Raw genomic sequence first — 278,830 nt, 5'->3', positions numbered from 1 at the left:
TCCCTCCCGCAGTGGCAGTCACAGGGCGCCAGGTCCTCTCCAGCACCTGCATGCACCGCCTTCTTCATACACACACACGGCCGCCCCCGCTGCTCACGCACGCAAGCACCCTGCCCCGGGTCTCACACACATGCGGGCTCACCCAGGCTCACCCTCGGACCCCCCACCCCGCAGAGTTGCATCCTGGCGGCACACGCACTCACACGCGCGCACACACATTCTGTAATAATATTAGACATGCCATTTCTTTTTCGTGACAGTTCCAGTGGAGATGCTCAGAGCTGTCACTTGGATGAAAAATAATGCATAATCCTCGTCTTCCTTCCTTCCTTCCCTTCCCTTTCTTTCTTCCCTGTTTAATGAGGTCCTAAAAATATTCCTTGCCGTCTCGCCGAGGCTGTGGGCTAAGTGTGAGTCAAGCCTCCCTACCCGCTCCCATCCCGTTCCTTCCCCCGGCCCCTGAGTGGGCGGCAGGCTGAAGGGTCACAGTCAGGGTCAGGGCTTGGTGATGCCAGGTCAGGCACAAGCGCTCTCCCCCAGGCCTTTGAAGATCTCTGGCTCCTGCTCCTCCCCTGCCCGGCTAGCCCACCTGAGCTGGGGATGAGAGAGGCAGGTGAGGCACCCGTGGGAGCAGAAAGAAAGGCAGAAGCTTTTCTCAAGTTCCTGACCACCCTGGGCAATCCCTCCTCAACTCCTGACCACTTTCACAGGAACCACCCGTCTACTGTCCCTCCCACCTCAGGAGGGAGTTGGCCAAGGTCCCTTCTTCACCTCCTTGCACACCTGCGTCATTCTGCCTCCCGGAACTCAGAGGAGGAGGACGGGTCCCCCTAAGTCCCCCAGCTTTTCCTAACACCCGAGCCTGGCTCTGCTGGGAAAACGGCAACGCTCACAGCTTCCTCCAGTTCATCCTTCAAGCTCCAGATCAAAGTCACCTCCTTCCTGACGCTCCCTAATTCACACCGAAGAAGCTATTTGTTCACTGTATATAGTGACACCTTTTAATGATATTAAATTTACTGAGGAGAGGCAATCGCGTGTCGTGCCTGATGGGGCCTTTGTCTCTCCGTGGGACGCTCCGCCCTGTGTTTTGTTTCCTTGTTTACCTGTCACTCCCACCATATCTGAGTCCCTTCAGGCTGGGAACCTGGCTTGCTTCCTTGAATGAATGGATGAAATGCATGGATGGATGGATGGATGTGAGGTGATACAGAGGGAAGAACTCGGGGTCGTGAGTCAGGGGCCTAAATGTTCACTCAGTTTCTATGACATTCACTGTGACTTTGGGAAAGCCAGAAGCCCTCTCTGGGCCTCAGTTTCCCCATCTGTAAAACGGGAGAGCTGGGCCAGGTGGTGTCTGGGATCTGTTGCAGCTCCCCCTGGCAATCTTCTTTCTGCCATTCTCCAGTGTCAGATGGAATAAACCTGTCCATAGCCCTTAATGTTCCCCCCTACTGTGGGTGAAGGGCTGGGGTACCGTGATGAACATGGCACAGAGCTCTCAACACAGCAATCTGGGGCTTTATTTTCCCACCCTTTCCTCTGCCTCCACCTCTCCCATATCTATCACTTTGCTCCAGTCTTCTTAATTCCTCTTCCATGTCTTCCTTTTATTCTCTGTCCCTTCTCTTGCTTTTTCTGGCCTGCATTCTACCAGTTAGTAGTTCAGAGCAAGTTCCCTCCCCACTTCCCTTCCTTGACCTTCCCTTCCTCCCATCCCCCTACTTCAGGAGCCCCCCCTCCCCACAGGCCTCCCCATCTCATCCCAGCAGCTCCAGTCCCGAAAGGTTAAGCTAATAGCAGCTTCTTTCCCATCAGCTGCTCTTGTTTGCTCTACATAATTGCAGGAAAGGGGGCTGGGAGAGGGCCCACTGAATGGTAGCGGGTGTATAGGGAGGGGCTGTGCAGTCTGGGCCCTGGGAGGGGGAACTGGGGAAGGTGGCACAGAAATGGGATGGTAGGCTGTGTGGGAGCTGATCATATGGGACAAGAATTGGGCAGGAGGCCCAGCTGTGGCAGAGTTGCCCAGAGAAGGGGGCATAGGGTCTGGAGAAGAGCTGTCAGAGACATTCCTACTCCTGGGAAGAAAATAATAACAACAATAGCCAGGAATAACATTTTTCAAGCATGTAGCATGTGCCAGGTCCTGTACCAACACTTTACTGGCTTTATTTCATGATCTTCACAATAGCCCTAGGATGCAGGTTTAGCCCTTGTGCCCATTTTACAGAAAACTGAGGCCCCAGGAAGTTAAAGAGTTGTCTGAGGTCACATGTTGTTAAATGGAAGAGTCTGCTCTCATTCATTCCTTAGGCTCAGAGATGAGCGTTTGCAAGGACCTGGGAGACTATTGGGTCCAACCCATTCGTTGCCCAGAGGGACAGAGGGGAAGGGACTTGTCCCAAGCCGCAGAGTAAGTGACTGCCGCATCTGGGCTGAGGACTCGGGTCTGATGCAGAGGGTTTTGCTCCCCTTCTTAGCCTCAGTCCCCTTTGAGACTCTCTGTGCAGGGGGTGCTTGCGTGAGGTGTGACAAGGTAGACAAGACAGGGGATGAGCTGAGTGGGCATGTGTTCACAGTGGAGGGGTAACAATGCCCCTTCTCTGGCCAGGGAGCCGCAGCTCTGGCCTCCTGCTGGTGTGAGTATCTTCAATAATTTATCAGGGACAGAGCGGAGCCCGACGCAGGGATCAGAAGGTGAGGTGGGGAATGTCACAGCCAGTGGCAGTGAATTTAGGCCAGCGCCAGAAAGTTGAGATAGGAAGTCAGCATGCCGAGGTCCTCAGACCACGCCCTCTCAGCTGCACACGTGGGGCCATGCTGGCCTCCACATTCCTGCCTCCCCTCTCAGGCCTGGGGCCCCGATATCTGCTCCAATCAGGACAACTTGCCTCTTATTTTCCTCCCAAGGGATGGTTCTCTTGGGAAAGGCACTGTTTTCCCCCTTAGCCCTGGGGGCTCCCCAAGGCAGAGACTGTGCCTTTAGATCTGACTGGGGCTCCCAGGGCAGAGACTGAGTCTCTCCCATCAGATCACTCCCCCTCCAGCCTCTGCCCTGTAACCACATGGTCACAGCAGCTCTGACATTGGCTCCATCCTAACCCATCCCCAGCCCCACCTCACATCAGTGAATCATACTGTCCCTTCCTGGCTCCTGCCTGGGTACCCACCAGGCTTTCCTTGCAGCGACCTGCTAGGATGGATGCAGCTCTTCGCCCAAGTTGGCACTCTTCCCCCTGCCTGTCCCCTTAGCGACAGTCAGCACAGCAGCTCCTCCCCTTCCCCTTCACGGTAAGCATCCATGAGCCCCTGGCTGGTGATAGCCATTTCCCACCACTAATTCACACCATTAATGGAACCCCTGGTAACAATATGGGGCAGGCTTGGTGAGAGGGGGTGACTGAGAGGCCACCTTTCTTGAGAGGGGGTCTTCCAAACTCTGCTTGGGCACTTCCAGTCCAGGGCACTCAGTGTCTCTGGAAAATGACCTGCTTTCTGGAGAAACCGTCCTCACTGGAAGCCAACATTCTTCTTCCGTGACTGCCCCATGCAAACCTGATGCTCTCTGCACATTTGCCTGCAAGTCTGCCGCTTGCTCAGAGCTGGGGTGCTCCAATCAAGAGCTGCAGCCCACAACCTACCATGGGTTCCCCAACACCCACATCTGCAGCTCATTGCATGCCTGGGTGCATGCCCACCCCCCTCTCATCAGCACTGGAAGAGGCGGCTGTGAAGGGCTAGGTGAACAGATGGTCTCATTTGTATTCTGAGTGGCCAGGCTGGACCATAGCTTTCTCCGTGAAACCCCATCCTCTTCCCCAGCTCCAGCTTTCGAAACTTCTCTAAGCGGCATCAATAATGGGAATCGATTGATCAATGAGTATCTTGGCCTTGAGGCCCACAGCCCCTGTGAAGCTTTGCTGCAGCCCTAAGCACTTCAGCGCCCTGCCCACTCCACCTCCTAGGCCCCATGCATCACTTCTGGGGACCTGGTCCTGTCTTCCCATCTGCCACCATCCCAAAAGACCATGCTCCAGGACAGCTTTGCTTTGACTGACTAGGGAGTGTAGCCTGGGGCAGGGAAACAAGGCTTGATTCTGAGCTCAGAATTGCTTGAGTCATATCAGGCACCATGCAGAGTGGGTGAAGGGATGCTATGCCTTCAGGGTGTGGGAACTGATCACTTTATCCCAAACTCCAAATACTGACGACTCAACATCTTCCTCTTAGCACTGACTAGTCAAGTGACCATTCCCAGCAGTACTGACCACCCATTAACCCAGCTCCAACCTCCCAACATTGATGGCCCATGCCCAACCAACTATTAAATGTCAACAATCACCTTAGCTGGTTTGGTTCAGTGGACAGAGCGTCGGCCCTCGCCGACTGAAGGGTCTTGGGTTTGATTTCAGTCAAGGGCACGTACCTCGGTTGCAGGCTTGATCCCTGGCCCTGGTTGGGGCTCGTGTGAGAAGCAACCAATCAATGTGTCTCTCTCACATTGATATTTCTCTCTCTCTGTCTCTCCCCATCCCTTTCACTCTCTCTAAAAATCAATAGAAAAATATCTTTCGGTGAGGATTAACAACAACAACAAAATGGCAACAATCCATCACTGACCAGCCACCCTTGATAGCCCAATAAAGATATGCTAATATGCCCTGGCTGGTTTGGCTCAGTGGATAGAGTGGTGGCCTGGGGACCAAAGGGTCCCAGGTTCGATTCCAGTAAAGGGCACATGCCTGGGTTGCTGGCTCGATCCCCATTAGGGGGTATGCGGGAGGCAGCCGATCAATGATTCTCTCTCATCATTGATGTTTCTATCTCTCTATCTATCTATCTCTCTGCCCCTTCCTCTCTGAAATCAATAAAAATATATTAAAAAATAAAGATATAAAAAATTTTTTTAAAGATATGCTAATACTTCCTCTCAATACTCGTCAACCATCATCAACATCTCTACTTCAACATATAGTAATGACCCTCTTTACTTATCTCCCCAAACTGACCATCCCAAAGTAACCACCCCAAATCACTCTCCATTGGCCATCTAAGATTCTACCCAACAAGGACACCCTCCCCCCTCCCACCCCTAATCACTATCACCTATTGGTTTCTGCTGGGCCCTGTGCAAGTCTTCAGCTGTCTGCTGGTCACAGCTGGGCTGCTCTGACCCTGACTGGGCACCAATCTGAACTTCCACCAGCTCCTGTGACCCTGTGACCTGTCTGGTCAGCCAGTGGTGGAGCTGTTGACTATCCAGTCTCATCCCTCTCCATCTGACCAGGCCCTAACGACTCCTCCTAGCTGGCACTGACCGGCTGAATGGAGTTTGAGTGGGAAGGGTCTTTCTCACTGTCTTAGGGCTGTCCTCAGAGAAGTCTGACTGCTGCTTGCTGGACACCTCCATCACCCCTCTCTTACCCCCAAGCCAGGGTGTTAGTTGCTAGTAGTGACAGTTGTGAAGGGTCATGGCCTGGGCTGGGCTGATCTCACGGGGAAGCCCTAAGATTGCTGTCTTTGATGTGAGCAGTAGGTGGAAGGAGGCACCTCTTCCTGCCTAATCGCCTCCAGGAGCCAGGGTCCAAGGTAAAGGACTTAAGGAAAGGCTCTGAGAGGGGTCAGAGGATAGGATAGGATAGGATGGACTGGATCTAGAGGCTGAGTGACAAGAGATTACTCTGTCCCTGGAAGTTCTGGCCCAGCCCTGGCCTAGGGGTTGGAAGCTCTGTCCAACTCATTCTCTGTGAAGCCCACCCAGGGACCCTCATGTGCCAGCTGTGATCTCTTGCCTGCTGCCAACCTTGAAGCCAGACCCCGTACCCCAGGTCAGAAACTGGCTCCTGGATTTGACTCCATCACTAGAACTTTCTGAGCTGGTGGGAAGGAGATAAGATTTGCTTCGGTTCCTTCCAGTTGCAGGAGTCACAGAGGCATGGGTCTAAGGCTGACCAGGCAGCAACCATGTGATGTGCTATCTACTGTGGGGGTGGGGATGATGGGGATGGTTAAGACATGGCTTCTGATGGCTGAGCCCTTACTGTCCAGTGGAGGAGATGGGATCCTCACTCAAGAAATCACAGGACATCTGGAGCATTCACTGAGTCTCCACATGTAACATTCACACACACATTCTCTCTCTCTCTCTCTCTCTCTTTCTCTCTCTCTCTCTCTCTCTCTCTCTCTCTCTCTCTCTCTCTCTCTCGGTTTCATATGGGACAGACCACAGGAGGTCAGGGAAGGAAGAACCCCAGAAGGCTGTTGATAGGAAGGTTTCAGGGGGAGACGGGAGTTAGTCTGGAGCTTTGGGATTCATAGAGAGGAGATGGAGAAAGCATTTCAGGCAGAGGGAACAGCCTGTGCAAAGACGTGAAGGGGGGGGATGTGGGGGCATGGGAAGCCTGTGTCAATTCCAAGGAGCCTAGAGTGCAGGCAGAATGGGAAAGAAACTGAAGAGGAATGGTTAGGAACCTCTCGAGTGCTCATTCAAGGCATGAAGGTTATGTTCTGAGCCCCAAATCTGAGTATGTGGTGTGATTGGTTGTGTGTGCTTAAGGGACTGATGGGGCAGGATGTTTGAAATCTGGGTCACCTCGGAAAAGCAGCTATTTTGGGTAGTGTGACCTTTTCCCCTTGCGTTTTTTCCCACCCCTTCCCCAGGTGCAGGTCATACCAGGTAGATTCTGGGATCATCTTCCAGGAACCTGCATCCCCAGGGGCAGATGGGTTGAGGGTGCTACTTCCCCAGGACCTCGGTCCAGGCCCTGGTACCTCTGAGGCACAGCAGCCCCGGTGTCCTGCCTCCCGATTTTGCCCTTCTGCCCTAGGCTCTAGTTAAATCCCAACCCCTTTCCTGCTGGTCCCCGGGCTCCCCTCAACAGGACAGAAATCAATGTGCAATTTGCTGCTATTTGTAGATCTCCTTTCCATGCTGGCCCCCAACCCCGGCGGGTCCTGACCACGTTCAGCCCTGCCTCTGTCCTCAGGCAGATGAACTGGCACTCTGCCCAGCCACGTGGAGCCTGGTCCTGGTTACCTGGCGGTAGGGGGGGCGGGGGAGGGGGGTATGTGTCACGGCCCAGAGGCAGAGGCCAGGGCTGATCCTCTCTCTGGGTAAACTCCTGAGAATCGAGGGGAAATAAGGACAAAGCAAAGCCATGGCCCAGGAACCTGTATTTCTAAGAGAGCCCTCCAAGGGATTCAAAGGGGGTTGGTGCAAGTATTGCTGGGAAACTCACAGCATTAGCTGCTGTCAGCCTTCCTTCTACCTGCTAGCTATGTGGCCTTATTTATCGTCTCTGCCTCAGCATCCTCATCTGTAAAATGAAGGCAATAATAGCTTTGGCCTCCTACGGGTTGTCCAGAGGATTAACAGAGAAAATGCAGGCATGGGGCTTAACTCAAAGCCCAGCACTGGATAGGCACTCAATACATGATTGAGGATCACAGCAAGTGAGACGGAGGGCTCCGAGCACCAGCACACTGGCCTTCCCTGGGGTCTGTGGGTGGGTAAGCCTGGTACCTGCCCCAGAGCAGAGTGCCCATGCCCCCTCGCACTGCACTCTGGAGGCCCATTCCCTATCTCCTGGCTGGGAAGTGAGGGAGGCTTCTCAGGAGGATGTGCAGGGGTGGGCTTGACCCCCAGGGGTGGAGGAAAACAAAACTTTGATTCCCTGGGGGTGTCTGACCTGCCAGTCAGGATGCTGCTTGAAGAAGCGATAAGATGCTTTCCTTTAAAAGGGTCTGGGAGGGGCCCCAGCAGGAGCTTAGACACCCCCAGGTGGTCAGTTCCTCCTGTTACTGGGAAAGCCACAGAGAGGCTGGGGCAATTGGGGGAGCGGGAGGGGGACAATAAGGCAGAGGAAAGCTGGTGGGGGCGGGTAATCCACTTTAGAACCACAGCCTAACTCTTCCTCAAAGGTGCTCCAAGCCCACTCACTACTCACCTGCCACTCGAGAGACACAGGGCATAAGTAGTAACAGGTGTGGATTTCAGCTCAGCTTACCTGGGTTTCTTGTTTCAACGTTCTTGAAGTATAATTCACATACAACAAAATGCACACATTTTAAGTGTTCAGTTTGATGAGTTTTGACAAATTTACACACACACATAACCACCACTACAGTCAGGGTACAGAACATTCTCATCATTCCAAAAGGCTCCCGTGTGCCCCTTCCCAGTCGGTCCCCACCCTTTCCCCAGCCCCAGGCAACACTGATCTGCCTTTTGTCACTATAGATTAGATTTGTCTGTTCTAGAGTTTCATATAAATGGAATTATGTAATGTGTACTCTTGGTGTCTGGCTGCTCTTCACTTTTCATAAAGTGATTCATCCATGTTGTTGTTTTGTCAGTTTACAACTTTTTATTGCTGAGTAGGATCCCATTGTATGAATATATGACCATTTGGCTGCCTGCTGATAGACATTTGTCTTCCTTCCCGGTTTGGGCTGTTGTGAATAAAGCTGCTATGAATATGTGTGTACAAGTCTTTGTGTGCACACATGTTTCCATTTTTCTTGTGTAAATAGCTAAGAATGGGTCCTCTGGTAATTGTATGTTTAATTGACAAGCTATTTTCTAAAGTAGGTGTATCATTGTACCAGTACATTTGCCCTATCGGTGTATGAGAGTTCCAGTTGCTCCCCAACCTCACCAACACTTAGCTTGGTCAGTCTTCTAATGAGTGTGGCTTTAATTTGCATTTCCCTGGTAATGAATGATGCTGAGGATCTTTTTCGTGTGCATATTGGCCATTCTATGTAAATATATTTTTTTACCGTTTTAAAGGTGGAGCGTTTGTCTTCTTCTTATTGAGTTGTAAGAGTTTGCTGGATACAAGTCCTTTGTCAGATATATGTATTGTAAATATTTCCTCCCACGCCGTACCTTGCCTTGTTATTTTCTTAGCTGCCTAAATCTTGATTTTGTTAGTTCCATGTGTGCAATCTTGAGCAAGTTACTTAGTCTTTCTGACTCTTAGTTTCCTCATCAATAAATAGTAGTTACCATGCAGAAGTATTAACTCAGTTCATGTATGTGAAATGTATGTAAAGTGCCTAAACCCAGAGGAGGCCCTCAACTCATGGTGGCCAGTACTGCTGTTAGTCTCAGGCAGTTAATGGCCTCTCCATTACCTCCCCGGATCTGGTCCTGATGGAGCAATATCTCTTTTCTGTTCATCTAGCTCCAGAGGATCCCATGGGCAGCCAAGGCAGGGGCAGGATTGGGGCAGGATGACTAATGTCATCATTCCATGGGAAGCTGGGCCTCTGTCTGTCCTGGCTGTTGGCCAGACACACAGATTTAGGGACCACAGGGGCTGGGCTCCAGGGTCCACCATGCTGAAACTTTAGGAGGTGAAAAAATGTGTCTGGACCCTTAATTGTTGCACACCCACAATCCCTTAGTCTCAAAATCTGCACAAGCACCCCCATCGTGCAACCCCATCACAGTCCTTTTGGCACTTGCACAAACTCGGACACTTACACCAAAAGCGAAACACAGTGATCACCTACTCCCAACCTCCATCGCCACTGATCAGGAGTGGCAGCCTCACTGGCCAGACCATGTATAATTCAGAGATTTGGCCCAAAATAGTTCTGTTCGAGCTCAGCCTCCTGGGTAGGGGAGGAGGAGTAGCAAGAGCAGCAAAGGGAGTGGGGACAGTGACCTCAGCCCTGGTGAAGACCTTAGAGGCCGCCTCTTGCTGCAGGAAGCTGGGCAGAGCCTGGGAGGGGGGAGCGTGAAGAGCCCTCCACAAGGCTTCCTTCCCAAGTTGAGGGGCCCTTTTTCTCCTTTCCCTACTCCTATCCCCACATCCTCCAACCTGAAGAGACAGGGTCCCCGCCCCCCCCCGCCCCAGGGGCAGCTGGGAGAGCAATCTGTTGAGCTGCACTGCCCACATTGGGCCACTCACACCTGCTGGGCCCGCATGTCTCTGGCTCCCTGACACTTCCCCAGGGCCCAGTGCAAGAGGGACACTGCTCAGTTCTCAGGCATCTTTGTCCCAGGCCTCCTGACTCCACTCACCAATCAATCAGTTAAGTCCTCAAATATTTACTGAGCACTCGCCCAAGCAAGGCTGTGTCCTAGGACATCGGAGGGCACCAGGGCTGTGTGGAGAGAGGCTCCCAACTTGCTGAGGAGGCAGGACATTCACCGATAGGACAAGGATCAGTCGAGGAGCGACAGGCCACAGGGGCCAGGGACAGGGGCTACAGGAAGGCTCCCAGCTGAAGGCCTGCCTTGATCTGGGCCTGCCTGGATGGAGGGTGTTATTCAGGGAGATGGACAGGCAGGAGGGGGTGGTGTGAGCTGGGCTGGAAGAGCCAGGCTATCTGGATGTTAATAAGAGTGGCTGATGGAAGAGGGGGTCATGAGAGGACGTCACGGGGCTGGCCTGATATGTCCTTCAACCTTCCAGAGTCAACAAGGACAGGGACTGCACCACATTCAATCCCCTGGGGGTTCCCCCCAAGATTCTGTCGCATGGTTTTAACTACGTTGCCTTGGAGTCAGCGTGCTTGGGTTCAAATCCAGGCATCACTACTTCATTGCCCCATGACCTTGGCAAGTGACTTACCGGTACCTGTTTCCTTGCCTGCTAAGTGGGGGTAGTAATAGTCACTACCTCATTGTGTTGTTGAAGAGATACACGAGAAATGCACATGTGGTCCTTAGCCCGGCCGCCATCCGGATGGCCGCATCCCCCATGTTCTCCCCACCTGCACACAGGGAGAAGCAGCCGTACGGAAGGTCTTCAGGACCCAGGTGGCTGGTGGGAGAGAGTGCCCCTGCCCAGGGGTAAAGAGCTGGTGCTGCAAGATAGGAAACAACAGGGCTTCCTGGCAAAGGAAGCCTTTGGGGCATAATTTGATTCCAGGTGTCTGACCCCAGAACACCCAGTGGCAAAGGGGGCTAGTGGGCCCAGTGGTAGGGAGGCTGCTATGGGGGTCCCAGGGGCTTTGGTTTTGCTCTGCTGCGTTTTCTCCTGGAACAGAGTCAGCTGTGGGTTGCGTGGACCCTAAGTTCTGGCGGTTCCCTCCCTCCTTTCTGTCTCAGTCTCCATTCATCTCTTTGGGCCTCTGGCTCAGTCTCTCCATCACTCTCTGTCTCCACCGCTCTTAGTTTCGCTAATTTTGTCCTTTCCCTGAGCCTCATACGCCCTTCTTCCTCCCTCCTTCCAAGTCTCTCTCAAGCTCTGATTCCATCTCCCCTATCTCTCCTTTGCTCTCCAGGGACCTCCCTAAAACTCCACACTCTCTTCCTGGGACTGGAGGCACTTTGGCAGGGGGAGAAGGTCCCTGCCTCGGAGGGGCCCAGCCCAGGCCGGCCATATCGATTAGGGTTTTCTTCAGCGGGAGGGAGACATCCATGACTCTGCTCCAAGCCTCGCCAGCGCTGCTAATATTAGCCCAGGAAGGCAGCTCACTGATGGATTAGAAGAAATTAAGAATTCAAAATCTGTAATTTGAATTGGAGGGCTCTGCTTGCTGACAGCTAATGCCACCCCAGATATTAATGAGTGAAGGAGGGATGGCAGCTCTGGTTTTCCTCTTTGACAATGTAATTTTCCTCGTGATCTGTGCCTTTGACACTCCCACCCCCAAGCAGGCACTTGCCTGGAGGGCCAGGGTCCTGTTTGTCTCAGATCTTATTCCCGGATCCTCCTATAAATTCCTGGGCTCTGTCCTCCTAATGCCCCACGGAGCCCCGGGCTCTTGCCTGCTGGTGCTCCCACTCGGGGAGAGGAGAGGTGAGTCTGGGGAAGACAGGCTGTGGGTGGGACACGGGCAAACCTTGCTTTCTGTCCCTCCTGGCTGTGCGTGGCCCCGCAAGTGCCCGAACCTATCATCTCAGGACTCTAATGTCTAAAATGGAGAGGATAACCGCTCCCACCCTGAGGGGCGGGGGAGGTGTTGTGGGGTCCAAGATGCAAATGACGGTTACCTTCTTTCTCTCTCCCTCCCTGCCTCTTCTCCCTGTGCAACTCGGCTGTGCGGTCCTTCAGAAGGCCCAGCAATCTGCCCACAGCCAAACCACGCCTAGACCTCCTTCCTGCAAGAGGTCCAGCAGGACTCTGTCGGATTGAGACGGATGGCTCCTGAGTCTGCAGGGCCTCATTTCTTCACCATCTTTTCCGCCAAGTCTTGAAGTTCCAGGTTATTCCAGAAAGGGGGTGTCCTGTCTCCCAGACCAGACTGTCACCTGCCCAAGGCTACACTGGCCCCGACCCTGGCACCCCGTAGGTGCTCCATAACTAGTGAATGAATGTCACCAACACTTTCTGTTCATTCCCTTTGCGCCTACCTCACTGTCCCTCCACCCATGCTCACCAAGTGCCTCATCAATGCTTGGTGATGACTGGCAGATGCTGGAGTCTGCCAGGGCCTGGCCCCTTCCCCTTGCGGTCCCAGTGCCCCTGTCTTGGTGGGAAGGTGCAGGCGACGCATTCACCCCTGCTCTGGGTAGCTCCCCAGAGCACATTCTCCAAAATTGCAGCTTTTAAGCAATTTTCTGGAAAGTGTTGCCATTGGGTTTGTTAAGATGATGGGGAAGAGTCTTAGGGAAGGCCAGCCGTGGGTCTTTCACTGGACCCTTCCTCTCTCTGCCGGGCTCCTGGCTGAGCTCTGGCTGGTCAGACAGGCTCTGCAAGGCTTGGAGCCCACAGGTCCCCCCAGGATCGTCCACCACGTAGTTGGGGTTGGACTTCTCCAGTCTCAGGGGAGCCAGGGCGCACGAGGAATCCCTCGAATGGCTTCCCTCCAAGCTGGGAGGGGCCTGTCACTTAGGACCAACTCTCTCAGTGACAGTTGGGGAAACGGAGGCTCCGAAAGACCAGTAGGCAGTCAAATCCCAGCAGTTTGTCTAAAAGGGAGAAAGCTGGCAGGGTGATCCCCAGAGCAGATAACACCAAATCCCTCTAGAAGGCTCTGCAGGATTCTGGAAAAATCAGATGTTCTTTCCAATTCTGCTTCCTCAGGCTAGTCATGTTCGAGCAAAGGTTTACTCCCAGGCGGGCTGGGGCTGGGGGCAGAGAGGGAGACTGGCAGAAAAACAGTGTTTTAAGTGACTGGGAGCAGCTTTGGGCAGGATACACGGCTACTGGAATCCTGTCCCCACATCTCTCTTCCCCCGCCTGCTTGCCTGGAAGCCACCCCAATCAATTTTCCTCTTCCTGCTGAGGTGCACCCAGACCCAGGAGGAATGTCAGGGAGGGGGTGTGGCCTGAGGGGAGCGGCCTGGAAGCATCTGCTGCCCTTCAAGGCTCTGGGGCTAGCGGGCTCCAGCCTGACATTCCCATGCTGCTCCCGCAGCCCAAGGGCCCTCTGGTGCCCAAATCGCCTTTTCCCAGATTCAATTAAAACGGTGTTTGGAACAAGGCTGAAATAATCACATAATCATTTTCTCCAGTAAAGTTACTAGCTGGAGCTCAATTGGAAAGCCGAGCTGGAAATTGAACCTGAGGGGCAGTGACTGCAAAGGGACTGGAATGGTGGGGGCTCTTCGTGGGGATCAGAGGTTCCTGCCTGTGATCATCTCTCTCACCGCAGGCATGGGGGTGTTACCACCCCCACTCCTACTGTCCAGCACCATCTCCCTCCCTCCCTCAGGTCACAGATGTCTCTTGGGGCTGCAGGGCTCCCAGACACCGGAAGACAGCAGGCCCAGAGCCCCTGTCACCAGACCTTCTCAATTCACAGGCCTCACTAGGGAGGCCACATGCCCACGTCACCCAGAGAGGCTGAGCAAAGCTAAGACTCCAACTAGGTCTTAAGTCTCCACCCAGAGCTCTGTCTCCACCCCAGGTTTCCCATCTCCCCATGTAGGAAGCCCCAGTACCCACAGCTACACCCTCCCCATCCACCCTCTCCTGCCCTGTCCACCACCCCCATCTCCCATGGTTCCCTGGGTGGGTTCCCCCCACATTCTCTGCATAGGGGAAGGGAAGGGCTTACCTGCTTGCTGTAAGCCCTGGGCACCCACACATGAAAAATGCCCGCACTGGGTTGCCCTGTCCTTTGCAGTGTCCTCCCTCCCAGCACTAGCCTGGGAAACAGAATATCGGCCACTTGTGGTGGCTCACTCACTCCTTCCTTCTTCCCTGCCTTCAGCAAATATTCCTTAAGTCCTTATTCCACGTGAGGCCCGAGCTGGGTGCCAGGGATGAGTAGGAACAGGCAGAGCAGCAGCTGCCCTCAGGTCCCCGTGGCAGATGGGGACAAATGAACAACTATGACAATAGACTAGGCGGGCCCTTACCTGCAGCTGGGGGTCAGAGGGCTTTCTGGCTGAAGTGAGCTCTAAGCTGAGGCCTCAGAGCTGCCGAGGAATGTGTTTTCCCAGGATGAACTCGAAGGCTAGGAAGCAAGACACAACCAGGAGTGATCTTGGGCAAGTTGAAGTCTCAGTTTCCTCCTCTCTAGAATGGACTCCCTGCTCTGTTGGCCTCACGGGATTCCGGAGACGAATGGATGCGGATGTACTTTGTGAGATGGAAAATTCCATTCCACTGAGTATTGTTGTTAATGGAGGGCATTGGTCCTCCACCCCAGACAAGGGGACAGAGTGGGAGGGAGGAGGGAGTTGGCAGTCAGGGTGGGCGGGGGAGGCTGGAGGTGGGAAGAACAGGAATTCTGGATTTGCTCTGCAGAGCCCCTGTGGTTCCTTGGGATTGGGAGCCAGTGACTGGCATGGGGAGTGCCTTGGCCACAGGACTGGGAGCTGTGGGCGTGGGAGAAACTAGAGTTGGCCATTGCTGGCGGGGCTAAGCCCTGTGCCCGTGATCAGTGCCCAGCTTCCACATAACAGCACCTTCTGGGCCTTGGACACTCCAGGCCCTGAGAGTCAAGGTGAGGTTCTGAGGGGATCCAGTCCCCTCCTGCACCTCTCAGCCCATCAATACCTGCTCCGCCCCCCACCCCCGCCTTCAGCAGGGTTTGTGCTAGATGTGCCGTTCTGGATGGACTGGCTGGCCAAGAGAGCGACCCTTCTCCCAACCCTACAGAACACCCCTCCTCCCAAGAGGGCTCTGGAGGAGACCCAGCCATGGGCAAGCTTTGTGCCTCCCTTACCGGTGGCACCAACCACTGGGCGTCCTGCCCCGTGGATCCTCCTAAGGCCATGCCTGTGGCCACAGGGCCCTTCCTGCACAGCTGGCCTGGTCAGCAGCTGCAGGGGTGAGTCACAGCTCTCATTAGAGCTTAATTAATCAATTGAGTTAATCAGACAGCTGGGATGTGCTGTGGTTGCAGATGGGGGCAGGAGAGAGAGAGAGAGCCGAAGCACAAAGGGCTGGTTCGGGTGAGCTGGGGCTGCCAGGGCCAAGGTTGGCGGTGGAGCTTGATAGGGTGGCGAGGGAGGAGGGTGCTGGCCAAGTCCGCCCGAGGTCTCTGGAAAGGAGGATGAATGGGCTGAGCAGAGACCGTGATGGGCCATTCTGAAAGTGCCCTTTGCTGGGTGCCAGAGATAGAGCCTCGGGGAGGAGAATGCAGAACCTCTCTCACCCCCGGCTTCCTCTCTCATTTTTTATCTGGTCATGTGTGTCTCTGAAAGATGTTTGAAACCCTTATTGGAATGGAGTGGGGAAATGAAAGGAAAGAAAAAAAAAATAAAAGGTAGGTCCTCACATTCCCAGTGATTCCAGGAATGGGGGAGACCAGATGTCTACTGGGACCGCAGACCGAGATCCAGACTCAGAGGTAGAGAGACGCTGGTCTCCCCGGTTGAGCGGCTCAGACTTTGGACATCTGGACTGAGGGGGTGGGAAGGGGCCAGAGGGACCAGAGCCAAGGTTGGGCGGGAGTCCAGGAAGAATATTGGTAGGAGGGGAGCACTGGAACGGAGTTTACATCGTGATTTGTAAAATGTTGTTTCATCTGTTTTTCCCCACATCTGACCTTGGAATTACTTTGGGGGCAGGGGAGTGAACAGGAAGTGTGATGGTGAGAAATGGATTCAGAGAGGACTCATGGACACCCCCCACACACCCTGCCTTCCAAGGGCTTACAGTTTCCACACGGTGACAAGCTCAGTGCAGTCTCGGATGGCCCAGGGTCTAAGGCTGTGAGAGATAAGGGTCCAGGGCCTAAACATGCAAAGGCCTAAGGGAGATGGATTCAAGGAGGGCAGGCATTTCTGATGAGGCTGTGAAAGGCTGCACAGAAGGGGTGGCATGTGAGCCAGGCCTTGCAGATGGGTGGGATTTAGGAAGTAGAAGTGGGCAGGGAGAGGAAGGATGCACAGGCAGGGAGGGTGGACTGCACACAGCTGGGTTAGTCCCGCAAATTGGGCTGTTCCTGTTTGTGTGTCAGGAGGAGAGGGCTTTATGGCACAGGGCTCTTTGAACACCAAGCCCAGGAGTCTGAAACTGAATTCGGTGGTCACGGGGAGTCACTGCAAGTCTCTAATGCGGACACCGGTTAAAAATGCGGATACCGGTTAATAATGCAGATTTTGTAATCAAAGAAAACACGATAATTTCAAGAGAAACATCAAAAGTGCTTTATTCAAAATAATGTCCATCACTAGCTACACATTTCCCCCATCTTTCAGGTAATTTGTGGATACCATCCCAATAGAACTTTTCTTGTTTTGAGGCAGACCATTCAGAGACCCAATTCTCCACTTCTTCGTACGTTTTGAAGTGCTGCTCAGAAAGTTTGTGTGCCATCGATTGGAACAAGTGTTAATCTGAAGGAGCAAGGTCTGGTGAATACAGAGGGTGGGTTAATACTTCCCAGGCAAGATCTTTAAACGTGCCTTTAACTGGTTTTGAAGTGTGTGATGGTGCATCATCATGAAGCAAAATTACTTTTCCGTGTCTTCTGGCACATTCTGGTCATGTTATGATCAAAGCGTGGTTCAAATTGATTATTTGTTGTCGGTAGCCATCAGTATTAACGGTTTCACCTGGTTTTAGAAGCTCATAATACACCACACCTTCCTGATCCCACCAAACGCAGAGCATTGTCTTCTTTCCGAAGCGATTTGGCCTTGTAGTCGATGTTGATGGTTGACCTGGATCAACCCATGATTTTGTGTGTTTGGGACTCTCAAAATAAATCCACTTTTCATCGCCAGTCATAATTCAATGCAAAAAAATTTTCTTTTGTGCCGTTGAAGCAACATTTTACTGATGACTTTTCGGTTTTCCATTTGTCTTTCATTCAGTTGATGTGGCACCCATTTTCCTTCCTTTAAAATCTTTCCCATTGCTTGTAAGCGATCGGAAATTGTTTGCTGAGCGACGTTTAATCTTTCTGCAAGTTGTTTTTGAGTTTGACATGCATCTTCATCCAATAATGCTTGTAATTGTTGGTCTTCAAACTTTTTTGGTTGACCTGGACGTTCTTTGTCTTTCACATCGAAATCCTCACTTTTAAAGCGTTTAAACCAGCGTTACAAGTATCTTGAGATAGAGCATGTTCACCATTAGCTTCCTGAAGTATACGATAACTTTCAGCAGCACTTTTCTTCAAAATAAAGTAATTAATTAAAACTTCCCACAAATGCTCGTTTTTTGGCACGAAATTCGACATTTTTAAGAGTAAAAATATCTATGATGTTAACACCTTCAGAAAATTTGACATATGAAGTTTTTGAAGCTTGTTGTCAATACAACAAAATAGCATGCATATCAAATCGCATATATATCAACATATGTGCAACTCCATCTAGTGAAAAAAATCCGCATTATTAACCGGTACACCTAGTATGTGTGAGCATATGAGTGTGTTATGTGTGTGTATTTGTGAGCGTGTTTGTGTCTAGAGCAGTGGTTCTTACTCGTTAAGAAGTCGCAGATGCTTTTAAGTTTTGACAAACGCTCAGACCCTTAGCTTAGAAAAACGCACATACTCAAGGGGGATGATGCCTTCAACCATGGAGGACAGGCGGGGTGTTAACAGAGCTCCTGAAGCCCATTTGCTGGACCTTCTAAGGCTTAGATCCCCTAAAATCCCAGCTCTCCCCCTTAGCTGAACATGCCCAGCAGTAGCCACCAAGGAAGGAGTGGCGTTGGAAGAGGCTGCTCTGCCCTCCCTCCCTCCTCCTTTCTCTTGTTCACACATGCTCACAGCCTCCAAAGCATACATGATCAGTGTAAGAAGCCCTTCCCCTGTGGGCTTCTTATTCCAGATCTCTGCTGGTCCAATATGATAGCCACATGGCAACTGAGCGCTTAGAATGTGACTAGTGCCACATGTTAAAATAACATTTGTAACATACTGATGGAATGAAAAATAGAATTTAAATTAATTTCCCTTGGGTGTTTTTTTTTGCACTTTTACTTTTTTGATATGTATTTATTAAATTGATTGGGGTGACATTTGTTAACATGAACAAATGTGTGGGTTTCCATGTTACAAGATCTGTATATTGCACCGTTTATTATGTGGCTACCAGAACACTTAAAAACACATATGTGGCTTGCACTATATTTCTATTGGACAGTGCAGCTCTAGATAGCAACAGCCCCTCACCCCTGTACAGTGTTTTGTATAATTTTATTAAAAACCTGTGAGATGATTTGAATGTCAAGTACAATTGAAAAATAAATAAAAATTTTTAACTCTGTGAGATGAGAGGAGTGGGGGTTACAAGCCTTCATTTTACAGGTAAGGAAGGTGGGACTCTGTGAGGTCAAATGACTGGTCAAGGTCATATAGCCAGGAAGGGTGGAGGCCAGGTTTTCCTGATTTTGGAACTGAGACAACTTTCTTTCCTTCTTTCTTTTTTAATGTATTTTTATTGATTTTAGAGTGGAAGGGAGAGGGAAGGAGAGATAGAAACATCAATGATGAGGGAGAATCATTGATCATCTGCCTCCTGCACACCCCCTACTGGGATCAAGCCGGCAACCCGGGCACATGCCCTGACCAGGAATCGAATTGTGACCTCCTGGTTCATAGGTCGATGCTCAACCACTGAGCCACGCCAGCTGGTCCTGAGACCACTTTCCAAGACAATCCAGAAATACCCCTTTCTCCACATTGGTACTGAGCCACTCACTTCCCCCAGTCCCTGTTGAAGCCCCTTCCCCCTTCCCACACTCTGGGAACCTCCTGCTGAAACCATCCCCCTGCCAACCCCATTAAGACACGCCTCCTCTAAAGCCAGAGCCTAATCAAAGCTGGTGCCTTTGCCCTGTCTTTAAAAGCATGCTCCTTTGTGTCGGCCTGGGAACTGAAGGGTCCCGGGTTCGATTCTGGTTAAGGGTACATGCCCCGGGGTTATGGGCTTGGTCCCCAGTAGGAGGCGTGCAGGAGGCAGCCGATCAATGATTCACTCTCATCATTCATGTTTCTATCTCTCCCTCTCCCTTCCTCTCTGAAATAAATAAAAATATATTTATAAAAATAAAATCATGCTCCTTTGTACCTGCTGTCATCCTCATAAGTGCCCCAGGGCAAAAGAAGCTATGGCCATGGCTCCCTGGGACACACCCTCTTTCCCCGGCACTCTGAGCTTCAGCTGGCCCCCTCCGCCTGGGTTCCACCCCTTCTGCCTCCTGCTTGGAGGGGAGCATATTCAATGAGGCTACGGAACTGCTTCTTTAACTTCCCCCACACCCCTGTCCATAGTCCCTGGAACATGATAAAAATACCCAGCATTGATCTTTTTTCCTTCCCCTTCTGCCGGGGTAATGTTTACCCAGGTGTCAATCAGGAGAAGAATTTGGCTTCCTAATTTCTCTCCTCCTCCCTGGGGGCTGCGCGTCTCCCCGCCTCACACGGACACTGAGCTGGAATCAAGGTTACTAATAATCCCCCAGCACACACAGACACTGAGAGCACATATATTAAAGTCACATATTGATTTATATTTTCGGGTCCCTCTGCCTCTCTGCCCAGCCCCAGCCTTCCTCTCTGCCAAGGAGGAAAAAGAATTACACAGCTATATTTATCACCACGATGTTTAGTGTAAAGAGCATTGTGTCCGAAGGTAATTCCCACCCCCGCTGCCCTCTTTGGGGATATTTTTTAAAACTAGTGTGGCATCGCCTATTCATAAGCATTTATCTTTTGTTGTCCATTCTTTACATTTCCCCTGAAGGAAGTGGTGAGAGATTTAAGGTAGACCATTGGCAGGACTTCCTGATTTGACAAATGGTGCCCGCCATCCCCAAGGAGGCTGGTGGGGTTGTCTTGCTAACAGAGATAATCCTGTTGTTGGGGGGTGGGGAGGGGGTAAGGGTGGGTAGGAGCCTGTGTGGAAGGTGGGGCAATGGACTCGGTCACTTCTAGGGGTCACCCACCACTCCAGATAGCATGTCATAATTACTGGCTCCCCACCGATGGCCCCATCCCACAGCTGGGAAAATCCAAAGGCTGAAACGTGAGTTTACTCCCTATTGGGGCTCTGAATCTCATGTCAGCCTTGGCCTCCCATCTAGACGCTAAGCTTGATGGGATAAAAGCTTTCCTCCAGGCCTGGGTGGCTCCTGCCCTGGGGAGTGGAGACGGGGCATAGGTGCCCGGCGGAGAGAGGTGGTGGTGGTGGAAGCCAGGAGGAGGACAATGGGGAGATCCTTATTCCTGAAGGTGAGGTGGGGGGAGGAAGGGCTCCTGGAGCTCTGAACGCAGACGCCCATCACTCTGTCGGGAGGAGCAGCCATTTAAAAACGCCAAACTGTTTGACTTTTAGCTCCTTCACGAGGCTCCTGGAATGGAAGCAAGGTTGCGCAGGGGAACTCACACGCCAACTCTCGCCATCTTCTTAATGCCTGGAGGTGAGTTTCCTTCTGGCTTATATACATCATCTCCTTAGGGAGAGGGTGCCAGTCCCATTTTACACCCGGGAAAACTGAGGCTCACTAACTTGCCCAGCATCCCACAGCTGGGACAAGGCAAGCTTCAACTACCACCTGGTTTCCGAATTCTTCTGCAGGGCTCGCCCCCTCAGGTGTAGCCTCTGGTGACCTTCAGATCCCTCTAGCCTCCTTCCCGGGCCCAGCCTTGGGTCATGGCTCTCCGCCCACCTCCAGGCCCAGTTAACTGCCCACCCTTGGTCCCGAAGTTCCTCTTCTGGTTGTGCTCAGATACACCTGGGCTGGGGGTCAAAGCTTGCTCTGGTGGATCCTGACCCCATCCCACTGTCTGCCCAGCCTCTGCCAGGGACTGGGGGGGGGGGGGGGCGGAGAGGGGGTTAGAGAGGGCTGGCTGCCCCCCTGCTTTCCCTTTGGCATTGTCCAGCAGATTGATTGCGCTGCTTCCAACCAGTGTCCCTCACTTCATCCTGGGACTTATTTGACCCCTGGGAGGACTGAACACTAGTGTCTGTGGAGTGCCACTGTGTGCCAGCCCAGGGCAGGGCCCTGTTCCCCTAGTTGATGACCCCACAACAACCCTGCAAGGTGAAGGTCGAGCCCCATAGTACAGATGAGGGAACTGAGGCTGGGGAGCACAGGTACCTTCCAGGTCACCCAGAGGGTAAGCGGTGTTGCTGGGATTGGGTCAAGTCCGCGTGATCCTAAGTCCTGGCTTTGGAGTTCACTCTCCGGCTCACTCCTGCCGGGCTACCCCCATCAGACGGCGCTGGCGAGGGCGGCGGGGCCAGACAGCGCGGGGCGCGGCAGGAATCAGCAACGAGGACCCTCCAGGATAAGTTTTCCCATTGAAAATCTGTTCCCCTCGCGGCCACGGGTGATGTATGGCTGCAGCTGATGAGAAACGTGGGGAGGAATGGAGGCAGGCAGCGCAGGCGGCAGGGCATTGAGATTCCGCGGGGCGCGGGGCGCGGGGCGCGGGGGGCGGGGCGGAGGCGCAGGCCCCGACGCGGGCCGGGTAATTGATCTGGAGGTGCCAATTTGCAGCAACTAAATATTTGGTTTCTGCCTCTGCCCGCTCCTCACTCTGCTCAAACAAACTTCAATTAAAAGTGAAAAGCGAGGGGCAGGGTGGGGGCGTCGCGCCCAGTCCCCGAGGCCCAATCAATGGTGCGGAGCCTGCGCCAGGCGCAGGCGGGAGGAGCCGTGGACCGGGGTGGGGAGGGGGCTTGCGGGGCGGCGCCCTGTTCTGGATGCTGGCTCTAGCGAGGCAGCGCTTGGAGCTTGGAGCAGCGGCTCAAGCTCAGCTGGCAGAGCAGGGGGTGCCCTCTGTGTACGGAGCTGGGGACACAGATAGGGCTAGCCTGACAGCCCCAACGCCCACGTCCAAGCCTGTGTACTTGGACAGGAAGCCGGGAAGAAGGCCCAGGGCGCTGAACCCCTCCCAGTGCACCCACCACAGGAACCTGATGATGGCCTTGCTGGTCAACAGCATCACTGAGTGTTTCCTGAGTGCTGCAGGGTGCCTGGGGCCCTGGGTGCGGGGTCCAGCCCCTCTGGCTTGTCTGCCCACCTGTCTACACTTGGGTTGGGAGAAGTGAGGAGGGTGAATCCAACCCAGGCTCCACCCCTAGTGGGGTCTGAAGGAGAGGGCTTGGGGTTGGGGGAGGCAGCAGTGAGATGCTGGGAACTGGGAAGAGGGCCTGGGGAGGTGGCCACAGCCAGGAGCAGGGGAAGGGATCACGGGGTCACAGTTGCCTCTTTTTGGGGCACAAGACAGAGACATAGTCATTCACTGGATAGAGTTAATCCATAGGGAAGTTTCTGTCCCTCGAGGATCTTCCAGTACTTTGTGGGAGTGACCCCAGGACGGGGAACGGGAGCTAGTCATGGGTGCTGGGAAGCGGGGGCATCCCAGGATCTGCTGGATGGTCTGCCTGGGGGGTAGTTAGGACAGTTCTGGGAAAGATCTGATGAAGGGTGGGGGCGGAGTTGGCAAAGAGGTACCCAGGTCCAGAGGTATGGGCAGATGTAGACAGATGGGAAGTGGAGAGGATTCCGGTCCTTTCATGTCAGTGAAAGGTTCTTGAGGGCCGCAGTGGGGAAATAAGGCTGAGGTGCTGGGAAAATAAATGAGGAGGCCATTGTCCCCTCCCACATTTCTGTGCCCACCTTCTGGAGTGAAAGGATTGCTTCCACACTTACCCCTTCACTGAGTGACACTGCTGTGGTCCAATCAGCTTCGGACGGAAGCCCCTATCCTTCCCTCTCCCTCTGCCCCCCACCCCCCCATAGTCTTGGTCCATGGCTGGGTGTGGAAGTACAGGTCCTGCCCATGTGGGCCCCAGTTTCTAGGTAATCAGATGGCCCTGTAGGGCTCTGGACCAGGGAGCCCCATTCCCAAACACAAACACAGGGCTCTGGGGGAGACTGGTCTCACAATCCCCCCTCTGTCCCCCTTCTACTCCAAGCAGTTGCCTTACCCCCCTCCCCCAACCCTGCTCATCAGCCCTCAGCCCCCAGTTCTCTCTCATCACAGGGGAACTGAATCCATAAGCCTCCCCGTACACCACCACTTTCCCTCCCGGCTCCTGCCAGGGGCTGCCACATTCCCTGCCTCAAGCCCCTTCCCAGCCTGTGAGCTGGGTGCCTACTCCCTCACATTCTCTCCCTCCACCCGCCTGCCTTCTCCCTGGGTGCTGAGCTGTGGAGCAGAATGATTTCCTGTAATTGGCCAGCAATCCGGCTGCCCGACTTGTTCTATCGACATGCTGGTTAGCTGGAAATTGTATTGGAATCTGAGCGACAGGGAGGGGAGGGGAGGGGAGGGGAGGGAGCGAAGAGAGAAGACTCTTTGGGCCCCAGCTCAGTGCAGCCTCAGCTCTGTGGGTGGGATAGAGGCGCCACCAGCCACATCTCCCCTTTATGGGAAGGAGCAGGAATGCAACCCACAGGGCTTCCCCACCTCCTTCATTTTGCTCCTTCTCTCTGGCCGTCTCTGGGGGTCTCCCCTGCCCACCCCTATGTGCCCCTACGGCCTCAGGTCATCACTGCCACCCCATTCCCTCTCCTGCTCCTACCACCAGTTCCTCCTGGCCTAAAGGTCTTAGCAAGAACCAGGGGTGCCCAGCAGACGTGGCTATTCCTCTCATCCAATTTCTAGCCATGGAGGCTCATCATGGAGTGCCCGAACCTTCCCCTGCCTCTCCCCAAGCAGAGAGAGGCTAAACATCAGAAGAACTGACAACAACTCCTAGATAAAGCGCCAAGGTATAGTTAATGGGGGCAATGCGGGTAGTGAGAGGAGCACTGTTTGGGGAGCCCAGAAATTTGGCCTTTATGCCTGTTGGTTTTTGTACTGCATGGCTCAACCTCTGAGCCTCTGGGAAATTCTAGCCTGGCCTCCTTCACAGAATCGGGAGATTTCAAGGAGATAACCATAGGAACGTGCTTTGTAAACTGTAAAGCTTTGCGAGTTACCCGAGGGCCAGCCCGCTGGTGAGATGGGGCCTGTCTGTCCCCTTCATTCCCCAAGAGGCAGGTGCGTGTGCTGCCCTCGCTGGTGTCTTCATTGCTCCGGGTCAGGGTGGTAAGGCCCCAAGCAGGGAGCGGAGTGCAGTGTCCAAGCCCAGCTGAAGGGTGGGAGCCCAGGGGCTCTTGCCCTCGGAAGGGTGGGTAGGGCAGGATGCGGACACAACACAGCTTCTTTTTATTTTTAATACATATTTTTATTGATTTCAGAGAGGAAGGGACAGGGAGAGTTAGAAACATCAATGGTGAGAAAGAATCATTGATGGGCTGCCTACTGCAGGCCCCACACTGGGGATCGAACCTGCAATCTGGCCGGGTATTGAACCCTGATCTTCTGGTTCATAGGACGACGGTCAACCACTGAACCACCCCAGCCGGGCCCAACACAGCTTCTTAATTAGCGCCCAGGACCCGGGGGCCGTGCCTCTGTGCGCCCCCCCCTTGTCTCCTCCCTACAGCCCCTGCAGCAGCTTGGTGCTTGGTGGAGGGGGCCCTGCAGGGAGGGAAGGCAAGAATGCCACTGGGAGAAAGTTAGTAACTTCTTCGCCAGTGCCCACTGCAGAGGTCGGACCCCAACCCGGGCGGGTGCTGCCACCTGCCGGCCAGAGGGGATGCCGCCCGCTGGGGTGTAGGGCTGGGGCTCCAGGTGGCCTGGCTCTGGCTGTTTCCAGGCTGTTCCCAATCTGTCCCAGGGCCTTCGGAGCCCCATACGTGGCCTAACCGTGTCGTCACGCCCCTCGGGAAAGTAGGCCTTTTTCTGAGGCTACCTTGGGCGTGAGGAGATGGTGAGGAGGGAGGCGTGAGGACAGGAAGTGGGGTTGTGGCGTGACCAGGGCACTGGGGAGGACCTTCCAGGTTGGCTATCCTCTGATATTCTTGCATTAAACTCAACAGACAGGGTCACAGAAGAAAGTAATTCTTCGGAATTTGACAGTCTGCAAAGGGTTTTCACGGTCATTCATTAGGTCCTTTGACCTAAGCATCATGCCTACTTGATAGAAGACACAAGGCCAAGAGGCCACATAAAGAGGAGACAAGACCAGGTCACAATCCCAGAACTGCTCCTCCTGGAGGAGGCTCATGGGTACAGTGGGCAGAATCCTGAAGCTTGGCTGCAACCTGAATCAGATCCCTCCACTTCTCTGGGCCTGGAATCGGAATAATCAATGTTATGTCACCTCTAGAGTGTTGCACATCTAGCAAAGTCCAACATATTACAGCCATTCATGGAGAGTCATCTTCTCAATGGCTGGGGTAATAGGACACTTTGTTACCTCAATGCAGGGTCCATACCTTTCCTCCCTTTACCCCTCCTGCCAGGTCCCACTAAACCCAGGAAGCAGCTGCTTTCTGCCTTTCTCATCCTGCCCCAGCCCCACCCCAAAGCTTAGCACCTCCTGGCCCAGGCTTTGCCCCTGGGGGTTTGCGGTGAGTTAATAAGCTGGTCTCCAAGGTATGAGCAGCTCTGGGAAATGGGGCACTAAATATGGCCACCGGAGCATTCACATTTGTCACACTCATTTCTGGCCTTAATAGGCTGCTGGCCGCAGGATCACATCAGCAGGTCTGCTAGCGCTGGCCAGGGAAAGCTGATGTCTACACTGGTCTAATTGGCTTGGGGAAGGAAGATGGAGTAAGGGGGTGTGATGCTGCCCCAGCACCTCCACCTACCTCTCCCAGGGGCACACAGGGACCTAGTTGGAGTCCTCCTGGGGCCCTAGGAGAAGGCAGGGGGCTACTGTACCTTCTGGGGCCCAGGCTTCTGTGTGGGAGGAGGCCAAGTGGTATCAGCCAAATCTGGGCACCTTAATTGGTCCATGGTGCTAGGGGAACAATGGCAGTGCCGGGTATTTCAGATCAACACACTTTATTGAGCACCAACAGCAAGGCAGTCTCTGCACCAGGAACAGAGATGAATAAGATGATCCCTGCCCTCAAAGGGCTTACAATCTAGTAGAGAGACCAACCAGCTTTGGGCTGATTACTATATTATGGATTCAGATAAAACATGATGGTGGTATCAGAGAGCACCTAACCCAGCCTGGGGCTTCAGACAGCCTGAGCTGGGAGCCAGTTATAGGGGGAAAACCACACACACAATTCCAGGTGGGGGGATAGCACAGCGAAGGCACAGAGGTCAGAAACAGCCTGGTGCGCGTGGACTCCCAAGAGTTCAGGGCTAGGAGTACAGGGAATGGAAGGTACAGAGTCGGGGGAGGTGGTGAGCAGGGTAAGGGGCGTGCTGGACAAGTGCCCAAGTGGGAGAGTGGGTCATCCCAGAAGAGGCCTGGCCTCTGCCAACTACCGCATCACCCACAGGGAATCCTCACAGCATCCTGTCCAAGGCACCAACCTAAGGGAGAGTCCTGTTTGAAGATGGTAGTCCTTGGTCCAAAATGATCTGCCATGGTCCATGAAGGAGGTTTTGGCCACAATGGAGCATGTGCTCAGTTCCTTGGGCCATGTCCAAGCCCAGGGAACCTCCCAGCTTTAAACACTGCTGGGCCACAGGGATAGTGTTCCTCACCCCCACCCACAAGAAATTGATCATAGTCTCCCACGGTTGCTTTCATGTCCCATGACATAGGAGACAAGACCAGGTCACAATCTCAGTTCTGCTCCTCCTGGAGGAGGCTCAGGGGTTTAGTGGGCAGAATCCTGAAGCTCGGCTGCAACCCGAATCAGATCCCTCCACTTCTCTGGAAAATGGGGCACTAAATATGGTCACCAGAGCATTCACATTTGTGAAAGTGGTTCTAGAGGGAGGAGCCCTAGGGAAGGTAGGAAGGAATATCTACAGACAGGGATGTTTCTTTGCCTCAGAGAGAATGTACCCCAAAGAAGAGGCAGTGCTCCAGCATATATATATATGTGTATGTGTATGTGTATGTATATGTATATGTATATGTGTATATATGTGTGTGTGTGTGTGTGTGTGTATATATATATATATATATATATATATATATATATATATAGAGAGAGAGAGAGAGAGAGAGAGAGAGAGAGAGAGAGCGCTGAAGAGGCTGAGAGGAAACAGGATGCATTCGTTACCTAGCTTCCGAGGAGATCCAGGGGCTTCCTGCCTTGGAGGGCCCAGCTAGGGGGAAGGCAGGAGGTAGCGGGTGAGCAAGTAGAGGAGGCTAACAATGCCGGCCAGACCTGTGAGGACTCCGAGCCTCAGGGGCAGGTACTCTAGGGAGCGCTCCAGCTCGGCGTGCAGAAGGATGACCTGGCGTTTGGTGATGCTCCACTCGCCCGAGTTGTCTAGAACGTGGCGGGCCATGCGGGCTTTGTCCTTCAGGGGCAGCTGAGCATTGATCCGAGCCTCTGCGTCCTCGAGGTTCAGGTTGTTCCGTCGCATCAGGCGTGCCAGCTGCGTGTCCCGATCGCTACGGACAGGGCAAAAGGGCTGATCAGGCTTTGTAGGCCCCAGCCTCCCTCCCCACCAGCAAGTTAAAGGGGTGGGCAGCCCCTTCTCTCAAATCAATTTAGGGTCCCACAGCCAGGGAAGGGGGCCTGGCAGCTCACAGGCTCCCCCCACTCACCCTACTCTGTGAGGACTCTGGTAGCATGGTGGGCTTAATATAAACAAGGGGGAAAGGCTGCAAAAGCTGCTTTCTGCCATCTGGGGCCAATCTTTACCACCAGCCCTGAGATTTCCTAGTTATAAGACGGGAGGATTTGATCTCCTGCATCGGTGACCTTTACTGGAAGGCCTGTGCCTGCAAGCGCAATGCTTTCTGCACTTCCCCTGGGGGCCGGGCCTGCCGCATCAAAAATAGCTTCCTGGGCCACCACGAAGACCCTCTCCCTGCCGCCCACTCCCACTCCCACATATTTAGAGCAAAAGGACCCTGCCGGAAATGGTGGCTGCTGTGCTTGATGCCACCTGTGAAGAGGGACGGGCCAGCCCCAAGATGCTTGCAAATTGGATGCCCCCAGTCCTTGGGACAGGACACAGCTCTGCACATTAAGCTGAACAGCCCCCAGTCTCCCCACTCCAAAGGAAATTCAAAGGATGCTTCTTTGGCCCACTGTGGCATTACCTGGGTCCTTCCTCAGGAAACTCCCTGTCCTGCCTGTGACTACACAGGAACTGCCCGCTGTGCTCTGGAATAGGGTAATCTCTGACACCCCTCTAGCTCCGTGACCACCTAAGCCCCTCGACGGGAACAAAGGAAAAGGGCCACAGCAGCTGCTTTCTGCCACTGGGGCCTCTCTGCTTTGCCACTAGGCCTGAGATTCCCCAGTTATAAGGTGGGAGGACAGATCACTATAATTGGGTCCTCTCTTAGGTCTGGCCTACACCAGAAGGCCTCCTGGGATGTGAAGACAGACCTAAGGACAGATATGACCTGAACACTAGCCAGTTCCGTTCCGATTCCACTCAAAATGCAGAACAAAATGCTGCAGAAAGTCATTTCTGGCTGGATGATCAGGGAGACCTTTCAGAAGAGATGGCATTAGTAATGGCCTTGAAAAGTAAGTAGGACTCTGATTTCCTTTGTTATGGGGACAGCGTGCCGTCAAGGTCATGGGGACAATCCCTGCCTGGCTGAGAACGAGAACTATATCCAACCTTAGAACTATATCGAACAAGAATATCTCCGGTCTAGAGCTGGGAAAATTGGGGTGAGAAAACGGAGATGGCTTAGGGACCCCTGAGTGCACATCCTTTAGAAGGTGTGGCCTAGAGCAGAGGGCCTCTTACAACGTGACCCAGAAATAACCCCATGTGGACAGTTTAAGGATTAATGCTATTTGTAGTAACGAGATTTTTACCAAACACTTATTCCACAATCATGCTTTGGTAAATGCCCCATACTATTTCAAACGCATCAGGATTAGTGTGACAGGTAAAGGAATCCATGAAGGAAACCTCATTTGTAAATTTACATTGTAAAGTGTAGATCCCTTTTATGAAAAGCAAATAATTACACTCATTTATTCATATCTCTGGCCTCTCTTTTGAGCCAGACACCCACATGTGCCAAAATTGGGGCATGAACAGCACCCAGGACTTTGGCAAAGGTTCCTTGGCTGGTAAGTGGGGCTGGGGGATCTCCTGAGAACAGGAAGAATCTACAAAGTCCCATTTATCTGCCAGGAGCCATAGCTATCTCTGCCGTTACCAACAGACCAACCTCGAAGGAAAGTGCAGAAAGAGGAAGGCGGCAAGGGTAGGTGACTGCAGATGCAATCTGTTTGCTCACCTGCACTCAAGATCCTTTTTATTTGGATCCCTTGGTACAAAGTTCCAATTGTATTAAGACTCCAAGGCAAGAGAATTCCAAGTCTTCGTGGAGTTTGCTTGGCCTCAGTTGACAGTCTTTCACAAACGGGACAAAGAACCCAGAGGGGTTGCAGGTTTACAGGGGGAGACATGGGCCCAAGCGGGAGCTATGAGGAAGCCTGTGTCTCCACACCAGGCTCAGCAGACTCAGACGAGGTTTTAAATGACAGTCTATGGTGGGGAGCTGGGGGGCAGTGGGGAGGGTGGGCAGGGTGATGCTCAGGACACTGAGCACTCTAGGCCCCATCTCTAGTATTCCAGAAACCTCCCAAGCATTAGTCTCCTGAGAGCCACTCAGAGCCCAAGTGCCCGCAGAGCCAAGTGCCCGCTCTGTGTCTGCTTTACTGGTGGGCGGCATCCAGGAAGTTTCTGGGAGACAGAGACACTCATCTGTTCTCTCACCCCCCTGGGACTATGACTCATTTTTTTTCTGACAGTTTGATCCTCCTCTGTTTGTCAAACCTGGATTTGGGTTTGCTTCATATCCTGGGGGATTCTGAGAACAAAGCTCCTTCCTTAGCTGGGCTCTGACAGTTCGCTCTCTGCACCTTTCCATCCAAAGGTGTTGCCAGTGGGAGACCTTGGACAAATTCTGTTACCTCTCCCCATGTACCACCCGCCCTCCCCCCTCCCCCCCCCCCACGTTTTCTCTTCTATAGCTCAGAAGTATCAACGTGAATACTTCACGCTGAAAAGTAAATTGGGTGAAGTAGTAAGTGTGGGAGCTGTTTGGAAAGTTGAGAAGTGCTGGAGGAGGGAGAAGGGATCCAGTGAATAACAACATGGTAGCCCAAGGCAAGGCTTGCAATCTGGGCTGAAGTGCCTCCAGCAGCCAGCAGGGGGAGCCCTCCCCAAGCACTAGAGAAGCCTGGGGACCCATCCCTTCCTATACCTACCCCGGGGGCATATCTGGGTCAGACACAGAGGTTGGTTTCTGTGGGCTCTGGGCACTGCTGCCCCTACCCCCTGTGCTTCCGGGCCGCCCCGTGGGGAAAGGGCACAGTGATGTGGGCCATTTCTCAGGTGCAGGCCTGACTCAGGGATCCTGCTTTCTAGCCTGTTAGGCCAGGCGATGCCACACACTCACCAGTATACCACCACTGTGTGCTTCATGTACTTGAGCAGTTTCTTGGTCTCAAACAACAGAGGGATGTCCAGAATCACGTAGCGGTATCCTGGAGAAAGGGTGGGAAAGCCACAAGGTCAAGTCTGCAAGCACACACTGAGGACTTACTATGTGTTAGGTGTGGGAACTGAGTTCACCACTGGCTCCTACCATTGAAAGCTCCCCAAAGAGGGGGAGGCCTTCCAAGGACAGGCATAACCTGACAGCTAGCCAGTTCCATTCAGAACAGAATGCTGCACAAAGTTGTTTTTGACTGGATGAGCAGGCAAGACCTTGTGGAAGGAATGGCGTTTGTACTGGCCTTGCAAGGCATGTAGGATTTCTGATACCTGAAAATGAATGGGTGAAAGTGAGGGTTCCAGGAAGGGGGAACAGCAAATCACAAGGAAAGCAAGGTCCTACTGCTCTGGCTGAGGTGGAGGCCTGGAGCAGTGGGAGGCAAAACTGACGAGGTGGTCAGGCAGGCACAAAGCATTGAGTTCACCTTGAACTTGAACCCAAAGAGTTATTTCTGAGGAGGGAAATGACACAGCCAAAATTGTAGGAGACTGGGGAGAGCTTCCAGGAGTGACTGGGCCCTTTCTGCCCTGCTTCACCCACCTTTGTTTAAAAAAAAAAAAAAAGTTTTCCCCATCAGCCAGGTCCAAGCCTGGCTCCCTGCTGAAGAGTCCCGTATGGCCATCTCTACCAATTCTCCACGAGAGACTCACATGGGGGTGGCAGCAGCAGCCCCGACCGGAAAGAGGCTGCTTCTTGGGGTCCGAGGCAGACCTCCAGCCTGGGAGTGCAGGGATGGGTCTGGAGGTGCTACGGTGGTGATGGCTGAGACTAAACTAAGTCCAGTGGGACAAAAGCACTGGCGGGCCCTCCTACTACAGGCCAGGGCCGGTCATTGGTGGCACCCTCACCCACTGGGAGCGAGCACATCCCTGGGCTGCCCACCCAGTAATACTGTGGGCTCCACACGCTTAGTTCTCTTTATGCCAGTGACCCCGGTGTAGGTGCAATAAAGCTGGCGGGGGTCCGGGAGCCGTAAGAGGAAGGAACAGGCACCGCTCTGCCCAGAGACCCGTGCCGGGCTTGGATGGTGTCCCACTGCAAACACTTCCACCTACAGAACCAGACACACATCACGCACCAATTCCACGGGTGCCGAGGGTGACGCAGGGAACAGTGACCACACAAGCCGCTGGGTTTCCTGCTCCCTAGGATCTATTGCTCAGGAAACCTTCTCCTCAAGGAGCGGCTAAAAGAACGGGCTCTGATAACACGCCGGGGTTTGAAGCGCCCCACTTTCTTACCATGTCACTTCGGGCCCCTTAATAAACCTCATCTGTGTAAATGAATGAAAAGACTACCTACTTCACAAGAAGATGAGAAGGATTAGCCCTGACTGGTTTGGCTCAGTGGATAGAGTGTCAGCCTGCGGACTCAAGGGTCCCAGGTTTGATTCTGGTCAAGGGCATGTACCTTGGTTGCGGGCACATCACCAATAGGGGGTGTGCAGGAGGCAGCTGATTGATGTTTCTCTCTCATTGATGTTTCTAACTCTCTCTCCCTCTCCCTTCCTCTCTGTAAAAAACCAATAAAATATATTTTTTTTTAAAAAAGAAGAAGATGAGAAGGATTAAATAAAGGAAGTCATGTAGACCACACCGCACCCCCTCACCCAGACCCTCATTAAGTGCTCCATAAATGATGGTTATTATTACTACTGTTCTCTGAAGAGGGGAGGCCTGCAGTACTGGCTCCCCCGCTGACCCCCCCCCCTCAAAACTCAGAACAAGAGCCAGGGCCAGATCCTCTCTGGGCCTCTTATCTCTCTTTCCTGCTCTGCTCCCATCCCTTTCTCTCCCCTCACTGCCCTTTCTCCTCTGCCCCTCTCGGGAGCTCGTGGCCAGTTCTTTGGTTCACCGGCAAAAGGGCTTTTCAGCTGTCACATCCCTCCTGCTTGATAAGCTCTGCAAACTATCCTGACTCTATTAAGACATCCGCCTGCCTACACAGAGACCTCCCCAACAGCTGGTGATCTTATCTGACGTTTGATTATACCAACTCTGACAGTTGTATTTGTTACAGTCATCAGGGAGAAGCTGGGACTGTGGAAGCCACAGCTGTCGTCCCCATTTTTCACCTTATCGAGCTGAAAAGAGCTTTCTGGCTTTTATTTAAGTGGTGGTGGCTGGCGAGAGGGGAGGCTGGGTGGATGACACTGCGGGAGGACTTTGGAGCAGGTGACATTATCCGACGCTTAATTTCATAAGGGGAAAGCCACTGTTCTCCCAAAGCCCTGCAGATGTACTTGCAACTGGCCTGGGAGTGAACGCGAAAGGGCACAAATGAAAGGCAGAAGGCTTCGCGCCTGGGTGGGGGCAAGAGGGGATCCTGGCACAGACACAAGAGGCAGAACAAAAAAAGAATCTAGATTCTCTCCTTGAGGAAGGAGGAAGGGAGGGAGGGAGGGAGGAAAGGAGGCGGCAGGCCTGCAGCAAGGTACTGAGATGCAGAGCAAAAGCCGGTCCAACGGGGAGGATGCACCATGGATGTCTGTGAAGTCATCCCTTTCCTTCTGGAGAAAGCTTCTAGCCAGACGGGGGTGGGGTTCCCCACTCTGTACATGAGAACTTGATGCCTGAGAAAGTAAGGGATTTGGCCACGATCACAGAGCAAAAGCTAGAAGGAAACCTAGAAGCCTCGCTCATACCCTCTAGGAAGGAAAGTCTCGGCATCATGACTGACAGTGGGGAGACACGCAGCCAGGCCTTCAACGCTGAGACGCAGACTGGAGGCCACATATGCCAAAGGCTGCAGGGGCCCTGGGCTAGCCTCTCGCCTGATCCCAAGCCACTGCCCGCTGCTCACCCACTTCTGGTGACCGACTCCATCGTGGACACTAAGTATTAGGTCACCCTGCCCAACACCGTCCTGAAGAACAGGACCTGAACTGTGGCCTCTGGTTGGGGAAAGGTTAGCAACAGCTGCGGAAGGTTCCTGCCAACTGACCACGGACCCCTGCTTTTCAAACACTCTCCTCTTCTTTCGGTCCAGCAAGGCCCCTGGCTGCTGCTGCACATGCCAGGCTAACTCCACTGAGCCCTAGCCTCAAAGGCTCATCCTCCACTCAGAACCCCTCCACCACCCGCCCTGGCCATCCTGGGCCCTCTCCAGTTTCCTGTCTGCTAACTCCCTTTCCCAGGAGGCTTGACCAGCACCAAATCCTACTCTGACTGTGGTTTCTATTTGTGGGGTGATGGACAGTCACTGACATGGGCTCTTAGTCACCCTAATAGCTCTGCAAGGTTGGCATTATTAGTCTCACGATGCAGATGAGGAAACAGGCAGAGGGGCTGGCTCATGGACAAAGCCAAACAGGTAGAAACTGTGAGGGCCAGGCCTCAAACTCAGGTTTTATGACCCCATTACTCATCGGCTGTTATTACTCCCATCCCTGCTAGAAAAATCAACTTACTTCCTGGGGATCATGGCTCAAAAGGGTCTCTTCTCATTAAACTGTCAACCTCCTCAAGAGTTGAGGGGCACGTGCTTCTTTCCTCTGGGACTGGTACGGGGCTCTGCATGGGGGGGTGCCAACAGTGTGAACTCTACAGCCCGGACATCCAGCCTCCCCCAGCCCCGCCAACCTTTCTGCAGAGGAGAAGTGCCCTGGCCCTGGCCCTGGCAGGAGAGGGCTTTGCCCACACCTGTCCCAGGCCCTGGGTCTCACCCCGAAGGAAGTACTTGAAGGTCTCCTTCATCATTTCCTTGCGGATCTCAGGGTGAGTGATGGTGTTGAGCAGATGCCGCCGGTCGGGCTGGTTAAATATCAGGTCCCCCAGGACCTTGCGATTGATGTCTCCGTTCTCCAACAAGACCTCAGTGCCAAAAGCCTCCACGATGCGCCGGTGGGCGGGGTATCCTGGCTGGACAACTGTGGCAAGAGAGGAAGGCTGGGTCACTCTTCGGAGCCTCTAGGCCAGCCAGAGGACCCTCAGTAACTAGAGGCAAAATGATGGGGGGAACCAGGGTTGCTCCTTTCAATAGAAGCAAAAATGAAATGAGGGGAAGGAAGAGAGCAAAGTGCACAGAGTCCCTCAAGTTGGTCATGGGGGTGCAGTGAAGGCGGGGAGACCTCTAACGAGATGGAGGAATAACGAGAAAAGCGAGAGGACAAGCATGAGGCGGGGAGCAGGACGTCAGACAGGGTCAAAAGGGAAGTCTTCCCCAACTTGGAGGCCTTGGAAGGGCTTATGAAAAGGGAGCACAAGGGAGCTGCCATGTATAATCCCACAACTTGACCCCTCCACTCACCATGTCGGGCGATGACATCGACGTCAATCACTGCACAGCCCAGCTGCTGGAACACCTGGAGCACGGAGCTCTTGCCGGAGGCAATGCCCCCTGTCAGGCCCACCAGGAACATCTTCCCAGGAAGAAGGCGGTCAGGGAGGCTAGGGTCCCAGAAGTTGGACAATCACTGGAGTAGCAGTAGGATAAGCTCAGCCAATCAGGATGAGCCACCACAGGAATGCCAGGAGGACCTGCCTGTGGGACAAGAGCAGGCCTGATCAGTGCCGGGAGAGGAAGGCAAAGGCAGGGGAGGGAGACACAGCCTGGCTGGGCAGTCAAGCCCAGAGCTTGGGGGGCTCTGGGCCCATCCTGAAGCAGAAAACCCTTTCAGGAAAGGCCCCCAGTATTATTTTAAAACACTCATAAAGAAGGCAAACTAACACAGTCTAAATTTAGCCAAGTGCTGAGGAGGCAGAACAAGGTTGGGTGCTGTTAAGCAAAGTGTGCTTTCCGAGGTGGCAGTAACTGATGAAGGCACACTGCCAGTAGGGAGGGGACCCCTGTGACCCCAAGGCACTTTCTCGTGCCCACAGAGCAACTCTCCCTCCCCAGCCTCCACTTCGTTTTAAATTGATTTGAGGGAGAGAGAGGGAGAGAGGGAGGAAGGGAAGGAGGGAGAGAGGTGGAGGAGGGAGGGGAGGGAGGGAAAGAGAGAGAGAGACAGACAGACACAGAGAGAGAGAAACATCTATGTGGCCCTGACCAGTTTGGCTCAGTGGATAGAGAGTCGGCCTGCGGACTCAAGGGTCCCAGGTTCAATTCCGGTCAAGGGCATGTACCTTGGTTACGGGCACATCCCCAGTAGGGCGTGTGCAGGAGGCAGCTGATTGATGTTTCTCTCTCATCAATGTTTCTAACTCTCTCTCCCTCTCCCTTCCTCTCTGTAAGAAATCAATAAAAAATATATTAAAAAAAAAAAAAGAAACATTATGTGAAGGAGAAACACTGATCGGCTGCTACCTGCACGTACCCTGATGGGGGATCAGCCTGCAACCTGGGCATGTGCCCTGACCAGGAATGGAACCAGCAACCTCTTGGTGCACAGGAAGTCACTCAATCAACTGAGCTACACCAACCAGGGCCCCAGCCTGCACTTTCTAGTCTGCCTCACCCTCACACCAGTAGTAGGACTATCTGGGTGGCTATTCTAGACCAAGATGAGTAATGCCTCCTCCTCAGCCAAGTAGACCAGATGAATACCTCAACGGCAAGCATTGGTTCAGTGGCCACCAAGTCTGAGGTTTAGAGAGGTATGGGTCGTGCCAAAAAGGAGTGCGAGGAAGGGGTGACAGGCTTGGGTGGGGCTAACTTGGAGCGTGGTGTGACTTGCAGCTCTCAGACTGAGCAGCAGCATACAGCACAAAGGTTAGGGGCATGGACCTCTTCAAATCAGTTCCTCGCTTACATGTTGTGCAACCCCAGGCCAGTCACTTGCCTCTCTGAATCTCAGTTTTCTCATCCATAAAATGGGGGTGATAGAACCTGTCTCAGAGGCTGTTGTGCAGACTGCATGAGAAAATGTTTATGAAACTCTTGGTACAGTGCCTGATACCGTAAAGGAAGTGAGGATGGTGATGTGGGGTGGAAAGTGGAGGTTAGTCAGATTGCAAGGGAAAAAAAGTTTTCATAAAATTATGTCCCCATTCCTGCAACCTCAAGACCATCTCACAATAGATTAGACATTGTCCTGATACCCCTAAGTTGCAGGTTTGATCTCCAGTCAGGGAACATACAAGAATCAACCAATAAATACATGAATAAGGTGAACACAAGTTGATGTTTCTCTCTCTCTCCCTCTCTCTCTCTCTCTCAAAAAAAAAAAAGTCATGTTGCATTATCTGAAGTACACAGGGTTACCATGTCTTTTTTTTTTTTAATATATTTTATTGATTTCTTACAGAGAGGAAGGGAGAGGGATAGAGAGTCAGAAACATCAATGAGAGAGAAATATTGATCAGCTGCCTCCTGCACGCCCCCTACTGGGGATGTGCCCGCAACCAAGGTACATGCCCTTGACCGGAATCGAACCTGGGACCCTTCAGTCCGCAGGCCGACGCTCTATCCACTGAGCCAAACCGGCCAGGGCAGGGTTACCATGTCTTGAACTTTGTTGCCAGACCGAAATAAATTAAGTTGAAGGTCAGGTCTTCCCATCCTTCCTTCAGCGTCAAACCACGTCTCCAGAACCTTGAAATCTGTCATGACTTTTTGTTGTTGTTAAACAGCAGATTTACTGTCCTAATTACATTTTGCTTGAGCTTATACTGAAAGGAGTTTGCTCCCCTGAGGACACACCGAATGACAGGGGAGACAGCTGCTCCGATGAGGGCTGAGTGGGTGGGTGGCTTGGGACCAACCTAAAAGTTTAAATCTACCCGAGCTCCTTCTCCCCCAGGGAAGCCAGGGCGGAGAGAGGGAAATATCCACCAGCTTCATCATCCAAATGGAGAGCTCTAAGCTATTAAACCACTTACACAGCATTTCTTCTCAATCTGAGACTGGAGTCATCTCCAGGGGGTCTCCCTCCAGCTCACAAAAAGGAGTGAAGGATAGGTTCCGTTGTCAAAAAAAAGTTCATCTACTCCGCTGAAGTTGGACAGCCTTTTTAATCCCAACTTTGTCCTGATGTCTCTAAATCAACGAGTCTGCCACTCTTCTGCTGAAGACCCACCGGGAACAATGGGAATGGGACTTGAGAATAGGTCGTGGCTGAGCGAAAAGGCAAAAGCTAGTTCTCCACAGGGTCCTGGCATCTCAACAGGGAAAGCAAGCCACCGTCTCGCGTCAGTGGGGCTTTGCCAGAGTTGGTTGAAAGGGCCTGGAAGGCCATGTGGCTGACTACCTCCTGCCGGTCCACAGAGCCGGGACCCTGTCGAAATCGACTGAGTCTGAATCCCGGCAGTTCTGCTGTGTAACAGGGCTTGGGATAGACTCTAACTCTTTCACTTGCAGCAGCAGAGATGGAGGACCAGAGAGGGGAAGGGCCTGGCCCAGAGCCACAGCTGTTCGTGGAGGCTGGATAGAATTCAGTGCTCCTAACTCTGAGTCTAGACCCCTGCTTTTCTGTACTCAGGGAACGAAAATTAATTTACCTTTAGTCCAGGACATAATAAGGATGGTGAATCTGTCTGCAGGCAAATCAACTCAGAGCCAAAGAAAAATGATTTCTCGATCACATTGGTGTTTTTCCCTCGGCAGAATAAGGGTGGGGTCTTATGGACAGCAAACAGGGCACAGATGTGCATTCCAGGCTCCGCTCAGCCCAGGCTCCTGGGGTAACCTAATGAATATCCGCCCTTCTCCGTGCCTTGGACCATCTGCGGAAACAGACCAACAGCTGCTTGGCCTCCATCAGGAAGGCCAAGGGGATGGTGGAGCACAGGCCTGGCCCCCGGGCTTAAAGGGGCTGGACTAACAACAGCTGTTCCTGTCCAGCAAACCCCTCCGCACTCATCCTTCACTAACCACTGACTGAGCTCCCCGGGCTTGGCATCCTGATGCCAGGGACTCTCAGGCAGCCAAAGGAAAACACAGGCCTGGCCCCTCAGGAGAACTGGAGAGACAGACAATAACGAAGGCAACCTGCTGACAGGCAAGCAAGAGTCGCCGTGTGGTACTCACGCTGGGCCTGGATCTGTGTGCCTGTGTGTGTGGACCCACTCACAGGTTTGCTCACAAACCTGCCCAGGAGGGAGCTGCAACCAACAAGAGCCCACTGTCCCTCACGGCTTACCAAGAACATGAAGGCTTAGGTTCCAAGCTGCCGCTAAGTCCCACCCAAACCTGTCCCCGCAGCTCCTCTCCAGGCACCACGGAGAAGTGACCGCCTCTGATAACCTTCAGTGACCCTCTTCCTGCTCCGGCTCAAGTCCATGCTCCAGAATCTGCTCATTTCTCCTTATTCCACGGCCATCTACACGGAGGAACTCCTAAAGCTGGTTCTGATCTGAATCCCCTCGGAAACGTTAGAAAAGGTACAGAAACCCAGGCTCCACCCCAGCCCACTGAATCTAGGGTGGGACTTAGCATCCCAGCCAGCCAGGCACCAGAGCCACTGCTAAAATGCAACGCTGTGGGCTGGAAGTGGGGAGGCCTGGGTCCCAGTCTCTGAACGCTGCCGCAAAACTACCTGTATGACTGCAGGAATCCTTCTCACCAGCCTGGCCCTAGGGCTGGAAGTTTGGGGTAAGCTGAGCTCCAAACATCTGCCCTTCTCTGAACCTTGGCTTCCACACCTGTAAATGACAGAACTGGACTTCCATCGCTAATACCAGCATCAGCTCCTGGGGGAGGCTATGAGTCACTCTGGTGCCTTCTTTCTCTGAAAGCGCTCTTCCCAGAGCAGCCAATAAACGCTCTCCCGAATAACCAAAGAACGGCATGACCTTGGGGCCTGGGATTCTTCCCCCTCAACCCCACAGTTGTTCACAGAAGTACTTTTGTTTCACTATTTCCAGCACATTAGATAAAATAAGCTCCATGAGGCCACAAGCTATGTCATTTTGCACCCTTTGTCTCCAGCATCTAGCATAGTGTCTAATGTCTGTCTGTCACTTACCAGGTGAGTGATATTGGTCAAGTTACTTAACTTTTCTTCGATTCATCTGCAAAATCGAGCTAATGGCACCTACTCTCAGTGGCTGTGAAGAAGAAATGAGTTAATACATGTAAAGTGCCTAGGATAGTACCTGGCACACATTAAGCACACAACCAATGTTCTTTATTAGTTATGAGAGAGTGTTCGATGAACTGTTTATAGAATGAATGACCGAATGACCAGGAAAGGGGAGGGGAAATACTTGGGGTCACATTCTCCTGTCAGTGCCAAAGGGGAGGCTGAAACCAAACTCCCAGCCTACTCCCTTTTCCATCACGATGTGCTGCTTGCTGCTAGTAAATCCCTCTGGGGGAAAATGGAAACAAACAAAACACCCAATGGGTTAAACAGAATAAGGAATTGATAACTGAACGAATCCTCTTCCTTTCCTCCCTTGGGAGAACTGAGGGCTTACGTTGGAAGTGAGTTCTATGTTTTGCATCTCCTAATCAACAACCCAAACCTGCTTGTGCTGGGGCAGGACCTGGCTCCTTCATTAGCTGGCAGCTTCGTTTCTTCCACCTTTTGCGGCCTCTCAGGATCTCATACTGGGCACGACTGACCAGCCATGAATGGCTCTTCAAAGGGTCTGTATCCATTTTGCTCCAATAATCAATATAATCATCCATGAATATGAGTCACTGCCTGTCTAGGGACCCAATTATTTTCTCGTGGAAGCAGTGGTTGCAAAAATATATTGTTTTCCAGTTAACTAGTAAGTGCTATTTTTATCAATGTTTTTCCCATTGCTAATCTTGTGTGATTGGTGAGACGCTGCTGTTTAAACCTGAGTGCAAGTTCCCCTGCCTGCGAGGTCTATTTCGTTACCACCTTCTCCAGGCTGCCAATTATTTGAAGGGGCCCAAGACAAGGGGTTGGCAGTCAGTATTCCTCTTCCTTCTCCCCTTGCCAACACCAAGGGCAGGGCAGAACAGGTCTCTCTTCTTGAGCACTCTCTGAGCACAAACCATCACTCCAGAGAGCTTTTATGGGTGAGCAGGGAGGCTGTTTGGACTGGACTACTATGCTGACATTTAGGCAGAAAAAGGATCATAAAGGACTGTCACCTCTCAGGAACTTCAAAGCCACAGGGACCTTCACTGACATCTCAATCCTGTCCCTTAAACCAGCCATGTGGCCTTGGGCAATACGCCAGCATTGTGGAATTCTGCTAACTTGCGTATAAAAAAGGATTCATAATGACTACTCACGGGGGGTTTTATCAGGATTCAATGATGTAACATATGTCACGGGCACCTCATCTTCCGCACTCAGTGTGCGACATGTCACTGAAGTCTACTCTATTTCCCTAAAGGGCACCTTCATCCTTTCAATTGCTTAGGCCCCAAACCCGAGTGTCCTCCTGGCTCCTGGCTCCCAATCTCTATCCAGCCCATCAGTGCCCCTGCCAAATCGGCCTCCCACCTTCACAACCAGGCCAAACACCCCCTCACCATCGTCTTGCTCCCAGGTTACTGCAGTAGCCTTTGAGTGATTTCCATGTTACCACCTTTGTTCCCCAACAGTCTCTTCATAATACAGCAGCTAAGCTAGTGTGTCCCTTTAAAAATGCAAGTCTGATGACATGACCGCTATGCTCAAAACCCTCCAATAGCTCTCATCTCACTTAGAGTGCAAGTCAAATCCTGATTCAGGTAGATGCTCAACACTGAGCCACACAGGCCAGATATGAACCAACTTTATTTCTTTTCTTAATATATTTTTATTGATTTCAGAGGGGAAGGGAGAGGGAGAGACACAGAAACATCAATGATGAGAATCATTGATCAGTTGCCTCCTGCACACCCCCTACTGGGAATCGAGCCCACAACCCAGGCATGTGCCCTTGACCAGAATCAAACCCGGGACCCTTCAGTCCGCAGGCCGACACTCTATCCACTGAGCCAAACCAGCGAGGGCTGAACCAACTTTTTCAATGCTTACAGCCATGGGATAAAAAAGTTGTGCTCCTTCTAGCAATTATGCACGGATGAATGCATGAACTAAAACAAGTACTTCCACTCAGCTTGTGAGAAGAAGCATTTCAAAGAAAACTTTCTTTGTTTAACAATTATAAAAACTAGTAATGTATTTATATTTTTGATCAATTGTGTATTTCAAATTGTAAAAACTCAATCTCAAGGAAAATGTTTAATATTATGACAACACAATTTTCAAAAATGTTTTAATTTTTTTATATATATACTAGAGGCCCAGTGCACAAAAATTTGTGCACTTGGGGTGGGGGGATCCTCAGCCTGGCCTGAGCCCTCTCGCAGTCCAGGACTCCTCAGGGGATGTCCACCTGCCGGCTTAGGCCCGATCTCTGAGGGATTGGGCCTAAGCTTGTAGGCAGACATCTCTCTGGCAGCCCAGGAGCCCTCGGGGGATGTCTGACTGCAGCTTTAGGACATCCTTAGCACTGCCGAGGGGGTGGGAGAGGCTCCTGCCACCACTGCTGCTCTTGCAGCCATCAGCCCCGCTTGTGGCTAAGCAGAGCTCCCCCTGTGGGAGTGCACTGACCACGGTGCGGGGGGGGGGGGGGGGGCAGCTCCTGCATTGAGTGTCTGCCCCCTGGTGTTCAGTGCTTGTCATAGCGACTGGTCATTTCTGATCATTCCGCCATTAGGGTCAATTTGCATATTACCCTTTTATTATATAGGATTTTATTGATTTTTTACAGAGAGGAAGGGAGATGGATAGAGAGTTAGAAACATCGATGAGAGAGAAACATGGATCAGCTGCCTCCTGCAAGCCCCCCACTGGGGATGTGCCCGCAACCAAGGTACATGCCCTTGACCGGAATCAAACCTGGGACCCCTCAGTCCGCAGGCCAACGCTCTATCCACTGAGCCAAACCGGTTAGGGCAAAAATGTTTTAATTTTTGTTGCAGAGAAGTAGGATGACAAACCAAAGGTTTTCAAGCATAAAATATATTATACTAGAAAAAAAATTCTGTGGAGAAAATAAAATAGAAATATGAGTTCAAGAATGAAAAAGGGCCCTAACTGGTTTGGCTCAGTGGATAGAGCGTCGGCCTGCGGACTGAAAGGTACCAGGTTCGATTCCGGTCAAGGGCATGTACCTCGGTTGCAGGCACATCCCCAGTAGGGGGCGTGCAGGAGGCAGCTGATCGATGTTTCTAACTCTCTATCCCTCTTCCTTCCTCTCTGTAAAAAATCAATAAAATATATATATTTTTAAAAAAGAATGAAAAAGGAACAATGCAAAATTTCAACTGTTAAATAAAAACTGATTCGTGTATTTTTTTCCCCCAAAGGATGAGGGAAATCAAATCACTATGGTATTTAGATTCCACTGAAGATTTAAATTCCTGATGTTTTATTTTTTAATGCCCATGTTTATAATCCTATCTAATAATAGAGTAATATGCAAATTGGGCATCACTCCACAACAAAAATGGCGGCCCCCATACCCACAAGATGGCGGCACCCAGTCCCCTCAGCCCCGCTGTTGGTCTCCGCGGCGATTGGGAAGCCACCAGGCCCTGAGCACATGGAGCCACACGGAGCCTGTGGAGGAGCGGGGCCTGGCGGCTTCCCGTTGGTCTCTGCGGCCATCGGGAAGCGGCCGGGCCCCGCGCACACGGAGCCAGGCGAGGAGCGGGGCCCGGCGCCTTCCCGTTGGTCTCCGCGGCGATCGGGAAGCGGCCGGGCCCCGCGCACACGGAGCCCGCGGAGGAGCGGGGCCCGGCGCCTTCCCGTTGGTCTCCGCGGCGATCGGGAAGCGGCCGGGGTCCGCGCACACGGAGCCGGCTGAGGAGCGGGGCCCGGCACCTTCCCTTTGGTCACAGAGGCTATCTGGAAGACTCCAGTGCCACCAGAGCAGGGCATGGTGGCTTCCTGATCTCGGCAGCCGGGAAGCCGCCAGGCCCTGCAAAGCCGGGCATAGCGGCTTCCTTAGTGGGGCAGTGGCAGGGAAGTCCCCAGACATGGCAGACAGAGCCCAGACAGCAGGGCTTGGGGGCTTCCTTAGTGGGCAGTGGCGGTGGAAACACCCCCAGGCCGGGCAGACAGGGCCCGGACAACAGGGCATGGGGCTTCCTTAGTGTGTCCGTGTCTGGGAAGCCCCCAGGCCCGGCAGACAGAGCACAGTGAAGGGCATTGGGGCTTCCTTCACATGGCACATGGTGGCAGCAGGCAGAGAGCTACAGCAGGGCATGGGGGCTTCATCTCCATGGCTGCAGGGAAACCTCCAGGCCCCGAAGAGAGCAGAGAACCATGGGGAGTGGGCCTAAGCCATCAGTAGGATATCCTCTGAGAGCTCCTGGATTGTAGAGGGTGCAGGTTGGGCTGAGGGACCCCTGTGCACGAATTTCATGCACCAGGCCTCTAGTTAACTATAAATTATATCCTTTGCAACTACTGAAACTTTCAGAGAAAAATCTCAGCTACCTAAAAATGTGCAAGTGTATTATGAATAGACTGTAGCAAAACAAAGCTAAGCTCACTGTTTGCCTGCCTTCAGCTATCAGCCCTCATCTTTTCTCCTTCAGGCTCAGGCAAGGAAGACTCTGAACCCTTTACGTTTTATCCAGGGCAGATTCCGACTGCTCCAGATAGAAGCGGATTTGGTGGGAATTTAGGGCCCTGCTAGGAAAAAAACCACCCAACCGGCCTGTCCACTTTCTATTCATCAGCATCAGCCAGCTCGCTCTCTCTCTCTCTCTCTCTCTCTCTCTCTCTCGTCTCTAGCATTTCACTGTTTTCCAGGCCTTTGTTTGCACCCCACCAAATCAATTTGATTTATTCAGGTAAAAATCACCAGCCCTTATTCAAAAGCTTCCATTTCCTCACCTTTAGGACTTAGTCCAAGTTAATTTGGGTGAAAAGTTTCCCCTAAGTAAGGGAGAGAGAAAAATCTTTGAAAACTTCATAAGCAAACTCAATGTTAAAGGTGCCAACGCCTCTATGTGGGGAGCTGGGAAAGGAAGATAAGGCAGGCGGTCCAGCCGGCCTCTAACTGTGCGCCCAGGGGGGTTTCACCAAAACTTGACAACACCTCTACCCTCCTGGGGAAGAGAGCGGTTTGAAAAGCGAAGATGATCACTCAGAAAAACAGTTACCCAGCCCAAAACTTTCCATCCACCCTGACATAGGTAGTATCATTCTCCTGTGTTCAGATGAGCAAATTGAGAGTCGGAATAGTACCCAAAGTCACTAAACTGGACACGGCAGAGGCTGGACTCAAAAATGAATTTTAGGTCTGACCACAAAGTTCTAAAGTGAAGTCAGTGGCTTTGCACTGAACCTGGGTTTGAATCCCCATTTCCCATCCCTTTCTACTTGTAACCCTTTCTCCACGGCTGCAAAGCAGGAAAAAGAAAACCTTGCCCAGCAGGGTTGCTGTCAAGGCAGTGAGCCATAGACGTCAAAGCGTTTGACCCGGTGGCTGCTACATAGTATGTGCTCAATAAACTGCAACCAAGGCTGGAAAAAAAGGCGCGTACTCGACGCCACGCAGCACGCCTGGGGCCCCTCGGGCGGTGGTTCTGTGCGCCCAGAGCCCGGCCCAGCTCGGGGCACGGGCCGAGTGGCCCGGAAACTGGAGAAAGCGAGGCAAGCCCGCCCCATCGCCGGGGGCCCAGCCACCAGCGCCCCCGCCCCCCGCCCACGCGGCGTGCTACTTACCCAGGGCCTCTGATCCGGCCAGCGCCGCCGCCGCTCGCCCAATCTCGGAGGCGCTTACTGCGGGGTAGGCGGGGCTTCGTCAGCGCGCGCTCGCGAGCCGGAAGTCCAATTAGCGGAAGGGGCGGGGCCGAGGGTGGGCGTGCTCGGGCGTAGTGGGCGGGGAGAGAGAGAGGCCCTAGACCTCTGGCCAGGGTGCGACCGGAGAGTAATTCCTCTTTGGGAGCCGGATCCCACGCGGGAGAAAGCGGGGGGAGACTCAAAAGCAGGCCTGGCCGTCCTTGGCTGTGCAGCCTCTGGCAAAGGTAATGATCGCCATGGTGAACTGAGCACCCTTTACCTGACTAGTCTTAAGAGCACGCTCACTGAATCTTCAGTCCTTGAGGTGGACGCTGTCACCATCCTCATTTTACACGAGAGGAAACTGATATTTAGAGATGGGTTCCCCCGCTCTTACGAAGAGCCAGTTGGTGCAGAGTTCAAATTCTGTGCACAGAAGCCTAGCAAGTCCTTTAGCCTCTCATTCTGGCTCCTCTGCGAAAGTGCAAGCAATCGCTACTGTGTTGCTTGTTGAAAGGATTGGAAACCCCCCTTTATCCGCGGTTTTGTGTCCATGGTTTCAGTTACTCATGCTCTACCTCCGTCTGAAAATATTAAAGGGAAGATTCCAGAATTAATTCATAAGTTTTAAATTGCGTGCATTTGAGTAGTGTGATGAAACCTCGCGTGTCCTGCTCCATCCCACCCGGGTTGTGAATTATCCCTTTACAGCTTATCCACCCGGTATACCCACCTGTAAGTGACTTAGTAGCCATCACAGTTATCAGATCAACTGTCCCAGTATCAGTCCTTGTGTTCAAGTAGCCCTTATTTTTTCTTTCTTTTTTTCTTTTTCTTTTTTTTTTTGCAGTGGAGATATATTGGCTATTTTATTATAAACAGCACCACCCAGGAGAACTGGAAGCTAATGCACAAAAACCTGAACTCCCCAATAGTGTATATAAGGTTATATAAGGTAAAATCACAAGACACTGTGGGTTAGAGCAGTGGTCGGCAAACTGCGGCTCGCGAGCCACATGCGGCTCTTTGGCCCCTTGAGTGTGGCTCTTCCACAAAATACCACGGCCTGGGCGAGTCTATTTTGAAGAAGTGGCGTTAGAAGAAGTTTAAGTTTAAAAAATTTGGCTCTCCAAAGAAATTTCAATAGTTGTACTGTTGATATTTGGCTCTGTTGACTAATGAGTTTGCCGACCACTGGGTTAGAGGATTTAGGATCATGCTGGGAGCTGACTGGTCAGAGGTGAGGTAAGGATAATAAGTCATTTCTTCAGATACTGAGGACAGTTCTGAGGTCTGTTCTGGTGTCTCTCCTTCTGGTTTCTTGGTAAAGTAGCCAGGGGTCATCCCACCTTAGGGCTCAGGAGCTGAAATACAACTTAGGTCAAGGTGTTATCGTTAGCCTGTACTAGTGTGGACCTTGTGACCATTAGTCAGATTCAGGCTAATGTTCTTGCTGATTATCCGGGGGAAGGCTAGGTTTCTGAGTGTATATATATAAAGAGATATGATTTCTAGAGCTAAGATTTGAAACTAAATTTAATCAATATCATAAGGACCTTCGGTTTCAGGTTTGTCTAGAGCCTATTTAATACTTGAAATATTTAAAAGATACCACAAGGGTCAGAGCATGAGGAAGCTTAGGTGAAGCCATCAACTAAGACAAAGGTGGTGGTCTATACTGGAATGCCTAAGGATCTCAGCTCTTACGCCATAGCATCCTTACCACTTACGTTTCTACTAGTTTGCTAGTTTAAATTATATCCTCTGACTCCCACGTACAACCTGTTCACCAATCATTGAGCTTATTCTACATTTCCCCTTTGCTCCCAATTTAAGTTGTATTTCTACATTGTCAGAGAATGCTCTTCAATTCCTATCTCCATATTTTAGTCTTAGATTTATAATTAAACCTATTCAATTTTCATTATCTGTTCTTTTGCCAAACTTTTCCAATCGTCTCTTAATTAGGTGAAACTTGACCCCTTGTAGAATTGTTAGCAGGAGTTCTTAAATATAAGATTTCTTGAGTTCCGAAAGTTTAAAACTAAAATCCTTGGCTCATACTTTTTATTTGAGTTTTTTAAAAATGTTTCTTCACTCGTACTTTCTGTAATCCTGTCATGTAGTGTTCGTTTCCTTTTTTTAAATAATGTTTTATTTTTCAATGACAGTTGATGTACAATATATTAGTTTCAGGTGTACAAACCATATAAATGATTAGACATTTACATAACCCTGATAAATCTAGTACCCATATAACACCATAATATTTTTTTAATGTTTTTATTGATTTCAGAGAGGAAGGAAGAGGGAGAGAGAAACATCAATGATTAGAGAGAATCATTGATTGGCTGCCTCCTGCATGCCCCACACTGGGGATAGAGCCTGAAACCCAGGCATGTGCCCTGCCTGGGAATCAAACCGTGATCTTCTGGTTAATAGGTCAACGCTCAACCACTGAGCCACTTTGGCCGGGCTGACACCATAATATTTAATAATTATTTAATAATGGCCCCAAAGCCTAAGAGTAGCGAAGTTGGCAATTTGGTACACCAAAGAGAAGCTATAAAGTTTATTTTAAGTGAAAAGGTATGTATGTATAGGAAAAAACATGATATTCGTAGGGTTTGGTACTATCCGCGGTTTCAGTCATCCACTGGGGGTATGAGAAAGTATCCCCACAGATAAGGGGGGACTACTGTACATAAAAGCATCTAATGGTGCCTTACATACAGTAGGTGGCCCTTAATTAACTCCTGCTCTGACTCCTTTCCCTCTCCCTAAACTGTACGTCTGTGCTCTGCTTCCTTTAAGGTAGTAATTGTGTCTCTCTTCACCCCTAATATCCCAAGTGCTTAGAATAATACCCAGCATAGCATGGATCCAGTACATTGAGGAATGAAGTACTTCAACATCATTCTCTGATCACTTCAGTCACTGAAACCTTTTTTTGTTAACATCAGTAGCACTGACAACCACCACCCAATAAATAGGATTGCATCTCATGATCAAAAGAGCCATTTGGTCCAAACATCCTTCCAGAGTTCGAATCTCCTCCACATCATCTCTCCTGTCTATACCTGGATATCTCCAGTGTCAGGGAACTCACTGACTTTTGTAGACAGCTTCATGCTGTCTTTGAATTCTAGTCCTGGCAGTTAGAAAGTTCTTCCTTAGATCTCTCCTCATTCTAATCCATGGGGTCATGCAGAACAATTCTAATACCTATTTCATAGAACCAGATCTAATGGCCCAGTCCCCGTCCTGGATCAAACAACTTACAAATAACCTAGGTTTGTGGTTTTTAATCTTTTCCCTACTCCAGACATATCAGAGGGATACCCAGACCCATGGCTGGCCATGGCAGTGATAGGGATAGGAACATGCCTGCCCCTCCCCCCAAATCATCAGGCTCTTACTGGGGCATCTACACTAATAAAAGAGAAATATGCAGATTGACTGTACCTCCGTGACACCCACCAGCCAATCAGGAGTGACTATGCAAATTAACCCAACAAAGGTAGTGGGTTAATTTGCATACGCAGGCACGGAGTGAAGACTGAAAGCTCTGGCCTGAGTGAAGACTGAAGACGACTGAAGACTGAAGAGGTTTGGCTTCTCCACTGCGGCTGGAGCGAAGGCCTGGGTCCCGGGTGCCAGAGGAAAACTGGTGCTGGCAGCCAGGAGAAGGAAGGCCTATTGCACGAGTCTTCGTGCAACGTGCCTCTAGTATTGTTAGGAAACCTCTGCAGATGATTCTGCTTTTCCCAGATACTGCCTCACAGTAATGTGAGCTATTGGTGTACAAATGGGGGCTTTGTCTTCTAAGTAGGCATCCTTGTGGTCTGATTTGTCAACAGCAGCTGCATCTCGCTCTGGGGCAGTCCCAGAGGAAAGGCTGAAGGGCTACTGCAGGGGCTTCATCCCAGGCACCTCCTAGGAACTGAAGTTCTGCCTTCACAGTTTTGAGGTGATGCCTCAGGGCTTTTTCAGCTCAAACACACATCCTCCATTATTCGGGATGGCAATAATGATCTTTGAGCTGGCTCTAGCTGCTCACATGAGCTCTCTCCATCCTGACAATGACCTGCATCTCCGTCACCTCTGTGTCCTTAGCATCTAGCATGATGCCTGGAATATAGCGCTGCTCCAAGTTGTATGTGATGAACAGTCCTCTGAGTCTGCTAGAGGTGACTCCTTTGACTCCTGGCTCTTTGACTCTTGGTCTTAAAATTAAACTTATTTGCTGTGTGTTTATTTTAAATAAATATTAATGTGCAATTAAACTTATACTGTACCTCACAAATACCATTAATATTTATTCTTTATTAAATAGCTTTAAAAAAAAGTCCTCCCAACGGTTGTCACCAGCTTGAAGATAAAGTCCAAACTCCTTAGCCTGAAACTTAAGGCCTTCTGTGACTTGGCCCCTGACTTACCCTCCAGACATGTCTCACCAGATGAGAGGAGGATGGTAATTTAGTTATTGCACCAGACTTTGTGTTAAAACACCACGTTCAAGTCTGAACTCATGCTAAGAAGCCATGGAACTTTGGGCAAATCACTGAACTTACCGTTTTCTCATTGTAAACCCGCCCTGCTCATTGCACAAGGTCAAACAAGGCAGTTGACGGCAGTGATTAAAAGAGATCATGTATCATTGCATTTTGTGGGCAATAAAGCACTGTGCAAACATAAGGGGTAACAATACTGTGTTCCTGCCTCTGCCCTTTGCTTGTATCAGTTCCACACCCTGAAAGCTTTATCCCTTCTTTCTTACCATTCACTCACGTACTCACGCATACATCCAACAAATATTGATGGATGTAGCAGGAGCCTGAACGTACTGTTTTCTCATTGTAAAACAGGAGTAAACCTGTGTGCTGGCCCTGATACATAGGCGAGGAAAATCCAATCTGTTCTCTGCCCTCACAGAACATAGGGTCTTGTGGGGGGAAATGGTTACAAACTGAATAATCATACAAACAAAAGTAAAATTGCAGCTGTGACTTAAGCTCAGGAGTGGGTCCAGAGGGCCTGCCCTCAGAACTATAACAGGGGACCCAGGATTTAAGCTGTCTCCAAGGCCAAGTTCAAAGTCTGCTTTCTCCAGGAAACCTTTTCTAACAGTGCCCCCAGAGAGCTGCACCCTCGCCCTGCCCCCAATTTCAGTTAACTTCTCTATCTAGCTCATTTCATCAACCCAGCCAGGCCTTGTTATTTTGTTATCAAGTGAGCCTGGTTTTCTGGATTTCACTGTAAGTGCCTTCTGGGCAGGGAATGCCTGGCACACTCTCTTATATACCATAACACCAAAGCAGAGGCAAACTCCATGTCACATGAGCTCTAGGCTCATGTGTCAGGGATGTCATTGAATAATGGCCCCAAAGCCCAAGAGAAGGGTACCCTTCCTGAGAGTGAGCGCTAGAGGAGACAGGAAGCTACCTGAGACCACCTCTCCATCCCTTATTTCATGATTGTGCCCACTGGCCCTGTTCTTCAGAGGAGAAAAACTCTCTTCCCTAGAACATCCAGTCGACTTCCTAGAATGCCATCTTGCTCCAACAAAAATTGGATCATATCTCTCCCCAGCTAACAATCTTCAGTGGCTCCTGAGTCTTCAGGACAAAGCCCAAACTCCTCAGCATGGCATCCACATCCCTTCATGGTCTGACTCCAGACTAGCTCTCCAGCCTCAACTTCCAAGATGCTCCTCACACTCTAAGCTCCAGTCATATCATTCTTTTACTTTAAAAAATATATTTTTAAATATTTTTATTTGGAGGGAAGGTAGGGGAGGGTGGGTGAGTGGGAGGTAATCAACCAAAGACCTTGTATGCATGTATGCATAACCCATGGATGCAGACAGTGGGGGGATGAGGGCCTGGGGCTGGTGGGAGGGGTGTGTGTGGTTGGAGGAGGTTGATGGAGGGAAAAAGAGGACATATATAATCTTTACAACAATATTTTTAAAAAAGAAAAAAATCAAACCTATTTGAAATGCCTAAATAATATATATATATATATATATATATATATATATATATATATATATTTTATTGATTTCAGAGAGGAAGGGAGAGAGATTGAAACAACAATGATGAGACAGAATCATTGATCAGCATGCCCCACACAGCATCGAGCCCACGACCCGGGCATGTGCCTTGACCAGGAATCGAACTGTGACCTCCTGGTTCATAGGTCAATGCTCAACCACTGAGCCATGCCGGCTGGGCCAGTCACATCATTCTTGTTGTAGTGCCTCAAAAGCACCTTACTCGTAGGCAGCTGGACTTTCACACCTTCAGCCTAGAATATCCACCCATTTGTCTGCTTCCCCTATAAAAACTCAGCTTTTCCTCCAGGATCCCTTTTCCCAGATTGAGTCCCTCTTCTAGGCTCCTGCTACATCCGTGTTCCCCACTCTCTTATACACTATTCTGTAACTGTTAGTCTGTGTACTGACCAACTCATGGAATGAACCCAGGGCACGGACTTCGTTTTATCCCTGTTCCCTAGTTCCCCCCACAGAGCCTAACATGTCATGAGTGCTCCAAGGTACTGAATATGTACAACCTGGCTGGTGTCTTCCTAGGCCCATTAGAAGAAAGGGTACCTGGTATGTTGGGAGTACAGCAAGGGCCTTGATCTGTGACAGACATTATGAGAAAGTTTTTCTTTGATTATCACAGTAGTCATGCGGACTTCTTGGGAAGGGAAATACTTTATTAGGTATTGACTGTCCCAGACACTTTACTAAGTGTTCTGTGTGCACTGTCTCATTTTATGGATGAGGATATTCAGGTTCAGAGACTTGCCTACGGTCACTCACTAGGGAAAGGCAGAGCCAGAACCCAGGGAGGCCCTGGCCAGGTAGCTCAGTTCATTGGCATGTCATCCCAATACGCCAAGGATGTAGGCTCGATCCCTGATCAGGGCACATACAAGAAACAACTTCGATGTTTTTCTCTCTCTCTAAGATGAATTTTTTTAAAAAAATTAGAATCAGGGAGCCAGACTCTGAAGCCTGTTCTCTTAACCACTATATTCTGTCCCCAGTAACAACCGTGAAGGGATAATGGAGGTATCTATATGAGGAGCAATTTCCAGAACGTGCAGAACTTCACAGGCACATCCCTCAGTCATCCTCTGGGCCCGGCTGTACCCCACTTCCTTCTTATAATGCTCCTGTCAGAACGGGTGAGTAGGAAGAGCCAGCAGAGCTAAATGGGAGAGTCCTGTTATTCCAGTGTGATGAGGTGCTCAGAAAGCCAGGAATGTTGACTTTGAAAAAAATAAGAATTTTAGGAAACCAGCTATCAATTGTAGAATATGTAACAACTACCTAGGACGACACAGGATTATGTTTCTACATAACCCCATAAGGCAGAACTTAGCCAACTTTCCTCCAATGAGAGCTGTCTGAAAGAGGAAGGCTGTCTTTTATTATTATTTTTTAATCCTCACCTGAGGATAAGTTTTTATTGATTTTAGAGAGAGAGGAAGGGAGAGGGAGAGACAAGAGAAGCATCGATTGGTTGCCTCCCGTATGTGCCTCAACCGGGGATAAAACCCACAACCTGGGTATGTGCCCTGATTGGGAATCAAACCCTTGACTCTTTGGTGTACAGGACAACACTCCAATAAACTGAGCTGCACTGGCCAGCGCTAGGAAGGCTGACTCTTATGAGGGAGTGGGAAGGAGACTGTAAACTCAAAAGGCACTATAATCACATGTGGTAATATTCAGTTATCAAGTGGTCTTTTTTTTTTAAGTACATATACTCAATTTCTTTCTTTTTAAAAAAATGTTTTTATTGATTTATTTTAGAAAGAGAGGAAGAAAGAGAGATGGAGAGAGAGAGAGAAACATCAATGAGAGAGAAACATCATAGATCGGCTGCCTCCTGCTCATTCCCCACTGGGGATAAAGCCTACAGCCCAGGCATGTGCCCTGACCGGGAATGGAACCTCTTGGTTCCTGGGTTGATGTTCAACCACTGAGTCACACTGGCCAGGCTCAATTTCTTTTTAAAAACATAAGATTAAATTTTATTATTCAGAAATCATGGGTTCTACAAAATCTATAAGTGAGGATTCTAACTTGAAAAATCCTAAAAGAGAGGGAGTAAGAGCCTCTCTCAGGTCCCTTCTAATTCTGAAATTCTCAGAGGTGCTGGATTCCAGAATTTTGGATTTGGATTTGCATTCTGAGCTTGGTCATGTTCACCCTGCCGGACTACTTCCCCGAAAAGGCTCTCCGCTGAGCAAAAACAGCTCTGTCTGCAGTAAAATACAAGGCAGCCTCTCTTACTTAAGCTCTGAACTGCAAGAATGGCAGTGTCCACAGAAACCAACCAGCTCCTTCATTCCCTATCATCACTCTTCCTCGGCCCTGTTTCATTAGCCTTCATTAACCTCTGCGTATCTGTGAGAAAAGAAAATGCAGCGTTGGGAATTGGAATACCTGATGTGGGTTCTGGTTCTACAGCTCGGTATCATTGTGAATTTTTTTTTCCAAGCACAATTTTCTTCAAGTCCCCTTCCCTATGTACTTCCCAAGGTCACATAGCTACAACAGGTGAAACTAACACATGTAAAGTTTACTGTTATTATCTCTGACCTCCTCCACTCACCTGCAGCTGCAGGTAAGGTGGTGTGTGTTTACAGCAGTCTTGGCCCTGCAGAGATGGGTTCACAGCAGTCTTGGCCCTGCAGAGATGGGTGTGACAGCTCTCAGCCTGAGCAGGTGTCTTTGATTGCCTTCCAAAGCCAAATATAAATGATTTAAGATGATCTGATTTGGAAAATATTTACTTCTGCTCTTGCAACTAATATAAAAACCAAGAGTTGACAATATTTAGCTCTTTTGTTTCCTTGAGTCAGATGGGAACTGTTTCTTCCCATGTTGAGAGTTTCCCAAAGGCAAAGATCACTTCCCTTTTTGGCCAAGGAACTCTTTGGTGTTAAGTTGTCTTTTCCGCCCTAGCCAGTTTGGCTCAATGGATAGAGCTTGGACCTATGGACGAAAGGGTCCCAGGTTTGATTCCGGTCCAGAGCACAAGCCTGGGTTTCGGGCTTGATCCCCAGTAGGGGGCGTGCAGGAAGGAGTTGATCAATGATTCTCTCTCATCATTGATGTTTCTATCTCTCTCCCTCTCCCTTTCTCTCTGACATCACTAAAAATATATTTTTAAAAAGAGATGTTGCAGTTACTTTCTAATAACTGATGTCCTTGGGTAAATGTATCAGACAATGGGACTTTTGTAGTGATAAAGAAGATGGCCTAAGGACAGACAAATTAAGATTTATATACTGATTTTGCCACTTATTAGCTATGTAACTGTAGTTTACCAACCAATATAGGCCACATTTCTTCCTTTATGGAAAAAAAAAAAAAAGGGAATAGAGCCCACATTCTAGGCTTGTTCAAGAATTAAATGAGGCCCTAGCCGGCTTGGCTCAGTGAGCGTCAGCCTTCGGACTGAAGGGTCACGGGTTTGATTCTGGTCAAGGGCACATGCCTGGGTTGCCGGCTTGATCCCCAGTGTGGGGTGTGCAGGAGGCAGCTGATCAATGATTCTCTCTCATCATTGATGTTTCTCTCTCTCTCTCCCTCTGCCTTCCTCTCTGAAATCAATAAAAAAAAATATTTAAAAAATTAAATGAGAAGTTTGTAAATCTTTACCGCAGAGCCTGGTATATAAGTGCTCAATAAAGAGTAATTGTGGAGGGTTGCTGCGGAGAATGAAAGGGACACTGTAGGGTGGAGGGGGGAGAGGCCACAGAGGGGATAAATGGTGATGGAAACAATAAAACAAAAGAAAGGGACACTGTGTGCGGAAGAGCTTGGTGGAGACCGGCACCTGGAGGTCCTGAAGCAGCAAGGTCTAACCCGGCAGTCAAGTCTCCTGACTCAGAATCAGTGCTCCGCACACCACCATCCACGGCCCCTCCTGAGGCCTCGATCTACCAACCACCAGAGGCCGCCCAGAGTCCCGAGTAAGGAAGGCGGCCAGGAGCCAACCTGGCTTCTTGCAGGAAAGCCCCTCTAAGAAGGCTTGATGCATTCAGGCGGGTCACACACGCGGGCCTCAGACCCTCTTACTTTCTCGGGAATGATAACGGTCCTTAACGGCAGTCAATAACGGTTCTCCAATCGCCCGGGTACTAGCAAGGGCAGGCTGAGGTCAAACCTTGGATTTTGGAGCCTCCACGCCCGAAACCCTGAACTTACACCGAACTACAATTCCCAGCATGCCTCACGGCGACGGCCATCAAAGCGAGGCCCAACGCCCAGTGTTTCCGAGCAGTGCTGGCCCTGGCCTAGGACGGCTTCCCCTCATAATTTCTGGGTATTGTAGTCCACCTTGTTCCGGTTTCCCCGGGAATGAGCCGCGCCCACTTACGTCTCCCTTCGCCACAAAAACTACAAAACCCAGAAGATAGCGCCCGTTCCCCTCGTCCAATAGGAACACCCCATGTAGCGAGGCGCGGAGGCCGGCTCTTGGAACTCAAGATGGCGGACGAGAGTGAGACAGCAGTGAAGTCGCCGGCCCCTCCGCGGCCGCAGATGATGGAAGGGAACGGAAACGGCCATGAGCACTGCAGCGATTGCGAGAACGAGGAGGACAACAGCTGCAACCGGGGGTAACGAGATCCTCGGAGTCCAATTCCTGTCCAGTCTCCCACCACCTGGGTCTCTGGGGTGCGGGGAAGTCACCGGGAGCTTAGTATAACCCCACCCCCACGTTCTTATTGGCTGAGGCATTGAGATTCTGCCTGGTGATTGGTTGCTTTCTTTGTCATTTACCACGGGTGGGTGCTTAGTCTATTAAGGGCCGGGGACATTCAATACTTTTATTATATAAAAGTTCTTCTGTGTGTGCTTCAGACGCGTCCCGGGAAAAAGAGTCTGTAGGATAAAGGTTTTCGATGGCACAACACAGGTCAACATAACAGTACAGTTCAAAGGGAACGTTACGTATAGAGGTGCTGTGTGAACAACGTGATTAGCAATAAGTAATAAAACCCTTCGCTGCACTTCATCTTCAATGAGGAAGTTAACCAGGCTATACAAACCATAATTATGTTGTAAAATGTCACTACCAGAGGATCTCCAAATATAAACTCACCTTATAAACCCTACACAACTACTGTGTATAATAATGTTTTGGTGTTTACGGTGTCTGTTGCTCCAAATAATTCACAAGTTTCCTGAACAATATATAATTAGGTCTTCCGGCATATTGGTTCTGTTAACTTTGCGAAGTCGCCTCAAGCTTCAAGAAATTGAGTGATGGTGCTTCTTGGACAGTGTTTGGAAGTGGGTTTCATACTGCATCTCCTGTACTGTAGGGTCTTGCCCACAGGTAACTGTATGTTCCTTGGGCAGAAGAAATGTATCAGGCGTTTGAATGTTGAATTCTGTTTCCAAATCAGTTTTCACTCTTGTTAGCCACACCCTGTCATTCCTCTTCACATGGCTACAGTGGCTGGTGCTGATGCTCACTCTCCCTGTCTGTATCTATATTTATATTTATGTAATTTTAATGGAAAGTCATGAAAGACTGTTTTGGATGTATAACTTTGGCCGAATCTGTGGTCTGATTTTCATAGCCATCTTGTCATTTGCAGTATTGATGGTATTGCTGGAGGTAAAGGTAGAAGGTTGATGTCTTTGGATAAACTTTTTTAAAAAAATTCCGAGAGAACATAGGATTATTAAAGTGGCTTATAATCCACCTGTGATGAACCCTTAGGTTAAAAGATCTTTCTGTTTCTCAGCCAACATTAAAAATGGGAAGAAGGTAGAGAAAAGGAAGCTTGTCCGTTTTGGTTTCATAAGACTATGTTCTTTTGCTATAACTCACAACAGATCTAAGGTAATAAAAACCTTGTTCTGAAGTTTGGGATTCCTAAGAATGGAAGAGCTGAGAAAGAGGAAATAGGAGAAACAGAAAGAAGGGAAAGTGCAGCCCTTCTGAATGAGAGTTGTTGAATTAGAAAGTCATTTCAGAAGTGAAAGTACAGTTTCTTCGCTCTGTGTGTAGTTGCTTTTATTTTATTTTTTTCTGCTAAACTGTTGCTCTGACCAGTGTCTATAGCTCATTAATGGGTTTTGTTCCCTGTAATCTATGAATCATTTTGCAAAACTGCCCTGGTTTATTAAGGTATAACAAAGTGGTAACCTTAAAAAACTTGGAATGGGTTTCTTTTATTGCTGGTTGTTTTGTTTACAATTATAGTCTGGGTGAACAGATTAAGTTTATTAGCATCTCGAACCTAGAGGTCTTTATAATAAATGAGTTTGGAGGTGGCAGGTGAGAACCAAAGGACCCAGCCTGGAGGACAGAGTCTAGTTTTGGCATTTAGATTCTGAGGTAGACTCAACATTTTCCCGTTAATTGTCAGAGTAAATGGTTTTGGGAAGAAGCCGTGTGGCACGGTAGGAAAAGCATACACTTTGTAGTCATTCAAACCTGGGTCAGCCCTGGCCTGTGTGGTTCATTTGGTTGAGCCTGGTCCTGTGCACTGAAGGGTCTCAGGTTTGATTCCTGGTTAGGGCACATGCCCCGGTTATGGATTCTGTCCCTGGTCGGATTGCGTATAGGAGGCAACCGATTGATGTTTTTCTCTCTCCCCCTCTCCCTTCCTCTCTCTCTAAAATCAATAAAAAACATTTTAAAACAACAACAAAAACCCTGAGTAAAAACCTGGTTCTGACACTTAATAATCTATGACCTTGGGAAAGTTACTTAACCTTTAGTTGTAGGGATTAAATGACATAGCATTTGGAATGAAGTCTTCCCCCTCCCTCTTAGTCTTCAAATCTTCCTTCTCCCAGCTTGCCTGCCTGCCCTGATCACGTACTATATTTTTTGTAACTTTTATCTTAACGTTAGTTCAGCAACATATGTGTCTAGTCTGTGCCTCACCTGACTCTTAAGGTGCCTGAGATGCCTGGCTCTTAGTGTGCCTTAATGAATATTTGCTGGATGAATGAATGGCAAGTGTTAAAGTTCTTAGCCCAATGTTAGTGGAGTTTCATTTCTGCTCACTGAGGGGAAGGATGTCAGATTTTTCTTACATACACACTTTCTGTCCTCAGATAAGTCCCATTGTAAATCTTACTACAGATTTTGTGAAACACCTATGACAATCAATGATCCCCAATTTACTGTGGAAGTTTTCCACTGCTTTTTGGCTTCTTGAAAATTTTATTGTCTTTACTTGTATTATTTAAAATGTTTTCAAAAGTGACATAAAAGTTGGAGGGGAATATCTCCCTTTGATGCGCATAATTTTAAAGTCTAATATGCAGTTAGTTCAAACTAACCCATATTCTCTTAGGCCTTTCTTTCAGGATGGGCTCACAGTGCTTTATATTAATGAGGTGAGCTACAGTCATGCACTGGAATAACAGGAAATTCAGTTGTGCTAGTTTCTCATGTTCCTTTGTGTATAAGTTTAGTTCTTGACTTTTCTTGTCATGTTTTTCTTCCCTAATTAAACATTTGGTGAGTCTAAATTTCATATGTACATATAAATGTGTAAGTGCACATGCATACATATACATTGTGTGTGTGTGTATATAGATGTATCTAATTGCAGTTTTTCTGTCTGCTTTTTTTTAATTTTATTATTCACTCAACAGAGAAAAGGAGGGCAGTATTTTTACCCTGGTACTTGCCTGATATAAGTTAATTACCCTCAGCAATTGAGAGGAGGGTCAGACTTAAGATCATTTTTATGCCACATCCCCCGGCAGTTCATGATTCATCTACATATATGGTTCATTTGCTTGCTTGTTTTTCATGAAAGGCTTTCCAGGAAGTATCACTAAAGAATAAACCTTACCAGCTGGCAAATTTAGGTAATATTTGGTACCAAAAAGGTAATATTTATCTGGCTGTTTTGGAACTTTTAAACTCTTTGGTTCCTAGGAATGTTTGGCATTTATTTTGCAATGTCATCTATACCATTGAGATGCTGTTAAGCCATGGGTCAAGAACCCTTTAATAAGGGTCTCTTTTCCATCCTGTTCTCTTACTCCAGGGGGACAGGTTAAGATGGGTTCTGAAAAGCTTTCCTCCTTCCTAATTATGCGTTATTACCCCTTATGAAGAAACTTAACAGAAAAGAATGGTCTTTTTTTTAAAGAAATTCCATAAGCTATCCTTACTTGCTTTTTATTTATTTATTCAGATTCTCCAAAGAGTTGTTCTTTCCATATTTATTTGATGGCTTATAACTGCATCTAGCTCTTGGAAAGAAGAAATCTTTTAGTTTCTTAATTGCTCTCTTCAGCTTTTGGTTTTTCAAAACTAGATCAAAACAGAAATGAAAAGAGAAGCCTCATCACTGATATCAAATAAGTGTTCTAATTTTATTTTCCAATTAAGTGGCAATTAAAAAGAAACTAATCAAGAGCTGCTTCAAAGAGAAGAGACTGGAAAGCAGAAGAAATGAAAAATTAGAGCCTATTTCAGGGAGGCTGCTGCTCGGGGCAAACAAGTTTTGCTGATTTTTCACATTGTTTAATGTGCTCTCTCCAAAATTTCCCAGCTTTACTAAGTCTGCAGTTAACCCTTTCCCTGCGAAGTTTATCAATTTTAGGACCATAGATTTAGTAACTTGAGGAGGATGCTTCTTTAGATTTTCCTCTTTAACTGTTTATTTTAAATCTCTACCCTGCTAGCCTCTCTTCTGATTTTTCAAGGAGGGTGCTTTGTAATTGTTGCATTTAGGGCACACAGAACATAGTGTTTTCTATTGAGGGCACATACACACAAAGAAACTAAAATTCTTCAGTGGGGTTAGTCCTTCAGAATTTTTTTCTACTGCTACTGACTTTGGGAGGCAACTGAGGAGGATTCACTGTTGTTAAGTGTTCAGTAAATGTTATACTTTGTTGTTATTACTATGTGCTGGGCACTTGGACATCGCTGAGCCCTTTGCATGGATTATCTCAGCTAGCCTTCAGTTATAACTGGTTTAGCTTATGTAATGAGGCTTGGGATTTGCATCTTCACCTCTCCATATGACACCCTGAAAGACCCATTATGAACTTACAGATTTCTTCTCCCTGCTGCATTGACTTCTACATCCTGACTCCGTAAGACTGTGAGTCCTGTCTTTGGATCCATTCAGTAACCCAGGGACTCACCCTAACTAGGAAGCCAATTGGTGATGGAGGCGGCTTAAAGGTGGCCCCTGTAAACTCTCTTTTATGGACCAGAATTTTTTTCAGAGGTCATTCTAGTGTGTGAAATTGCTGCCTTTATTGAGTCATTGCTCAGAAAATTACTGAAAATGGTCTCTGAATAGCATTTGACTTGACCTTGGAGTTGCCAGGTTACAGTCTAGCTCACCACACCAACCCAGAGGTTATGGAATTTACATTTCTGTCTCATTCCCATTTTAAGCTATTGAGTATATTAGAGCTTGAAAAAAAAAAAAACAGACAAAAACAAAAAACCCACAGTTTTCCTTTATGACAGGAATTGGCTTGTTCATCCTCAAAACTCTGGCTAACTAGCCCGGAGAGGGCAGAGGGTGGCAGTAAAAGCAATCTTTTGTAATCCCTTCCCACAACCTGCTGTCTTCCACAGGCCTCCTAGGGTACCTTGATGGCGTCCTGAGTGTTTTTTCTGTCATGCAGGATTCACAAGCAGTTTCTTACATAAATAACCGATTGGTGGAAATTTGCAGAGTTTGCATTACGTGATCCTGCAGTCACAGCAGTAGAGAGGATAGGCAGCGATTCCTGATTCATACCATGTGGTTTCTACTTGGGCACTCTTGTAAATGCCACTTTGTTCACCTCTCCTTTGCCTGCTGAGTACTAAGAGGATTGCTGAACGTATCATACCTCATGAGTAAATTGATCTGCAGAAGGATTTCCTGATGTCTAAAAGTGGAGTCAAGAGGATATAGAGGCTAGGATTTATCTAGTAAGGTTCTCTGGAAATTTTGAATTTTAGCCCAAAGAATTCATTTCCAGTTTTTAGGGGGGGAAAGTGACTGAAAATTGTGAATTTTATTTTCTGGACTCTTTTTTCCTGTTGATCTCATAATTAAAACTAAACCCGTGGTCTGTGTTGAAGACATTGGAACCATTTGATGTAGTTATAGTGGAGATTTTTTGTTTTAACTCTTACAGGAATAGGATAGGTGCTAAGGAGAGAGAAGCAACAAATAAAGTTGATCATTTAAAATCTTAACCAGTAGCTCTAATGAGCACAGCATGTCCACTGCTTTCATAGAATATTAATATAGCTGTCCTATGGAAACATTACTAATGATGTTTTCTGACCCTCTTTTAAGCTCTAGCTTTTCAGAGTTGTATTTTAGTCCGTTATGCCTGGAAGGCGTCAGTCAAGCATATATTTGTTGAGTTTTTAGCTGTGTGCTCAGCACAACTAGAACAGCTGTATAAGATGTGGTCACAACACTTAGGAACTTTTTAATTTCATTGGGAAGCCAGGAAGCAGCACATTATTATATATAAAGTATTAAATTGTTTGGGAGATTAGACTCTTAAATCAGGCATCAAGGGGACATCTAGTAGGCAGAGGGGGAAGGCTTTCCGTATAAAAACAGTGTGATGAAACTGTTCTTTTGGCTTTGGAGATTCTCAGGTAAATTCTCACAGGGAATAAGACTAGTGTTGGGGGAGGAATGGGCCAGGTCTTTAGAGATTGGTGACCTTTCTCTGGGTACTAATTGGTTAATTGATGACCAATTTGCCTCACATCTTGGGTCTTGGTTTCCTGTCTGTAAACAAGTTAAGTTAGATAGCCCTGAGATTCCTTCCAGTCTGGTGGTTAGCTCCCACAGTAACAGCTTTCTATTCCTCAGCCACGCACCTTGGAGTGGGTTTTGTCATTCAGTGGGATTGAGAGGAGGTCCCGGTTAAGATGCTTACTACTCATCTTGTCTGGAAGTTTGCTGCTCCTGTTGTTCATCTGTCAGCTTGCCCTTCCCTCCCACCCACTCATAAACCCTGGCACTGCATTCTGTTTCTAGAAATAAGTACTGAGGTTCATTTTCCATCTCCTCCCCCAGCCCTAACTTTCTACCACAGCATCCATAGGATTTCTTATATGTTTGAATTTAGAACATTTTGGCCTCTGGGTCTGTCATTCTGCTAATTCGTCCCATGTTCGCTAGGTTGTTGGTTAATGACTGGGTTGATCAACTTTACTTTAGAATGTAAATTTCAAAATTTTTCTGTGAACTCCCACATCCCTTTCCATTGCAGGCACACATCACTCCCCCACATGCGCCCCCCCCCCCCCCCCAAAAAAAAGGGCAAATTTCACTAATTCTCTGCTCATTATTTTGGAACCAAATGAACCAAAGTTAGATTTTGATTTTTTTGTATTCCAAGGTCTGGTCGATCTCTTTGGAGTATGTTAAGGTGACCAGCAAGCTTAGAGAACTCTCAGAGATTTCTGTGTTAATTTGTAGAATCCCAGCATGACCTGGGACACCTACCCAGTCCCTATGAACTTCAGGTTCCTTTAAACATGATGCCCAATTCTTAGAGAAGGCTAGCCTGGCCTCTGGGGGGTTCTCTGGTTTGGTTATCCCCAAATCCAAATTGAGGCCATTCTTCTGTGAAATGATACTGGCTTCCTAAGTTTCTTGAAGATCTACTTTCAAGGTCTCTGAGCTTGGCTTCTTGTGAATAATTACAATCACCTTAAAAGCTAACCCTAGTGGGCTCCTTGGAAGTCTCTTCTCTATTCTATTTGGGATGTTGGCTGTGAGAGCATGCTGAGCTCATAACGTGTTCTCATGGCTATTGCTCAGTACCTGGGAGCTCAGTAAAAATGGCTTTTTAAGAAAACTTTGCTTTGTTCTTCAGCTGTCTCTGAAGGCTTGATGTACAAGTTGAAACAGGATTGTTGCTCAGTAGCTGCATGTGCGAAGTCAAGCCAATACAAGGAAATTATTTTAGTTTGGATCTTGGAGTTTGCCAGCACTAGTATCAATAATGCATAAAACAGAACAAGAGTTCAGCCCAAGATCCTTCCACAAAAATGGAGTTGTTGAGGAGATGGCTTCATAGAAGTGTCTCCACTGAAGAGCAAGAGCAAACAAAGGCAGGAAGGTAGTGTTTTAGTGATTTGCACACCGGTAAAGATGTCTGAAGTTGGAGGAAGTATCTTCTCTCTTCCTTATGTGAAGTTGTGTTTAGTAAGTATTCAATTGGTTACTACATAACAGTGATTCACCTTGACCTTTTGATTCTTTTTTTCTATAGAATTATATTAAAAAATTACTCTTAAGGTAATTCATATACAGAGACCAGAGAATTCATTCCATATGCTAAAACAGTGGTTGGCAAACTCATTAGTCAACAGCGGCAAACCGTGGTTTGCTGACCACTGGATGAATAAGGATTTGTAAATTGTATCAGCAATGGAATGATGGTTTGTCTCCTAATATCAACCAGTTTTTAAACCTCCTAATGCTGCATATAATCCTGAGATTGAAGTGAGACTGTCTCTGGAAAAAGAAAACCACAGAGTTGTCATAGGCTGCAAATGGACCTCTGTGTGGTAACAAAATTGAGTTATTAAAAGAAAAAATTATCTTCAGGGCATAAATGACTTTATGCTTCCTGTTTGTTGCTATGGCCTTGGGGGTTTTGCTGAGCATCTGGTTTTATGGAGTTCATCTTATTCCTCCTCTGAACGTTATCAGTCTTTCTTCCATGATATGCCTTCTTTATCTCATTGATATAATAGGTAGGAGGGTGCACTTGCACGTAACTTCATGACCTTACATTTGGAATAAAGTAACCTCCAGCCTTCACTGGATCTTCCTGATTTCCCAGTCTTTGCATCAGGAACCTGATGAGAGAACATGGCCAGACAGGTGGCAGCACAGTTATTCCAGAGCAGCGGGAGGTTAGGGTGGATGAACAGATGGGCTCTGAGTGTCAATGGCCTAGGGCAGTGGTCGGCAAACTGACCACTGACCTAGATTCTCAATTCCAATAATTACAGGCTGTTGTTGTTCCTTGTGATTAAGCCCCTATCCCAGTGGTCAGCAAACTCATTAGTCAACAGAGCGGCAAGCCACGGCTCGCGAGCCGCAGTTTGCCGACCACTGGCCTAGGGAAAAGTTGGGCTTGATACCTTCCAGCATAAGAAGCTGCTGTCCCTGTAGGCTTTCAGGCATGGAGGAACACATGGAAAGCCACCCACAGCTGTAAGATTTTAAAATGATGCAGAAAGGTAAAATCAAGGAGATCCAGTAAAGATTGGAGGTAACTGTAGTCCATGTGTAAGAGTGTGAAGTCTGGATTTGAGTGCTCCTACCAGGATTCGGAAGAAGACATTCTACAACAGGAAATGGCAGCATGTGGTTACAGATCGCCTTCTCCCTACACAGTATGAAATTATAATTGATATTCATAATGATCCCAAGGCATTTTAAGACCATGAAGGCTTTCTGAATTATAAAATAAAGCTTAAGTGGTATTTACCATAATGTATGGGAAATGTATTTTATACTCTTTAATTCTTTGAAAGTTGGTTTTCTAGAATATGCAGCTAAAACAATATCCTGAGTTTAGCTGATTCTACAGATTAAGGTTTTGTGTACTCTCAGATTGAATTTTGACTGTTTTGTTTTGTTTTGTTTTCAAATTGTTTTATTACCCACAGAGTTGAAAATATTTGTTCAAGAATCTTGATCAGATAATTAATTATGAGAAATTATAAAATATACAGGAGATAATTATGGTTCATAAATTTTATTTGTCAATTAGCAGGGTACATCTGAACTTTAAGGAAGAGCTAAAGTTTCTTCATATAAAGCTTAGCCTTACTTGGAAGTATTTAGGGGTGAAGCGTAATGTCTATAACTTACTATGAAATAGAGTAAATAAGATGGATAAATGAATGGGTAGAGGAATAGATGGACTGATGTGATAAAATAAAAATAACAAGATTAAAGAATCTAGGTTAAGCCCTAACCTATTTGGCTCAGTGGATAGAGAGCCGGCCTGTGGACTGAAGGGTCCCAGGTTCGATTCTGGTCAAGGGCAGCATGTACCTTGGTTGCGGGCACATCCCCAGGAGGGGGTGTGCAGGAGGCAGCTGATCGATGTTTCTCTCTCATCGATGTTTCTAACTCTCTATCCCTCTTCCTTCCTCTTTGTAAAAAATCAATAAAATATATTTAAAACAAAAACAACCAAAAAAAAAAAAAAGAATCTAGGTTAATTGGAGAATCTAAGTGATTGACATGAATGTTTACCACAAAATTCTTTCAACTCTTTGGAATCTTTGAAAAATTTTATTTGTTCTTCAATCTCAGACGATCCTATGAAGCTGATATTAGCCTTATTTTACAATGAAGAAACTAGGTGCAGAAATGTTGAATAATATGCTTAAGGCCACCCAGCTAGAGGGGACTGAGCTGAACCCGGAATCTAAGGCTGCTACTTAAGGAGAGGTTATGTGGTGAAGTAAAAATAACACCCAGTTCCCATTAATAATCATCTTTGGAACCCAAGTGTTCAAAGAAGCAATCTTTTGTTACAAGACGTATTTGAGTCACCCAGTACCACTCCTGGCATGCAGACATGTTCAGTCCTACTTACCTCCTTGCTTATTCCTTCAGCAGTTTCTTGTTCTAAAGTAGGACTGGCATATCTAAATGGGTCAGAAAGACTTCTGAATTATTGACTCATTACAGAAAAAAATTAGACTAAAGATACTATGCCTTGATTTCAAATCTAATTACAACTAATTTACTCTTTTTAAAAAGTCCCTAACATTATGTATTTCCAGGTGCTGTGGCCCAAGAATACATCTTTATTCAAAAGATGTAAAGTCCAGGGAACATGCAGATCTCTGAAGAAGAAAAAAAACATTGCAGTTACTAATTCATAAAAGTTTTGGGAAAATTTTAAATTCATTAAGCTTAATACTTTTGCACCCTGTGTGCAGAGTGAGCATGAAGCAGGAGAGTTCCCCGCCTGAAGCGTTTTTCCTGTGACCCCCTCTAGGTCTTTAAGACCAAAAAGTGCCAAAATGGCCTGGTTCCACATGTGTTTCCTTGCCAGATGTTTCACTTGCACTGACTAAAAGGCAGAATCCTTGGATGAGCTTCCCTCAGGTGGGGACAGACCCAGTGTGGGGATTCCCAGAGTGCGGTGGGTGCCAGCACCTTTAATAGATTTTCTTGTCTAAGGGACCCCATTTCTGAGGACGAAGAGAGATACTGTGAGGTTCGCGGCGCAGGGAACAAAGACGGAGAGTCCAGGCCGGTCAAAAGGAAGAGCTTTTAATCTTGCACTCCTGGGCGAGGTTCCCGGTCCTGAGGGTAGGGCTGGAGAAGTCACGCTGGGCGGAGCCGAGGCACTTTTTTTATACAGGTGTTCGGTGAGGGCGGAGGACCGTGAGCTGAGGGCAGTTGGAATTTCCGCCGCGGGCAGGGGTTCCAGGAATGGAGCCAATATCTGCGCCACCATTTGCCTGGAGCCCTGGTCCGTCACGGGTTCCAGGAAGGGACCCGCATTTGTGTCGCCATCTGTCTGGTGCCTAGTCTGTTATCTACATCACCATCGGTTGCATGCATCGGCTTCTGGAAATCCTCTGACCTAACATCCCGGCCTTTTGGTGATAGGGGGCGCCGAAATCATCCTGGCTACTTCCTGCTGACCAGGGGCGAAGAGGGGGGGGGGGTGTTAAAGGCCAGGGTCAGGCAGAGGCAGATCCGAGGGCAGCTGAGTGTAGGGATGGAGCAGGAGCTGGTTTACAGTCACCCGTGACATCTCCTCGATCCGGGAGTGGATGAATTTGAGGAGGCAGGGGGCTAGGAGAAAAAAGACACAGATGAGAATTAGGGGCCCTACCATGGGTAGGATCCAGGTAGCTAAGGGGCTTTGGAACCAGCCGAAAAGAGAGTTGTCCCGGGAGTGTCTTGCATGTAGCGCTTCACTCAGCTTGGTCAGACCTGGAATTGGGCCTCCTGGGCCCAGACATATTCCCGGGAGATGTAGATGGTCCCTGAAGGGGTCAAGCTCCAACCACTCCCATATAGTTTTCCCATAACGCCTGCAACCCATCGTTGGTCCCAGGGGTCCTGGACCCTGATGTTGAAGGTCCCATTCTTCCAGAAAAAGGGGCCAAACCTGACCTCATTATAGGCATCATGGATGACACAGTCTGACCAGCGGCAACCCCCGTAGGTGTTGACGTCTTGATTACACCTGTCTGGGTCCCGCTGGTCGTAAGCAAAACAGGCATATGGTCGGCCCCAGTTGGACACTGACTGGAGGTAGACGGCAATCAGGATCTCCGCCTGGCAGCCGACCAGGGGGCAGTCCTGAGATCCCACCAGCACCCGGCAGTCTTGTGTGCTGTCCTGGTCGCAGGCTTCATGGACCTTGAACCTCCACACATAAGCGGGTGGGTGTAGGTTGCCCAGGGCCGGGAGGAGAAGGAGGAGGGGGAGGGCAGCTAAGGCGGACCTTAGTGGGGCCCAACACCTCACATTTGTAGAAGTCATGCTGCTGCGGGGTCCTCTTGAGTCTGGAGAGGTGGTGCCACGAGGGATCGCCAAGTAGTTTGGCCGCGGTGGGGTTGTGAGGATTACTGTGTGCGGCCCCGTCCACCTGGGCTCCAAGGCCTTGGGATGTAGATTCTTAAGGAGGACTGAGTCCCCCGGCTGGAGGGCTGGTCCTCGGGAGCCTTGGTCGGCTGGTTCTGGCCTGGGCAGAAACCTGTCAGCGTGTTCCCGGAGCAGCTGCCTGAGTAGAGACAGGTATGGAAGATAAAAGCCAGGAGAGGAGGGTCAGTAGGGAGACGATGGTTGAGCAAGAAGGGTCTCCCATATAGGAGTTCAAAGGGACTTAAGAAGGTGGGGCTCCTTGGTGTAGCCCGGATTCTGGTCGGGGCCATGTACAGGAGGTCCAGCCAGGAGCTGCGGATTTCTAGAGAGAGTTTAGTTAGATGGTCTTTAAGGAGGCCGTTGACCCTCTCGACCTTACCCGATGATTGTGGGCGGTAGGGTATGTGCAGTTTCCAGGAGATGCCAAGAGAGGTGCTAACCTGCTGAACGACCCTTGATATAAACACTGGGCCGTTGTCTGATTGTATGGAGGTGGGGAGACCGAACCTTGGGATTATGTGTGTAATAAGGGTCTCAGCCGCCACCTCAGCAGTTTCCTTGCAGGTAGGGAAGGAAAGGAGTAGTGGAAGCCAGGGACCTGGATGGTTGGATAAGAGGTTAGACACTGAATATTCTGGTTTAGCTTAAGTATCCAGCAACCTTGTCCTGCCAGGCTTGGAGACTGAAGCCTCACTTTCTTGCTCAGAGTAAAATGGCCCTTGTACAATTCTTATCAACAGTTAATTTAGAACTTCTTTCTTTCTTTCAACATTTCTCTTTTCCTTCTCGTCACAAACACAACCTTCACAAAGTTCACACTTTCCAATTAGCCTTCAAACCTTCCTTCTATGTCCTTCAAAATGCATAACCATGCCTCAGACCTTCCATTAAGTATTTCTAAACATGTCTAGCAATCAGTGTTTCAGTATTGTATGCTATCCTATCTAATAATAGAGTAACATGTAAATTACCATCACTCCGCTACGCCCACGATTGGGTGGCGGGAGGCTGGGGGGCGGGACTCAGGGTGGCCTATCCGGCCATTGAGAGGCACGGATCTGCTGCCACTGAGGGGGGCTACCCTGCTGTTGAGAGGCGCAGGGGGTGGGACTCCCGCCCCCTGCGCCTCTCAACGGCCAGATCCGCGGCCGCTGAGGGGGCCTGCCGCGGACACCCAGCTGCGCCTCTCAACGGCAGGGTAGCCAGGTGTCCGCGGCAGCCCCCCTCAGCGGCCGTTGAGAGGCGCAGGGGGCGGGAGTCCCGCCCCCTGCGCCTCTCAACAGCAGGGTAGCCCCCCTCAGCGGCCGCGGACCATCAAAAGTGGGGGAGCTGGGTGCCTGTCTGCTCCGGCACCAGGCAGAGCCGGAGGCTTCTGAAAGGCCTGGTGCACCAGCGGACAGGCACCCAGCTCCACCGCGAAAAGCAAAAGCGTGTAGGGGACCCTACACGTGCATGATTCAATCATGCACTGGGCCTCTAGTTTTAAAATATTTAGAAAAGGCAGAGGGAGGAGGGAGCAGGCCCCGCAGCCTGTTCCCAGGCCTCTAGCCGATTGTATTTTATTTTATTTTTTAAATATATTTTATTGATTTTTTACAGAGAGGAAGGGAGAGAGATAGAGAGTTAGAAACATCAATGAGCAAGAGACATCGATCAGCTGCCTCCTGCACACCCTGTACTGGGGATGTGCCCGCAACCAAGGTACATGCCCTTGACCGGAATCGAACCTGGGACCTTTCAGTCCGCAGGCCGACGCTCTATCCACTGAGCCAAACCGGTTAGGGCTAGCCAATTGTATTTTAAACCGCCGCATTTTTCCTAGAGATCATGATCTCAGTTTCTGATGAGTCTGTGCAGTCAAGAAAGTTGTTCTTTGGGAAGGGTGGAGTGGGGAAGAAGCAGGGAGGCTGAAGGGCTCCGAGTGAGCTGCAGAGTGGCTTCTAGTTTGGTGAGGATATCCCGTCCTAAAAGGGGCACAGGGCACGAAGGCATGACTAGGAACGAGTGGGTTATAGGGCTGTCGTCGGGGAGACGGAAGGGCCCGGTGGCCAGCGGGCAGGTGGACTTGCCGTCAATACCCATGACCGAGATCGTGGAAGGGAAAAGGGGCCCTGAAAAGGAGGGCAGGACAGAGAAGGAGACCGGCTTACCCGCTACCTTGAGCGTTACCCTGGGCTCGGCGAGGGTGATGGGGGTCATCGAGTCCGGGCATCTTCAGTCTTCGGCCAGTCCCAGCATGGCCAGCGGTGGGTCATGACCTGGAAGGGCGGCCCCTCCACGCTGAGACGCAGAGGGCCCGTCATTTTCCAGGGGCAGTCACTTTTCCAGTGGCCGCTTTGACCGAACGCTGGGCAGGGCTTGGTTGGAGCCTGGGGCCGGGAGCACTGCCTTGCCCAGTGGCCTTCATTTCCGCACTTGAAGCATCCTCCAGGTGGCGTTAGTCCTCTCGTTGCACCCCCACCACGCACGGCCCCCTTGGGACCATGCGCGGCTGCCGTCGGCCACAGGGCCGCAACCAGGGCTTGGGTTTGCAGGTTTACCTTCTGTCGAAGGCGGGCTTCCCCATCCAACTCTGCCTGCTCCTCACGGCCATTAAAAACCTTAAAGGCCATGTTCATTAGATCTCGGACCGGGGTCTGAGGGCCATCCTCAGCCTTTTTTAACTTTTTCTGAATATCTGGGGCCAACTGCGAGATAAGTGGGTGGCTATTGGGGAAATTCTAAAAGCGAAAGTTGGGTGGGGGAGGATGGGGGAAGGGAGGGAGTGGACGGCGGGGTGGAAGAAGCTGTGGGGAGAGGGCTGGGTAGGAAGGCGGACGAGTCAGAGGGGAGGAAAGATTTTCGGGGGGTTCAGATAAGGCGGAAAGTGGAGGGGTGTCCGTAGGTAGAGGAGGTTTCTCGCAAGCAAGGAGAACCTGGGCTGTGGAAAAGAAGGAGCAGAGGGAGGGATGGGAGCGCAGATAGAAAAAGGCCTGGACATATGGGACCTCAGGCAACTTCCCGGTTTGCCGGCAGAAATTACTGAGGTCAGTAAGGATGTTAAAATCGAGAGTCCTGTTCTCGGGCCATTTTGACCTGTTGTCCAATTCAAACTGAGGCCATGCCACGTTACAGAAGTAAATGAAGGGTTTAGGGCGCAGATCCTGGGACAGGCCTAGCTTAGCCAGATTGGTGAGCAGGCACCCTAGAGGTGTGCTCGGATCAGGTTTTTAGAATTTTGATTACCCATGCTCGATACCTGAGGTCAGCAGCCGAGGCTAAAGGACCAGCGTCCCAGTCGTCCAGACAAGGCTACACACGGGGACCTGAGGGATGGCAGGGACGTCTCCGCTACCTCCCGGGGTCTGGACGGAGGCCAAAAGGCCGGAGAACCGAGGGGCGGCAGGGACGTCTCCGCTACCTCCCAAGGTTTGGAACCCCTCCTGGAGGGGTCTGGAGGGCTATGCCTGGAAGACAATCTGTGACGTGGGCCGCAGTTTATGGACAGAGACGCCGGACAGCCGTCAGGGATCGGCACGGGCCGGGACTTACCGCTGATGCTGCCAAGCTGGGGGAGAAGCCGGAGGATCCTAGAGAGAGAGGAGAAGGGGGCACCCCGGACCGTGAATGGTCAGATGGAGTGCTCGCACCCTCCTGGATTTCGGCACCAAATGTGAGGTTTGAAGCTCAGGGAACAAAGAGAATCCAGGCCAGTCAAAAGGAAGTTTAATCTTGCACTCCGGGCGAGGTTCACAGGTCCTGAGGGTAGGGACATCGGGACCAGGGAAGTCGTGCTGGGCGGGAGCCGAGTCACTTTTTTATACAGGTGTTCAGTGAGGACGGAGGACCGTGAGCTGAGGGCGGTGGAATTTCCTCCGCGGGCAGGGGTTCTAGGAATGGAGCCAGTATCTGCGCCACCATTTGCCTGGAGCCCTGGTCTGTCACTGGTTCCAGGGAGGGACCAGCATTTGTGTCGCCATCTGTCTGGTGCACTAGTCTGTTATCTGTGTCACCATCGGTTGCATGCATTGGCTTCTGGAATTCCTCTGACCTAACAGATACCTACCAGAATGCTCGAAGGGAGAGAATAATCCAGAAAGAAAAGCCAGTTAGGTGAAACATTTGCCGTGAAGAAATCTCAAGTAGGACTTGGAAGTGGGAGCAGGAATCTCAGAAAATGAGTTCTGATTCCAGCCTTCTCCCAAAGGACCATCTCTGCCCCCCTCACTTCTGCTCATTTCCTAACACAGAGCTTTGTTTTCCTTAAATGCCCATTTCCTTTCCTTACCCCAGACATAAGCCTTGCCTCCTCTTTCCCACAGAAAGGACTGTAAATGAACTAGGGGACCCTGGCCCCCCACATCAGGGATTGCCTCTGAAAGCCCGCTGCAGGCTGCTGCCACCTTGGGGTCTTCCAGAGTGAGGGACCCGCTGATGGGCTTCCAGGGCGTACTTGTGCTTGAAGCCTTTTCCACACTCAGGCCGCCTGTTCGCGTGGATGTGCTGGTGACTGAGGGGGAAAGTAGATGATGCGCAGGCCACGGTCAGGGCAGGGGCAGGCCTGGCCTGGGTGTGCCGCGCGCCTGTGGATCGCCAAGAGGGAGGATTAGCTGAAGTTGCAGCCACAGTCTAGGCAAGAGTAGGGTGGTCTGCGGTGGGAGTGTCTGAGCCAAGGCTCAATGAGAGCTTCACCTAGAGTTCCAGTAAAGCTCTGGGCAGGCAGCTTTGTGATTGGGGCCAGGTGGCAACCACTCCTTGAGAGAGCTCCCATGTTCCATCTCTTTCTTTTGGACTCTTCTTCAGCCCTTCTTTCTCCTCGCTCCCATCCCTGGATCCTGCAACCAACCTTTCCCTCGCCTCTGCTGCAAACTGCTGGTTCTCACCCTCTGGACCCTGGGCCTCCTAACTCCACGCTTCCACCTCCCCTTCCATCCAAGAAATAAAAATTGGTTTGGGGCCTGAAAATCCAAGGGGGAACCCAGAGGAGAGGTTTGATCCCACAGCATAAGAAACCAGTAGATGATGATTAATTTTGACTTTTTAATGGAAGAATTCCAAGGAGGATGGCAGAGAGATGCTAGGCATTAATTACTCCCAGGCTAGCAATGCCAACATCAATTTAGACATGGCAGAAACCAAACAGTAATTGCGAATGCAAGCTGCAAGGTGAACCTTAAAATTCATCAATAAAATGAAGAAACCCAGAATCAAAACTGTTTCCTAAGATCAACAAGAATTGGGAGAAACATTTCAGAGCAAATGAATTGAAAATGTCAAAGAAACTGTAATATGTGATTTGTGTCTCACTGAAGATATTGAGAGAGAATACGGAAAGTCATGAGATGGTAGAAAACCTGAATGTGGCTAAGAAACTGTTTTTGCTGCATTCGTTGGGTGTGTCACAAAGAAGGAAAACGACATGAGTATTACCACGTTCATACTCACCCTCAGGCTTCACGCAATCTCTTTGTGCAGGAATGGCTGGTGATTCACTTTTCCCAAGATCCCTACTCCTGGATTTTGACTATGATTTCACCCAGTCTTAATCAGCTGACAGTTGTCCTCAATCCTGCAGGCCTGATTTAGGCATTTTTCATGATTGTGTGACTACTTTGGACACAGCAATGTTAAATTACCTTTTTCTTTGTTGCTTCCTTCATTTCTAATACTACCTTGTGCTTTAGATTCAGCCAGGGAAACTCGTTAAAGCTAATGCATTGGGAGGGAAGGAGTGGGGGTGAGGAAGGGTTTCCACAAAGACTATTATTGGCTGTCATCCTTTTAAATTTAGGGCTCTTGGTGGTATGAATGCCCTGTTAACAGGTATCATTTGCCTTTGGTGCCAGCAACCTGACAGTCTAAAGAAAATAATCATAGAAAATAAAAACCAGAATAGAAACAGTCCTTTCAAACAAATAGGACATTCCTTGCACAGCACTCCCTCCCTGGGAGCTGGTGGGAGTAGGAGGAGAGCTGTGTTTTCTGGTGTCCTCCAAATGCCTCTTCTGGGAACCTGGATGATTCTCTAGTCTGCTCTGAAGCCAAAGGCTTGATTAAGGCAGGTCTGGCTTCACAGAAAGCTCTTTGTCAGTGTAGCCCAAAACAGATGATTTTTCTTTTTTTAAACCCTGCATTGGTATTTACTTGTTTTACAGTGGTTTGAGTCCAGCCAATGACACTGGAGCCAAAAAGAAGAAAAAGAAACAAAAAAAGAAGAAAGAGAAAGGCAGCGAGACAGATTCAGCCCAGGATCAGCCTGTGAAGGTAACAAAGAGGCTCTGTTTTCTTGCTACTGAGAGTTGATTTTTCAGATGAGAAGGGTTTGGGGTAAATGTGTAGAAACGATTTAGACTGACCATCTCCACTGGTATTACTTAGAGATGGAGGACTTGGATCCCTCTGCTGCCCTCTGCCACCCTAGACCTAGGTGATGAATCTGCTCTCATACCTTAAGACACAGCAGGTTAGACACTGACTCCCAAGCATGGTGTCCTCTGAGGATGCACAGGTACATAACTGCATGTAGTGCTGTGCAAGGTGCCGGGTGGAGAGTAGTTTCGCTGTACCAGCCCGTTACCTAGAGCAGTGGTTCTCAGCCTTTTCCATCTAAGTCCCCACCACTGTGGGAATATGAGGCCTATTCTTTTTAAGGCAGACCTTTATGTATTGCAAGCTTTCTCTTAACCAGTTAACTGCTATGATATTTTGAATTTAATTTTAAAAGGTCTGCCGCTTATGGCGTACAAATGGTTAATGCATAGTCCAGTGATGGGCAACCTTTTGAGCTTGGTGTGTCAAACTTCGCCCAAAAACTGAGCATAACTCGGGTAGTGTGTCACTTTGAGGAAAAAACATTATTTTGCAAATGTTTCATCCTCAGGAGCAGCAAATGTTTCATCCTCCCGCGTGTCATCAGAAATGGCTACGCGTGTCAGTGCTGACACGCGTGTCATAGGTTCGCTATCACTGCCATAGTCATTGTAATGAAAATCATGAGTCACACAGTCAGTTTCCCAGTTCTACTAGCTAGAACCACTGGCCTAGAGTTTTCAGCCTAAGACTGGACCCGGAGGTATTAGCAAGGATTGTTTTGTTTTATAAATAAAACAACATTTTAAAAAAAGAAAACCTATTATTTCATGTTAGTACTATCCTCTTTAAATATATTTTTTAAATTTATTTTTAGAGAAAGAGGAAGAGAGAGGGAGAGAGAGAAACATTGATGTGAGAGCTTAACTGGTTGGTTGCCTCCCCTACACACCCCAACCAGGGATGGAACCCGCAACCTGGGTACGTGCCCTGACCAGGAATTGAACCAGTGACCTTTTGTTGTGCAGGATGATACTCAACCAACTGAGCCACACCGGCCAGGGCTAGTCCTATCCTCTTTAGAATAGATGGGGGAAGTTCATAACATACCCATGATTCCTCTTTTAGAATAGCCTCTCTAACAGTTTATAAGCCTCATGAGAAATTTGGTCTCATTCCAATCTACCTACACTTTCTTTCATGCCTCAAATGTTATACTCCAACTTATTGAGATATGACTTCAAGTAATTTTTTACTATTTTCAGTATCAAACCCCCTATGAAAAAAAAAAGACCATCATATTGACCACAGCGTTGGCTAGGTTCTTGCCAGGCACTTGAACATCCCTACAGGGTAGGTGGGGGTCTTCCCGTTCTAAAGATGAGAGAGGTGGCTTACCTAGGTTTTTCAGTCAGGAATCCTAGCCTAAGCCTATGCTTTGGCTTTAGGATTTTTATTTTTATTTTTGTTTGTCTGGGGATGGGTATTTGGGTGACTCCACGGGGGTGGAGGGTGTGACCTTGAGCCTATATCAAAATGGTTCTCTTTGAAATTACAAAATATTAATAAAACACCATTTACATAGCTCTTCCATTTTCTTCTTTATAAAAATGAAGTAGTTCATTGTAGAGAATTTAGGGGGGGAATCATAGCAAGAGGAAGAAAACTAAAATCACTTATAATCCTGTGGATGAGAAAGGGGCCACATACTAAATCTGACAAGCTCAGGGGAGGCCTACATGGCAGACCTTACAAGCTCAGAGGCCTACAGTAACCACATAGGATGGTCTGAAATTAAAACTTTCTAACTGGCCCTCGTCAGTTTTTCTAGTGGATAGAGCGTCAGCCTGCAGACCAAAGGGTGCCGGTTCAATTCTGGTTGAGGCCACATGCCTGGGTTGTGGGCTCTGTCCCCAGTAGGGGGCGTGCAAGGGGCAGCCAATCAGTGTTTCTCATCATTGATGTTTCTATCTCTCCCTCTTCCTTCCTCTCTGAAATCAACAAAAATATATTAAAAAAACAAACACTTGCCCTGACTGGTTTGGCTCATTGGATAGAGTGTTGGCCTGGGGACTGAAGGGTCCCAGGTTCGATTCTAGTCAGGGGCATATACCTTGGTTGCAGGCACACCCCCAGTGGGGGGGTGCGCAGGAGACAGCTGATCGATGCTTCTCTCTCATCAATGTTTCTAGCTCTCTATCCCTCTCCCTTCCTCTCTATAAAAGATCAATAAAATATATATTAAAAAAACAAACAAACAAACACTTTCTATCTGAAAATGAGTCATGGTGGGTAGTCATGTTCTAGGCCAGTATCTTCCCCGATAAATCTTTACCTTAACTGAGCTTATCTTATGGTCTTTTTGCATCTACATTTATGATAACACACCTTTTGTAATTTCTTTCCTTCCTCCCTCCTTCCCCACTGCACCAGAGCAAAGACCACAAAATCCCTTGTTGTTGTTATTATGTTCATTGTTAACTATCCTATACCCGCAAATGTAAAAGGAGTATGTGTTTATTAGGTTTACTTTTTATCCAGGCCCAGAGATTCCCCCACTTTCTCCCGCTTCCCTAATCTATCACCAGTGGATTTTATGTAACCCCTTACACTTCCTCCTTTGATTGTAATTTATAAAATAAGGCACATAACTGCCATTCTCTGGAGCATTTTTTCAATCAGTTGAGATTTTGCTTCCTGGCATTTGTCGTCAGTTTAGCTCAAGTAAATTCATAAAAATTCTTACAGGCTTAAACGTGTCTTATGTTGACAATCCTAACTCCCAAGGCAATGTAAACATGTTGGTTTATAGTCTTCCTTTCCTTCACAATCTAAGTGGGCGAAAAATAGTGTTAGAAAAAATTATGCATATTTTTAATAATTATAAGAACCAGAAGCCATAAAAAAATGACAAATTACAATGTATCTATAAAAAGTAAAAAGACAATTTTTAAAAAGATAAACAATAAGCTGGGAAAATAAATATATTAATCAATTTAAAATAATGAAATGAGTAGACAGTTCACAAAGAAAAAATGTAAATGTTTAGTCAGTGTATGAAAAGACGATTAAACTCAAAATGAAAGAAATGAAAATTAAAGCAGTCTTTTTTTTCCCCTAGATTGGCAGAGATTAAGATTTGGTAAATTTTATTATGAGAGTCTAGAGAAACATATTCTCATAGCAATATTTACTGGTTTATTAGCCTGTTTTTAGGGGAAAGTTGACAATACATATTATAATTTCAAATGTACATACCTGTAATCCAGCAAACCTCCTTTCTTAGAATTTATCCTGCAGGAATACATATCCAAATGAGCAAAAATCGACGTACAAGAAAGTTCATTGCAGCATGCTTGTAACACTGAAGAACAAAACCACCAGAATGCCCATTGGTAGGGGGTTGGCTAAATAAACTGTGGCCCATGCACAGTAGTTAGAATGGGCAAGTGTGTGGGGCCACATGGGTAGGTCTCTTAGACATAGTGTTTAAAGAAGAGCAGTTTGTAGAATAATACTATATGATCCAATTTTAGTTTTTGAAATTTTGTGTGTGTGTGTGTTTGTAGCTTGCATGTAAAAAAGTCTGAAATTATATTTGCCTCTTCTACCTCTCAAATTAAGACTGTTGATGACAAGGATTATATTTGAGGGATGGGGTTGTTGGGTTTTTACTTTCTATATGTATTACACATTCCTGCATTGTTTGGAATTCTACACTGAACATGTATTCTGCCATCAAACATCACAAGAAGGGGAGAAACCCTGCAGAAAACACCCCCCTCCCCATCATATTGCTCATCATCAGCAACTTTCTCCAGTTGTACAATATGTGACCTCTGGGATTGGGATAGAGGAATCATACCCCTTCTTTGAGTTGTATCCCTTCAATATATTGTGTTTTTTTCATTGATGATTTCAGGGAGAGGGAGAGAGAGAGAAACATCAATGATGAGAGAGAATCACTGAACGGTTGCCTCCTACATACCCCCACCGGGGATCAAGCCCACAACCTGGGCATATGCCCTGACTGGAATCGAACCATGACCTCCTGGTTCATGGGCTGAAGCTCAACCACTGAGCCACACTGGCCAGGCAAGCTGTACTCCTTTAACTGTTGAACCTATAATTAATCAAAAGTACTTATTAACATAATGAGCCTTTTCTCTCCCCGACTTTGTCTTGTCTAGATGAACTCTTTGCCAGCAGAGAGGATCCAGGAAATACAGAAGGCCATTGAACTGTTTTCTGTGGGCCAGGGACCTGCCAAAACATTGGAGGAGGCCAGCAAAAGAAGCTACCAGTTCTGGGACACGCAGCCTGTCCCCAAACTGGGTATGTATGTGCTTTCTTCCCTAGTAGAGGGTGGGAGGCAAGGGGTGTGCCTTCGCTGTGCTAAGGGTTCCATACTTAATTTGTGAGGGCTATATTGCCCTGGAGTGCCTTGGGGGTTATTTTTAGAGGGTAGTCTTGAAAGTGCAGTATAGAAAAGGCTATTGTTCAGGGACCTTATCGTTCGTTGCACAGTAGCACACTGAAACCAAATAATGGTTCTTTTAGTCCATCATCATCCAGTACGAATCTACAAAGAAAAACAATGCATTGGCACATGATGAATGGGGATGTCTGCCCATGAGTCTGCCTTCCCACATAGATTTTATAGAGAGACTGTTTTATTTATCTGGGCAGATCTTTAATCCTGGGATGGCGAAATCCTCAGCCGCTTCCCCTTATCTCTTGCTTACTAAATACAAAGTAATTTGACATTTTACTTAACGGTGATGGTTCAACAACTGGAATACCATGTGCAGGTTTGGTTGGCACCCTTTAAGAAAGTTGTAATGAACTCTTAAAAGGGTGGGATAGCTAGAAAACCTGAAAGGATTCCAGAAGAGACTGGACATAGCAGAGTTAGAGATAACCTGCTGAGACCAAGCTACAGCTAACCTTGCTGGCTAACTTCAGAGGGTTGCTGTTGACAAAAAGTTTCCGGAGTGGTTGCGTCATGATTCTGGGCCCATTGATAGCCCAACTCCTATTTTCTATGTGACTGGGAAAGTCAGTCTGTTGGGAAAAAACGTATTTTTCAACACCAAAAGTGAATGACCTTCAGGGTGTTCATGTTACTGCTCCCCTTCAGAACACAGTGTGATTTGACAGTGTGTTGGGTAGGGAGGAGGAGGCGGGCAGGGCCAGGGCCAAAGACTGGTGAGGGACAGCTGTGCCCAAGGAGATTCGTCTGCTCCAGTGGGGGGGAGTACACAGTTCAGAGCCTTGCTACTCAAACTGGTTCTCAGACCAGCAGGATGGGCATTGCTTAAGGGTGTGTAGAATTCAGAATCTCAGGCCCCGCTCCAGACGTTTAGAATCAGAACTGACGGGGGTTGTGTCCACTTTGAAAGTTTCAGAAGCTCTGCTCTAAAGCAGATACAGTTCTTGGGCAATCCAGAAGTGAGCTGAGGGACGCCCCTACAGGCACAATACTGCTGGATGGTCATGAGCGGTGAATCACCACGGAGGCACTATTCCAGAACCTGTCCCAACCCATCCACCTTGTCTGTCGGGCTGCTGCAGTCACGTAGGTCCAGGCCCACTGCCTAAGCCCTCGAGCAGGGCTCTGGGTCACAGTAATGCTGTTCCTAGGGCATCACTGGTAACCAGTTCCCGGGACCTCTTGCCCTTCGGCGAGCAGGAAGAAAGCAGAGAGCCACACACTCTGCCTCTGAGTGAAGTGCATGGCTAGACGTGTGGTGACCGCCGGATATCTTGGCTCGTTATCAGATGGGGTTTGGGTTGATTTTATTTTTCACTAGGAATTTGCAAATGGGTAACTTAACTCCCTTTTTTACAGACAGTGGAACCTGGGGATGAAGCGAATTAAGTAATAGGCTTCTGTTTCTCTTCATTCCAGTTATTCTTTATTTTTTTGCCTCAGTTTCTCTACCTGTAATTATAGGAAGTGCTGCATTTTTGTTGTTTGTTTGTTTTCAGAAAGTTGACGAGAAAGCCACACAGTTGCTCACAGGGGCCCTGATGCACTCAGGAAGGTGCAGCGATGCTCAGTGCTATTTCTTTGAACATGCCTTCTGTGCAGTGCATGGTGTGGGGCTTTGTGGAAGAGCAGTCGCTCTGAGCATCTGATCAGTCTGCCTTTTCGGTCCATAGCCAGTTCAGTCCTTTGTTTCCCTGAAGCAGCCCATAAAGTACCACGTTCCTGGTGTCAGCTGCTCTGCGTGACTGAGGTGCTACCCTCCTCCTGTGAGTGCCCTTGGTGTTGTGCGATTTCTAGCTAGTTGCCTTTGTATTTTCCACTGAAATGGGCTAATGATTGTAAAATTCAAGTATTTCAATTGAGCCGTGTTTTCACCACTCCCTACCTTGTTGGGACTGATATAAATTGTTTTCCACTAAAGAGACCTAGAATTCTTTAGAAGTTTAAAATCACCCTAAATTCCCCATTTAAAGGACTTCTAAACAGCAAGTGTTTTAGGCTGTGTGACAATTATGTGTGCTCCAAATAAATTTTTTAATCTCTTTTTCGGATATCATTTCATTTTTATTTTAAAAAGTTTTTTTTTTAATTTATTGATTTTAGAGAGGGATGGTGGAAGGGGGGGGAGAGAGAGAGAGAGAGAGAGAGAGAGAGAGAGAGAGAGAGAGAGAAAGAAACATCAGTTTGTTGTTCTACTTATTCATGCATTCATTGGTCGATTTTTGTATGACCAGGGATCGAATCCGCAACCTTGGCCATATCAGGGCAATGCTCTCCAGTGGTGGGCAAACTCATTAGTCAACAGAGCCAAATATCAACAATACAACTATTGAAATTTCTTTTGAGAACCAAATTTTTTAAACTTAAACTTCTTCTAACGCCACTTTTTCAAAATAGACTCGCCCAGGCCTTGGTATTTTGTGGAAGAGCCACACTCAAGGGGCCAGAGAGCTGCATGTGGCTTGCGAGCCGCAGTTTGCCGACCACGGCTCTAACCAACTGAGCTACATAGCCAGGGCTCCTTTTACTTTTTTAAAAATATATATTTTTATTGATTTCAGAGAGGAAGGGAGAAGGAATGAAAGAAACATCAATGATGAGTGAGAATCATTGATTGGCTGCCTCCTGCATGCCCCACACTGGGGATGGAGCCTGCAACCCAGACATGTGCTCTGACCTGGAATTGAATGTGACCTCCTGGTTCACAGGTCAATACTCAACCCCTGAGCCACGCCGGCTAAGCACTTTTTAAAAATATATATTTTTTATTGATTTCAGAGAGGAAGGGAGGAGGAGAGAGAGATGGAAAAATCAATGATGAGAGAGAATCATTGATTGGCTGTCTCCTGCACATCCTCCACTGGGGATCAAGCCTGCAACCCAGGCATATACCTTTGACCGGAATCAAACCCGGGACTCTTCAGTCCACAGGCCAACGCTCTATCCACTGAGCCAAACCGGCTAGGGCTCATTTTACTTTTTAAAAGTCACCTTTGTCCATTTCATTTGCCAGCTCTTGCCACAGAACTGGTGCATTCTAAGATTTCATGAACAAGTGGTGAAGGAGTGAATGGAAATGCTTGTTGCACGCAGGACCTAGTAACCAGCCTAAATTAAAAGATTTGGCCTTGAGATTATTATAGTACAGTCATGTGCTGCACAATAATGTTTCAATGAAGACTGGACCACACAGCCCGGCTGGTATGGTTCAGTGGATTGAGCATCATCCCATGGACCAAGAGGTCCTGGGTTCGATTTCTGGTTAGGGCACATGGCTGGGTTGTGGATTCAGTCCCCAGTAGGGGGCGTGCAAGAGGCAGCCCACCAATGATTCTCTTATTGATGTTTCTAACTCTTTCTCCCTCTCCCTTTATCTGAAATCAATAAAAATATATTTTTTTTAAAAAAAAGAATGGACCACGTATACAATGGTGGTCTCATAAGACTATAATGGAACTGAAAAAGCCTTATCCCCTAATGACATTGTAGCACAACACATTGCTCATGTATTTGTGGTGATGTTGGTGTAAATACACCTGCACTGCCAGTTGTATAAAAGTATAACACAAGTAATTGTGTATAGTACATAATACTTGATAATAATAACTGGCAATGTTACTGATTTATGTATTTACTAAACTATGCTGTTTATTGTTATTTTAGAGTATACTCTTTCTACTTATAAAAAAAAAGTCATTTGCTGAAAACAGTATGTGGTATTATGCTGACAGCAGCCTTCTACATCTTGTGTTTACCACATTTCTTGATTCCATCATTTTCTTTTGTGCTTGATTTAATGTTGTGTTGTTTTGTGCAGTATTGTGCTATACAGGCTTGTAGCCTAGGAGCAATGGGCTATACAATAGAGCCGAGGTGTGTGGTGGGCTATACCATCTAGGTTTGTCTAACTGCACTCTGTGATGCTCGCACTAGGAGAAATCACCTAATGATGCATTTCTCAGAACATGTCCCTGCTGGTAAGGGTGCCTAACTGACTGTACCGTGGGGAAGACCACTGGTATCTTATCCATGAAATAATTTAGGAAAATAATAATAGCAAAAAGATTCTGAACTTAAATGTATTTTGGAAAAGAAAGTTCAGTATAAGGAAAAACAAACTTGCAACTAGATAAGATGAGAGTAGAAATCCTTGGTACTTTCCAAGGACCTGGCCCTTGGCTTTGTACACTCAGATTTTATATGGCAGTAAATCGGAAGTGGATTGACTTATATTGAACTCCTTCACAAGGGCCACTTTATGAATAAACCAAAAGGCCAGTTTCTAAACTAAGGAAGAAAAATACCAGCTCTCGCCTAAACAAACCTGCTGGGGAGCCAGATTGTAAATAGGTAGCCGGCTGCTTCTCTGCTATGTAATCCCCCCAGTGTTGCCTGTAATTTCCAGTTTGTGACCCTTAGCATGTTTGTCATGTTTCATTTCTTGAATATTTTCCCAGAAGGTGGTACATCTTGTAGAGTCGGGGACCTTGTCTTTTCCTGGCTATATCCTGGTGCATGATGTCTGATGCACACTGGTGTTCAGTAAATGTGAGTGAAAGAGTTGGATGGTTAGTGCTGAAGGTGTTGTCCTCAACTCATAGCCATAGCTGGCCATTTCTACTTCACCTGCCCCACAGATATGCTACTGGGCGGGTCGAGAGCTGCCTGTTACACATTAGAATGATCTATTCGGCCAGGAGTTTGAAAGTCAGTAAAAGCATGAAGTGAGTGTCTATAGTGTCTTATGCTAGAAGCAAACAGTGTACTGAGTGGGTTCCTTTTGAAGACTCAGTTTTCAAAATGTACTAAACTCTGCATTCTTCCAGGTGTGAACATAAGTAAGCTCTGAATTGTAGAAACTAAATAGCTCCAACAGCCAAAATTGAGTGTTTGATGTCCAACGTTTATCAAATGACTGATTCGGCTGTGGGTGGGAATCGGAGCTGTATCTCCTCAGCACCCCCAAGCACTCCCTACACATTCCACAGAGCAGCGGTGTCTGTCCAGGGGGGAGTGTTGTGTCAGAGCCTAACTTCCCGGCAGCATTGTGTGGACTCGGTGATTCAGCCTAAAGGTCCTCGCAGGACTCTGTAAACCCTGAGGACCCGAGTTGGCAGTAGCTGTTAACTGGCCACATTGCTAAAAGCTAAGGCTGGCAGGGCCAGGATCCAGCCTGGCGCCTAGATGCCATCATCTGGTTCAGGAATGGGCCCAGTACATTGTTGCTGTTGTCACAAAAGCAGCTTTGTTACAACTTCTTCTCAATTCATCGAGGTTGATGGGCCAGGGCCATGACAGCACTCTGCACCAACCAGGAGGCAGGAAGCCAAATTAGTCAAGATTAATGTTTGTCCCTCAGTAACCAGAGGGAGATAGAAAAGGATTTCCAGAAAACCAGCCACCTTGGATCCAGTGATTGTTCTGAAGTTTTGCCATGAATTGGCCCTTAGTTAGGGGCCAAGGGAAGCTGGAGAGATGGTCTGCAGTTGCCAAGCACAGAGTGTTCTTCAGATGGGGGGCTCCTGGGGACAGGAGGAACTTGTTCTGGTTGATTTGTGAACTGAGCTCCTTCCCTCCCCCAGGAGGCAGCGGGTCAGGCTCATGGCTGTGCTCTTCTTCCAGGAGAAGTAGTGAACACCCATGGTCCCGTGGAGCCTGACAAAGACAACATCCGCCAGGAGCCCTACACCCTGCCCCAGGGCTTCACCTGGGATGCCTTGGACCTGGGGGACCGTGGTGTGGTGAGTAGTCCCGGGCAGGCCAGTGTGGATTGGGCACTTTCACAGAGAGTCCTGCAGTCATGGAGACAGCTTCTACTCAACCTTCTTCAAGGACTCTCTTAAGAGCTGAGCCAAACAGGTCTGAGCAGACCCCCCCACACACAAACCCAATTATTTCCTCAGTTAAAAGCAAGTACTAACCCTGGCTGGCTGGCTGGTATCTCTCTCTCTCTCACACACACACACACACACACACACACACACACACCCTGCTAGTATTGCCTCTGGGGCCTGCCCAACACCACAGAAATAGCACTTGGCCTCTCTGGCAGGTTGAGAGTTTACCACTATAGCTCTTCAAAGTGGCTATCCTTTTTTCAAGCTTTCATTTTTATTTTTTTTAATTGGTTTTAGAGAGAGAGGGAAATCGGGGGAGAGAGATGGGGGCAGGGAGAGGAGGAAAACTGAGAGAAACATCTGTCAGTTGCCTCCTGGATTCAGAGCACATGCCAAACCCGGATCCTAGGCATGTGCCCTGACTGGGAATCGAACCGGCGACCCTTTGGTGCATGGGATAGTGCCCACCCAACTGAGCCACACTGGCCAGGGCCACATTTTGTTTGTTCGTCATTCATTCGTTCGTTCATTCATTCATTCCCTTGTCTTAACGAGGAGGTGTTGGTTAGTTGGATGACATTCTTGGTTGTCTGTCACTTTATGTACTTAAGTGGGCCACTCTACCCCTGTGGCTCAGTTTTCTATTACAACTGCGGTGCTCATGTGCTCATTTCAGAAGAGTCCCTGCCATGCCTGGGATGGAAAGGATTTGTGAGATTATAAATAGTTTTGGGTAGTTTGCCTTGTCCTTCTGAAAAGCTTGGAGCCCCAGGGTATCAGAGTTGGCCCCCATCTGGCAGAATACCTCTAAGACAGCACCTGTTTCTCTACAGCTGAAAGAATTATACACCCTCCTGAATGAGAATTACGTGGAAGATGATGACAACATGTTCCGATTTGATTATTCCCCGGAATTTCTTTTATGGTGAGTTTAAGGGCTTTCTTACAGTGCTGGGCCAAGCCAGAGAGCAGAACCACCACAGAGCCCCAGATTTTTCATCCCCACTGAGCCAGCCTTTGAATGGCAAGTTAGTGTGTAATTTCTGAGTTCCTGCATCTGAAGGAGACTTGCTTCTAGTGGAGCTTAGCATCGAAACCTTATTTAAGATAGAATGACTGGGTGAGGGAGACTTTGTGGAATTGTTACCCAGAAGAAAAGATCATCTCGTCTATGGGGACTTTGTGTAAGAAGGGGAAGAGCAATGAAAGCTACTGATATTTAAAAAATTAAAAAGGGATCATTTTCTATCCATTTTCTGAGTACGCTCGGTTGTATGAAAATGGCCTTGTGTGGCTGAACCATCCATCATCCTGGGCCATATTTAACATCCAGGAAGGTAGAGGAATGAGGCTGACGTGTAGAGAGGCTGGAATGTAGAGGGGATGGAGGAGGGAAAGAAAGACCGGCAAGCAGAAAGAGGGGAGTGATGGGGCCCGGAGGGCAGATGCAGACCAGTGTTTCAGGGGCTCCATGATTGGCTCCCAACCACGGGACCCACTGGACTCAGAGCCAAGGAGGCCAGTTCTCTGGCCTAAGCTGTCAGAGTGAGTGAATACAAAGTTGGATCAGATATAAAACCTCAGTATGACAGCCTGGATTGGGTGGGTAAGTAGGCCAAGTGGGCTGAGCAGCAAGAAGGGACTGACTCACTTCCACTGTGTCCAGGAGGGCTTGACCCTAAAGGGAATTTAGGTGCTAACCCCCAGGGACGTGGTAGCAGAAGGTTAGAACCAAACTCAGCTGTGGACCCCAAACAGCCCGCCCTGCCTGCTGGCGAGCAGCACCACAGCCCCTGTCTCTTCTAGGGCTCTCCGGCCGCCTGGCTGGCTCCCCCAGTGGCACTGTGGGGTTCGAGTGGTCTCAAGTCGAAAACTGGTTGGGTTCATCAGCGCCATCCCAGCAAACATCCACATCTATGACACGTAAGCACCAGCACCATCCCCCAACTCCCACATCCCTACCATCCTGGTCCGTCTGGGAGGGAGAGGAAGAAAAACAGGTACACACACCTTCCACAAAAGAAAGAGGGAAGGTCCATGAAGGGAGGGAACTCAGGCCTGGGAATAGAAATTCATAGTAAGAACCGTCTATTTTACTCTCAACTGTTGCTGATTCTCTTGTCGGGGACCTGGGCTGGATGAGGGCCTCCCTGAGGGCCAGTGCACGACCTGACCAGGAGCTCAGCGTTTGCACTTGCATTAGCACGTGTTGATGTACTTGAGCAGCTTCAGCAATGGGCCGGAGCCAGGGGGCTCTCATTCAGAGAGTCATGAGGCCTTCATTCTCCCTGGAAATGTCAGAACCATCTGCCATAGTCTTCTAGACTTATGGGTTGTGGATTCTTGTTGGTGTCAAAACGCTTGCAATCCTAGAATACCCTCGACTTACTCTGCGACTTTTTCTGTCTGCTGAAGGTGGGGCTCCCCCAGCCTGCCACTGAAGATCCATCAGGGAGATGCTGGCAGTGCCTTCAAATAGAGCAGTTTGCTTGAGTCCCACTTCACCTCTGGAAATAGTCTGGGTTGTGGTGAGAGCGGCTCCTTGCCTGGTGCAGCAGAGCCGAGGCAAAGAGTCCAAGCACCGACTGCTGAGCCTGATGGTGGCAGAGCACGTGCCTGCGCTGAAGGCCCGGTCCCTGCAGGGTGGCTGCACGTGCTTGTAGGGATTGCCTTACCTGTTCAAAGCCTGGTCATGGTTTTTCTCTCTTTAGAGAGAAGAAGATGGTGGAGATCAACTTCCTGTGTGTCCACAAGAAGCTGCGTTCCAAGAGGGTGGCTCCTGTCCTGATCCGGGAGATAACCCGGCGGGTTCACCTGGAGGGCATTTTCCAAGCTGTTTACACTGCTGGGGTGGTCTTACCAAAGCCTGTCGGCACCTGCAGGTAACAGTCCTCCTGCAGGCCCCGCAGGCCCAGCAATCTTCAGATCGGATCGCTCCTGTTCCCCCGGCATGTCCCTGTAGTTGAGCTGTGTCACTGGCGGTCACATCTCGGCCTCAGCCCAGTGCTTGCCCGAGAACATCTTGCTTCTCTGGTGTCTGATACGAGGGGTTGTGGGTACCCACAGGAGCAGGTAGGAAGCATGGAGGAGTGCAGTTAGGAAGGGCAGACGGGGAAGTACATCATGCCCTTTCCAAAGGGATTAGCCATTCTCGGCTCCTGTTCATTCCTGCCATTTGGAAATAAGAGGTCAATCTGCTGTGGTTTTGTTTTAGTTTTTAAGGACAAGCCCAAATCTGGATTTTTATGGTATATGTCCGCAAGTTTTAATGGTTGGCTCAGTTTTGTTGTGAATATTGTGTGGGCCAAAGAGAGCATGTCTGATCCCCGTGTGACCCAAGGAGAACCTCTGACTCAGAAAGTTGTTTGAAACAATCACAGCCTGTGCCTTGAGAACTTCAAAAGTAAAAACACCAGGCAACGGCAGTAGGGGAGGGAGGAGGCGGCTAAACGTTTGTAGAGAACTGTAAGTCCTTTATGTCTTTTCCATTGACTTGATTCCAGGAGTGGGGTGTGCTCTTCCCAGGCAGCTACTGTAACAGGAGCTGCTTCTGAAATTGAGAAAGAAAAACAGGGAGAAAGAGAATCCAGGAAGAGCTCTGGCCGCTCCACATTCACTGCAGGGTGGAGGGTGTTGGAGAGCAGGGCAATGCCACTGGCTCAAGAGATGTGTGTCTCTTGTGCCACCTGCTGGCCATCTGGGGATCTCCATGCCATTGTCTTTTTTTTTTTTTTTTTTTTTTGGTACTTTGCCATTTTATTTTTTAAATTTATCTTTATTGTTAAAAATAGTCATTGTTCTCTTAATGGGACTTGCCAGAATCCACTGAGGACAGGACATTGTGCCCCTACAGGTACTGGCATCGGTCCCTAAACCCACGGAAGCTGATTGAAGTGAAGTTCTCCCACTTGAGCAGAAACATGACCATGCAGCGAACCATGAAGCTCTACCGACTGCCCGAGGCCAGTGGTGCTCCAGGGCGCTGGGCGGGGGCAAGAGAGAACTGAGGAGCCTGGTCCTCAGCAGGAGAGGAGCAAGGCTTTGGGTTGGGGGAGGGGTCAGAAAACGGACTCAACCCGTAGTTTCCAAATTCCTGACTTTGCATTTCCATTGTTTTCTATCGCCTGTAGCAAGGGCTTTATTTTAGTTTGACTTCCTCAGTCCGCCTGCACCTGGGCTAGCTTCTCTGTTGATGGGCTCAGAGAACACCTCTTTTCTGCACTTTTAGCCTAAATGTGCCTAAATAGAAAGACGAGTCCACTCACTGAACTGCACTGCCTCCCAGAGCCCAGTGTAACTAAGCCGTAGAGTGTCTGCTGCCCCCTCTGCCAAGTCAGGTGAGGACGGATGATCTGTGCTTGGAGGGAAGCCCAGATTTCTAACGCCAATGCCTCCATCCAGGTTTTGCCATCAAAGGATGGGCAACCCGGAGGGAGCTGGTTTTCTGTTCTGAACCTCAATTTGCCTAGTTTCCCAGCAAAACCAGTGTTCATGCTCTCCAGGTGCATCTGGCTTCCAGGTCCTAATGGATCTTCAGAGCGCTCCTGTTCCCTCAGGCCTCTTCAGGCAGCATCACAGTTATTGGGTGTTGGCTTATGAGAGGGCTGCCTGCCTGGACTGGGTTAAGCCACTCAACTGGATTAGTCACCCTGGGATCAAGCTAACCCATCACTGGATTGGGGTCATTTGTGTCCCATTTTGAGGGAGTATTGCAGCGGTTAGACTGTCCAAAAGCAGCAGGTTCGGGGGGCCGAGTTCGGTTATTATGACAGAGTTGTCCTGATTTCTAGGTCATTGGAGAGCATTCTTAAGGTGTGTAGCAACCAAAGAATGCCTCTGGTCTCCCCGCCTTGGCGAAGGAACCTCGGCGTGACTGCTGTAGGGTCACTGTGGGAGCTGCTTGTAGAAACAAGTCAGTCACTGTCCCCAGCAGCACCAGGATGAGCGAGGAATTTCAGCAGCGACAAGTCCGGAACCTGCTGTTTGAAAAGCAGTGCCTACACAGGGAAGCAGTTACATCAGGCAGTGCCGGAGGCATATACATTCTAACTCCACCCTGTTTTCAGATTTGGCTGACCCCACTTCACAGATCCAGTCTTTGGAACTATTCTCTCAGCCCCAGTATTAACTTCAGAGCATCACAGGGCCTCATTCCACCGAAGCCTTTTTTTCTCTTTTTCTGTTTGAGGGCAAATTCCGGGAAGTCAGTGCTTTTCTTCTGAATTTAACTTGCATGAGTGTTCTGTTGGGGGACTGCTAGTGCAGTGGCATTCAAGTTGGTAAAACAAGCACCCGGTACAGATGTGGGCCCGGGGGTTTCACAGTGCCTGCAGCCGAGAGCCGTCTGTGAGGCGCTCTGAATCTATAGGAGACACGGATAGGACGGTTCAGTTCCCTGGGAGGAGGCGGTGAGGGCTCAGAGGAGCCAAGAAAGTCTCCGTTGAAGCCCAGGGGTAGCACTGGGCTGGGCCTCCCCAGCGCACCCATCGGGTGGCCTGGGCTTCCTTCCGTCTTGGCACCGCTCACGCTTTGTGCTGGGTCATTCTTTGTCCTGGGGGCTGTCCTGGGCAGCATGTAGGATGCTTTAGCAGCATCCCTGGCTTCTGCCCATCAGATGCTAGTAGTACCTCTCCTGCTGGTTTTAACAACCAAAAATGTCTTCCGGTGTTGTCAAATGTCCTGGGGTGGGGAGCCAGGGAGGCAGAGCTGCTCTGTTGAGAACCACTGAACTGGGAGGACAGAAGGCACAGTCAGAACAGCCAGACGGTTCAGGGATAGAAGGTCCTGTGCTCTGTGTTGAGTTTGGAACAAGGGTGGGGTGTGGTGGGTTGTGCTTCTTAGGAAGACGGCCTAGGGCATGTGGATGAGAGGTTGAAGCCACAGCCTTAACTAGGAGAGAAAAGGCCAAAAGACACTGGAGAAGCAAGACTTGTACCTGAGCGGATATGGACAGTGGGAGAGAGGGAGTTGCCAAGGGGACTGAGGATTCTGTGTGAGGGCCTGGGTAGATAGATCCAAAGCCGGGTAACAAGGGAGACTTGACATTTTTGGTGCCCGTAGGACCTGAGAGGAGTCAGGATGCTCCCAGTCAGCACATCTGATGCTGTTTTGTCTGTCTGCCTTCCAGTCTCCCAAAACAGCTGGACTGCGACCAATGGAGAAAAAGGACATTCCAGTAGTTCACCAGCTCCTCACCAGGTACCTGAAGCAGTTTCACCTCACGCCAGTCATGAGCCGGGAGGAGGTGGAACACTGGTTCTACCCTCAGGAGAACATCATTGACACGTTCGTGGTGGAGGTGAGTGGGGAGGGGTGTTCCAGGCCTCTGGCCACTCACAGAGAGGCATCCTCCTCAGGCGGCTAGGTTTCCTGGCCTCAGTGACTGAACAACCGATTGACGGGCATGTTGGCACCCTAGACTCCCTTGGCCATCCATGCTTGCTCCTCCCTAAAGACAGGAAGTCGTAGTTTGCATTTGCTAAAATGATTCCTCTGGCCTTGCTGTGAGCCCTTCTCCCTCCCACCACCCCTGTCCCCACTGGTGACAAAGAACTGAGCCCCTCTTAGGTAAGCCTGCAATCCTTGCCTTCGTGGCTTGAGGTAGTGCTGGTCAGGCCTTGGGGTCACACTTCGGGGGAATGTGAGCCACAAGAAGTCCCTGGGGAAGCGCAGGCCAGGAGAGAGAGCTGACAGATTCAGCCCACATTCTAGCCTGGATTTTCCTTCTGGCTCTGTCCTCAAGTGCCCCGGCCAGTGTCTTTTCTCCTCCCTGCAGATTCTGTTTCAGTTTCCACCCAATTGTTTAGGGGGGCAGAGCTGCCGGTGGGTGACGTGAGAGCAAGAGAAAACCATTTGTTCCCAGACTACAGGATTCCCGTGCATGTGTGACATTGCCTCCTTTTGCTGTCTTCCCTTCAGAATGCAAATGGTGAGGTGACGGATTTCCTGAGCTTTTATACGCTTCCCTCCACCATCATGAACCATCCAACCCACAAGAGTCTAAAGGCTGCTTATTCTTTCTACAATGTTCACACCCAGACCCCTCTTCTAGACCTCATGAGTGACGCCCTTGTTCTCGCCAAAATGGTGAGGAGCAGACTGGAGGGAGGGTCAGCTCTGGGGGGCACTGGCAGTGGAATGGTGGTGAGCACAGCTCAGGGTTTAGCTGCCCATGGGCCAGGAGCTTGGAGCCTACCTTGTCCTCTTGCTCTGCTTAGGGAAGAGCCCAGCAGTTGTCAGCCAGCAGCTAGAAACTAGGAGGGAGCAAGGAGCATCCACATGAAGTGAAGGCTTTGAACTCCTCCTGATTTATTTCAGTGAGTTTCGTTCTCACGGGAGGCGCTGCCAAGGAGCCTGAATAGCCAGGCCTGCTCGGGGAGGAGAGGGGTCCTTACGACTTCCCCAGCGTGGGAATGGGGAGATTGGTCTCTGTCGTGGTGAGTCATTGGAGCGCTGACTGTAGAGCATGGGGGAGGGGCCCAGGTGTCTTGGTGTCGTCCTCAGTCAGTCCTTCATTATGGGTCTGCCTGCAGGGAGCCCAGCCCACGGTGGGGCAGCTAGACCAGCGGTTGCAACCTTTCGGACCTCATGGACCTCTAGAGGTCCATGGACCACCGGTTGGCGACCGCTGAGCTAGACGATGGACAGTCCCGTCCCTGCCCTGGGAGAGCTTCTGGTCACGGTGGTGAGGGGTAGGCAGTGTCTTCATCACAGTGTCCTGAAATCACAGGTGTTCACTGAAGGCCTAAGAGTTGAGGTGTCCAGGGAGTGAGGGAGCAGTGCAAGTGCTGACAGGAGCTAGCTTCTCCAGGGAAGGGGTTCCGGGCTTGGTCTCCAGAGAGGACTGTGGGAGTTACTCGAGTATTTCAGGGAAGTGCGGCCGGAACAATGGGAGCAGAGGCTTGGACACCAAGTACACAGCGTGCTTGGAGGCTCACTGGGGAGGCAGGTAGGGTGGCCTCGGTGTCCTGAGAGCCGTCACTGGCGAGCGGGCGCTCTCTGGAGTTGGAATTCAACACGGAAGCAGCCAGAGCTTTGAAGGAAGAGGGCTCTGCGGCCCCGTTGGGGTGGTTCTGACAGGATAGAAAAGGGCAGGAAGGTGAGGCAGCTTTTTCCTCTCCTCACCTATTCTCTGCTCCTTGCCGCTGTACAGAAAGGGTTTGACGTGTTCAATGCACTGGATCTCATGGAGAACAAAACCTTCTTGGAGAAGCTAAAGTTCGGCATAGGGGACGGCAACCTGCAGTATTACCTTTACAATTGGAAGTGCCCCAGCATGGGGGCAGAGAAGGTACGTAAGCTCCTGGGCCTGCCCAGGCCAGGGAGTTGGTGGAGCAAAGGCAGGGCATGGGTCTGGGATCCAGCATCAGTCTGGGCCCTTGTTAGCTGGTGTTCGGCCCCCTGCAAGCCCCCTCCCTCGATGGCCAGACTAGTGTGGGGGTGGCAGAGGGTTGGGCTCCAGAGCCACAGAAGCAGGAAGGTGGTCTCCAGCTTCTCCTCCCACAGTGAGTCCCTTCAGCTGGCTGGGGGCAGGGCATTGGGACTGTCTCAGGGAACCCTGCAAGTGAACTGCCCTGTTAGCCAGGAAGTCTAGGGTCTGAGGGCTGAGGATTTTTCCCTCTGCTGGGCTGCTGCCCTCATCCCAGCCCTTCTTCCACCCACCTCAGCCCTTCTTCCTCCACCAGCTCCAAAGGGCAGCCCAGGACCATCGTGTGGTCAGCAGTTAACAAAATACGTGCTGGCCAGAGGCCTGCTGACCAGTGCTCGAGATGCTGGCAGCTGCTCTCCTTAAAGGATGTGGTCACTGTATAGGTTGAGCGTGAGCCTTGGCTGTGAGTCTGCTCCCACAGCCAAGCAGCACTGGGCTCAGCCATTTGGCACTTCAGGTCCGTGGGGAAGTGGGAGAGGCTTCAAACAACTGTCAACTCAACTCTGCCTCTCCGATTGGCTCTCCTAGGTTGGGCTGGTGTTACAGTAACCAGTTGCCAGTGAGATTCTGGATAAAGCCACTGAGAATTCAAACCAGGAAATGGAATCCCACCACTTGTTGGTCCAATTTTCACAAACGTGAGAATCCCTGGCAAAGGGAACAGAAGTGAACCGGCTTAACCAAACCGCCACTGAACTTGACAATTGTTTTGCGATGGCGTAGGCTGCGTGATGTCACCTCTGGCCGTGTCTCTGGTCTCCCTGTTTTCCAGTTAATCACATCCTTATGCAGCCGTGATCAAGGGAATGTAACTGCTGAAAACTAGCTCGTGATTGGCATATTATGGAGTTAACGGGTGAATAATAAAAGTATATATTATATATATATATAAATATTTTAAATATCTTTCATGTTCCAAATGTACAAGGATGTTCGGTCTCTAATGAAAAGCTGAATCCAGATCATTCCTGAAAATCAGAATCCAGGACAGTGCCAGACATACACATTGCCACAGGGAATTGTTCTCTTCTGAGAGCAGGCTCTGGCTTTTCTCGGGGGAGCAGGAGAAGGGATGTGGGCAAGTCTATCCAGTTCCCCATCTGAACTGGCTGGAATGATTGGCTTCGAGAAGGCAGAGTAAGGTGGAGGGACTGTGCCAAGCTTTGGGGAGGGCCTTGATCTCACAGACTGCAGGTGGAGCCCTCGGTGGAGACAGTCCTACTCAGAGGCTTTCCTGCAGGCCCGGGGCCTTCTCTGCATTCAGAAACACAGTGATGATCTGTGGAAGCAGGTTTCATTAAGTGAGTCCCTTCTCCATCCGCTTGGCCTGCCCACTGTTGGAAGTCATCCTGCCAACTCTTTAGCCAGCTGTTGCCAATCTTATAGGCATGAGTCCCCCATGAGATTGTTTTTCCATTTCCAGGGGTGACTGGCAGTTTGAAGGGGACCTTTGACCTCCTTGTAGCATTTGGGACTTTGCGGAGACCATGTCAGTGCAAGGCCTGGTTAGCTCATCTCAGAGCGAAGAGCCAGCACCCTCACGCCCCCAGGGTGGCTGGGCAGGGACGGTGTGGGTGCCCAGGCCCCTGGCTGTGCCTTCCAACCCACTGGCCATCTCTTGTGCTCCTTTCCAAGACAGCCTGCAAGGAATGGCAAGGAGTGGTGGGTAGACGCCGACCTGAACTTAACAGAAATGATTTCACGTTGCCATTGTCTGAGTGTGGTTTTCACCGACGATGTTCGGTGGATTTGGTGGTGGTGGTGACGATGGTTATTGATGCTGCCAGTTTCCCCACAGGAGTGGGACCTCCAGTCACGTGGCTGTCGGGGTAGGCATTCCTAGTCCTCACTTGTGCTCAGCCAACTGGCTTAGGGAGGATTTGGCTGTGGAATTGTCAGCAACCCACACCCAGGTTTGTATGTGACTTTTGCTCTAGGAGAAAGGAAGTGGGTGGATAACGTGGCGTGAGGGTTTCCTGGCTGCTTTCACCTCTCGGCTACTTGTAGGGGGAAGGAAGTCTTAGCCAGGAGGCCAGACTGTCTAGTCTTACCAACTGCAGCCATGCTCTGCAGGCTGGCAGAGCTGTTTGAGGCTGTGGGTTCTGGTGAGGTTGGCCAGAGGTCCATTCTGCAGTCCCCGAAGCTGGAAGAAATCGTGTGCTTGGCATAGGGCTGTGCCACCTGCTGCAGTGTTGCCCGCTCTTGGTGGACTGGATGGGGATTTCATCAGGCCTCTAGGGGCCTCCCTTCTCCTGTTGTCCCTGCTCTGCAACCTGCAGGCACCAAGGATCATGGCTGACCTTTGACTCCTGACTCCAAGATACCCAGACCAAAGAAGCTGCTGTTCTTAGCAAGATGTTCGCTGCATTCCGCAGACAGAAGGAGTCAGAGAGGCGGAGGCTTGCCTTACAGCTTCTGAGACGTCAGACACAACGCCCCGAGTCCCAGAGCAGCTCGCCCGGGGCAGGCTTCTAAGGACATCAGAGAAGACAGTGCCCAGCTCTTTCCTACCTGGGGCAGACCTGAAACTTGGAAACACTTCCTGTCCGGGCCACGTGCTAGCCTGACTGCCTCCGAAACTGGGGTGCACAACAGCCCCTGGAGTTTGCCTGGGTTGACCCAGGTCATGGGATGGAAACTGTGAGGCCTGTGGCTCCTCTGGAAGAAACATCTCCTGGAAAGGCCCCAGTGTCTCCCTCCAAACCACGTGGCCCCTCCTTGGACTCCACTGTCGTTCATGGTGAGGACCCTGCCCCACCCTCAGCACCACCACCAGGCCTTCGGGAATTGGCTCAGTGGCTGCTGCTCCCTGAGTCCTTCACCAACCCCTCCCAGGACTTGTCAGAGAGAACCACTGTTTGGGATTCAAGGCCTCCTCACGAGGCACTGCAGGATGGTGGAGCCAGGCTGGCTAGAACCAAACAAGGGAGGGACCTGGACGTGCCTCCGGCAGCTGCTATTGGAGAGCCTCCGGGTGTGGCCCTCGTACCTGTGCCGCCTCTACTCCTGCTGACACTGGGCTTTCGGACACGCGTGTCTCTATGTTTATCTCCTGCCTTTGGATTGACTGCATTTGATCCCTGACTCCCTGGCAAATCCCCGTGGCCTCCCTGTCTGTGTCGGGAGAGCTGGTTAGAAAAAGAAGCCTCGGTTCTGGATTGAGGTCTGTATAGGGCTTGTTACCCACACATGCCTGCATTCAAAGACGCTAATGTCTGGTTTGAAGGCCGGCCCACACGGAGCCACTTCAACACGTAGGTTTATGGAAAATGCCAGGCCTTTTCTGCACCTCCCTCCTAACTGCCAACGCCCCCTTACTTGCTGGTTCACTGAAGCCCGAGGGTGGGTGTCCCAGTGTCTTTAATTCGCTGCTCCAAGGTGACCAGCATTTAACCAGCCCAAGGGGTGTCCCAACGGCCTGGACAGCTTCAGGAAGCTGCAGTCTAGGAGAGGGCGAAGGGCGGTCAGACCAGGGGAGGGGCAGCTTTGTACCTGGTCAGTGCCCACCTGCCCCAGACAGGCGGCCCCAGGCCTCGGTTTTGCCCTACTGCAAAGTGAAAGCGGGCCTGCAAACACTGCCCCTGGGAGGCTTTGTGGGACAATTTCATTCAATTAAATGAAAAGTATGGATGACTGCAGGTGCTGCATCTTGGACAGGGAAGGGGGGAAGCTTCACCTTTTTGTCTTGGCTTTTCTCTGGGCTCTGGGCGAGGCCCCATTTCCAGGGCGGGGGGAGAAATACCAAATGCATTGTTGCGCTTGATACATCTCACTTGTTTCTAATAAAGGAAGCAGCTGAATAAAATCTCCGCCCTCCTGGTTTTGCTGTGGACAGCAAGTGGCCGTGGAACGAATGGCAGCCCCGGCTTGGGCTAGAGTGCCCCTTCCCCCCCCGAGTGGCAGCGCCCCCCTCCCCACGAGTGGCAGCGCCCCCTCCCCCCCTGCCTGGCAGCGCCCTGCAGGAAAGGCTGTCGTGATCACAGCTCTGGGCAACTTTTGAAGACTCATGGCAAGGCTGCCCCCTTTCAGGGCAAACTTGGCGCCTTCCCAGTCCTCTCAGGCACCAGCGAGGAGCCAGTACCGACCCAGCTTCACTCCGTGTAAGAGGAGCAGCTGGGCTCTGTGCCAGCCAGCACCAGGCACCTGGGCCGAGGAGCCAGTGCCGGGCTCCACAGCAGGGAGCAGGGGGCCCCTCCGGTCTGGGTCAGCAGTGGCTCCTCTGATGGAGGGCGCCCACTCGACCCGATGCCACATCTTCCCTTCTGGGCCAGGGATCTGTTGAGCCACTAGGGGTGCTTTTAACCCTACAGGTCACCAGGCCCACTGCCCACCTACTGAGCCAGCTTCTGAGGGGCCTTCCCATCCCTGCTCTCTTCCTGTGGAGCTTTCCACGCATTCCCCGACCCATGCTCCTTCCGGGCCCCCCATGGCTGGTGCCTCGCCCTTCCCAGGGAACCTGGGCCCTGAGCTGCCTCCAGGGACTGCTCTCAGGCTCTGCCCTTGCTCGGTGTCAGTGCTGTTGCCTCTGCACACTCACCTCGCATCTCTAGCCCGGAGCAGCCACTGCCTCCAGGCCTTCATCTAAGTCTGGCTGCCGGTGGAAGGTGAGCCCCAAGTCTGGGATTTGTCTACAGAGTAGACGGAGGCCTTGAACCCCGCTGAGCCTGGAACGTGGGGGTCTGTCTGGGGCCCCTCAGCGTCCAGTGCCCACCCCCTTTAGGGCCCTAACAGTTCCGTTCTGGCGGAAGCTTATCCAGCTGCCTCCCCGTTCCAGGCCCCTCTGAGGTCGGTGGGGCAGCTTGTGATTGGTGTCCCCGCAGTCTTCGCCTGCAGCACCCCCTGGCAGTCAGACAGATCCAAGCCCTGCTGGGGGAGAGCCCACGGGACTCGGCCCCCTCCCTCCTCACGGCCCCCCGGCCTCACGTGCTCGCGGTGGCAGTGATAAAGGCAGCTTGCTGCTTTATTTTTTAAAATAGTCTTGTTCTACTGCCCGCTCAGGGCTCTTCTATGAAACGAGCTAAAAACCTACTTCTCGGTCCCCAGGGCTCCCAACCTCAGCTCTCCCTGCTTTAACAAGGGAAGGGAGCTCAGGTTCAAAAGCTGGAGAAGAGCCCGGGAAACCCTGAGGAGGGAGTCTTAGGGGCGGCCAGTGCCTGGGTGGGTGCGGCTGTGGCTGGACTCCTTTCAGGGGCTGAGGCTCGTATGTCCTGCTCCCCAGGTCTCCTGGCAGTAGCAGACCTGGCTCTTGATAAGCACAATGAAAGGTGGCCCGGCTCCTTGAGTCCTCGGCCATCTCAGGTGCAGGGAAAAGATAACCCCCTGTTCTTTAGGAGGCACTGAGGCGGCCCTCGGCGCCAGGCCGGACGGGTACACCACTGCCCTCCGCTCCAGAGGTCTCACCACCGCATGCAGCTGTATCCGCAGGCGTCAGTCGGGCCCTCGCGAGTGCTGGACTCGGATGTGGACAAAGATCGTGGCTGGTGACAGCGAGGCCCCGTCCTTGGAAAGCAGGTGGATGTGGCGGTACCCTGTGGGGAGGGTGGCCAGGCATCAGATTTGCTGCCCATCACCCTGCCCACATCCCATCTCTGGGGGCTGGGCCCCACTTGGGCCTCACTCAGGAAGGCGCTGAGGAAAGTCACAGCGCAGGTGAGCAGCGTCTGTGGGCCCGGAACTCTCTCCCTTCCCATCCCCACCCACCTTGCTTCAGGCTGTTGAGAGGCAGTGTAAACTGGCCCACAAAGTCATTGGGGGACGTGGTGTCATAATCTTCTACCACAAACCGGACCAGCACCAGCTCTGGAGCCCGCAACTGGAACTGCAGGGTCTGCCCCCAGTGGGGGTTGAAGCCTAGGGCACAAACAGGCATGGTCGGAGCCAGCTGGCCTCTGCCCTGCACCTCCCTGCACCCTGCTGTCTGCCCGCCCCCCCACCTCCACCAGCAGGCCCACCCACCATTGTTAAGCACGTAGTCGGTCTCCTTTCGAGCACAGTCCATGGGCACCCCGTGGATCTCAACACGCACCAGGGGGTCCACAATGGAGCTCGGCTTCTCAGCGTTCAGCTTGGGCAGCTGCTGTGCTGTCAGCACCTGTGGGGGGTGAAGAGCTTCAGCCCGGCCCCCCTGGGGCCCTGCCTGCCCTGCCCACCACGCAGTCCCCAGGCCTCCGCTCTCTTCCTCCACTTCAGGCGGGTGCCCTGGGACGAGCCAGCTCTGAGCCCAGGACAGGGTGTGGCCCAGGCTGCTAACCTGGATGGTGAGAGTAGTTCTGGGGGGTCCAGGGCTCTCAGGGTCAAAGTCTGTGTCAGGCTGCCGCAGGCAGGCAGGTTTCAGGACGTAGCCGCACTGCCCGTTGATGAGGAAGCGCCCAGCATTGAGGTCCATCTCATAGCCTGGCGTCTGGAAGTTCAGGGCCACTGTGGACACAGCGGGGTCAGGACGGGCTCTTAGTGGCCCTCTCCTCACCGCTCAGTTTCAGGGGCCTCACTGCGGCCCCCCCCTCCCCCCCCCCCCCCCGCCCAGCCCTGTAGGCACAGGACTAGCTCCTCTCTAAGGGCCAGATCCGGGTAGTGCTGCTCTGTGCCCACCGTGACTTGGTGGGGAGGGGGAGGGTGTCATGGCAGCCATGTGATCTAGACTATTTAATCACCTCGTCTCTTTTTTTTTTATTGATTTCAGAGAGGAAGGGAGAGGGTAAGAGAGAGAGAAACATCAATTATGAGAATCATTGATCGGCTGCCTCCTGCACACCCCACACTGGGGATCAAGCTCGAAACCTGGCATGTGCCCTGACTGGGAATCAAACCGTGAGTGACCTCCTGAGCCCCTCCAGCCAGGCCACCTGGTATCTCTTGAGGCTGGAATGTGGGGCTGCGGGGGGGCATATTAGAGAAGCCTCCCCCTGCAGGGCCGGGCCTGAGCCAGAGCTGAGCCCTGAGGTTTCTACACCTGCCCCACGGGGACCACACTCCCCTCCCTGGGCGGGCTCAGCATGGGATTACCAGGGGTATGTGTGCACGTATGTGTCAAGGGGGGCACATGGGTGTGGAGATTTCTAACTTCTACCTTCATAAAAAATGTGAGACTTTCACATTGTCAGGAACAAATGAGCCCGGCCAGTGTGGCTCAGCGGTTGAGTGTGGACCCAGGAGCCAGGAGGTCACTGGTTTGATTCCCAGTCAGGGCCCATGCCTGGGCTGCTGGCTCTATCCCCAGTGTGGGGCGTGCAGGAGGCAGCTGATCAGATTCTCTCTTATCATTGATGTTTCTATCTCTCTCTCTTTCCCTTCCTCTCTGAAACCAATAAAAATATATTTTAAAAAAGAACAAACAAGCCTGATTTGTTTTTCCTCACCCTGCTCAGATGTTTTTAATAAATGTTATTATCAACAAAACACTGTTTTCCACCTGGTAAGCTGTGTGGCCCCATCACTGCTGGGGCCTACTATGACGCCCCAGAGGCCACCCCACAAAGCACCCGGCCCACTCCCAGCTCTGCAGCCACTCACCCAGCTGACAGCCCGAGTTCCACATGTCCTGGGGGCTGTAGTTGGCCGAGTTCATCCGAAGCCCCAGTGGGTAGACACGGGTCAGCTGCCGGGTATTGTGCCTGACAAAGCTGTTCCCTGTGGGGAGTTGGGTGGTATGGTGACAAGCGCCTGGGGTATCCCTCACCTGGTGTCAGGGGCTGTAACCCCAACTCCAGGGACAGGCTGGGGACAGAGGCTGAATTTCCATTCCCACTTCCCCTGCCCCAGCTCCTCTTCTCTCTGACACAGCGGCTGTGGGAACCTCATGAGGAGGCTGCTGAAGGGCAGGGAGGGGCGGGGACCGCTCCCACAGCCCCAAACCCCCACATTCCTGACTCAGCACCTGGAACACCTGGCCCCAGGCTGACGTCCTGTGTGTCATCCCTCGGCCCACACACCCCTCCAGCCACACTGGCTTCCTGGAGCCCTTCCTGTGTGCCATGCCTCCAGGCCCTGGTGCAACCTGCTCCTCCTGTCCGGACACCCCTCCCTTGTCGCCTGGCTGCCTCCTCCTCACCCGTCCACCCCATGTCTTCTCAGGCCTCACCTGTTCAGCAATCTCTCCCTGATCTCACCCCCTTGTGCTGGGCTCCTCCAGCCTCAATCATGGCCCAGCTGATCACCTGCATCATAATTACCCAGCTCCGTCCGTCCCATCACCAGGCTGTGCGCCCAGTGAGGGCAGACCGCAGCCCCTCCTTCCCTGGGCCCTCTCCCTGCATGCCGGGCCTGGTACCGGGCACTCATTCTCCGGGGTCTTCCTGACCTCTTTACCGCCCCCCGAGAGCCCTGTCCATCTCCTTTCCAGACCAACTTCAGGAGGCTCCCCCAGGCTCCCACAGGCCCCCACTGGCCTCCTGCCCCCAGGGGCCAGCTATCCTGGCTCCTACCTGCCTCTCGAATGAGCTTCTTGGCCTTGCGCTCGCTGAGGGAGCTGACCTGGAAGGGCTGGGGTGGGACGGGGGCAGGGCGCAGGGTCCGAAGGCGCGTGGCACAGCAGTACACGGCCAGGGCCGACAGTTCCGGGGAGATCTGCTTGGCCTAGGTAGGAGATGAGCCTCAGAGGGTTCCTCTAGCCACAGCCCCCGGCTCCTCCCTTCCCTCCCTTCGCCACCTGCCCCGTCCACCCCACTCACCTGCCGCTTCTGCTCTGCGGCCTCCACCCTCTCTTCTTCCTCCTCCTCTTCTTCATCCTCCTCCCGGTCCGACAAGATTCGACCATCCTCGTTCCGAGCAGCTAGCAGCTTCTTCCCCTTCACCAGCACCCGGCCCTTCAGCTGCTGTAGAGACCAATATGGAAGGGTTAAGCAGGTTGGTCATTCAACCAGCACGGTGTGAGAGGCTGGCGGGGGGTGAGGAGAAGGAAAAGACACACAAAGATGAGTGGTTTCTAATAGGAAAACAAACAAACAGAGGAAATAAGCCAAGAGGTCATCAACAGGGGATTGGCTAATGAGGTCCCTCCAAACATCAGAATCCTACACGGCAGCCGTTAACATGAGGGAGGCAGCTCGGGATTGAAAGAGAAGCTGCTCTCCAAAAAAGATCTCACCTGGAAGAAGTAGGTAGAGCAGGAATCACAGGACCCTCGTGGTGTAACATTTGAAAGAGAAGGTAGCTATGGGGAGGGTATATATGCATGGGGAAACTGCTGAAGGCGGTTCCTTTGTGTGCAATAGGACAGGGGTGAGCCCCAGTGGGGAAAAACCCATTTTCAATGGAATACACTTGTGTACAGTTCAGTTTTTGTTTACCGTATGTATGTTATTTTCATGCTAATAAAAGATCAAGTTACACACACACCAGGGTGAGTCAACATTTTTGGCATATTTGGGATAGGGAGTAGGAGGAGAGTTTTCTCAAGGAGCCAGAAAAGAGTACATGTCCTGAGGGTTTGGAATGAAAGGAGGCAGGACCACCTCTGGCCAGAATGCGGGGCCAGTTTCTAAGGCCCCAGGAAGAGGCAGTTGAAGCTGCACGAGAATTATAAGCAGGTGGCGCCGGGCAAGCAGATGGCTGGGAAGGGACCTCCAGGTGGAGACGATGTCAACCAAGGCCTTCAAGGTGGGAACGGCGGAGCTCACAGGGATTCTGTGGGCAGGGAGGTCAGGGCCAGGTCACGGAAGGCTTTCAATGCCAGGAGAGAGGGTGGGGTGGGTCTAGTCAAAGATGGACAGCAGGAGACTGATAAGGCCACTGGGTGGCAGATGTCAGATGAAGGCAGGAGCAGGGGAAGGTTAAGGCAGAGAGAGGTGAGGGGTCCTGAACGGGGAAGTGGCATGAGCAGGGGGGGATGGCGGAGCCCAGACAGACCCTTCCCCCACCCAAGCGGAGGCTCTGGGAGCCTCACCTCTGGGGATGGCAGCTCTTCGGGGTTCTGGGAGTCCAGGGCCTGCGTCACCAGCATGTCCCCCAGGATGGTGCGGAGGTGGCAGGCCATGACAGCCTGCTGTTCCAACCCACAGTGGTTCTCAAGGGACAGGATGACAGGGTATGGGGACAGCTGTAGGGGGAGAGGCAACAGCTCAGAGTCACTCACCCCTTCTTTCCTCCTCCCATCCCAACCAGAACCCCTACCACATGCAGCCCCAGCTCCTTCAGGACAGGCAGGCCAAACCAGGGCTCTGGAAAACCCACCGGGGGTGGGGGGAGACTGAGTCAGTGGGATGTGGGACACAGGCTGGGGGGGGGGGGGGGGGCAGGCAGCCTGTACATGGAGGGACAGAGGTCAGACATGGGGCCTCGGGAAGGGGTGGACTGTCTGGGAGGCCGAGGGCAGCTGCAGGAATGTTTTCTTTTATAAATGCTCTTTATATGTTAATGACGTTGACCATGTCATTAGTATGCAAACTCCCCCTTCCCCTTCGTCATGTGTTGGTGGTAAGATTTGTGTAGCTTGACTGAAATTGCAGTTTTATGTAGACACTATAGTATGCCTAGCTTCTCTCTCTCTATGGCTTACTCTTTGGCAACAATAATTAAAATGTCCTTCCCTCCCGCAAAGTTTTCTTCTGGAAATTCTGAGATTGTAATACGTTCACTAATTATGAGGGTGGGAGAAGGAAGCCCCTCCCTCAGCTTCATTCTACCCCCCTGGCCGGCTGTCCCAGCAGCACCTGGTCAGGGAGTGGTTCTCTGGGCAGGGGTTTCTTTCGGAAGGACGGAGGGGGCTGGGCTCACCGTGAAGGCGTGGTCACGCACGGCCTGGACCACATCTCGGAAAAGGATCTTGGAGGTGAGCGTGTGACCATGGTAGATGACGGGCTCCCCTCCCGGCCCCTCCCAGCAGTCCAGCTCCACACAGCGGCAGCCCTGGGTGAAGGCTCTGTGGACAGACAGGCCCGGTGTCATGTGGGTGGCACAGATCAGGGAAACAGACAGGGGGGCCCCAGGAAGCCCACAGTGGGAGTTGAGCCCCATTTCCCCACCAAACGGGGCTCCCAGAAGTGTTCACTGCCACCCTCCCTCCACCAGGTACCTAACGTAGGCCTCCGTGCTGCTGAGCCCCCCAATCTGGGAGTCGGTCAGATAGGTGTTGTGGGAGGAGGAGATAAAATAGTGGGCGAGGGGCTGGTCCATGTCCTGGAACATGCACGTGTGGGCCGGGTTCAGGGCATCCCCCTCTGGTGACAACAGGTACATCATGAAGCCATCCAGTGTCATCAGCTCGTGCTGCTTGGCTGCAGGGAGGGGCAGAAGACAGCATCAGGCCACATAGGGGACCCCCCTGTCCAGCCCCAAATGCTCCCAAAGCTCACTCCACTTAGTACTGAGGAGCTACCGACTGGACTCTACAAAGTTATGCCATTTGCCATTTCATCTTCAGCCAAACCCTACGAGGAAGGTACATTACTATGGCACTTTACAGACCTGGCAACAGCAGAGCCCACTTATCTGGGAACCCAGATCTATCCGACACCACGCCCCGGGCTGTGTCGACCCCACCCCCTCTGTTAGACCCCCACCTGTCTCATTGAGCTCATAGGTCTGGATGAGCTGCTGGGCGTGGGCCAGCGTGGCACTGTCCTCGCCCTGGTCCTCCAGGAACTCCAGCAGCTCGGGCGCGCTCAGTACGCGGTCCTCGCCCGAGTACCGATGGAAGATCTCCTCCAACTCCGGCCGTTTCAGCAGTCGCCGCAGAAACTCCTCAATCTCAGTCCCCTCCAGCCGCTCATTGTTGGAGTGGTCACACTCCTAGAGAGCAGAGGGAGAAACTCAGAAGAGGGGACACCTGGGGAAGCCGGCCCGCACTGACACACCATCATCTACCAAAGCAAAGGGCTCCATCCACAGGCAGAGAAACAGAGCTAGTGAGGCTCCAGTGGTAGCCTGCAGGGCTGATGCTCAGGAAGATCTCTCCGGGTCAGTGCCTGTCACTCGGGACCATGACCTGCCCTAAGAATCAAGGGGCAGGTCATGGTGAGGCAGCATCAGTTTGGCTCAGTGGATAGAGCGTCGGCCTGCAAACTGAAGGGTCCCAGGTTCGATTCCAGTCAAGGGCATGTACCTTGGTTGCGGGCACATACCCAGTAGGGGGTGTGCAGGAAGCAGCTGATCAATGTTTCTCTCTCATCGATGTTTCTAACTCTCTATCCCTCTCCCTTCCTCTCTGTAAAAATCAATAAAATATATTTTAAGTAAATAAATAAAGAAAATCCTACCTAATAATAGACAAATATGCAAATTGACCACACCTCCCCTATGCTCAAGCCATGCCCACCAGCCAATCAGGATGAGTATGCAAATTACCCCAACAAAGATGGCAGCTAATTTGCATATCAAGACAGCGTAGAAAGAAGCCAAGAGCTGCAGAAGGGAGCAAAGCAGTGGAGAAGCAAGCAAGCCGAGGGGAGGAGAAGGGAGGAGCGGAGGCGGGGCCGGGGGAGAAGGGAGGACAGCGGGCAGGCTGGTGGAGAAGGGAGAAAAGCAGGGGGGCTGGCGGAGAAGGCGGGGCTGGGGACAAGGGAGGAGAGCAGGAAACCCTATTGCAGGATTTTTCCTGCAACAGGAACGATAGTAAATAAATAAAAGAATCAAGATGGGGAGGAGCCCTGTTGGTGTGGCTCAGAGGTGGAGGTTCGACCTATGAACCAGGACGTCTAAGTTCAGGGCACATGCCCCGGTTGCAGACTCAATCCCCACTAGGGGGTGTGCAGGAGGCGGGCGATCAATGAGTCTCATCATTGATGTTTCTATTTCTCTCCCTCTCCCTTCCTCTTTGAAATCAATAAAAATATATATTTTAGAAAAGTAAAAGATGTGGGAGGAAACCAGTGTCCCTGGGGCAGGACTGGGCTCCTGTGCTACAATCCCCCTCCCATTCATTACCATCCTCAGATTCCCACGTTCACACCCATTGTCAGTGAGCAGCAAAGAACTGAGGATCCACAGGGAGCTGTCGGGCCAGGGGTACAGGTGCCATGTCCCGTCTTTCAGTGTCACAGGCTGGACGCTTCGTCAGCATCCACACAGGGGTCTGCCGTGTGCTCTGACGGCCGTGGATGCAGAGCCCAACCCCGTGCGCCCCTGTCTGTGCTCCCCGGGTGTGGAGGTGCCACCCGTGCCACAGGGGAGGAGGGTGAGCACGTGTGCCCGTGAGCCGACCCCCCTTTGCTCCTGTGTGCAAACCACCCAGGTCACCTGGGCAAAGGGTTTTAATTTTAAAGAAATGAAAACTACAGCTCCGCTGCTCACTTGGGAGTGGTGGGAAGGCCCAGTCCTCCCTACCCCTGGGGTCTGCCTGAGGGGGAGGAGGGACGCCCGGGGCCAGCACTCCCATCCCGGCCCCACAGCCTTGGTGGGGGAAGAAGGTAAGGAGACCCAGGTGTGGCCTTTCTGCTGCAGGAGGCCCGATGGCCACAACAGCTGGATGGGAAGGAAAACGGACGCCTGTAATGGTCAGGGGAGGACAGGGCAGGGGTCAGAGAGGTGGCAGTGCCCACCTTGAAGAGGCGGTAGGCGTACATGTCATTCATGTCCACGTTGACCATTCGGAGCAGGCTCTTGATCTCCTTGAAGCTCATCTTACTGTCCTGGTTGGAGTCCGCCCGGTGCAGATAGGAGTGGATCCAGGTGTGGGTGCTCAGGAAATACCAGCAACAGGTTGGGCACCCCACCCCCCACCCCCCACCCCCGCTGGCAGGAAACTGACAGGTTTGTCACCATCACCTGGCCTGGGGGTTCCCAGTGTCCCCAGTGGCCTGTGGGCTCCCTGAGCACAGCAGCGGGCTGTCCTCCATGGGACTGGGCTCCCCAGAGCCAGGAGGCCATGTCCCCACCCTCAGTTTTTAAGACAAGGGGCTAGGGGCTCAGGTTCAGACTGTGGACCCCGGAAGGACAGGGCCACCTCCCCCGAGCCTGGGGTTCTCCAGGGACAGGGCCCGCCTCCTTCCACCCCCACCCCACCCCCACATCAGCCCCCGGGGCAGGATATTGGTCGAGGCGCTCGCGCTGGCTCATGGCCTCCAGGCGCGCGCGCAGCTTGGCCAAGCCGCGCACCCAGCGCTGCGCCTCCTCGGCCGTGGGTGCGGCCAGGTCCAGGTTCTTCCGGCGGCCCTTGAAGGCGATGGTGAGGCAGCGCGCCGGCGCGAAGGCCCCCCCGAAGCGCCGCAGGCCCTCGGACTGATGGCCCTCGCGGACCGCCTCGATGTGCTGCACGAAGACTGCGGAGGGATGCCCACGCGGCCGGGTCAGCCCGGCCCACGCTCTGTCCCCCCGCCCCGCGCCCTCCCGCCCCCCCACTCACAGATATGCTGCGACGGGGCGTGCGGGAAGCGCCGCTGGAACCACACCGTCAGGCCGTCCTCCTGCAGCCGGTACAGCCGCTCCTTCTGCCACGTCCGCGAGCGGATCTTGCAGAGCCGGGAGCCCCGGAGCATGGCGCGCACGTCCTCATCCTCCGTCAGGCCTGCAGCGCGGGAGGCCGGGTGCACTAGAGCCGCGCCCCACCAGCACCTCCTTCCTCCCTTCTCCCGGCGAGAGCTGTGGCCTCCCCCTCGGAGCCTCTTCAAACCCACGCAGGCCTCTCTCTGTGCAGCGGAACATGACCCCGTACTGGGTTTGATGGAGGCTTGGGGTGCCTCCCCCAGGTCCCCCTGCGAGGTGTGCCCGGAACAGGCCCTTCCTCCCCGCCAAGCAGTGGTCTCTGGGGCCCCCGGAGCAGAACAACCCCTCGGGCGGGGTAGGGACTCGGCCTCACGGTCACCCTTCCGGCCACTCTCCTCCGTCAGGCCCTCCAGCCAAGCCCAGAACCTGTCACCTACATCCTCCTCCCTTATTTGAAACCTTGACCATCAAGAAAGTCGTCTCACTATCTAACCTAAATCTCTCTTGCTGCAACCCAAGCTCCTCACCTCTGCTTTCCCAAAGACAAGGAGGCCAGCAGCGGCCACTCTGGCTTTAGGGTCCCCGATGGAAGCCTCCGGGACCCGCCTTGGCTAACCAGAGGCTGATCTCCAGGCACCCTCTGTGTGCTCTGGTGGGGCCCCCTGAAAACACGGTCTCCTGTGATAGGTGGCATTTGCCCAGCCACTATGACAACCCCATGTCACCCCTCAGCCCACAGGTCCTCTCCTGGTAGTGTCCACCTTCCCTATAAATGTCAGGGGCAGAAATAGAATACTGGGGACTAGCTATGGTTGTGGGAAATAGTCATCACGCCCTGCTAACCGAGACTGCCTTGTTCTGGTTAAAGGACATTCTAACCTGGCTGGGAGTTGTACACCCCCACCCCCCGGAACCTGGGAGTCAACCTTGGACCTGGGAGTCAACCTTGGACCTGGGAGTCAACCTTGGAATGGAGTCCATTCTCATTCAAGAACTGCCTGTTATCATGCCAAGATTAACAACCTTGTCACCCAAATAATGGAGTCCCACCCCAGACTGATAGCCGACTTCCCCACGCCTGTAATCCCTGCTTCTCCACGTAATCTTTGTCCTCCTACCCAATATAAACAGCTGGCTTATGGGGGGGGGCGGGGGGCAGGGGGGTGCAGAGCAATGTTTGTGGATGACCTGCTGCTCTCCCATATGGTCGGCGTTATTGGGATAAACGCTCATATGTGACTCAGCCCTGTCCCTGCTGAATTGGCTCAAGTGGTGACAGGCAGCCTGGGCCCCTTGGTTGTCCGGTTTGATTAAAACAAAATGCGTACAAAGCACCTACTGCACACACTCCTGACCCTGCTCATGTCTTAACACACAAGGAAACAAGCTTCAGCCACTGGCCAGAATTCTTTTTTTGTTTTTTTTCCACTGGCCCGAAATCTAAGGAAGTGGAAATATTTGCCCTTGGCTATGAACTGAACCTTTCAGCTCCCCTTCTCCTCCTCCTTCCCCCGCCCCCACCAATACCTGGGCACAGGAGGTAGGCGAGAGCAGAATTTAATTAATTAGTTGTTTATTTCATATTCAATTTATTTTAACTCAAGGAAAGTTCACGCATTTCTCTAAGCCTCCTGGTCTCCATGCATAAAACGGAAATCTCAGTGGTACCTGCTAACAATCCAAAATTCAGTCAAGATGCTGCCCGTCCTGGTGGAGCCACACCCTGCTTGGATTTGCCTCCACAGGGGTCGAAACCACAGGTTTAAGAGCCGGGGGACAATAGAAGGGGTGGGAGCTGGACAAACAGCAGGGCCCCGCCCTCTGGAAAGGAGGGGGCCAGCCAGAGGTGGATGAGAGCCCAGTTTCCAGGGAACCGGAATCTGGATTTGTATGTGAATCCTCCAGACTTTTCAATGTTGGCAACTAAAGCAAACAAACAAAAACCCCAAAATACTACTCTGTGGGCCAAAGGAAACAGGACTGCGGGCTTCTCTTCCTTTATTTTATTTAACAAGCCCCCCAAACCGGGTTCGGGTGTGGGCTTTGCGGCCCCAAGACCCCTGCTTGCCCACCTGCAAACTCTGACCTAAGGAATCGAGTCTAAGTCTCTGGGCTTTCCTCTCTCACTCTCTCTTGGAGCCTCTGTGCTCTCCTCCTTCCTCTTCCTCCTTCCAGAACCCTTCAAGGTCCCGCTCCGACATGACCTCCTCTGGAAATCTCCCATAATTTGCCCTCAAATGGGAGTTCTCCCTCCCTGACCACCAACAGCACTTTTTACTTTAATTAAAACAAACAAACATCCCACCTACGTTGTCATTTCGGTGGACTCGAATAAACCCAAGGGCAGGGATGAGACCAGTCTCCTAACCTCGGTGCTGGTCCTAGAGCCAGATTTGCAGGCAGTTTTCTGAAAGGGGAGGCAGATGGACAGACAGCTCTCCCTCCAGCCCTGCCTCTTCTATCCCGAGGTCAGAGCAGAGGCCTTGTGGGTCTGGGTGTCTCAGTCCTGGGTTTCTCATCAGTATCACCTGCGGGAGGTTGCAAAACCCATGGCCCAGAGATTCTCATCAAGCAGGTGTGGGCTGGAGCCTAGGCATCTGTGTATTTAAAAACCTACCCTGTGAGTTTGAGGGCAACTGTGACTGAGAATCAGGGTGTCAGGGGCAGGAGAAGTCTGCCATCCGTGGGAGGCTAAGGTCCGCCCTGAGGCCAGCCCTGTGGCCCTCATGGCTCCGCGGTGTTTCTCAGGGTTTAGACGGTGGCCCTCTGGAAGGGGCAGTGCCCACTGGGTGCCCCCTCGCCTGGAAGGAGAGGTGGAAGGGAGCATGTGCCAGGCCAAGAGACTCACCAGACCCTCAGACACCCTATTCCCTTATCTGGGCAACCGATGAATTCTCTCATCCTGAGAAACAACGGGGTAGGCACAGGACAGGCAGGGAACCTGCAGGGCCACCACCGCTGAGCCCACCCCTCCTCCCCCTGCTCCGCTGTGGGGAACAGGCCCTGCATTCCCACCACTACCAGACTCTGCAGCTGCGGCCACCCCCCGGATCTGGCCAGCCCGCTGATGCCAAGTCCATAGGTGGGGGGTGGGGTGGGAGGAGGGGGATAGTGAATGACTAAGGCCGGAAGTGGAGGTGAGTCACGCAGGGCCTGCTTTGTCCAGTCTTCTGCAAACAGGGCATGGAGACAGATAGCCTGGACTCTTGACCAGCCTCCCACTGGGACAGGTTCCCATGCGGAGGGGGCCCCTGCTCCTGGCCCTCACCCCCAGCTCCCCACGAACCTGTTGTGGGAAGGGGTGACATTCCAGTCTGTCCACCCAACTGGTACTGGTCCCTGGGTCACACTATCCCCCAACCACACACCCAGTGGAAAAGCCAAAAAGAATGAGGGACCAGGGCCAGGCTGGGCCGGGGCTGAGTCCTTGGGTGGGTGCCTCTATTTCCCCATTGCTGAACCGTGGGGTAGTGAGGGGTCTGGGGTGTCAGACAGGAGGGGCAGGACCAACAGAAGTAAAGGGGTGAGATCAGGAGGAGTCCCAGGCCCTGGGCAGAGATGCTGGGAGGAGCCTGGCTCTCTGTCCAGCTACCCAGTAAACATTTATAGGTCCGGCCAAGCCCAAACCTACAGATGTTTCACCCACCACATGCCTACCTGCTCGGAGCAGGTGCACAAGCTGCCTGCCTTCTGCAGTTTTGGTGGTTCTCTATCTATCCACTCTGCCTTCAAGCTGAGCTGGGCAGCACCGAGGCTACCTCGACTGAGCAGGTAGGGGAATAATCGTGAAACAATAGCAGTGAAAACGAGGACAAACAGTAGCCAAAAGGTGGGAAGGACCCAGGTGGCCGTTGACAGATTCATAGATAAGCTGTGTGGTCATGGGCATGCAGACAGAAGGGTAAGATGCAGAGAGCAGGGTGTGTGACAGGAGTGCTAGGTCTCCAGTGAGGGTGTGTGTAGGTGTGTAGGTGGTGTGTACACACAGGGTGTGTGCACTGGTGTGTGTGTGGGGGGGGAGGGGGTTGATTGGGGTTGGTGGGAGGGTGGAAGGTGGATCAGCTTGGGGAGGAAAATAGGCCGTGTGTGTGTGTGTGTGTGTGTGTGTGTGTGTGTGTGTACGCCAGTGCACACTCGGGGGGGCACATGGGGCTCCAGAGGAATGTGAGACACGCAGGGAACATGACAGCCGACTGCTCCATGCCAGTGGGGGAGGGGCCGGAAGGGCAGCTTTTCCTGGTGGCTGGGGTCACGAGGCTCTGGGAGGGGACACACACCTGGCGAGGGTTCCCAAACACCTTCCCACCTGAGTCCTCCAGCCAGCAGGCAGCTCCCCAGCACCCCAAAGTCCAAACATGTCCCCCTTGTCCCCACTGGCTGCCACACCCAGGGCTGGAGCCCAGCAGAGCCCAGAGCCAGAGTCCGTAACATTCCTTGGAGAATCAACAAAGTCAGGAAAGGCAGGCGTGCTTCCCCTGCCCTGGGCGGGACCCGGGAGGCGAAGGTGGCAGCACCCTTCCCGGCGGGGCCAGGACAGCATGAAGCCTGGGCAAGGGCAGAGGTTGTGGGAGGTCACTCCCAGAGCTGAAGGAGAAGCGGGGGGCACAAGGCATAGCAGCCAGCCCCCCAGTCCTGCCTGGCATGTTCCTGCTTAGCCAGGAGGGCTGCCCTGCCCTCCCCACCACCAGGCCAGGCACCTGCCAGCACTGGGGGCCGCTCTGAAGACCCCCACCCAGGGCAGCCCCACTCACCCCGCAGGGGACATCCTGGGCAGGCCATCGGCAGAGCCCTCTTGCCCTGTGGCACTTGGTGGTGTGTGCAGGCTGAGGAGGGCAGGGAGGAGGATTCTGCCCACTCAGTGCTCTGCTCACTGGGCGGATTAGGGACAGGGTGGAGCATTAAAGGCGCAGAGTCAGGCAGGGGCTCTGGGGAGACAGGGTTGTCAGATAAAATTCAGGATGCCCAGTTAAATTTGAAATTCAAAGAAACAATTAGTTTGGCCAACTGATACTAAAATATCATTTGTTGTTTCTATGAAATTCACATTTCACCGGGCATCCTGTATGTTATTTGGCGAGCCTGTGAGGGCCCCCCTGGAAACTGGCAGGGCCCCTGAGAGGGAAAGGCTCTCCTGAGCGAAAATCACTCACTCCCTGTGCTCTGAGCTCGGACTCTGAGCCAGGCTGCCCGTGTGCACATCCTCGCTCAGCTACTTCCTAGCTTTGAAACTCCTGAACCTCAGTTTCCTCATTTGCAAGATGAGGCTCATAGTACCTTGGGCCTCATATGACTGTGAGCATTAAGCGAGCTATGCGAAATGCCCGGGCATAGTGTTATCCAGGTGTTAATTAGCATTCATTCACTCTGGCAACCACGATCCATCATTAAAAACCGGCCTTTGGCAGCAGGCAGGCAGAGGCTGTGTGGCCTTGGGCCGGTGACTTCACCCCCTCCCCCTGGAGTTTCTCATCTGTGATGTGAGGACAGTGGCACCTTCGCCTCAGCAGCTCCGGGGATTAAGTAGGATCTGGGCTGATGCAGGCTCAGCCCGGTGACGGGCCCATCAGGTGCTCACTGGGCTCCTCTTCTCACTCTTCAACTATTCCCTGGCTTCCTGCAGGCAGGCCGAGCCAGCAGCCACCCTGGGGCAGGGACGGGAGAGGGACCCTGGGCTTCACAAATGACTCCCATTCAGCGTGGGTGGCTGTTCTCTCTCCTCTCCCTCGTCCTGGCCCCCCTCCCCGACCTGGGTCCTAAAGGAAAAGAAATCCTTGGGCCCCTCTGAGCCTTTGACTTCTGAGCCACTCCCTGCTCTAGTCTCTCTCTGGACCTGATCTAAAATAAAACCTGTTCTCTGTTAACATAAGGGGTGTGGCCATGGCCTAGAAGGCCATCTCAGGACGACCCTGAGGGTGCTGACAGCCTGAGGGCTAGACCCCGTGACACCTGGGCTTCTTCTCCACCCCGTGCCTGGACTCTGAGGCCTGGGGAAGGGGCGTTCCCCACACACTGGACATTCCTCCCCGCAGTGGCTCAGCAGGACAAGGCAGTGGTGAGGAGGAAGGTCGGCCAGATGACATTCTGACACCCACAGGGTTCCTGACAGTGTCACTGTGACCGAGCGCCCGTGCAGCCTTACTCAGCCTGGGCTCAGCTGCAATTATCTGTCCACAAGCGCCTGCCACTAGCCTGTGCGCTCCCTGAGGGTAAGACACGGAGTGATTCGTCTCCAGAGCCCTGGCCCCGCACACAGATCGGGCTGAGCCAACGTGTGTGGAATGAAGAGGCAGGCAGGCGTGCAGGACACCACCTCTGCTTCCCCCCGCACCCAGAACGAACCCCTGGGAGGGCTGACTCCTCCGGCTGTCTCAGTGGCACCTCAACTCCCACAGCGCTCCCCCTCCCCCCAAACCATCACAGCGCCTTAGCCCAGAGAAGGACACTGTCACCACCAGGGACACCCTTCCAATCTCACCGACTGCAGAGTCCAGCCCCGTCTACACCCTAGGAGGTTCTGGAATCCATCTCTACTACCGCAGCCCAGGTCTGTCTGCCCAAGTGACCCCGCAGCCTCCCTCCTGTGAGTCTCCGTGTTTCACCCCTGCCTTCATCCAACCCAACCCTACTTGGCACAACACCTGCCCTCCAGAGAAAGTCCCGAACTCAAGAGGGGCCTTGAAGACCTGGCCCTGCCTGCCTCTCCCCTTTGGCCTCACTCCATCTCTGGCCCTCGCTGGTTGCCCAGCATCTCATTGGTCCCCTCCCTTTCTAGTCCTGCTTCTTGGCTTCACGTCTGACCTCCTTCCCGATGCTCAGCTCTCTAAGGGCCAGGACGGTGACTGTCCTATGCGCTGCTGGATTCCCAGGACACAGCACACTACAGGCACTCGATGAGTGTTTGTTGAATGCATGCGTGATTGATGGAGGGAGGGCAGAGATCATGTTTTATGTCTGCATAAGGAGGATGCCAGGCATGTTGCTCAGAACACAGTGCTCAGTAAATCCAGGTCAAATGAGTGAGCGGAGGTAGAGGTAAGAACAAGGGGAGTAGAGAACAGTGGCAAAGAGAAAGCAAGACTGGCAACGGGGACCCGGAATTCTGCTCCAAGATTCACACAGGTCTCCTGGGCAGCCCTGTCCTTCTGTCCCCTCAACCCCGCACCCGATCTCTCCATCACTAACTGTTCTACTAACAGCAGTTCCGAAGATACACCAGTTCCACAGTACTCTACATTTTACAAGATTCTTCCATACGTACAGCCCTGTTTTTCAAGCCACGCAACCGCCTGGTCAGTCCTACTCTGCCCGGACGCTGAGGGTACCGGGGGCGATGTGGTGAAGCACAGCTGCATGCCAACCTTTGCCTTTTTACCACCTGTGTGGTCACAGACAAATGCCTTGACTTTCCAGACCTGCGAAATGGGGATTGTACCGTCTACCTGTCAGGAGGCGAAGACTGATGACACCACATATGTAACTTCCCGGGGCTGCCTGTCTCTCAGAGAGGCTTAAGGAGTCACAGTTACATCCCCTTCCCCCAGGGATTCCCCCAAATCTGAGGTGGGAATTCTGGCTTTCTGATACTGAAGACAAAGTTCTCACCAGTGAGACAGTCCTACCAGAGTCCAGCCCCCCGCGGGGGCTGCTAGCCTGGGAGGGGGGGCCTGCGAGGCCGGCGTCTTCCACAACTCTCATACCCCGCTAAGGGCTGCCAAGAACCCGGGGTGCCCTCAAAGGCACGGGGTGAAGGACGCCCCAAGTCTGTCTCCCACTCCCCTCTCGGTATTCTTAGGGACCCCCCCTCCTCCATCCACACCCCTCGCCCAAACTCCCACTCCAGCACGCCCCGCGGGCGCCTCCTGGTGGGAAACAAAGACCGGCCCGGGGGGCCTCGGGTGACCGCAGGTGCGCCCCCAGGCTGGACCGGTGCCGGCATCCACACCTCGCCACGCTCTCCCCGCAGCCGGGGGAGCCCACCCACGGTTCCCAGAACACCCCGGCCCTCCCGGCCGCGCCCACCCGCACGGCCCCGCCGGCCACTGACCCATCTTCTTCAGCGCCCGCAGCCCGGGCCTCCGGGGGCCGCCGTCCTGGAGAGCGGGCGGGGGCGGGCGCGCGACCGACGCCGCGACCTGGGCCGGCACCGGGGGCTCCCGGCGCCGGCGGCTCCTCCAGCGGCCACACAGCATGCCTCGGGCGGGGGCCGGGGCCGGGCCCGGTCTGCGCGCGGGGACAGGCAGCGGGGGCGCCGCTCTGGCCCGGCCCCGGCTCTGCGCGGCCGCCAGCGAAGAAACTTAGCGGCGCCGGGAGTGAGTCGGGAGGCGGGAGTGAGTCGGGAGGAGGGAGAGGAAGGGAAGAGGCTCAGGGAAGGAGGGAGGAGGGAAGGAGGGACGCGGGGGCGGGGGCGGGGCCGAGGACCGCGCGGGGAGGCGCGAGGCGCGGGCGGAGGGGGTGGCGATTCCCGGCGGGGGGTTGGGCCCGCCCCGGTGTGGGGAGGGGGCCGGTCCGAGCCCCGCCCCTTCGCCCCCTGCTCGTGAGTCCCCATTCGCCAGACGGTCCTGGATCCCCGCCTCGCCCGTAACCTGAGCCTCCAGGAGGGCGCCGGAGGGGCGAGGGCTGCCCCGGTGCAAACTCCTTTCCCGGGACCCCGCACTCAGGGCGGGCTCAGGACCCCTCTCCTCCCGCTCCTCCCCCAGCCCCCCCGGGAGGCTTCAGAGGGGAGCCAGACAGGGGCGGGGTCTGCAGGGGGGCTCCTCCCGGGCCGAGGGTCCTGGGCCCCTTCAAGCCGGCGGGGCCCCGGGAGCTGAGCGGGTGGCAGGGCAGCCCGAACCCGAGGAGCGGGGGAGCGGGAAGGGGCGGGTGGAGGGGAAGGCTCTCGCTGGGACCTCACGGGGTTAACCCTCCCCGCACCCGGCCCGTGGCGACCCCTCGGGTGTAGAAGTCTCGAAGCTGACTGGTCTGGAGCGGAGCGGGTGGCCCCGAGACTGCAGTTGCCGGCAAAACTAGGTTCTGGGGTTCGCGGCTTGGACGGGTTGGCGCCCTCACCTGCTGGGTCGGCCCGGGACGGCCCCGGCACGCTGCGTACGTGTCGGTGACATCAACCCGGGAGTGAGCGTGGAGTGCGGTTCTGTGTCATGTGTTGCACTTACTCTACATACAGCCACCTGCACGTGTGCTCCTGAGGAGTGGGAGGGACAGGTGACGGCGTGTGCGTGCGCGGTTTGTGCTTCCGGTGCCCTGGGTGGGGGCGAGGAGCTGGGCCGATGGCGGGCCAGCAGGACCCAGATTTGCCAACGGCTTGCCCCGGGCTCGCCCCGGTTCTCAGATATCCTCCACTCAGAGGTTCCTCGTTCTGGGCGGGGTCCTCACCCTTTCTGGATATTCCACCCGTTTCTGGATATTTTTCTGAATGTCACGTCTTCACTTCTGCACTTTTTTTTTTTCACTTCTGCACTTTTGATCCTGCAATTTCTTCCTCCAAAATGACCTTCCTCATTCTTCTCCTGGCTTACCATCCTTTTAAAAATTTGATTTGAGGGAGAGAGAGAGAAATTATTTATGCAATCACTGGTTGATTGTTTTTTAATCCTCACCGGAGGATATGTTTTCCATTGACTTTTTGAGCGAGTGGAAGGGAGAGAGAGAGAGAGAAGAGAAATATCGACCTGATAAAGACACTTTCTTTGGGGGGAGGGGAGACACATTGACTGGTTGCCTCCCTAACGTCTCCAAGGGCTGGGGACCAAACCTGCAACCCAGGTTCCTGCCCTTTACTGAGAATCGAACCTGCGACCCTTCTGTCCGCGGGCCAACGCTCTAACCACTGAGCCCAACCAGCCAGGTCCAATGGTTAATTCTTACACGTGCCCTGACGGAATTGGCATACGGGGAGGAAGCTCTAACCAACTGAGCAGCCCGGCCAGGCCTCCTGGTTTAGTCCTAAACCTTCCACAACTCAGTTCCGATGCCCCTCCTCCAGAACACCTCACCCCAGGACATGACTCCCTGTTTTATTATTTTTAAAAATGTTTGTATTGATTTTAGAAAGAGGGGAATAGAGAGGGAGAGAAACATCAACATGGATCGGTTGCCTCGCCCACGCACCCTGACTGGCACTGAACCCACAACCTGAGCATGTGCCCTGACCAGGAATCCAACCGGCAACCTTTCGGTGCACGGGAGGCCGCTCAACCAACTGAGCCACACGGGCCAGGCATGACTCCCTCCCTGTTTTATCTGCAGTGACTGTCAGGTGTCTGAAGGGACTTGGGTTGAGCTGACAGACGCTGGTTTCCACCAGGGGGCGAGAGTGCTCCGTGCTATTTTACTATGTCCACCAGGAGGCGCTTCCGCCCGTCTCCGGCAGTCCAGGATAGGGAAGCCGACCCCCGGATTCACCCCTCCTGATTGGGAGAGGCACAGCTTATTTGCATACTCTTGAAAGGGATGCGCTGAGTGGCTAGAGTGTAGAAGCCAAATTTGAAACGGGCTCTCTCATTGGCTCAAATGCCACATCGCTCAGCGTCTCCTTTCGGGCCCGACGGAGCCGGGAGGTCAGTAGGAAGCCTTCGGCTAGTGGCGAGAGAGGACCCGGGTGTCCGGCCGGGCAGGGGTCTCCGCAGGGTGAGTGTCAGGCTGCCGGGCCGGGGTGCGGGGGCCCGGATGGGAGGACTGTTCGCCCGCCTGCCTCCTCTGGGCTTGCCCATTCGCCTGTCTGGGAGTTGTAGATGCGCATCTAGAGGGGTACTGCGACCCTAACCACCTGCCTCTCCACCCACCCACCGCGGTCCTCTCCACCCACCCCAGCCGCACCCACACTGCCTGGGTAGGAAAAGGAAGGACTCTCTTCAGCCACAGCTTCTGACCTCCTCGGGTATCTCACTCAGGTCTCTAAAGAGCTTAGTTTGCCCCTCTGGAAAGTGAACCAGAGTGGTTTGTGGAGGTCTGTGCTGGGGTGGACCTGGAGGCCTGCTCACACGGAGGCTTGTTTTTGCAGAGTTGCGCAAAAGTAGGGTCCCAGGGCTCAGAGCAGCTGGAGATGGGTACCGAGAAAGAAATCCCGGAACCGGACTGCCAGAAACAGTTCCAGGCCGCAGTCAGAGTCATTCAGAACCTGCCCAAGAACAACAGTGAGTGAGGGCGGGGGACCTGCATTTGGGGGTCAAGACGGCCGGGGTCTGCCTCCCAGGAGACTCTCTGATCCCTTTAGTTTTTGCAGACAAGTCTCTGCCTGGGTCACCCGATGGGTCCCCTCTACCTCCTGCCCCTGGTAGACCCCTCACCATCTCTGCCTTCTCCTAGGGTAGCCCCCTCCCCCCCCCCACCTCCATCCTCCTGGAGCTGGAGGGTGATGCTCTGCTCTCCAATCCCCAACGTCCTGCCCAGGTTATTACCGCCCCTCCTATGAAGAGATGCTTCGATTCTACAGCTACTACAAGCAGGCTACCATGGGGCCCTGCCTGGTTCCCCGGCCTGGGTTCTGGGACCCCATTGGACGATATAAGTGGTGAGCTCCCCACCGGCTGGGCAAACAAGCCTCCGTTGTCAACTAGCCTCTCACAACTCTCTGCCCCCAGGGATGCCTGGAACAGCCTGGGCAAGATGAGTAGGGAGGAGGCCATGTTTGCCTACATCACTGAGATGAAGGTGGTGGCACAGAAGGTAGGGATAGGCTGTGGGCTCCTCTCTGTCCCCAAGCTCCCAGCCAGGTGGCCTGCCCCCCACCCTTCCATTGTTGCCCCCATTATACTTCCTGCATGTTGACACCCCATGGGAATGACCACCTTCATGCTGTTCCCCCAACCTTGTCTTGGTCTGACTAGGCACAAGGTGGAGGGTATGACAACAGGAGCAGCGGGGAGGGCCCAGCTCAAAGGGATAGGGGGGCAGAGATGGGAGGGGCCAGCTATTCCCCAATAAACCTTATCCCCTACAGGTGATCGACACAGTGCCCCTGGGTGAGGTGGCAGACGACATGTTTGGTTACTTTGAGCCCCTGTACCAGGTGATCCCTGACATGCCGAGACCCCCGGAAACCTTCCTGCAAAAGGTCACAGGTCAGGCCCCCCAGGATGGGAGCTCTGCAGGTGCTGAGTCAACTGTCAGGTTCAGGCTGAGGGAGCTGCTCGTTGGAGGGGGCCTCAGGAGTAGAGGGCTCCGGGTGATGTCCCTGTAAGGACCCCAACTACTGCCCCGATGGGGTGGGTCTCAGGCAGAGTCTGCGGCTCATGGGGAACAGAGGCCTGACCTCACTGGGAGTCGCCAGCCCCACCCCTGGGTGCTATGTCTCTGCAGGTCTTGAAGAGCAGGTACTGAATGGAGATACTGGGACTACCCCAGAGTCTCCCTGCCTTCCCAAGGAACCAGCACCCCCAAGCCCAGGTCAGTGGTTGGGCAGGAGGGGCAGAGGCCAAATACAGGCCAGGGTTGGGGGAGACCTCCTGGTGTGGTGAAGGGGAGAAGGCTGGATGCCCTGCTGTGCCTGTCAGACCTCATGCCCACAGATAGACACCTGCTGTGCTCCAGGGGAAGCCAGGAGGAGGTTCTGAGGCTTTTGTTCTAGGACCTCACTCCTGGGACCCAGCTGTGCCTCTTGGTGCAGTATCTCTGTTGTCTCCTGGACAGGTGCCTCCGCCCAGTTCTGCACCCCTCCCCTCCCTCCATAGCCTTCCTCTGGTCACTAACCTACCTACACCCTCCCCAGAGTCTCAGCCACCCAGGGACCCGGACCCCGAGGTTTTCTGTGATTCCCTGGAGCAGTTGGAGCCTGAGCTGGTGAGATAACCCCTGTATCTTCCCGCTCCCTCCCCCTGTGTCCTGGCTGCTCCCACTGCTCCCTTTGGACCTTGTGGCTTTGCCCCAGCAGGTTTGGGCAGAGCAGAAGGGCGCACCTGGAGGAGAGCCTGACACCAGAAACCGCCCCGTGCCCCCAGCAGGGAAAGGTGAGTGAATCACTGCTTGACCCTTAACCCCCTCTGCCTTCCCCATGGTTCTAACGCCCAGGCCTTTCCTTGGCTGCCCTCTTGGGGCAGAGATGAAAGTCTAGTTATGGCAACTGGAGAGAGCAGCCTCTGCCCAGGAAGGGTTGCCAAACGGCCGGACACTGGATGGGCAAAGTCCTTGCCTGGCCTTCTCTCCCTGAAGGCCATCGGGAGCCATCAGGCACTGAGGAAGGGTAGCTGGGGCAGGGAGTGCTGGCCCGCCACATGGCTGCAGCTACGTGGCGTTGGGAGTCAGACTCTCTCTTTCGGGGCCTCCCATTTGGGACTTTCAAAAGACAATAATGAGTGCTGCCCTGTCCCCTTCCATAACGTTCAGTGTGCCATGTCCCATGGGGGCACTTCCATAGATATCATCTCCTTTATGCCTCTGAGCCAGCAGCCCCTGAGGGAGATGGTATCTTCTCCTAATGTTCAGATGATAACATGAGGCTCAGGGAAGTTAGTGACTTGCCCAAAGTCACACAGCTACTCCTGGTAGCCTGTTACTCAGCCAATGTGGATGGACTTTACAAGAGTCACACTTGGTACAAGGAATTGTGCCCTACTCTTACTTTTTCCTGGACCTGCCCCAGCCTGCCCACACCCTGCCCCTGGCTTGAGTTGCCTCCTGAGTCCTCTTCCCTCTGTGTCCGTTTTCCACAGAGGGGTTCAGAGGCAGCCTGCCGGGGCCCCAGGAATTGGACTCGTGGCTGGTGGGGACAGTTCGAGCACTGCAGGAGAGCATGCGGGATGTCCAGGGGAGACTGCAAAGCCTGGAGAGCATGCCTGCCCCCCGCAAGGAGGTGAGCCCCCAAGGCCTAGGGCAGGACTGGGGCAGAACTCTGAAGGTCTCTGTCCTAGGCTCTTCATCCAGCCGCTTCTTTGTCCCCACATCTCTACCTGCCCACCCCTTTGCCTGCTCCAGAGACTGGTGTGATTCACATCACAAGCAGGGAATCCGACGTGCTACTTGTCCTGCCCTTACCTCCCTTTGCTTGAAGAGACACTGAGCAGGAGGACTTATTCCAACAGCTGGAAGGGCCAGGATGTGTCTGCTCTTTGCATTGGGGCTGGGGGTCCCTGTTGTTTCCCAGTTAGACTTCTGTTCCCAGATTTAGGGTTTACTTCCAACCAATTCAGCCCTTGCATTCCTCACACACACCCCTCCCCCCTGGACTCCAAGATCTGCTTGCCCCTTACACCTCAGCTTCTGCCATTTCTGGAGCCCATCTATGTGCCAAATACCATTAGTTGCATTATCTCAATCCACCGAACAACCCTGTGAAATAGGTTTTCATTTCCCTGTTACAGATGAGGAAACTAAGGCTCTGAGAGGTTGAGTAACACAGCCTGGAAGACTCTCCCAGAGCTGCTGTGAGGATTAGATAATACTTGTAGTTACTTCCCCTGAGCGCAGCACACACAACGACCTCCTGGAATGGAGTTCATTGTTGTTAGTATTATTATTAAGTGATGGAGCTGGGAGTGGCCCTAGCTCTGCCTGCCTCCAGAGCTGGCACCCCCCATTAACTCTGAGTGGGTCTGTTCTTGAGAAGCCTGGGATGGTGGGGGCAGGCGAGGGCTGAGTTGCTGGATGTGGGCAGTCATTTGGGTGACCCCTAATCCCCTTGGCACAGTGAGTATCAACCAGGGTGGCAGGAATTGCCTCACATTCACAGTGGCTAACATTTCAACACCATCCCCACCACCCTCTGAGGCTTTTTATATTTTGTTTACCTTTTACTAATTTTATATGCTAAACAGTTTAAAGACTTCCACCCTGAAATACTTCGGTTTGCATCTCTAAAAACAAGAACATTCTATTACCTAATTTTATCATACTTAATAATTCCTTCATATCATCAGATGGCCAATACAAATTCAAATCTCTACAGTTGTCCCCAAATTGCCTTTTCCAGCTGCTCTATCTGGCCAGCCCAGGAGAACATGCGGCATCTAGTTGCTCTGTCCTTTTAAGATTCTTTTAACCCAGACCAGTCCCTTTTTCTTGCTACTAACTTGCTAATGAGACTCAGCCAGTGGCCCTGTAGAAATGTTCCACGTTTTGGGTCTATCTGCATCCTGGTAGGTGGTTTACCTGACCAGGTTTCATCAGAGGTGATGTCCTTCACATCAGGGAGCACATATCCATGTCCGCCCTTAATGACCCTAACATGGGCCACTAGCATGTTAGGATCATGGTCCTATGGTGGGTAAAGGGGTCCCACCATTGTAAAGTCAGCTTTTTCTCTTGGAGCCAGCGAATGTCCAGTGCTCTGTCCACCCCATTTGTCACACAGGTTTTGACAACAATTGATAATCCTTGCCTGAATCAATAATTTAGTAGTTGCAAAAAAGGTTTACTTTTAAATTATATTATTCCTTTAAAATAAGCTCTTACTTTTCTGTAGTTTCCTTGATCATCTAGGATTTCCCTGAAATACAGTGCCTTATGAAAAGGCAGCATATGAGCTTATTCTCTTTATTACTATTTTTTTAAAATCCTCACCCAAGGATATTTTTCCATTGATTTTTAGAGAGAGTGGGAGAGGGAAAAACAGAGAAATATCCATGTGAGAAAAACACATCAATTAGTTGCCTCCTGCATGCGTCCTGACCAGGGACTGGGGAGGAGCCTGCAATCGAGGTCCGTGCCCTTGACCGGAATCGAACCCAGGACCCTTTGATCCGCAGGCCAATGCTCTATCCACTGAGCAAACTGGCTAGGGCTAATAATATTTTTAAAGTAAGGAATTAATTTAAGAACCTCCTCAATGGTGACAAATTTCCAGCTTTCTCTTTTTTTGAGTATCAGTGTGGAGTCGTGGATTTTAAAGACTCAATATTTCAATCAACTGCAATCATTCTTTTTAATGCTCAGATCGTCACAACCTTGGTCAGTGGAGACCCTTTCAAGTTGGGTCCTATCATGACCTCATTAACCCTTAAAAGCTTCCTTGCTTTCTGGCACCAGGTGTCCCACATTCACCTCTACCTTTCCTGCCCCAGACCTGGAACCGGCCACTTCTCCAAGGAGTCCTGGCTCCTTTCAGCAAAAAATATTTAGAGATTAAAATCTGAGCAGTCTGGGGTCCTCATTTGAAATGTGTGGCACAGCCTTTACACCACGAGGGCCTTAAGGCCACACCAGCAGGGCCATTGCTTTGTGGCCCAGAGGAAACAGCCTAGAAGCCAGTCCCTCCACCTGGCAGCCCCTCCACCTGACAGCCCCTCCACCTGGCAGCCCCTCCACCTGGCAGCCCCTCCACCTGGCAGCCCCTCCACCTGGCAGCCCCTCCAGCCTGCAGCCCCTCCACCTGGCAGCCCCTCCAGCCTGCAGCCCTCTTGGCACCGGGACTGCCCGGGGAGGAGGATGTGGAAGTGAGTTGGAGCGCATCTGTCAGGGACACACTAGGAACCCTAGGGTCCCTTCCCTTCCAGTGGTGCAGATGTGGGGGTGGGGCTTCTCTGCTCCCCTCTCTGAATTAGAAACTCCTCCTGAGTTCTGGAAGCAGGTTCCTGAGGAGGGCCGGCTGTGCTGAGGCTGGGCTGGCCCCTGACTCCCTCCCTCCCTCCTTCTTGGCAGCAGCGGCCCCCATCCGGTGCTCGGCCTTGGCCCCTCAGGCTCTCCGGTCCTACGCTGCTCTTCTTCCTCCTGTGGCCCTTCATTGTCCAGTGGCTCGTCAGGCAGTTTCGGACCCTGAAGAGGTGATTCTCAATGGAGGAGTCTGCAGCCAACGGAGGAGGCTGTGTGCCCCCGGTCCTGCGGTGCCTGGAGCCTTCCTAGGGTTTAAGAGAAGAGCATTAACCCCACCCGCCACCACTAACAACCAGTGTTTGCCTCGGCACCCCTCCCCCAATGGGGGCACGGCAAATGAGACCCCACCTTTCCCAGCAGCTTCACGGGGATGCTTCGCCCACCTCCCACCCCTCGAACCACCCCCGGTTTCCTTGGAAGGTTGCAGTGGCAGTGCACGTCCCGGTTTGGGGTTGGCCGGTGCCTCGGGGGCGGGGCTGCCGGGTCTCAGCTTCTGCCCTCCCCAAGCCCTGGGTCACCTGACTTCTCCCCAACCCAGCCTCTCCCCGAGGAGGCTCAGCTGTCGGGCAGGTTGGGACTGGGCCCGGGGCCGGGATTGGTTGGCTGGGAGGCTTCGGGAGGGAGGCCCCGCCAAGTTGGGGGCCGGCGGAGAGCAGGCCCCCGGGAGGGGCGAGAGCTGCGTTTGCTCGCCTTCCCCTCCCCACGCACACTCAGGTCGTCTTCACCGAAGATCCACTTACCAATGAATGTTTCACTAAATAAAATAAAACAATCTTTTGCCATCTACGAAGTGAGGCGGAAATCGAGTCCCGAGCGCCGGAGGCACAGTCCCTCCCCTCCTCCCCACCCATGTCCCTTAGGCAGCCCGAGGCCCTGGGTGCTGTTCCTGAGGAAGGTGGTCCCCGCTCCTTGGGCGGTGAAGGGAGCTCAGGGCCGGGGGTCTCGGAGGAAGACGGAGGGGAGCGGGGTGTCCTGGGAGGGGTGCGGCTAAGGCGCCGGGGGGCGGGGGTGGAAGAGGCGCGGGCCACACCCGCCGCAGGGACGGGCCAAGGACTCGCCCTCCGCCCCCGTCGGGGGCCCAGGAGACGCGCAGCTCCGTCACCGTAAGACGAGGGGCTGCTCCCTGGGGTGGGCGCGGAGGGCTGGGGTCCAGGCACCCGGGCCCCGGAAGTGCCCACTGCCCGCTTGCCCCCAGCGTGGGCCCCCTTCCCGGGATCTCTCCCCCTGGGCTTCCCCAGGGAACTTTCTGGAAGGCCAAGACCAAGTGGGAGCCTCTGCCCCGCCCTTAGGCGTGGGGGCGGGGACCTGCGCCAGGAGACCCCCTTTGGTGTGGGCCAGACGCGGGAGTGCGCACAGGCCGCCCAGTAACCCTGCTGCTGGGGCACTGCGTTTCCTTTTCCCGCCTCCTGGCTACTTGGCCCTCCTTGGGTCAGCACCAGCCCCGTCACCCAGGCCGTGGGGGCGCCTCCGAGGCCGCTGGCCAAGGTCCCCATCTGTGGAGGCGGCAGCAGCCTGGAGACCCCTGTTGCTGCCACCACCTGGGCCCCAGGACCTTCCTGCCCCTGGTGAGGAAGAGCGGTTCTGAATGCCTCCTGGGAGCTACCTGGGTCAGCCCCGGGCCTTGCCCGCTCCCCCGGGCTCGCCCATCACTCTTTAATCCTCGGTCCTTTCCTCCAGGCGGGGTCCCTCAGAACGGACACAGATGGCCCCGGGTTACAAGTAGAGGCCGCAGCGGGCAGCGGGAGAGGGACAGAACTGGTGCTGGGGACGCAGGTGTGGGCGGAAGCCACTCCACCTCTTGCACACACTAATTGTTGTGACTTGGGCAAGACAAGATCTTTTAAAAATATATATTTATTGATTTCAGAGAGGAAGGGAGAGGGATAGAAACATCAATGATGAGAATCATCAATCTGTTGCCTCCTGCATGCCCCCGACAGGGGATGGAGTCCAGGCATGTGCCCTGATTGGAACTGAACCATGACCTCCTGGTTCAGAGATTGATGCTCAACCACTGAGGCACACTGGCCGGGCAAGACAAGATCTTAATTGCTCTGAGCCTGGGTTGTCTTGTTTGTGAAATAAAGATGGTGATCATAAGGCAGTCAGTCCTGGGGTTTACATGACCAGGGTATGTAAAATGCCTGGCAAAGGGTTAAAACTCAGCTGATGGTAAGGTGCCTGGCCTCCTGTTTGATAGCATTCTAGAATTCCACAAATGAGTCCACACAGCTGCGCCCTGTCCAGTAAACAGGCTGGGCTCAGATATACCTTCCAAATTCCCTGATTGAGGGCACCCAGGAGTCCTTTCAAGTCTAAAAATGTGGTAACACACCGGAGGTCTCTAACTCCCTGATAGAAGCAGAGGCCCCAGGGGCGAGGCCTTCCTGCCCCGGGGTTTCCAGGGAGCCCCTGGCGCTCACCCAGTGCTCCTAGCGCGAGGGGCAGCACTGGCTCCCGAGGAGCCTCGTGCTGGACTGAAGAAGCGGCAGGGAAGGCAGGCTTTTCAGACGGACCTGAGTTCTCAGAAGGCAGGGAAAACAGGCTGGGAGGGTCCATTTCCAAACAGCTGGCTGTGCCCCACAGGCACTCTTGCTCGCCTCTCCCTTGGGCCTGCCATCATCACTTTCTCACGGAACCACTCCTGAATTCCCAGACAAATCCTTTCTTTGAACATGACGCTTGCTCTTCATAGACTGCCCTTCTTTATGCCACTTTGCCTGAAAACGATTCATCCTTCAAAGACAGCTAATAAGTCACTTCCCTTTGAAACCTGTACACAATTGTCACCTCCTAAGCAGCTTGGCTCACCAGCTCCTATCTGATTTTTGTCCCCTGCCATTTTGGCTCACTGTGGTTTGATAGCCTCTTTACACAGTCTGTGAGCAGCAAGGACGACATATTATCCATCTTCATGCGCTCCTAACAAATCTTTGCTAAATGAAGAAATAAGAGCCTAAATCATGCTGAAATTGTTAGGAATGAAAAGGAACTAAATCTAGAGTTCTTGGGGGGGGGGGGGGGTAGAATTTTTGTGTTTGTGACAAAGAAAAATGGCCCGGGGGTCACAAAGACCTTCACACTAGCTGGAATTGCCACTTAGTTGTCATGTGACCTTGGACAAGTCACTTAATTTCTCTGAGTCTTAGAGACTTCCTATCTCTAAAATGGAGACAATAATTTCTATCCTTACTCACTGGGCCGTGGTGGGGTCAAATGGTTCTGCGGTAAAAGCACATTATACGGTAAAAAGCTGGTGGAATGTCAGCCGCTATTGCTATTAAGGGAGAAATAATAAGAATGGGTCACTGGGTGTGTGGTAAGAGGGAGAAGTTAAGATTAGAGTGGATTTAGGCCTAAGTAATTAGGACCAAAGGCTTGAGCTACTCCCAGGCCCGGGTCCTCTGGGCAGGTGCTTGGAATCTGGAGAATTTTCTCAAGAACAAGCCTTCCTCCCTCTCCCCATGAATCTATCCCACAGCCTGGGCCAACCCCGCTGCTCCCGTTTTTGGATAAAGCATCCCCCTTGGGGAAGCCTCTGGCTCTGCTTCCCTCCCGGTGTTGCCCAGCACCCACTGATGAGGAAGAGCCTCTGTGGGCGATACCCCTTCTCTCAGTGAGCCAGGGCTGATTACTTAAATTCACTATGAATTTCGAACCCCTCTCCAACGAGGAGGTTCATCAGCTGGCCCGGACTCCCCTGCCCATCTCAAGAAATGCTCTGAACAGACCACGTCGGCCCCAAGAGGCCATTTTCTTCGATAGAAGCTGAGGCCCCGGGAGCGAGGCCTTCCTACCCCGGGGTTTCCAGGGAGCCCCTGGCGCACACCCCGCGCTTCCCGGATACCGGCCAGGCGAGAGGCTCTCAGCCCACCATCTTGCAGCGGCGGCACCGAAGGGCTACACTGGGGCTGGGGCCTGGGCCCTTTCCCCCGTAGATCTCGAGGGTGGACGTCACTCGGGACTCGAACCTGCCTTCTCATCTTCTGAGGCCTAGTCCGAGGTTGCTGTGCTAACGCAGTCACACTGTCCCTTTAAGGCGGCACTTTTTATACTTCATTTGTTTACTTCTTCATGCGCTTTTCATTTTTTTTACAAAATGTGTCACAATATCCGTCCGCAATCGTCGGCCCGAGGTTCTAGCAACACACTTTTAAACCATTTCTGTAATCTTAAGAACCGAAAGTTACCAGTCATGGGTCCCTAGGTCTCTTGATAAGACTTAATTTTTTTTTACACTTTAGGGACTACTTTTTAGGAATAAACCATTTTTTTGACCCAGTTAACAAATTACTATGACCTTCAGCACCTTTCCACTGAGTACAGAATACGATAACATGCTTTAAGACGCACCTTTTCATTAAAATATTCTGTGTGGGCCCTCACAGACCTTCGAACCTTCTCGTATTCCTGAAGCAGAATGGTATGGCCCAGGGCCCGCCCCATCGCTCTGCATTGGTTTCCTCCCTCCGCGAAACGTGTGACTGTTAACCAATGGTCACTCACGTTTTTCCAAAGAGGGACCGGCGGCGGAGGGGGGTGGCCTGGGAGACGCTCCCTGCGCGATCAGGCATTGGCTACGTCGCACGGCGCGTGTAGCGGCGGGCCCGAAAGATGGGAACTACGAGTCCCAGTGTCCTGCAATGGGGGCCCCATCCCGCATGCGCATGGGCGGCGGCCAAGCTGCTATATAAAAGCGGCGCAGAGCGCTGGGAGGCAGCAGTTGGAAGTTGGCAGGTGGAAAGGCAGGTTGGGAGGGGCAGCTGGGGGAGGAGGCGGAAGAGGAGCTGTCGGGAGGGGGAGGAGGGAGGGAGGGAGGAAGAGAGGAGGAGAGCTGAGCAGAGCATTGAGCCAAAGGGGAGATGAGTTTGTCTGTCCTCGGATGAGGCTCCGGCCCGGCCTAAGGAACTGGGAGCTCGGGTTGGAGCGACACCCGTGGAAGTGGGAGGAGGTGGCTCTGGGACCTTAACCCCTTGCGAGCGCTGCGGCGGGGGATTTAACCCTTTGTGGGTCCGGCCCCTCAGCGGCAGCGTCATCGGGTAGTTTTAACCCCTTCGGGGCTGGGTTTAACCCATTGGACTTAACCTCATCTAGCCCACCAATTCCTCCATTGTGGGGGGCGCTCTGCGGGGAGGCTTGGGCCGACCCCTTCGTACATTACGTGCTGTTCCTGCTGCTGCACCCCTTTGGACCTGCTTAGCTGATCGCGCTGTGGCGCTTAACCCTTTACTGACTTGAGCGCCCCCAAGTTGCAATTGGAGTTTGCTGACAGGACTGGCTAAAGGCATCACTGCAGGAAACCCCGAAGTGGAATCTGTTGGACATTTTTTTCTTCAAGAAAAGAAAACCCTCATTTTTCTTCAAGGACTTACAGCCAAAATTCTTCGAACTTTGAGGACTCTTGTTGCCATGGCCGAGCCACTCGTGTCGGAATATCAGCACCAGCCTCCAACTAGCAACTGTGCAGGTGCTGATGCTGTCCAAGAAGAGCGGAACCCCGACCGCCCCCCAGGCGCAGAGGAGCCGGTGCCCGAGGACGACAGTAGGTGGCAATCAAGAGCGCTCCCCCAGCCGGAGGGCTGTCCGGGGCCCGAGGGGGAAGGGAGCCTGGAACCCCAGCCGTCTCCTTTGCAAACCCAGGTCTGCCCAGAACCTAGCTGCCTGGAAGCGGACGAAAAGGGCCAGAATGGAGATGACTTGTCCGCTGTCGGAACAGTCCCGCCGCCAGCGGGAGGGGAACAGAGGCCCGAGACTGAACCGCTCCCCCAACCGTGTCAGGACTCCGAAGCCAACAAGTTGGGGGCTCCTGCCGCTGGAGGCGAGGAGTCGTGGAAACAGCAGCAGAGACAGCTGGGCAAGAAAAAACATCGGCGACGCCCTTCCAAGAAGAAGCGGCATTGGAAGCCCTACTACAAGCTGACTTGGGAGGAGAAGAGAAAGTTCGACGAGAAACAGAGTCTTCGAGCTTCGAGGATTCGAGCCGAGATGTTCGCCAAGGGCCAGCCGGTGGCGCCCTATAACACCACGCAGTTCCTCATGGATGATCACGACCAGGAGGAGCCGGATCTCAAAACCGGCTTCTACCCCAAGCGGGCTGCGGCCAAATCGGACACCAGCGATGAAGAGTTCATGGAAGAGGCAGGTGAGGAGGATGGGGGCAGCGACGGGATGGGAGGAGACGGCAGCGAGTTTCTGCAGCGGGACTTCTCGGAGACGTACGAGCGGTACCACGCGGAAAGCCTCCAGAACATGAGCAAGCAGGAGCTCATCAGGGAGTACCTGGAGCTGGAGAAGTGCCTCTCCCGCATGGAGGATGAGAATAACCGGTTGCGGCTGGAAAGCAAGCGGCTGGGTGGCGGCGACGACGCGCGCGTCCGGGAGCTGGAGCTGGAGCTGGACCGGCTGCGCGCCGAGAACCTCCAGCTGCTGACGGAGAAGGAACTGCACCGGCAGCAGGAGCGAGCGCCGCTGTCCACGTTTGGAGACTAGACTGGAACTTTGTGGAGGGGAGGGACAAAGGGGACTTTTTACAGTGCTGGGATGTAACATTACACACGTGTGTATATAAGACAGTGAACCTTTTTATGCCACATAATCAGAAGAGAAAACCCCCCGGCTTTGGTTGGTTTGGTAAATTTAGCTATGTGTAGCTTGCGTGCTTTTTCCTGTTCTTTAATTATGTGAAACTGAGGGATGCGTTACTTTTCTTTAGAAGTTGTTTTTTTATGTGTAATTTGACCAAGTTACAATGCATTTTCTGTTAAGAATCCTCTTAAACTGATCTATAAGGTGGCCAAATCTGAGAACCATTAAATTCATTCTAGTTATAATAAATTTAATATTTGTAAATGTAACAGTTTAAGTGTGATTTCTAGAACGAATTCAAAATAGTACTGATTTATGCGATTGCATTTTGGGGGGATAAAGAAATTATTAATTTGGAAAAAATCTCTTAATGGGAGAATTTTCAATTTGCTGATTTTCCTCTTGAGTTCTAGTGTGCTACAATATGTAGTTCAGGCAAAATATAAAGATTTAAATAGCTTCTAACTTAAGTGTGCTTGCTTCCTAGTGCCTTGGTTTTCTTTCCCGGTGTTGGAGAAATAAACCAGTATTGGGTGTTTGGGGAGTAGAGAAAGTGGCTACAATTGGAAGATTAAAATTTAATCTACTCATTAGCCATTCAAAAGTCTATTAGCAAAAATATAAATCTAATTTGGCAGTTAGACAACTGACAGCATCCTTTCATTCCTACAAGTAGGTTTTTCGTAATCTCCATCCCACTGACTCCTCTCCCCTCCCCTTTGAAGCTGGGAGTTCGTTCCTAAATACCTGGAAGAGGCTCTTAGTAAACCTATTGCTTAATGCAAGCAATGGCTGGATAACGTTATGGGGCTGCTCTTTATGTTAAGATGTTTAGAGACGGGGGATTGGATTTATGAAGGAAAGCGGTTTGGAGCATTCCAGGGACTGACCCTACTTGTCGAATACTTAGGTGCTCCCTACACCAAAAAGGAATAGGAGCTGCCCACCCTTCTGAGGGTAGAACTGAAATGATAAATGCCCCCCCCCCCTCACTGCAAATCAAATATAAAGCTTCTGGTTAGAGAGCTAAATTAACTCCTTGGGGGCTGAGTGGGAACCCTGCACCTATTTCCTATACAGCCGCTATTCTCAGTCTCCTAAACTGCGCTGATAGCAATTCTTGAATAGTTCTGCTCTTGAAAGTGCAGGGAGACCCTGGGAATTTCTGCCCGCAAATCAAAATAACAAGAAATTAGGACTGTCCCCTCCTGCCCATCACCTTCAGCTGCCCTGTTTCCTCGGGGTAATTGCACTACTCACATCACTGGCACAGGGGTTCCTTAACTTGGGGCCCTAGAAACGATAGGGAGCCTTGGGGTCCACAAACCCAAATAAAATTATATGTAGACTTGTGTTATATGTACATTTTCCCAGGGAAAAGGTTCAAGAGAATGAGATTGTCAAACTTGTTGAAGGTTTAAAAACTGCAGGGAAAGGGAAAAAGCCTCCCACTACGAAGATCCTTTTGCAGATAAATAGTGGAGGTGATGGAACTTCAAGAGAGAAATGCACCTTATGATGCGTAAGAAGCATATACAAATCAATGAGTCAAAGGAAATTATGCTGGTCAAGACTGACTCAAGGCCCTCAAAGCTGGACTGAGCTGGCCTCTGGCCCTATTCTGGTAATGGCCCCTGGGAGACAATGTATAATCAGTTTTTCCTTTGGCCTAAAATTTACATTAAGTGTCTAATTGGAAATAGTTTTCTTCGTGTTTTTAATATTTCTCCTACTATGACGTCATGCAGCAGTCCCAGAAACCCCGCTGCTTGATGGAAGGGCGGCAACACTGCCCTCTGGCTTTTCAGTGCAGAGCGGAGCCTCGTTTTGATTGCACAGGATGCAATGCAGCAGTGATAACCTCTCATTTCAGAACCTCTTCTTAAGACAGATGGATGTAAAAGAAGCTTGTTTCCCCTACTATTAGTCTTGGAGAGACTTTACAAGTACATTTATCAGGAAAAAAACAAAAAACCTGTTTTACTCTTAGGAGATAAATGCAGTCCCATTTTAAAAAATACATTTAAAGTAACTCATAAATTTGCTATCTTGAGCTATACAACTTTCTGAATTCTGCTTTCAAAGACACTGGTATTTTACTATATTTATTGCATTTATAGTCTTAGAATGATGAGTTTTGTGTGAAATATGAGTTTCTATCAACACTTTCTACATTGAAACACGTGACTAGTCTATTGCTCTCAGGGCAGAAGACTGAATTACCTATATTAATGGGGGGTTGTGATGACAAATGATCCTCAAATCCACTCTACCCTTTCACTAAAGTATGTCCTGCCAAACATTTCAACTGAGCCGCACAAAAGACTATGCTTACACAAAAGCAATTTCAGTTTCTAATACTGGGACCTGGATATCTAGCCAGGGCAAAACACTGCCTAAACTTGGAGACAGCTGGCTGGATAGCTTAATCCTCCTCTGAGTAAGGAAAACTTCTCTTGGGCTAGCTAGCCTAGAACATAAAAGAGGCTCTCAGGAGACAATTACCTTCAGATTTCAGTTTGAGGAGAAAAAGCCAGGGAGTTCGATTGGTTTATTTATGAAAAATAGACTAGGAAACTCTAAAGAGAGGAAAATGGTAAAAATTAGACCAGACTGGAAGTCAAAGAACCCGGGTTCCAGTCTTACATTTGACATGTATGTACTAGCAATGCAATCCTAGACACATCGCTCAAACTCTCTGAGCCTCATTCTTCATCAGCAAAAGAGGGCTATGGCTATTTTACAGAACTGTTAAAAGTATTAAACGAGTAGTATGAAAATGTTTTACACATGCATTTAGCAATTGCCCACTTGATTTTTTTTTTCTCATCCGAGGACTTTTTTTTTTTAATTGACTTTAGAGAGAGAGAGGAAGGGAGAGAGGGAGGGAGAGAAACATGGATCAGTTGCCTCCCGTACATGCCCAACTAGGGATCAAACCCACAACCTGATTGGCATTTTTTTCCACTTCATCCAGGATTTATAAAAATATAAGTTTTATATCAATACAAAAATCCTTTGTTTGGGGAAATGTAAATAAACATACTTTATCCTAATGACTTCAAAAATAGAGAAACCAAAGAGTGAATCCAAGAAATTAAAAAAAAAAATCCATAACCCCATAGTTTACCTTCAAAAAATCAAGAACTGGCTATATTTAGTCAAACATTAGGTAATACACCACAGGTGTCCCCCTGGCCACTTACACCCAGAATTGCTGGCAATGAATATTCACAACAGTGTGATGGAAAAGTTGGCTAGAGTAAGGATGGTACTTGTACCTAACTAGATACACTTGCGTATGGTGTTTTTTTTATTATTATTTTTCACATTTGACAAGATCATTGGAATAAAATTCCACTTTACTATTCTTTCCCACATGAAGTGTAAATCATTGATGCTAGAATGAAAAGTGATTTTTAAGAGAAAATGTCAAATTTAGGACCTGAACACAGTGGAGTCTGCTGACCAAAATGTAATAGTCACACTTTGCGAATGGGACCAAATCTATGGTCTAGGAAGGAAAGATTCAATCTTTGGCCACGTTTTGCCAGTTACCTTTGAATACTGGAAAGCTTACAACCTCTTTCCATCTCTTGTTGAAAAAACAAAGGCTGGGTTTAGACAAATCAATGCTGTAGCTTTTACAAATCTTCCCGAATAAACTTTTTCTTGTGTTTTTTTTTTTTTTTTTCCTTAGAGTTGGTTCAATTATCAAAATTCTTTCAAATGGTTGAGATGCTACAGAAAACTGTTGGTAAATCTTTTGAAATAGTGTGATCTTTTAATACAGCAGCACCAAGAACAGTTCCATTGGCTTACACTTTTTTTTTTTCCAGGAACAAACATTCAGAACGGAATTGCAAACACTCCTCTGAGGTCATATTCTATTTGATACATTCACTGATTTTGTGTGAAGTGTTAAAAAGCCCTGGCTCAATATTTCCCTGAAGGGAAATATTCCTGAAGCTTTAGAGTGCTCCATGCAAAAGAATTGGAGAACATGATAGCATCCCTGCTCTTATAAACTACTCAGCAGAACTTGTCCTAACCTCCACAGTCATAAAAAGAGGCTAATTTGAAATTCTGCAACCTGCTCTAAACATGTAACTCTGCATATCTGGATAACTCCAGTACAATTTCAGACAAAGGCAGAAGACCAAACTGGAGGATGGAAGTGAATGTTAAGAGGTTAGTTCTACCTTCCTTTCTAGTTATTACTAAAAATGTACTTAACAGAACAGCAAACATTTGAACAGCTTAGAAAGCTAGAAAAGAGAATGGTGAGAGCTAAACACAAAGAACAGCCCAGCCAGCGTGGCTCAGCAGTTGAGCATTGCTCTATAAGCCAGGAGGAAATGGTCGATTCCCAGGCAGGGCACATGCAGGGGTGGCAGGCTTGATCCCCAGAGTAGGGCATGCAGGAGGCAACTCATCATCAGTGATGCTCTCTCTTTTTTTTTTTTTTTTAATATATTTTATTGATTTTTTACAGAGAGGAAGGGAGAGGGATAGAGAGTTAGAAACATCGATGAGAGAGAAACATCGATCAGCTGCCTCCTGCACACCCCCTACTGGGGATGTGCCTGCAACCAAGGTACGTGCCCTTGACCGGAATCGAACCTGGGACCCTTCAGTCCGCAGACCGATGCTCTATCCACTGAGCCAAACCGGTTTCGGCAGTGATGCTCTCTTATCACTGATGTTTCTATTTTCTTCCCCTTCCTCTCTGAAATCAATAAAAATATATCTAAAAAATAAACACAAAGGATGACAATGGATTAACTGTAGAAATCAAATAGTTCAGAAGCAAGTATCTTCATCCTGAAGAGGACTGCTACAAAGAACCAATGAGCTAGCTGGTTTGGCTCAGTGGATAGAGCACTGGCCTGCGGACTGAAGGGTCCCAGGTTTGATTCCAGGCAAGGGCACATGCCCAGGTTGTGGGCTCGATCCCCAGTAGGGGGCATCCAAAAAGGCAGTCAATCAATGATTCTCTCAACATTGATGTTTCTCAATAAAAATATATTTTTTTTAAAAATCAATGAATCCTGCTCACACATAGCCACTTCGTCCTCAAAACTTGGACATCAGGCAAATGTACAACATCCAGGACTTTGTGGCAACAACTGCTTGGTACCCTGAGAGATGGACCCTCGTTCAGCCCATTTGGATGGGCACCCTTTGTACTGCCCATGGGCGCATTTCGGTAATGCAGACCTCCCAACTACTCCAAATAACCTTCAAAGCAGAAGTGCTAATGTTCCCAAATAAGGAAGTTATAGCAAGTAAGTGTTTAGACAGATGGCTACTGAAGAACAGTTATTTCTCAAATATTTATGAGGTAGCATTAATACCATTTTCAAATTAGGAAACAGGCACACCCAATAAATTCAATAAAAAATAAAAATTTAAAAAAGGAAACTGAGGCATATACAAAATAGTCTATTGTAGAATTTGTCATACACTCCAAAGCAACTCATCTGAAAGGAGAGAGCTGAGAAGGAAGTCGAAGGTTTGATTGAACATTAGATGAATAGACTCAGCAACAAAAGTCTGGCCTAATCTTTAGGATTTGGCCTCTAGCCAAACCAACCAAGTCAGTGGTAGCACACAGAAATAGAACTTGGAGTTCCTAATTTCCAGTCCTGTTTTGTTCAGTAGATAACCAAACTAGTTTTATTTCCAACTTTTCTTATCAAGGAATGGAAAAGCTTACAGGTCAACCTTAAAGGGGATAAGCTGTCACTTTTATAAATGAGTAACAAAGTTCTGTACTGGGTATTCTCCACCTAGAAACATCCAAAGGTTTAACGAGATTACTTCAAAATGGAGGCTGGATCACTCCTCCATTAAATTCTTGACAGAAGAACCACAAAGGTAATCTTCAGAACCCCTTTCAGCTTCTATGACTATTGAACTTAACTCCTACCAAGTTAGTGTCAGCTTTTCCTGACTAGTCTTTTCTTGATCTGAATTACAGTGTAAAATGAACATGACATAAGCCAAAAGTCAACCTACAGTATGAATCGAGTGTATTGAAGCTTCATTTAGGACTAAGTGGCTCAAATTTTCGATGAAGAACTGAAATCAGTGTGATCACATCTTTGCAATCCAGTTCTAAGACTTTCTCTGAGAACAGCTCGGGGGGTAGAGGTCATTGTTAAGGCTGTGAAAAGGTCACTCTCACAACTTTTTAAAACATTAACTTTATAAAGAGGAGGAGCAGGGATTCAGTTTCTTGCTCTTAAGGCCAAAGACTTAGAAATGATTTGACCATCTCTTGACTGGCAATGAGACTCATCAAAAGGTAACCTCAAAGAGGAAGTCACTGCCCAGTCACTCCCCTCCTTCAGAATCTACCTAGGCATAATTTTAACGGACATTTTAGCAAAAGAATTCTTAAAATATCCCTGAGCTATAAACCTCCCTGCATTTAGATTTCCAGCAGTAGGAGACGACAGTTTAATCCGCAATTCCAAAAAAGAATTTCACATTAAACTTCAACCTTTAAGAAGCTACTACAGCTGTAATGTTAAGGCTGAGTTGGTGCTTGTTTTTCAGAGTAGGTGTCCCCTATCTCCAAAACTCCGTATATGTGAAAAGTAGCTCCCAACTGCAAATCCTATTTTAGTAACATCTAGGATCTATCGAAGAGATGTTCAATTACTTGGCATTTCAAAACAGAGGTTCCCCAGTAACAATGCACCGGCGGCAAAATACTCCTCTATTTAGTTGGTGGGAGACAAGTCCTTTAAACTGGAAAAAATTTGTAGTCTTATAAAGATTACATTGGAATTCGTGCGTTTTTTTCCCTCTAGGAGGGCAGACATTGCTCCCAAAGCTTTGGTATAAGTTATGGCTCAGATTTCAAAATGCAAACAGATGTTCCCGAAGCGTCGGCTATGGGCCACTCCCCTTTTATTTCCATAAGTCCTGGCGACTCTGAAGTTTATTTTGTGTCCCAAGTCTGTAAAGGGCAAAAAACCCATACCCGCTTTGATGTAAACTTTCACGAAAAGTGGGGGGAAAAAACACACTTTTGGAGTTTCCCAAAGTGGCTTGGCGACGTACGAGGTCAGGTCGTTCCGAGAATGGGCGCCGGTTAGGATAAACCTTGAGGACAAGAGCGTTCAGCTCTCCACGCTCTGGGCTCCCGAAGGTTTCCACACGCGCCCACCTAGGGGTCCCGGGGGGGTTCGGGCTGGACCGTCACCGTAGGAAGTGGCCCGGGCCGCGGACGGCCTCGGTGCACGGGGTGGGGAGCGGTGGGTGCAGCGGCCGCTCGGACCCCGGACCCTCCAGCTAGCTGCCTGCCAGGCCAGAGGGACGCGCGGCCCGGGCTTCAGCCTCCACCCTCCCCGGCGGCGCCAGTCTTTGGAATCTGGCGTCTTCGCCGCTTCGCCCGTCGACGTGGGGGGTGGGGGTGGGGGTGGGGGTCGCCGCCATACCCAGGCCGAATGGGGCTGGGAAAAGAACTTGACAGAGCTCGGCCGCATCACCTGCGCCCTCGTGGAAGGGCAGCAGCAGAGAGCCGCTTCACCCGCTCTCTCCCCAGCCTGGGGTCTCGGGAAACACGCGGTAATTACCCCCCAGAACCCCGCCCTCCGGGAGAGGAGAGGCTGCGAGGCTGCCGGGACGGTTGGAGGACCAGGCCCGGCTGGGCAGACTCCAGCCTTCACCTCCCAGGTCCCCGATCCCACTTCCCGCCGTCTCCCGGCGTCGCCACTTCAGGCAGCCCACTGGGCCCGGCCGCTCCCCACGCCCGGACCGCCCCCCAGGGGGTGCTCTCACTGTGCAGCGAGTCCCTCCGCTGCCTCCTCCCAGCCCAAAATGGCGGCGGCGGCGGCGGCCACCGATCCTTCTCGTCGCCTTCCTCTAGGACCGGGGATCCCTCCGCGCCCACAGCCCCTCCCCTCTCAGCCGGGTCTATTTTCGGCCTAGTAAAGATGAACGCCATCAATGAACTCTTTAATTGAGCTTGGAAGGCGAATCCGGTGGTGCTTCCGCACGGCAAACGTTGACATATTGACAGGCGAGTGGACCAATAAAAGAGGGCAGAGGTGAGCGCGGGACGACTCCCGCGCAAGGGTAGATGGGTTTTGGAGTTCTCGGTGTAGCTGCTGACGTGACAGGATCTTGGGTCGCCTTCCAAGGCTAGAAGAACTACAACCCCCAGCAGGCACCGCGCTGTAAAGGCTGTTCCCTCCCCCCTTTCTCCCCGCCCCCCAACCTTAGTGCCTGAGCGGCTTGACCGGGGAGAGCTGCTGCAACTGCAGCCAGAGGTAGGGCTGAGGCGCTGGGAATGGCAGACCGGCGATTGCACAAAAAGACAACTGATGTAGTCGGTGTGCATAGCCCTTGCCCTTGACAACAAATAGGTCAGTTCCGCCTTTGCAAAACCTCTTTCCCCGACCATTTCCTCTCTTCTAAAGAATCCATCCTTATCACATTTGGGTTTCCTTCCCGGCTCCCTATAATGTGAAGCCCCTTTTCTCTGTTTCCCACCCTGAGAGGACGTAGGGAGGCCGGCCATGCCCTGTACATGAAAAGGCCTCAGTCCCAGACTCAGCTCAGGCCCCAGACGTGTTTCTTGAGGCATTGACTTCTGGAGCCCAGCCTGGGTAGGGGTTGGGGGGCTGCAGTTAAGATTGAGGCCTCTGGAAAGGACCCCCTCTTGTTGCAGCCACCGACCCCGTCCACTCCGAGTCTCTCCAGGTCATTGCTGTGTGTAGAGTGGCCTCCCCAGGCAGTCCTCTTTCCCACTCCGGTTGTTGGGGGAACAAAGCTCAGTCCTGCCTTACTGGTTGCCAGCCTGGTCCTCAGTTGACTTCCAGGTGAGCAGTATAGGATGTAAGCCTGGCCCTGAGGCCTGAGAAACAGGACTGGGAAGATGGCTTCTTTATCCCCATTTGGCCCCTTGCTGGCTGCAGGTGTGAAAAACAGGGTGGAGGCCGCCTTCCGGGCCTTCCTTTGAAAATGAGGTTGTGCAGGTCTGGTGCTACAAAATGGCTGCTGTTGCCTTGGTAAAAAAAAAAAAAAAAAAACTCCTGGGCAGCCAGTCTTCCTGAGAATTCTCCTTCAGGACTTAGGTTTCTGTTGTTGTTTAAAGCAGGTGTCACTAGTTAAAGGCATCTGCTGAGAGATTTGGAACAGAAGAAGGTGGCCCCTCTGAACCAGACCAGCTGTAATACAGACTGACCAGCAGCCATGGAGGAGGCCAAGGTAAGCCTCGCCCTCCCAATCCCCGGAATGCCCTGAACATGGATTGTGCCGTCTGGGATCCTGGTTTCTTGTCTCAGGTGTGTTGGCAGATTTGGAAAAATCAATATTTTTAAATGAGTTCCTACTATGCGCTGAGTAATATGCCAGATGCTAAATCTGTGCTATCTCATGGCATCCTAGTAGCCCTTCAGGATAGGACTTACTATTTCCATTTCACAGAAGCTAAGGTTCTTTTTAAAAAATATGTATTATTTTTTGTCTTAACCAGTTTGGCTCAGTGGATAGAGCGTTGGCCTGCGGACTGAAGGGGACCAGGTTCGATTCTGGTCAAGGGCACATGCCGGGTTTGTGGGCTCCATCCCCAGTGGGGGGTGTGCAAGAGGCAGCCGATCAATGATTCTCTCTCATCATTGATGTTTCTATCTCCCTCTCCCTCCCTGTCTGAAATCAATTAAAAAAAACACATATAAAAACTATACATATTTTTATTGATTTCAGAGAGGGAGAGAGAGATAGAAGCATCAATGATGAGAGAGAATCATTGATCGGCTGCCTCCTGCACACCCCACTCTGGGGATGGAGCCCGCAATCCGGGCATGTTCCCTGACCGGAATCAAACCGTGGCCTCCTGGCTCATAGGTCGACCAACACTCAACCACTGAGCCGTGCCGGCTGGGCCACAGAAGTTAAGGTTCTAAGAGCTGAAATACCTTTTCTAGAATCATGCCATCAGCAAGCAACTGATCCCGGGTTTAAACTTAGGGCCTTCTGACAACAGAACCCTGCCTTGTCCAGGCCGAGAACCAAGTCTAAAGCAGGGGAAAGAGTTTGAGCAGTTGGTTCATAATTTGGGATGTGTTGGGGGATAAGATACCACCCAGGAGAGACCGAGAGACAGATTGTATGAAGCCCTTAGAATGTCACCTGATCTGGCAACAGGAGCCCAAACCCTCCCAGACCATGCTCCCTCTCTCACTGCCCCCACCTTGCCCATTCTTCTCCCCTAGTCCACAACTCCTTATAGCTGAGAAGAGAACTCAGCTCCTCTGACTCACCCTATCTAGCCTCTTCCAGTGTTTCCTGGATTTAATTTGGACTTCATGACATGCCAGGGCTAGAAGGTTCAGAGAGGGCAAATGACTCACCCAGGTCACACAGCTTACCTGCAATAGTGGTAATGGTAGTAGGGGAACAAGCCTTTGGGAGGAAGGCAGCATGTGGGGCTGAGGGGCAGGGCTGATTTGGGTGAGGGGAAAGATCATTAGGGAGCTTTGGCTGAGTGGCGGGGGCGGGGGGGGGGGGGAAGATTGGGGGAGGTAGGTGTTTTGTTTTATGCCCACAAAAACCAGCCACCCTGCCTTAAGAGTTCCCAGCGGACTGCCTCTTTCAGGGTGGGGCAGCGCTGTCTCATTGGACCTAAAACACTGATGAAGACAGGGCAGCCACTCTTAATTGACCTCCCTGCAGGTGAATTAACAATACAGTACAACACATGCATGCACACACACACTCCAACATACCTCATTTTCCCTGATGTTCTCTTTAGGGTCTCCCAAATGACATGTAACACACCTTCAGCTCTTACAGGGCTGCATACATCCCCCGATACATACCCTATGCTTATATGGACCCAGGCCCAGAGGTCTCTGAACTATGTTGTACCTTATAAAACAACATCCCACTGGTAGTAGTTATTATTAGAATTCCCCAAACCACAAACTTAGAGCAACTCATTCCCCAGTCAGTACTCCCACCCTCACCATGACAGAGATAACCAGATGCCCTGAACACACACTCGCGTGACAGAATCCTTTGCGCATCTTAGATAAGTTCTAGAATTCTCTCAGCTGCAGACTAGAGTTTGACCTTTCCTCTCCCTAGTTAGGATCTCTTTCCTGCCCATCATGTGGATGAATATCAACTTCTGCCTGGAATAAATGCACCATCTTCTTCACCCTAGAATGACAGAAAATAGAATGTTGTGTCCCGGTATCTTTTGGTTCCCCTTCTTATGGGCTTTATGTCATTTAACATACATTTATTAAGTGCTTACCTTGGGCCACACCTAGGGACACAGTGGTGAACTGAACAGACAAGTCACATGCTTACAGGAGGAAGACAGATGGGAACGTGCTAAACGTGATGTATGATGTTAACTGTCACGTGATAGGGAATTACTGGGAAGGGGAGATGACAGGGCTACTTTAGATAGGCTGGTCAGGAACGGCCTCTCTGAAGAGGTGACGTTGGAACGAAGCCCTAAATAAAGGATGAAAAGAGTCAGCTGTCCGCCCTAGCCAGTTTTGCTCAGTGGCTAGAGCGTCGGCCTGCAGACTGAAGGGGCCCGGGTTCGATTTTGGTCAAGGGCACGTACCTCGATTGCAGGCTCCTCCCTGGCCCGGGCCCTGGTTGGGGCTCGTGCAGGAGGCAACCAATGATGTGTTTCTCTCACATCGATATTTCTGTCTTTCCCTCTCTCTTCCACTCTCTCTAAAAAATCAATGGGAAAATATCCTCGAGTGAGGATTAAAACAAAACAAAAAAGAGTCAGCTATCCAAATACCCGGAAGCAGGATCAGCGACATAATTTGTGCAGTTCAGTGCAAAGGGCTCTTTATTAAAAACCAGTAAGAAGGCCCTGGCTAGTGTGGCTCGGTTGGTTGTAGGTTCAATTTCCAGTCGGAGCTCAGTTGGTTGTGGGTTCAATCCTGGGTTGGGGCAGGTACGGAAGGCAGCGAATTGATGTTCTCTCTCACATTGATGTTCCCCCCTCCCCCTTCCTCTCTCTAAAATCCATAAGCATATCCTTGTGTAAGGTTTCTTTATTTATTAAATATATTTTATTAATTTTTTTACAGAGAGGAAGGGAGAGGGATAGAGAGTTAGAAACATCGATGGGAGAGAAACATCGATCAGCTGCCTCCTCCACACCCCCTACTGGGGATGTGCCCGCAACCAAGGTACACGCCCTTGACCGGAATCGAACCTGGGACCCTTCAGTCCGCAGGCCGACGCTCTATCCACTGAGCCAAACCAGTTAGGGCTCCTTGTGTAAGGATTTAAAAAAATATTAAGTTCAAGACAGTGACAGCAGAGCATTAAGCAAAGCATGGGGCTTTTTTGATGGGAGGCATTGAAATTGCAGAGTGACATACACAGGTGAAATTCCTGCTCTTGCCGAGTTTGCTTAGGGCCCATTGGGGGCAGACAGGAGACAGGTTAGCCATAAACAAATGGTTGCGGAAGGCTGAGAGCTACAGGTCGGGGTGGGGAGCGGGGGAAGAGGCAGGGAAGATTCCAGGCACAGACTGGCTGTGACCCAGCCTCCTCATGTTCTCTCTTTAGGCCTCTGACTCTCCTAGGAGCCCAGAAACACCCCCTGAACCTCATGACCCTGCTGGTTCCCTGCCCCTGACACCCCGGATGGAGAGCCACTCAGAGGAGGAAGATCCTGCCGGGGCTGGCGGTGGCCTGGGCTGCAATAGTAGGGGTCCCCGGACCCAGAACCCCCGGAGCTACTCCGTGGAGGCGGTGCTGGGCCGCAAGAAGCACCGCCGGCGGCCCTCCAAGCGCAAGCGGCACTGGCGGCCCTACCTGGAGCTGAGCTGGGATGAGAAGCAACAGCGGGACGAGAGGCAGAGCCAGAGGGCCTCCCGGCTCCGCGAGGAGATGTTCGCCAAGGGCCAACCCGTGGCGCCCTACAACACCACCCAGTTCCTGATGAACGACCGAAACCCCGAGGAGCCTGACCTGGATGTGCCCCAGGGGGCCTCCCACCCAGGCTCCAGTGAAGAGAGCGAGGCCGAGGACCGTGGTGGGCCGGTCCAAGCTCCTGGCGAGTTCCAGCAGAGGGACTTCTCGGAGACCTATGAGCGCTTCCACACCGAGAGCCTGCAGGGCCGCAGCAAGCAGGAGCTGGTGCAAGACTACCTGGATCTGGAGCGGCGGCTGTCGCTGGCCGAGGAGGAGACCAGGAGGCTGCAGCAGCTGCAGGGGCGCACCAGCCGCCGGTCCTGTCGCCAGGTGGAGGAACTGGCTGCTGAGGTGGAGAGGCTCCGGACAGAGAACCAGCGGCTTCGGCAGGAGAATGAGATGTGGAATCAAGAGGGCAGCCTTGGCAATGGGGAGCCAGGCACCTAGGGGTGCCCCCCTTACCAGTTTAGCCCAAGGAGACAGTTGCATTTCATACACATGTAGGCCCGCTGGGTCTCAAGGTGGCAGTGGTGGATGAAAATCACTCGCAGCACCCCCCCCCCCCCGTGCCCCCTGAGAACAGCTTGACTTCCACCTTGTCGTTCCCACAATTTGTTCTTTGATGGCATTTTTTTTTTTTTTTTCATTTCAGAGAGGAAGAGAGATGGAGAGAGAGAGAGAAACATCAATGATGAGAATCATTGATCGGTCACAACCGGGGCATGTACCCCTGACCAGAATCGAACTCGGGACCATTCAGACTGCAGGCCAATGCTCTATCCACTGAGCCAACCCGGCTAGGGTGATGGCATCTTATTTTTCACAGAGAAAATAAATGGTTTTGGTGAAATCAAAGGCAGTGGCTGGGACTGGTTTCACTGGGGCTCTGAGGTCGAAGGAACATTCATCCCAGAAAGGCTTGGGACTTGGGGTCCTGATGCCTCCTTGCCCTGAGACTAGGAGGACAGCAGACTTCTGCACTGGGGCCCTATCGAGCTCTCCAGGATGCCTGAATTCTGCTCTGTGGTTGGGGAGCAGTCAGACTGCTCTGAAGGTTTCCTAGAGGGGGATGTAGAGGTGGGAGGGGGCTCCGTCAGGAGGCCCTGGGTTCAGCCAGAACTTGACTTAAGATGCCAGATCGCTGGGAGGAGCTGGGAGCTTCCCCAGAGGAGAGAGGGCTGGGATCTTGGAGAAGGCCCAAGTCCAGGGGTTCCTTCAGGGTGTGCTCCCAGGTTCCCTGTGTTCTCCCTGTCTCCCCACAGTCCAGAGGGCTGGGCTAGATGAGGTACGGGTGCCTGTGTCTCCTCCTGGATAGCCCCTACCCCCCACATCTGGCAGCCAGGGGAAGGGCACTTACAAGTAAGCATGCAAGGGAAGTTTTCTCCTCGTGGGAAATCAGCCCAAGCGGCAGAGGAGGACAGTGAATGGATCCTAGCGGAGCTGTGGCCTGGCTTTCCTGGAGCGCTCTGCAGCTGTGCACCCTCTCCTCTGAGCCCAATCACCGGCACGGTTAATCCCCGCTGAGGGGAGCCCCTCACCTATCTGCACATAATCGACAGCTGAGTCAGCCTGGATGATGCAGATACCTCCAGCATGCCAGCAGTATTGGGCTCTGAAGCGAGCTCATACACCCCTGCTCGATGGAAACGGAGATGAACCCTGTATGTTGCCAGGACAACTTTCATTTCTGCCCTGCCACACCCAGGCCTCACCAGAAAAGCAAGGTGCGAGAACAGATCTAGGAAGGGATGGGATTCAAGAGAATAGAATAAAATCTCCCATCCCTGTGGGGTCTGCCCCTGGAACTCTGGCCAAGGGTGTCAGCCCCCTTCCGTATACCTGTCAGGAAGGGCCAGAGGCATGACTGTCCCCACTTTGCAGATGGGAAACCCAAGCCTTAGAGTGTGACTTTTGGGACTCTAAGAATGCTGACCCAAGGCCTGCCTTCCCCTTTGGATTACCAGCCAGGGACCCATAGGCCCCTGGGCAGGCTGGGCAGCCTCTCTGCTGCTGCATTCCTCAGCATAGAGCCTGAGGGAGAGGGGAGGGGCAAGGCCATGGGCCAGGACCAAGGGTATGTACCTGGAGGGTGTGTGTGTGTGTGTGTTAGTAACTAGGAGGGAAGAGAAGATTCCAGAGGGCTGCTGGAGTGTGTGGGGGATGGTGTGGGTGCTGGGGGATGGGTGTGGAGGTGTGTCCGGAGATGGCTTGGGCCAGCTGTCCCTGAGTAGGCAAGATCTTCTCACAGGGGAGGGGCAGGTGAGAAGTTCAGCCCTTCTTGGCCCAGAGCTGAGGAGCTTGGAGACAGGAAAGCTGCCAGCTGGCCCTCTCTACCCCAACACACACACACATACACACACACAGAGACATTCCCCGCACCCCCAAACACACACTTGGTCAGGGTTGTACCTAGGTGGGTTAATATTCCCAAGGTGGCCCTGGCCTGTGTGACTGTTGGTTGGGCATGATCCTGTGCACTGAAAGGTTGCCAGTTCAATTCCCAGTCAGGGCACATGCCCGGGTTGCAGACTTCATCAATGTTTCTCTCTCTCTCTCTCTCTCAATCAATAAAAATATGGTGTTTGTTTGTTTGTTTGTTTTTAAAAAGGGGGCAGGATGGGGCAAGATGAAAACGAAGAAAAGGGTGTGAGCTGGGAAAGTGTCAGGAGGAGCTGAAAGGGATTAGTGAAGAAGTCAATGTCACCCCCTTCCCCCATCTGGTTCCCTGACCTCAGTGCCCTCCCACCCAGTGGAGCTGGGGGTCTCCAGGCTCAGCTCTGGGGAGAGGCGGCTCAGCTACAGCTGGTGGCCAGGCACAGGTTCATTGTGCCTCCCCCCTTTCCTTCTCCACTGGTCCTGAGCCTGAGCTTCTCCCTACCCACCACAATGATGTAAGCTCCAATTTACAGCCCCCCCATCTCCAACACCACCCCTCCCCCCTTCAGCTGGGAAGATGGGCTTGGACACACTCCCTTCTCTTCCTCCGGCCTTTCCAGAGCAAATGCCCAGTGCCTTTCTCTCTCATGTCCATTTGCTTTCCAGGACCTTCTTGGTCACCCGGGCCAGGGGAGGGAGGCCCAGAAGGCAGATGTTTCTTTCATAAGAGTGATTGCAGAAGCTTCCCACCACTCATACCCTGGCCTGGGATGCTCATTTCTTCTCCATCCAAGACCCCCACCTCAGTGGAAACTCCTGTGTTCAGTGGACAGACCCTGCCTGCAATAGGGTCAGGGAATGAGGAGAGGTAGTGAGGTGGACAAAGGAGCTGAGCAGGCAGGAAGAAGCTGCCAGGAAGTAGGGAAGGGGTCGAGGTGAAGTAATTCAGTTCATGAGGAAAGAGGGTGGCCAGGTCCCATTGCCTCTATTGGGTGCAGGCAAGGACGGCGCTGTCCCTTTAAGTGGGGGTGCCAGTCAATGCCCTCCCCCAGCCAACCCAATTCCTGGGCACACTGAGCATGTGCAGGAGCTGTACAAGTGGAGGGGAGGGAAGCAGAGGGATAGATTCCGGAGGGAACTCCTCACCCCCCCTACTTCCTATAGCTGCCCCACTCTCCTTCCTGGGTCTGACAAAGGGGCCATGGTGCTCCCCCAGGTTCTGCTCCCATCACCTTCCCCCATCCCAGACCCCAGTGGGTGCTGCCTGCAAGGGTGTGATGGGCAGGCCCCCTCTGCCCTGGGAATTCTCAGGCAGCTCCCCTGCTGCCCAGAGGTGGCACACACACTTAGCCCAGTGACATCCTCACTTCCCTGGTGTAGGCGGTGGATAATCTACCCATTGCTTAACGTGTTTGCTTTCATTCCACTGGTGCCAGAGGTTTTAAAAGATCCATATACCCGTGACGACGCTCTGCTCTGAAAATTAAAAACAGCTAAAAAGATGAGGTCCCTGCCCCACCCCCAGGAGCTTCAAGTCTAAAGTCTGAGGGAAAGCAAACAGCTCAGAGGCTGGGTGAAGACAGCCAAGTCCTCCTCCCTGCCTCATTCCTCAGCCCCTCCTTCACCTTCCCTCCCCTACCTGGGACTTGCCCACTCTTCTTATTCCTTTAATCTCTTAGCTACAGGTACTTTATTATTATTACTATTATGTAATTTATTGATTTGAGAAAAGGAGGGAGGAAGGGAGGGAGGGAGAGAGAAACATTGATTTGTTTTTCCACTTATTTATGCATTCATTGTGGCAGATTCTTGTATGTATCCTGACCAGGATGGAAACCTGCAACCTTGGTGTAACCAACTGAGTTACCCGGCCAGGACCTGTACCCTTATTTTTAATTGAGGTGAAATTCACCTAACATGAGATTCACCATTTTAAAGCAAATAATTCTGTGGCATTTAGTACATTGACAGTGTGTGCAACTGCCACCTCTATCTAGTTCCAACAAGATCACCCCAAAAGGAAACCCATACCTATTAAGCAGTTACTCCCCATTCCCGCCTTTCTCCAGCCCAGGCAACCACCGATCTGCCTTTTGTCTCTGTGGATTTATTTATTCTTCATATTCTGGTGGTCCGGCCAAGAGGGAAAGGCTAGTCTCCTGGGGCCTGTGTCAGAAAAACACAGGTCCCCTGAGGGCCCATGTGGAGGTCACACTAGACCGGTAGACCAGTAGTCTGGAGACCTGAGATCTATCCCAGCTCTGCTGCTAATTCAGGGGCCTCCTCTCCTCCTTTGTTCAAAGGATGGGGGCTTCAGGCCAGTCCCGGATCCTGAGCTCTCCAGGGCCTGTTCCTGGCCAGGGGGCTTCTGTCTGGGATTGTGTTTACCTGGCCTGAAAAACACTATAACGCCTCCTTGATCCTCCTGGCTCCTCCCTGCTAGGTCCAGGAAGTCCAGGTGGCCCCAGGGGACATACTGTGGAGTCTGGGGTCAGAGGCAAGGGATGAAGAAACTTCTGCTTGGAGAGGTTAAGAAACTTGCCCAAGGCCTCACAATGCCTGTAGCAACCGGTTCTGATTGTATTTCAGCTCTTGACCATTGTTCCTTCCTATCTTCAAAGAGATAAGTAAGTTAAGGACTTAGCATCAGCTGTATAGGAGGTGCTGTCAAATGGAAGCAGCCATAAATTTCACTACTTTTAAAATATATATATATTTTTTTAAAGTAGTGAAATTATATATATGTATATATTTTTTATTTCAGAGAGGAAGGAAGAGGGAGAGAGAAACATCAATGATGAGAAAGAATCATTGACTGTCTGCCTCCTGCACGCTACCCACTGGGGGATGGAGCCCAAAAACCAGACATGTGCCCTGACCAGGAATCAAACCATGACCTCCTGGTTCATAGTAGACGCTCAACCACTGAGCCACACCAGCCGGGCTTTACTACTTTTTTTTTTTTAATATAATTTTATTGATTTCAGAGAGGAAGGGAGAGGGAGAGAGAAACATCAATGATGAGAGAGAATCACAGATTGTCTGCCTCCTGCATGCACCACACTGGATCGAGCCCACAACCCGGGCATGTGCCCTAACTGGGAATTAAACCGTGACCTCCTGGTTCCTAGGTTGATGCTCAACCACTGAGCCACGCCCGCCGGGTGCTTTACTACTTTCTTAATTAGTAACTAGTTCCATTCCAAGGTGGTTTGTGGGAGTTCCTCTCACCCCACCTTCCCTTATCTTTTTTGTTTTGTTTTTTAATATACTTTTATTTCAGAGAGGAAGGGAGAGGGGGAGAGAGATAGAAACATCAATGATGAGAGAGAATCATTGATTGGCTGCTTCCTGCACACCCGCCACTGGGGATCGAGCCCCAACCCGGGCATGTGCCCACGACCAGAATCGAACCTGGGACCCTTTAGTCTGCAGGCCGACGCTCTATCCACTGAGCCAAACCAGCTAGGGCTCCCTTACCTTTTGAAAGGGGTTACACTTTGCCTTCTCTACTGGCCTTCCTAGAGTGACAGCTTTTGTAGGGGCGGAGGGGCTGCCTGGACCTGAACCATTAGGGCAGGTGGGTGTGGAAAGCGTGGCTGCTCTCCCCCAAAGGAGATGCTATTTGTTGCCTTCACCTGGGGCTCAGTTCTCCCACTTCTCCAAGGCTGAACGTTCACTCCTGCCCCCCAAACAGAAAGGCCTTTGTGGACCAGGGAATGGAGGGGACTGAACAGGCTTTGCCTGGCAGGGGCACAGGCTGAGCAGCTGCTCCCAGCTGGCCAGTGTGAACTGGCTGCCTGTGAGCAGGGACATTCCAGAAACCACCTGTCCCAGAGATCTTCCCTGGACTCCATCCAAGGTGGGCGGCCCAGATCAGCCCTCAGGGCATCTGCCATGTCCTGCCTCCGGACAACCAGGAGGGGCCCCCTCCCCTGCTCCGTCCTCGCCCCAGTGGCTCTGAGAGGAAGTTCCCAAGGAAACTAAGCTGTGAGGACATTAAGAGCCACACGGACATCCAGAGCCCACCTCTGCTACAGCCCATCATCCCACAAGGAAGGAAAAGGGGTCTCCTTGGCCCCAAAATCTCCTGTGGCTCTTATTCTTCCCAGCTCCCTCCACGGGGTTCTTCTCAGGCCCACACACCCCAGTCAGCCATTCGGACTCCTTTATCCCGGTGTGAGGACACGGGAAGCTGCAAACTCCCTCACAACAGCGCCTGGGCCCAAGCCCTGTGGCTGTCCAGCTGGGCGGCTCCCTCTCTTACCACTGGGTTCTCAGGCCCCACTGTCCTTTCTACCTAGATCTTCCTTCCTTTTCTTCTCAGTCCCAGCCATTTCCCTCTTGGGCTTTTGAAAAAGAGGATCTTTTTTCTCTGGGCCCCGGTCCAACTGTCCTCACTTGCAATTCACATTTGTAGCCACAGGCATTGCCCCTCCTTGGACTCACCCCACCCCCAGGATCCCCCCTGGACAACGTTGGCTTCCCTGGCCTCCCTGGGCAATGCTCTTCAGCTGCCTCTGCTCCCTGGGCTCCAGATGCTTGAGGACTTTTTTTTTTTTAATCCCCCAAATGGCTACACAAATGTGGTCCTGACACTGTTGAAAAGTTCTTTTTGCTATGATTTAAAATTCCATGTTTATGATGAACTGCCTTCATACATTTGTGAGTTTTCTATTCCACCAGTTAGTTCTCTATCTCATTTATTGATAGACCAATCACATTTTAAAAATTACTGCCCTGGCTGGTTGCACAATGGTTAGAACGTCAGCCTGTGGATCAAAGGGTCACGGGTTTGATTCCTGGTCAAGGGTGCATACCTCGATTGCAAGTTCTCCAGCCACTGTGGGGGCACCTGCAAGAGGCAACCAATCGATGTGTCTCTCTCACGTCAATGTTTCTCTTTCTCTCTCTCTCTCCCCCTCTCTTCCCTCCCTTCCACTCTCTCTAGAAATCAATGGAAAAAATATCCTCAGGTGAGGATTTAAAAAATTATTATAGCTGCATAACATGCTTTCATATCTGATAGCTCTGTTCTTGCTCATGGAGTCCAGGTTCCTGCTCTTTGCAGAAATCCTTTGTCCAATAAATTATTCTTGCTCATAACCTTTTACTAAAGATTACTGGATAGTCTTAGATTTAAAAAATTTTCTAGAGCCCTAACTAGTTTGGCTCAGCGGATAAAGCCTCGGCCTGCGGACTAAAGGGTCCCAGGTTCGATTCCGGTCAAGGGCATGTACCTTGGTTGCAGGCACATACCCAGTGGGAGGTGTGCAGGAGGCAGATGATCGATGTTTCTCTCTCATCGATGTTTCTAACTCGCTATCCCTCTCCCTTCCTCTCTGTAAAAAATCAATAAAATAATTTTAAAAAAAGCAACTGTTAAAAATTTTTTCTAGAGTCCATTTAAAAGCAGCTTGTCTAGATCCTCTCCCCAAAGCATAACTTTATGTCTTTATACGTGTGTTACGTGCTGTTGAGTCAGCTATGACTCCTGCGACTGTGAATGAGTGATGTCCACAATGTCCAGAACGCAGCAGCCCTGCTCAGCTCCTGTAGACTCACTCATGCCTGTGGCTCTTTTTATGGAACAATCCATCTCATAGTTGGTCTTCCTCCTTTCCTGCTGCCTTATCTCCCCTCCCCCTCCCTCCCGCATTATTGTCTTTTCTAAAGAACCCTGCCTTCTCACAATGTGCCCAAACTAGGACAGCTTCAGTTTTGTCATTTTTGCCCCCAGCGATGTTTCAGGCCTAACTTGCTCTAGACCTAATTGTTTGTCTTTCTGTTACCTAATTCAATGTCCTATCTTGAGGTTGGATTAAATATCTTTCTACATCTGTGACTCTGTCTCATATTCTTTAACCAATTTTTAATTGTTATTTTTAAAATAAATTTTTATTGATTTCAGAGAGGAGGGGAGGGGGAGAGATAGAAACATCAGTGAGGAGAGAGAATCATTGATCGGCTGCCTCCTGCACACCCCACACTGGGGATCGAGCTAGCAACTAACCCCGGCATGTGCCCTGACCAAGAATCTAACCATGACCTCCTGATTCATAGGTCGATGCTCAACCACTGAGCCACACCAGCCGGGCTCTTTGTGCACAGTTGAATGGCATTAAGTACATTCACATTGTTGTACAACTATTACCACCATCCATGTTCAGAACCTTTTCTTTTCATCTTCCCAAACTGAGACTCTGGACCCATTAAACAATAATTCCCCACTCCCCCTCCCCCAAGTCCCTGGCAGCTACCATTCTTCTTTTCAAGAAGCCTTTTGATATGATTGCTTTCCTGCTGCGTTCCATCCAGCTGGAGTCCAGGTTCCCGCTCTTTGCAGAAATCCTTTGTCCAATAAATTACTATTATTTTTTAAAATATATGTTATTTTATTTTTTTAAAAAATATATTTTATTGATTTTTCACAGAGAGGAAGGGAGAGGGATAGAGAGTTAGAAACATCGATGAGTGCCCTAACCGGTGTGGCTCAGTGGATAGAGCGTCGGCCTGCGGACTGAAGGGTCCCGGGTTCGATTCCGGTCAAGGGCGTGTACCTTGGTTGCGGGCACATCCGCAGGTGGGAGTGTGCAGGAGGCAGCTGATGGATGTTTCTCTCTCATCGATGTGTCTAACTCTCTCTCCCTCTCCTTTCCTCTCTGCAAAAAAATCAATAAAAAATAAAAAAAATAAAAAAAAGAAACATCGATGAGAGAGAAACATCGATCAGCCGCCTCCCGCACATCCCCCACTGGGGATGTGCCTGCAACCAAGGTACATGCCCTTGACCGAAATCGAACCTAGGACCTTTCAGTCCGCAGGCCCACGCTTTATCCACTGAGCCAAACCGGTTAGGGCAGTCCAATAAATTATTGTTTCTCAACTTGACTGCTTATTGGAATCACCTAGGAAATATTTTTAAAGTTCGGATATCTGGGTGCCACCCCTAGAAATTCTGATTTAATTCTTCTGGAGCCTGGGCAGTGGAATTTTTAAGGCTCCCCAAGGAATGCTCCTGTGTAGCCAGGGCTGAGAGGCAGAGTTCTAAGAGTTCCAAATGTTCTCTCTGCCCAGCGTGTGTGGCCCGGAGTCCTACACGTGGGGTGCCTGTCCTCTGCCCACATCCCCAGGAGGACTCCCAGATGGCATGACCTCTAGCGTGCAGATGCCAGACAAGGAGTCAGGGTGTTCCGTGAGCCTTAGTGGCCAGGCCAGGGGGTGGGCAGAGGTCAGGTTAAAGAGGGAAGAATTGCCCCGCCAGCATGGCTCAGTGGTTGAGCGTAGACCTACGAACAAGGAGGTCATGGTTCAATTCCCAGTCAGGGAACATGCCCAGTAGGGGGCGTGCAGGAGGCAGCCAATCAATGATTCTCTCTCATTATTGGTGTTTCTTTTTCTTTTTCTTTTTTTTTTTTTTTACAGAGAGGAAGAGAGAGGGATAGAGAGTTAGAAACATCGATGAGAGAGAATCATCGATCAGCTGCCTCTTGCACGCCCCCTACTGGGGATGTGCCCGCAACCAAGGTACATGCCCTTGACCAGAATCGAACCTGGGACCCTTCAGTCCGAAGGCCGACGCTCTATCCACTGAGCCAAACCGGTTTTGGCATTATTGGTGTTTCTATCTCTCTCTGCCTCTCCCTTCTTCTCTGAAATCAATAAAATTATGGTTTTTTTTGTGTTTTTTTTTTTTTAAAGAAGGAGAATTTCTACCAATCAGCTAGGAGTCAAGCTATCTCCGCAGACCCTGACCTGGTTGGACCAGGGCCCGTGAGGAAGGGCAGCAGGTGAGACCAGAAAAGAGCTGAGGGCCTCTCCAGCAACCAGATTCTGAATTCTGCCTGGCAAAGAGCTGGTGCTTCATTGCTACAGCGGCACCCCCACCCGCACGCAGTGTGTGTGTGTGTGATGGTGACGCCTACCCATCTGGGCAGGGGGCTTCCAGCTGGGGGTTCACCCAGGCCTCCTGCTACGGGCACCCCTCTGTGTGCAAGCGCTGGGTGTGTGAGTCTTCGAGGAGTTTCAGAACCAAAGGCTATTTTTGCTTCCCTTTTTAGTGCCTTCTTGACTGTCCTCTGCCCACTTCTTCTCACTCACCCAGAGTGGAGAGGAGGGAGGGAGGAAACCCCTTACAGGCCAGAGCCATCTGGGCTTCTCCAGCGTGGAGGCTGAGAGCACAGCTTCTGGCATTGAACTACCCAGGTTCAAATCCTGCCTGCTCACTCCTGCCCACTGCCGCTCCCCACCGACCGCCCAACAGGACCGGCCCTTCCCCACTGCCTGCCTGGGCACACGTACCCAAGCAGTGCCAGCGTCACACACTTCATCTCCTTTGCCTCCCACAAGTGTTTTCCAGGATGAGGAAACTGAAGCTGCCCAGTGTCGTGGGGCTAATAAAAGATTGCACGGAGACTTGAACCCGGATGTCCCAATTCCAGCATCTATGCTCTTCGCCACCACCATATGGCTCACTACAGGTAGACACAGCCTTGCGCCTTTTTTTTTTTTTTTTCCCCTGCTCTGGGCTCTATACCAGAAAGACCAACCTGATTACTCAATGAGCCCTCCAGGCCCAGCAGAGAGCCACCTCTTTGTTCTACTTCCTCCAACTTCTCTAAAGCTCCTTCTCCCTTCCTTCTTCCTTCCTGCCTCTCTCACTCTGGACAGAGTTGCTCTTTCAAATGTTGAATTTATTCTATAATATTATAGACATAAAGCAAGCACCCATGTACCCACCACCCAGTTCATGACGTAGCAACACTGTTGTTATTGTTAAAGCCCCAGCATCATGCCCAGCCGGCATGGCTCAGTGGTGAGTGTTGACCCCAGGAGGTCCCTGGTTCGATTCCTGGTCAGGGCACATGCCTGGGTTGCGGGCTTGATCTCCAGTATGGGGCGTGCAGGAGGTAGCCGGTCAATGATTCTCTCTCATCGTTGATGTTTCTATCTCTCTCCCTCTCCCTTCCTCTCTGAAATCAATAAAAATATATATTTTTAAAAAGCCCCAGCATCACATCATTCCCCAATTGCATTTCTCACCCTAGAGGGAACCAGGATACTCGATTGGTGACAATCATTTCCATGCATCTTTAGAAACACAGTAAGGAATTTTTGAGCTTAATTAAAAAAAAAAAATCCTCACCTGAGGATATGTTTTTTCCTGATTTCTGAGAGAGAGAGAGAGAGAGAGAGAGAGAGAGAGAGAGAGAGAGAGAGAGAGATTGGTTGCCTCCCACAGATGCCCTGGGGATAGAACCTGTCACTCTTCAGTGTGCGGGACTACTGCTCCAACCAGCAGAGCCACACTGGCCAGGGCTTGAGCTTGATTCCTGACAAGGAAAGGTAGCAGGAGCTGGGGAGCAAGGTGGAGGAGTAACTTGAATTGAATCTATTTTGAAAATGTATTATGATGAAATATTTCAGACACAGAAAGGCATATAGAATAATGGGAAAGAATTTCCTGCTTAGGACATAAAACATTAAAAATAATCCCCATTTTAAAAAGTCCCCAGGGGTTTCCTCCCTGATCGCATCCTCACAGTTGAACCACCCACCTGAATTGGGGACTTCTCATTTTGAGATGAATCTGGGGGGAGGAGTAGGAATTTGCCATCAGGTGGAGGTGGAAAAAGGTGTCCCTAACAGATCAGCAGGGCAGAATCAGAGGAATCAGTTTGGGCAGCATGTATTGGGCATGGACGGCAACCTGGGACCTGTGGGGGAGTTCGGGGCAGTAGATACGCAGCCAGCCCCGCTCTCCCTGGGGGCCTCAAGTCTCTATTTCCCCCTATCATTGCCCTAATCACGTGGAATCATCATTTTTGTTGGCTTGACTCTGAGATCCTAAAGGGAGGGGCCATCTCAGTCATTGTTAGCTGAACATCTAACACAGTGGCTGGCACAAATGGGCTTTATTCAATATTAAATTGGTAAATGAGTGAACGAATCACTATTTCATTGATTTCAACCTCCCTTGGTGGGGGTGGGATGCTGGTGGCAAGAGGAATGGAACGTCTGATCGAAAGTGTTTTTGAAGAGAACTGTCATTGTATTATCACAAGGTCCAGTACACCACCACCTCCATCAGTGCTGCCTCACAGAGACCTTACCTTAATATGTGTCAGGAAGGGCGAGAAGCTGCTGGTAGACAGGCGTGGAGCGATGGGATGGATGACCAGAGGGCTTCTCCCAGCTTCAGCCACCACCAGTGCCATTCAGCAGGGTCCCTGGCTCTGAAGGGAGGTATGCAAATAATCAGCTTCCCACAGAAGCAGGGCCCAATCCTCTTCCTTAAAAACAATCCCCAGCCCTAACCGGTTTGGCTCAGGGGATAGAGCATCTGCCTGCGGACTGAAAGGTCCCAGGTTTGATTCCGGTCAAGGGCATGTACCTTGGTTGCGGGCACATCCCCAGTAGGAGGTGTGCAGGAGGCAGCTGATCGATGTTTCTAACTCTCTATCCCTCGCTCTTCCTCTCTGTGGAAAAAAAATCAATAAAATATTTTAGAAAAAAAATAACAAAACAAAAAACAATCCCCAAAGCCCTGACCAGGTGACTCGGTTGGAGCATCATCTTGATGTGCCAAGGTTTCAGGTTCTATCCCCAGTCAGGGCACATACAAGAAGTGACCAAGGAATGCATAAATAAGTGGAACAAAAAAAAAATCTACGTCTTGTTCTCTTTCTCTAAGATCAATAAAACAAAAATCCTCAGAGCCTATGCCCCCCCCCCCCTTGTGTTCATTATTTGGCTAACTCTGCTCATGGCTACAAAGGCGGCCCCTCATTTGCATCCCTGAGAGGGGCTGGGCGAGCTCCCGTGGGTTCTGAGTGGCGAGGAGAGCTGTTCTCAGACGCTGCATTCCACATGGGCCTAACACACACATAAAAGGCGTCTGCAATTAGTGGCATCTCTTTGCACACCAAGAATTAATAGGCTGACGGCTGTTTATTCTCTTGCGCCCGTCAAGTATGCGCTGCAATCCTGTTTTGCCGGAACCCCAGAGCTCCCTGAGCCTCTCAGTGGTAGTTCTTTCTTTTTTCAGCGCAATACAGTATTCCATGGCGCGGACATACGAACATGCGTGAATCCATTCCGTGGCTGGACTTTTCAGATGTTTCCCGTTTGGGGTATTATTATGGTGAGTGCTGCTATGGAGATCATTTTACGTGGCTCTTGGTGCACCTGTGCGCACACTCCTCTTGGGCATATGTCTAGGAGTGGAATTGCTGGGTCATCGTGCGTGTATATATTCAGCTTTAACAGGAACGACCCCACGGTTTTCCCCTGTACCAACTGGATATGAGAGTTCCTTTGCGCCACATCCTTGGCCAACACTTGGTTTTTTGTATTATTTTTTTTTTCCATTTTAGCCATTCTGGTGGGGATGAGCTTCCCTTTTCAAAGTTACATGTACTGTGCTAAGCACTTTATATGCATCTTCTTATTTTACCATCACGTAGTCTCACGAGGAGGGTATTTCTCATCACAGGTGAGAAAGTTGAACTTGAAGAAGTGAAGGCCACGCAGCAAGGGCTAGAGCAGGAACCCCAGGCTTCACTGTCCCCACTCCCTGTGGCCCGGGGCCCAGTCTGGTAGGCGTGGGAGACCCAGGAAGACAAATCACTGGGAGCTGGTGAGATAAATGCAGTACCTGAGCCGTCATGGGAGGTGCAGTGGTGGCCCCAAAGCTGAATGACACCACGCCCAGTGGGGAGTCAGGAGGAGTCCCAGAGGAGCACTGGACTGAACTGGATCTTTGGAGAAGTCAACTTCGAGTAGTAACACCCGTCTCCCGTGGTCCCAGTGAGGATTTAAGGTGCTGGCTTTAGGTAAAGCCCCCGGTGCCCTGCACAGAGCTGGTGCTCGGTGAAGGGTAGTTGAAGGAATTAGTGAACATATAGGAATGGGAGGACTTGGGTTACGGTCCCTCCTGGAGCCCGGGGGATGGACAAAGTCACCTCTCTAGGTCCTTTTTCATCCTGAGTCTGGGAGGGCCAGGGGAGAGCTGCGGTCAAGGGCCAGCAAGCTCCATGTCCCAGGGAAGAAGACCCCACCCCCCACCCCAGTCCACTCTACTGCAGAGGGGCTGTGAGACCAGCTCCTTTCTACACAGGAAGAAATAACATCACCCCCTACCCCCATCAGCACACTCCCCCCTCTCCCCACCTCCATCCTGATCCCCGAACCCAGCGGAAAGGACCAGTCTGGGAGCAGCAACTCTGGGAGAAAGGCCCAGGCAGGCTGGGGATGGGCGAAGGAGGTGTGTGTGTTTGTTTTGAAAGCTTGGTGCAGCTCCAGAGGAGAAAGAGGAGGAGGGAAGGGGCGGGGGGGGGGGGGGGAGGAGTGGGAGGGGGGGAGTGGGAGGGGGGAAGAGAGGGGGGAGGAAGAGGAGGAGTAAAAGGAGACGGGGAGAAAAGGGGAGAATTAATGCATTATTCAGACTCCAGGGCCAAGAACTGAAGCCTCTTCCTGCTTACCCTGTCCCCTCCTCCACCAGCGTCAGACGTGGGAGTTGCCTTGGGGTATCCAAGGTGGGGGAGGGAGTGCGGGGAAGCTGAGGGCCTGGGGGTGGGAAGCTAGACCCGGGGTGGACAGGGGTGAGAGAGGTTGCTTACAGACTGCGGTGGGCTGGGTTCTCCAAGACACCCCGCGGGCGGGCGGGCTGACCAGTCCTGGGTCCGGCTGAGCCTCTGCCAAGCGCTGCCAGAGCTGGCTCAACAGCGGCACCTGCTGGCCAGCGCCCTCCCTGCGGGGCGGGGCGCCCCCTCCGCCAGGAGCCCAGCGGGTGAATCACTCCTGCGGCTGCTCCAGCTGTCAGATCAGAAAATGTCGGGGCCCCCCGGGGCGAGGAATGTCCCCAAGCGACGGGTCTCGGCCCTTCCAGTCGCCACCTGTTTTCCTAATTTTGCCCTGCACACCCAGGACACCAGTTCGGGGCCAGCGGTGGGGGAAAAGAGGATCAAGGTCCCCAACTTCAGGAGGCTCCTGGTCTGGGTAGAGTTATTTTGTTTGTTTTTTAAAACTTTATTTGGAAAAAAAAATATTATAGGTTACAGAAAAGGTACAAGAGCGATGCAATCATCCTCCATATACCCCTTACCTAGATTCACCACCTGTTAAATAAAAATATGTAAATATTTTATTTTCCTGAACGGAGAGGAGGTGGCAACCATTCATGCCCATTTACGCCTTCAGAGGGCGTTTTCTAAGAGCAAGGACATTCTCTTGCATAATCACAGTAGACTTTGCAAGTTGGGGGAATTTAACATTGATACAATACATTTATTTATTTACGTACTTTTAATCCTCACCCGAGGATATTTTTTCCATTGATTTCTAGAGAGAGTGGAAGGGAGGGAGTAGGGTAGGAGGTAGGGAAAGAGAGAGAGAGAGAGAGAGAGAGAGAGAGAGAGAGAGAGAGAGAGAGAGAGAGGGAGAGAGAGAGGGAGAGAGAGAGAGAGAGAGGACCATCCATCCATGTGAGAGAGACACATCACATGGATTAGTTGCCGCCCTCTTGAGCCCCATCCAGGGATTGAACCTGCAACCAGGGTACTTGCCTTTGACTGGGAATCGAACCCAAGACCCCTCGGTCCAAGGCTGTAACTACTGAGCCAAACCAGCCAGGGCTGTATTTCAATTTTATCAGTTGATTCAATAAGGGTCGTTTAAGGGTCCTTTTCCCCTCTAGTGCAGGATTCAGACCAGGATCACACCTGGAACTTGTCATGTTTCTTGAGGCTTCTTTAATCTGGAGCGATTTCTCATCTGTATCATCTTTCTTTTTTTTAAAAAATATATTTCTTTATTAATTTCAGAGAAGAAGGGAGAGGGATAGAGAGATAGAAACATCAATGATGAGAGAGAATCATTGATCGGCTGCCTCCTGCACGCCCCCTATTGGGGATCGAGCCCACAACCCTGGCATGTGCCCTTGGCCGGAATCGAACCTGGGACCCCTCAGTCCGCAGGCTGACGCTCTATCCACTGAGCAAAACCGGCTAGGGCTGTATCATCTTTCTTGAGGTGTTTTTGTTTGTTTGTTTGTTTGTTTTCAGAGTAGAGACCCCTTTATTCCTTTAACTGAGTGCTCCTCCTTTGGGGTTTGCTTGGTGTTTCCTTCCGCATACATTCAGGCTGCGCACCCCTGGTGGGAATATTACATAAGTGGTATTATGTTCCTGGGGTGGGATTCTCCACCTTAAGGGTTCACGACACTCCTGAACCTCTAAGGATTAATCCCTGAGTTATCTGTAAAAACGTTAATCATATTTTCAACACAGGTTATAAACAGCACCATTAGTTACATGTGTGTTTTCTCTCTGTTGATGGCTGGCTTAGGCTCTGCCCCTCAGTTTCTCCCCTTCTCTCCCTTCTGCCACCAAACGTGCCACTGAAATTCAGCAGTCCCTGTTGAAAGCATTATTCCTTTTTGAAGGCCGCTAGGGGTACCCTGATTGCCCAACTCAATGGTCTTCAGGGTGCTTACCCTTCTGACCTGCTCCCGGAACCTGGGACTGGCCCTCCTCCCCAAACCTCCCAGGGCCAGGCTGGCTTCCCTAGTCTCCGCCCATCCTCCCTCCCCCGCAAATGGCTGGTGCCTGCAGGCTGCCCAGGGAGTGGCCTAGCTGGAGGTGGTTTATGGTCCGGGTCTTTCTTGTGCCCTCCCACACCCAAGTGGAGACATCCTCCCCGTTCCTGCGGTCAGAGGGGTCTCTGGACTCGTTCAGCCTTCTAGTGGCTTCAACATGCCCTCCCTTCTTCACCAAGTTAGGAGCGTAGTCCTGAATCTCCAACCCTCCTGTCTGGACTGGTCCAGTGGATGCCCCTCTGGTTCCAGCAATCAATGGAACTGTTTACTTCTCTCTCAGTCTGTAGCTCTTCCTTCATCCTTGTCCCATTGTGACTCACCATCTCTCTGTCATCTGCACTCCAACTAGGAGCTATTTTTCACCCTTACATCAAAGCCATGCCTTCCCTTTCAAAGATCTCGCCCTTACCTCCCTCTGCTTCTCTTTCCTGATCTGTGTTTTGTTTTGAAATCCCTAAATGGTCTTCAGTTCTTCCTTCTCTTTCTAATGCCCTCAAACTGTCCCTCCTGCCCCGCCCCCCCTCACCCTGTCAGTCACCAGGCTCAAGTCTCATATACTTAGCATGTCCCCCAGGTCCTTGAGAATTGGATCTGTGGATTCTTCCAGACTCCCACCCTCCCCATCTAGTCACATGCCCTTCATTCCAGTCATTTTGAGTGCCTAGTGGCCAGTGGCTACCATATTGAACAGCACAGATAGAGAACATTCCCATCATTGCAGAAAGTTCTATTGGATGTTGGTTTCACTGACCCCCTATATCCAGACCCCCGGTTTATTTCCAGTCTCCCAGCAGTTCCGTGGTTCAGGGATGCAGGAGAGCTGAGTGTGAGCTGTCCTGGGAATGCTCGGTCTTCAACCTCAGGTCTCCAAGTCTGGAGGGCTCCTGCAGGGCTTTGGGCTTTGGGGCTGAGGTTTGATCAGGCCTGGAAACAAGAGTGGCCCTTAAGCCCTGACCGGTGTGGCTCAGTGGATAGAGCGTCGGCCTGCGGACTCAAGGGTCCCAGGTTCGATTCCGGTCAAGGGCATGTACCTTGGTTGCGGGCACATCCCCAGTGGGGGGTGTGCAGGAGGCAGCTCATCGATATTTCTCTCTCATCAAAGTTTCTAACTCTCTATCCCTCTCCCTTCCTCTCTGTAAAAAAATCAATGAAATATATTAAAAAAAAAAAAAGAGTGGCCCTTAAGCACAGGCTTCCTGCTCAAACCCAACCCACTACTCTCCCCGCTCCAGGCCTGCCACAAAGCAGTCCTGGTCTCTTTCACTCAATACAGGAGTCCTATGCTGGGGTGCAGGGACGGAAAGGACTGCACAGTCTCTGCCTTGGGGAAAGAAAGAGACAGATCGTCACCTGCCTTGTGACAAAGGCTTTCAAAGAGGCCTCGCCAAAGACCAAAAGGCCTGCTCGTGCCCTCCGTTAGCTCTCCGTTAGTGGGGATGAGGGGAAACCAGCAATCTCACCCATTGCTGGGGGTCGCAAGTTGGCGAAAACTTTTTTGGAGGGCAACTCCATGAAAATCTATCTCAAATTTAAAAGTTCATAAGCTTTGACCCAGCAATGTCATATTTATACATTTGTCTTACAGATACACACATAATTGCAGTGTACTAAGATATATCCTGCAGGCAGACACAACCTAAATATCCACTAGGAGAAGAATAATGAAATAAATTGTGACACACAAAAATGATGGGGGACTGTAGATTTGGCAAAGGCAGATATATTTTTAAATGAAAATAGCAAGGTGCTGAACAGTGTGGAATGTGTACTATCATTTGTGTTACACACACACACACACACACTGCTCGTATACACCCAAATTATCTCTGGAAAGATACATTAAAACTGTTTTTATTTTTCAAATATATTTTATTGATTTTTTACAGAGAGGAAGGGAGAGGGAGGGAGAAGGATAGAAAGTTAGAAACATTGATGAGAGTGAAACATCCATCAGCTGCCTCCTGCACCCCCCCCCACTGGGGATGTGCCCGCAACCAAGGTACATGCCCTTGACCGGAATCGAACCTGGGACCTTTCAGTCCGCAGGCCAACGCTCTACCCACTGAGCCAAACCGGTTGGGGCTGTTTTTCTTTTTAACTATGCACATGTATTACCTTTTATTTTTATTTTTGAAGGGGCACCAGCTGAGTAATGGTGAGCGGGGGCGGGGGTAAGAGGGGAGCGAGGAAATTCCTGGGGAAATCTGCTCAGTCACCTACTCAGTGAATCCAGTGGCTGCACAATCCCTGCATTGGAGGTGACAAGGCGACAGTCCAGAAATGTCACCCACGCTGTGACTCAATCTTAGTCACCCCTGGAGGCCTCGCCCTATGTTGGCTGCCATATTGCCTGTGCCCAGTAGGGGGAAGCACAGACTCACCAAAGCATTGGTTCCAAACTTGAAGCCTCCCTTCTAGGATTTCCTCCTCTGTGGACCATGATTGGAAAGATAGTGCTGCCAAGCCAACCACATTTTATTAGGTGATAATTGATTAAGTTCTTCCCCCCTTATTTTTTGGTTCCTCTCCGTTCTGATCAGCACAAGGGAGAGTCATCGTAAGCTTGCGGGGCTACTTATTTTCCACACAAGAGGTTCTACTCGGCGCAGCCTGATCTCCACCACACCAGGAGTGAGGGGTGGATGGCAATGGTGTTGAGGGCACAGGCCTGCAATGACTGCCTTTGAGGCTCCCCCCCCCCCCCGCCCCCCGCTTGGGTTTTCAGCCGCGGGCACAACTTCTGTCCTGATCCTGCTTGCTCAAAGAAGCAGTTCTGGGTAAGAGGAAGGAAGTGTGAACACCTGGTGGCAGCCACTGTCCCGCATGTGTTTGTGTCCCTTGCTAGGCTACGAGCAGCCGGAGAACAGCCGGAGAACAGGGACTCCTCTCCTCTGCCAGAGCCTCCAGGAGTGAGCAGAGGGCTGGGCGCACCGCTGGTGCTCGGTGAAAGCTTGTTGTTAAATGGGCAGAGATAGTTCATTGAGGAGATCTGGGACTAAGTTCTTTAAGAAGAAATAAAGAAGGGGGGTGGGGAGAAGAAAAAAGAAAGAAAGAGGTCTGAGCTCATCTCAAGGGCAAGAATCCAAGGGCAAGACTCTGGTCTGTTCTAGGCTGCAGGTGAGGGCAGTGGGTACAGAATGGATCGCCTTCTTAGCACGCCCAAGAAAACCCTGCTGTGTCTCCCCTGCTGGGTCCCTGGCTGGGACAGGAAGTAAGTGATACATCTCCCACCCAGCTGAGGACCTGAGGTGCTGACGACCTTGGCAGAAGAAAGGTTTACATCGGGAAAACCTGGGAGAAGGGGCTGGCTCATTCCTTAAGATTAGAGAGCTAATTTCTCAGCTCCTGTTTCAATGGTCGTCTGGGCCCTAACTGGTTTGGCTCAGTGGATAGAGCGTCGGCCTGTGGACTGAAAGGTCCCAGGTTCGATTCCGGTCAAGGGCATGTATCTTGGTTGCAGGCACATCTCCAGTAGGAGGTGTGCAGGAGGCAGCTGATCGATGTTTCTCTCTCGTCGATGTTTCTAACTCTCTATCCCTCTCCCATCCTCTCTGTAAAAAATCAATAAAACATAAAAAAATAAATCCTTGTCAGTTTTGTTTGTTTGTTTTGTTTGTATTTTAATATAAAAGGGAGGGCAGAAGGAAGAGGAAACTATGGCGTGGCCTAGAGGAAATCTAGGGCTCGTTAATGGGTCCTCCTTCCTCACTGCCTTGGTAGTGCAAGAAGGGACCACTTGGGGATCCCCACAAACTAGATGGGGAGCAACAGAAAGACAAGCTCCAAATTCAGGCTGGAGATTGTGCCCAGACCTGGGGCTCTATGCTCCTCAATACTCTCTCATCCTCTGGTCCATCCTGGATGAGAGGGGCGTGAGGCGCCCGGACAGCAGCTCCAAGGCAGTGTCGGCTTTGAGGGTAAACAGAGAGGAGGCCTGTTCCTGCTTTCTGTTAGCCGCGTGCCCTTGGACAACTCAACCTCTCCGAGCCTCAGTTTCCCCATCTCAAAAATTAGGATGTCATATCTATACTGCCTCCCCTGGTCATCGTCGGGATGCATGAAAGAAGACCTCCGAAGTGTTCCTGTCATTGCCAGACCCCAGGGATTGTTCTTCTCCAAGATGAGAAGCTACCTTAGGTCCCTGGTGACAGCGTCACGGAGATTCATTTCCCTCTGCGGTGCCTGCTCCTTTCCCAGCCTGGATGCAAGCTTCAGTCCTCCCTTCCCAGCCCCCACGCTTCTCCTTGAGACTGCCTCGGTGGTCCCCAGACTCTGGAATTCTGCCCTTTTCCATGGGCGCTCGCATTCTAAGACCACTGGGGATGCCGGCACGGGCGCAGAGAGTTGGTCCAGGGTGGGACAGGTCGCGGGGAGGGGTCTCCGTTGGACTGGGTCTGCGCCCCCCACCCCGCCCTTCTTTGGGGTTCTCATTTGCAGATGGTTCCCTCTGGTCCTCAGCTCTTCTCTGGGCTCAACAGAGGAGAGAAACAAGGGCTGGGGGGCCTGGAAGGGGGTTCCCACCTTCTCGGTCGGGAACCGGAGAGGGGGACGCAGCCCTTGCGCCCCAACGCTGCCCCGTTATGGGTCTCCAAGCCGCACTCGCAGTGGCTGACAAGCATCAGCGGGAGGTTTGCCCGCTCCGGCCCCCGGCAGCGATCCCCTTCACCCGGACCCCGCCAATCCCCGGCTCGGAGAGAGGCAGCCTGCGGTTCTAGGACCCGGAGGCGCTGCCTTGCGCGCCGCCGCCTCTGCCCGGCCTCGGTCTCCTCCCGCTCTGGCAGGTGAAGCGGCCCCGGCCGCCCCCTCTGCGGCAGGTGAACCGGGTCGGCAGCCCCCTCCCCGCCGCGCCATGGCAGCAGCGGACCCCCGGCCGGCACCCCGCGCCCGCCCCCTCCCTCCAGCCCGCCCCCCTGGGGCCGGGTGCTTAGCGGCGGCGGCGGAACGCGGTTTGCGCGCACGGGGAGCGATAGCAGAAGTTAGAGACTCGCCGAGGGGGGAGCCCGCGCCGCAGCTTCCTGCCCCCGGCCCAGCCCTCTGGCCCCGGCGGCCTGCAGCCTGACTTCCTCCCCCCACCCCGCAGCTAGCCGCCCTGCGCCTCGGACGGGGCCGCCGCGATGGGACGCCGCGCCCGGGCCCCTGCGCGCCGCTGAGCCGAGCTCCCGCGTCGCCGAGCCCCCCGCGACCGCCGCCAGCTGCTGCTCACCTCGTCCCCCAGGCCGGGAGCCTCGTCCCCCGCCGCCCCCCCCCCCCGGAAAGCTGGATTTCCGAGGCTGGAGGCGCCTGGCCGGCTGGGTGGGGACCACCATGGGCAACGCGGCCGGCAGCGCGGAGCAGCCCGCGGGCCTGGCCGCGCCGTCACCCAAGCAGCCCGCGGCACCCAAGCAGCCGATGCCCGCGGCAGGAGAGCTGGAGGAAAGGTTTAACCGCGTCCTGGTGAGTGTGACCTGCCACGCACCGGGCGCGGGCGGGGTGTGTGTGTGTGTGGGGGTGGGGGGTGGGGGTGGGGGCTGCAGGAGCTCGGCACGCGTCCCCGCCCCCGGGGGCTCAGGTACCGCTTGGAGATCCCCAGCCCAGGGGCTGCCCTGCACGGGGTGGGACCGACAGTGGCTTCTTCCAGTAACTTAGCACTCTCCCCCCAAAACTTTCTTCCTCAGTCACCCCGTCTCCCTCCCCGAGACACCCACCCCATCCCCCAGTGCTCTTTGGATCTAAAGGTTTAAGCAAAAATGTCCCGTGAGCAAGTTGGGAGTGGAGCCCGGAGAGGGGTTCGCGGGACGCCCCCTTCGCCACCGCACACAGGCCCAGACGCCAGGCACGGGTCTGGAGCATCCGCTGTGTCTCAGGGTCAAAGATGGGAGGGGTGACATTTAACCTCCTGGGGGGCTGGAGACCCAGCTGAGGTGTTGGGTCCCCATTTGTTGGTGCCTGGGCTGCTGGCAGCTGGTCCTCAGATGGCGCAGAGGGGATGTCTGTGTCCCTCACCCCCCGTATCCGGGAGAGGCTGCCGGGTCCTTATCCTGGGCACCCCTTCCCCACTGCAGGGATTACAGTGGGGAAGGATGGCGTCAGGAAGAGTGGCTCACTCTGGCTTGGTGTGGAGCAAACGTCTGGAGGCACCCACACTGCCAGTCACCTGCTCCCCGGGGATTGGGGATGTGGGGACGTGGCCACTGGGGAGGGAGCCGTCAGCTCAGGCTGAGCCTGGAGGCAGCCAGGATGTGTTTGGTGGGTGGGGGCTCCCTAAGACCTGGCGGGAGGCAGAAGTAAGGAGAAAGGGTCACTCGTTCTCACTTCCCTTTCCCCACCTCAGCCCTGCCCCAGGCTCCCCGGCTCCCTTCTCTAAGTGCTGGTGGTCAGCTCCCTTGCTGGACACTGGGTGACAGGCGCATAAGGCCCTGCCTCTCCCCAGTCTGAGCAGCCGGGCGCTGCAGGTCTGAGGGGGGTGGGGGGCCCAGGGCGGCGCAGGCAGCTGAGCAGTGCTTCTCCCCTCTGCCTCCCTGACATCATTTCCCTTCCCCTGGCTCTTAGGCCGCACTTGCCAGATCCTCTGCACGGCCCCTCCTAACAGTTCCTGGAAATCTTGGCTGCTGCCCCCTCCCAGGAGGAAGGCTAGGAGGGTTTGGAGGAGCCAAAGGGTGGGGTCTGGCCTATCCTTGAGAAGCATCTTGCTTGATTATGGGACAGGGAGGGACGCCGAGGGACACCTCACACCAGGCTAGGCCCTGATTACCCCATCCCTACACCTGTTCCTCCTTCCCCAAACCCATAGCCTGGCAGAGCTGAGCTGAGCTGAGCTGAGCAGATGGGGAGGGGGGAGAATGAAGAGAGACAGTGTCTGGGGCCATCTGGGGAGCCTGAGTTGCTGGTGGATCCCTGGACCGCTGCCAGCTTGACTGGGGAACCCAGGTCTCCCCCCCCCCACACACTCCCCAGCCCCCCGAATGTGTGTCTGTGGCTGAGGATTGGACCGGCTCTCAGGGAGAGGTCCAGGCCCCAATTCCTTCTCTGTGACCTGCGCGAAGGAGGAGGAGCCATGTGAATAATTCAGACCCGTGGAAGTCCAGAAGTCAAGTGGTTGAGGCTCTGATGCATGTGTAGACTTGATTGCTCTGCTGGCGTTTTGGCCTTTGCTCAGATTGGCTGAGTCTGACACTACATGCCATTGGGAGTCAGTCCCTAAGTACCAGGGTGTGGAGGGTGGAGGCCCCAAGATGGGCCTGAAAAGGGTGTCCTGGTGGGGAGAAGGGTGGTGGCTGGGTAGAAATCTAGGGCAGCACCACCCCGGCCCCCGGGAGCCCCCGTGTGTTTGTTTACACCTCGTCTTCCTGGGGACAGATCGGCCTGTCCCTCATCCTGTATAGACCGAATGCACTCAGCCCAAGGTGACTTGGCCAAGAACTTGGCTCTTCCCGCTCCCCACCAGCAGGGGCCTGAGCGCCAGCCTGGGGTGGCAGCCTCGGTCCCTGCCTGAGGCTGCTCAGGACTAAGGCTTTGGCTAAACCCACGGGCTTGGCAATGGGGACTGTAGGGCATGCCTTCATCGGAGCACGGCCTCCTCGGCCAGAGCTGAGTCCTGCCCTTCGTGACTGTCCAAGAGAAGAATCTAAGACGGCTTAGTGTGATGGGCCACCCCCCCCCCCCCCCCCCCGCCGCCAGGGACCCCCAGTCTTGATGGGAGAAACACAGCCCGCCCCTTGGGATCCAGTCACTTGGCCCCAGGGAACCTCTTTCTTTCATTTAAGCTCCGCCCTTTCATTCTTGGTAGGGAGCAGGATCCCGAAACCCCAAACCACTCCTGGGCTCCTGGCTGTGGGACCCATCTTGTAGGTGAGGGGTGGTGCCCCCACCATGGCCCGCAGCCAAAAAGGAGACGGGGGAGCTTGCTCTTCCTTTCCCCCCGGGCAGCCTTTCTCCCATGCAAGGGTGGGTGGTGGGCCTCCTTTTCCAAGAAGGCCGTACGAGAGAGGGGTGCCCCTGCTTAAAATGGGGGTGCGGAGAAAGGGCAGGTTGAGCCAGGATTTCCGCCTGCTGCCTTAGCAACAGTGGGGGAGCGAAGCTGCCCGGCGACATGGGCCTGCTGCAATGGTGGGCAGCCAGCCCGCCAGGCTCTGCACTCTCGCCCCTCCTGTGCCATGCCCACGGCTGGGTGTCTTCCACCCCCTCAGGCCTCCCCCTGCCAGGGTTAGGGTTTGGGATGGCAAGACACTCTTTCCAGGCCTGCCAGAAGTGCCATGCTTAGGGTCAGGCATAGGGCACCCTGATCTGGGCAGGGAGGAGCCTGCAATCTTAGGGCAACAGGATCCGGGGAAGGTGACTGGGATGTTGTGTTTGAGGCTGAGAGTGATGCTGGCATCCAGAAGGAGGCTGGACCACGTGGAGAAGAATTTGCCTGATGGGGCCTAGCTACCCGGGAGTGCCCTTAGCCTGTGCCCAGGGTCGTGGGCACTTGGCTAGGCTGTGTGGAGCGGTCAGGACAGCCCCAAGCAGGGTGTGGGTGCTGGGATCCTGCTTTCAGCTGGACCCCACCCCTGCTGGGGCTGGTGTAAAGAGCAGAGGTGGTATCTCCATTCTGCGGGCCTGTCAGGGAGGCGCTGTCTCCTTGACCAGCTCCTTCCCTGGGGCGGGGCAGATGAAGTATGGGGGCACGTAGCTGTGGGGTGGCTCAGGCCCTGTGCCCCCCATCTCGGGGGTGTCTCACACAGAGGATCCCAGTGGAGCGGTGGCCATGTGGTCAGATGCTGGGCTGGGCAGAGGCTGTGGGTTGACATTCCCAGCAGGCAGGGCGGGCACATGCTGACCCTGGCACCCAGGGATGCGGTGGGCGTGATTCACAGTGACATCTGGGGCCAGTTGGCAGAGAGCTGGGTGAGATGGGCAGGAGCAGGTGGGGCTGCTCTGAGGGCCACCTCTGCATTTTCCCCAGAAACGTGGAGCCCCGGAAGGTGGCTTGGGCCTCCTGCCTCTGAGAGGGGCAGGGGTTACTCATGGGATCGGCGGAGTAGATTCCCGGGCTTTGGGGTCACGAAGCTTGGGTGTTGAATTTTGTCTTTGCCTCTTTGTGACCTTGAGCAAGTTATCTAGCCCCTCTGAGCTTCAGTTTTCCTCACGTGTAAAAAGAGGATAGTAATGGTACATGCCGACCTTCTAGGACTGTTGGAGGGATTAAACAGAGTTGAGGGACCCGCCCTGTGTGGCTCAGAGGTTGAGCCTCGACCCATGAACCAAGAGGTCAATTCCTAGTCAGGGCACATGCCCGGGTTGTGGGCTTGATCCCCCAGTGGGGGGCGTGCAGGAGGCAGCTGCTTGATGATGTTTCTCTCATTGATGTTTCTATCTCTCTATCCTTCTCCCTTCCTCTCTCTCTCAAAAATCAATTAAAATATAAAAAAGTAAATAGAGTTGAGGGGATTAAATAGAGGGTGTAGCACAGTGCCTGACACCGAGCAAGTGCTCAGTAGACACTCTGCACTGTGAGGCAGGGGATGACGGTGGGGTCCGCCCGGTCCTCTCCATCTTGGAGCCCTTCTAGGTGGAAGAGCCCACTTATGCCTCTCCCCTGCCCCCACCCCCATTACCAAGACCAACCAAGGTTGCCGTCTTTAGCCGTCACGGGCCAGGCGGCCCTCCCTGCCATCATGCAGGTTGGCAACAGTAGGGCCTACGCTGAAAACTGCCTGGCGGCCGGAAACCACGAGAGGGAGGGCCCACCTCTCTCGGAGGGTGGGGCAGCGGTGGTGCTAACGGTAGCTGGTTAACTGTGTGCACATGTGGAGGGGGGTAGGGAGGCCTCCACTTCCCTCTGAGAGAGGGTGCGCTGGTGGTGGGGGGGTTCCCCAGTGAGTAAGAGCTCGGTGTGGGCAACAACAGGAAGCGTAGGGTGCTGGGTGGCAGGAAGTGGGGCTGGCTGTTCCTGGTTCCTCAGACGGGAGACTGGGCCAGGCTGTCTGCAGGAGACCCCGGGGGGCCAGGACCCACATGTTTCATAGCCCTCAGTGCTCCTTCTTTAGAGGAAACGGGATCGTCTCACCCGCTTGCCAGCCAGGTCTCCTTGGGCAAGCGATGTAATCTCTCCGTGCCTCAGTTTCTCATTTGTGAAATGGGGATTGAAGTAGTATCCATCTCGTAGGCTTGTTGTTGAGGGTTAAATGAGTTAAAGCATTTAGAATGGAACCTCACACAGAATGTTTTGGGAGTATTTATTATTATTATTATTTAAATATAATTTTCATTGATTTCAGGGAGGAAGGGAGAGGGAGAGAGAGAGAGAAACATCAATGATGAGAGAGAATCACTGATCAGCTACCTCCTGCATGCCTTCTACTGGGGATCGAGCCCGGATCCCAGGCTCGTGCCCTGACCGGGAATTGAACTGTGACCTCTTGATTCAGACATCTGCACTCAACCACTGAGCCACACCAGCCAGGCTGGGATTATTTATTATTATTGTTGTTATTCTCCTACCAACTTGGCTTTATGGGCAGTGCCTGCTTCCCTGGCTCCCACACTGCTTGTCCTTGTCCCTGCTGTGGGAATCCTTGAACCCTGATGGGAGAAACTCTTAACTTTCTGGGGTTCTCAGTACTTGATCCTTGGCTTGGGCTACCCCACAACCCTCTCCTATAAGCCTGCATTGCTTGCCCTAAGGGCCCCAGAAAATCTATATGTTGGATTTTTTTTTTTTAGTGGATAAAATTGATTGTTTTTGAAGATATGCTGAGAGCTCTAAAACCAAGGTTGAGGCCAGATAGAGATGGGTGGGGGCGATAGATGGAGAAGTGGGGGCTGGGGGACAGGGCTACTTCTAGGCTCATTAGGCTGTGGAACCCCTGCAGGGCTGGCCTGAGACTGGGGTTGGTGCCCAAGCTCAAGGGCATCCTGGGGCTCCAAGGGCGGGCCTCAGGGGAGAGGGTGGGCAGGTGGGTTGGAATCAGTCTCAGCTCAAATGAAAGTGAAACTGGAGGGTGTGGCTGTGTCCAGATGTAGCTGGAGCCCCTCAGTCTCCAGGGACGCCTCCTGACGTCAGCACTTGGGGTGGGGGGGGGGGGCGCAGTGAAGACCTGCAAGGGACTGGTCCTGGCTGAGCAAGGCTGGAGGAACCTCTGGCACTCAGAGAGGTGGGAGTAGGGAAGGAGGAGACTGATCTCCACACATTTTTTAAAAAAATATATTTTTATAGATTTCAGAAAGGCAAGGAGGGGAGAGAGAGAGAGAGAGACAGAAGCATCAATGATGAGAGAGAATCATGGATTGGCTGCCTCCTGCACACCCCACACTGGGGATCGAGCCCACCACCCGGGCATGTGCCCTGACCAGGAATCGAACCGTGACCTCCTAGTTCATAGGTCAATGCTCCATCACTGAGCCATGCCGGCCAGGCTGATCTCCACACATTCTAATAGAAAAGAGGAAACATTGGGAAATCAGCTCCTTTTCTTGGCTGTACCCCAGGAGTTGAGTCCTATCTCCTTCTCCCTCTGACCCAAAGCATAAAGGGAGCAGGGGAGGGGTGCTGAAGGGTCAGGTCATTTTTGGCCAAGCCTTGGCGACAGGTTTGTTTTATCCGGATGTTTTCACTAACTTCTGCTCGCCACACCATCCCTCACCTTGGGATCACAGACCCACTTCCCCACCCCCCAGTCTGAAGTGCCTCTTCATGGTGGTGCATCACCGAAGGGTATTATTGCCACACAGTGCACACCTTCGCGCGGGTGTTCCCAGGGGCTCTGTGGGTCTGCGAGGCAGGAGGGAAGTGTGCCCATTTCATTCTTTTACTATTTGTTTATTTTTAAAAATATATATTTTTATTGATTTCAGAGAGGCAGGGAGAGGGAGAGAGAGATAGACACATCAATGATGAGAGAGAATCATTGATCGGCTGCCTCCTGCATGCCCCGCACTGGGGATGCATAGGGCTCCCTGACTGGGAATCAAACCGTGACCTCCTGGTTCCTAGGTCGATGCTCAACCACTGAGCCACACCGGCCAGGCAAGCGTGCCCATTTTATGGAGGAGGAAGTTGAGGCTCAAGGAGCAAAGAAGTGATAGGGCTGGTGGGCCCAGAGCTGCCCCCGCCCCAGGAGGCAAGCCACCCACCGCTGGGTGTCCCTGTCCTTTCCCGGTCCATTTGAGCTGTCAGCCAGACTCCTGTGCGTCTCCCAGGGCTCAGCCCCATCGTGCTGCCTCCTGGCTGAGGGCCCTGGGTCTGGGGGTCTGTTCTCATTTTTCAGGGTGGCCTCACCCCGCTCAGAGTGAATGGCATCCACCGGCCCCTCTCCCGCTCCCCAGGGTGCCCATCTCCTCGGTGGGCACAGCCAAGGAACAGCTGCTAATTAGTGCTCAGCGCTGTCAGAGCTATTTCTGATCTCGGAGCCTAAATTTAGCCCGTCTGGCAGGCTGGCATGCGGGCCTGCGGGCCTGAGGGGGGCCAGGTGGGGAAGGGGCGGAGGCTGTGGGTCAGGACAGGGGTGCCAGCTCCAGCAGAGGCCTCCCCCTCCCCACTAATAACCCTGGTGCTGTCCTGGGGGACGGGCCGGGGCGCTGGGGCAGAGTTAGCTCTGGGCTCCAAGCCCACCCAGCTCCCCTCTTACTGGCTTCGTAACTGGGCCCGGTCCCAGTCTGTGCTTGCACCTGTAAGGCGGGCTGATCATGGTGCCAGTGATGCTGTGAGAGTGGACGGCGGGCATCTGCGTGCAGGGCTCAGAGCATGGCCAGCTCGGTAAGCTTTCAGGCAAAGCCGCGGGGACCATTCCAGGCACAAACAGGTCCCAGGTTGTTGAGGGCCCGGGAAGACCCATGTTGGGAAGTGGCTCTCTCCTCTAAGGCTCAGCTGCCCCTCACCGCGCTGCCCTCCTCTCTGGTTCTGGCCGCTGCTCTGGTTTCCTTGTTATTGCCTGTCCTCTCTCACTGCTTCTTCCTTCCCCTTAGCCTTGCCCCATCACTTTAGCCCTGCCCCGCCCTGGATCTCTGTGGGGTGGGGATGGATGAGAGAGAGAGAGAGAGAGAGAGAGAGAGAGAGAGAGAGAGAGAGAGAGAGCAGGAGCAGGGAGGCCTCCCTGGCCCAGTAGGACCCTCCCCAAGGCCAGGACTGCTCTGGCTGTGGTCAGGGTTGGGTTGGAGGAGGTGGCGGATGAGACAGCAGCAGTTTCCTCAGTCGGGGCTCACTTTCACAAGTGGGGCGAGGAATGACGCACCCCCATGCCCCGCCGGCTGGGGGGCTGGTGGGAGGGCAGTTTCACCTTTCACCTCCTCGGGGCCCAGACAGAAAGCTGAGGCAATGGGGGCTGAGGGCGCAGCTTCCTGTGGTCTGGGGCTGACCGAGGGCAGTGATTTTGGGGATGAAGTCTGGGCCGAGCCCTAGCACTAGGCCCAGCACCCCAGAGAGGAAGCTGGCTGTGGGGCCTCGGTGGGTGGGGCCCCCTCTCAGCTCCAGCTATGGCCTCCTGTCAGGGCGACGATGTGAGCTGGGGACAGAGGCTCCCTCTCATATCGCCCGAGGAGACTTGGAGCCCCGGGAGAGCAAGAACTGCTTCTTGGGGTCTGACACACGGCAGACGCTCCGTAAACCTGAGGTTCACTGCATTGGGGTGAACTGGCATCGTCTTCTGGGTCTCTTAGGAAGACATGCTAAGTCTCGGGGATCCAGGAGCCCTGAGTGCTGGCAACACCCGCTGACTCCACAGCCCCAGCAGGACCCTGTGCTGCCCTGTGGGGGAGGGGCTTGACAGGGACACCACACCCAGGACATCCTTGCTGGGGCGGACCCAGGCAGAGCACTGCTGAGGTTTCCTTAGCTCCCGAGGGGAGTCCCAGCCGGGCCACGGGTACCACACACCTAGCCTGCCGCCTGCGCTCCCCAGGACCTGTGGCTGGGTGACCTTCCCCTGGAATCCCCCCTCCCACCCCCAGAGCCATGAGGCACCTGCTTGGAACTCCCTGACCTTCTGACCTCAGCTCCCTCAGCCTGTCTCCATCCCCTTCCTTCCAGAAGTGAGAGAGGTGGGAGGGGCTGGAGAGGGATGGGGAAGAAGGCTGCTGTCTGCAAAAATTCATTGCAAGATGTTTTTGGTGTTGTCCTAGCCCAGTGGTCGGCAAACTCATTAGTCAACAGAGCCAAATATCAACAGTACAACGATTGAAATTTCTTCTGAGAGCCAAATTTTTTAAACTTAAACTTCTTCTAACGCCACTTCTTCAAAATAGACTCGCCCAGGCCGTGGTATTTTGTGGAAGAGCCACACTCAAGGGGCCAAAGAGCCGTATGTGGCTCGCGAGCTGCGGTTTGCCGACCATGGCCCTAGCAGATTCGGCTCAGTGGATAGAGTGTTGGCCCTTGGACTGAAAGGTCCCGGGTTTGATTCTGGTCAAGGGTCAAGGGCATGTACCTTGGTTGCAGGCTTGATCCCCGGCCCTGGTTGGGGCACGTGTGGGAGGCAACCAATCGATGTGTCTCTCTCACATTGATGTTTCTATCTCTCTGTCTCTCCCCCTCCCTTCCACTCTCTCTAAAAACCAATGGAAAAATATGCTCGGGTGAGGATCAACAAAAAAGTTTTTTCTGGCATTTGTGAGACATTGGTGTCCTGGGTTGGGCATGTGGTGTCTAGTGGTGTGTGGCCACACTTGAGCCTGGCTGTAGATGGCTCTCCTGTTAGCTTCTCACCCCAGTGGAGAAGGGATGATACCTTCTTATTGCACACTAGAGGCCCGGTGTACGAAATTTGTGCATGGGGTGGGGGGGGGGTTAGGGGTGTCCCTCAGCCCGGCCTGCACCCTCTCCAATCTGGGATCCGATTGGGCCTAAACCGGCAGTCAGACATCCCTCTCGCAATCCAGGACCACTGGCTCCTAACTGCTTGCCTGCCTGATCGCCCCTAACTGCCCTCCCCTGCCGGCCTGATCACCCCTAACCGCCTCTGCCTCGGCTCCTGCCACCATGGCTTTGTCTGGAAGGACGTCTGGAAGATGTCTGGTCTAATTAGCATATTACCCTTGTATTAGTATAGATGGGAAGATGAGCCCAGAGGTGTTTGAGGTCCCAGGAAGTTAGGCTGAGAACCTACACTCCTGCCTGCATGCCAGGTGTGCCAGGGAGTTGTTGTGGGGCGACAGAGCTCAGGCCCTGGGTCAGGCAGACTCCTATTCAGATCTCAATGTCCCTTTCTAGCTGTTGGGCCTAGGGCAGGGCGTTCCCCCTCTGTGCCTCAGTTTCCTCATTGGCTAATGTTACTTCTCTCCCGGGGTGAGGGTGACGGGGATTCATGTGTATGACAGACCTCTAGGGAGCTGGTCCCTAGTGGGTTCCCTGAAAATGCCCATGCTCCCTCCCTTCCTGCTGGGCCCCAGGCTCAGGGTCTGTGTCTTGTCCTCCCCCTCCCAGAACTGCATGAACTTGCCCCCGGACAAGGTCCAGCTGCTGAGCCAGTATGACAACGAGAAGAAGTGGGAGCTCATCTGTGACCAGGTGGGTACCAGGACGCTTCTGCCACTGGATGCCCTGCCCTGGCCAGGCTGGGGCTGGCTGGAGAGGAGGCCCTGCCATGCTGCCCAAAGGGCCAAGACCCTGCCCAGAGGCCAGTGTAGCACGTGGGGAGGAGCTGGGGTGCTGGCGGCTTCTGCAGGACTCCGGAGTCTCCCTCTCTTGGACATGGGCCTCCCCGGAGACCCATGAGTCATGAGCAGGGCTGGGTCTGTCCTCTGGAGAGCTGGCCAGTGCAGCTGGGGCTGTGTCACCATCCTGCTCAGCTTCCTGGAGCAGCCTCTGTCCACCCTCCAGCTCTGGTCGGGGAAAGCAAGGGACTCCCCCTGGGTTGGACATCTTGGTCTGACCCCAGGGGAAGTGGGCAGGGTCCCTGTCCTCCTTTTACCGTGGGTCCAGAGGAGCTGCCGTCCACCACGCAGCTCCCCAAAGCCCAGCGGTTACTAAGTGGTGGAGCAGGGACCGGAGCCCCTGCCTGGTTCTGGGCCGTCGGGAGCCTGGGCTGCCACCTTCCAGGCTCCCTGGCAGCCCTGGCACTTCCAGCTTCCAGGCTGCTGTCCATGGTAGCAGGAGGACCCCTCCCACTGCGGCCACAGGGCGGGGTCTCGTTGCTGCAGAGATTTTAGTGAACAGGGAGGCCGGCCTGTGGCCTGGAGGCTGAGGGTGGGGAGAGGGGAGCAGGAGCCTCCCCAGGGAGCCAGGGCTAGGCCTTCTGCTGCTGCTAATGGATGGGAGGAGCTGGCAGGGCAGGAGTCTGGGGATGGGGGTGGGGCAAGGGCTAGGCCTTGGGGAGGGGTGGAGAGCTACCACCAGAGGCTTTGAGAGTGTAGTGGGGGGTCCCTGCCACTGGGCCTGGCATCTCAGGTTGGGGCTCAAAGGCCTGGGAGAGGTGGAAGGTGGGGGGCTGGGCAGATGTGAAGGGCCTGGGGTGGGAAGGATGGGAGCGCCTCCGGCAGGAGGCCTTTGATATGCCACCACCTCTTTGTGCGAGTGGCTATGGAGCGCTGGGTGGGGCGGGGGAGTCAGGAGCACAGGAGATGAGCACACACAGGTACCCAACATCCCAGGGGACTGGACAGCTGGGGTAGTGTCCTGGGGGAGGGGCCCTCAGCCGGCGGAGGACCTGGGCCCTTTCCTAAGGTCCCTCCAGAGTGTTTCTCTTCCCAGCACGCCCAGCTGTGAACTGGGTGTGGGCCAGGGCGGCGGGGTTGGGAGGGTGCCCCCAACTGGGGGGGTCTGAGTCCCCTCCTCCCAGGTGGGGTGTATGGCAGGACCGACCCCTCCATACTCCACCCCGAGGCTGTGCTAGGGCCACAGTGGGAAGGAAAGGCTAGGCCCAGGCCCCGGTCTTTGGAAGTGGCCTGGCTGATGGTTTGGTGAGGCCTTTGGTATTTCACAGGAACCTGGGGTCAAAGCTGAGAATGGGATGCTGGGACAAAGGCTGGTCATTTGCCCTGGCTGGTTCCTGTACACCCCATTCCATCTCCCCAGGAGCGGTTTCAAGTCAAGAACCCCCCCACAGCCTATATCCAGAAGCTGAAGAGCTACCTGGAAACTGGTGGGGTCAGCCGAAAGGTAGCATCGGATTGGATGTCCAACCTGGGGGTACATGTCTCCCCCCTTTTCTCTGTTCCTTTTCCCCTGCACTTCCAAGCTCGGGGCAGCTGGAATAACTGTGTATAAACTTTCCTGTGGTTGTGTGGGTGCATGTGTGAGTGTGTGTTCACAGGGACTGAGTGTCCTGGGCAGGCACTTGCACAGGTTCCTCTGCATATCCTGTGTGTGCTTACACTGCACGCCTGTGTGTACTTGTATAGGCGTGTGTGCCCCATGTGTCTGTGCATGGATGTGCATGTGTGAACTTTTGTATTCACATATGGATATGTGTGTACCTTTTTTAAAAAAAATATATTTTTATTGATTCCAGAGAGGAAGGGAGAGGGAGAGAGAGATAGAAACATCAATGATGAGAGATCATTGATCGGCTGCCTCCTGCACACCCCCCACCGGGGATGGAGCCTGCAACCCAGGCATGTGCCCTGACCGGGAATCGAACCGTGACCTCCTGGTTCATAGGTCAACGCTCAACCACTGAGCCACACCAGCCGGGCTGTGTGTACCTTTGAGTCCATGTACAGGGTGTGTGTGTGTGTACCCCATGTGTAGGTACCTTATATTTGTGTCTGGATGTGCATGTGTGTGTGTGTACCTGGGGTATTCATGTTTGAATGTGTGTGTGCCCTCTATCCTGGGGGTGTGTGTGCTGTATGTCTGTGCATGGAGGTCTGTGTGTGCACCCTGCGAGTCTGTGCATGGGGGAGTATGTGTAGCCTGAGAATGCTTATTCTGCTGGGCAGGTGTGAGGAGGTGGTGGGGGAGGCTGAACGTGAAAGGCCAGTTATGGGGAAGGGCTGGCTGCTCCTGCAGGGCTTGGTGGGCCTGTGGGAGGCAGGGCTCCACCCACTAGACTCCCCTGTTCTTGGCCCCCAGTTTAAGAGGCGAGTGCAGGAGTCCACTCAGGTGCTGCGGGAGCTGGAGATCTCCCTGAGGACAAACCACATTGGGTGAGCCAGGGCTCAGCTCTCCCTCGGGAGGGCCTGGAGGAGCTCTGCCTCCAGGCAGCCCCCGGGGCTTCCCTTGCTGAATCCCCTCCTACCCCTCCTCTCCCTGTGGGCCACCTCCGGGGTAGGTGTCCGGGACAGCTTCTCTGCCTCCTCTTCTACCCACACTCTGCCCGCCCCTCGAGGCATGGCCGGGCCGTGGGTCCTGCCTGAGCCCCCGAGCAGCCCTGGGGAAAGTGCGCCCCAGGGGCCCGGGCCTGTTCTGCGTGCCCACCCTGGGCAGGACCTTCTTCCTGCCGGCCCTTAAGGAGCCCCGTTTCCGCAGGTGGGTGCAGGAGTTCCTCAACGAGGAGAACCGTGGCCTGGATGTGCTCCTCGATTACCTGGCCTTCGCCCAGTGCTCTGTCACGTAAGCCCTGCCCTTGCCCTCATGCTGCTCCTGAGTGTTGGCCCACGCTTTTCTGTACCTTGCCGCTCCGCTGGTCACTTCCACATGGTGCAGCCCTAGCCTGCCCTGGAACCTGCACTTGGCCTTGAGCAATGCCTCTTCCTGAAGGCCTGCCATGGATAGGGCGGGATGTATCTTGGGGAGCCCAGCTGGGACCTGGTGTCTTCCTCTTCTGTTCCACTGTTCCCTCTCCCCCTACTGAACCCAACACAGTGCCAAGAACACAGCCTCCTCCTGCCCACTAGTCTCTCCTGCAGGACGGTCTCTCCCTCAATCCCCGCCCCCCCCCCCCCCCGCACTCCTCTCTTAAGTTCCCCTGCAGTGTGGGCCTCCAAACCCACTCTGACCCTCAGGTATGACATGGAGAGCACGGACAATGGGGCCCCAAGCTCGGAGAAGAGCAAGCCCCTGGAGCAGTCCGTGGAAGACCTCAGCAAGGGCCCACCCGCATCCTCGGCGCCACAGCCCAGGAGTCGCCACCTGACCGTCAAGTACGTGGGCCCCATGGCGGGGTGATGGGGAGAAAGGAGAATTCACCCCTAGATCTCTGCATACAGCCAGCCTCACTCTGGGACATCAGGGGCGGTGGGAGGGGTAGCCTGGCATTGGGATCAGAGTAAGGGCCTCAAACAGAGCTCGGGGCAGGGATGGGCATCTGGGTGGGTCTGGAATAAGGAGGCGGTTTCTGGGTGAATGGGACCCCTCTTGTATCCATCTAACGCCCTGTTTTCTTCCATGCGGCCTCCAGGTGCCCCCCTTCTCCCCGGTATGTAGCTGCCTGCGGGCAGGTGCATGCCTGGTGGTCTCCCGGGTGGTGGTGGGTGGGGTGAGGTGTTTAACTGATGCCCTTGGGGTTCAGCTGCTGTAGATAGGTCACCCCACCCTAACTTAGGGCATCCTGCTGGGAGGTGGGGGGAGGGAAGAAGGTGGCCCTGGAGCCTCATGTGGATGCCCACCTTCCTCTCTCCCTACTTTGGGTAGGAAGAGGACTGACTTCATGTTAAGACCCAAAAGCTCACAACATGCTCATTCATTCATTCATTCATTCATTCATTGAACAAATATTTTTTGGCATTTACTGTGTATCAGTCATGGTGCTCAGGAGACAGATTACCCTGCCCTCGGGAGTCCTTGGTCTGGTAGGGGACAATGTGTGACAGGCTGTCATGGAGGTGTGACTGTGAGCTCTGAGGAGGGAGGCAGCCACGGGGGCATCAGGAAGGCTTCCCAGAAGAGGTGGTACTGGAACTGTGTCTTACGATGACATGGGCTTTACCGGCAGTGATGGGGGCAGGGAAAGGCATTTCAGGCAGAAGGAACAGCATGAGCAAGAGGCGTAGTTTTGCAACGATGAGAGAAGGGTAATGGGGGCAGACAGAAGGGTAAGGTGGAGCCTCCCAGTGTTGTTGGATACGTGATAGAACTGTCAAGAAGAACTGATGTGGAGGTCACAATTGGCAAGATCTGCAACAACGAAAAAAATCACGTTTTTTTAGCAAAGAGTTACTAAGCATCTCATATAGCATCTACTATGTGCCAGGCACTGTTCTGAGCTCATTTCATAGTCCCAACAGCCCCATCAGAGAGGTGCTATTATTATCATTCCTGTTTTACAAACGAGGAAACTGAGGCACGGGGAGACTAAGTAACTTGCACAGAAAGTGGTGAACTGGGATTTGAAACAAGGCACTCTGAATTCAGAGGCCGCCTCTTCGTATGGAAGATACGCCCATGTGGCCCGAAGCGCCCCCTGGTGGAGAGCATTTCCATGGCGGTTTCCAAGCTTTGTCTTCTCTCATAGGCTCTCCATCTCCACAGCCTAGTAACCCTTCTTTTCTTCTTCTTCTTCTTCAAAATATGTTTCTATTGATTTCAGAGAGGAAGCGGGAGGGAGAGAGATAGAAACATCAATGATGAGAGAGAATCATTGATCAGCTGCCTCCTGCACAGCCCCCAACCGGGGATCAAGCCCACAACACGGGCATGTGCCCCGACCGGGAATCGAACCTTGACCTCCTGGTTTCTAGGTTGATGCTCAACCACTGAGTCACACTGGCTGGGTCACAGCAGCCCTTCTTAATGCCAAGTTGCTGTTAAGGGTCTTTGTTTTCCTGACCGCCCCCCTCCACATCCTCCCCAGCATGTCAGGCCCCAGGCCTAGGGACTGAGGGGAACTTCCAGTCCTCAGCCACCCTCTTTGGTTGGGTAGATGTGCCCCCCTCGTAGTGTTGGGGGTTTGGCCGGGAAGCTGGGTTTGGGACTCTGACCCCTGCTGCCTCCTCCCCACCCCACCCAGGCTGACCCCAGCCCACAGCAGGAAGACCCTGCGGAACTCCCGCATCGTCAGCCAGAAGGATGACGTCCACGTCTGCATTATGTGCTTGCGTGCCATCATGAACTACCAGGTTGGTCAGCCAGGCCAGTTCTTGTCAGGGGCTTCCTAAGCTGCTGAGGTGCTGGGGCCGGCTGTGCCCCCACCCTGTCCTCCACTGGAGGACCTGGGGATCTGGGCTGTTGGCTCAGGCTCTTGAGGTTGACCATCTTCTGCCCCTTCCTGGTCAGGTCCCCTCGAGTACCCTGGGCATGAGTCTGTCTCACCTGGGGACTTAGGCATACCCACCAAGAAAGGCTGGTCACCAGACCCATGGGGAGAGCAGCTCTGGGTTATTTCATTGGGAGGAGTGTTAAGTGAAGCCGGTCCTCCCTCCCTCAGCCGGCCTTTGAGGACTCACTGTCCAAGGTGCTGAGTCCTGACACTGACTTTTGAGCAGACAAAGGTATTGGAAAAGAGGGACCAGGCTTTGGCTGCCTCAGAAGAGGCTGTGGGTAGCTACAAAGAACTTCCCAAGCTCAAGGGCAGTGGTATGGCCCTGGCGATCCCAGAAGTGCTGGCAGTCCTGGGGGTCTGCCTGGAGGAGCTGACCTCTCCTCTCTCCCCAGTCTGGCTTCAGCCTCGTCATGAGCCACCCAGCCTGTGTCAATGAGATTGCTCTGAGCCTCAACAACAAGAACCCCAGGTGAGGTCCAGGCCCCTAGCCTTTCTCTCTCTAGATTCTCCTGCTACTTAACCCTTGTCTACTTTGTCCCCCCCCCCCCCATTCCCAGGACTACTGCTCAGGCTCATTCCACCCCACTCCTCAGCTTCCCTGTCTGCCATGAGCCAGGCCCCTATCCGCCTTTGAGATGGGCCTGCTGTTCTTAAGGGACAACCTGACCTCTCTCCCCAGGACCAAGGCTCTGGTGCTGGAGCTGCTGGCGGCTGTGTGCCTGGTGCGGGGAGGACACGACATCATCCTTGCAGCCTTTGACAACTTCAAGGAGGTACTGGAGGCCCCCCCCAAAGGTGTACTGTCCTCTAGTGTTGCTGAGAGCCCTGCTGGCAGTTGTGGCCTCTGCTGGGGGAAGTTGGGGCTGTGAGGTGGACATTTGGGGAACACAGGGTGGGACAATCTGGGATGGGGAAGCTCTGAAGAGGAGTTGTAGAGTCACGTAGGGGCACTGCCTGGGGTGACAGGGACAACTATGAGCATCTGCTGACCCTCTGACCCTCAGCCTTGCCATATCCAAATTGGACTTGATCCATATACATCTCAGAGTTGCTGACTCTGGTTCACTGGCTCATGAGAAGGGAATGCTTGGGAACATGATGCAGAAGTCAGCACATGGCATTCATACCTTTAAGGAATATTTATTGAGCACCTACTATGTGTCAGACACAGAGTGGGCACTCGAGATATATTAGTGATCAGTCAGTGAACAAGAGAAATACGGCAGGGAAAGGCAGATAATAAACAACATGATAAATAAGCAAATTACATAGTGTGTTAGAAAATAAGTGCTATGGGGAAAAAGTGAGGGATGCTGTAAGAGTTGGGGGAGCTGGTTGCAGGTGGTCAGGGAGGCCTCAGTGAGCAGGTGGGATTTGATCAGAGCTGAGAGGGAAGTGAGGGACCTGGCGTGGCGGCTGTCTCAAGTAAGGGCACACCAGACAGATGGATCAGCAAGGGCAAATGCCCTGAGGTGGGGATGTGCCAGGACAGGATGCCAGTGTGGCCCGAGGGCAGTGAGTGAGGGGGAGGCTTATGAGGGACCGAGGGGGAGCGGAGGTTTTGAGCAGAAGAGTATCCTGGCCTGACTTAGAGTTAACTTGAGAGGAGCTGGTGGGGGGGGGGGGCAAGGGTAGCAGCTGGAAGATGGCTTAGGAGGTGTAGCCTTGGGGCCTCAGTGACAGCCGTTGTCCCCACCCAGGTGTGTGGGGAGCAGCACCGCTTTGAAAAGCTGATGGAGTATTTCCGGCATGAAGACAGCAACATCGACTTCATGGTGAGCTCAGGAGCCCAGCGTGGGCGCGGCCACTCTCAGGTGCAAGGTGTAGCCAGGGGCCTGGGTATCTGCCCCTGCAAAGTATGAGGATTGATGGGGGGGGGGGGTTAGGTTAGAGAGGGGGAGGCTGGAGGGAGGGGACATGGGGAGAAATATGGGTAGGGACAGAGCTGGGTTAGTGGAGTGAGAAATGAAGGAGGCAGACTTGGGGGGTAAATGGGGGGGGCAGAAGGCACTGAGAACCCCTCACCCAGAGGATCACAGACCTGCTCATGTCTCCCCCCACCCCCCAGGTGGCCTGCATGCAATTCATCAACATCGTGGTGCACTCAGTGGAGAACATGAACTTCCGAGTCTTCCTGCAATATGAGTTTACCCACCTGGGCCTGGACCTGTACTTGGAGGTGAGCCCTGCACGCTCCCCCGGACTTAACTGTTTGCCCGGAGTATGGCTCAGTGGTTGGCAGCATGGGTGTTGGGGTCAGGCAGGCCTGGGTTCAAATCCTGGCTCTCAGTGGGACCTTGGCTAGGTCTCTTCTCTCTGAGTCTCAGTTTTCCCATCTGTAAAATGGGAGAATCTTAGCGATAATAATGACTCTCAATAGGATGGTGTCTGCCACATAATAGACACCCGATCCACGGAGCCGGGCACTAGAACAGGCTGTGGTGGCCCTGGGTCTGGCCCCGGGAGCACATAATGGGGAGGGCAGAGATACTGGGCCGAAGTGAGAGCTGGCGCACACTGGCTGGGCCCAGGTCCTGGCAGCTCCTTTTCCTGGGGAAGGGGCACAGGGGGCTTGGTGCGTCCTGGCCTGAGCAGAGAAGCTGCAGCTTTCTTCTCGGATTCCTTGGGAGGCTCCCTGGGGGAGGGCCTTGGGGACTGGATTGATTAAGCCGTGACTAGCAGCAGGCTAGGGTGCTATTTCTACACAAGGGGCTATTATTCAGCCACAAAAGGAATGAAATACTGATCATGCTACAACACAGAGCCTCGAAGACGTTATAAGTGAAAGAAGTCAGACACAAAACACCACATAGTGTATGATTCTTTTTTTAAAAAAATACATTTTATTGATTTTTTACAGAGAGGAAGGGAGAGGGATAGAGAGTTAGAAACATCGATCAGCTGCCTCCTGCACACCCCCTACTGGGGATGTGCCCGCAACCAAGGTACATGCCCTTGACCGGAATCGAACCTGGGACCCTTCAGTCCGCAGGCCGACGCTCTATCCACTGAGCCAAACCGGTCAGGGCTGTATGATTCTTTTATAGAAAATGTCCAGAATAGGTAAGTCCATAGAGATAGAAAGTGGATTGGTGGTTGGCGGGGGCTGGGGGAGAAGAGAATGGGGAGTGGCTGCTAATGGGGACAGGGTCCTGGAATGAGATAGCAATAATGGTTGCACAACCTTGTGACTATACTAAGAACTACTGAGCTGTTCAGTTTAAAATAGCGAATTAAATCTCAGTAAAGAATAAAGGAGCCCGGCCAGTGTGGCTCAGTGGTTGAGCATCGACCCATGAACCAAGAGGTCACCAGTTTGATTCCCGGTCAGGGCACATGCCGGGGCTGTAGGCTCGATCCCCGGTGGTGGGCGTGCAGGAGGCAGCTGCTCAATGATGTTTCTCTCTTATTGATGTTTCTATCTCTATCCCTCTCTCTTTCTATCTTTAAAAGAAAAAAAATCAAAAGAATAAAGGGAAAAAAGCAGGCTAGGGCCCCGGCCCCTTCCTTTGGGCTCTGGTGGTGATGGGGGTATTGGAGAGACCCCTCACACCAGGCCTCACCCACCCTTCCCTCTGGGAGACAGAGGCTTCGGCTCACAGAGAGCGACAAGCTGCAGGTGCAGATCCAGGCGTACCTGGACAACGTGTTTGATGTGGGCGTGCTGCTGGAGGACACCGAGACCAAGAACGCTGTGCTGGAGCACATGGAGGAGCTGCAGGAGCAGGTGACCCTGGTGAGAGCCGCTCCTGACCTTGGCCCGGAACCTGGTCGGCCCGCAGGTCCCCGCACCGGCATCAGGCACCGGGCTTCACACGGTTCTAGGAGTGAACTGGGCACGGCTGCCTGGCTCCTGAGTTTTACCTGAACCTGCATCCTAAATCCTCCGGGGTCTTTCTCAGTGCGTGTTCATGGGGCTCCTACCCTGTGCGGGGCCTCTGGGGACGACAGGCCCCCTCCTCTCCCAGCGCCTAGACCCCAGGCCCTGACTTGGGGGGACCGTCCAGCCCAAGGCCCCTCCCAGCTGTTTCCTCTTCACCTACCTCCCCCATTAGTGGGGCCTCGGATTCCCCTTCCGGGAGAACGTTAGCGCCCTCAGTGCCTCACCCACTGGGGTCAGGTGCCAGGCTCAGCCCACCCGACACCTTGGGCTGTGCGGCAGGAAGCCGCCCCCAGCTCTCCAGACTGCCATGCCTGGTGCCGCCCCCTCGCCGGGGGTGCCAGTGCCTGGCAGCGGGTGGGGACTCACCATGTGCCACTGCCACAGCTGACAGAGCGGCTTCGGGACGCGGAGAACGAATCCATGGCTAAGATCGCGGAGCTGGAGAAGCAGCTAAGCCAGGCCCGGAAGGAGCTGGAGACCATGCGGGTGAGGTCGGGGCCCTGGGCCGGGCCAGGGGGGAGTCTGGGTCCCCAAGAACAGACCAGCGGGGCTTCTAGACTTTGTACCTCCCTCTCCCCGGTGAGAGGACGGGGCTCCGTGGCAGGCCCGCTGGCGGGCACTGACCCCGCCCCTGGGGCTTGCAGGAGCGCTTCAGCGACCCCGCCGCCGCGGGCGTCCCCAGGCGGCCGCCGGAGCCGGAGAAAGTGCCCGCCCCCGCCTCGGCAAGGCCCTCGGCTCTAGAGCTGAAGGTGGAGGAGCTGGAGGAGAAGGGGCTGATCCGTATCCTGCGGGGCCCCGGGGATGCTGTCTCCATCGAGATCCTCCCAGTCGCTGTGGCAACTCCAGGCGGCGGTGATGCCCCGACTCTGGGAGTGCCCGCCGGCTCCCCCAGCCCAGGTGCGCAGGACCTCCAGGCTGGGCGCGGTAGGGTGGGGGGACCCGGGCCTGGAGAGGGAGTCTCAGGACACCTGCCGGAAGAGCGGGGAGAGGTAGGTTTGGGTCGTGGGTGCAGCTCCGGCAGATGCGGGTGGGTGGGACCGGGGACGGGTGCGCATGCGTACGGCGGGGAGGCGGAGACCAGACCCCTGGAGCGGAGACGGAGGCACCTTCCTCTCCCCTTCCTGACTCTCGGTCCTCTCTCCCACCGTCTGCAGAGCCGGTTCCCGGAGCAGCAGCCCCGCCCCCACCGCCCCCGCTGCCCGGCCTCCCCTCCCAGCAGGACGCCCCGCTCGTGGAGCCCCCGCTGGCCCCGCCCCTCCCCGGCAGCGCGGAGTCCCCGCCGCCGCCTCCCCCGCTGCCCGGAGTCCTACCGCCCCCGCCGCCGCCGCCGCCGCCGCCGCCTCCTGGCCCAGGTGGACTGGTGCCTCCGCCCCCCCCACCGCCCCCCGGAGGTCTCTCTGATGCCCTTGGAGAGCCTGGCCCAGAGATGGGCCCCGGTAAGTGGGCCACCCCGGGCTGGGGGCAGCTGGAGGGGGGGAGGGCCTTGGCCTCAGTGTCCTCCAAGCACCTCTCCTGCTACCTACCTCCTGCTGCCCGGTCAGGCCTCGCTGAACCCTGGTTCCCTCTGGCCACCCCACCCTCTATGGCCCCCAGTACTCACCCTTCCCTCCCTGTCCCAGGAGTGAAGGCCAAGAAACCCATCCAGACCAAGTTCAGAATGCCCCTCCTAAACTGGGTAGCCCTGAAGCCCAGCCAGATCACGGGTACTGTCTTCACGGAGCTCAATGATGAGAAGGTGCTGCAGGTGAGTGAGGCCTCGCTTGCTGCCGGTGTGGGCACCAGAGAAGGAAGGGACTTGCCTGGGTCATGCTGGGCACCAGGAGTGGTCATCTCCACCCCATTTCACCGACGCGGACATGGAGGCCCAGGGATGGGCGTTCAGCCAAACTGGATTAGTGGCTCCAGTAGGCAGTGTATCCTTACACTCCTGGAGGCGTCTGGCCTCTCTCCCCCCTTTTGAGACCCCTCTCCACCACCTTCCCACAAACAACCAGGGCTTCAGTCCTTCCAATCCCACTTTCAGTGTTTTTTTTTTTTTTTAATATATTTTTATTGATTTCAGAGAGGAAGGGAGAGGGTGAGAGAGATGGAAGCATCGATGATGAGAGAGAATCATTACTAGGCTGCCTCCTGCACGCCCCCTACTGGAGATCAAGCTCACAACCACAACCCGGGCATGTGTCCTGATTGGGAATCGAACCTGCAACCTCCTGGTTCATAGGTCGACGCTCAACCACTGAGCCATGCCGGCCAGGTCCACTTTCAGTTTTTCAAAAGGCTTGTGTTCTCCGGCCTCCAGGCCATGGCTCAAGCTGTTCCTTGTGCCTGGAATGCCCTTCCTTTCCCCTTGGCCAATTCAGCTCTTCCTTCATCTATAACTTCTTGGAGTCTGGGTCCCCCGGGTTGGGTACTGCTCCCCCTCCTTCTCCTCAGTGCTCCCCGAGCTTCCCCTGTATCCCCCATCAGGGCCCCTGGTCAAGTTGAATTACTGGCTTGTTTCTTTCTCTGCCAGTGGCCAGGCCGGGGCTGGATAGGTGGCTCCAGCAATGAGCACGGTGCTCAGTCAGGAATGTTCTAGACCCCAGCCCACCCAGCCCACCTCCTCTCCCTGTGTCCTCAGGAACTGGACATGAGTGACTTTGAGGAGCAGTTCAAGACTAAGTCCCAAGGTCCCAGCCTGGACCTCAATGCTCTCAAGGGTAAAGCAGCCCAGAAGGCCCCCAGCAAGGCCACACTCATTGAGGCCAACCGGGCCAAGAACCTGGCCATCACCCTGCGCAAGGGCAACCTGGGGGCGGACCGCATCTGCCAGGCCATCGAGACGTGAGTGCCTCTGCCCTGGGCTGTGGGCATCCCAGCCCTTCTCCCAGGCCAGTGCTTAGGCAGATCCTAGTAAAAGAACCCCAACTATGGGATAGGGCCCACCAAGCTTCATATCAACCCTAGTCAGGCAGTAGGGGGGGGACCTTGTTCCCATGTTCAGATCGAGAAACTGAGGCCATACTGTGAGTTCATGCCCTGATTGAGATGCTCCCATTCCCCCCACTACCCTCTCCCCACCTCCTTGCCCAGCTATGGGCACTCAGGCTCAGGCATTTACAGCTGGACATCTGCCACTGATGTATGACGGGGACCCCAGGCTTTCCAGCTGCCAACTTCCCTTGACTTCTACCTCTTGTTCCCTGAAGCTGTTGGCAAATAGCAAATACTGAAGTTCATTTATTCAATCAAGGAAGGGGAGGGGATAGTCCTGCTCTCAAGAACTGGTGGGTATGGAGCAATGCCTACTCCTCTGCCTCCAGGTACGACCTCCAGGCCCTTAGCCTGGACTTCCTGGAGCTGCTGACCCGCTTCCTGCCCACGGAGTATGAGCGCACCCTCATCGCCCGCTTCGAGCGGGATCAGCGGCCGATGGAGGAGCTGTCAGAGGAGGACCAGTTCATGCTGCGCTTCAGCCGCATCCCGCGCCTGCCAGAGCGCATGGCCGCGCTAACCTTCATGGGCAACTTCCCGGATACTGTCCAGCTGCTCATGCCGGTGTGGGCGGGGCAGGCAGAGTGGTGTGGGTGTGGCCTGGGTTGAGGATGGGGTGAGGGCCTCCCCAAGCCTGGGCTCCAAGAGGACATTTGGGAGTACTTGAGCCTCCTGTGGGCTTGCCCCCACCTAGCCCCAATTTACCTTGCCTCTCCATCCCATCCCCAGCAACTGAACGCCATCATCGCAGCCTCAATGTCCATTAAGTCGTCTGACAAACTCCGCCAGATCCTGGAGGTAAGATGCCGGGGCAAGGGCCTGGGAGGTAGGGTCCACCCTTGACTCCTTGCCTGTTCTAGGTCTTATTAGAGGGAGACTCAGGCCCTGCCCTGCACACCTAGGCTGCAACAAATACAATGTTCCCACCTCTCACATACAGGCTCAGGGTGAGAGTGAGGACCATGTACAGGATGGGGCAAAAGAATAAACTCCCAGAGTTTATACTTAAAATATGTTTTTATTGATTTCAGAGAGGAAGGGAGAGGGAGGGATAGAAACATCAATGATGAGAGAGAATCATTTATCATCTGCCTCATGCACGCCTCCTACTGGGGATGGAGCCTGCAACTTGAGCATGTGCAGGAATCGAACCATGACTTCCTGGTTCATAGGTTGACGCTCAACCACTGAGCCACACCAGCTGGGCTATTCTTGTATTATTATTTAAAAAAATATATTTCTTTATTGATTTCAGAGAGGAAGGGCGAAGGAAAGAGAGATAGAAACATCAATGATGAGAATCATTGATAGGCTGCCTCCTGCACTCCCCCGACTGGGGATTGAGCCCACAACCCAGGCATGTGCCCCTGGCCGGAATCGAACCTGGGACCCTTCAGTCCGCAGGCTGACGCTCTATCCACTGAGCCAAGCCGACTAGGGCTATTTATTAATCATTGTATTCAAAAGTGGATACAACTGTAAACCTACTTTTGCCCCCCCCCCCCCCATACAGCATCACACCTCAGACCCTGCCTGGGGTTACTGGGGGATTAGCAGAACCCACATCTGCTCCGTGGAGTCCAGGGAAGCAGTAGAAATGGCAGTTAGAAAGGTGGCGACTCCACAGCTTAGGAGGAGAGGTTGGCAGCCCAGTTTTGGGTAGGAATAACAGAGGGCCAAATTGGGTGTGCCATGGTGTTAGCCGTGCACAGGTGTCAAACGTGTCCACGTGCATGTCCATGTACCATGGACCTGAGGGTCCATGCAGGACTGGGCTGAGTGTGGGGCTTGCTCTTTGCCGCCTTTCCCTGTGCAGTGGATGCGCTCTGGCAGGGCCTCCTCAGCTCATTACCCTGCCGGGCGCCTCGTCTCTCCTAGATTGTCCTGGCCTTCGGCAACTACATGAACAGCAGCAAGCGTGGAGCAGCCTATGGCTTCCGGCTCCAGAGCCTGGATGCGGTGAGGGGCGAGAGGAGGGGGTCCCCTGGACTGGGAGAGGGGGGAGGGCTGGTGGCCTGTGGCTTACAACAGGCCATTGCAGCTGCTGGAGATGAAGTCGACGGACCGAAAGCAGACCCTGCTGCACTACCTGGTGAAGGTCATTGCTGAGAAGTATCCACAGCTCACAGGCTTCCACAGTGACCTGCACTTCCTGGACAAGGCGGGCTCAGGTATGGGTGGGCATCCCCCCTTCCTTGGGTTGGGGGAGCGGCTCAGCCCTGGAGATGGATATGGGTTGAGAGAAAACAAGGCGATCACAGGATGCCATTGGACAGGGATGCTGCCTGACTCCCTGCTTCTCTACTGCCCCATCCCCCAGTGTCCCTGGACAGCATCCTCGGGGACGTGCGCTCCCTGCAGCGAGGCCTGGAGTTGACCCAGCGGGAGTTTGTGCGGCAGGATGACTGCGCGGTGCTCAAGGAGTTCCTGAGGGCCAACTCACCCACCATGGATAAGCTGCTGGCGGACAGCAAGACCGCTCAGGTGGGCTGGGGCTGGCCAGGCCCCGGAGATGGGAGGGTGGGCAGGGGGTAAGCAGGGCTACCTAGGTGGGGGTCGAGTAGCCAAGGCTTGGACGGGAGTGGACACCTTGGGGGATGGAGTAGGAGTGAGGGGCCACCTGCCAGGAGGAGCAGAGTTGAAGTCGCAGGTGTTTTATTGGGGGAGGGGAGGGGAATGGTACGGAGCCGTGGTCAGGCTTCGAGGGGTCCACACCGATGGGGCTGACAGGCTGTGTCTGCAGGAGGCCTACGACTCTGTGGTGGAATACTTCGGTGAAAACCCCAAGACCACGTCCCCCTCCATGTTCTTTACCCTCTTTAGCCGCTTCGTCAAGGCCTACAAGGTATGAGTTTCTGGCAGGCAAGCTGGGCCCACTGCACCCTTTCCGGGTGGGCAGTGGGAGGGGCGGGGGCTGCTTCTGTTGGGGGGCGGGATGGGTGAGGGAGACCTCAGCTCATGGAGACCAACCTTGGCCCCTCAGAAAGCTGAGCAGGAGGTGGAACAGTGGAAGAAAGAAGCGGCTGCGCAGGAGGCAGGCGCCGACACGCCAGGCAAAGGGGAATCCCCAACACTCAAGGTAGGCAGCTGCCCCTGAGCGTGGCCCTGGGATGCAGGGATGCTGAGGGTCCTCATCCCTAAGACCGTGAGGGAGCATCCGCTCTGTGCCCCCCCACACCCTCATTTTTACCGATGGACCCTGTGAGTAGCCTGGGATGGGAATGAGTTCCTTCTGTCCAGCAAGTGGGGGCTTGCTGGGGGCAGGAGGGCACCAAACAGGGTGTGGTGGTGTCGGGGGGAGGGGATCCTGGAACTGGAGCTACATCCCCTCCCGCTCCCCCCAGTCCCCACCCAAGGTTCGGAGGCCACAGATGGACCTCATCTCGGAGCTGAAACGGAAGCAGCAGAAGGAGCCGCTCATCTATGAGAGTGACCGGGATGGAGCCATTGAAGATATCATCACAGGTGAGGGCTTGGCCAGGCCTGTCTCGTCCTCCGTCTGTCCTTCTATGCTGTCCTCCATCCACCTCCCACCTTGAGGGTCTGGCTGCCTCACGGCCTCTTTGTTACTTTTTTCTGTCTTTTTTCTTTTTCCTTTCTCTCCCCACTCCCCCCTCCTCCCCCTCAGTGCTCAAGACGGTGCCCTTCACGGCCCGCACTGGCAAGCGGACATCCAGGCTCCTCTGTGAGGCCAGCCTGGGCGAGGAGATCCCCCTCTAGCTCTCAGGTATCTCCGACAGCCTCATAGCCCTGGGGGCCCTGCACTCTTCTGGGACCTGCAGCTGGGATGTGTTTGAGGGGGTCTGGTAAACATAAACAGGCCCCTTCCCACATGTATACAACCTGGGTCCCTAGGAGGGTAAGGCCTGTGCCCAGTCAGACTCCTGAAGGGTAAACGCGTCTGTCTCCTCTCTGCTAGACCTGCGGAACCAGCCCTACATCCGCACAGACACAGGCCGCCGCAGCGCTCGCCGGAGACCCCCGGGACCCCCCCTGCAGGTCACCTCGGACCTCTCGCTGTAGCCCCTGTTTCCGCAGATGGACTCTGGGGATGGGGGAGACGGGGCAAGATGGGGCTCAAGGAAGGTGGTCCTCAGCTCGGCTGGGCCGGGCAGCCCTTCTGTCGCTGTCCCCAGCCAGGGGCTCACCCAAAAGGGCAGGCGCACTCTCATCTTGCTACAGGGGTCGGTATCGCCGGCCCCTCCCCCCAAAGGCTGCTTGCAGCGCCCTTCTCCCCCCAATAGCCATACTGTCCTTAGCCTCAGCGGGAGCCTGGCCGGTAACTTATAAAGTGCAACCTCGCCCCTCCCCCCATCCGGGACTCTCCATGGACCTTATTTTTATACAAGATTAATAAAGATGTTTGCAAAAGGTCTGCATCCGCTCCGTGCCCCCACCACACAGCAGCCTGTCTCGTTCAGGAAACGCTCCAAGTCCTTCATAGCAGGTGTCTGCAAACCGGCTCGCGGAGGGGAAAGGGTGGCTTCTGTCCTAGAGTTGGGGGGTGGTGGTGGGGAGGAGGGACCCAGTGTCAACCACCTGTCTGCCCCGCCCCTTATCTGCATGGCCCGCCCCCGCCCGCCGGCCCCGCCTCCTTCCCGGGCTCTTGCCTTGGCTGCTTGGCCCCGGGTTAGTCCCGAGCTTGGGGTGGCTGGAGGGGTAGGACTTGGGAGGTCGGACTTAAGAACTCGGGGCGGTTCCGCATCCCGTGTTAGGTATCTGAGTAGCAGGAAAAGGAGGGGCCAGTCCTGAGAGCGGGCCCGGAGTGAGAGGCCCTCTTCCCTCGGGTCCCACCAGCCTCACAAAGGGGTGCACCCGCTTTGTGCAGTCTGAGCGAACCTGCCCGCTGGGAGCTGGAAAGGCCGCTGAGCCGCTGGGCCTGGCAGAAAGGGGAGGCCCTGGTGGCCGCCGCCGTGCAGCCTGGGCTCAGCCGCAGAGCCTCAGACACCGCCTCCCCTCCTTCCATCTCACAGGGGAAACCAAACTGGACCGGAAGCCACTTGTCTCTGGCCTGGGGCGGGTTGGGGCCCAGGAAACAGGCCCAAAATTCAGGGCTCCGGTCTCTGGGGCAGTCTCCTCCGCCCCATCCTGGGCCCTGAAGCTGGATACAGTCGTGCCCACGCCATCACCTCCTGCACTAACTTGTAGGGCACAAAGCCCGGCCTCATCAACTCCAACAGGACCTCTAGGAACAGGGTCTGCAGGCCTTGGGCGTCACAGACCCTGCTGTTTCTCACCTGGCCTGGCGTCAAGGAACACAGGGGAGGGGGAGGAGGAGCCTCCCTCAGCCAGGCCCATCTTGTCCACCAGCCCTGCCACTCGCCCAAGCACTGAGCTAGGATACCCAGGAAGTCTTTGAAGCTTACAATCCCATCCCCTGGGAAGAGACAGGAGGGGCGCTCTGTGGGCCTGTCCTTGCAGGCCTACCCTGGGGAAGCATTAGGGGCGTGCCGGAAGTTCCAGGCACTGGAGAATCCACTCCTGCCTGTAGCCACGTGTCAACCCTGGATGAGTGGAGGAGAAATAGCCCTTGCCCTGGGGAAGCACCAAGTAAGGATGAGGATTAACACAGCAGAAATGTTTAGAGGCGATGGGATAGGCATGTTGATCATGGGCAGGCGTCCGGGAAGAGGAAACTTTAAAATAGGACCAGGCCAGGGATTCTGTGGGTTAGAGGTGGGAGAGGATGAGAGGGCAGCGATGGGGGCACCTACCATCCAAGTCTGCCTGCTGCACAGCCTCTCACATCTCCTGTGGGCTTAGCTGGACACCCACGGTGCACAGGGGTGCTGCGCGTGTCCACAGTCCCGCTGGGCTGGAGCCGACGGTTTGAAGATATCCTGGAAGACTGGGGGCAGGTGGAGGGGCAGGCAGCAAGGTGAACCGCACACAGAACATAGAGAACAGTGGCTGCTGAGTGTGGGCACCTGTGTAGTGCCCATTCACTTATCATGTCCAAAACCCACGTCGGGACAAGTCTGTATGGAGAACATTAAAAACCCATGTCCAAGGCCACGCCACCAGCAGGGACAACGCTGGGCGGTGGACTCGGGCAGTCTGGCTCCGGCGCTACAATGCACTGAGGCTGCAGGAACCCTGCTGGCACCTGGCATGCAGCAGGCACAGCAAACTATTGACGGATAAAATGATTCTGTCTTGAGGGACCTCTGCCAATATCAAGGTATGATCTTTGGGGGGGCAACAGGGTCCCCAAATTGTGAGAGGGGTTTCTTTTACCCCAACTTCCACAGCACCAGGTTCCAGGGGGGGTAGGGGACTTTTTTTTTCCAGTTGTTTCTCCCAATATCCTTCCTCTCTTCCTTCTTCCATCCTGTTCATCCATCCATCCATCCATCCATCCATCCAACCATCCCAACACCTTCCTATCCACCAATTCATCTTACACGCATAGACACACACATACACACCTGGGGTTGAAGAGCTGGCACGGAGAGAAGGGTACAATACAATCACTATTTCTCGCAGTGACCTAGCCTCTGGGCAGGCAACCCCTTGTAGTTCTGCTCTGAGCACCCCCTGCTTTCTCTCCCTGATCCCAGCCACGGGCCCTCACCTGACCGTTGCCGGGGAGTCAGTGATAGCAGGTCCTCGTCTGCAGAGCTGCCTCGGGGGAAGAGGTTGGCAAGTCCTTTGCACCTGCTGCAGAGAGGTGACAGGGCCAGGCAGGCCTTATCCCAAACCCAGCACCCCACTCGTGGCCCTCACCTCTGAGACCCAGCACCTGGGCCTGACGACGCTACTAAACGGGTAGCTGCTAGGCCCTTGAACTCTTTGGCCCTGTGGGAGGCCTGCTCAGCCCCGTGGCCATGGTTGCTGGGGGCTCCCTCTGGGTCAGCAAGGCAGCGTGCTGCCGCAGCCTCCCCTTCCCGGTCTTGCGTGAGCAGTCTCCGAGGCTTCTGAGGAGGCCGTGGAGGTGGGAAGACGACACTCCCCATTGGACTGCTGAGACTCCAGGGGGCCCAGGACCAGGCCTGTGGGGACACAGCTCCAGCTTCTCCCAGGAAACCCCACACCAGCCATGCACGCTCACAACCCTCTACCCCCGGGGCTCGGGATAGTGGCTTGGGGGAGCAGTGGGCCCTCTCCTAGCCCTACTCACCTGCACGTTCTCTGTGCCCATGGGGGTCTCTTGGTCTTCCCCGCTGCTGCCAGAAAGGCAGAATCACAGGCTCTAGGCTGGTCTAGCGCCCAGGCCCGAAGCTCCCAGGAGGGCTTCGGGGGGATTTTAACATCTTTTGGCAGGGGTGCACTCTCTCCCTCACCACACGCCTGCTCCTCTCTGCCGGGGAACCTGCTGCTTTATTCTTTTCAGTTTCTGCCTCTCTTAAGGCACCTGAATTCGCAACTCCACTCTGGAAGCTAATGCAGGAGGCAGAAACCCAGGAGAGAAAGAAACGAGGCCCAGAGCCCTGAAGTCAGGGCGTGGGGTGGGTGGGGTCCAGGCCAAGGTGGGGCTGTGGCCTGTCTTATCCCAGCTTCCCTTGGAGAGAAGCATCCCCTTCTCCAAACAATGCAAATCCACAAACCACGCGGGGAAAAAAATATTCCAGGAAGGTTGGTCCCAGCAGCTGAATGACACCCCTGGCCAGCCCTTCCCAGACACCTCCCCATCCTTTCCTCATCCCTCCTCCCCATCTCCTGCCCCCCTCTCCGCTGACCCCCAGCCCATCCTTAACTGCTGGCCCCTCCCTAATCCCGTTCTCCCAGACCTTGGGTGCCTCCCTTCCCGGCCTCCTCTCACGGTGGCCAGGCCCCTGAGCATCTGCAAGGCTGGGCTTTCACTTGAAGGGAGCCTTGGTCCAGAGTGGGGCTTGGTCCATGGCACGGCCTCCCCTCCTCTCTCTCCCCGACTTCCCTCTTCACACCCATGGCCATCCCCACACTCAGAATTCCGTTCCCTCATTTGCTGCCATTTCTCTCCTCTTCCAGAACCTTCCCCACATTGCCCACCTCCCCCTAATGTGGGGAGGCTTGCGCATCTGTGTATATATCTAGTACATGTATGTGCTAATGCGCTTGTGTGCATGGCATATGTGGAGCGTGCTTCCTCTGTCTTTGTGTGGGTGTGTTATGTGAGTGCCTGTCTGTATGATGTGCTGGTCAGCTGACAGTGTGCGTGTGCGTGTGCGTGTGTCTGGGTTGCATGCACTATTACACATGGCTCCCCTCTACATTTTGGGGGATCTCTAACTCAAGGCTGTGGGCTCCTGGAGGGCCACTCCTCCAGCTTCATTATTTCCCTCCTTCCAGCCCCAGGACACCATCCTTCCTCACGGAGAGAAGCAGGGAGAAAGAACTCCCTTCACAGTCACCTTCTTGCCTGCTCAGCCCGCACCCCTTCCCCCGAGACTCTCTCCTTAGATGTCCCCGATGTGTCCCTGGCTTCAGGCCACGGGGAAGCCCCATTTTATGCTCTAAGGACCTGAGCCTCAGAGCGGGCACTGAGGCCTCCCCAAGACTAGTCATGCGTCTCTGTTGGTGATATGGAGGCTAGGGGGGTGCAGGTAAAGTGGAACTACCCCTGGGGAGCGAGCAGGGACAAATGGGGCTGGTGGAGCCCTCAGGGGGCAGGGGGACCTGGGGTAGTTAAAAAACGGGGGTGGCATCCCTAAAAAATCGAGACAAGGACTTCGCAGCCAGGCGAGTTCACTGGTTCAGGAGCTTCTGCAGAGAAAGTCCGAGCCGGGGCAGCACTGGAGGCTTTATTGGTTCTGTTTAGTCATCTCTCTGGGGGAAGAAGTGGGCAACAGCTTAAAATGGATTTTCAGCATCAATGGATGCTCTTTCTTGGTTCCCGGCACGGAGCTGCAATGCAAGAGAGAGGGTGTCACTTGGGCTCCCGTGAGAGGGGCAAGGGAGAGGGGTGAGCCCAGAGGCCGCTCTGGGGAGGGCGCTGGGGCAGGAGGACCTATTCCTGCCGCACACTGATGGGCAGCTGACACTGCCGTGTCCATGCACCACTAGAGAGCAAGGGGTGCTGGAGAACCCCTTTCCCTCACTGGCCACTCGATGGAAGTGTCCTGGGCCCAGGGCTGAAGCCATCAGGTGCTTGGCATGGAAGACATTAGCCTGAGCATTTCTGATGAGGGACAGGTCATCTGCCCGCTGGGTGAGAAGCTTCCTAATGCTAGAATGGCCCTTCCCATGTTGAACCCAGGTCCCTGGCGAGCCCTGGAGTGCTCCCTCTCCAAGGTCCCCAGGCCTCCTCCAGCCCACTCCTTCCTCCACCCAGCCCCTCATCCCACTGTTCCCTGTCCTCGTGAAACTGTGAGGAGCGGGCCCGCCCACACATCCGCACAGCCTCCTCTGTGCCAGCCTCACTTACGCTTTCCTGTCTCCATTCAGTGACGAGGACCTGGCCGGGGCCCGGATAAACTTGACTTTCCCTTTAAAGGCGGTCCTTTGGGGCTCCGGCTTGCTAAAGTCAAAGTAAGGGCGAAGGGTCTTGTCTTCCTGCTTGGAAGATTCCTGTGGCTCTCCGGCTTCCAGAGACTTCTCGGGTGGCCTCTCTTGCAAGTCAGAGAGCTTTTCCTGCTCTGGCTCCTCCTGGGCAAGCAGGGTGGTACTCTCTACCATGGGCACCGCAGGAGGCTCCACGGCCTTCTGGGGGGGAGGTTTCATCATGTGCTCCAAACAGGGCAAGTCCCTGTTGCTGGAGGAGGCTATGGCCAGGGAAGATGCGAAGTTGACCACATCTTGTAAGTTGATAGCTGGTGTGAGAATGGGGGAGGGCAAGTGAGTGCTTGACGGCTGCTGGGTGCCTGGTTCTGAAAGCTCTGGCTGGGTGCTTGCGTCCTGGAACTGCTTTGTGGGGACCGGCTTGGGGACTGACTTCTGGCTCAGGTGGCAGGCGGTCTTATCTATGCTCTCGCCACGCTGCATGCCGGTCTCCATTTGCAGGTTGTATTCTGAGGCCTGGGTATCTTTGTCTGCCCAGAAGAGGTGCTTGGAAGTCTGCACAAAGATGGAGCGATGGGAGCTGTCCACTTGTTCCTCGTCCGTGATACTCGGGTATGTGATGGAGCTCGACCTCACATTCCACGGTTGGATGTTCTGCTGTGTTGACGGCCTCTTGAGGGGCCGGAGGGATTCTTCCCTGGACCTCTGTTCCCCCAGGTCTTCACTGCAGACCTTCAAGCTGGAGTCCAGCTTGGCCTCAGGCTTAAGCATGGGGCAAATGTCCAACGGCGGGCCACACTCCAATGGCGGCATAGCCTCGTCCTCCTGCTTCAGTTTTGTGTCTTGTTCCAGGTCCTCGTTAGGTGGGAGATTCAAGTCTGGCAATTCATCTTCCTTCTGAAAAGTTTCAACTGAAAGCTGAGGAGGCCCCTGCTCCTAGGGTCCTCCCTCGCACCAATTCCCTGCCCTGCTCCCCTGACCCCAACCCTCGCACGCAGGGGCGCGCACGCGCGCGCACACACACACGCACACACACACACACACACACACACACTGTTTACTTCCTCCCCAAACTTGCCTCTTTGCAGAGACCTCCTGGGGAAGGGAGGTGGTGTGAGCAGGTCAATATCGGTTTGGTACTAGGGTCCCAGAATTGTCAAGGCTAGGGGCTGGTTAGAATTTAGGGAAGATGGGCCTTGTCTACCACCTCTCCATAAGAGGTGACCCGGCCCACGGTTACCTCTTTCCCATCTTCCTCTTGTGCAGGCTGGAGCTCTTCTTGTGCAGGCTGGATTTCATCTTGTTCAGGCTGGATTTCATCTTGTTCAGGCTGGAGCTCCTCTTGTTCAGGCTGGATTTCATCTTGTTCAGGCTGGATTTCATCTTGTTCAGGCTGGATTTCCTCTTGTACAGGCTGGAGTTCCTCTTGTTCAGGCTCGAGTTCCTCTTGTTCAGGCTGGAGATCCTCCTGTGAAGGCTGGAGCTGGTGCTGGCTTAAGTCAATCCTAAGACAGAAGGAGACAGATTGGGTGACAGGGCTCCACGGGGTTGGTGGGATGGCTTTAGGGGGGAGGGGGAGCCTTCTACAGGGGCTGGCAAGATGCCCCAGCTTATCTACTCCCCTGGCTGTCCTCACTCCCACTGAGAATTCTGGAGTTGTCGTCTCAAACTTTAGTGAGTTTAGAAAGTGTCCGGAGAGCTTGCCAAGTCGTCTCCCTGCCCCCCCCCCCACAAGGAGGGACCCAACTGGTTGGAGGCGAGGCCCAGGAATCTGCATTTTAATCAAGCATCTCAGTCAGATGATGCGGCTCACTTGGAGGACCCGTGCCCAGGAAGTGGCTCCTCATAGAAGGAAAAGCCCAGAGCACTGCCTTTCCCCAACCTGCTCAGTCCCAGCTCGGCAGATGTGAAGAGCAGAGGTGTGTGTGTGTGTGTGTGTGTGTGTGTGTGTGCGCGCGTGCGCACGCGCGCGCATAGGGTTCCCTCAGTCTTGTCGGCCATGTGCTGCCATCTTGGCCCCTTGCCTTCAGTGCTCAGCCATGTGACCCCCTCTCCTTCCTTAGGCACCTGCCCAACCCCAACTCGGACAGCTCTGTCCTTAGAGCAAGGTGGATCTAAGGGGTCAGGTCCCATCCACGTCCCTGGGTATGCCCCCACTACCCCTTAGTCCTCCTCCAAGATCAGAGACAGAAGCAGGAGGGGGTGCTACCCACAGTCCCCGCCCCCTGCCCCCCTCCATGGCCTTTTGGCCTGGATACTATGCTTGGGGAGATTTTGAAAATATATGGAGGGAGATGCTGGGTTGGGAGGATACACGAAAACTTGGCAGTGGTGGCAAGTGGGGATAAGGGTTGGCGGTCTTGGAAGGTGGAGGAGAGGTCCTCCAATGATGGGGGACTGGTTCTCACTGTGTTTCCACTATGTCCACCGAATCCTTGCTACAGCAGGGAAATCCATCGGCACCTGGCAGAAAGAAGGTGGGGAGGGGTTCTGGAACATGGGTGTTGGCGATGCTTCAGCCATCCTCTCCATCTCTCTCCGTTCCTCACCTTGACCCATTTGCCGTTCCCTCTCCCATCTTAACCCTCATTTCCTCCCTCTTCCTAGACAGTGTCAGCAGCCATGAAGACCTATCCTCATGTCCGCTCCCCTCCACTTGTCATGCTGGCCCTCCGTAAGGGTGAATGCTAGCAGTACTCAGGTCCACTTACTGAGAACTCCTAACCCAGGCATTATGTTGAGCACTTTCTGTGCTTTATCTCGTTGATTCAACAGAAAAGAGGTTCATTTGCCCAAGGTCCTTCCGCTGATCATTCAGGAAGTCAGCACGTGAATGCAGATTGGACTCAGGAAACTCAAGTGCCCTGTCCTGCATGCTGTCCTACCCAGGAGCCTGGAACTGTGTGGGGTTCCCCGTCACGTCCACATGAGCCTTCCTCATCTCCCTCCATTCCTGTCCCTCTGTCCCTTTCTCCACTCTCTTCCAGCCAGGCTTCAGATCTGCCACTCAACCTACCCCTGTCCCTCCTATCCCCAAGTCCATCCTCTCTTCCCCTGGCTTCTCACCCCATCACATCCTGGGGTCATCCATCCCCAACTCTGGGCCCAGGTTCTCAACCCAGGTGATGCTGACACGGATCCGATTATTTAGGAGCTCTGATAACCCTCCACAGAGACTCCTTGGGGGAGGTCTTCCCACGCAGGTTTTTGGCACATTCGATCCCTCCCTGGAGATTTATGTCTTTTACTGCAAAAGCTTTTTTTCTTCTTCAGTCTCTGGGGGTGGGAGGCAGCAGGCTGTCCCACTCCTTGACCCCCAGGGTAGTGGGTAGGGGTTAATGGTGAAGTCATCATGGCAATGGGCAAGCTGGGTTCCCATGAGCCTGGAGCGTGGCAGGAAGTGACAACCCTGGCTCTGGTTGAGAACTGCTCCCAGGATTATATCAGAAGGATCAGGATGTGCTGTGGCCTCTTCCCAGAGATGTAGAGGCTGAGGAGGGTCCTTGCCTGGCTGGTCCTGGGACTGGGATTTGGGCACTTCGGTGTCCAGCCAGGGCCATGGGATCCTGGATGAAATGGGCTAGAAGTCTGCACCACCATGGACAGTTCTCTTCAGAACCCTTCACCTCCTGGACCATCACACCCCCTTGGCTTCCTCCCCACCTCTCTCATCATCTTCAGCTTCACCTGCCCAAGTGCTGCTCCTCCCAGGCCTCTGACCTCACAGCCTTCCTTGCTTGTTTACCAAGTTTCCCTATCTATTGAATCAACATCCTGTAGCCTTAATCCTTCCATGAATAGCAACTGGATGCGGATGGGAGGAAAAATGATTATAGTGTGGACCTCATAGCAGCACTGGGGGTTGGAAACAAAAGTCGGAGTTTGACTCAACTCGGGACTTCTGTGACGTTCTGTAGTATGTGAAATAATTTCAATTTCTAATTGCCGATTGCTAGTAAATAGAAATGTATTGATCTTGCAACTGTCCTAAAATCCTACAAGTTCTAGTTTTATTTTTTAATAGATTCATAGGTTTTCTACATAAATAATAATGTGTGTGACTCAAGACAGTCTTACTTCTTCCTTTCCAATCTAGGTGTCTCTTTATTTCCTTTTCCTGCCTTATTGCACTGAGAACAATCTCCAATACAATGCTGAATGAAGTGGAGAGTGGACATCCTTGCTTTGTTCCTGAGCTTAGGGAGAAAGCATTCAGCAGATCACCGCTAAGTATGATGTTGGCTGTAGTTTTTCTTTTTTATAAAAAATATTTTTATTGATTTTAGAGAGGAAGGGGAAGGGAGAGATAGAAACATCAATGATGAGGGAGAATCATTGATTAGCTGCTTTCTGCACGCCCCACCTTGGGGATTGAGCCTGCAACCCAGGCATGTGCCCTTGACTGGAATCAAACCTGGGACCCTTCAGTCCGCAGGCCGACGCTCTATCCACTGAGCCATGCTGGCCGGGCTGGCTGTTTTTCTTATAGATGCCTTTTATTGGGTTGACAACGTTCCCTTCTATTCCTGGTTTACTTAGTGTTTAGTTAGGAAGGGATGTTGGATTTTGTCTGATGCTTTTTTTAAATTATTGAGATGATTATATAGTTTTTCTTTTATATTCAGTTAACATATTGTTATATATATAGCATGTTACATGTTAAAATGAATACTGTTATATATTTTCTGTTAATAATTCATTTTATGGTGAAATACACTGATTAACAAATTTTAAAAATTAATCTTGCATTCCTGGAATAAACCTCATTTCGTCATGATGTATTATATTTTTATACATTGTTGAATCTGACTTGGTATTTTTCTTTATTAGAATTTTCACATATATGTTCATGAGGTATACTAGTGTGTAATTTTCTTTTTTTGTAATGTCTTTGTCAGGTTTTGATATTAGAGTAATACTGGCCTCAGATAATGAGTTGAGAAGTATTCCCTCTTCAATTTTCTGAGTTTGTGTAAAATTGGTATTATTTCTTCTTTATGTTTGATAGAATTATTGAGGTTGTCAAGAGCAGGATTTTCCCTTCATCTCCACTTTCTTCTACTTCTTCACCCACATTCATAACACTTAGATTCACTATCAAATAGTTTTGTTTTTGGACAAACTCAGCTGCTCTTCCATTATCAATAGCAATGCTTGCTTTTATCACTACCAAATAACTTTGTTGTTCATTGCCCTGGTACAGTTTTGTACAGAGTCTTTATCAAAAAATAAAATAAATGCAATGCCTTTACTCTTCCTGGTGTCTTTAACTTTCATTACAGTGACCTTTACAATTTTGGCCGTACTTGGAAAATATCCGGTGTGTCATTGTTGGTCAGGGAAACGGCAAGTTGGATACATACACTGTGCTTTTACTTGGGGCCAGTCCACCTCTCGTTTCTTCAGGGGGGGGGGGCGGGCCAGGAGTCTGAAGAGCGTGAATGAGCCCTCAGCTCGGTTGGGGTTCAGCCCTGGACTCTCCCTTGCCCTTCGCAGCGGCCTTGGCATCATGGGTACTGGGAAGGGTCAGGTGCCGCAGATGAGAAGGCGCTGTAGCCGGTCCATGGCTCTCCTCAGACCCAGAGCTGGAGGTGTGCCCAGCGGGGGGCTGTTGCTGACCTACATTTTACGTTTAGTTAACTCATCAGACGCAGGCCTACTTCGCATAAGCATAACCCCTGAAGGGGGTGTAATAAATGTTGCAGGAGTGACTTAAAATGTCTGCATAAATTTGTTAGCCCACAAATTTGGGGAAGGGGATAAGTTGCTCTCTGGTTGTTGGTTTTGGGCAGTTTATTCTTTTTTGTATGTATTGGCTTTTGGCGCATTTTAAAATGCTGGCCCATGTATGTTTTCCAGGGAGAGAAGGTCCTGAGAGAAAAGCCCTCATTCCAGTGGGGGTCTGAGCCCCCATTATCAGAAACTGGGGAGACCCAGGGCCCTGAGGGCAAACATCGTTGCCCCTTTTGCACAGTGAAGAGTGCAAAGCACAAAGGAGCTCATGAAACAGTTGTTAAAGCGGATTGCTTTTCGCTTCCTGCAAACGTTCCAAGCCTCAGTCAGGGACAGCGAACCGTGATTTGAGCGGCTGTCTGCAGTTAGGATAATTCAGGAGTCCTTTTCTGGGCACAAGGCTGTTCTTAGAACCTCTGGGCAAGAACCCTCCGAGTCTGCGGCCTTCACCCCAAGGTGTACAAGCCTGCCCGTGCACACGCAGGCCGCTGCACCGCACAGGGCCCAGGCCTTGGGAGTTGGGGTTGGGGCTGTGCCCCCGCCGCGAGGATGGCCAGGGCTTTGGCGGGAGTCGCCCTTCCTCCGGTGCACACCCCCACCCCCTTCCCCGCCTTGAGGAGCAGGGGCAGGAGCGCGGGCCCAGGACCCTGCCCCTCCGCGCCCTGCCCCTCCCTTTCACTTTTCCCGCCCACTCCACGCCGAGCATCCCTTCGCACCCCGCCCGCCGCGCGGCGCCCGCCCGCGCCCACCTGTCATCCCCATGCAGACCGAGTAGGCGACCAGGAGGCTCTGGCGGGGAGGCGGGGAGGGATGGTGGCTGCTGCCCCTCCGCCTCCACTGTGCTCTTTGGCTGGGGGGGCGGTGGAGACGCTGTGGGCGCCGGTGCCTGTGATGTCGCTGCCTCTGTGACGTCCGGCGAGTCCCGTGGGCAGGGAACCGCGCCCAGGATTTCCGGCGCGTGGGTGGGCGCGGCCTTTAAGGGGCGGGCTCCGAGGAGGCCCCACCCCCTCGTTCCGCCCGGAGCCCCAGCCCGGAGATCAGGCAGCTCTGCTCCTCGCAGCAGGCCCAGGGCAGAGAGGAGGGCTGGGCCTGGGTAAGCCTGGGGCTCCCGGACTGGCCTTTGCACCTGCTCCGGCACAAGGTCGCTGCCCTGTGTACCCAGGACCCCTCCAAGAACTCACGGAACCTCCGACCTTTACCCCAAGGTGGGCGGGTATGCCCCTGTGCACATGTACACACACACACACTCTCTCTCTCTCTCAAGGTGGGCGGGTATGCCCCTGTGCACATGTACACACACACACACTCTCTCTCTCTCTCTCTCTCTCTCTCACTCACTTGTGCACAGCTCCAGGGGGCGTGGATATGCTGGTGGCATCCACCCTCAGGCAGGCTCCTACCATCTGGGTCCCCACTCTGAGAAGTCACCTCTGATCACAGGCAGGCCTCAGGAGGTGGCTGGAAGGACTGGGAGTCCAGCCCCGCCCCCGCCCCCCCCCCCCCCCCCAGTTCCCAGGAGCCTGGCCTCAGGGACAGGAGCAGTAGGTGGGCATGCGGTATGCCCTACTATCCATGCCTGGTCAGTGCCCAGGCCTTTTCTTCTTCGTTGTCCTCCCTTTGGCCTGGCAGTGATTGGCAGGGACTTCCCTGCTGCCACGGGTGGGGCATCTTGCCAAACTGGTCTGATGGATAGCTCAGAGGGGGGACTGGAAGCACCTACTGGGAGTGGTGGGAAAAGCAGCCCCACTCCAAGGTTGAAAACCGTCCTTGCCCCAAACATAGGGCAGACTTGACAAGATCCCACCATGAAGGCAAAGGGAAGCAGCTGTTAGGATCCGAGTCTTTGCAAGCCGGCGACGAGTGGAGAGAGCCATGGTCTGAATACGTGTCATCACTCCAAACTTTATTGCTCACAGAGTACCCTACAACTCGAACTCTGCAGTTCTTCATGTACTGGGGGCCGGGGTCTCTCCCTGGGGAGCAGGATGGCTCCTTGTAGATACCTGGACAGAGGGCACCTTGGCAAGACTTGGGGACAAGATTCCTGAAGGAGGAATCTCAGGGGATTGATACCCCCTCATCCCCAGGGGCTGAGACTAGCAGGCCCCCCAATTCCCAATGATTCACAGTTGATTAATGCTACATGAGTCCTGATCAGCTTCCCCCCTGAAGACGCTGGACTGGGGCAATGAAGAGGAATTGGGGGGGGGGGGGGGGGGGGAGGCTCATCTTAAATCTGGAGGTTTGAAGGCATCACATGTGTGGAGACAGGTCAAGACTTGAGTCCCTTCACCCCATCTCCTAGTCTGCTTGTGCTAGTGACCTGCCCTCTTGGAGGGCAGCCGTGAAAGTGCTTTGAGGTCATCAGAGTGCAAAGTGCAGCTGGCAGTGCCCCCGTAGCCTGGGGCAGGGCAGGGGCAGTGTGGGCATGATGCCTGAGCTGTGTCTTGGGAAGCTGGTGTGCAAGATGTTGAAAGCCGTGGCTCGGGTAACTGTAGCGCCTACATCTGCTGCTTTCTTTCCCGTCTATCATGCCGTATTCCCAGGCATTTCCTGTCAGGGAGGTCTCATGCCCGTCACCCTTCACCTTTACAGATGAGGGACTGAGTGCCAGCTAGCCAGAGCAGTGCTGGGCCTGCGGTCGGGGCCCAGCGCCTGCTGCCCTGGGGAAGACGTGGCCAGCAGCCAAGGGGCACGTATGTGCGGACTGAGAACCACGTCACTGAAACACCTTCTTTGGTCCTTGGCTGAAGCGGAGTTTGGCACAGGACCCGCGTTGCAATACCCTGAAGAACGTGGTGCATTCTCCCAGGGAGATTTCCCAGCCAGGCCTTCCTCCCTCCCTCTCTGTCTGAAGAGTGGCCAGGCCAGGCCAGGCCAGGCCAGGGGGTCAGAAGGTCCCGTTTACCCAAGGCTGGGCACACCTGCCACCTGGCCCTGGGTATGGGTCTTTAGGCACTTGACACCCTCCTTCCTGCGTAGAGGCTGAGGGGCTCACCCACCGGTCGGTCCCCGACTGGGCCCCAAACTGCTCTCCCCCGACAAGGGGTCACTGACCCAAAGGGCCAGGCCAGCTCATTTGAACCAGGGCAGAGAAGACCCTCTCTGTTCCCTCTGGGAAGAGGCCTCTTGACTTCCTCCTCCTCCTCCTCCTCCTCACGTGGGCACGGGTGTTCTCTTGGTGGGTCAGGCAGGACGCAAGTGGGAGACCCTAGGAGGCATTTTGCTGGCGCCCCCTTTGCCTGGTCCCACTGCTGAGATCCCTGGGAGCAGCCTGAGCTGGCTCAGCGGCAGCATCGAGCACCGAGAAGGAAGGCTGCTCTGGCTGAGTGGAGCCGGTGGCGGCGGCTGGGCTAGGGCCTGTTCTCCAGCTGGCCATGCTTGACCCTCCAGCTCCAGGCGAAGCTGCCGTCTGGGGCCAGGGTACACTGCAGGTCGATGCCCGAGTCTGGCACCTCCATGTCGTAGCGCACAGGCTGCCCGTCCTTGGTCACCAAGCTGAAGGCTGAGGCTGGGATCTGGGCAGAGCGAAGCAGTGGGCCTGAGACAGCGGCCCAGGCCGCAGAAGCTGCCTGGACGTATAAAGCCGCTGGTCTCCTCCCCCCCAGCCCCGGGAGCTACCTCCCTCCAGCCAAGCAGTGCAGCTGAGGGCACTACCTGCCTTTCACCTGTCCAAGGGTGGGTCCTGAGAACCCCTCAGTCACCACTGCCGGCCTTGCCCGGAGACCCTGGGGGACATCCAAGGCCAACTACTCTCTACAGGCCATTTCTACTTATTCAGAAGCCGTCCTCTGCCCCTGAGCGTGGACCTGCCCCTTACCTGGCTGCTGATGCCAGTTGCAATGTCTCCCACCTTGACCCGGTGGAACTCCCGGATGTGCAGGTGTTCACCATTGAGAGACTGTATTTGGACTTTCACACCTAGAATGCAAGCAAGGTGACTGTCAGGAAAGCGACTGCTGGCTCCCTAGGGGGCCCTAAGTAGAGGGAAGCAGGCCGGCTATGAGGAAGCTGCATCGGTGATATTTAGCCTGGAGTGGCCCTCAGGTTATACCCTTGCCAGGTCTTCCTGGCCATTTTCTGTCAATACCAGAATTGGCGCTGCACAGAGCAAAGAGCTAAAGGTGGCTCCCATGGGGACGTGGTACTCCAGCGCGCACACAAAGCAGAAAGGAACTGGCAACAAAGATTCCCGAGTTAGACTGCAGGCAACTTAGACTGTGATGTTCCCTGGCTGAGAGGCCTCTGGCCAGGCGGTGCGGGCTTGCTAACCATGAGTCACACCGGCCCTGGCGAGGGCCAGGCACTGTGAGCTGATGAAACCCTAGTTCTACTGAAATCACAACACAATTTACGCAACCAAGCTCGAAAATTAAGTTCTATAATTTCTCTCTGCAATTCTGACTTCAGATCCCAGAGGAGGATCCCAGCAACCTCGAACAGAGACATTCATCGCTCAGTTTCTTGATTCCAGGCCAAGGCTCTTGACTCTTGACTTCTGAGACTCTATCCACAGCCCACGAGGGGCCACGGTCCCTCTGCCCCGCAGGAAAGGGCGAGCAGGGCCTCTGCTCTAAACCCGTGGTCGGCAAACTGCGGCTCGCGAGCCACATGCGGCTCTTTGGCCCCTTGAGTGTGGCTCTTCCACAAAATACCACGGCCTGGGCGAGTCTATTTTGAAGAAGTGGCGTTAGAAGAAGTTAAAGTTTAAAAAATTTGGCTCTCAAAAGAAATTTCAATCGTTGTACTGTTGATATTTGGCTCTGTTGACTAATGAGTTTGCTGACCACTGCTCTAAACGGACTTAATGCCAAGTACTTCAAGTTCCGGGTGCCAGGAGCCTTCCTCCCTACGCCATGTGCCAGAGGAAGGGAGACAAAGCTCTCAGGCTCCCTAGTCCCCGGTGGGCCAGGTGCTGGGGGCTGCTGAGCAGGTGGGTGTTGTACCATTGAAATAGCTTGGCGTGTCCGTGGGCCGCCCCCGGGCCAGCACCATGTTCCAGCTGGAGCTGCGAGCCTCGGCCTGGCTGCCCCATGAGTGCACGCCGGAACTCAGGGTGTCCCGCGAGCTCTGAGAGGCCTTGGATGGGTTCTGAAACAACAAGGCGGGGGGGCACAGACTCAGGGTTCTGGGCTCAGGGAACGGTCTCTGGCCTTGGTCTGCTTGGGGCAAAGGGGACCCGGGCCCGCCCCTGCAGTGAGGAACTGCTCTTGTTCTAGGTTGGTGTATGGCTCCACCAGGCACTTTTGGGGCTCAGTAGGAGGCTGAGGTCACGAGGGGCCTCTTAGCTGGAAGAGGGTGAGGACCTTTTCTATGGGGACCAGACCCAAGCCTCCTTCCCCACCATCCCCAGGGGCCAACCATTCCCTAGTGTCCGGCGGTGCAGGCTGGAGATGGATGGTCTCACTGAGAAAACAAGGCCCCCGCTCCAGTGAAGACCCCTCCCAGCAGGAAGGGTGACCCCATCACGCTCCCTTTCCTTACCCACCGCTTGCACACGGCCCATTCACCAGCCGGACACGAAGCCACCTGCACTGTGCCCTGGAGCCTGGCTCACGGCCGACTCACCTTTTCGCTGTCATCTGACAGGGAGAGGCTGTCGACGCTGAGGCACGAGAGAATTTGCTCCTGTTCCTCCAGAGAAAATGGCTGGGACAGGCTGTTCAGAAATAATTCTGCGAAACGAAGCAGAAGAAGGCTGTGAAAGACTGGGAGGGGTCCGGCGGTGCGGCCAGGGGTCTTCCTGCACAGACTGCAGGGGCCGATCCCTGGGGAAGGGGCTGGAAGGAGGAAGCCTGGGGACCCAGGGGCCGTACCTATTTCCAGCTGCTGCAGTTCCTGCTCCGGGAAGGTGGCCTTCCGCTCTGGGGAGCTGGGGTTTTTGGTGGGGGCTGGGTCCAGGGAGGACAGAGGCAAGGGTTCCCACATCCCAGACTCCTCCTTGCCCCAGTTCAGGCTTGGGCACTTGTTTCGCTCTGGGGGATCTGGAGGTAGAGGAGGCTGGAGCTTGGGGGCCCCGCCTGTGGTGTCCTCGGCTGGCTGGGGCCCCGGGGCCCCTGGTGAGAGCTCCCCCGGCTGGGCTTGAAGGGTCGGGTGAGGGTGAGAGTGGGCTGGGTGTGGTGGCGGGTGGGCTTGGAGTGCCGGCGGCAGATGTCTTGGCTCTTTGTACTCTCCCCTCCAAGGGCTCTTCAGACCGCCCACTGCAAAACAGAGAGACACGTGGTGAGGCGGCCCGGGCCGGCACCGAGCCGTGGGGAGGGCTCTGGCCTCACCGAGGGACACACTGCAGGAGGGCAGCGTGTGCTCCATCGGAGGCCTCTTCCATCGATGGCCGCCTACAACGGGAAGAGGACAGTATTTCTGATTTTTATTCAATTTCTCCCTAGGTCACAGCAGCAAGTTGAAAAAGGACAGAATTGGCTCCAGACAAGGACTTTGTTAATATTAATAGTCAAGAGAAGATTTAAAAACCATTCTGGGGTAACACCAACTTGGAGTTCCCAGCTAACTGGCCTCCCTGACCCCCTCTCTCTTACTCCTCCCTTTCCCACAGGCTTCCCCAGGGCACCATTTCTCTGGAGTGGGGGGCAGTTCAGCCCCTGAGCCATCCTTACAACATCTGTGTTGGGGTTGGGGGCTACATAAGGCCCCTCTCCTGTTTTATTTATTCCCTTTTCATCCCCATAACCACTGCCTTTCCCCTGCCCACCTCCCAGGTACCATTCCATTATGTTCAATGTGCCATTTTGGGTTTGATCTCATTCTTGCAAAGTGTTTGTGGTTTTTATTTATCGATTTTTTAATGTACAAAAAAGGCATTGGGTTGTAGGCCTCGCTCAGCTGGTCCTCTTTCCACCCAGCACTATGGTTTTAAGCAGCCCGGCTGCTCTGTGAACATGGAGCTGCTCTAACTGCTGTGTGGTGCTCTGTGAGGCATCCCCCACCCTTGGCCTCTCTGCTCTCCCAGGGAAGGACACTCCACTGCACCCAATCCCCCTCCCGCAAACGATGCTGCAGCGCAGTCCTCGGCGTGTGCCCTTAGGGATGTGGTGAGAATCCCTTTGGCAGCGTGCCCCCGAGTGGAGGGTGGCTCACAGGTCTGCAGGTGTCTGCCTGAGTGCTGACCAAGGCGCTGGCAGGCGCCCTCAGCAGAGCCTGAGGCCTCCTGTCCCACATGCCCACCAGTACTTGGTGCTGCCAACTTTCAGGCTCTCCCGCCCAAATGGCTGGGAGTGACAGCTGGCTTTGTTGCACATTCTCTGATGACTGATGAGTTTGGGCCCCCTTTAGATGTTGTCACCCCCTCCCCCAGCTCTTGAGCACTGCCTCTGCACAGCACTCCGCACTTTTATTCACCTCACCTCAGTCTTACCAACAACCCTGAAGCTCTCCTTGGGGAAACCAAGGCTCCGGCAGGCCGAGTGCCTTGCTCCTGACCACGACGCTAGCCGCAGCCTCTCTTGCCCTCCAGCCAGCACAGGGTTCTCACCTTGCTGCAGCGCCAGGTTGACTTTCCCCCCCAGCTCTAGCGCAGATGCTCGCTGGACAGGCTCTTTCCTCAGCCCCTCCTCGATGGCCTGGGCTGTGAGAGGGGTGCAGGAGGGCGGGATCTCCCTCACAGGCGGAGGCTCGCTGGCAATCTGGGGGTCAAAAAGCAACATGTGAGGCCCGGCTGGCATGGCTCCGTGGGTGAGCGCTGACCTATGAACCAGGAGGTCACGGTTCAATTCCCAGTCAGGGCACATGCCCGGGTTGCGGGTTCAGTCCCCAGTGAGGGGTGCGCAGGAGGCAGCTGCTCAATGATTCTCTCTCATCATTGATGTTTCCATCTCTCTCTCACTCTCCCTTTCTCTCTGAAATCAACAAAAATGTATTTATAAAACAAAAAAGCAACATGTGAGGCCTGCCTCCCCCTCATTTCCCAGCACCCAGCTTTCTCTTCTTGCTTCTCTACACTCTCCTCACCCTGCTGTGCTGGGGGGTTGGTCATAAGGACTGGAGTGGCCTGGGGTAGAGTGAGGGCTGAGACTTTTCCAAGAAAAGGGAAAAATGAGGGGTAAGTAGAATAGGTCAGAGCCAGGCAGCAAGACGCCCAGGACCTCCGGGCCCAGCCTCTCAGGAGGCAGGCAGAGGGGGACCTAGGAGAGCTCTGACCTGCGAGGAACTCAAGGAGACCCCTCACCTAGCGTCTCCCCTTGGGCCCTCAGATTTGGGGGACACGTATTTTAGTCAGGATCCCACATTTATGAGGCCTCTTCCCTGTTCCCTGCTCCCATCTGCCACGGCAGAGCAGCTAAAATGCAAGGCCACCTCCAGCCTGCAGCCAGAGCCCCGTGGCCCTGCTGGCTGTCTCAGGTGCTGTCACTGACCTTGAGGCAGAGCGGCCCTCGGAAGTACTGGGTCCAAGGGTGGCAGCCGTTGAGCATATGCAGCATCATGCAACAGCTGCTCCACACGTCCACCTTGGCATCACAGGGCTTGCCCATCACCACCTCTGGAGCCATGTGGGTCTCTGTGCCAGGGATGTAGTCCCCTGAGGAGGCGAGGGAGACAGAAGTCACCTGTGACCTCTGATAGGCAAGAGCTTCGGCAATGACCACCCCAGTCCATTCCTGAGATGCCTTGAACTTGTCTCTGTTAAAGTGCTTTAAATAGAGATGAAGCCTTCATATCAAATCTGCTGGGGATGAGCTAAGTCAGGGGTTCTGCTGGGCCTGGTACAAAGAATACATCATCCAAATATGGACGCTGCCCCTTGGACCAAATCCTTAAAGTGCTTTTTAAAAACGGGGAGGGGCCTGGACATTGAAAATTAGGTTGTGGAAGACTAATGAATGGTATCATATTCCTGAGATTTTAGTAAGTGAAGAAAAAAAACCACACCAACTTATGTTCATAAAGGCTAGAAAGATTGATACCAGATGTAAACAGCAGTTTTTTGTTCTGGTGACCTATAGTTTTTATTTTTGCTTAGCTCTAGTTCCTGCAAATACATTAGAAGAGAAATTATTTTTGTAATAAGAAACACCCCAAGTTATTTTCAAGTGGAGGGCAAGTGTCCATGTTCAATTTACATCTTCAGAATCACAATCACAATTCTTTAACAACAAGTAAGCACTTTTCCCCAAAAGGTTGTTTTTCCTTTGGTCAAAATGAAACCATTTTATGCTTAATGCTATAAATGAAAAAAAGCAGGGCACAGAATTGGATTATAATGGCCTTAACTATGTACAGGAAAAAAAAACAAAACACCCAAAAATACCTGGAAGGAATTATTTAAAATTTCATGATTATCTTCCTGAGAAAGAAAAATGGTGAGAATTCCTTTTTTCCTCCCCTTCTATATCATTTAACTTTGTAGTTGCAGAATATCTTACAATGGGTGTAGATTACTTGAACAATCAGAAAAATATAAGTTAAAAGCAGATATTTCTCCAGCTACACAGCTCAGGCCTTGGTGCCCCCAGAAACTGCTCTCAAAGGCGCGGGAAGGCTGAGGTCACAGGCTGGGAGCACAGCTCCCCCAGAAAGGCCAGGCAAGAGGGATGGAGCCGTGGAAGCTTCTGGGAGAAGACCTGGGACCTAGGGCCAGGCACGCAGCCTTTCCATTCTCCTCTGTGTAAAGGGAAATCAGAAATGAGCAGCTGACATGCGTTATTGCATTTACGTCTGACAAGAAAAGCCTTATAATTCTCTAGGGTGGCTGTGGGGCTGAGGCATGTTGGTGGACATAAGCGCTCCCATCTCTGATTCCGTTATGGAAGGTACAGGAGGACAGGGCTAATACTAAGGCTACTGGCTATGATCATCATGGGGATAGGCAGGGGCGGCGGGTGGGGGTAGAGAGGGAGGGTATGGGCTTACCTGTGAGCAAGGAATTCCCCAGGCCATCAGGTCGCAGGCACACAGCATGGCCAAAGTCACAGAGGGCTGCCCGGCTCCCGTCCTTGGACAGGAGCACGTTGTCAGCTGCCAGGCCGCCCCGGGGAAGAAGAGGAACAGGTGAGTCACGTCGGGCCCGGCCCACCCTGGACCTCCCGTGAGGCAATTTTCTGGCTGACCCTCCATGGCAGCTGCTGCTTTTGATTAGGCTCATTCGTCATGGAGGAAGGGAGGAGGGTATCAGTTCAGGCTCAAGGCAGGCAGCAGGCAGGCGTTCCAAGAGTGAGGGGACAGGAGCAGAGTTTACTCAGCTCTGCGGCCTCCCTCCCCCCAGTGGTCACCAGTGTGTAGGAGCTCCATCTGAGGCTCTCTGTGGGCACCACCCACTGAGGGCTTAGAGAACACTTCCCCTTCCCACCGCACAGCCCTGTCAGCCTGGCCCCGGCCCTGCCCCTGGAGGTGACCAGGGAGCCCAGCAGACTGGGGAAGAAATCAGCAGGACGGGAGAGGAGGAAGCCCGCTGGGACCAGGGCCTCACCTTTGACATCGCCGTGTAGGATCCTGCGGGTGTGGAGGTATTCCAGCCCTTCCAGGGCCTGGCCCAGGTAGTAAAGGGCTCGGTCCTCGGGCAGACAGCCCATCTGCTTGATGAGCTGGCCCAGGGAGCCACCTAGGAGACCAATGGCCAGTCTTTACATGCGGCTCTTCCAGGCCTCCAAGCCAAGGACTAGGGCAGGTGGTGGAAAAGCAGGCCTTTCCCACCAATGCCACAGGGTCAATAGGTTAAAAACGGATGGACTGGGGACCGAGGTGAACATGGGAAAGACTCGGGAAAACCCTCGGCTCTGAATTTTGAGGGAGAAGGGGTGGGACCTAGCTCCTTACCTTCCAGCAGTTCCATGAAGATGTTGACCCAAGGACCTTCCTTCACTGCTCCATACAAAGGGACGATTCTGGGCGAAGTCAGCCCGGCACACGACATCAGCTCCTCTGCCCGAAACATATCCACTCGCACCTGAAAGGGCCCGGAGGTGGCTGTGAGTCAGGGTGAGGGGCCAGGGCGGGCTCCCTGTCACCCTGTCAGGACCCGGAAGCTCCCCGCACAGAGCCTGCTGATGTGCCCAGTGACGATTCTGAGGCCAGGCAGGGCCCTTCAGAAACGAAACTGTGTACCCCTGGGGTCAGGGCAACTCCGAGGACTTGATTAAAGTTCTGAGGGGCTGACGTGTGTGAACACACAAAAACTTGCAATCCTTATCCAGGCTCCCGGCAGGCTGCCCATCCTCAAATCTGCCAAACACAGAACGTTGTTTTTTTTAACCTCAGCACAAATGACTGGGCAATTTCTAGGACACAGGACCTCTCCTCTATCAACACCCACGACGACTCTTCAGATGCTGTGGTCTGAATCTTATCAAGACTCTGACTGTCAGTGCCTCTGAATCCTCAGCACGCTTCTCACGCTCATGCTGGTGTTTTTCCTCCCAGGGCTAAAGCGTCCACGTGGACGGCGCAGTGCTGTTTGCTGTTTGCAGCTGTTTCCCTGCATCTGGGCACAGAAGGCTTCTGGGGAGGGGTTTGGCCAAGGACCCTCCCGCTGGGGACTGGCCGGCCTGAGAACACCCCCTCCTTTCTGCGGGGACCAGCATGGGGCGGCAGGAAGAAACAGGCCCTCATACAAGCACCCTGGGCAGAGACCCTCGTTCCACCCCTTCGAAAGGTAGATCAATCCCCCAAACCGTTTCCATAAGTGAAAGGTGGGGACAGTGCCTCTGCTCCTGGGGAGAGTGAGGGTTTGGAGGGATGATAGCCAGCACTGGCCTGGCAACCAGTGGTGCTCAGGACATGCTCGCTCCCCACCTCCTCCTCCAGCTCAGATGAGAGCAGCTTGGGAAATGCTTAGGCTTCCCGAATAGAGACGTTCCTTCCCGCTCCTGGGGGTTCTCATGTTCGCCTGGAGAGGTACCACCAGGGGGCGCCGGGGGTAGCAGAACCGGCCTGGAAAAAATCGGTCAGGACCTGGCAGTTTTCTTTGGAGGGAGACGTGCTGACTTGGCAAACAGCTCTGACGATGTGGGGTTTTGGACTCTTGCCTATCGGTGGAAAATGTCTCTCTTCTGGTTACATACAGAATCTCTGGTTTTGTTAATGAACTCGCATGAACTTTGACTCTGTCAGTGTTTCCAGCTCTGAACCTGATGGCACTAACTCACCAACGGGACTTGTTTTAGCAAATGTCTAAACTCAGTGCTCCCACACTGCTAGTCGAAGCACCTTGGGGCATCACCAAGAACTTAGAAGGGCACACCAGAATATTTTACTTTTGGGCAAAAGCCACGATGTACGTTTATGGGACACCGAGTAAACTGTTGGCTTGAGATAGTTCACTTTCAACACTAGGTTGCAAAGTATTCCTTTTGATGATAGATCTTTATGAAACCAGGATTTTGGAGGTTGCTGTGATCCGTACTTCAGGGGGAGCATGTGGAGCAGGAAACGAAGGTGATGGTGTCCAATCTGATTTCAGAGTTTGAGAAGTTGTGCAATGCCCAACAATGAGTGCATCCCAGTAGTAATTACGGTTGTTTAAGAACAGAAGAAAAATTTTCTTTCAATTTCTATGTATTGTTTTTCAAATGGCTACTAAGTTGTTAGGATAAAGACATTATTGGACCTAATTCCTTCATAAAGGGAACTGTTAGGCACTTGTTTTGGCCTGGGGTGCCGTGACAATATTACTGAGACATTAAGAGCTGTGAAAGAAGGTCTGGGGACCTCTGCTTTAACTTTGAAGAGATCCATAATTCCCTCTAGAGTGGCCCGGCCATGGTAAGAGCATTCCCACCCCCACAACCAAAGGGGGTCGAAGGAGACGCTTCAGAACACACGGCGGTGTAGAAATCTGTGCCAGCTCAGGAGAGCAGGCTGGCAGGCAGTCCCGAGGGAGCCAGGTGGGGAGAACACAGGCTGCAGCCCAGGCCAGCTGCCCATCTGGCCCCCGCCCCGCTCTGGACTTCAGTGTCCTCATCCAGAAAGTGAGGGACTGGGCTAGATAAGGATGTTAATGAGAACTAATATTTAATACACACGTAACATATGCCAGGTCTATTCTACACTAATCACTGGTTATTTACATCTTACAATAGCCTGTGAGCTGATATTCTCATTATCTCCACAGAGCAGGTGCTTGGCAGCAGCTGGCTTTACTTGGCCAAGGCCACGCTATCCCAGATCAGTGGCAGAGTCCAAAGGAGGCTCCCAGAACTCCATGCTTGAGCCAGATGTCCTCAAATGAATGGTTCCTAACCCTCTTTGGGCCACAGATTCCTTTGAAAATCTGATAAACAGCCTTAACCGGTTTGGCTCAGTGGATAGAGCATCGGCCTGCGGACTGAAGGGTCCCAGGTTCGATTCCGGTCAAGGGCATGTACCTTGGTTGCGAGCACATCCCTAGTGGGGGGGGGGGGGTGCAAGAGGCAGCTGGTCGATGTTTCTCTCTCATTGATGTTTCTAACTCTATCCCTCTCCCTTCCTCTATGTAAAAAATAAAATATATTAAAAAAAATAAAATATGATAAATAACACAGACCCTTTCCCATAAAAAATGCGTGTGCATCCATACATCAAGCGCGCACACACACACACACTCACACACACAGAGTTCATGGACCTTATGAATTCATCCGCTGCTAGGATGAGAACTTATATGTTGGCTGTTAAAAGCACTAGCGCAATGCGTATGTACCAGTAAGGAAATCTGCCCATGACATATTATTACATGAAGAAAACATGGTACAGAACCATCTCTAGGGTACGATCTCATTTTAATATAGGCAACAACTACATGTTTATATATGCATAACAAGTCTAAAATGATTTATGTCAAAGAATAGTTACCTCTGAGAATGGGATCAGGGAATAGGGAGACTTTTGCTTTTTGGGTATCATTTGAATTCTTTTATAATGAGCCTATATTTATTTGCAATTAAACAGTAAGATCAGCGCTAGCTGGTTTGGTTCAGTGGATAGAGTGTTGGCCTGAGGACTGAAAGGTCGATTTCGGTCAAGGGCACATGCCTGGGTTGCGGGCTCGATCCCCAGAAGGGGGTGTGCAGGAGGCAGCCGATCAATGATTCATCACTGATGTTTCTCTCTCTCTCTCCCTCTCCCTTCCTCTCTGAAATCAATAAAAATATATATTTTTTAAAAAGTAAGATTATACAAAACCTTAAAAAACAAAAACTCTACATTAAACCCCAGACTCCTGACCAATCAGCATTTGACCTGGGGCCATGGATGTTCTAGAAGGAGGACCAAGGAAGTGCTGTCCTCACCGTGTGCTGGATCCTCCCCAGGGAGCATTAGACAGTGCACGACTTGCTCTGACCCTCTGTGCAGCCTGACCTCTGACCCTGTCCCCCCATCCTACCCCCTCAGCAGGGAACTGGTTCTCAGATCTTCCAGATGAACATCCTAAAGAACCCCATTGCCTGCCCTATGTCCTCCCCTTGAGAGAAAGGAGAGAAGGGGGGGCTGTCTGGCCAGCCAAGGGCCGCTGTGAGGGCTGCCAACAAGCCGTCCTCAGAGACCTTGTGCAGCAGGAGGAGAGCTGGGAGAGTGGATGCTCCAGCAGAAGCGGAGGCGCTGAGTGGGTGGGTGGGAAGCCGAGTGGTGCTTGGAGCTTTCCTCACTGCCGTGGTGAGAAATGGAGGATTTGTCCTCTTCTACTATATTCGGGTTGTTTACCTTGTTGCCTGGGACTCTGACAACCTCATCAGGGGAACAGCTGAGAAGCCCAGTGACTAAGCCCCCAGCACTGACCATTCATCTCCAGGACACTTCACACCCTCTCAGGAGGGACAGCTGCGCCTTCTCCGGTGGCCTGGGGAGGGAGCTGCTGCTGAGGAGGTCAGGCACGTGGCCTTGGCATCCCAGGGGAAGATGACCCACGCTGGCAAGAACTCCGCACATGTTTTGGTCAGTGGGGGTTGCCAGGGTAGAGCTTGCTGATTTGACACAGTATGTCTGAAGTTTGGGGTAATACCTACGGAGAGTCCCCTCACTTGTCCTGTCGCCCTGAGGCTCCAACTCTAGAGCTCTAACACCCTGGCCCAGGTACAAGCCAGGGAAGCCAGGTGTATTAACATCACAATTTGTATCTTCGCCCCTTAAAGCCACAGGCATCCGTGAAGGCGGCAGAGTTGATGTCCACTCTGCACAGGCCCTGGTCTGGCTACTTGGTTTCTTTCCATTTAGGGACCAGAGTCCTTGACAAAAGCCGCTTGAAAACAAGGTCCATCTCTCAGCTAGTCTATTTCACCTTGCCTACGGCCCAAGGAAATGCCCACAGAAATGTTTCTGATTTCTGGCGTCAGAGGTCCTGGATGCTGGCCTTGGGCCAGGGACAAAGTGGCTTCCAGTCAAGGTGAGCCGAGAGCCAGAGGGAGGAGAAAAGGTGGCAGAAGGGGAGCAGGGTCGACACCTTCCAGGTCTGTGGATGTGCGGCTGGCGGGCCTGTGTGTGATTGGACAGAAGGAGGCCTCGGTTTCAGGCCCAGCTGTGTGGCTTTGGGCAAGGCACGTGACTCTCTGGCCTCCAGTTCTAACATGGTGAGATGAGAGAGTGGAGAGGTGGTTCATGCCTGTGTCTCTAGTTGAAGTCCTAGGACCACGAGTCCTTATCCCCACCCTCCTTGAAAAGTGTTTCAGAGGCAGACTCAGGTCAGGCAAGCCTGGGTCTCTTGCTAAGTCTCATTTCCTCATAATGTCCATCCCCCAGGACCAAACTCAAACCAGATCTGACTCCCCCCACGCACAGACTCCTCCAGGAGGCGCCTGTTAGGTGGAGGTATTGCTCTTGCAATTGCCTTATGGCCCAAGTGTGGTGGCCCCACTGTGTGGTTAGGGGTTTCAGCCTCACATGAATGTCATGGCGATCCGCCCATCTTCCAGGGTTACCTGCCCCTGGCATGGCATCAGGAGTGGCCCAGGCCGCTGGCACGCTCTCACATCCCCTCTCACTTGCACGCATAACAAGTGCAGCTCCCAAACTGAGCCAGGGCAGCCAGGAGAGCCGGGCTCCATTAGCCAGTTAGGCCCCCGCCACCCTGTGCCTACCTCGAAGGAAAGCGGAGGGAGTGCAACCGGCGCCCCGGCCTCCCTCTCCAGCCCCTGGAGCTCGGGCACATTTCGGGGGCCTACCTTTTTGACAGCACACTGGAAGCCAGTCTGCTTGTCCTCCATCCTGTGCACCTCTCCGAAGGAGCCTCTGCCCAGGCAGGGCTGGCGTGTGGCCCAGTGGACCTCCTCTCGGTACTCATAATCCACCGGCTTCAGTTTCTGGAGTTGGCAGGAGAGAGGCCAGTTTCAGTGGCCAGGCCCCAGGGGGACGAAGCGTTACAGTTAGGAAGGCTCTCTAGCGGGCAGTCCTGGTCAGGCTGCCAGCTGGGGCTGAGCTCTCACAACCAAAGACATCACCGCGTTGGGGGCTGGGAGGGCAGGACCCAGAGAGGGGGTTATGGGAATTAGGTGAAGGCAAATGAGTGCCTCATGTGCCGCCGGAGGCAAGCTGGTCCTTGTGATGAAAAGTCTCCCAGACTTGTGGTTGTGGGACAGAAACGGACATTGTCGCAATGTTGACAATGAGAAAATATAACGCGGGAGCTAAGAGGTAGAAGAAAGGGAAGGACAGGGCAGGGGGCAGGGGCCGAGGGATAATGTCAAAGATGGATGGAATAAAGCCCAGAAATGTAAGTGTGGAAAATCATTTAGGGTTACAAAATTATCTAGTAAGAGAACTAGAGGAAACGGAGAAGACGGGGAGTAGTGACACAGGGCAAACCCCTCAGGTTTCACATCGGGGGTCCTGGGTAACTTCTTAAGTTGGTATTTGCTTATTCCCATTTCTCAGCATATGTATTATTCATATAACACACGCACACGATTCAGCATTTATGAGGCAACCAGTCAGACTAAAAACAGAAGTAGCTAAAAAGACGGAAAAGGGAGCCCGGAGGTTGAGTGAGACTATGCTTTTCATCAGCGATAAGCAATTTGCTGTGATTTCGTCTTTTTATCACATGCCTGAGTGATTTTGATAAAGAGAAAAAACCATCCCCCTAACGGGTGGGTTTGAGAGTGGGTCTGGCAGGTTTCCAGCGACGCCCCTTCTTCCATAGCAGTCCCCCTGATTCCCAGCTGCTACCCTTGACCCTGGACTTGGTGGTGGGCGTGGTATGTGTGTGTGTGTTTGGGGGATGAGTTACCTCAGTAAGCAGGACTCCCTCGCTGTCCTCAGTTTTGGGGCTGGGCTTCTGGGGCCTGGAGCCCCTCGCCGACCAGGTCTTGGCCAGGCTGGCCAGGCTGTGGGCCTGGCCGGAGCTCACGCTTCCTTGCAGGGCGTGCACCAGGTACTCCTCCACAGAAAACTTGTCCTGAGTGCCGCAAGGTGGGCAGCGGGGCTCCGGGGGTGGGCCCGGCAGGGGCTTCTGACGGTCTCCATAGGCTAGTTTGCTCAGGGGTGAGCCAGGCAGGGGCTGATGGCTGTCTACACAGGCCAGTTTGCCCAGGAAGGACTCTAGGGGGTGCGGTTTCCAGGGCTGGAGGGGGTGGAATGGGAAGGGATGGGGCAGTCTGCCGTAGGGGAAGGGGTGAGCAGGCTGGGGCAGGGGCCCTGCATCCTGGGGGTGGTGGAGTTTCCATACGTGGTTTAGACATTGCAAGGGGCTGATCAGTTTGTGGAGTTCCGACCGAGGCAGTGCTGGCCGTAGGCCTTCCCCAAGTTTCTTAAAACAGAGTTGGCCAAGGCCCGGCTCCTTCAGAGGCTGGGTGAACTGCAGGGCATTGCTAATATATGGGGTGCCAAGCGGGGACTCGTCCTCCTGCGGGGAAAACACAGTGTTAGGACACAGGGCCAGGCCAAGGCTCAGGCGCTGTGCCAGGGGCCCCGGGAGCCGGATCTGGGGGTGACGGTGGGGCTCACCTGCACAGGGACTGTGCAGCTCTCCTGCTCGGGGGTTCTGGGGAGGGGTCTGGCCACGGCCACTCCCGCCTGAGCCAGGGGCTTCGAGCTCTTCTTCTTGCGTTTCTTCCGGGCTTTGCCGCGGCGCTTCCCCTTCCAACACACGCGGGCCATTTTGCCCTCCGTTGCGTGGGCCACATTGTTGGGGATTTGATCAAGGCTCTCAGACTGGCTGTCAAAAGGGGACAGATATGCATTTGGAACGGGAGGAGGCAGGAAGACATAACTGCTTAGGTAACTGTAGTTAGAGTCATAGACAAATCCCAGCTCACTTGGTACTTAAGTGAACATGGGAACATTCTCAAGCCCCCAGGAACCTCAGTTTTCTCATTTATAAAATGGGGGTAGTATTTCTGCAGGTGGAGAGGTGTAAAGAAACAGCTCATTGCCCAGCCAGCGTGGCTCAGGGGTTGACCTAGGAACCAGGAGGTCACGGTTCGATTCCCAGTCAGGGCACATGCCCAGGTTTCGGGCTCCTTCCCCAGTGTGGGCCGTGCAGGAGGCAGCCGATCAATGCTTCTCTCTCATCATTGATGTTTCTGTCTCTCCTTCTCCCTTCCTCTCTGAAATCAATAAAAATTTATTTAAAAAAAAAAGGGAGAGAGAAACATCTCATTTAAAAAGCCTACCTCAGTGCCTAGGCCCAAAGGCACGTTTTCAGTAAACTATTATTATTGGGACAGGGTGTTCAGGGCACACGCCTCTCTCCCTGCTCTCCAAGGGGGAGAGTCCCTGGAGGGCCCAGAAGGTGGCCTGTGACTCTGAAGGTCACTCCCGGGTGGGCATTAACTCTAACTGACAAGAGTCTGTTTCTGTCACCTCCAGAAGAAGGGACAGTTGAGGTCGGTCAACTCTGATCCCTGGTGGCCGTCGGAATGTGAGGAGCCACAGAGACAGGAAATCTTGCCTGGGCTGGTGACCAGGGACCAGGGGAGCCTAGCTTTCTCTGACGGCCTCCCCCCCACCACGGATCTCACTGGCTCTCTCCCCTGCCAGGTATTAAGGCACTGGCAACGGTTTCTGAAAGGATGGCTGCCAAACAGCTGTGGACAGACCGCGGCCTTAGCCACCCTCGCACAAAGGAGGCAGACTCACCCCAGCCCTGGGGCTGCAGAGGCCTACACGCTTCTCTCGGGGAGCTGCAAGAAGCGGGTCCCTCAGAAACCCCTTCCCTGGGCAAAAGGCACGAGGGGCAGTGTAAGGAATTTGACCAAACACCGAGCACTTATGGGTTCAAGGGCAGCGGCCCTCCCCACAACCTTTTTTAAAAAAATATTTTTATTGATTTCAGAGAGGAAGAGAGAGGGAGAAATAGAAACATCAATGATGAGAGAGAATCGTTGATTGACTGCCTCCTGCACGCCCCCCACTGGGGACTGAGCCCGAAACCAGGGCATGTGCCCTTGACCGGAATTGAACCCGGGACCCTTCAGTCAGCAGGCTCTATCCACTGAGCCAAACTGGCTCGGGCCCCACAACCTTTTGATCACTAGCAGTTGCCATATTGCAATGGTAAAGAAGTCCGCCTGGTGGCAGAGGAGGAAGTTGTTTCCAGGTCGAACTTCAGTTGCCAAAACTCATCTTTGGGGACGGGGAGCCTGGGAACAGACTGGGCCTCGCGTGGCCTCCTTCCTCCAGGGCCACGGAGCTGAGCCCGCCTGCCTGTCTCCAAACCCTCATCCCTCCCGGGTGTGTCTCACAGGAGAAAAGACACCGCAGGCTTCTCCCACGGTCAGGGCGGCCACTCGGCCAGCACCGATGGTCACACACCAGCGGAAAAGTGATTTCTGTTCCCAGCGTCCTCCCTGTTGATGGGAAATGAGGGGGAGCAGCAAGGACTCTGAGGAGAATAAAAATAAAACGTCAAGCTGATGCGACCCAGAGGCAGTCATCCACACGCTGTGAAAGGCTTTTGAAAAGCTTATTTGGCTGAGAGAGCAGCTCAGCCAGGAAAGCCTGGGCGGGTTCCAAGGGCTGCACCACAGGTGCTGAAGGAGGGAGCCAGGGGTCACCGGGGAGCGGCCGGGCGAGCAGCTGGGGGAGGGAGGACGCTGGCTTAGGTCCCCGTGTCCCACTCCAGCTCACCTCCTTACCTGTACTGTTTTGACCCGGCGATGAAAATCCGTTCTGAAAAGGTGGGGCTGAACTCTTGGCTATTCTCACCTTTTGGACAAGCAGAAGGGAGAAGACAAGGAAGAGGAATTCAGCACTTAGGAGAGAGGCGTTTTAGAGGCACCCTCTGGACCACGCCCCCTCCTCCTCTGCAGACCACCTCCGGCTGTCCGGTGGCTCACCTCCTGCGCATGCCAGCTCCTCTCACTGACTGCTTCACCCACCCTCCCAGTTGAAGGGTCAAGAGCAGAGGGCATAACATAGGGTGCCCACCTCACTTCACTTATGTGACGCTTAAGTGAGATGATCTATACAAAATCCTCAACCAAGTGCGTGGCACATATCACAGCTCAATAAATATGAGCTACTATATACTTTCACATATGTGTATGTGTGTGTTTATGTGTCTATTATTACATTATGTCACTCACTCCACTTCAATTTTTATTCTCTCATCTCTCCTCAAAAACCAGACAGAAGTCAGTGGAAGATGAGGGGAAGGATGTGTATGTGGGAAAATGCCATCACGAGCTGTCTGCCGGCCCCAGAAACCTCCCAGAGGGTGGGTGGGGGAGAGAGGAGACTCCTGGCCCCACCCCGCCCTCCTGGGAGTTTCTCAGGCTCCTGTGGCAGCCATCATTTCAAGTCATTTTGAGGTATTGTAAGTGGAAGCAGAAAGGACCAGGCCAGGCCTCACCCTGCAGCAGCCTGCGGCCATCGACTTGCCCAGCAGGCCCAAGAGCAGGTGTTCATTCTTTGGGGTGGGGCCACCTTGAGATGGAAGAGAATCAAGCCCCACAGGGGCTTTCCAGGAGACCTGGCCTTTCCTGTCTGGGGCCTCTCCAGGGATGCTCCGGCTGCCCAAGGTCAGGACAGAAGGCTGAGGGCCTGCCTGACGATCCTGCAGAGTCCCCAGGACCTGTGGAGCCCACGGTGTCCTGCCTCCCAGCTCTCTTCCCTGCTCCGGTTACAATGGGAAAAAGCCTCCATGTGCCACTTCTCCCTCCTTCTGTCTCACTCCCCAGCACAGTTACAACTCCCGCTTCACTCTCAGTCTTGGCTTAACCTCCACTCCCCCCAGTTGTATCTTGTGAGAATCACACAGAGTGGTCACCAGGACCTCCCTCTTCCAAAGGAGACCCCACACCTCACCTGTGCCAGCCACCCTGGCGTAAGAGCTGCACCCCCCGCAGGCCCACCCTCTCTGCCAGCGCCCTCCCAGCCCGGGGCCTCACATTCAGCCTGGGCAATGATGGAGATGGCGGCCGGCCCTCCCTCGGAGCCTTCCTTGGCTGTGCCTTTGGTAATCACGTCGTTCAGGATTTCCCACTTCCCGCAGAACACGGGGCTCTTCTCCACGGCCTCGAGCTTGTTGACGGAGCTTTGCATCTTCTCCATGGCCTGCGTCTTCTCCTTGGCTTTGGCGAGCTCCTTCTGCTGCCCGACCGCCGAGCCAGGAGCGCCTGGGCAGGCCACTTCCATCACTGCCATCTCCCAGGCTCACGCTCACCCTGCGGGGAGACCAAACCAGAGCAGGTCACTCACAGACCCCGAGGGGCCCAGGTCAGGCGGGGGGCGGAGGAGAAAAGCAGGGGAAATGGGGCTCTGCCTCTTTATGCCCATTTATCCTCCAAATGTTCCCAAAGGCAAAGAAGTCCACCTCTCAGCATCTACACTGGCCCTGGGAGCAGCGAGCCCCCAGCCCTACCAGCACACCACCATCAACACTCTGCCCAACGAGGAGGCTCCCAGCCACTTCCTCCAGACACCATGGCACGGACATCTGGGCTGGCTCTTTCTTCCCTTCATAAATAATGGCAGAATCTCCTGTTGTTTGTTTCATGGCAAACGTTGCTTCCCCAGAACAGGGTGGTGGATCCTATATTCCAAAACCATGAGTCACCGCACCGACTGCTCAGGCCTTGTCTTCTTAGAGGACATGTCTGCACCGACCACATGGCTCTCCTCCAACAGGAGAGAATAAAGGTTCGCTCCCTGGCAGGGGTGGGTATCTGTGTGCACAGGCGTATATGTATACACGTATCTTACGAAGCCTAAAAATCACCATGCAAACGGCAGCACCACACCTGGCTCCGGGCCCAGAAGCATCTGTTTGTGGCTCTCCAGAGGAACTGACACACTTCCTTCTGTAACGTCCAGACTCATTTGCTGAAAACCTCTCCTAGGTACCATCTTGCTCTCAGGCAACATCAGCAGTGGAGTTTATATTAGAGCCTCCAACACCCACCTACACCTCTAGAAACATGAGGGCAAAGCACAAGAATTCCATCTCCAGCAGCCCCGTGTGTCCCAGGAAGCTGCAGGGTGAGCCCGGTGTGGTGACAACCTGTGCAAATAGCCTGCAGGCTAGAACTGCCATGAAACAGAACCGTACCACCTGAGACTGTGACCATCCGGAACCCTTTTAAGGACTGGGGCTGTGAGCGCCCACAGAGCAGGGTCTTGACTTGCTATAGACAAAGCCTGAGAAGGCACCAGATGCAAACAGGCCCTATTTATTTATTTGGTGTTAATCCTCACCTGAGGATATTTTTCCATTGGTTTTTAGAGAGTGGAAGGGAGAGGGAGAGACACACAGAGAGAAATATCCATGTGAGAGAGACACATTGAGTGGTTGCCTCCACACGCCCCCAATCAGGAGCCTGCAACCAGGTACATGCCCTTGACTGGAATCGAACCCGGGACCCTTCAGTCCCCGAAGGCTGATACTCTATCGACTGAGCCAAACTGCCTAGGGCAGTGGTCGGCAAACCACGGCTCTCGAGCCACATTCGGCTCTTTGGCCCCTTGAGCGTTCTAACGCCACTTCTTCAAAATAGACTCGCCCAGGCCGAAACCGACTTCTGCGCATGGGCCACAAAGTTTCAATCGCACTGTACGTGTGCGCCGCACGTGGTATTTTGTGGAAGAGTCACACCCAAGGGGCCAAAGAGCCGCATGTGGCTCGCGAGCCGCGGTTTGTCGACCACTGGCCTAGGGCACAAACAGGTCTTTCATGAGTGCTCTCTGGTGGCAGCCTGGTCTTAAAGGTGTCACTACCAGATGCAGTCTTCCCTGCTGTAGCTCCACTCATCCGGATCACGCCTCAGTTTGCTCTTTGGGTAGAAAGGCAGACCCTGTGAGTGACGCCAAAGCTGTAACGCCTCTGGCCTTTTGCCCTATCAAGCTAAAACGAGACAGTCAGAAGCTGGGAAACATTAGGCTCAAACCTTCCTACTGAGTCCGCCTCACCACAAAGACTCTGAAAGACTGAGCCAGTCTGACTGGGGTGGGGGATGAGCGTGTGGGTCACTAACTGGATCCTCACATCTGTGCCTTCAAGGGCCTCCTAGCTTTGAACTCAGAGTGGCTCCAGCTTTCAGCTGGAATGCCTGGGTTTGGTCCTGAAGGCTAGACGCTGAGGAGGCTGAATGGGTGACCTCATCGTTACTTGATGATGAAAGTCCAGGGGGTGTTCTGACTTCAATTAGGTGAAAGCCCTCCAAGCAGGCTATTTCCCTTGTAAGGCCCTTAGGCTTCTGTCCCAACCCACACCTCCTCAACCCCTGCAACCTCCAAAAAGGAATTCATCTGGGGCCTACAGCACCTCCTACCTTCCTCAGATTCTTTACCAGGGGCCCTGAGATCTTAAAAACAACCCCAAACCTCCAAACCTAACAGCCGTAGAGTTCTGCTTACAGGGACCTCCACAGTACTTTAACCTCCTCCTTTTCTTTTTTAATATATATTTTTATCGATTTCAGAGAGGACGGGAAAGGGAAAGAGAAACATCAATGGTGAGAGAGAATCACTGATGGGCTGCCTCCTGCACACTCCTTACTGGGGACTGAGCCAACAGCCCAGCCATGTGCTCTGACTGGGAATCGAATTGTGACCTCCTGGGTCACAGGTCAAAGCTCAACCACTGAGCAACACCTGTAGGGCGCAACCTCCTCATTTTCTTTTTTTTTTTTCTTCTCTTCTTTTTTCAATCCTCACCCGAGAATATTTTTCCATTGATTTTTAGAGAGAGTGGAAGAGAGAGAAATATATCACATCAATTGGTTGCCTCCGGCACGAGCCCAGATCTGGGCCCAGGATGGGGCGGAGCATGCAACCGAGGTACGTGCCCTTGACACAAAGGGGAACTCGCTGGTCAGGAGGCTCCTGAGGGAAGAGATGGTGCCCTCAGTGTATAGCACAGTGAGGCACAGACCAGACAATCGATGTTGGCTGAATGAGGGAATCAAAGGATGCTCTCCAGAGACAGGATGATCCTGAGCATGGGATGAAGAGAGAATTCCATCCGACCAGTGAGAGAAATGAGGCCGAGTGCTCAACGGCTGTTCCGAGGGCACCCAGCTGTTTGAGATCTAGATGTGTGGGGCTCACAGAACCCACCTCTGCCTCACATGGCTCACCCTGAGCCATGCCTCCACTGGAGAGGCTATGGGGACCTCCCCCCTCTCCCCCACGCCATCCTTTCACCTTGGTGGGCAGGAGGGCCGCTGGCCAGGCGCCCTGATCCTCCCTCCCTCCATGAGTATGTCAGGCTCCCCCGCCCGGGAGAAGCTGAGGCGGAGGCAGCCGAGCTCAGGGCCTGTGCAGTTCCCGGGTGACTCATCCACCGGCCTGGCAGGCGGAGAGGAACAAGCAGGCTGTTGAGAAGCTAGCCCAGCAGCTGGCAGCTGAACCTGTGAAGGGCACGGGGAAAACAGGCTGACCCTCACCTCGCAGGGGCATGAAATCACGGCCTGGGAACTACAGCTTCTCCTGTGGCTGGCTTTCCTGGGCCACATGACCATGACTCAGGCCCTCACTGACAGACTCCAAGTTCAAGAGGCTATTCTCGGGACACTTTGCCTGACAGCAGCTCTTTTACACACACACACACACACACACACACACACACACACACACACACGCGTGCGCTCTCACACTCCTTCCCGCCTTCCGCCTTCCCCACTTCTATACCGGTTCTGGTCTACAAAAACAGGCTCTGCATTAATCCTGGGACTGCTAGCCAGGTGGCCTTCCAGCCCCAGGTTTTGGTCCCTGGCTAGTCAGCCCAGCTCACAGCCCCTCAGCTCTGCTGCCCCTTCTCTCCCCTGCAGCTGGTGGAGAGTGAGGACTAAGTGGGAGCCAGTTATGTCTCTGCCTTTGAAGGCAGGTCAAAATCCTGATCCATTACTCAGCCTGGACTCTCTCCCCAGCTCCACTCACACCTCAAATGCAGTCAGGCCTCTGCTCTGTCAGAGCTGAGCTGAGGATGTATGCGAGCTGTAGCAACAGCCGAATGCACCCAGCTCACCCAAGGCCATGAAAACAGAAGCGGAAGGGAAAGGGGTGGAGTTCATTCAGTATTCATTCAGTATTCTTTTGATTCATGTACACCGCCTATTCTCTCTTCTGCGTGCCTTGATGAGCCCCTGGAAGTCTGGGGGTAGGAATGACTGGGATGGTACCAGATCAACCCTTGGGCAGACCCGTATGACAGGCTTGTTGTGGACAACACTCCCAGACCCTAAGATTCAAACTTGGCTCCCTTACCAGGTAGTAAAGGTCTCCCGTCCAAGGTGAGGAGTGGGTTCAAGGATGGCTTCAGGATGGCATGTGAAAATACACAGTGTGTGCTTTTTCCAGGGAAGAGGTCCATAGCTTTTATCACATTCTCCAAGGGGCTCACATTCCCCAGAAGGTTGCTATAATCGCCCAGAAGATCAAGGCCAGGGCTGAGTGCCTGATGCTGGCTCTACTCTCCCACCCTAAGGAAGAGGGCACCCGACTAATGCAGCAATTTCCAACCTGCCTGCAGGTTAGAATAACGAGATGAGTTCTGAAAATGCACTCACCCTACACTTACTGAAGCAGTCACTGGGCATTAGGCCCAGAATCTGTACTTTTGACAAGTTCTCTGGATGATTCTGATGCCAAGGGGTCAGAGACTGTCATTTCAGCCCCTCTCTATACTGTAAGGCTGTGCTGTCCAATATGGTGGCCACGAGCGATTTAAATGAATTAAAATTAAATAAAATTTAAAAATCAGTTCCTCAGTTTCACTAGGACAGTTGTTGGACAGTGCAGCTAGAGAACACTCCCACCACTGCAGAAAGTTCTGCTCTAGAGCTATGATAGCGATGTTTACTCAACGGCAAAAGTTGTTCCTAGGATTCTGAGACAGGAATGTAGTTTAGGTTAAATGAATTTTTTTTTTTTTTTATTAACTGGAGGGTACAAAAATAATGTTTAAAATTTTATCTTCAGTGTTGATAACATCTCTAAAATGTATCATATTTCACTTCCCTGTTTTAGTAAGTATGGTGAAAACACCAGACTAGGAACCAGAAGATAAGGGCTTTAGCCTTGGCAACTTAAACAAAAAAAAAAAAGCCGTGGGACCATTTTTGTCAAATGAAATCATACCTTAACTCCCAATATATAAAAGCTAGAAGCATGCAACTGATATGTAACTCACATTGGAAACAGCCTTTCTGGCCCTGCCGTTGTGGTTCAGTGGTTGAGCGTCGACCTATGAACCAAGAGGTCACGGTTTGATTCCCAGTCAGGGCACATGCCTGAGTTGCAGGCTCGATCCCCAGTTGGAGGTGTGCTGGAGGCAGCCAATCGAGGATTCTCTCATCATTGATGTTTCTGTCTCTCTCTCTCCTTCTCCCTTCCTCACTCAAATCAATGAAGACATATTAAAAAAAAATAAAAGCCACACAGTCACAGGGTGCAGAGGTGAGGCTTGCTGCCTAAAGCTTAAGCAGGCTGCCCAGTTTCTTCTCTTAGTGTCTTCGGAGTTATTCTGAGGACTGAATGAGGTAGAGTACAGAAACGCCAATTGGTTTGCTTGGCCAATAGAAGATACTAAATGAAAGGTCACTCCCTTGCCCTTCACCAGGCCCATAAATGCTGTCACTGAGACAATGGTACTTCTCTGTTTCAACACCATATAGTCAAGATGTCGAGCCTTACTTAAGCCATACATGAGCCTTGGTTCTCTGAATATAAAGGAAATAAAAATCTCCATCTTATAGGGTCATCTTGAAAATGTCCACTGAGGGGCCAGGGCAGACCAGGGCAAATCCCTCTCATGACTATTTCATCTGGAAGTAAAATCTGTCCTTCTCTGAATGCCCAGAGGGGATAAATAGCAGAAGTAGAATGACTCAACTTCCTTAGTAAGATATTAGTTGAAAAACCAATCTTATTCTGATGCTTCCTCTTTTGAGCTCCAGCTTGCCCAGCCACTAGGCCACACTGGGCCAGCCAGTGCCTATCAAGAATGAGGGTGGGGGCATGCGTGGGGAGGGGTTTGGGATGAGAATGGGGGGGGGGGAATGAGGACAAATATGTGATACCTTAATCAATAAAGTAATTAAATGTAAGAACCAAAACCATAAAAAAAAAAAAAGAAGAACGAGGGGCTGTGCAGGAAGGGGAAACAAGGGCCGGCGTCGAGCAGAGCGAGCTGGCCTGGCAAAAGTCATCTGGCGAGGCAGGCACAGCGATCCCCACGCACGCTCAGCCCTGGCTCCCTTTCTGCCCTGCCTACCCATGCCCCCTCCTCCCCCAAACCCCTAGTCCAGCTTCTGTTCCAGCCAGACTCCTTTCACTGGCCCCAACAGAGCAGCAATGGGTGAGCCTCAGATTTTTTTCCTTTTGCTCACCTTCTTGCTCCTATAGAGAATGTCTTCTTTCTTTATTAATATCTGTCCAGATTTCACCTGCCCTTTATAACGTATCTCCTCAATGAAGCCTTTTGTGTTAGGCTCCTGCTTTCATTCAACAAGTGTTCAATGAATGTCTCCTAAGGGCCAGGGACTGTAATAACCACGACCAGCCATCAGACGTCTTCAATGTACTGGGCATGTACTAGGTGCTTTATCTACATTACTGACGAACCTCCCAGCAACCAACAAGGTTGGTTAATACTGTTCCCATTTTACAGATGAAGAAACTAAGTTTTCAAGATATGTTACCTGCAGAAACAATGAGGCCAATTTATACAACTAGAGCATCTAACATGGGGTTAGGGCTAAAGCTAGGACACACCTGGCCCTTTCTCCTGGGACTCAAGGATCCTCAGTTCCTTTTTAGGATAGAAGTTTGTTGGCAGAGGTACCTGGAACAACCAGGAATTGAGCAGTATTACTACCCATGTGGATATCACTACCCTTATTTTACCCACAGGCTCTATCCACGGTCGGTAATAATTTCTTAGCCTGTGGAGGCATAAGAACGAAAAAATGAGAGATCTCATCAGTAAGAGCTGAATCGGCCAAAAATTGGTCAGATTTTTAGTTGACTTATATTAGTACATGTTCCTGGGGATTCTGATTTTTAACTTGATTAATGTTAATAGGCTATTTCATTTTCTTAAAACAATTAAAAAGAAACTCACACACAATACACAAACAAGAGTTCTAGGAAAGATGGTGCTACCTTCATTGAAAGAACCACTCACTGAAAAGGTCAACCCATTAAATTAAATTAAAAAGTTAAAAATAAGAAAAAAACCACTGAAGGCAAGCAGAAAAGTAAGACAGAGAAGAAATGGGATGCAAGAAATGATGGCAGGCACAGGAATCAGTATGATATGCTGGTCAATTTAATTAACAATTGAATGTTAAAGAAAGTAGTTTAAAACATTTAAATACATTAAGTTCTAGACAATATAAATAAGGAAGAAGGATTGAGTGGGCGGTTCCATGGGTAAAAAGTGATAAGAGCCTTGCCTTTAATGGAATTTACATGTCAAAATATTTACACTTCATTAGAAAAAATAATAGTTATATAGGTGTGTTAAAATTTAAGAATAACTAACTATAAGAATAGAAATACAATTTAGAGTTTCCAAACCAGAAGGGTAAAAAAGTAAAAATAGAAAACTTGATTGCTCTGACAAAAGGTAAGGAGAAGAAGGAAAAAGGACAGAAGCTATAAAAGGAAACACAAGTTAAAGGGGCAGAGATAAGTTGAAATGTTACCAAACAATAATCACAATAGACATAAATAGATTAAGCACATCTATTAAAACACAGCCAATCAGATAGGTTTTTAAAAGATCCAGCTAGATACAAAACAAAATTATACAGAAAGTTTGAAAATAAAGGATGAAAAGAGATATCCAGGTCAATACAAAACCAGGTAATATTAACATCAGACAAAATACTTAAGACAAAAAGATATAACCATCACTTATATGTACGCCCAATAAAGGGCCTCAAAATCCCAAACTGGTGGCAGGCTGAGGCTTTATGGATGAGTAAAGTCTTGGCTTCAAAGTGTCCTGTCACACTGCAGAGAACTGCAGGATCTTACAACAGCGTTCTTTGAGCATACATTGGGTCTGCTGGGCGCTGGGCCCTGTGCTGGGCGCTGGGGATACACTGAGGAAGAGGACACAGTCCCTTGAGAAGCTTACAGTCTACTGGGGGAAAGAGACAAGTAGTCAGAAAAACAATACAATACAGCGATGCATCGACAGACACAGACACACAGCAATTGCCATGAGAACACACGGAGGGACATCGGGCCCAGCCTGGTGGGCGTCAGGAAAGGCATCCTGAAGCAGGTGATGCCCACACTGAGTCTCAATGGTGAGCAAACACTTCCCAAGGAAAAGGAGAGGGCATTTCAGGTATGGAGAATAGCTGAGGTTAAGGCACAGAGTGAGTCTATACAGGAATCACAAACAGCTCCAGGTTGCTGATGGGCAACTTAGGTCAGGAAGCCGAAGGCGGGAAATGAGGCTGCCGGTGGAGTTCAGGTACCAGATAATGGAAATGTGCTTGGTCCTGATACACCTCCAGAGGTTAAATTCTCAGGAGAGAGAGAGGCAGAGCATTCAGGGGTAGAGTTCCAGATGGAGGAACCTACGGGGCAGGGGCAAATGGTGGGTGCTGGGCATGAAATGAAAACCGTGTCATTGGGACAGGATCTTCCCCCACCTCCCTGGCCTAGGCTGACAATATTACAAGTTATAGGCATCTGGGAGGCTTCATTCTTTCCCTTAGGTGGAGAGCCCGAGTGGGCACTGGGACCCAGAAGCAGATATCTGAGGAAGGAGGAAGGAGTACTCTGATGCAACGCAGCTGGAGGAATCTCCAAACCTGCCTCACTTGCCAGCTTGAGTTCTGCTTCCCAGGAGAGCAATTTCTGCGTAAGGATTTCCCATTAAGGAGGCTATGAAATGTGAATGTACATTAATCATTAAAACCTCACAGATCAATTATAAATAAGAAAGCTGCCATGCCCACAAAAAGGCAGTCTCGCTGCCAATGCCATAGGTCAAACTGCCCAATAAATGAAATGCATGGGATAAAATTTATGACCGTCCTTTAATTCCCACCACATGCAGGCACATTGCTGTCGACAGGCTCCTTCACATGTTTAAGGCAATCACCTGATACCTAGTCTATCAGCATAGGTCTTACCCACGTCTGCTTCCCCCTGACCCCCTCCCATCCCACCCTGATGCCGAGCTAAACTTAAAACCTCATGTCCTTAAGATAACCTCAAGCTCAAAGACATCTATTGGGCCCTGACCGGTTTGGCTCAGTGGGTAGAGCGTCGGCCTGCGGACGGAAGGGTCCCAGGTTCGATCCGGTCAAGGGCATGTACCTCGGTTGCGGGCACATCCCCGGTGGCGGGTGTGCAGGAGGCAGCTGATCGATGTTTCTCTCTCATCGATGTTTCTAACTCTCTATCCCTCTCCCTTCCTCTCTGTAAAAAATCAATAAAATATATATTTAAAAAAAAAAAAAAAAGACATCTATTGGCTCTGCACGGCTTATGGGCCTGGGCCCAACTCTGTGGTCCATAATCTGTCTGACCACTATTTCCCTAAACACAAGGTTTGGCTCTGGCCAGCCTGATCTCTCCACACCCTGCTAGTTGCTCGAATCTACAGGTCTCTAGAGGAGTGTGGCACGTCCTTGTGTGGGCCGCCCTGCACATCCTGCTTGTCCTTCACAGGTGAAGTTCTGGCCTTCCGCCTCCAGGAAGTCCCTCCCGTCAGCTCCCCTGCATGGCCTCCTTTTCCGACTGCTTTCAGCACTGGGTCTCCTCATTTTTTTCACCCTCACCCTGGCCCTTAACCACACCCTTACTCCCTTTAGTCATCAAATGAAATAATGTAGATGCAAGAACTCTGGAAACAATACAGCATTATGCCAAGAGAAGACGGACATTTCTGTGTGTACAACTCAGATTTGCAATCTAGGTATGGGGCAAACAGTAATACAGATAAAGATGCACAAAGAGGTTCAGTGTATTTTTATAATAGTAAAAAACTGGGGAAAAGTCTAAGTACAGGGGAAGGATAATTATGAAATAAATCCTGCTACATCCATTAAAATTGCTTATAAATAATTTTTAACTATACGGAGAAATGCTAACAGGATACATTTATAAAAATGCACACCTAGCACAGACATACAGCAATGTTTCTTCCTTGGAGGTATTTAATATCCTTTATACTTTTCTAATGTTTCCACTTTTTTTTTCAGTGAGCATGTATTCCTCTTTTCAGTGTTCATTTTTTCACAGATGGTTCCAAGTGGTTAAAAAAATACTGAAAGGATATACAGTGACAAGTGCAAGTCCTTTCCCCCCTTCCCCCATCCCTCTGAGGGGATGGATCCCTGTTACCAGTTTCTCGTATATTCCTCCGGAGAGGTTCTCTTGGTCTGGGGTGAGAACTTAGGAGACGTCTGGTCCACCTTTGTGTGTGGGACTTAATAAGCAGGTGACAACTGTCTCCCCTTCTCCCCCGCCCCCTTGCGCACACACACCACTCACACAGGAAGCCTCACCTTACTCTCTGTGGCTGGCAATGAGTTCTGGCAGCAGGGCCACTAACGCAGAAGGCTGGAGATGGGCAAGCTCATTCCTCCCGGTTTTGGTTTTCATTTCACTCCCCTTTTTGTTCTCTTCTGGGGACTGTGGGTTTTATCAGTTTTGACTCAAGAAGTAGGAAGATGCTCAAAGATGGCTCTGCCAGCCGTCCTCACTTCTGATGGCCACCGCTTCCCTGCTTTTATTTGTAACCATCCACTGCCAAGTATACACAGTGGTCACAGGCCTGGGTATAAGAAATGCTCATGGGCACGGGTGGCCCCATAGAGTGGGAAACAGCAGAACTGGACCTGAGAGAAAACCACCAGTTCCTCCCTCGCTGCTTATGTCAAGGGGTGGGATCTGAGGGCTGGTCCCAATCCGGGAAACCCGAGAGAGGCAAGTTTTCTGGCTAGTCTCTCCTACCTTCCTTATATAATATATGACCCTGCTTTATTTTGTTTTCAATCGCAAAGATAATACTTGTTCATTGTAAACATTTAAACAATACCAAAGTGGACAGAGAAAGAAATCCCTGTACCACTCCCTCCTCCCCACAACATAAGACATACTTAAGTTTAGCATAAATCTTTTTAGTTCCATTACTATACATATACAAACATATAATTTGGGACTATTTTAAAAATAAGCATGAGCTTATCCTATATAATAAAAACTTAATATGCAAATTGACCAAACAGCAGAGCGACCAGTCACTATGATGTGCACTGACCACCAGGGGGCAGACGCTCAATGCAGGAGCTGCCCCCAGCCCACAGGCCCCAAGCCAGCCAAGGTGGGTGCCAGTGGGGGGCCCCTTGATTGCTCTGCTGGTCACCCCACAGATCAGCCCTGATCACTGGCCAGGCCTAGGGACCCTACTTGTGCACGGATTTCATGCACCAGGCCTCTAGTACATACATAATATTCCATAGTTCTAGGTGATAAATTCCTGAAATTGGAATTTCTGGGTGACCCTTTTCTCAGTGGGCTCTCTCTTCTCTCTTGTTTCTATGTGTCAGGGAAGTAGGCAGCATCCATCAGTCAAGAACAGGTGGTTCCCAAATATGATATTCGTTATTTGCTAGAAAGATATCCTTGCCCTCAAGGTGCTTACAATCCATTTGGGGAAAATGGATGGATGGATAAATAAATGATAAAGGAATCACAAAATGATCTTGGGATCAGAGGGCCCTAGAAGTAATTTATTCCAATATATCACTTAATAATTCTGAGGGAAGGTCATCCAGCTATGTAACAGGTTGGCCTTGGAATCAAAAGATCTCATTCTTGCCTGGCTGGCATGGCTCAGTGGTTGAGCATCTACCTATGAATGAGGAGGTCATGGTCCAATTCCCAGTCAGGCCATATGCCCAGGTTGTGGGCTCGATCCCCAGTGTGGGGTATGCAGGAGGCAGGTGATCAATGATTCTCTATCATCACTGATGTTTCTATCTCTCTCCCTCTCCCTTCCTCTCTGAAATCAATAAAAACATATTAAACAAACATTCAAATCTTAGCCTCTTAGCACTCTGGTGTGTGACCATGGGCAGGTCACTAATCTGATAGTCAACTATCTCACCTGTTAGGGATCTGAAACCTACATAAAAGGATTTTAGGGATAATTAAGTGTAAGAAACACTGTTTATATGCCCAATACAGTGCCTGGCACATAGCAGGTGCCCTGTGAACAGCAGAACCTCCAGTGAGATGGAAGCTGTTATAAGATGAGCAGTCCTTTCCATGACTGCCAGTGCCAGTTCTTCGAAAGTCCTTGCCTATGCAAAGCTGAAACCCACCTCCCACAGCTTCCAGCCAGCTGCCCTAGTGTCAGAGGAAGATCTGGAACAAACACGATCAAAGGCAGAGGGGAGAATCCCAAGAGCAGAGGGACAGAAGTGGTCAGGAAGAAAAGGGCAACCCATGAAGGAGAATGTTCTTTGAAGAGCATCTGCACACGCCATCCCGCTTCTCTCTCTGCTGGCAGTGCCTCAGCTCTAATGGGCTGAGGAATGACTGGCCAGTGCATGAACCAGGACCCAGAATTCCTTGGCAGCTAGAACTGAAATTAATTGTTTTGTGGACATCTTGGGTGTTTTCAACCATCTGCTGCTATGTGTATACACAATTACATGCTGGTTGTCAATAATAATAAAAATAATAATGACAGCTATTATTGGTTGTTATGAATTAGGTAATACATGCATTATTTTTCTTATTTTTTAAAATCCTCACTGGAGGATATGTTTATTGATTTTACAGAGAGAGAGAGAGAGAGAGAGAGAGAGAGAGAGAGAGAGAGAGAGAGAGAGACATTGATGTGAGAGAAACATTGATTGGTTGCCTCCTGTATGCACCCAAACTGGGATTGAGCCTGCAACCTAGGTATGTGCCCTGATTGGGAATCAAATCCATAACCTTTTGGTGTACAGGACGACGCTCCAATCAACTGAGCTACCCGGCCAGGGCAGCGTTATTTCTTGCATCCTCAAAATAACTCGGAGGGCATGGCACTAATATTACTCCCTTTTTACAGAGGAAAAATCTGAGGCTCAGTAGGTCAAGTAATATGTCCAAGGCCACACTGCAAGGAAATGCTAGAAGCAGGATTTGCACAAGGGACTCTTTTATGTCAACCACCATACTCTCAGCCACGACACTGTATCCAATTTCAAATTACCAAAGTTTTAAAAATTGGGACCCAAATGCAGAAGCTGCCATAAGCCAAAGGTTCATTAGTGAGAAACCCAGGAGGAAGCATCTCGATTAGGAAGCATAAACGCAGCCAGCCTATGTTCTGGGAAAAGCAACATTAGAATGGGGAGCAAAGCCTCCAGGCTGGACATGCGGCAGGCCTGTGTTCCATGCTCTGGCTGTCCAGCACAGCTGGCCCATACCAGGGACCAATTCTATGACAAACTTCAAATTTGCCTTTCATGTTATAAAACCTGGTTCCAGGCTTTTTGAGCCTTTTTTGTTTGTTTGTTTGTTTTTGGTTTTTATAGCAAAACCTTGTGTATCTTTGCTATCTTCATAAATGTGGCCAGTACTTTGTCTCCAGGCCCCTGACTTGGGCACTGTATATGCTTGAAAAGGAACGTGTGACAATAGCATTTTCAATTTAACTTTCAAATCCTTTGTATGGGGAGAGCCAATGGCATATAGAAAAGTTGCCATCGGGGCATCATTGACACACAGACACAATTATGCAATTGGTATGCAGGAGGAAGGGGGAGAAAGTAGTATTGAGGAAAAAACTCAACCACACACATACTTCAATTTATACAATAAGCAACAAGGAATTTTTAACCTTTTGCACTCGGATGTCGAGTGTGACTCGACACTGTTAGCATTGGTAGCAGCTCGAGAAAAAAGCAAGCGAGTGCAAAGGGTTAATGTATGTTATATAAAAATATTAAGTGTCACTGAAATTGGAAGGTTGGGTATTTTGTGTAACTGAGTATTCTGGGCTGCAGTATATATTGGTCGGTCAATAATGACCAATTTCCAAAGATTAAAGTGCCATAACTGCCCTAAGCATGACATAAAGTCAGGCAAGACACAACCAGCTTTCTTTGATGAGTCAAAATGCACTTCTGGATCTTGCCAGCCTGAGGTCATCATTACAAGCAATGTTTGGTTGTGAAAAGCTGCTCTCCTTATGTAACCTTCTGGACTGGATTCTGAGCAGGAGCAGTTCCCTGGGCTACGGTCAATCCACTGTAATAAACCACTCCCCTCCTCTCTCGGTTTGTAACTCTGGATTTCCCAGGTGGGACTGGCTGAAAGCAGGGTCTACCTGTATTCAAAGAAGATGGAGAAACACAGGCCCAGCCTTCCTGTAAGGGAGGAGGCTTTTAAGTTCATTGTAGTCACCGGTGACTGGTTCTGAAATTGAGGAACTAGTTTGAGGAACTGCAGAACAAACCCAAAAAAAAACAACCCACCCCAAACACTGGCTTTCCACAGAAAGCATGGAGGCACACGGGGCAGCTCTGCCCTTTGGCAGTGGAACCCTGACCATGGCCTTGTTTCAGATGCTGCCCAGCACACCCTGTGACAGACTGGCCTTGAATGACCAGCTTGAGGATGTGAGCAGTAGGCGTGCATTTGACACGTCCCTTTACAACAGAGGTTCACATTCTTGTCTCCCCCAGAAGGGAGAAAGGGCTTGGGACCTGTGGTATGACGGAATATTCACAGAGGATCGCAGACCAATTCCTTGTAAAGGAGGGGAACCATGAAACAGCCCGTGGTTCTCTCATCCTCTCTCGGGCCAGCAGGGCCTAGGAGTGTGGATTCTGGTCTTGTACTTTCACTCCATAACAAATACTTAGCCAGGGGCTACCGTGCTCTAGGTACTGTGCTGATCAGAGAGATGCGACGGTGTCCAGGACAGACAAAGTCCTTGCCTCCACGGAGCTTGCACCCTCGTAATGCTGGAAAGGCCTTCCTGGAGTGCTGAACCCAGTTACTAAGAAGCACTGTTGCCCGGCCAGCATGGCTCAGTGATTGAGCATTGACCTATGAACCAGGAGGTCACGGTTTGATTCCCGGTCAGGGCACATACCGGGTTGCAGGCTCGATCCCCAGCGTGGGGTGTGCAAGAGGCAGCCGATCGATGAGTCTCTCTCATCATTGATATTTCTCTCTCTCTCTCCTCTCTTCCTTCCTGAAATCAATAGAAATCTATATTTTTAAGGAGAAGCACTGCCATGGATCAGGCCACAGACCATTTGCCTATGGATCTGTCTCAGAGTGGCACCAAGCACATGGGATTTGCTAGTCTGGTCACTGCCCTCTCAAAACCAGCCTGGAAGGCCAGGATAAGTCTGCCATGTCTTTAATAGTTGGCTACTCATTGTCTACGTGCCTACACCTCTGCAAATGACTCCTTTCCCCCAGAGTGCTGAAGTTTCCAGATTGTTCTCAAGCTCTTATTCCAAGCTAAACAAGCAGTACAAAGCCCCAAGATGAAAGAAATGCTGAGAGCGTTCCTGCCCAGACACCTGCAGAATGGGGAGGGGTGCTCTTCCCCTCTGAGGAGCTCTGTGTGTGAGTTAGAGCTGGGTCAGGCTGGCAAAGGAGGGCCATGGCACGTGGTGCCTCCCTCGCTCCTCTCCAGCTCCCACAGTCGTGGTTCATGATTCAGCACCTGTAATGTGTCTGCTTCCATGTCCACTTTCCTCTCCATGGCCAGCTCCTTGGGGGCAGGACCTCAGTTGTCCTCATTTTTATATTCTAGCACCTAGCAGAGCCTGCCACATTTGATACGCTTGACAAGTGTTAACCGAAGGAAAGAATGACTGACACACTGAGGAATAAATGAGTGCTGTGGGCTCTGAGAGCCTGAGATCTAAGTATCCAGTCCGTCCAAGCACCCGGAGAGCTGGAGGGGATGAAGCCAGCTCCCTGTACAAGGTATCGGCATGATGTATTGTGACTGCACCCCAGCAAGAAGGTATCATGCAAGCTGGCTCCTGAGCCACCCTTGTCACCCCCTTGTCTAAATGCCGACCTAGAGACCCAGTTATTTCCACTTCCTTGAGAAATGACCCTTCTGAACTGAACAATATCCATCTGGGCTTGGATTTGGGTATACATGCTAGCTAGGAGGTGATACACAAATCTTTGCCTTTGACATTTATCTCTAAGGCTATTTCTACTGCTCAAAGTTCAGCATTTACCACCAGGACTGTTGAGCATGGTCTCAAGGACACTGATTCATCCAACTAACTTCCTGGGTCAAATGAATCTATTTCTAATCTTCATTAGCAATAACATCCCCATTGGAGGCTGGCGAAGCTCTCCTTTCTTCCCAAGCCTCGCAGCTGGCCCTGGTATTGACCAGTAGACTGATTCTGGCCCAGTGAGAGAAAATGTCAATGTCAGCAGGTGGGTGGGTGGTGGACCTAGGATACAACAGCTCTTTGTACTTGCAGGGGCCACCATCCAGTTATGACATCATGCTTTGCCCACAGGAAGAGCCTCTTCACTGAGAGGAGCTGGATGGATCCAGAAGGATGACGTTAACTATTCTGGCTCTTCTAGCCACCTGCATGCCACTAGCAACATGTCTCTTCTTCACAGGACAAAGATAGGGCAAAGATAAGAGATTCTTGGTGCCCAGTGGGTTTGTGCCCTTACAATCATTCATGGTAACTGAACGCCCACTTTAGGTAAGATACTGCTTGGCGAGGTAGGCAAGTGCCCTACAGGTGTAGGCAACCTTTGAGACTTCCTGGTAACCCTGCCCAGAATTGTATTTTCTTATCAACCTTGACCTTCTTTTGGTTACATGAACTTCATGGTACAAGAGAGTGTCAATGAAATAGCTTTCTGTTTACTTTTCCTTAGACCCAGAGCAGCTGCGGCTCTGGCTCCACCCTTCCCAGGTCTGCCAGAGCTTGCAGAAAGGCTGAGGGTGATGGGGTTGGGGTGGGGGAACAAAGCTGGAACAAAATACAATTCCTGCCTCAGGAGTAGTTCCTTTGTTCAGTGGCAGCCAGCACGGTGTAAAGAGCCTGGACTTTAGTCAGTTTCAGTCATTAACTAGCTGTGTGGCTTTGGGCAACTCGCTCAACTCCCTTCCATTTACTCTTTTGTAAAAAAAAAAAAAAAGGAGCGAGCAATGGTAATGATCATTTCCAGCCCATAATTCTTTTCTTTTTTAAACCTCACCTGAGGATATTTTTCCATTGTTTTTTGTTTGTTTGTTTGTTTGTTTTTTAGAGAGAGTGGAAGAGAGAGGGAAAGACAAGAGAGAAATATCGATGTGAGAGAAACACACCGTTTGGCTGCCTCCTGCACGAGCCCTGACCAGGGCCCAGCCGGGGAAGAACCTGCAACCAAGGTAGGTGCCCTTGACTGGAATCAAACCCGGGCCCCTTGAGTCCACAGGCTGCTGCTTTATCCACTGAGCCAAACCAGCTAGGGCTCCAGTCTGTAATTCTAATAGCACTTTCTTGACAGAGCAGTTAAGGCCACTTAGCCATGCCCACCCAAAGTGACTGCTGGTTAGCCCAGATTGATGGCGTGTGCACCAGGGGCTGAGAAAAGCTTGTGACCACTTGCAAGGTAATACTAGTTCTTTCCCTGTGGTTTCAATAAAGTCAAGGCCATCTTGTGGGTGACCCTAGACATTGGTTACAGACATCCCTGACCATCAGCAGTCAAGCTCAACAACGACTGCACAGATCTACAACAGAGTCTGAACAAACTCTTTGACTGAATGGACACCTAGTCATAGATTTAGTGGTAAGAGGGTCATCAGAAGCCATAGCAGCCAGACATGTGCGGAAGGGCTAGCTCAGGAGTTCCTCTGCTGCTTCTCTCTGAGTTCACACAGTGGCTCTAGAAGTGTAGACAGACAACCTAGGTGGTGGCAGGCTTGGAATTCCAGTTGCCGGAAATGCAGGATTCAATCTAGCCTTTCCAATCACTGGAACTCATCAGAGCCTCCAACTCAGGTGGTGAAAAGCAAGGCAGGTAGAAAAGGGTTCCCCCAAAGGTCTTCACACCAAAGAACGGGTTATATCTCTCTGCTCTTTGCCAAGGGGTTTCCCAGCTCCACGGAGCCAAAGCTCCCCTCCTGCTTCTTTGCTGACGGTCACTGGAAGCTGGCCATTTTTTCCCCTCAAGGTGGCCGGACTCACTGCTGATCTGACTCTGTTCCCTATTCACATGTCCTCGTGCCAGGGGATCCATCTCTCTTGCAGTCAGCCAGCCCTGGGAGCCTCTCTTTGCTTCTGTATCCCTACCTCCAAAACCCTTGGGCTGAAATGAACCTGATCGTTGGCCGAGGGCTTCTCCACACGGGCCAGTCAAGACTTCCTCTGCAACTGTGATGGGTGGATCAATCGCCTGTCACCTACACCCCTGCACGGGTGACTCACCTTCCAGAGAAAGTGCTTTGCTCACCTAAGTAAAGCTGCCTGGAAAATGACGAAGGGGCCTATCAAATGCACTCTGTGGGGCCAACCAGCTACTGAGCTGGGTCCAGACACACTCCACCTCTCACCTCCAGCCTGAAGTCAAGTGTGGAGTTGCCACTCCAGGCCTGCTGGTTTCATTTTCATCTGAACATGATGCTTGACATCCGGTGATCTATTTTTTCTAAAAACTAGGTTCACTTTAGAAATGACTCTTTGGCCATCGAGACAGCTTCCCCAGGAGAAAACAAATTGTTATTTAAAGGGAACAGCAGCCTGGTGGGAGCCTATATTTTTGTTTTGTGTTAAAAAGAGGGGAAAAAGAATTTAGAATGTAATGTGAAACTTTTTTCCCCCTTTGGGTGATTTAAAGGGAACTCTGCAAGTCTGTGACTACAGACCTAGGGCCCTCAGACATTATATGCCAGGCACTGAGTTTGCCTGAGGTCACACAGATAGTAGCATATATATTTATAAGAGGAAGGAAGGGTGAGCCGGGGGGTGCATGTAGTGGTGGGAACCCTACCCCACAGAACCAAAATTTTCCTCCTAGTCCCCTGAACAAAGAGGAACAAGTCCTGCCCTGCTGGCATGGCTCAGTCAGTAGTTGAGCGTCGACCAATGAACCAGGGGGTCACGGTCCAATTCCTGCTCAAGGCACATGCCTGGGTTGTGGGCTCAATCCCCAGTGTGGGGTGTGCAGGAGGCAGCCGATCAATGATTCTCTCTCATCACTGAGAGAAAAATGACTTTTCTCTCTCTTTCCCTTCCTCTCTGAGATCAATTAATATATATATATTTTATATGTATATAAAATATATATTTTATATATAAATATATTTTATATATAAATAAAAAATATATATATTATGAAAGAGGAACAAATCCTTGCTGACTTATCTTCTACACAGTATTTTCCTTTTTCACCTCCAGAGTTAAGGTTGGGACCCACTCCACCACATGGAAGACACAGAAAGCCCTAGAAAGGCCCAGCTGGTGCCTCTTGCTCAGAGTCCTGGGAGGGCGAAGGGTACCCATGGTTTAGAATCACCAACTCTGACCAGGGAGAGCCTGGGCCTTTTAGGCTCATTGGGAGGGTGGTGAGGGCATGGTTTAGTGTAAGGCAGGGGCAACTTGACAGCTAGAACCTCCTGACAAGAAATGTCACCCTGGAGGTCTTACTGAGAAAATGACTCGGCCCTGTCAGGCAGTCTGACCCGTCCTGACATCATCTTACAGAAAACAGGTCTAGTCAATGTGGTAATTGGCAACTACTGCTCCTGCTATTACTACTGCTCTATCACCAACAACATTTACAGCCAAACAATACCATTTACAGCTGTCGTATTCGGTGACTTATTATATGCCAGGCACTGAGTTTGCCTGAGGTCACACAGATAGTAGCAGACCTGGATCTGACCCAGGTCTGTCTGACCTGACAGCCTAAACCCCTCCATTTGACACAGAGACACCATGGATTTGCTATATCGCTCTGGATATATCACTTCACCACTCTGCCTTAATTTCTGCGTCTGTAAAATGGGGCTGAGCATAGGATATGCTATTCATCTGTCAGTCTTTTAATAATAATTATTATGAATAATTGATATTGATTAATAATTGTTAATGACATATTAATATTAATACTTTTTAATATATACAGCTAGATAAATAAAGAAGCTACCCTGGTTTAGTTACATTCAGAATTGACGTGGGGGGGGGGGGGCGCGCAGAAACAATTTATCCTTTCATGAGTAAGTTAGTAGAAAGGGCAGTGAACTTAATGTCAAGAAATAAGGGTTTAGATTCTGGGCATGACACTGATTTCCTGAGTAATCTCATCCACTTTATTTCTCATGAGATTTTACTTTCCTGACTTTTGTCCATATCTCTCTTTATAAGAGTATTGTGAGAAAAACACAAAAAAATAGCTACTAAGTACCATTATTCTTGATGCCATATAATTTCAAGGGATTTCTATCAGGAGGAAACGGGAGTAAAGGATATAAAATAGCAAGAAGGGAAGAGAATCACTTAAATTAAAATACAAAGAAGGGCGCACAGGTCACTGAGGAAAAATGACTTTTCTCTGCATTGTCACTCAGGTAGTAAGACAAGCCCACAACTAAGGACCCTTATCCAAACACTGCAATGTCTTGCTCAGCTCAACTGAAATGTTGGATTTGCCCTGCGTGTGGCCTTCCATTTCTAAGCTACTGCTTTCAGCATTTCAGTCAGCATCACCAAGTACATGCAAAGCTTTCACACATGCATCACTTTGAGTGCTCGCCCTCTCCCTTAAAGATGCTCACCCCCACTTTTCCCTTCCTGGGGATCTTGGCGTGCAGAGGCCAGAGGGGCTGGCTGATCTTTAGAGTCCCCCAAATCCACTAACATGGAATTGACCCCCCCTCCCCACTAATTTCACACCATGCCATGAAAAGGGCCCGTAATGTTCACGTTTCCAGTTTAACTGAAATACTAAAATGGGGCAAACAGGAAGCATCAGACACAACTGCGGTAGTGACTTATTAATCACGAAAGCAGAATTTTAGTTGCCTTTTAACCTTTTGCCAGGGGGGGAAAAACAGCGTTGAGAGGATGGAAGCCATTGGTAGAATATGCTGCCTAGATGTGTTATCAAGCCGACTTTTACTTTTAATTTAGGACTGAATTTGGTTTTAAGATTTCTTCACTCTCCACCTAGAAAGAACATCCATAAGTCAACCAGCATGAGTCTGTCAGCTCTTGATCACTGCGGGCAGACCTGTTAGGAAAGCTCATGTGCTATCCATTGAGACAGGAAAAAAAATAGGAAATTCAGAGTGACTTCACAGGCCAGAGTGATAAGACACTGTTGAGGGTGCCAACAATGAAGAAAACAACCTGGGAGGGAGCTTTACCTCATTCACATCTCCCCAGATCTCTCAGCAGACCCCGGCCAAGATGAACGATTATCACGCACCAAAAAAGATCACAGCAGTTGCCTGGAGTTGGACAATCTATCAGGACAAGCTTGCTTCTCAGCATTCAATGATATACAAACACTCCAAGAATATCACAAAGAAGTCAGTGTTCAACAGGAGAACCAAAATGAGGAAGCAAACCTCCATCTGTTGAGGGGCAACGGCCAACCAGACATTTTTGTGTAATAGATGAAGGCTCATTTGGCAAGGTCTCTTGTCTGTGGCGCCACTCCCACAAGCTCTAACAGACAATACGAGGGGCAACCCCCCCCCCACTCCGCCCCACTTCAAAACTGCTCCTTATATTCTGAAAACAGAAGATGGCCTAAAGTTTGGCAGCGTATTGCCTGATTTCACAAAAGTGCTAGGACATATACCTGGATACATATTTCTAAAATTAAAGTCAGAGACTGTTCGGTTTATTTTGAGACCTTCTGAGAAGTCACCACGCCCTTCAAAATAAATGAGGATGTCCTAAAGGTGTCTGAGAAATGCAGAGGTCTGGCATCGCTGCACCAAAGGAACTGACTTTGACATCACTTAAAAAACACACCAAGAGTAAATCCAAACACATCAGAAGCAAGACAAGCACCTGTCCACCTGTCCTCTCGCGTTCAGAGCGTAAATACCACACCAAACACTTCTCCCTCCTCTCTGCATCTCCGTCCCAGAATGTGGTCCTGGTCCAGGGTGAAGAGCTGGAGAAGATTCTAGTGTCCTAGGCTTGAGTTCTCACCCCAAGTCCTAGCTACTAGGCTTTAGGCATTTATATACACCCTCCCCGCTCAGGTGCCTTACCTATAAGAGACAATGTTATCTATCTTATCACATGGGTCTAAAGGAAAAAGGAGGTTACAGGTATGAAGATACGAAGTAAAAAACACGTCACTCGTGTTAAGACATTATCTCCTCTAATCTTTCAGAAGGACCATGTTTCTAGTCAAGGGGTTTTCAACATTCTTCCTGGAATAAACTTCAGACTGCTATTTTGCAGTAGGCCCCACCTCTCATCATTTCATTTTACTTGCTTTTGGAGTTCCTAATCAAGTCACTGGTGTTCACTGTCTCTCCATTTACCCAAAACTGAATTCTGTTACCTTTTACTCCATTCATCCTCTTCCCGACCCTCCCCATACTCACTGCCCAGTCCATCCTTGAGGACGGAGAGCAACATTTTAACTTTAATAAGGAAGGTACCGCTTTTTTCCTGAAGTTACCCAGCATCAAGGAGGCTCCTGGCCAGGTACAGGGACTCTCTGTACAAGTGGCCTCTTTCTGCCCAGTGACAGTGGCTGCAGGTTGCCAGGGGCCACAATGGGCTTCCGAGATGGAAATATTATATTTGAGCCGACAGATAACGTCCCCAGGAGTCCGGGGAAGCAGGAGGATGCTGTGAGTGGCCAGCAAGCTCCGCTGAACGCCAAGGGCAGGTTCAGCTCCTTCTCCCCGCCTTGGGTGTGTGATCGAGAACCTCCCAGGGAAGGCCGAAGGGTTTCACTGACAGGGCAGACAGGAGGCAACGCGGATCCGGAGCACTGGTGCACTAGACACCTTCCGCCCAGGCCTAGGCGAGCCCCCACCCTACGGAGCACCCAGGGGACTGGGCAGCAGGGGCCGGCCTGGCGGTGGGGATAGCTGAGCACAGGGGAAGCCGGGTGTGGGGGAAAGGGAAGCAGGGCGCCCGCGCGCGCTTCGGGCGAGCGTGTCGCCTGCGGGGATGCGGGGCGCGCACGGCGTGCGACCGTGGCCCTAGAAGCGTGGTGAGGCGCGCCGACGACGAGACCCCAGGGCCGAGGGCCCGCACGCGAGTGGACTCGTCCGATCGGCCGCGCCGCTGACCCCCACTATGCTAGGGCGGCGGGCCCGACCGCACCCCGGTCCCGGGCTGAGGGGCGACCCATCCCCGGTGCTCCCCGCTCCGAGCCCTGGGACCCTGCCCAGTCACCTACCGGCCGAGCGCCGATCTCCCCAAGCAGCGACTGTCGCGCTCCACACGCCCTCGATCTCCCGCCGCCGGCTGCCTACCGCTGTTCTCGGGGCCCGCGGTCGCCCCGCCCCCGCCTCGGGCCCCACCCCCTGGTCGCCTTCCCGGTCGCCCCCGGGGCCACGCCTCCCCCGGCGGCGGCAAATTTGCCTGGGTTCGCACCTCCTACTCTGGCCGCACCTCGACCCTTGGTCCCGCCCACTCCGCCGAGCTGACCAATGAGATGGCGCGTCTCGGCTAGCCTTTCGTACTGCCTCTAGCAACGATTGGTCGCGAGGGCTCGTTTCCAGAAATGGGCACCATTTCCGGACAATGTTTATAGTGAAGACGTCGGTGGGCGGATGGATTGACAGAAGGCGGAGGCGGCGGGAGTTTGGTCTAACCACACATGCGCTCTCGGCTTCTGGCAGGTTTTTTTTTTTTTCTCTTCACGGGTTGCGTTCTTCGGAAGGTTACGGGAAGTAAGAGTGAATGTGCGCATGCGTGGGCACTCCCAGCCTGGGACTTCGGTTACCTTGGAGACGGCGAGGCGCTCTCCCTACTTGGCCAAGTTCTGCTTTTTCTGCTCGAGGTCTCGAGGGCTGAGGCCGGTCGGGGCGGGCTGTGCGCGTGTGGTGGTGCTGGTTGGAAACATTTTTGTTGAGCACTTACTCTGTTCAGGGCTGTAGAGTTCCCTCGCACTAGTAAGACAGGTTCCAGTTCCTGCCCTCGAAGAGCTTGGGCAGCCAAAGGCCTACCCTGGTCAGACCTGTGTGTTGAAACCCAAGCCCGATGAGAGCGGGTGGATGGCATGGTGCAACCCCATCCCACAGCCAGGGAAGCAACGTGGTGCGAGCGCTGCGCGAAGCATCTCCTTGGTGGGTTTACAGGTTACAGAACCAGGAAGAAGACTATACCATGACCCATGCAAAAAAGGACCAAGGTGTCCACGGTGCTTCTTTCCGAATGCGAGGGTTAGGGGGGGCAAGAGGCATTGAGGGGCGGTATGGATATTTTTTCTTTTCGAATATTTGCTTATCTGTATTTTCATTGATCTTGTATTTTATTTGTAATAAAGGAAAAAAATCCCAAACTTTGAAAGTTTGCAAAATGGAAAAGATATGTCCCTACCTGGGCACCCTACCTACCCCCCATCAGTGGTCCACAGCAGGCAGGTGTGGTCACTGACTCTAATAGGCCCTGTTCAAAGCTGTTTGGGGAATAAGGATCATCTCATCGCTGGCAGTGTTGGAGCAAAGACCTGCTCAAGACCACTTTTCAGACATTCCTTGGTAGTTCAAAGCCTATTTCTGGTGATCTTCACCCAACAGACATCTCCCTTGTTGGGGTGTAGGAAAGACCATTCATTTAGGCAAGGGTCAAAAACTCACAACCTAAGGGCCTTACCAACTCAGTCATGCCATAAATATACTTTGGCTAGCCCAGTGTGTGTGTGTGTGTGTGTGTGTGTGTGTGTGTGTGTTTAAATTTGAATTTGAATTTGAATGCCTTAGGGTAGAGCCTGCAGTTTCTCACAGCCCCTGCCCTGAGGTCTGACACCCAACCGTTTAACCTTATGTCATCTGTCTGGATCCTGAAGCATTCCAGATTGTGGCCCTGATAGAGCCTTGCTTTGGAGCTGAACAGTCTCTGGTGCATCAACTGGCTGTGCCACTGACCAGCTTGCAAGATGGTGGGCAAGAAGAAAGCTGGTAGCTCCTAAAGCTCCTTGGAACCCCTGCGTGTTTTTTTTTTTTTTTTTCATTTTGGTGACTCAGGGAGAGGTGGAGCTTGGCCAGATGGTGCATTACAGGTTGGTATCAGCAAACCTGGGTGCAGAGCTTGCCGCTCTCACCACCTGTTTGCCTCTGGGCATACCACTTCTCAGGAAAGACGTGGGCACAGGCCCAGATCTGCAGATGCTCCCTGGCTCGCCTTTGCATTATCCTTTCATCACCATTCCTTCGTTAGAATACCCAGGGCCCACATACTTTCCTGACACTTCTTTGGGTCCCTGCCTGCCCACATCCACTCTATCATGATTATCTGCCTTTACATCTATCCATTAACACTAATGTGTATTAGTGGGAGAGAGTGAGCACGTTGACTCAAACATGCAGCTCCCAAGAAGGGATTTTCTCAGCAGGCTGCCGAGGAACAAACCACTAGAGACTCGGGAGGAAGGTGATATGGGATAAAAAGGGTCTCAGAATTTCAGCTATTTTTTCTCAGGCCTTGCCAAACCCCACCATGTGTGGGGTGAGGTGAGACACAGCGCTACACCCACTCTGAGTGAGCAACCTTGACATGCTTGCACCTTCTGGATGGAGAGCTTCAGGGCAAAATTACTTCCTCCCAGTCCAGCCAGTTAAATCACGACAACCTGAGAAGGCTTCCAGCCCTGAGTCACTTGTGCAGCCTCAGCTCTGCTTTAATAAAAATAAACCAACTTTTACTGGGTGACTCACACCTGGAGCAGTGAGCCAGGTTCTCAGCACTAAAGGATTTCCACCTCCCACCTCAACGGTTCACGTCTGGAAACAGAAGGGTAAGATTGTGTCCTTCCAAAAAGAAGAGCAGCTTCTGTTTTTTTGAGAGCTTACAAAAAATAAATCAGACACTTCTAAGTGCTTTGTGTGCTTAACTGAATATTCAGGGTTTCCTAATCTGGCACTCTTGACATTTTGGATTGGATGGGTTTTTGGTGGGGGGGTGGGGGGGTGGGGAGGGTTGGAAGGGTGAGGAGGTGAGAGGGACTGTGATATATATTGTAGGATGGTTAAGAGCATTCCTGGTTTCTGCTCACTAGATGCCAGTAACATCACCCCCCCCCCCCAACCCAGTTGTGACAACAAAAAATGTCTTTAGACATTACCAAATGTCCCTAAGGGAGCAAAATTGCCCCCAGTTGAGAACTCTTGCAATCTAACCCCATGGAGTTGGTACTATTATTATCCCCACTTCTGAGGCTCAGAGAGAACTAATTTGCTGAAGGTCATTTTACTGTAACAGAAGACCTGGGATTCAAACCAGGTGTGACCCCTGGTCCCTGCTCTCCTGCGTATAGGACTCTACAAAAGGACTTTGGACTTTAAGGAGTCCATTGCCCATCAGTGCTATACAAGAGTAATGAAGGATGAACAAATTTTGTGCATCAGCGAGAGAATGTTATCCTTGGATCATTTTCCCTTTTCTGCTTGCAAGAAAGGAAATTATATTCTGGTTTTTACTGCCTTAGTCAGCACGGTTCCTGGTGTCCAGCCATGTTTAGTGAGAAACTAGTTAATGAATCATCAGAGTGTCTGTGGACCTGAGGCCCCAAATTCCTGTGAGATCCTAGAATTACACTTGAAAAGAACTCAGATGTGAGATCAGAGATGTTGTCACTGCCCTCCCTGGCTTGGACCTGCCCCATTGCTACCACCCAGTCTAGAGTTATTTGGAGGGGCAAGGAGGCAGGAGAGGAAATGGATGTAGGAGGCAGTGGTGTGCTAGAGCTCTCTTCCTACTCTGCAGTCAGTGACAATTTCATGTTGGTAGCTTGAAATCAGAAACGATAGGAGTATTTACACCATGGAAATTGGCAAACAGCATAAATCAGGACTACCCACCCTCAACCTGTTAAACATTTACCAGAATACCATTGCATGCAGATTCTGGTCTCTGACTGCCCCCCCGTCCAATTCTGCCCCCCGACCCCGCCATGGGGGAACATGGTAAACTGTAGAACTATCAAAGAAGAGGAGGAGCCATGTGATGTGGGTGAGGAGCCAATCTCTTTAAAGGATGGAGTTGCCAGGGTGGGGGTCTCCATGCACTTGGAAAAAAATACCTTACTAAGACCAGGTCCTGGACTTATCTTTCTGAGACCCCTCCCAACTTTGAAGCCTTCTTAGGGAGCCCTGGGTTAAGACGTGACTCAAATTCTTCTCACTTCCTCGTGGGTTATCTCTTCCAGTCTCATCTCCACATCATCCTCAAGCCTTCTGGTGGATTTATTCACTGCGGCTCGCGAGCCGCGGTTTGCCGACCACTGCCTTACATAGTTGGCCCAACCTTTCTCTCCCTCCCAATTCCCAAATCTCTTGGTCCTCCTTGCATCTGTTTCAATTGCCACTTTCATGTAGCCCTTGCAGTCTGGTTTCTGGCCACCACTCCTTCTCTCCATGGACACCCACTAAATGCCTCCTAGTCAGGTAACCTCACTTCAGCTCTCATCTGCAGTCAGCCACAAACGTGATGCTCTGAGCACCTACGATGTCAGGCACTGGGGAGTGTGGAATTTCAGACCAGTTCCTGCCTTTAGGGAGCTTCCAGTGTAGTGGGTGGGTAGACCTTGAACAAGTGACTACTGATGAGGACTTAATAAGTCATTCCAGATGATGAGGGTGATGAGAGAATGGATAGTGTGTATTGGATCAGGCAGGGCCCAACCAGGGAAGCAGAACTCACTCTGAGTTTTTAGACATGGAATTGAATGCCAGGGTTGGTCACACAGATGATGCAAGAGTTGAGAAGCCCAGCAGGAGGAGATGGCGAAGTAACCAGGAATCCACTACTACCCCTGGGGTGGAGGGACTTTAGGGGGAAGCAGTGTAGTCAGTGGCTGGAAGCCGGGGTCACTGAAAGAAGGTGGAACTACAGAGGAGACACAGTCACTTTCACAGACACCACTCAAGACTGAGAGGGGTGGAGATTCTCCTTTCCTTCCACCCTCTGGCCTCCTGCCAGAGCTTCTCAGTGCAGGGGTCAGTTGCCTGTGGTACAGAGCAGAGCAGAGAAAGGGAGGACCAACCCAGGACTAGCACAGGTATGGGACTGGGAAAGGAAAACTGAGGAATGGGGGACTAAGTGGAAGGGTTCAGAGAAGGCCTGAAAGGTGAAGGGGAGAGTTGGAGGGGAAAATATTCTCAGCAATCACTGGCATTTTAAAAAATTGAATTGATTAGGGGTTACATTGGTTAATAAAGTTACATAGGTTTCAAGTATACAATTCTATAATACATCATCTGTATATTATATTGTGTTTTTTAAAAAATATATTTTATTGATTTTTTACAGAAAGGAAGGGAGAGGGATAGAAAGTTAGAAACATCGATGAGAGAGAAACATCAATCAGCTGCTTCCTGCACACCCCCTACTGGGGATGTGCCCACAACCAAGGTACATGCCCTTGACCGGAATTGAACCTGGGACCTTTGAGTCCGTAGGCCGACGCTCTATCCACTGAGCCAAACCGGTTAGGGCGTATTGTGTGTGTTTTTTTAAAGATTATTTTTTAGAGCAGATTTAGGTTCCCAGAAAAACTGAGCAGAAGGTACAGAGATTTCCCACATGACTCCCTTATCCCCTCACATGCATAGCCTCTCCCACTGTCAACATCCCCCACCAGAGTGATACCTTTGTTACACGTGAGGAATCTACATTAACACCGTATAATCACCCAAAGCCCATCGTTTACATCAGGGTTCACTCTTGGTGGTGTACATTCTATGGCTTTGGACAAATGTATGATGGCATGCACCCATCATTATAGTATCATACCGAGTATGTTCACTGCCCTAAAAATTCTCTGTGTTCTGCCTGTTCTTTCCTCCTTCTCAACCCCTGGCAACCAATGATCTTTTTACTGTCTCCATAGCGATAAATAAATAAACTGCGAATCATCCAGACAATGAAATGTTATTCAGTGCTAAAAAGAAATGAGCTATTAAGCTATGAAAAAGAGATGGAGGAAATCTTAACTGCACATTACTAAGTGAAAGAAGGCAGTCTGAAAAGGCTACCTACTGTATGATTCCAGCTATATGATATTGTGGAAAAGGCAAAAAACTATGGAGACAGTAAAAAGACCACTGACATTTTGGGCCAATCCTCTTCTTGAGGCTTTGGAGATACTGTATTTTCTTTATTATTATTATTATTTTTTTAGTTGCTGTCTCTGCTTTTTTCTCTCATCCTTTTTTTAAAAAAATATGTTTTATTGATTTTAGAGAGGAAGGGAGAGGGAGATAGAGATAGAAACATCAATGATGAGAGAGAATCATTGATTGGCTGCCTCCTGTATGCCCCCTACTAGGGATCGAGCCCGCAACCCAGGCATGTGCCCTTGGCTGGAATCGAATCCGGGACCCTTCAGTCTGCAGGCCGACACTGAGCTAAACCGGCTAGGGCTTTTCTCTCATTCTTAAAGAGTGAAGCACTCCACAAATTTTAGTCCTAAGCCCCTTACTTCTCTATACATTCTCCTGGGAGTTCTCATTCACCCTTGATTTCATTTAATTGTTCAACATACATTAATTGAATACCTATTATGTGCCAGGTACTTGACAAAGAGAGATGAATGAGTCATGATGCCTGCCAGCGACAAAGAGATGCCTGCTCTCAAGGAAGGAGATGAGCAAGGTTTTAATACAATGTGGAAGACAGAGGGGAGCCCTGGGTGAGGTAAGAACACATAGAAGGCTGCCTAGAGGAGGTGAGGCTCAAGCTGATTGCTGCCAGGCACACAAGCAGTAAACCAGGCGAATGAGGCAGGAAGAACATTCTGGCAGAAGAAATAGCATGTGAAAAATGCATGGAGGCAAGGGACAAACCAGGTGTTGGTGCCTTTAGGGAACTGGGTGTGGGATGGATGCAAGGGACAAGATAAGAGAGATTCTCAGGCTGGCCCTACAGGCGTGATCTGGATTGTGGATTGTGGTTGGGCTGGGGAAAAGACACATAACCTTTCTAGAATAGAATTTTAGAGACATTTCTCTACAGTGTGAAAGGGTTGTGTGTTAGGGCAGGGCGGTAGGCTACAGACTAGGAAGATAATTGGGGGGCTTTGCAGACCTGGTGAGAGGTGATGGAGGCTGGGCTAGGGCAGTGCAGGGGGATGGGGCACCAGGATAGATGAGCAAAATACAGAGAGATTCAGAAATGAGCAAATAAGTTGACAGGGCATGAATGGAGGCTGGGAGAGTGAGTGTAGGCTGCTACTGCTGAGGTCAGGTGCCATAGAAAGGGGGAGATTTGGGAAGAAGAGGAGTGTCAGCTTTGGACATTCTTTGGACATCCTTCTGGACCCCAAGTTAATACCTTCATCTCTAACCTTGATTCTGAGTCCTGGACTAGAATTTCCAGGGGCCCATAAAACATTTCCACTTCTAACCACCTGTCATCTCCAGCTCTCCATGGTCCCCCAAGCTCTACAGAGGTGTTCCTCGCCCACCTCTCTGTGTTAATGACATCACCCAGCCCAGGGGTCTTCATTGCCTCCTCAAGCCATGTTGATTCCACCCCATAATGCCCTTTGTGTAGGGGGTCTCTTGTGTCTCCCCTTTCTGCCAGTGCCTCAGGGTGTCTCGCTGTTTCTTCTTGCTTCCTATCATTTCCATTCCAGTCCTTCCTCTTCTCTGTCACTTCCTCACTCAAAACGTTCAGTGGCTCCCTATTGCCTATTGATAAGTACAAGCTCATTGTCTGGCTCTCAAGGTTCTCACAGTCCAACACCGACTGACTTTTCTAAATTTCCCTACAGACACCCTTCTGTATTGCTTACTTACCATTGCCCCAAACCACTTTGTGCATTCAGACCACAGGCTGTCCTGCAGACCGAAATGTACCCCTCTGCCTCTGTCTGTCAAAGCGCACCCATCCCTCAAGGCCCTCATTATATGCTTCCTCTCCAAACATCACATGTCCCTGTTAACTGCCTGCCTGATCTCTCTTAACAGGCAGTAGGCACCTTGAGGGCAATGTAAAATCACAACGTGAGTGAGTGAGTTGGTGCTCAATAAATGGGTGTTGAACTGAATTGGCTAAAAAACCATTCCTCAGATCACGTACCTGCAGAAGCCTGTTTCATCTTAGGTATCTGACCTTACTCTCCCACGAACCACCTGTCTTCCCTTTCCTTACCACCAGGTGGATGAGCTATGCATACTAATAACTAATTTAAATTCTGCAATATCTTTCACTCATAGGTTATCCTGCCTTTCCTTTAAGATAGGAAGTCTAATGTTGTTCATAGTGGTAACCTGCACAGTTTAAAAAATTTTACTTTAATCCTCACCCAAGGACATGTCTTTTAAAATTTATTTTAGAGAGAGAGGAAGGGAGAGGGAGAGAGGGCGAAACATTGATGTGAGAGAGAAACTTTGATTGGATGCCTCCCGTATGCACCCCTACAGGGGATTGAATCTTCAACCTAGGTATGTGCCCAACTGGGAATTGAATCCGCAACCTTTTGGTGTGTGGGCCATGCATGCTCCAACCTACTGAGCCTACCCAGTCTGGGCAACCTGCGCAGTTTTAAATGCTTCCTCAGACTCCCTTGCAGCTAGGGTGGCCATGTGACAAAATTCTGGCCAGGGAGATGTACATGGAAGTCCCTGGCTGGGGCTTCGGGAAAAACTTGCTAACGGGGACCAAACCCAGCTGGCATGAGCCCTTTTGTCTTATCATCCTTCTTCGTGTGGCATGTGGACCCACTGCCATGAGGTGTAGCAGCCAGTGGTTGAGCATTAGAATTATAACCTTGCTCCGGCTGGTGTGGCTCGGTTGGTTGAGCTTCATCTTATACACCGAAAGGTTGTCAGTTTCAATCCCGGTTGGGCAGGTGCCTGGGTTGCGGGTTCAATCACCAGTAGGGAGCATGCAGGAGGCAGCTGATCCATATTTCTTTCTCACATCCATGTTCCTCTCTCTTTTCCTCTCCCTTCCCCTCTCTCTAAAACTCAATAAAAATATATTTTAAAAAGATTTTTAAAAAGAATGATCATCTCATTCTCTGATGGCAGAGAGGAAAGCTAGATGGGCTTGGAGTCCCTGTTGACCTTGTGAAACAGGGATGCAACCAGGGACTGCCCACCGTACAGGGACTGACCTCCAGCTTCTGGCTACATTATGAGCCCATGCAGGTGGGTTGCTGTTACATGCAGTGCTGACTGATATGGTGAGATTTGTAAAATTTATCTAACTTGAGAATTCCCAACAGTGAAAAATGGCCCCAGAATGAAGTCACACTGTATCAAGCCTTAATATGCAATGAGCTTATGCTTCTGAGGGATTGTGTAACACGTGGAAACCTACAGAAAGACAGGTCTGTAGCCTAGCCAGTTGAGAGTGCCACTCCTGTTTTCTGAGAAAGGGAACCTCACCTGGGAAAAGCTGTGGAAAGAAATGAATGACTTAATGGGCTAGAAATGATGCCGGAAATGTCATTAAAGGACTACGTGACTTCTGAGTTGATGGGCCGATCAGGACCAAGATGTTTTTATCCAATTAAGATAAAAGATGCTCAGATTAAGTGGAGGGAAAACCCAGGTGTTAAAATACAGAGATTAGAATAGCTGCCAGTCTGTGCTTTCACACAAGCTGTGTCATCCTCACGGAACTTTCCTATAAGCCATGGCTTCCCAAAGGGGCCCACGTGGTCCCCGGTGGTGCACTAGACAACGTGTGGTGGTCTGCAGCAGTAAATAACACTGGATCGCATGCTGAGAAAGCTGTTCTCTTTTCAGTTCTTTTTTTACATTATCTATTCCTTGCATAGTTGTGTACATTTGTACACATTTCAAAAGAGTGTACTTTTCCCACCTCTGGCCCTAGTTTCTCCTCTTTTGAGGCAACCGTTCTTACAAGTTTCTTGTGTATCTTTCCAGATATGTTTATATGCATTTACAAACACGTAACTTCATATAGCCTCTTTTAAAAACTTAATGGAAGCATGCTGTCCACAAGTTCTTTGTACCTTGCTTATTTTACTTTACATCTTAGTGAGTTCCATGTAGTAAGTATAGAGCTGCCTCATCCTACTCCATTATACGGCTGGTAAGTAACTTATCTACTCCATTGTATGGCTGGTCCACAATTTACCTGGTCCCCTACTGATGGACTTACCTGATTCCAACCACTTCCTATTATAAAAATTGCTGCAGTACATATCCTTGTACCTATTTTCATTTTGAATATGAATTAATCCTTGCACTCAACAAATATTTATTGAACACCTACTATTCACCAAGCCAGCTCTAGGCACTAGCGGAGTGGGGGTGGGAGGGTAGATCAGTAAATACAATAGGCCTTGCATCAAGGAGCTGCCATAGAATAAATAAATCCCTAGAATCCGGGTCAGACTTTCCTTCAATTCTTTGAATGAAGACAAGAGGAACGTCTCACTTTGGTGAGAAAGTCTCACTTTAGTGCCAAATGTCTTTAATACCTCTCTAACTCTTGCTTATCTCTTTAAGATAGAGAGTATTGGTCTTAGGATTCGAGCCTTTTGTGGGCCACAGAGCCCGGCTAGAGTTTAATAATAATATTTTTTATCGGATTTATTTTTACACAGCAAATGATACTGATGTTCCATATAGCATCAAAATATGAAGGTTCTGTTCAAAGTATGAGGGTTCCTTTCAAAATAATTTAAGTTAAAAAAAAAAAGTGAGTCTATTTAAAGAATGTTAGGTAAATCATAGCATAGGTGGAATTCGGAGGTGGAAAATCAGGAAGGTGATATTCAAATGATGAGGTTAGGAAATCACTGATGTAAACACCGCCAGGAGAAAAGGGGAGGCCCCTTTATCTTGCAGTTGATGTTTAGTTTAGTTTATTTAAAAATTTTTGTAAATGATTTTTAGAGAGAGAGAGGAAGGGAGAGGGAGAAACATTGACTTGAGAGAGAAACATCCATCAGTTGCCTCCTGCAAGCCCTCTATCAGGGATCGAACCCACAACCTGGGCATGCACCCTGACTGGAAATCGAATAGGCAATCTTTTGACGCCTGGGATGGCACCCAAACAACTGAGCCACACCCGCCAGGGCGATGTTTATTTTTTATAACCTCGTCTTTGGTGTTGAAATGGTCTTGCCTCCCCATTTCTCCCTAGGCAGCTTATTTGTTTGTCATTTATTATTTGCTTGGCAATTCTGATGCTTAGATTTCACTGAGTTTTTGGTCATGGGAGTGTTGGTTTTTTAAAAACTGTTATCAATTAGCATTCTCTCAGAAAAATCTCTTTCTCTAGAATTCCCCAGATGCCCCAGCCTCTTTGTCATTGTTGGCGCTGGGGATATTTGGAGCCGCCTCTGCCAGGGGCGTTCAGGCAGTACCCTTAGTCAGATTTTCATAATCTGGCTGAGGCTTGCTCAATAGTTCTCTTACAATATGGTATGATGAAACAACCTAGCCCGAATAGGCCTTCGAGGAGGTTTCAAAGCCATAATCTTCTGAACAATCCCCACAACCACCGGTGGGCCTGTAATCACCCACAGCTTGTTAGCTAAAGACACAAACAATTAGCTTGGTGGTTGCAAGTATAAGTGCTTTTCTTACATGGGCTCGTTATGCCAAGTGGGTGGTAGTAAGTTGGGAATACTGCTGTCAGCTGTGGTCAGAGGGTTGGGGGTGCCTCAAGGCCACAGGCAGAGCATCTTTGTGGTGGGAGATGAGGGGCCAGGATCCAACGGAGGGGGGTGGTTCGGGGTAGGGGCAAGCAGAGCTGTCGGCACCAAAGGAGCACCTGGGTTCTTGGAAAAGGAGAAACAACCAGAAGGCATCCATTAGCAGTTAAATCTCCGAATTTTCAAATCTGGTGGAGTTTAACTGTGGCTCATTAGTTACCATGTACCAGGTACCAATTTAAGCAGTTTATAAGTATGAATTCAGTGGCTCTTAAACTTTTTCCCACCCCTCACCAGAGGACAAGCTTTCGTTGATTTTTCTTTTTCTTTTTTAAGAGAGAGAGGAAGGGAGAGGAAGAAACATTCATCAGCAAAGGGTCAAACCCGACACCTGGACATGTGCCCTGACCAGCAATCAAACCCACGACCTTTCCGTGTATAGGACGATGCTCCAACCAACTGAGCCACACTGGCCAGGGCTCTCAAAACTTTTTGGCTCACTCTTAAAATTTTGTTAGGACGCCCAAAATCTGTGGATTATATCTGATGGTGTGAAGGTTAATGACTGGTTCTCTGGGGGAGAAATCCTGATTTGTAGCACTTGTCAATTCCCATGGTGTAACCAGGCGTCCTCAAACTACGGCCCGCGGGCCACATGCGGGTGTTTTTGCCGTTTTGTTTTTTTACTTCAAAATAAGATATGTGCAGTGTGCATAGGAATTTGTTCATAGTTTTTTTTAAACTATAGTCCGGCCCTCCAACGGTCTGAGGGACAGTGAACTGGCCCCCTGTTTAAAAAGTTTGAGGACCCCTGGGTAAACACTTCCACTGTGGCCAATTTCGAGATTCCAATCTGACATAAGAAATGTGGGGGGAAAAAAGAAATGTGAAGTGTGAAGACAAGTGCACATTCAACTCTCCCAAGCAGGTGCAAGCTGACTCCAGCTGGAATATTTATTGATATTTAAGGTATGAGAAGTTAAAACTGAGAAAAATTAAAAAATATGCATTCATTAAAAATACTAGTACAAACCCATTACATGTTATTATAAATAACACTTTTTGTGAAAATAACTATATTTTTGCCTGGCCGGTGTGGCTCAGTGGTTGAGCACTGACTTACGAAGCAGAAGGTCATGGTTCAATTCCCGGTCAGGGCACTTGCTCAGGTTGTGGACTTCATCCCCAGTGTGGGGCTTGCAGGAGGCAGTCAATCAATGATTCTCTCTCATCATTAATGTTTCTATCTCTCTCTCCCTCTCTTTCCTCTCTGAAAAAAAAAAAGAAAGAAAGAAAAGGAAAAAGAAAAAGAAACGAAGGCCAATTTAAAAAAAAGAAAATAATTATATTTTTAAAAATAAAAAGTATTTAGTTTAAAAAGTGACTTTTAAATACATATATATATCTTTTAATGTGAGTGATTACTATTTTAAAGACTATCCTACATTTCACAGCTCTTTGAATACAAATTCTAAGTATATATATATATATATATATATATATATATATATATATATGTTTGCAACTCCCTTTAATGTCTAGTTTTATTAAAGACAGCTGGATCCATACATCTGCATTCAATCTGTTATGATGTCACACATCATATGGTCTCTGGATAACACTGTTGAGCAATAAAGATAAATAATGTCTTTACTATGAAAATAGTTTTGACCTCATGGATGCCCAGAAAAGTCCTGGAGACTTTTAGGGGCCCCTGGACCACACTGTGAGAATTGCTTTACTAATGCATTAAACTTTCTCAACAGTCTAAAGAGATAGGTTTCTAATTATCCTGATTTTACAGATGGGGAAACTGAGGCATGGAGAAGTTAAGTAACTCACTTAAGGACACTTAGCTGGAAAGTAGCAGTCAGAATTCAAAGTCAGTTTATACAGATGTGAATGAGTTGGTGACTGTCACTAGATGTGTGATCTTGGGGAAAATCAGCTGAGTTTGAGATAATGTCATTTGATTAACCCATTGTCATCCCCTAGGTGGGGTTAGAATTTATTTCCTTTCTGTTGGGGTCCTTATCTGTGTGTCCTTAGCATTCTCTCTCTGTTCTGCTCACGTAGCTCTGTATCCTTTGCTTCTGTGGCATTAATTGTCCCCATTGGACTGTACACTCCAAGAGGGCAGACACCACATCCACCTTGATTCTAATTGTCTCTGGAACTGGGGTCTGGCACTGGTGCTGGAAAATCTTTGCTGAAGAAAGGAGTGAATAAATTAATTCATGAAGGCAGGAGGCAGCTCATCCTACTCAGAATTCTCTGTGGCTCCGGGGAGGGAGAGAGAAAGGAGGATAGGGGAGGAGAAGCACGTGTATACACTTGCCCAAGCCTATTGCATCATCACAATCACAGAATTAATCACAGACTAAGAAAAGCCTCCTCCTAAATTCTGCAGAGCATTCTGATCATCCCCTTTTTGCCTGGAGCCACTTCTACTCAATGTGCCCATCACTTAGCACTCAGCCACTTAGTTTAGCAATCCCTCCAGATATTCTCTGTCCTTCTAGAAAAGTCTGCATCTCCCCATGTGCTACTGGGGGGGTTGAATGGGGGAGCTCTCTGCCTTTTTCCTTCATATCCTGGGCTTTGTATGTTATTGGCAACTTTCCTACCCTTTTCTAGAACAATTTAACCTTTTTTTTTCTTAAAAAAAATATTTTATTGATTTTTTACAGAGCGGAAGGGAGAGGGATAGAGAGTTAGAAACATTGATGAGAGAGAAACATCGATCAGCTGCCTCCTGCACACCCCCTACTGGGGATGTGCCCGAAACCAAGGTACATGCCCTTGACCGGAATCAAACCTGGAACCCTTCAGTCCGAAGGCCAATGCTCTATCCACTGAGCCAAACCAGTTAGGGCAAACAGTTTAACCTTTTTATCTCATCACCTCTAGAAAGGGTCAGGCATGAAAGAATGGAGTTGTTCTTGCTCCAGCGCCTCACACCACTTGGCACCTAATTGATGGCTGCACTTCTGAAGCTGAGGACCCTGGCCTGGCAGGTGGGAACAGTGAGATGGAGGCCATCGCTGTGGGCTGGAGCCTCACAGCTTCCCCTTTCACTATCTGCACGGTCCTTTCCAGCAGTGACCTTCTAGGATTCTCAGAAGCCCCTGAGGAGAAGTGTGATTGTGGGGGAGGGAGGGAGACACAGCGCAGAGACAATCAACCAGGATTCTGCCTGGAAGGTCACGAGGCTGAGCTTTGGCACCAGAAACCTTTAAGAAGAAGCAAAAAAGGAACTGAGTCTGCTGGGCATGGAGTTCCTGGAATTCTGCTTTGTGTGTGAGCGTCCAGGGCACCTCTGATTAACAGGAGATGAGAATGGGAAGTGACAGGGTGGGTGGAGAGGCAGCTGGGCCTGACAGCTCTCCAGGCTCTGCCAATGCCACAGACTGGCTCCAGGTTTCCTCTGGTTGCTGACAAGGGTCTACCTAGAACCTCACCCCTGAGGATGGGCGCCTGCCTGCCTGCCTGCCTGCTGTGTAAGAGACCCAGCAAATCAATAAGTCAAGTTCTCTACCCACCTACGATCCAGCTCTCTGCCAACCTGGTCTGGAGCAGGCAACCAAACTGAGGCGATCTCTAGAAGGCCATCTTTAAAACACGACCCTCACCCAAGGAGAAGGGACACCTGACCCCATGACCATCTTTATGACTTGGTAGTTGTCATATTGGAAGGCACCGTGAGCCTGGCCTGGGCCCCAGGACTGATGGATTTCAATAGGAGGGAGGAAGAGGAGGGAGCAGGAGCAGCAGCGGTGGGGGGTGACGTTCTTAAGGAATAGGTACAGTTGGGATCAGAGCGATGCCCCAGGTTGTAAACAAACTCAAGGATCCCATTTCCTCCCTCCACCCAACATTAGTGCAGGTGATATCTTGTTAAAATAAAAATCAGGAGTAGGTAGCCTCGGTGTATTCTTGTCTTCTCACACTGTCACAAGAGGGGTTCACGGGTCTGTCTCCCATCTAATCTGTGAGCTCCTGGAGGACAGAGGGCTGGGTTGTTTCACCTCGGTATCCCCATGTGGAATGAAGCCGCAGCATGAAGACTACACTCAGGAGCGGGATGCTGGGAGGAGGCAATGCAATCAGGAGGAGCTAAAAGCAAAGGCAGATTGTGGAGGGAGAGTGGTCCTGCTGCTTTAGGGGCTTAGAGCAGCTTCCTCCTCCTTCTCCTCTCCCCCCCAACCCCCCACAAGCTGCCCTGGACTCTAAATGCTCAAATAAGGTGGTTAATCCATCCAGTCAACAAATTATTGAGCACCTGCCCTGACAAGCCCTGGGTTCTGCATGATTGGGAAGGAGACCTACCCATTGCCTGCCTCAGGGAGCTGCCAGTCTAGTGTCGGTAAGGAAGTAATTATAATGAGCTGTGACAAGGTCTGTGACCTGGAAGGGCTCATAGAACTGAGGTGACTATAATTTACTACCCTAATTGGAACACTTTGGAGAGTTAAAGTGATAGTTGCAGGGAGCAGATTCTGAGACTGAGGTTCAGGTGCAGAAAGTTCATGACGTGTGCTGTGGGGACCGACACCTGTGGGAAGGAAGGGACAGAAGCCGGGTTGGGCAGAGGGAGAAGCTGAGATGTGACCGAGTCTCATTGAAAGTGCCAGTCAATCCCACAGGGGGGCCCGGAGCTGAGATGGCCCTGCAACCTCCAGTTGGGTGAGGGGGCCTGTCTTTTATACCATCTTGTTGATCAGTCATTGGATATTGGCTGCCTCTGGAAGGAGGTGTGATCACCGGCTTTTTTTGGTTTTGTTAATCCTCACCCTAGGATATTTTTTTCCATTTACTTTTAGGGAGAGTGGGAGGAGGGAAGGAGGGAAAGGGGAGGGAGAGAGAGAGAGAGAGAGAGAGAGAGAGAGAGAGAGAGAGAGGGAAAGAGAGAGAGAGAGATTTGAGAGCTATACATCAATTGGTTGCCTCCCGCACATGCCCTGCAACCCAGGCACAAGCCCTTGACCAAGAATCAAACCCAAGACCCTTAGGTCCATAGGCAGATACTCTAACCACTGAGAAACCGGCCAGGGCGAGACTGTTTTCTTCAATCCCCAAAGAGGGCTGACAGCTGAAGGCATCTTCTGGCAGCATTCCTGGCAGCTGGGGATTTGGGTGGTGCCTCACAGCATCTGCCACTGGGGCACCGAGGACACCATGGGCAGACAACAGGTGTAAACCAGCTGTCTCAGGTGCCCAAGGCAGGAGCACTGGGCTTTCGGCTGGAGCCCTGTGTCAGTGCAGGGTGGCCTAAAGCTCCCGCAACAGGAACAAGCTCAGGGCTTGCTCAGTCTGCAACCTTTTCATCCATAGCTCCTCCTTTCCCTCACCTGTTTCCTTTGCTTTTTAGGACCATTTGTGGCTCTCACATGAATTACTTCACTCCCTTCATGTTTATCCTGTCATTTAATTTGCAGTAAGCCCTGGCCGGTGTGGCCCAGTTGGTTGGACATCGTCCTTTTCACTGAAAGGTTGCTACTTTCACTGGGGTTGCGGCTCGATCCCCAATAGGGAGCGTGCAGGAGGCAGCTGATCGATGTTTCTCTCACATTGATGTTTCTCTCTCTCTCTCTCTTTCTTTCTCTCTCCCTCTCCCTTCTCTCTAAGACAAAAAACAAAAACAAAAACAAAAAACAACAAAAACTCAATAAAAATATTTTTTAAAAATTTGCAGTGAGCTGGGTGTAATTATTATTCTCATCCTACATTCAAACTATCAGGGAGTCCTTTCACTGTTACCTCTAAAACATAGCCTCAAACCATTTACCTTCTCCATCTTCATCATCTTCAACCTGGTGCAAACCACGCCACCTCCCTCCTAACTGCTGAAAGGGATTTGGTTGTGAACCAAGGTGGCCAACAGCATGAAGCTGCTGAAAAGACAGGTGACACTGTGAACAACAAAAAGAACAACAAAAAGAACAACAACAAAAGAACCCCAAGTAGAGCACACGCAGTCAAAAATCTTCAGGGAGGCCAAACACATATTTGATCGGGGAAAAAACCCAGCACATGACCTGAGTACTGAGGATATTCTCTCTTACAAATAAACTGAGAGGCAGGAGAGCACAGTGGTGAGCACAAACCCCTGAGGCCTGAATGCCTGGGTTTATGTTAGCAAAGGCCAGCTTCTTGATTTCTCTATGTCTCAGTTTCCTTGTCTGTAAAACAGGGTGATGACAACAGAACTATTTTACGGGGCTGTTAGGAGAAGTAATGAGTCACATGGGTAAGACATTTAGAACAGTGGTAGGGACACACGGGAAGTGCTCTACCAGGTTAGCTGGTGGTTTTACCCGATGAGCTGCTGTCTCGGTCCACATTCAGCATAGCAGACATGGCCCTGGTGCCCCTTCTGGCCTCTGTCTCCCATCTGGTCCTGTCTCTAACGCTCTCTACCCAGCTCCCACATGGAGTCATGTGTCCATTCAACAAATATTTTTTTGAGTGCCTACCCAGGCACCAGGCCCTGAACTCTTGCTTTATTCTACATCCCACAAGTCCCTGAGCTAGTGGGCAGGCGGCCCTGGGCTTGCTTTTGCTAGAGATGGGAGCCCCTGCCCCCCTGCCATTTCTTGGTGATGCTCAGGGTCACCCAGATGAAAAGCCAGCTTCTGTGGAGCTCAGCTACCACTGTCCTCTGTTTTGGCTGAGAGTGAGCATCATGAATGACGCCATAGGTCCTTCCTCTTGGACTCAAAAGGGCTGAGAGGGAGAGGAGGCCCTTTGCAGCTTAGAACCTGCTCTCTCACGTGGCTGAATTCTTCACGTGGTTCTGACCTTGGCTGTGACCTTATGTACTCCTGACCTGTGCCTCCTCTTCTTAGATGTCTCGCCCAATCTCAGCAAGGTCCTGGAAGGGATGAGGGAGGAGTAAACCAGAGAGAGCAGTGGGCAGAGCAAGTGGAAGAAAGGAGTGAGGCGGAGGGAGACAAGAGGGGTTGGAAGGGAAGAAGGGTGAGAGGATGCTGATGATGAATTAATGCATGTGATGCCTTAATTCACATAATAGCCCTATGAGGTCAGTACTATTATCATCGCATTTCAAAGGGGAGGAGTCTAAGGCAAAGATGGCTTATGAAACGTGCCCAAAGCCTTATGGCTCCCAAGTGGCAGAGCTGGAATTTGAACTCAAAGGTGCCCTGGAAGGGGAAGGGTGCATCCTGAGGGCAGGCACCTGGCATACAGCCCGTGGGCAATGGATACTGTCAAATAGATGGTGGGGGAGGGGGCAGGGGCTGGAGGCTAGGGGCTGGCTCTTGTCACAGATCCCTGGTGCCTGTTGGCACTGGCCAGTGAAGCATCTGATCTTCCCCACCCAGCAATTCCGCGGCCTCCTCGGCCAGAGGGAGACCTGGACTCAGCAGTTCTGTGTGGGCTCTGCCTACACCCCCTGGGTAGTAAGCTCCCTGTGTGGGCACAGCTTGACATCGGTCACTTCCTATCCCTCGGACCAGAGGTGAGGCACTTAGCCTCACTTTCCTCCATGGCCAAACAGGAGTAGCAGGTCCGTCCTTATGGGGTCGTTGTGAAGATGAAATTGCACAGGGCAGAGCCCCACACAGATAGGGAGGCGCTAAACGGACGCTGGTATGATTACGGCCCCGGTCACCAGCTCTACCGTGCTGATGGCTGAGGGGTCTTTACGGCTGACAAAGCCCTTTCTGCTCCCATCTGTCTCACTTGGATCCCCTTAGCAGGTGGGCAGGCGCTGTGGAACCTCCCTCCATCTGTTTCACAGATGAGCGAACTGAAGCCCAGGAGGTCCGAGAGGAGGAGGAGGAGGCCCTGCCCAAGTCTGTTAGGGGGCCGTGGGGGTGTCAGGAAGAGCGGGCCCCCTCCGGATCCTGGAGCCCAGTGCGGCCTGCCAGCCCCTCCCCCCTCAGCCGCGGAGCCCATCAGCATGGCTGGGATCCCTTGGCCCATATCTGGTCCCCATGTCCCTTTCCAGTAGCAGCCTGACCTCGTCCACTTGGAGAAAAACAGGAAGCTGGTCTTTGCCAGGAATCGGAACACACCCTTCCTCAGCCCTGGGCTGCGAGGACACTGGGATGGTGGGGGACTCTGGGGGGAGGACATGGGACAGGGTGTGGGGTAGGGGCTCTGCAGGCCAAGCCAGGGTGGCCTGGGCCTCGCCGCCTTGCCTAAGAGCTTGGCTTCATAGGCTGGGTCTGCTCTGGCCTGGCCTGCTGAGCCCCCCAGGGGCCTATAGGACTCAGCACTAGGAACTCCTGGCCCTCCTCTCCGTGGGGGGACAGAATTCTGGGACTCCTTTGTGGACTCCTTCCTCCACAAAAAATATCAAAAATTATATTATACAATTGCATTGCTATAAGATGAATAGAATCCAAGTTGGAGTCATGATGACATAGTCATTATTATTTTATTCAGTTTATCTTCTGGTTTGAAAAGAAAGTAAAATGAAAACATTTTCATGGGCCCCTAAAAGTATGGTGGGCCTTGTGCCTAAAGGATGAGCCAGCCTGTGGGGGAAGCTCCTAGCGCTTTCCTGTCCCACAGAAGCTGTCCCCACCCCCACCCTGTGGCCACCTAGGGATTAGCACTCAGACATTAGAGGGGAAAGAAAGCCTGGCTCAGCCTAGAAATAAAACCTCCCTGGGCCTGTTTCCTCTTTTGTGGAACAAAAACCTCTGTCTCCTGATGCTCCTGCGAGATGATCCTGTAAAAGTGTCTGACCCACAGCCTGCCCCAAGGCTCCCTATTGTTTTCACAGCCTATGTGAGCCTCAGAGCCTGGGGAGACCACAGCAGCAGCTGCAAGGTACCAAGCGTGGGGTCTGGGGACACTCCCAGGGTTCCTACATCCTTAACTTTTTCCCTCCTCCCTTGTCTGTCTCTCCTGGACCCTTTAGAGTCAGACCCAAGGCAACAATGAACTAATGAATCATGTGGGGTTCCATCCCACAAACCACTTTCACCCCATCTTCTCATCGGTCCTCACAACAACCCCTTGAGGAGGTCTTGTGTCACTATTCACTCTGTTTGCTCTGAGCCGATATCGACCATCAGAGAGGTTAGGTACTTTGGCCAAGGTCACACAGCTCCCAGGGACAGAGCTGGGACAAGAGTTTAGATCTGACACCCCAAGATGTTTACGATAACCAGTGTGTGTGCAGTGGGGTTCCTGTAGTGACTGTGGACCAAAGGGCTCAGGACCTTGCTGGGGTGTACTGACAGGGGGTTCATAGTGCAGCAGGTGTCTAGCTGTCCCCCACAGGGATCTCTGAGGAGCTGGGCTTTGTGCCCTGCTGGGTGCGCTGCACTCCCCCCATTCCCGCCCCTCCCCCCCGCCACCTTCACTAGCTGTGTCCTCCATAGGTTAGGCACCTCCTGGGTGCACAACTCAGGGAAGAAAGTGGCTTAAGAGAACGGCCACTATTTTATGTCAGAGTTTAGAGTCATCTTTAACTTTAACCTTTTTATTGGAAAACAATTCACTATCTTTAAATCCACATAGTCTCACAAATAGAAATATACCGAAGAGCTGGAATTCGTGTTAGATTTCAGTGAAGAAGATTGAGGCCCCGGATGAAGAAGTCCCATCCCACAGATATTGTTCAAGCACAAAAAGTAACTCCCATGTAGAGTCCAGAGAACGCTTTTTAAAAACCTTGAAGGAGAGACTGAATTTCCAGCTGGCAGGGATGGTTTGGGTTCAGCTTTCCATTTTTGTGGTATTTCCGATTAAAACCTTCCAGTTCCTCTGGCTGAATTAGGCCACATTGGGCTCTCGTTATTTTGGTATTTCCTAAGAATCTGAGCTGGGGCTGGATGACAGATGTGCTCATCAGCCCTGTCCCCGTGGACTCCGTGGGCTGGTGGCCTGAGACGCCGCTGGTCTAGTGTCTCTTTTTCCAGAAGAGGATGAGGGTAGGGATGGGAGGACAGGTCACCCAGCTGGTAGGTGCTGAGACTGGCAGTGAAACCTCTTGCTGGAAGGTGATATATATGTGTGTGTGTGTGTATGTATGTATATGTGTATATATATATTTCACAGAGGAAGGGAGAGGGAGAGGGAGAGTGATAAAAACATCAATCATGAGAGAGAATCATTGATCAGCTGCCTCCTGCACGCCCCACACTGAGGATTGAGCCTGCAACCTGGTCATGTGCCCAGATCAGGAATCGAACCATGATCTCCTGGTTCATAGGTCGACATTCAACCACTGAGCCAAACCAGCTGGGCTGGAAGATGGTCTTGTAATGACCCACATCTAATCCTGTCACTGCTCTGCCTGAAACTCTCAGGGGCCTTCTCTGGCTCCCTCAATAGGAGGGGAGGCTGGGGAGCCTACTCAGGCCCCTCCCCAGCCCAGGAGGGTAAGGCCCCCTGCCCGCTGCCACCAGGCTGGTCTGTTCTCCAGGTCTCTCACTTCCTTACAACCCACCACTCGGGTTGAAGCAGGTCCTGCTGCTGTTACTCCCCATTCCGGCCTCCTGTTGGCCTCCTCCACAGCCTTCTGCATCCGGAAATCATCCATTTATGTGCATGCCTGTTTGGGTAGAGTCTTTGAATAGAGCTCCACTGGGTTGAAAGCTCCCTGAGGGCAGGACCTTGTCCTGTCCTGCTCACCACTCCACACCCAGTGCCCAGCCCACAAGAGGCACTTGGGAAATATTTGTTGAAGCCATTATTGCACTGAAGCAGACAATAATCATCCATAATAATTTTTACCGGAAGACAGGCTTAGGGGCCTCACAGACTGGGGTTCGTGTTTCGTGTCGGGTTTGTCAGCCTCAAAGTGTACCTGGCTCATTGGGGAGAAAATGAGGCAATGCACAGAGACTGCTGGTGGGGCAGAGCACCCATTCAACAAGCACAAGCTGCTATGCTGAGGATTCCCTCTGGCGACAGGGATGGGTGAGGGCGAGGGCCCAGGACCCACGGCACAAGCTCCCACAGCTTTGTCTACGTCAACGGTGGACATTCATCGTCACCACCACAGCGGTTGTGCCCCTGGCTGGTTTTGTCTGATTTAGAATGGTGTTACTGCCCCGGTTCCCAAACTTGGCTGTACGTTAGAATCAAAGGGGAGTTTCCAAAAAATAAAAAATAAAAAAAAATCCTAATGCCTGAATTCAGCCCCAGAGATTTTAATGTAATTGATCGGGGGTATGGCCTGGACATCAGGACTTTTAAATGACCCCGATGATTCTACGAAGCAGCCACGGGTGAAAACTACGGTCGGTATGACTTCAGGGGCCTGCTAACTTCTCACCACTTTCTTCCCACCTGCCTGACATTCATTTGACACAAAGACTTTCATGGCACCAAAAGGATAAGTGGCTTAAAGTGCAAATGACGAATGGAGCAGAGAAATGGCTGAACCTCTTTCCCACACATACTCCATCAGTCAGCTGTCAGATTCCTTTCTGCCTTCCCAGCAGGAAGGGCATTAGAGCAGAGGGCTGGGTCCTGGGAGTGGGAAGGGAAAGCGAGTTAGGATCTGGGGTCTGGAGACGCATGTCGTAACCTCAGCTTTGCCACCGTGTAAATATGGACAGATCACCCCTCTCTCCGGCCCTGGGTCTCAGTTCCCCCTCCATGAATGACATTCTTTTGACAGCCAGCATCTTAGAGTGAGGGCCGATTCCGCGATCCCCAACAACCTGCCTGCCGGCAATAGGAAAGCCTCCAAATCCATGCAGCTCCCCCGGCCTCTAGCTTGCCCTGCTTTCTGAAATTTATTTGTTTAGCACAATTGAGATTACAAAGCTTGATTCCGAGAAGACATCACTGTACTTTGGAGGTTATGAAACAACTCAAAGTAAACTTATGAGGTGTTGACAAGTAGAGGTCGTGGGGGGATCAGCTTTGCCTTGCATAGACAAGAACCTTCTATAATCAGCGGGAGGCTTATTGACAGTTAGATGTTGCCTAAGAGAGTACAAACGTTTCCTCTTTTGAGCAGGTCTCTGTGGAGCCAGTGGAATAGCTTTTTTTATAGCAAGTTATTTAAAGGGAACCCTGTTCTTGTGGTCACCAATGAATTGACGAGATTTTATAGTTCTTGGAAGAAAGAAAATGGAAATTACAAGGAAAAGACAGGAGTCCTAAAAAAGCACTTTTAATATGACACAGGAGTGAGTATGGCTGAGGTGGGGGAGCGTCTGGAACCAGACTGAAGGGTGGGCCCAGAAAGGCATTCCCTGGGCAACCACTCTTAGCTTTCAGATTTTTTTCCAAGGTCAGGGCCAAGGGCCTCCCAGTTATGAAGCCCAATCAGGCCACGGCAGTTGCACAAATCACAACCATCTAAGCGCCAGCCCAATCAGGCCCAAGTCCAACTTTTTTGAATGTTAGAACTTGCCCATTGGAGGTCAAACGCTGTTGGACCCAGAGAGAAAGGGTATTCGGGAAAGGATAGACTTTTTCCAGAAACTCTCTGGCGCCCAGCCCCCTCACCCCCTAATTCAGAGATGGGAGCACATCCAAAGCAAGGCAACCCCAGGAAGACTGCTCAGATACCCTGGGAAAATTTCCCAGATGAAATTCACTCAATCACCTCAAAGTCTGCATTGGCGGAGTCTCCTTGTGATTACCACTGGGTTAGACGCTCAAATCAGGGTTGGGAGGTAAGCAAACCTGACTTTATCTCTGTGCTCTCCTGCAAGAGAGTTGAACAATTCTGTGTTCCAGGCACTGTGAATTCAAATTGGGGGTTGAGAGGTACAGAGGCCTGCCCCTATTCTGGAGGGGCTCACAGTCCATGGGAGAGACAGACAACAGACCTGGCTTGATTATCCTGCTGCCCCAGGGCTGGACCCCACCTGGACAGACCTTGGCTCTTAATTCCACTAAAAACAATCTTTATGTTCCCACTTCCAAATGGCTGCCTGATGGCTATCAGGTTGGCTCAGCCTCCAAATAATCTATCTATCTATCTAAAAGCCTAAGCAACCATCTGACTGTCCAACCGGTAGCTATAACGCACACTGACCACCAGGGGGCAGACGCTCAACACAGGAGCTGCCGAGCTGTGGTGACTTGGCAGCTGTGGTTATCAGGTGATGCACCTAGAACCAGAGAGGAAGGAGCCCAATTCCTGGGTGTGTCACCCGAGAACCACCCTCTCGCAATTTGGGACCCCTCGGGGGATGTCAGAGAGCTGGTTTTGGCTTGATCCCCACAGGCCAGGCTGGGGACCCCACCGGTGCACAAATCCATGCACTGGGCCTCTAGTATATATAAAAGGCTAAGTGGCCAACCATCCGTCTGTCCAACCATCCGACCTGCCAACCTGCCAATACATATGATGCGCACTGGCAATTTAAAAATAAATGTTGACTCGTGCATGCGCGATACATATAAAGCTCTCGCTGGCGCCAATCACATGTGTGCTTTAATTTTATAATACTATATTATATACCAGAGGCCGGTTGCACGAAGAGATTGATGCAATAGGCCTTCCTTCCCTTGGCTTCCAGCACTGGTTTTCCTCCGGCACCCGGGACCCAGGCCTTCGCTTCCGCCAGAGTCTGCCTTCTTCGTCTTTGCTGCAGACTCCAGCTGGAGTCTGCCATCTTCGTCTTCACTGCGGCACTCCTCTCCTGTAGATCCCTTTGCCCCCCACCCTCCCTCTCATAGCAGGCGTCCTGCCCCACCTGGCCACTCTGCGCTTGGAGCAGCTGGGTGGCCGCCATCTTTGGCCTTCTAATTTGCATACTCACTCTGATTGGCTGTGGGCGTGGAGGTACAGTCAATTTACATGTTTGTCTATTATTAGGTAAGATGCTACTTTTTTTTATTAAGGTATTATATGTGTACATATCTTACCATTGCCCCCCTCCCCCACTCCCATACATGCCCTCACCCCCCGATGTTTTGCATCCGTTGGTTATTCGGTAAGATACTATTTTGACATGTAATTTTTTGCAGTAACGTAATTACCACACAAATCTTTCTCCTAATTAATTTCCTTTCAATGTGCACCGGGCCACTAGTCTCTCTTGATTATTGAGTTTTTTGGCACCTCCTGAAATTTTTCTCTTGAGGCAAATGCCTAACTCATCTAACCCTCACTGAGGCCTGGACAGACCTTTGATTGATGGCCACACATATACAAGCAGCTGCAGGCCAGAGGGGTGAGTGCTTGGAACAAAGCCCCATGAGAGTTTATAGGGACATTTGAGTAATTCTGGGGGCAGTATTTTCCAAAGTGCTCTGTGAAACATCAACCCTATGAGATGCTCCTTCAAAAAGAAAAGACTTTGTGGGCAAATACATTTGGGAATTGGTGCATACTCTAGCTTCCACTTTAGATATTTACAAGGGACAGGAATACCCAGAGGGCTCTGAGAATTCTGTATGAAAAACACACACATTACTTTTCTGGCCCATCATCTGTGGCTACTTAGCTGGGTCAGCTTGGCCATGTTGATAGATGTTTCTTAAAGTGAAATGAGAGGGCCCTCATCTCAGAATCTCTTAGGAGTGCTTGTCAGAAATACAGAATCCCCAGCTCTGCTGCAGACTTTCTGAGTCAGTCTCTGGAGCCAGGACCCAGGACTCGGCTTTGAATAAGCCCCTGATTGGTTGCGATGCCTGCTCCGGCGGAGAACTCCAGGTAAATCTTCCCAGGCCTTGGCTTTTTCTCAGAGTGTTGTAAAGATCAAGACATAAACTTGATCACAATATTAGTCAAAAAGAAACCGAGACACTTCCCAATTCATTCTATGAGGCCAGTATGACCTTGATAACAAAACCAGACAAAGACATCACAAGAAGATAAAACTACAGACCACTCTATATGTAATGAATACAGATGCAAAAATCTTCAACAAAATACTAGCAAACCAAATCCAGCAACATATCAAAAGGATTATACACCATGACCAAGTAACATTTACCCAGAAATGCAACGTTGGTTTAGCATCCAAAAATCAGTAAATATAATATGCCACATCAACAGAATAAAAGACAAAAACCATATGATTATCTCAAAACATATGGAAGAAGCATTTGATAAAATCCAACATCCCTTTATGCTAAAAACACTCAAACTAGGAATAGTAAAGAACTTCCTCAATTTGATTAAGGGCATTTTTATCCACAGTTAACACATTTAATGGTGACAGACTGAATGATTTCCACTAAGATCAGGAACAAAACAAGGATGTCTTTTCTTTCTTTCTTTTTTTTTAAATATATCTCTCTCCTTTTTTTTTTTTTTTAAGGTTTCAAGTATTTTTTTAAATATATTTTTATTGATTTCGGAGAGGAAGGGAGAGGGAGAGATAGAAACATCAGTGATGAGAGAGAATCATTGATTGACTGCCTCCTGAATGCCCCACACTGGGGATTGAGCCCACAGCCCAGGCATTGAGCCTGCAACCCAAGCATGTGCCCTGACCAGGAATCAAACTGTGACCACTTGATTCATAGGTTGATGCTCAACCACTGAGCCATGCCCCCTGGGCAAGGATGTCTTTTCAGTATGGTACTGAGCAAAGAGCAGAATGATAATTGCTGGGACCTGAGGGAGGGGAAAGTGGGGAGTCATCGTTCAATGGGTATAAAGTTTCAGTTATGCAAGATGAATAAGTTCTAGAGATCTGCTGTACATCATAGCGGCTATGGTTAACAATACTGCATTGTGCATTTTAAAAATGTTGGGGAGGATGTGGAGAAATACACTACTCTTGTGAGTATAAATGGGACAGCTACTTGAAAAATGGTAAAAAACTCATCTAACCCTAATCGAAGCCCTGATAGACCTCTGATTGATAGCAACACACTCACAAGCAGCTACAGGCCAGAGGGATGATTCCCTCAAAAGATTAAACACAGAGTTACCATGTAATCTGGCAATTCCACTCCTAAGTAAGTACCCAAAGAATTAAAAACATAATACACATAGAAACTTGTACATGTATGTTCACAGAAAAATTATTCATAATAGCCCCAAAATGAAAACAATTCAAATGTTCACAACAGATTAATAGATCAATAAAATGTGGTATATTAGCCCTAGCTGGTTTGGCTCAGTGGATAGAGTATTGGCCTGAGGACTGAAGGGTCCCAGGTTCGAGTCTGGTCATAGGCTCGATCACCAGTGGGGAGCATGCAGGGGGCAGCCAATCAATGATTCTCTCTCATCATTGATGTTTCATCTCTCTCTCCCCTCTCCCTTCCTCTCTGAAATCAATTAAAAAATATTTTTAATGTGATATATTCACACAATGGAATATTTTTCAGCGATGAAAAAATAAAGTACTGATTCATGCTACACATGAATGAACGTGCAAGCATATGCTAAGTGAAAGGAGCCAGACAGAAAAGGACATCTATTATATGATCCTATTTATATAAAATGTCAGAAAAAAAGTAAGTCTGTAGAGACAGAAAGTAGATTAGTGGTTGTCTGGGGCTTGGGTAGGGGTGGAGCAATGAGGAACAACTGCTAAGGTCATGAGGTTTCTTTTTGAGACGATGAAAATGTAAAATTGTGTCGATGGCCGCACAACCCTGTGAATATGAAAAACCATTGAACTGTACACTTTCTATAGGTGAATTGTATGCTATGCAAATTATGTCTCAGTAATGCTGTTACAAAAAGAAAGGAAACCTTGAGATGGAACTCCAGTTGCACCCTCTGACTGATAAAGTTCATCTGCCGTGACACAAACAGAAACCAAACATGAATCATTACAACCTCCCGCTTCCTCAAACTTCCTCAATATGTTTTCCCTTGCCTTGCTCATCCCACCCATGACCACACTTGTTGATGTAGCAAAGGAACCCTGGCTGCAAACCCTACACTGGTACTCAAGGTGCTCCTCTGTTTTAAGATCTCATTTATTTCAAGAAACATTTATTTAGGATCCATGTTCTGCAAAGCACTTGGAAGAAAAGAAATACAGCTATTACCCTCAATTTCTTGCAGTGTCATAGGAGAGAAAAGACCCATCATTTAGGATTGAATTGTTTGATAGAAGAGAAAAGCCTGAAATACGTAAACAAGATAAACAGAAGCCTGAAGGAAGGTACTGCTGTTCCTTGGGTTCACCAAGAACCCAGGCTCTGTGTTTTTCTATTTAGTTCTGGCATAATGATTCCCCATCCTAAGGGTCACTTCTTGGGCCAGCATGGCTGCTGAAGTGGGTTGGGAATGAATGGGACTTGAGGCAGAGTGAGCAGAGAAATGACACAGTAGCTTGACTGTGGGTCAAAAGAGGAACTTGAGCAGATGGGAGATAGAGGCAAGTGAAATGATCTGATTCAGAAGGAGAAGTTGATATTATCAGAGGTGGTGGAACATCTCAGGAGTCCTGTTCCTGAGAAGATGAGAGGAGATGGCATTTACAGCCCATCTGGGGCAAATGGTCTTAGAGAGGAGCAGGGACATACTTCCAGTGGTCACAAGGAGGAGGACATGGTACAGATGGGGAGATGTTGGGCGAATATTCCAAAGGGATTGCTTCTAGTTCCTAATTGAAGTTGTCTCCTTCCCCTTTCTCTTCTCTTCTCTCCTCTTCGCTCCTCTTCGCTCCTCTTCTCTCCTCTCCCCTTCTCTTCTCTTCTCTTCTCTTCTCTTCTCTTCTCTTCTCTTCTCTTCTCTTCTCTTCTCTTCTCTTCTCTTCTCTTCTCTTCTCCTCTCTCTCTCTCTCTCTCTCTCTCTCTCTCTCTCTCTCTCTCTCTCCCCTCAAGCATTTATTGAGCACCTACTCTGCTATGGTACTGTTCTAGGTGCTGAGGTTACAGCAGTGAATAAAATAGACAAAAAACACTTCTCCTGGGTCATACATTCTCCTGCGTGAAGAGAGTCAACTACCCTGGGTCCGGGTGAGGCCACGCGCCCCTGGGTCCGGGTGAAGCTGGATCCCGGGTCCAGGTGAGGCCGTGTGCCCCTGGATCCAGGTGAGGCTGGGTCCTGGGTCCGGGTGAGGCCGCGCGCACCTGGGTCCAGGTGAGGCCACGCGCCCCCTGGGTCCGGGTGAGGCCACGTGCCCCTGAGTCTGGGTGAAGCTGTGCCCCTGGGTCCGGCCGAGACCAAACCAGAGGAAGTCGGACCTGCATTACCACCATTTGTCCACCATCCAGAGCTGAGGGGTCAGTGCCGACATGTACACATAAGGAACTGGTGGACATTGATATTGGGTCTCAAAAGAACTGTTGGTCCAGAAAGAAACTCACTACAGACTGATTCATTTGCCTGTCAGCATAACTATTATTGCTCGTCTCACATTCAGTTCTTATAAGTATATCTCTAGTGACACATGATCTCGCTCATCTAGGGGAAATGATGAACAACATAGACTGATGAACAAGAACAGAACCAGAAACAAGGAGGCATCGATCGGACTATCGGGCCTCAGAGGGAGGATAGGGGAGGGTGGGGGGAGGGGGGAGAGATCAACCAAAGGACTTGTGTGCATGCATATGAGCCTAACCAATGGTTAAGTTCAACAGGGGGTTGGGGCATCCGTGGGGAGGGGTGTGGGATGGGAATGGGGGGATGAGGACAAATATGTGACACCTTAATCAATAAAGAAATTTAAAAAAAAACATCAAAAAAAAAAAAAAGAGAGAGAGTCAACTAATAAGATGAGTAAGTAAGTTTTACTGATGTCAGAAAGTGGTAAATGCTATGGAGAAAACTCCAGCTGGAACGGAGGTAAGGTATCTGGGTGGTAAGGCAGGAAGGGACTAAGAGACTAAGGAAGGGGTGTGGAGGAAAAGTGGTGAGGTGATGGGATTGGAGATCTCCCGAGCATTGGTGCAGGTGGAGAGCTGGCAGGAAGGGTGCGAGTGTGGGATGCCTGAAACCAAGGTGGCACAGGAGGGACAAGGTCTAGAACAGGCTTCCTCAAACTACGGCCCGCGGGCCACATGCGGGTGTTTTTGCCGTTTTGTTTTTTTACTTCAAAATAAGATATGTGCAGTGTGCGTAGGAATTTGTTCATATTTTTTTTAAACTATAGTCCGGCCCTCCAACGGTCTGAGGGACAGTGAACTGGCCCCCTGTTTAAAAAGTTTGAGGACCCCTGGTCTAGAATGTGCCATGGGGAATGGGTGGCTGAGTTGTCATGGAGGATTAGACCTTTGGAGGTGAGGAGGTCAAGTAACTGAGAAGCCAGAGTATTGAAGGGTCATCCACGTGGCCGGTGAGCTCACAAGAATGTTGGGTTCACTGTGGGAGTTGAGTGGAGACTGTGCCTGGAGCCAGAGTTTAATACGTTAAGCGCCAGCCTGTTTTGTCTTCCGGACGGAAAGTGTAGTGACAGT

The 278,830-nt window shown here is 51.9% G+C and overlaps 10 protein-coding genes and 1 long non-coding RNA gene across 25 annotated transcripts; 5 read left to right on the top strand and 6 right to left on the bottom strand.

Moving 5' to 3' along the window:
* Nucleotides 1–27,200: 27,200 nt before the first annotated feature.
* Nucleotides 27,201–45,385, bottom strand: DCAKD (dephospho-CoA kinase domain containing). 2 transcript variants are annotated; one of them, XM_079797193.1, is made up of 5 exons: nucleotides 45,321–45,385; nucleotides 35,033–35,262; nucleotides 34,449–34,652; nucleotides 30,686–30,773; nucleotides 27,201–27,694 (listed from the first exon to the last, which is right to left on the bottom strand). In XM_079797193.1, exons 2-5 carry the CDS (start codon nucleotides 35,142–35,144, stop codon nucleotides 27,403–27,405), a joined length of 696 nt encoding a protein of 231 aa, XP_079653319.1. In that variant the 5' UTR covers nucleotides 35,145–35,262; nucleotides 45,321–45,385; the 3' UTR covers nucleotides 27,201–27,402. The 2 variants fall into 2 exon arrangements, with proteins under 2 accessions (XP_079653319.1, XP_079653318.1); XM_079797192.1 differs by having other exon boundaries at nucleotides 35,033–35,266; nucleotides 45,321–45,383.
* A 10,499-nt stretch (nucleotides 45,386–55,884) lies between these two features.
* NMT1 (N-myristoyltransferase 1) lies at nucleotides 55,885–96,920 on the top strand. The gene is made up of 12 exons (XM_079797171.1): nucleotides 55,885–56,027; nucleotides 74,153–74,261; nucleotides 78,497–78,641; nucleotides 84,421–84,539; nucleotides 85,469–85,560; nucleotides 86,442–86,558; nucleotides 87,347–87,517; nucleotides 88,489–88,597; nucleotides 90,763–90,933; nucleotides 91,554–91,721; nucleotides 92,788–92,925; nucleotides 93,592–96,920. The coding sequence occupies exons 1-12, from the start codon at nucleotides 55,897–55,899 to the stop codon at nucleotides 93,610–93,612; spliced, it is 1,491 nt and encodes a 496-aa protein (XP_079653297.1). The 5' UTR covers nucleotides 55,885–55,896; the 3' UTR covers nucleotides 93,613–96,920.
* LOC307114612 (uncharacterized protein) lies at nucleotides 65,136–74,133 on the bottom strand. 2 transcript variants are annotated; one of them, XM_079797190.1, is made up of 3 exons: nucleotides 70,169–71,540; nucleotides 67,545–68,157; nucleotides 65,136–67,220 (listed from the first exon to the last, which is right to left on the bottom strand). In XM_079797190.1, exons 1-3 carry the CDS (start codon nucleotides 70,228–70,230, stop codon nucleotides 67,167–67,169), a joined length of 729 nt encoding a protein of 242 aa, XP_079653316.1. In that variant the 5' UTR covers nucleotides 70,231–71,540; the 3' UTR covers nucleotides 65,136–67,166. The 2 variants fall into 2 exon arrangements, 1 of the variants encoding a protein (XP_079653316.1); XR_013815022.1 differs by lacking the exon at nucleotides 70,169–71,540 and adding an exon at nucleotides 71,550–74,133 and having other exon boundaries at nucleotides 65,136–68,157.
* Nucleotides 96,921–97,996: 1,076 nt separating the features above from the next.
* PLCD3 (phospholipase C delta 3) lies at nucleotides 97,997–116,485 on the bottom strand. Of its 3 annotated transcripts, none has more exons than XM_079797164.1 (15): nucleotides 116,464–116,485; nucleotides 107,339–107,500; nucleotides 107,027–107,255; nucleotides 106,536–106,665; nucleotides 104,559–104,787; nucleotides 104,072–104,273; nucleotides 103,774–103,918; nucleotides 102,944–103,096; nucleotides 101,730–101,873; nucleotides 101,484–101,634; nucleotides 100,573–100,689; nucleotides 99,314–99,480; nucleotides 99,019–99,154; nucleotides 98,764–98,913; nucleotides 97,997–98,591 (listed from the first exon to the last, which is right to left on the bottom strand). In XM_079797164.1, exons 2-15 carry the CDS (start codon nucleotides 107,469–107,471, stop codon nucleotides 98,491–98,493), a joined length of 2,187 nt encoding a protein of 728 aa, XP_079653290.1. In that variant the 5' UTR covers nucleotides 107,472–107,500; nucleotides 116,464–116,485; the 3' UTR covers nucleotides 97,997–98,490. The 3 variants fall into 3 exon arrangements, with proteins under 3 accessions (XP_079653290.1, XP_079653289.1, XP_079653288.1); XM_079797163.1 differs by lacking the exon at nucleotides 116,464–116,485 and adding an exon at nucleotides 115,463–115,765; XM_079797162.1 differs by lacking the exon at nucleotides 116,464–116,485 and adding an exon at nucleotides 112,170–115,201.
* Nucleotides 116,486–117,148: 663 nt separating this feature from the next.
* On the top strand, nucleotides 117,149–124,256 carry ACBD4 (acyl-CoA binding domain containing 4). Of its 3 annotated transcripts, none has more exons than XM_079797180.1 (10): nucleotides 117,149–118,041; nucleotides 118,415–118,547; nucleotides 118,804–118,924; nucleotides 118,995–119,079; nucleotides 119,354–119,474; nucleotides 119,713–119,799; nucleotides 120,122–120,192; nucleotides 120,284–120,359; nucleotides 121,062–121,201; nucleotides 123,988–124,256. In XM_079797180.1, exons 1-10 carry the CDS (start codon nucleotides 117,925–117,927, stop codon nucleotides 124,108–124,110), a joined length of 1,074 nt encoding a protein of 357 aa, XP_079653306.1. In that variant the 5' UTR covers nucleotides 117,149–117,924; the 3' UTR covers nucleotides 124,111–124,256. The 3 variants fall into 3 exon arrangements, with proteins under 3 accessions (XP_079653306.1, XP_079653304.1, XP_079653305.1); XM_079797178.1 differs by having other exon boundaries at nucleotides 117,359–118,041; nucleotides 120,281–120,359; nucleotides 123,985–124,256; XM_079797179.1 differs by having other exon boundaries at nucleotides 117,360–118,041; nucleotides 123,985–124,256.
* Nucleotides 124,257–128,737: 4,481 nt separating this feature from the next.
* On the top strand, nucleotides 128,738–130,790 carry HEXIM1 (HEXIM P-TEFb complex subunit 1). The gene has a single exon (XM_079797181.1). It carries the CDS (start codon nucleotides 129,346–129,348, stop codon nucleotides 130,423–130,425), a length of 1,080 nt encoding a protein of 359 aa, XP_079653307.1. The 5' UTR covers nucleotides 128,738–129,345; the 3' UTR covers nucleotides 130,426–130,790.
* Nucleotides 130,791–135,217: 4,427 nt separating this feature from the next.
* Nucleotides 135,218–146,583, top strand: HEXIM2 (HEXIM P-TEFb complex subunit 2). 5 transcript variants are annotated; one of them, XM_079797183.1, is made up of 4 exons: nucleotides 138,720–138,902; nucleotides 139,208–139,358; nucleotides 139,637–139,823; nucleotides 143,092–146,583. In XM_079797183.1, exons 3-4 carry the CDS (start codon nucleotides 139,785–139,787, stop codon nucleotides 143,884–143,886), a joined length of 834 nt encoding a protein of 277 aa, XP_079653309.1. In that variant the 5' UTR covers nucleotides 138,720–138,902; nucleotides 139,208–139,358; nucleotides 139,637–139,784; the 3' UTR covers nucleotides 143,887–146,583. The 5 variants fall into 5 exon arrangements, with proteins under 5 accessions (XP_079653310.1, XP_079653309.1, XP_079653308.1 ...); XM_079797184.1 differs by lacking the exons at nucleotides 138,720–138,902; nucleotides 139,208–139,358 and adding an exon at nucleotides 135,218–138,102; XM_079797182.1 differs by lacking the exon at nucleotides 139,208–139,358.
* On the bottom strand, nucleotides 143,687–157,912 carry LOC307114618. 2 transcript variants are annotated; one of them, XR_013815023.1, is made up of 4 exons: nucleotides 157,472–157,912; nucleotides 156,209–156,293; nucleotides 155,928–156,050; nucleotides 143,687–143,820 (listed from the first exon to the last, which is right to left on the bottom strand). It is a non-coding gene; the product is annotated as an uncharacterized lncRNA (long non-coding RNA). The 2 variants fall into 2 exon arrangements; XR_013815024.1 differs by lacking the exon at nucleotides 156,209–156,293.
* A 7,588-nt stretch (nucleotides 157,913–165,500) lies between these two features.
* On the top strand, nucleotides 165,501–192,733 carry FMNL1 (formin like 1). Of its 4 annotated transcripts, none has more exons than XM_079797153.1 (26): nucleotides 165,501–165,844; nucleotides 175,788–175,871; nucleotides 177,378–177,491; nucleotides 178,377–178,450; nucleotides 178,773–178,856; nucleotides 179,249–179,386; nucleotides 181,192–181,300; nucleotides 181,836–181,912; nucleotides 182,123–182,216; nucleotides 183,144–183,218; nucleotides 183,512–183,622; nucleotides 185,030–185,179; nucleotides 185,711–185,812; nucleotides 185,971–186,178; nucleotides 186,418–186,762; nucleotides 186,946–187,070; nucleotides 187,947–188,149; nucleotides 188,629–188,863; nucleotides 189,029–189,097; nucleotides 190,178–190,258; nucleotides 190,341–190,470; nucleotides 190,620–190,783; nucleotides 191,043–191,144; nucleotides 191,283–191,378; nucleotides 191,644–191,764; nucleotides 192,219–192,733. In XM_079797153.1, exons 1-26 carry the CDS (start codon nucleotides 165,716–165,718, stop codon nucleotides 192,320–192,322), a joined length of 3,324 nt encoding a protein of 1,107 aa, XP_079653279.1. In that variant the 5' UTR covers nucleotides 165,501–165,715; the 3' UTR covers nucleotides 192,323–192,733. The 4 variants fall into 4 exon arrangements, with proteins under 4 accessions (XP_079653279.1, XP_079653277.1, XP_079653280.1 ...); XM_079797151.1 differs by having other exon boundaries at nucleotides 185,971–186,223; nucleotides 186,481–186,762; nucleotides 192,219–192,732; XM_079797154.1 differs by lacking the exon at nucleotides 192,219–192,733 and adding an exon at nucleotides 191,928–192,111.
* Nucleotides 192,734–196,118: 3,385 nt separating this feature from the next.
* SPATA32 (spermatogenesis associated 32) lies at nucleotides 196,119–204,529 on the bottom strand. The gene is made up of 5 exons (XM_079797173.1): nucleotides 204,202–204,529; nucleotides 200,128–200,182; nucleotides 198,960–199,224; nucleotides 197,646–198,616; nucleotides 196,119–197,125 (listed from the first exon to the last, which is right to left on the bottom strand). Exons 1-5 carry the CDS (start codon nucleotides 204,212–204,214, stop codon nucleotides 197,023–197,025), a joined length of 1,407 nt encoding a protein of 468 aa, XP_079653299.1. The 5' UTR covers nucleotides 204,215–204,529; the 3' UTR covers nucleotides 196,119–197,022.
* Nucleotides 204,530–205,004: 475 nt separating this feature from the next.
* Nucleotides 205,005–248,258, bottom strand: MAP3K14 (mitogen-activated protein kinase kinase kinase 14). The gene is made up of 16 exons (XM_079799199.1): nucleotides 248,156–248,258; nucleotides 224,701–224,976; nucleotides 223,447–223,516; nucleotides 221,315–221,525; nucleotides 220,599–221,213; nucleotides 219,535–219,672; nucleotides 214,220–214,349; nucleotides 213,873–214,004; nucleotides 213,317–213,421; nucleotides 211,822–211,985; nucleotides 210,942–211,092; nucleotides 209,269–209,652; nucleotides 209,021–209,127; nucleotides 208,399–208,543; nucleotides 207,273–207,373; nucleotides 205,005–206,970 (listed from the first exon to the last, which is right to left on the bottom strand). The coding sequence occupies exons 2-16, from the start codon at nucleotides 224,954–224,956 to the stop codon at nucleotides 206,806–206,808; spliced, it is 2,874 nt and encodes a 957-aa protein (XP_079655325.1). The 5' UTR covers nucleotides 224,957–224,976; nucleotides 248,156–248,258; the 3' UTR covers nucleotides 205,005–206,805.
* Nucleotides 248,259–278,830: the final 30,572 nt, after the last annotated feature.

The sequence above is a fragment of the Cnephaeus nilssonii genome (genome assembly GCF_951640355.1).
Source record: "Cnephaeus nilssonii genome assembly, chromosome: 19".
In the NCBI taxonomy this organism is placed as follows: Eukaryota; Metazoa; Chordata; class Mammalia; order Chiroptera; family Vespertilionidae; genus Cnephaeus; species Cnephaeus nilssonii.
The sequence above is the reverse complement of the archived record's forward strand: the minus strand, read 5'-3'. Positions and strand labels throughout refer to the sequence as shown.

Excerpts from the sequence above, each read along its gene's own strand:
- LOC307114612 (XM_079797190.1), bottom strand. The coding sequence starts at position 70,230 with ATGCCCGGACTCGATGACCCCCATCACCCTCGCCGAGCCCAGGGTAAC. Across the intron at positions 68,158-70,168 it reads GGTAACGCTCAAGGTAGCGG|GCAGCTGCTCCGGGAACACG; the intron begins GTAAGCCGGTCT and ends GTCTCTACTCAG. Across the intron at positions 67,221-67,544 it reads TCCATGATGCCTATAATGAG|CCCCCTGCCTCCTCAAATTC; the intron begins GTCAGGTTTGGC and ends TTTTTCTCCTAG.
- PLCD3 (XM_079797162.1), bottom strand. The coding sequence starts at position 112,317 with ATGCTCCACCCTGTCCCTAATCCGCCCAGTGAGCAGAGCACTGAGTGG. Across the intron at positions 107,501-112,169 it reads CCCAGGATGTCCCCTGCGGG|GCCTGACGGAGGATGAGGAC; the intron begins GTGAGTGGGGCT and ends CCCGCGCTGCAG. Across the intron at positions 103,097-103,773 it reads TGCGTGACCACGCCTTCACG|CTGTCCCCATACCCTGTCAT; the intron begins GTGAGCCCAGCC and ends CTCCCCCTACAG.
- ACBD4 (XM_079797178.1), top strand. The coding sequence starts at position 117,925 with ATGCCACATCGCTCAGCGTCTCCTTTCGGGCCCGACGGAGCCGGGAGG. Across the intron at positions 120,360-121,061 it reads CGTGCCCCCAGCAGGGAAAG|AGGGGTTCAGAGGCAGCCTG; the intron begins GTGAGTGAATCA and ends CGTTTTCCACAG. Across the intron at positions 121,202-123,984 it reads TGCCTGCCCCCCGCAAGGAG|CAGCGGCCCCCATCCGGTGC; the intron begins GTGAGCCCCCAA and ends CCTTCTTGGCAG.
- SPATA32 (XM_079797173.1), bottom strand. Across the intron at positions 198,617-198,959 it reads AAGAGGAAGATGGGAAAGAG|AAGGAAGATGAATTGCCAGA; the intron begins GTAACCGTGGGC and ends GAAACTTTTCAG. Across the intron at positions 197,126-197,645 it reads CTGAATGGAGACAGGAAAGC|CTCCGTGCCGGGAACCAAGA; the intron begins GTAAGTGAGGCT and ends CTTGCATTGCAG.
- HEXIM1 (XM_079797181.1), top strand. The coding sequence starts at position 129,346 with ATGGCCGAGCCACTCGTGTCGGAATATCAGCACCAGCCTCCAACTAGC.
- HEXIM2 (XM_079797184.1), top strand. The coding sequence starts at position 139,785 with ATGGATTGTGCCGTCTGGGATCCTGGTTTCTTGTCTCAG. Across the intron at positions 139,824-143,091 it reads ATCCTGGTTTCTTGTCTCAG|GCCTCTGACTCTCCTAGGAG; the intron begins GTGTGTTGGCAG and ends TTCTCTCTTTAG.
- DCAKD (XM_079797193.1), bottom strand. The coding sequence starts at position 35,144 with ATGTTCCTGGTGGGCCTGACAGGGGGCATTGCCTCCGGCAAGAGCTCC. Across the intron at positions 34,653-35,032 it reads CGATGTCATCGCCCGACATG|TTGTCCAGCCAGGATACCCC; the intron begins GTGAGTGGAGGG and ends CTCTTGCCACAG. Across the intron at positions 27,695-30,685 it reads CACACAGTGGTGGTATACTG|CGATCGGGACACGCAGCTGG; the intron begins GTGAGTGTGTGG and ends CCCTGTCCGTAG.
- FMNL1 (XM_079797153.1), top strand. The coding sequence starts at position 165,716 with ATGGGCAACGCGGCCGGCAGCGCGGAGCAGCCCGCGGGCCTGGCCGCG. Across the intron at positions 178,451-178,772 it reads CTGAGGACAAACCACATTGG|GTGGGTGCAGGAGTTCCTCA; the intron begins GTGAGCCAGGGC and ends CCGTTTCCGCAG. Across the intron at positions 186,763-186,945 it reads TGGCCCAGAGATGGGCCCCG|GAGTGAAGGCCAAGAAACCC; the intron begins GTAAGTGGGCCA and ends TCCCTGTCCCAG.
- NMT1 (XM_079797171.1), top strand. The coding sequence starts at position 55,897 with ATGGCGGACGAGAGTGAGACAGCAGTGAAGTCGCCGGCCCCTCCGCGG. Across the intron at positions 85,561-86,441 it reads TCCCCGGAATTTCTTTTATG|GGCTCTCCGGCCGCCTGGCT; the intron begins GTGAGTTTAAGG and ends TGTCTCTTCTAG. Across the intron at positions 91,722-92,787 it reads CCCTTGTTCTCGCCAAAATG|AAAGGGTTTGACGTGTTCAA; the intron begins GTGAGGAGCAGA and ends GCCGCTGTACAG.
- MAP3K14 (XM_079799199.1), bottom strand. The coding sequence starts at position 224,956 with ATGGCAGTGATGGAAGTGGCCTGCCCAGGCGCTCCTGGCTCGGCGGTC. Across the intron at positions 221,214-221,314 it reads GCTGCACAGTCCCTGTGCAG|GAGGACGAGTCCCCGCTTGG; the intron begins GTGAGCCCCACC and ends TTTTCCCCGCAG. Across the intron at positions 211,093-211,821 it reads GAGGGCCGCTCTGCCTCAAG|ATTGCCAGCGAGCCTCCGCC; the intron begins GTCAGTGACAGC and ends TTTGACCCCCAG.